The 259,613-nt window shown below is 37.4% G+C and overlaps 1 protein-coding gene and 4 long non-coding RNA genes across 13 annotated transcripts in view; 2 read left to right on the forward strand and 3 right to left on the reverse strand.

Annotated features, from left to right (window-relative positions):
• The window catches only part of LOC308190847, a 17,416-nt gene extending 13,399 nt beyond the window's left edge, over positions 1-4,017 (reverse strand). Inside the window, exons 1-2 of the long non-coding RNA XR_013947529.1 lie at positions 3,924-4,017; positions 3,096-3,191 (exon numbers count right to left, since the gene is read on the reverse strand). This is a non-coding gene — a long non-coding RNA (uncharacterized lncRNA). The remainder of the gene's footprint in view (positions 1-3,095; positions 3,192-3,923) is intronic.
• Positions 4,018-69,254: 65,237 nt separating this feature from the next.
• Positions 69,255-90,983, forward strand: LOC308188672. The gene is made up of 3 exons (XR_013945686.1): positions 69,255-69,547; positions 69,961-70,094; positions 90,574-90,983. It is a non-coding gene; the product is annotated as an uncharacterized lncRNA (long non-coding RNA).
• An 11,549-nt stretch (positions 90,984-102,532) lies between these two features.
• On the reverse strand, positions 102,533-111,507 carry KLF6 (KLF transcription factor 6). Of its 2 annotated transcripts, none has more exons than XM_080582614.1 (4): positions 110,996-111,507; positions 107,676-108,249; positions 105,824-105,947; positions 102,533-105,399 (listed from the first exon to the last, which is right to left on the reverse strand). In XM_080582614.1, exons 1-4 carry the CDS (start codon positions 111,095-111,097, stop codon positions 105,348-105,350), a joined length of 852 nt encoding a protein of 283 aa, XP_080438740.1. In that variant the 5' UTR covers positions 111,098-111,507; the 3' UTR covers positions 102,533-105,347. The 2 variants fall into 2 exon arrangements, 1 of the variants encoding a protein (XP_080438740.1); XR_013947530.1 differs by having other exon boundaries at positions 102,952-105,528; positions 105,682-105,947; positions 110,996-111,505.
• Positions 111,508-133,091: 21,584 nt separating this feature from the next.
• On the forward strand, positions 133,092-239,320 carry LOC308189509. Of its 4 annotated transcripts, XR_013946410.1 has the most exons (6): positions 133,092-134,249; positions 134,496-134,564; positions 177,618-177,735; positions 212,496-212,705; positions 232,313-232,410; positions 234,897-239,320. It is a non-coding gene; the product is annotated as an uncharacterized lncRNA (long non-coding RNA). The 4 variants fall into 4 exon arrangements; XR_013946411.1 differs by lacking the exon at positions 177,618-177,735; XR_013946412.1 differs by lacking the exon at positions 177,618-177,735 and having other exon boundaries at positions 133,092-134,106.
• LOC308189507 lies at positions 177,618-187,740 on the reverse strand. 5 transcript variants are annotated; one of them, XR_013946405.1, is made up of 4 exons: positions 184,566-187,740; positions 184,232-184,296; positions 183,935-184,000; positions 177,618-182,623 (listed from the first exon to the last, which is right to left on the reverse strand). It is a non-coding gene; the product is annotated as an uncharacterized lncRNA (long non-coding RNA). The 5 variants fall into 5 exon arrangements; XR_013946406.1 differs by having other exon boundaries at positions 183,842-184,000; XR_013946407.1 differs by having other exon boundaries at positions 183,935-184,003.
• Positions 239,321-259,613: the final 20,293 nt, after the last annotated feature.

Below are 259,613 nucleotides of genomic sequence, written 5' to 3' on the forward strand. Positions count from 1 at the left end.
TAATAGCAAGCCAACTATGACTGTGAGCAAAGTTTTTCCGTAACATTATATTTGTTAGCTCATATGGTTCCTGACTGCAGAGAGGAATCCCCTTCTCAGATGATCATCCAGGACTAGAAAGAGATATCAGTGAGACTTTTTACATTTGCTCTGTTGATGTTGTACTTGGCACCAGTAACATCACTTCAAAGCAAAGTTCATTTCCTCCTGAGAGCACAAACACATGCCCCACCATGAGTTCAAATGCATTTCAGCCAGTGCTCCTCAGGACATGGAGACCAAGGCTTTAGGGAGGCCCTTTGCCTTTGTTTAGAAGACACTGTCATAGCAAACACGTGCATCCAGAGATTCTTCTCTTGAAGAACTATGAATCTCTAGGTACAGTTCAAGAGCTGAGAAGCAACCCAGTAGGTTGGAAGTGACACTGCGCAGTGGATAAAAGAATCAGAATAAAGTGCTCAGTAATGTTCACACCGTAGTACAATACAGAACTGGTTAAAGATTCCAAATAATTTTGTTTCAAAATAGGTAGCGTATGAACGCTGCACTGAACTTCAGGGCAAACTAACCACATTAGTGAACACATCAGTGAAGCCTATACTGTCTATGTACCTTACGTTATGAACATAACTGTATCTCCTTTTCAAGAAGAGACCTGAAGGCAGCTGAAAAACATGGAGAAACATGAAAACATGGAGATAAACATCAAGGTGATATATGATTACCTGGTGTAAAGGCTAGATCTTTAACTAGAGTTGAGTCAGCCAAGCTCTAGTAGACTAGCCTAAAGAATTTAGCCTTCTGGCTCCCAAAATAAAAGATTGCAATATGAAGCCACAGTGTTGTCATAGGCCTGGAAAAAAATATGAAAGAAATCTGTTGTTGGACTTGGGCCACAGAGTATTATCGTAAGCCCAGCAGCACTGTTGGCAAGAAGGTCTAAGGCCTGGAAAGAAGGACCAGCCGGAGAAATATTTAAAAGCCTGTCTACTCACCACACAAAGACTTCATGTTACTATGAACTGATCTCAAACAAACTACAATGTTTAAGCTGCAAATTGCATTGGATCAAGCTGCTCTGCATGCTGGTACAAAAGTAAAACTAGACTTGGAATGCTGACCCAACACATTTTCACAGACTTAAATATTTTAGGTTGTAATAAGGTAGAAGCTTCAGTTACAGATCTTTTAGTTAAAGATTTTTCTCATCAATACTTCAGGTGCCAGCGCTAACATAGACTGCTCCATGTTCAGCCAGCATGCTACAGGATTTTATACCAAGTTAATTTCTATTTGCTTCCAAAGTAAACCAAGAACTCAGATTAAAAAAAAAAAATCAGAACTTGCAATTGTTGAATAGGATTAAAAAAGATCTTAGTCATGACTAACAGTGTTTTCCAAGTTATTTCTGGGTTCAGGCTTCAGTCCTGACTTTCAGTCAGCAAAAAGAGTTGTCATGCAGAGTAGTGTAATTTGGATCATAAGTTCCTTGTACAATCCTGTTCAAGGAGATTGCACATTTTCGTAGGTGAAGGTTTGTCTTTAAATGCAATAAAAATCTTTAACTAGACAAGTATCATACATATTCAGAAGCCTCAGTTTGAACATTACATGTAATTGACGTTGCAGAAATCTGTTTCCACTGGCATGACATCAGAGATTGTCAGGTTGGGAAATCAAGGGGATGAGGTTCATAGTTGCCAACTTGTACTGTTCAACTATATTGAAAATTTGTCTTAACAAATCCCAGTAACACCACCCCTTCTCCAATCCCATCATAATCTCTAGGAAGAGAAAGAAAGACTGCTGGCTCACATCTGCCTACTATCTAAGAACAGGCAGCTATTGCCTATGCTTTTTTCATTGTTTATAAACCTGTTTCTTGCATTCTTCTTTAGAGGCATCAGCTAGGGCACAAGATCACGGGAACAGGCATACTGCCAGTTGAAATAATTGTATGATCTCCAACCCTCTTCCACCAAGGGGAGAAAATTATGGGAACTTAGAAGTTCTTCTTTAAGAAGAACTTCAGCTTTGTGATACTCCTCCTCAGTGTTTTATATATTTCTGATGAAGGCAGCAACAGAGCAGTTCCATTAAACTAGTGAAACCTCAGAGAAGCTGAGCAGAGCTGGCTCTCATTTTCTGTAGTTTCCATGAGGAGCTTGTGATATCAAGACTGAGGTTGAAGATGCACGTACCAAACCCAAAACACTGCATGTCAAAACCAAACTCTACCACTGTGTCTCATACCCTGTTATCCGGGCTCCACAGTCCACAAGTATAACCAGTTCAACTAGAAATAAAGGCTTTTGTTCCACTGTTAAACAATATCTGCAGAAATGACATAAGTGTTTAGGATCTGGCACCCTGCTCCCCAGCTCACTTCCACAAGGAGCCTAACCACAGCCTTCTCTTCATTTCTGTCTCCCACCAACATCTTGGCTCTGCATTCTTCCCATCCCAGTCTACTAACTCATCTGTCCCTTTTCCCTGCTTGACCCAGCTCTGCCCAGTCCCTCACTGAAGTGCAAAGAACTGGACAGTATTCTCTAACCCACCTGCTGCCCAGGGAAGCAGAGGGCAGGCAGAAGTGTGCCCCTATCACAGTGAGGAACAGGGTACCTCAGGGGAGACGCTCTACTACCCTCTGAGATCTACCCCTCCAAAGGGCTAGGAGAAAAAGGCATGTAAGTTAGTTTAACTGAGGGATATGGGAGATCTGGCATAGATTTAAATGTATATATTTTTTCTAATATATATATATTTTTCTCTCTATATATATATATTTTAGAAAGCATTGGTTTACTGCATAGCAGAAGCCAGATGTTATCACTTCTTACATCAACATCCATGTAGCCATCCTATAAATTCTCAAAATTTAAACAGTATTCCTCATACTACAGACATGGCTTACATACAAAAAGCATTGCAAATCAGTGTTTTAGAGTGAGTTCTTTCTGCAGAATTCAGCTAATACTGCCTGACCAGAAACAGTAGGAGGACAGAAAGTGTTCAAACCAGAAAACATTCAGCAGATGCCTGTTTGCAGTTTCTGCAATGAAATTCCAGGTCCACCGTAGGTATTCACTTACAGTGGCTTGAACTCTCAATTCCAAAATGAGCAGAAGAGGACTTAGTCACTTTGCCTTGCAGCCTGATCATGCAGTCACACTCACAGCACCAGGTTACTAAGCAGGATGAACAAGATCAGGCAAATAATTTATTGGAGACCATTTCAGCCACTGAGCTGAGACACAAGTAAGTAACCCTTGAAAATAACAATGATTTTTCTATACATCAAGTACAACTGATGAAAGAAGCCCAGCTACATTTAAATTTGTGTTAAGTAATGTACTCTCTATATAATTATAGAATACTTGCTTGTAGCTGTCATATTACTCAAAGTGCTTCTTTTAAGCATCTCCAAATCACTCAGGACAAATAGAAGGTTTTCTTGAAAGCTGCCAGAAGTCAGACTTTGTCTTTTACGTTACCTTAAAACGAATCTTTTAACATGAAAAACTATAAGGTACAGTTCCATAGGTTACATAATAAGGATTCAAAGCTACCTACAGTAATTCCTGCACCTACAACATCATGCAGCTAAGCTTAGATGCAGCACAGCAGCATGAGACACAAGCATCACCAAGTAGGAGCACCAGACTTGAAAAATTCCTTGTTCAAGTGTTTACAAACATAGGAGGAAAAAAAAAAATAATTAAAAAATTTAAAAAAATCTCCACAGACACAAAACCTGCTACTCCTTCTATCACAGAGTTAGGCATATCTCCAGTCCCAGACTACCATTGCTACTTTATCTAATAACCATTTGGATTGGCTGAATTTTCACAAAATCAACCAAAACCTCCAGGCAATCTGAAAGGAATAAGCCAAAACCTGAATGTACATGTGTACACAACTGTAAGTAAGAATCAACTCAAAGGAGAATAGACACCATTCTTAGCTCCAGAGGCAGCACCTTTGCTAAATCTAAAGATTTAGATCTAAAATCTTCCCTCACTTCCCATCTTAATATGATGTCAGCTGTTATTTAAGTCTTTCACCTGGGTCTTATCTCTGACAACTGATTCTTCACACCTGCATGCTGTTTCCCATGTTATTAAGAGGCTACCATTGACTACTTACTCAACAAGGGTAAAAGCATCAGAATGGGGCCAAAAGCAAACACGGAGTAACTGAGTACTTACTGCTCATCTTATTTACTAGTGCTTATTGTAATGATTTCTGTTACATATTCATGAGAAATTAGGAAGCAATAGCACACACAATTGTATACAACCAGTACATAAAGATGCCAAATGAAAACTTCTTTACTGAAGGAGAAAAAAAAAAAAAAAGGAAAGAAAGAAAGAAACAGCAACAAAGACATCTGAAAAATCTTTGTCCTGGTTGGCACGCTATCAGTGCCAAATTTCAAAGCATAAAGAATTGCTTAAATTCCCAGCTGTTATAGCAGAAAAGCGTATGAGACAAGCAGAAGATTAATAAAAGTTAGAATAAAAGAACATAAAAGAGAAAATGCAAAGTCAGAATGTGGTATGTGCCAATAAGAACAGAATTAGAGTAATAATTTGGATAGGTTATAGGCCAGAGATAAAAGCCTGATAAATTCCCAGAAAACTAGATTACTGAGAAAGCTATTTGAAATTAAAAAGAAACATAAATCAAAACTGGGAGATGAATGACATTTGGATAATATTATTGGACTGATTAAATTAACTTTTATTTAGTAGAATAGTGTGGTAAGAAAAAGAGATATAATAACCATAAAATATTTCTACAGCTATAAACAAAACTATTGATGAGCCCAATGTGAATTTCTTCCTTCACTTGAGCTCTTTATTATCTCTACAATGCTTTTTTTTTTTTTTAATTTCTGCTCAGAAAACAGTTCAGAAATTATTCCAGTTTTGATAGAAAACGCACTTATGCCTAGGTCAGCGTTGAAACTGTTTGCTTAAGAAAATTCAACTGAATATGGAATAAATTTACTTTAGAATTGCTCTGCATGAAACTCCAGTATATTCCCAGTCATATTTCTTAGCAGTCATGTTTTCAGAAAGTGTAGTTTTGAATGAATTGTTGAGAATATGAATGATCAACAAATTTGGCTTTAACAACCATAAATATTTGCATCCCCAACCATTTTCAGTGATTTATATTAAAACTGTATCATGTGATTTACCAATTCAACCAATGCCAACCACATACTTCAGATTTTGAATATGAAATAACCATAACTGTTATTTGAACCTTCAGTAGACTATAAATTATTTAAAATTTTCTTTTAAAGAATAAGCATATTAAAACTAATTGTAGAACATTCAGATATAATTCACAGACAAAAAAAGCCTAATTTGACTTTATTATTTCTTTCCTCCAACTTGTTCTGTCAGCTTTGGATACCATGTAGAAGTAATAGTGATGAGATTTACAAAATTGTTTTCTTCCTGTACAAATCAGAATGATGTCAAAATGCTATAGCTTTCTATTCACTTTTAATCTAACTGTTGATATGATGGCAAAAAGTCAGAACAATACTAGCTCTTAATGACCTTGTGATATATAACCTACACATAACTTCAGTGATCTCTCAGTCCAGCATAGAGAGGATAATTATGTACATCACAGCCAGGGAGCAAGAACTGACCACACTTGATAGGCAGCCATATAAGTAAGCTCATGCTCCATTGCTAAGAACAAAAGGGGGAGATTTTCCTAACTGCCTCCTAAAATTGACGTAGCTTGTCTGTCATGATACTTCTATGCTTATCAGAAATGTATCAGAAGAGTTCTTTGCCATAATGGCTGTGTATAAGTATGTGCATGGAAGACTAGTACTGTGTTTACTTTGATTTTTATTACTAATTTTTGAGCTGCTGAAAGAATTTTGGTTCCTTTGCAAATAATGAAAGAAAGCACATTTCTACCCAGAGAAGTTTGGGGTCTGTAGACCAGACTTTCGTGAGGTCCAGTACAGACTGAGGTCACAGGAGCAGTCCTCTCCTGGGCAATGTCAGCCAGTGTCAGCTCAATATCAGTTTCTTGCACCCAGGCAAGCAGAGGGCCTGTGCTGCTGTCAACTCTTCTCCAGAAGAATGAGCTGGGCAAAGCAGGACTTTCCTCTTTTCCACATCCGCTTTCCTCTATGCACCCATTCTGGTCTGCCACAGTGGGCAGATCTATTTATCTGTCTACACGCAATTATTAATATTTGCAGTTAATAAACAAGAGGTAAGTTGATGATGGTTATAACCATGAAATGCAGTTTCAACACTAGATTATTGTGTGGTTCCTCCTTGATAGCAGTGTCCACACAACAATATAAGTAGTACTATAGAACAGTTCACCATGGACATCCATACCTTTACGGGAGGGGTAATGGGGACAAAGCAAAAGACAACTACTTATGAAGCTGATGCACAGTATGCAGATATCCCAAACTAACTCAATGTTTGCTGCAGAGTGAAGGCTCCAAGGATTATATAATAGAAGAAGTTAGAGTACAGTAATTCCGAATATATCCATATTTCTGCTTTAACAGGAAACATTTTCATTGACTAGCTCTTAATGTTTAAATACATTAATCAGGGAAAACAACAACAACAACAACAAAACAAAACAAACAAACAAAACAAAACAAACAAACAATCAAACAAAAAAACACTACCTTTCCATGGATCTCCTTTCATCTGGCTTTTTTCATCATGAAATAATTCTTTTGGAATCTCATTAAGTCACATGAACAACTGCACTAAGTTGTTATGGCAACTAGAATTTTAAAGGTAAATTAATTTTGCCACAAGGCGTTATTAAGACCAGGTCAGGATGGCCTTGAATAATAATAGCTTCTTATTGTTCAGAAAAGTTATTCTATCTCAAACTTTATCACTGGGCTTTGCTTAAACCAACAATCCTTTTTATTAGTACATTACAATCTTTAGAACAAATGGAAAAAAAATTGCTTGTAGTATAAATTCTTACATTAGAGTTTCTAGTCAACAGCAACATCTTTTATTAACAGGGATTCTATATTTGATGCTCAAGTAGTTTGTAGTCCACTTACTAAAAGCAGAAAAGATGAGTTTCCCAAACTGGCATAAATCTAGAGCAACCCTGCTGGTTTCATTGTTAGTGTAAATGTATAAATGATAAAAAGTCAATCTGCTGATATTTAAAGGAGGATTTTATTCCGTCATGTAAACAAATTCTTGCCCAGTTAATTATCCTTGAGGTCAGATAGGTGGGGATGGCTACTTCTCTCTTTTGGCCTCTATTGTGGCAGGGATATGACTTCCCTCTTGACATCACCTGAAAGGTTTCTTTAATAAAACATTAGAATGACAGAATCATTAAGGTTGGAAAAGACCTCCAAGATCGTCTGGGCTGACCATCACCCTACTACCAATGGACTCTGAGAATACATGGATCTTTCCAATTAAATGCTTGCATCCCAGCTGATGATAGAAACACGCCTAATATCACTCCAAGTTAATATTTTATCACTGGAAATACTTACGAATCTGATTTTCAACTAGGATGTTACCATAAATGTACTGACTATTTTTGATGAAAACTAACTTTGAAGGCCTCAGCTTAATTTCAAAGTTTATATGTTTGTTTTTTTTTTCTATATTACTAGAAACTAAACATAGAAATAAATGATTTTTTTTTTTTTATAAAGAAAACATCAACTTCATGTTGGTGTAGGAGAAAAGTGAAATGTGTGAATAAATGATCAACTTGATGTGTTTCATTTCATTCGAACAAATGAATGTTCAGTAATGAAGTTTACACACTTGAGAAGGAATCCTGACATAAGGTAACCAGATTGTTGCAATAGTAATGACTGTAGGTCTCATCCAACTCTCATTAAAATCAGTGAAAAATTTCCAGATGGAAGTTGGATCAGACCCCACTAATATAAATCTAAACTTAAGTTAATGGGTTTACTTTGGATGTACACAGTTAAAAGTGAGACTAAAATTTTGTGCCCAGCATTTAACCACCATGGAAGAAGGCAGGCACTGATGTTTTGCCTTAGGTGGAGTTGTGCTGCATAGCAGTGATTCACAGGAATCCCCCTTAGTCACTGAAGAGTCACTCCTCTTCTCTGCAAGCATACTTCCCTTAGCACTTACTTAGGCAGTCAGTGTGGCAATGACTAATTTCCTTTGTGAGTCTGGGTCTCCCAGCTGTCAGTAGGGAACTATGGAAAAGCAGCAAAATAGCAGAAGTTAACTTTTGTACAGATAACAGATAATAAATGCAAAAGATTGAATTTCACAGAAAGTAGTCACTTGGGGAAGCTCTGGCCAGTCCCAGTTTACCATAAGAAGAACAATTTATCAGAAGAAAAACAAAACAAAACAAAAAAAAAGGAAGAAAACTATTACATGTTTTAAGAAGGAAGTAATAAAGTAAACAGTATAAATAAAGCAGAACAGTCTCAGACTAACCATGGCACTTTAGCAAATCCCATTAGACAACTATTTTCACCTTTAAGTAACTGAGTGTTTTAAAAGTCTGGCCCTCAAGCACTCAGGTTGTATTGAAAGTGAATGGGACTTGGGCTTTTAGATTACTCAGGATTTCTCAGAAATTCCACACACCATGCTTACCTTTGGAAAAGGTTTAAAGGTTTGCATGAAGTCCTATAAATCAAGGAAAAGTCAGAGTAACTAACGTAGAACTTCAGCACACAGCAAGAGAGATTGTATTAGGTGTCCCCAAAGGAAGAAACTTGGAGGAAAAGCTTAATGTATAAATGCTCTCAAAAACCTCTTAAGATATATATTTACCTGTGATGTTACAATTAAGCTCATGAAACTTAGCTTTGTGCCTTTAAACAGCATGTTCAGCACTCAAGCATGAGAGAAGGTAGTCACTGTTTTGATTTTCTCTGTCATTTGTGGAAGTAAGCTGTTTCAGACTCATCTTTACAAAGGCTGTAAATTGTGGCTGCCCTATGTTTCTATGTGAGGTTCCTGCAGATATGTTGGATGAGTTCATGCTGAAGTTAAATTTATAAGGAAATATATTATTATGCCATAACAACTACCCTTTAGAAATTACTGTTCTAACAATTTCACTCTATTTATTTGTTATAACAAATTTAGGCATAATACTCTGCTTTGTTTATACACTTAATAATTTACTGGGAGGCCTAAAAGTCTCTCTGTCAATGGAGTCGAAACATAGAGAAATTTAGAAGTCCCACTGTAACACCAAACAAAAGGGAATTTTGTAAGTAACACAGACAAGTTTATATGTGTGTTTGAAGTAAAATGCACTACAACAATGCACTTCAAATGTTGAATTTAATGTACATTAATGTCAACTTGCATCTACTATTAACTTACTCTTAACTCAGTTAACAACTGAAACATATTCCTCTGGATTGGGTGTAACTGCTGTTGTAAGACATAGTAATATCCAAGATCTTTTTTACACTACCTCTTCAACAATAATGTTGAAATTCTATATGTTTCATTTAAACACCTGAATATAGTCTTGTGCATGGTTTTCTATTGGGATAATACTTTCAGTCATCTCTGGCTTTCCAGAGCTGGGTGGTTTATGTTCTTTCAGTGTCCTACTGATCAAGTGTCCATGAGATTCGTAGTTTGCTGGTTTTCACAAGTTCCTGTCTTATTCTCATATCCATGAGAATCCATACAGTACGCTGAAGACTACATGCTACATAAGGATTTCTTTATTCAAGACATACATCTGCTCCCTGGGACATGACTTTTTCAGAAAATAGCTTGAACCTGAAGTAGTCTCTGTGTTGTGATGTATTAGTCATAGGAAGTCTTAGCCTCTGCATACCATTCTTCTTTGTTGTTTATTCCACATGGACAATCTTTCTAAATTGAAAATTTCTTACAACTAGTCTTTGAGCAGCTTAGAATCTAGGCTTGGGTACTGTAAAGCTCAGGCTGCAGGAGCAAAAATCATAATGTTGATTTAGATGTCAGGCATTCTTTATATACTGTGTAGGGATGTCAAGATCTACCATGGGGGTTTGCAGCTGCTGAAATGGTAGGTTGCTTCAGCCAGCCTGCTGAAAGTGATGAAGAAAGAAAACATTTCAAAAAACATTTCCTGTTTGGACCTAGAGCTTATCTGATAGTTGCAGCTGTCTGTCTTTGAGACACTGAGATTCAGTATCATGGCAGGGATTACATACCATTTCTCTAAATACACCACTGGCAGGAGTGTTGCCTAAGTTGCAGAAGTAGTAAGAACACTTGCCCAAAAAATACAACTTCCCCAGCTGACCCCCTAATTTAAGGAGTTAAATGAACAGACATCATTCCTTTTGAGTGACTGGGTCATCATGCACCCTGGAACACAAGAATTAGGGACTCTGGAGATCAGGCAAAATGAACCTGATTTTAGCCTGGCAGTTTGTGTCCTTAGGATACTTTCAGAAACTCATGCTCCCTGGATGTGCACTGCTGTTCTTTTCTTCACACAACAAGCATCCACAGCTAGAGATTTCTTACATTCTGCATACAGAATTCTTGATTTCCCCCTAGAGGGCACTTCAGGATGTGTCTAAACTATAGCCTCTATAATGACTGCAACTCAGTTAGACTTCACCAAATGGCTTCAAATTTGCTGGCTCAGATAATGGTAGGAGTGCAGCTATACTGTGGGTATTGTAAAAATGATCCTGGAAGAAAGACAGATAATAAGGAAGTTAGTCTATTCTAAACCAAGATCCAACCCACTAGTTTGTAGAAGAAATTCCAGCAGAGATCTCCCTAGCCTAGGTTGATCCTCAACACATGCATGTTGTCTGGGACATCTCTTGAGTTTCCAGGTATTACCTGCAGATAGGCCTAACTTGAAACTCAGGGCAAGAGGACGTAAATATCCCCCATACCTCTTAGATGACTTAGTTTCTAAGATTCTGAAGTTATATAACTAAATAAAAAGAAATAAAAAAAAAAAAAGAAAATTTGGAATAAAATAATTAAAAGCAGTAAGCAGAATAGCAGGGGGCTGGAAGGCTCATAGTTTTAAATACATGCAGATATGGGCAAGGAGAATGAACTTCCCAGAAAGATATCACAAGCAGTTGGTAAAACTGCAGAACAAAGAATATAGGAACTGATACATTAAATAAGATGACAGAGGCTTCTGGAGGAAGCTGAAAAGTTCATGATGAGTAGAAACAAAGAAGATATGACTAGAAATAGATTTTCTACTTCCTTCTAAACTTTTTTCTCTAATGGGCATAATACATGGGAATGATAGTTATGTATTATGTATAAAACGACACCAGAAGTTATATTATTTTACCAGGATGTACAACATGTATCTGTTGAAAGCTATACACTACTTAGTGTAAATGAGTAGTGGAGACAGTACGGTAACAAAGTTACTTAGACTACTTCCTCAACCTAAAAAAAGGCGTTAAATCTCAACCGATTTACATCAGCTGAAGAGTCAGTCCTTTGGAGAGGAAGGAAACAACAGGGTAATTAGTGGCCCCAGCTGTGGGTTCTATGTATTAATTGATGATACCTTTCACACCACAATATTTTTTTAATTTTGAGAGTTTTCCTACCACCAGTCTTTAATTAATTAGAAAATTAAGAGATGAAATCTTCTGGTTTATTATCAGCTAAATTCAGAAAGTGTGTGTGTGTGTGTGTGTGCGCGTGCGTGTGCGCGTGTGCGCGTGTGCGCGCGTGCGCGCGTGCGTGTGTGTGTGTGTGTTTCTTTTTTTCTGAGGTCACCCTCTTGCAAAATGTGTATCTAAGACCAGTGTAACTGCAGGTAGAGTTTCTGATGCCACCGCGAAATGCTTCTAACAGATACCAGAAAAAAAACTTTTGGAAAGTGCAAGGTCATATGTGTTCAAGATGTTTAAGCATTTTCAGTTGCTAAATAATTATCTACCTTAGAAAAATTTGTGAATTGTGGCAGGAGTTGCTTGATTGGATAGTTGATTATTACTGTTTAATTTTAATGTAGTCACACTGGAAGCAATCAAATACACTTTAGGTAAGGGGACAAGAGAAAGGCAGGAAAAGAATATGAAAACACACACACACAAAACCTGTTTAATTTTAATATTCCATTCAAAACTTCTGCCTACAGGAGCTAAAAATAGTACATGGTCATATTATTAAGGTTTATATCATAATGTGTTGGCACTGTGGAGCATACTTAACCTTGACTGAACAACTTGAGTTTGTCATTTCTTGATTTTGGAGTAGCTTACTTTTGTGTATACATGGGATTGACATGAATGTGGGAGGTTAAATTTAAAGGTGCCTGTTTTGCCCAGTGAAATAAAAAAAGAACAATATGACGCAATTAAGGTCTTGCCCTCTATGCTGGACTTTTAAGAGCCCTGTCAGGTGTGACATGACATACTCATGGCAAACCTCACCCCTTAAGTTTTGTGTCTTGACTGGTGAACAGGAACAGTGAGGAAAAATAAGTAAAGATCTTCCACTTGCTGCTTCATAACTTAACAATACCTAAGCTTACAAGCACTCATCTATTCAAAACTTTGTAAGGAAGTTATTTTGATAAAGGAAATGTCTTATCTTTTATTTATCACTGGGAATATGAGAAAGAAAGAAGTGACTAGCTCAGGTAGCTGAGTAAGCCAGTAGAACAAGCAGAAATAGAAAACAAAACCTAGTGTAGTCCTTCAGTCACAAAGCCATAATTGCTTACCTAAATATTTGTGTATATGTGCACATAGAAGACACATCTAATTAGCCAGGATACCTTTCATTTTCTTTTCTTTCCAGTGCAAATTATGTACTTTCCGTAATTTTAAATGAAATGGTAGAGTTCTGTGTACCTTAAGAAATATCTCAAATAACAGGCTGGCAACAGTTAGGTATTAGTATGTATCTAATATTGTGCTGATCAGTCTTTGCATCTACATGTATATGAGTATCCATCATCCCCCAAATTTCATTTTGTTTTTTCATATTAAAAGCTCTTTGAAATAGTGCTTGTGCATTATCATATGCATAACATTACAGTAATTTAGTATAATATTAATAAAGATAAAGGCTTTGTATATATGTGTATATATATAGAGAGAACAAATAACTCATATTTTAACATTAACATTCAAAGTGTTGGACCTAGGTGCGACTATTCCAAACCTCTTTAATGTTTCCACACAAAAATATACCCTTAAAAATATCTCACTAGAACAAAGAATTTGTAAAAGGAATGAAGACAGAAGGTATTTGGAATAAAGCTCTACTATTATATACAGACAGTATACTTCTGCTGATAAAAGGTTTTGAAGAATCTATGACTTTATGAAATTTCATGAAATGATTCAGATGTATGTTATGACAATACATTAGCTGACCATAATCAAAAATGTTTCCTTTTTAATTTTATTTTTGTTAGCTGCCTTATCTGAGAAACAGGAATGTAAGCTAAAAATACATTGACAAGAAAAGAAAAATTAAATTTATCTTGATTGTTTAAAATTAATGTGGTAGCATGATAAAAATACAAAAACACCTGAAGTAATATTTTGAACTTATATGAAAGAGTAAGACAGTATCTACAAATCAACTCAATAGTTTTTGTTTTGCTTTTTGGTCAGGATGATATTAAATCATTATAATGTGTGAATAAGAATGAAATAACTGCAATTATAAAAAGAAGCTAAAATTTTAATGGCCGACATGGAATTTATTTAAGTGGTAGCACAATAGGCACTGTCTACAGGAACATCAATGTGTCTCAATAGGAGAAGAATTTTTAGTTAATTCATTTCAAAAAAGAGTATAGACTGATCACAACAATAAAATGCAGAACAAGGTATTAAGAAACAGAAGTGAAAGTATATTTCTTTGTTGCAAGCAGCAGTTTTGTGCTGAGATCAGTTAGACTGAGTTTGCAGTTCTATTGTATTTTCTAATCTATTATTTATTTGGGATTCATTTTGCAGCGTTCAGGTCTTTACCCCTTGGGCTTCCCCCACCTAAATTAGATCTGTGTGACATGTCATCTGTTTAAAGCCTCCACAGCAAGATGGAAATAATTTTTTTCTTCTTTTCCCATGACAGAAATTAAAATAATTCCCATTTAAAGAAAGTGAAATTAATGCCCCTTCCAGGCCTCTTTATAACCATACAAGAAAATGGACTTTTTCAAATATTGGAGTTGAATTTTTATTTCAGAACCATGCAAGATTTGGACTTGAATTCATTATTCAGAATCACTCAACCCTGATTAGTCTATATATGCCTAAATCACAACTCTGTTAAATTTAAGTCTAGGAGACAGCTGAAATAACTTCTTAGTCCAATTTCCTGACCAGCTTGGTAACTAGAATGTCACCCAAGAATTTCATTGCTGAATAAGGTTTTGTAGAGCATAAAGGTAAGGCAGGAAATGATCTTGTTTGTTCAGAGGAACATACACATTATCAGAGGTCCAGAGTATGCACTCGTTATAATTCACTTAAAGTTTACAGAGATTTAATGAACTTTTGTATAGCTCCCATCTTGATATTTTGTATAGTATGAGGGAAGGCACAGCCAAAATAGTCCTATGGGAAACAGTAAGGAACAATGGACCAGAAAAAAAAAAAAAAAAAGTTAATTTCTGGTATCACTACAGGAAGTTATTCTTTCTTACAGATTACAGCACTGGTAGGGGTGACGTTCCCTTTTAACAAGGTCACCATCATTATTTGAATATTTCCAGCGGCTGTTTCAGTAACACCGAAAGCGGGAAACAACTGCAGCTATTTAGGGCAAGCTAGTGAGAATACTAACGAGCATCTTACTGAATTTTCAAAAGATGTGCCTAGGACTCCATTTTGTGAGGCCAGGGCAGTTATGAAACAGGATCCACGTTAGTGTTTGTAAGCAATCTCCTTTGTCTGATGTGAGTTGAATGCTTGACACAGGTGCTGACCTGATAGGGAGAGCAAACTATGAGTCCCTCAAGGCCAAGCGCTTAGAGCTCCCCTTGCATGTTTTTTCTTTCTGCCACACTCACACACACTCTTTCTCTCTCAACAAGATGGGGAATACTGCATAGCTAATTGCAAATGAGAATATCATCAAACAGCAAATGATGATGCTGTGACAATTAATACCTCACAACAATACCTCGGGTATTTTTTTTGTTTTGTTTTGTTTTGTTTTGTTTTTTTCATTTAGCCTGGTCTGTAAGACTATGTTCATTTTCACAATGCATCTCTAATGTCTGTGCTCCACTTCCATCGTGGCACGATTGAGCCACCCCATAGCCCTTGCAGAGTTTGGGCTGACATCTCCTACCATGGAAGAAGTGTCAGAAAGCTCAGGCAGCCAAGCTGTCTGATCCTGCCGCTGCACCACCTCAGGGCTCTGAACTCTTCAGATCACATAAACCGAGTAGCCCTGCCTACAGGGAGGTGAAATATTTAGTGCAGGATTTTTTTTTAAGAATATTTTCACGCTTGATAAATTAAGGGCTTGATCCTGAGAGATGTTGCCCAGCCTGGCTGTGGGCCAGCAGAGCATATGCCCTGCCTGAAACATGACAGAAATCTCCCACCTCTTCCTGTGAAGTAGCTGACCCCAATCGAAATGAAAGTCGTGCAAAGTCTAACATGATCAGGCTTGAAATACTGAATGGTGGGCTGAATTGTAAGAGAAGAGGAGGTGTGCCTGCAGTGATTGTGTGAGCAGAGGACAGATGAAGCTGTAGGCGTATTCAGTATATGTCACTCACATGTTGCAGCACATATATGTCTCAGTCTTGCAAAAATTAAAACATGCCACTGCCAAGAACAACAGAAAGGAGATAATTTCCCACAGGAAAATGTTCTCTATCTGAGCAAAGATTATATATTGTTATTTAAATAATATATATGAGTAAGAAGCAAAACACCCTCCCATAGGATCATTGGCAATATTTTATTAATTATTAACATATCTGTATGCATATAATGCATATACGTTTTCCCAAGTCGATGTTCCTTCCTTTCCCTCTAATAAGTTTTCCTCTTTTTCTATGCCATTTTGGTACTTGCAAACAGGAAATTTTTGCCCACAGAATGTGCCTGGGGAGGTGTTTATGTTTTCCCATTATTTTGGTTATGGATTGGAGCCAAACGTATCTATTAGTTTGAAGAGGAATCCCATGCATTTGAACAAGATGTGCATTGCTTTTACAGGAAAATTACAATAACAATAACAGTACCTCCCTCAGCCTGTGTTTTCCCTGCATGTGTGCATGATATTGACCTCAGAGCCCCTCCTCACCACCCCCTCTGTTTCCCATAGCTGTAACTGTCTCCCAGGGTCTCTCTCGGGAGTGTACCACGTCAAAGGGCCCCCGAGTGAAGAAACCTCTCAGCTACATGTTCCCAGACAGGATTTAACTCCCCTTTTCCACCCACTCAGTGTGACCTGCTGTGCCCTGCGTGAAGACCAGCCATGTCCCCTTCTCACTCCCTATGAAGCAAGATGGCTATGGGATCTGCCTGAGGGCTTGCCAGGTAAACTGACCTGGAAAGGATCTTTTGGCTCAGGAGTAGTGACATGAAGCAGTCCATGCAACCTCTCAACACAGTGCCTATGAAAAGAAAATCTGAGTGCTGTCCAGAAGAGAAATAAACAAAGGAACTAGTATTTGTCATATTCTCGTCTTCTCCATAGGAAGAAATCTCTGTGTGAGGGAATGGCCTGTTTTAATTTTTAAAAATGATTTGTACATAGACTCCTATCCAAATACACAAACATGTATTTACTTTTCTTCGAGGAGGGGCAAGGCCAAAAATAAGCTTGTGGTAATAACAGTGAAAAAAAAAATGAAACTGACAATGATCCTTCCTCTGAAAGTTTTCCTTCTGTCTTGGGATAGATATCCTGCAGCATTCTGCACTGAAACTGCAGGAAAGAACATGTGCTATAGGAAAAAAAAAAATCTGAAAGTCACCAGAAAATCAATCATGTATTGCATGGCGGCTGTGCCAGCTGCAATTACTTCACCTCTTTAAGTACTTCTCTTACTGAGAAGTTGGCTTTTACGAGCACAGGCCTTCCATGCTATTATTACGACAACCAGACATCCCATATAACAAGAGATTTCCCATATTCCAGTTGGAAAGCTCATATCACTGAAATAATTTAGGATATCACTTTCCCTGTAATTTTGGCAGAGTCAAGCAGTGATACATAGGCTCAATCCAGGTTACAGTGTCATGGGGCTGACTGTGGGCATGACTGCTTGGCTTCGTCATGGTCAGCAGGACGATGTGAAAGGATAGATGCAGAGGCTTCCTAAGTCTCCTCCCTGTTCCTGGCAGCATTGCTCTCCAGGCCAAGTTCCTTCAGCCCTCATTCCCTCCACTTTTTCAAGCTTTCTCATCCAAGTTTGCTCTAGTTTGTCATCCAAGGGTAGTAATTGTATCTCAGCAAGTTTCTGTCTGCAGGAGACAGTAAGAAATTGGTAGAGAAGACTCCTGAAAAATAAATAAATAAATAAATAAATACAAAGTCTTTTTATTGCCAAACAAACCTCATTGACCACCCTGCTGGTGAGGAACTAAAGCAGTCCTCAGTGATCAAAATTTGATTTTATCATACATACATATATATATAATTTTTATTTGTAATAAAGGTAGCAAACTGTGGAACTTGTGCCAGTGGTAATATGAAACTATCTTCAAAGTAACATATATCCCAGCTGACAGCTAGAACCTGTCATTCCCAATGATTATCTGCTTACAGAGACATTCTTGGCACGGGCTGGCACCTGGCAGTCTGTGAATCCTTGCTCTGCATTTTTGGATGCACCTATCCAACCCGGTGGAGATCAGTGTTTTTTATCTGTAGGTTTTGTATGGGTGAACAGTGAAAGAAACTGCTGGAAACTTTTATAGTCAGCTGCTAAGGTCTATTGACGGTGGGAGCTCAGGAAAACTTTACCTCAACTTATTCATGCCCATGTGGGCACATGAGGTAGTAATGCTTCAATACCTGAAAAATGTTTAAACAATGTTGATGATTCTTATGTTACATCAACAGTTGTCTAAAAAATTGTATCTGTTTTAAAAAATAGAAAGCCACCTTCGGGCAAAGACCAAACAGAAAAATTTCATGCCAAAGGGTAAATGATATGGAGATTTATTGTGCATCATGGCCAGCTCTTGTGGTTCTCTATTGCAATATTAATGTTTTTCTCTTTAATCTTTAGATCAATAAGTGAAAATTTCTGCTTTCATTTTTTAAAGAAGTTTGTATTCCTTGACTAAACAGAAAACATCAACAGAGTAAATAAAACCCGAAGATTATTATTACATTTGTAACATACTTTTTCAGTTTCATTGTCATCCATTGCTTTGGGCTGGCATTAAAACACGTTTTACTAGAACGGAATGAAAAAATAAGGACTGTGAGCTGAAGTCTCAGAAATCAGAAAAATACAAGTTACTTCTCATTCCTTTCTTCCTGACTTGCTTTATTTCCAACGTCAAAACATGAGGAGGACAATGCAACTGCTGTTCCTGTACCCTAACTGTAGTTCTCAAATAGCTATAGAGGAGACAAAACAAGTATTTTTCTTTTTATAACTCAGTCTACCTAAGCCATAACAGGGGAGGGAAAGAAGGAAAGGAGGGGGGGGGGGGGGGGGGGAGGAGGTGGAAGGAAAAAGAAAAAAGAAAAACACTTTACCTGTTGGATGCCTTACATCTTGCTACTGGGGATATTACAAAATAAGCTCTATCTGGAAACCACTCCACTCTGCACTGGTATGTTTATGCATTGCTGATAAATGTTCTTGTACTTGAAATCTAGAGCACTTAGAATGAAATCATTTTCAAGTAATTCTTTATTTTTATTTTTTCCCACATGGGTATTTAACTTTTGAAACCAAACAGGATGAAAAAAACATCTATCCTACAAATGTAGTTGATACATACTGATAAACATCTTCACTTTGGCCTTTTCTGTAGTGCTTCTGGGTGTTCAATAAACTGAACAACAAATGCTATTAGTATTAAGTGGCTAATAAAGTCAGGTTTATGTGCTCACGTTAATAATAATCTGCTTATGGAGTATGCATAGTTCCCTATTAGCAACTTAGTTAGAACATGATTTCCAAGAATATTGGATTGTTTTAAAGAAATAATAGCCTGTCTGTGGTCTAGGCTTTACTGGTAAATGGATAGATTGATCAGTGCCTTAATTAGCACAAACATCAGCTATTTAACTGCTTAAAAGCTGCAGAAGAAGAGAAAACTCCAGAGAGTTTTTTTTTTTTGAATTCATTTTTCCTCTATTAAACAGCTCAAGACTAAACATGAAGGAATTCTTGTACTTTACCTGTATTTCATTTCTTCAAAGAAGAGTTCAACAAACAGATCTTATGTAGCTGATTCTCAAACTTCTTTGAGAAATATAATCATAAGTTGAGAGTCACTATGAACACATTTGAATATGGTGTCCAAATGGATAAATTAACTGTTAAAACCCTTATATATAGAGAGAGGCAATCTATGAGTTCTTAGTTTGTACTACTCACTGGAAAGTTAAAGGGAATCCTACCATAACAACACAAGCCCAGGCTAGTGAATCTACATTCAGCAGCAATTTAGAGAAGCAAACAAACAGATTTTTGTGAGGATAATGAATGGCTTTTGTAGCAAGTGGTGAAAATCATGTGGTTCCACAGTCACCAAACATCCCCGCAAACTCCCACTATGCAGGGTGTAACTAGGCTGCTCTGGTGGGCAGGTGGAGGACAAAGTGTTTTTTAAAGTGAGCCCACACCAGAAATGAGGCTTCAAGCAGGGGTTCAACTTTTCTCAGCAGAGTGTAAACTGGTGTCATCTGACATAATATCAACCACATAGTTGTTCTGGCCTTTTACTGGTATTATTATTTATAGTTGTCTATTGTACAGGCAATGTCATATTCTATTTATTCATGACCATCTTTTGTCTTTTTCCTCACTGCTAGACTTGCCTATACTTGCAAATCAGTCTGGATTAAGGCATGCTAGTTTAGACTTTATTCAGTTAAACATCCTTAATACTCTGCCAAGTTCCTGTGTGTACATGTAGTGAGAACATGACTTAGTTACATTAAACTTTAACAACAGTTTGAACCTTTTGTGAGACTCTTACCAGAACAAAATGATTTTCTAACTTTTCTTTTTTGAATGGGTGTGGATCTTTTTAGAACAGTTCTGAATTAATTACTGACCAGAGTTGATCAATGATACAAATAGTCCATGAGCACCAAGTTGAAAAAACACTAGATTCCCAAAATTCCAAAATACAAGCATCATCTTGCTTGTCTCTCGTAATTCATCAAAAATATTGTCTTTTTTATTTTATTTTATTTTTTTTCCTAGGTGTAAGCAAATTACTCTTCTGCCTGGACACTGTCTACTAAGACAAGAGTTTATGCTTTAGCATTTCCTTCCAATCTGAAACTAGGTAATGGCATGCCATTCTTCTTCTTGGTTATCAGGGTTATCAGTTTTTATGAAACTTGGGAATAAAAGCTTATTTTAAATGCTCTAGTCTGATGCCAAATTACTTGTAATCGGCCATCATATTAAGAAAGTAAGGACAACATACAGACAAGCAGACAATACCTTTTTAATCTGTCCTCCTTAAAAAAATCAAGAAGAAAAATATAATTTATATCTTGTAAGAGATTCTAATATTTTGATATGTCTTCAAATGACAAAACAAAACAAAACAAAAAAAACAAACAAAAAACAAACAAAAACACTGTAAACTGAAGTGCTAAACTTTATACAGAGATGAAAATTTTACATTTTGATTAAATAAAGATTTTATTCCATTTTCAGTCAAGGTTAGCTTTAAAACTGACAGAAAGCCAATGGTGATACCTTGCATTGACCTGACACTTGAGGTGGGCCTGCATAAATTTTTCCTTATACTGAGCTTCCCAAAGAAAAACACATTGCTTTAATGACCACACCATATACTACATTAGAATATAAATGAGAATACAATTTTTACAAACACTGAAAGTTCAAAGTCAGTATATTCGGAAGAAGGACCATCCACTTATATCTCCTTTGCACACTGCAGCTTCTCTTGTTGTTGGGGTTTCAGATAATTTGTGGGCTTTCTGAATTGCAGCTAAACTTAAGCAGTGCCCTCTGAAGAGGTCTCCTTTTTCTGTTTTGTTGCTGTCTATCTCCTCATCACAGAGGTCTCTTGGACTCTGCTGTCCTGGGTTGCTGCTTCTAGCTATGACCCTCTACCTTCTTTGCAACCCTCTTCAGTTTGGCAGTTTCTCTCCCTTGCTCATCCTTAACTGCTCCCCATGGACAGCCCAAATCAGAGGTTCACCTGACCCCAGCATCTTTGTCTAAAAGAGAGATAAGATGTAAACAAAGTGCAAACATACTGAAGAGGTGACTTCCTTCACAAGGTCAATGGAGTTTGCAAAGAGGAATTCAGTATCATTTTGTGGTTCAGTCCTGACCTGGTTTGCAAACTCCCAACCTGGGAGCAACATAGTATAGAACATCTTGGTCTCTGGAAACTCCCAAAGTGCATGTGAAGACTGAGGAAGGCCACACAGTAAAGGCAAGAACTCACCTTCTTACTACTAGGCAACTATGGTATTGGATGTAGAGGTAACATTAGCCCCACAAAACTTGCTTGGTTTGGGTTTTCTAAACCCTGCTCAAATGCTGCATTTGAGTAAGCTCAAAACAAAATATTTCAAATGACAATGTATTTGAAAACCTCATGTGTTGAAAAATTCGAATTAATTTCTGTTTTAATAAACCTCTGTCTTCTGATAGAAAAGCATTTCATATGCAATTTTTGTAAGTAATCCTAGTAAACAGATTATGTTTTTACTAAATGCAAACACTCTAACTGATTGTTATTATATACATCTTGGGACATATCTGTATCATTTTATCTCCTCGTGCTTTAAGAACTGCTTCGTGTTTTCTATTTGCATTTAAATGAAGGTAAGTTTAAATCTTTCTGAAGCAAAAGTGCTTTGCCTTAATATTGATTCAGTAGTTAAAATGGGAAAAAGAAGCTAATCATTCATACTGATATTAAACTAGCCAGATGTCTTCTTCATGAACTAGGTTTGATTAACAATTATTTGAAAAAAAATCTGTTCAATTCTATATTGCCTCGATTCCCATGTTCTTGGGAAATATGCAGTTTTATTGGGTTGTACATTTTATAGTATATGAGAGAATATACTTTTTCACAATTTCCAGGTTTATTACTGCAAAGTCAGTTTATTAACTGTTAGCATGTTCCTACAAAGAAAAAAAAGAAAAAAAAAAAGAAAAAAAAAAGGAAAAATAAAAGAAAAAAGAGAGAGAGAGAGAGGAGAGAGAGAACCTCTGTAAGGAATGAGGGGATACTAAAGCATTTCTCTTAATGCCTACTTCCCATTTAACAATGTGCAGAGAAAAACACCTCAGGAAGACCCAAGACTGCTAGGCAAAGACATCTCAGAATTGACAGAGGGACATTTCTTGAGAAGCAGTTGTGAACATAATCTTTTCTTAAAGCCTTCGAATAAAGAGAAATGCGTATTCTTAAAATAGAGATAATCTGAATTTAAGGAGTTTGTCTGAAAGCAAAACATATTCCTCAAGAGAAAATGGTAGCATAATAAAATATTTGGTGTTAAATTTCAGTTTTGACACATGGAGCAGAGAAATGCCTACTGATGTCTGATATACTCCCTCAGTTTTTGTCATACATATTACTTAAGCTGGACTTCAAATCGGGGTTGAATTTTATGCTCCTCCTTTATTATTATTATTATTATCATTTTTTTGTCTTTAAATTTAAAAATCCCTTAATACACTGCTGTCCTTAGAAAGCTCTAATGATCTTCAACATGTCTCTGACAGGAATCCATTTTCTAAATGGGCAGGGATTTTTTTTATTATTATTTATACAGTCAAAGCTATTAAAAATATGAGCATAAATTTCCAAGAGAAAACTGACAGGCTGGGGCCAGGTACTCAGCAAAATTCTGCTGAATTAGGGAGAGTTAAACCAGTTTTCCCCAGCTGAGGATCTGACCTGACAGTGCTTTGTTTGGAATTACACACATTTGTCTGACAGGCAGACACATAGCTTAATTTAACAGCTTCTCATCCTTCTCCTCTCCTTTCTATATTTGTACTAAACATCAGTTAGTCTCTTTGAATATTCATATTGAGTTTACATGCCCTTACTTTTCACATTCAGCTTTCGAATAATTATGTTCCGAGAACTGCAACAAAGGCAGCAAAATCATTTGCAAATCTGAAGAGTCTTGTGTACTCTGTTACCTTGAGGCCGTAGTCCTTCAGTTCATCATTTCTGACGCTTTTCCACTGGCAGAAGGTAAGGGTTTCAATAGCTTCATGTTGTGACTTGTTTTCTTTTTATGGAGCTTAATCAAGCTTCCTATAACTCATATGTTACCTAAGACATTATTATTTGTTATTATTATTATTAATTAATTAATTAATTAATTTTTAATTTAAACATGTATTCTGAGTAACACCAACTAATGTATAGTAAAAAGTACCCAGTTCTGCCATGATAGATCTCAGGTAACCAATAAATATAGAGTTGAAGCTGCATTTTTGCAAATGATTTAGGCATTGCCACAGTATGGATTATCATGCCTAAGATTTAGATACGGGAATGAAATTCCCAGTGCCAAGTCACTAGTTCCCTGCAGTGAGCTTATGTTTTAATTGTGCCAACCTAAATGTATTTGGGAATTTCATTGGGAAATCTCCCACAACTTTTGGCATCTGAAGAATTCCTTTGGATGTTGACCACTTACTCATGTCTACCTCAACCAAAACAGTTTCCTGAGAAAACATCTTATTTCTGTGCTGCAGGCCCTTGAGGTCTGTCAGTCTCAGAAGGATGCCAAAATGTTAAGTTCAGCAAAAATGTTGTAGATTTTGGGCAGAATCATAGAGAACAGCTAAAGCAAAATTGAAAGGAGCTAAATGTGCCCCAACTTAATAAGCTGTTGTCCAGACAGAGAAGCTGCAGATCCATGTACAGGTACAACTGACCAGGTTGGGAAAGGAAGTATTGGAGGTATGGAAATACCTTTGGAGTGAAGGAGACCTCAGCACAGCAGGTTAACTGATTCTGGGTGTGCGCAGAAGAACTGATAAAAAGATGGTTCTGAGCAGCTGGATGAGATCTGAAAGACCTCCTAGAGCTGTATTAGGTGATCTCCCAAAACTCAATGGGTTTATGAAGTTTTCATCCCTGGCCTCTTATTCTTGACCACACCAAGTGCACTAATACCATTTTGGAGATGAGATTAAAAACAACTGGCTGAGTCTGTAATAAAAACCCTTCTTTTGGAAGAGTCATTGGCATGAATCTAGGGGAACAATAGCAACACTCTGAAGGTGACTTTATTCCTGAAAGTGATATCTCGTTCAACTACATTTTACTCCAACAGAGTAAACACACAGAGAAATTTAAGTCCCACAGCCCAGCTTATCAAAGGGAAATAAATTCATAAACTTTATTCTACCTGTCTGCAAAAGAGTGAATTACACTGAAGAGTTTCCTGAGGCCTGCTCTTAGAAATGGCATTGCATGATCTTGTTCCAAATTCTGATTCTAAATTTTTTTACACTCTGCTCTCCTGTCAGCCCCTGAGTATTTACAGAAGGCCCAGTGTCCTAGTTAAACTCTGTTAGAAACCAGAAATTTAAACATTTCAATTTCTCACTGTGACTGATATTCTGCAAAATACAAATAATTCTTAGAAAAAATGTCAGCTAATTGAGAGGCTGAAAACCATGATACCCTAAGAAACCATGGTTCTGGTACCAGTTCACATACAAACTCACTGTTTCTCCTCTGGCAGGAGCTATGGCTCTTTAGTGGATATTTTCCCACCAGGAGCACAGTACAGTTTAAATGTTCCACTGATAATTCAGCATATCTGCTTTCCTGTGAGTCACTTTTGGTATTATGCATAGATTTTATGGCCTGACCATGGACCTTCAAGAACTGTTCACCTAAGTGATCCTTTGAAAAAATTTGCATTTTGTTGTCAATTATGCAGTGTGTTGAACAAGAAACTGAAGGGTGGAAGGACTAATTGCAACAAAATCCTACCCTCTGTGAGTAGAAGCAGCTCTGGGAGGGAAGACAGGCAGAACAGAGCAAAAATATTATTTCATATGCCAGTCACAGATTAATTGAGATGGAGAAGAAATACTTGCAAGCAGATAAGGCACTTGCTGTAGTTTGTGGATGCAGTGGGCACTTTTATGTTTACATTTGTGAAGCCCATCTCTGTGTAGTTATAGATCACAAAGCTTTGATTTTGCTGTTCAGAAACCCAAAGATAAAGTACCCAGGATAGAGAGATAGATCTGCAGATTGCAAACCTTCCAAAGACAGTACCTTTGTATGTAATTTGTCTAGATGACTGCTGCACAATGTAATAAGTAAAACATTCCACTGTGTAAGAATATGCAAGTCACTCTGTCTTAAAAAAAAAACAAAAAAAAAAAAAACCAGAAACTGATTTAGGGTCTGCTCCAAAGCCTGTGAAACCAGAGGGAGTCTTTTCATTGATTCCAATGGGATCCAACTTTAAACATGATATATTTCTTGATGGAGGCACTGAAAACTGCAGTAGCAGTGTGATCAATGTGTCCCATATATGCACAGAAGAATTTTGTCTGGTAATTATTATAATACAAAAGGCAGTATAAATGGATATTTTAGTGGGTATTGACTGGAAATTAATCTGATTTCAGGAGGATGCCAGACTCTAGAAACAGGAAAAATGAAAGAGAAATGGGTGAATACCAGGTTCAATACAGTAAGTTTGCTCAGCGTCTCTTATAATGATCATCTAAATGGCTCAGAAACATAGACTATCAAACAGATAATCATGGAAGACAGAATATATGTATATCATATATATGAGTCTGGAATATATATATATATTAAAATGTCTACTAATTTAGTTTTGTCTATGCATGACTCAGTTATACGGCTGAGTCCTGACTGACTTCATGGCTATGTATAAGCCAAAATGAATGAGTACAACACGGATACTTGAACCTCCCTTACTTGAGGCCTTTCACAATGAATATTTGGAATGATTAGGAAAGTGTGTTGTAGAGCTCTATTCATCTTTCTTCAAAATCTGCTCTGCTGATCCCAGAGCATTGACAATTACAACAGTGCTAGCTGGCACCTCTCAGATAAGTAAGGAACTTTTCTTACAACATAAACTCATTTGGCAAGGACTTTGGCCAGTATTTGTGCAGCTCCAAAATGCTTTGAGAGTACAAGTCAAAAATACCTTTTACCTCCTCTCATATGGGCACACCCATGTATGAATGACTCCCCTTTGTCCTCTAATATCATTTACTGAATCATGATGAGTAACTGTGATACTATTTGATATGCTTGGTAACATTGCAAGACCAGAGAGATGACTTTGTAGAGAATAATCTACTGGAAAATGTGCTTGAAGAACAGGTTATTATGAATCTTTTGTTTAAGTCACCCCTTTATGTAAGACAGGTAATGACATTTTTTTTTTTTCCTTTTTTTTTTTTTCTTAAGGTAGGAATATAATACAGTATAATGTCTTGATATAAATATCTTAAGGAATTCATAATCCGAGTGAAAAGAAAATGTAACTTCCAGCTGACAAAAGATCTTCAGTCACTGAATTATCAGCTTGAAACAACCTACTCTTTCAGCAAATCCTGAATAACATTTCTTTGTTTGACAAAGTACAAATGGAGTGAACCTTAGCTGCACTGCACAGTGTGCTGAAGTACAGTTCTGCAGCCTTTTTCACAGAAATGCTTTGGGATCAAATGTGTGTGACTGTATCACGAGCTGTATATGAAGCATCGTGTGTAGCTAGCCCTGAGTGATGGCCTGGGACACATGCTGAGCCTGGCAGCCTGGACTTGGCAGCAGCAGGGCTGGGGAGCCCACCTCCCTGCTGCAAGCTGGGAATGATTCCGGGGGCATTTTGCTGTCACACATTCTCAAAGTGAAGGAGGTTCCCCAGCATTCCCCATTAGTTATTCCTGACAATATGTATGTGAAAGTTGGTTCATCTGATGCAGCTGAGATGTGCTAGACTCACTGAGTGTGGTTTTCATCAATATATATACATAGGCAGTAACTCAGCTTTACTGAACATAAATGTGCACTACCCACACAGTCTCCTTGGCAAACTACATATTAAGATGTGAATGTGCCCAACGCGTCTGACTGCAGGTGACCCACAGCTTATTGTCCTGGCCTGCAGATTTTCGTTTTTTCCTAAATGAATTTTCAGAGAGAGAGAGAGGGAGAAAGAAAGAGAGAGAGATTGAGAGTCAGTCCAAGGAAAGCAGTAAAATAAGCAATACACCTGGTACTGCATTTTTGCTTTTTGGAATAAGGAGGTTACCAGGGACTCTGAAGATCTCCCAGTCTAGCCACATATTTTAAAGAGCATTATAATGTGACTTTTGAAGCCCAAGCAGGGTTGGAATCTGACTGCACCAAGTTTATAGCAGCAGATACTGTTTGAAAGGTCCAGGTAGACTAAAGATATATATTTGGTAAACTGCAAGGGAAAAAAGAAAGTGCATTGTACAATATAGCTGTAATCATAAAGCACAAGATGTACTGGGTTACTTTACGACCTTTTTCTTCTCTAGTGAAGAAAGCCCTAATAAGTCACTTCTGGCTGTGCCAGTCATGAATTATTGCTGTCTGCACAAAGGAAGATAAATATCGTAACACATCATAGAACATCTCTCCCTTTAAATACTGTAAATGGATAAAGATATAAAATCCGGGGAGATACAAGAGGAACCTGAAGTCATAAGTGAAAAACTAAGCCAAAGGATAAAAAACGAATTAAGCTGGAATGTATCACTTTGAAAGCAAACCTTTGATATGAAATTTCTGCTATTCAAACGATGGATGGGGAAAAGAGTAAGAGCACACTGTAGTTGTCCATGGCTAGCAATGAATTCTCCCATCAGCCCTACAAAGCAGACTTTGTGATACACTTCAAGGTTTGCAGCCATCAGTGTAGTCTCCATGCCTAAGGAATTTTCCCTGTCTTGGCTGTAGACATCATCACCCTCTTGCTGCTCAGCCCCACCCCCGAGCAGCAACTATCTGCAGCAGAAAAGGCAGAGGAGCTGCTTCTATGATTAATCCCCTAACCTGTTTTACAAGCCCATCTCTTCTGAGATGAACCAAGCTTGCTAAGAGCTATTTAAGCCGTTTAAGCAAAATATGACTTGTGTTTGCTGAAAGGCATTAGAAGGATTCCCTTGAATAGCAGGGACAGCATGTTGGAAGAGTTAATAAATCATAGCAGAAACAATGACAAGCATCATGGGGACAGTCCCCATCACAGCCAGCAAAGCTGCAGCCGGGAAGATCTGGGCAGATACTTCCTTTCATTTTGCTCAGCAGAAACAATGTTAGTGCTAGTGTATATTGCAGAAACAGCACAGAAACTGCAGGGACCCTCAAAAATCTAGAAATGAGAAACAACAAATATTTCTAATTTATATGAAAATTCTATCTGATTGCTCTCCTGAAGCAACAGTTAAGGAATAGTCTCATTCAGGGGCAGAACCTTGGATGAACATCTACATATATTTAGAAAAAATAAATAACAAAAGCACAAATAATTAATATGAACCTGATGACAAACTGACAAATCTGGGTATTGTGTCAGATAAAGGACTGTCATATACAGGAAGAAAAACTAATATGATTAAGAGATTGAGTTTAAGATTCAAATAAGATTAAGAGATAGGAGAAGTGAGCTTCACAATGAAACAATGCTATGTTAGTAATAAAAGTCAATAATTATTTAATGTTTTCTAAATATGTTCAATTTATATAGTACAACAATATTATTCAGAGCAATGTTTAATATGATGCATATTATTTTTTTTTTAAAGAAACTATTTTCATGGGTAAAGAGAAGTTTCAGGGAAGTCTTGAACACATGGATATACTTAACTGAACTTTTGGCTTGTTAATATTACTTATGATAGATTAATAACCTTAATTTTAAATAATGTTTGAGAGTTTTTGAAATTTTAGAGGCATAATAAAGCTGATCTCCTGAAACTCAGACTATAAGGTGAAAGTCAAGGTAATTTCTACAGCTTACTTTGAGCAGGGCTTTGGACAAGATGACTTCCAGAAATCTTTTTATGTATCATTATATGATTTTACAGCATAAAATACTGAGCAATTGAATGTGGTAACCATTCGTGGTAACCGTTTCTGTTGTTGTTGGTGGTGGTTTTGTTCTGTTTTGTTTTTGCAGGGATCGTGTGAGGAAAACAGGAAAACCCTAAAATTTCAGTTTCTCAGATGGGTCTGCATGAAGATGTTGATTTCTCCTTTTCATCATGTTGCAGCAAGACTTCATCCTTTGTACACGGACAGACTCATGCTCTCCCCTTAGGGAGAGCTCCTGACAACCCTGCAGCAAATGTCCTACCTTACAAAGCGTTGGCCTCTCTTTATCTAAGGCCTGGAAGAACTGCAAAGAATTGGAAAGATATTCCCTGAATTTGGTGGCCTAGGCAAGCTGATGCATGTCTGTAACACATGCCTCAAGGTATACCCTGAGAAATTTTCGGAGAAGTGGAGTTTGTTGGCTAATTTACTCAAATTATTTAAGCCTTTAAAAAGACAGAAATATGTACGAACTTTTCTTGTTTCATGTTTTCCTTACCAATCATCTAGAGAACATTTTTTTTTCTTTTATCTGTTTCTATTTTATAAATAATAATTGCCTTTTGACTCAATTTGTTCTGTGATTGATATTAATTATATATGTGAAATACTCTTAAAATATATGTATATATATATAAATAAAAGAAGTCGTATCTCATCTTTCTTTCATTCCTACACAAAAACAACAGGAAAACCACTTACTCTGTATAACCTAGAGAGACTGGTAACCTATTATGCTCCCAGTTTGTTTATTCTGTCCAGATCCAAACCTGAACACATATAGAAAAATATAGGACAACCAGTTTTCTTGTATATCCATGAATAATAGTACTATTGGTTCATAATCCAATTTCTTTGATAAATCTACAGTAAAAACAGGGACAGTGTTTGTGTCATTGTATCCTTCAAATTTCAGATAGCGCACTTCTGTTTCAGACTGTATCAAGGAAAATTCGGAGATACCAATATGAATTCTCTGATCTTTAAAACCAGAGTAAAGTGCTTTATTATTATTATTAATAATAATAATATTAATATTAATAATTATTATTATTGTTGTTGTTGTTATTGTTATAATTATTATTTAATTACTTTAGAATAGAATCTGTGTTTGGCATAAAGAAAGATGTATTAGTGTTATTTCCATTATGGAAATTCCCTGAGGCATGTTTCATTCTGTTTTGTCTTGAAATCACCACAGGTATGTTCTTAATTTTAATGGCTAGTTTACTTGGATTATAATGGAAACTGGCACCATGTAGCTAAATCTATTCAAGCAAATGATTTCATCATTATGGCTTAGAAAAAGATCTTCCTGATCTATTAAGAATACTTCACTGTTTGTAAGGACAATTTCAATGACCCAACTCAGGAATTATGTCACCTCTTTAGGAAAGTGATTAATTAGAATAAAAGGAACCTGCTGAGACAGTGGTCTCCCACAAATTATGAATCACTGTCTACATTTCCCTTTAGATCTAATTCTTCACATTAAAGCTTAACTCAGCCAAAGGTAAACTTTAAACTTTAATATTTGTACTTCTACTATTTTTAATATCACATATTGCTATGTTTTTTTCTTTCTTTCTTGGTCAGTTTTTTTTTTACCTTTTAAAAGTGTGCACATTTACACTACATTGGCTATTTTCATTCATTTTTTCTCTTACTTTCCTAGGTAGCTTCATTACGAAGTTTTTGTGAACCAAGCGGTGAAGCTGTAGGCCTTTGTATTTGGTTCTTCAAAAAGAGAGGACCACATGTCCTGGCCGTTATGGTCCTTTGCATTACTCCAGAATGGAAGAAAACACAAACAGTTTAAATGTATTTTTAAGGAAAGTATCTGTAAAGTATCTGTATTTTTAAGGAAAGTATCTCTATAGAGAATCCGATCTTTAGTGTCTATTGAAATTTTACAGACTGCTGTAATCCTACTTAAAATTATTCATTTTCTGTTTATATATATAAATATATATGTTATGTAATATGTTATGTATAATATGTTATGTATAAATATATATGTAAATATATATATATATAATATATATGTATATATATGTGTATATATATAAATATATGTTTATATATATAAAACCACTCAGACATTGTGGAAAAGCAGCTAGCAGAAAGGTAAGTGTTAATAGAGACAATAAGCATTTCCTATAGTTTCTCTTTAGGGTAGATAAAGATGGCTACTATTTTAATCAATGGAAAGAGGAAGAATTTAAATCAAGAAAACCAGATTGCCTCCTTCAGATCTTCAGAAGCACTTCTGCTTCCCTTGGCTTAGCACTGCATGCAGGAATGCCCTGCTACATTGCTGTTGTCCTGCGAATTGTGCATTTTAAACTGTGTTGTAGACTGTGAGTTGGACTCGATGATCCCTGTATGTCCCCTTCAACTTGGGATATTCTACTACTATTCTCAAAGACCTCTAAGTTAAAAGTGTTATTTGCTTATTTTTTTTTTTTAAAGCTGCAGAATAAAGCATCTAACACCAATACAGTTCAGGATGATATTTATTTCATTCAAAGATTTTAGTTGTACTGAATATTAAGTGGAATACAATCAAAACAGAAAAATAACACTTTAATGATACTCATTACAAACTTACAGCAATATCTTACATACAAATTGTACTGCTTTCAAAAATATTGATCAAAACAATGTGTACAAAGTCTCCATGAACATTCACAATATTTTTTTTTCTGTCTCTCACTACAGCTAAGACTCCATGAGTGTGACTGAATGTTTTTGTACATCTCTTTATGACTAAATATATATAGACACATACTTCCTCTTTTGCTCCCTGTGGAAAACCAGGTAGGATGCTCACATCACTGTATACTTGGTAAGATCAGAGTCCAGCTGTGTACTGCAGCCTGCTGTGGTTCTGATGAGGTTAGTGGATCCAGTGGACAAAGCCTGTTCATGCACAGCAAGAATTTATGAAAACTAAAGTGTTTACAACAATAATGGTCCAGTCAACCTAAACAGTGTAATGACTGCAGAGGATATTGAAGGTTAAATCCATTTTAGTATTGTATTTTGGTAGAAATATGCTATTGATGACATAGTTTTTCATAATCTCAGAAGGATATTTCACTAGCTGATCAATTTATTCTTTTCACTTCAAATTGTCACTAGAGGTGACCCAGGGGCTAAAGAAACCAAGATTAATTTGGCAGTTTGCTTTCAGACAAGAAAAAATCATGATGTCCAAAAGATTTGCCAAGGATAACATTTAGTTTTAGAACATAGTGAGCATAAGAAACCCTAAGCTACTCTTGAAATAATACAACATTCTGCAGCTTAAAAAAAAAAAAAGAAAAAAGAAAAAAAAAAAAAGAAAGGAAGGCAGGAAAGAAAGAACAGGGAAAAGAAAATGAAAGATCAAATATTTGTGTTAAAGTCCTATAAGATATTTATTGACTTGAACTTTGTGTTTTATTACTGAAAATAGATGGAAAGGAGCCTGTTCTTTGACTAGATTCTGAAAATGAACAATTTAATGAAGAAAAAAAGTCTTCTAGTTTTACTGTTCAACAGAGCTCTAAAGAGCTTTTTTTTTTTTTCTTTTCTATTTTTTTTTTCAGTGATGCAGGTGATAGGTGATGGTATTAATCTCCAGAAATAAATACTTTGTCTGAGGAAAAGTGCATATAGTACAAGACCAAAAAGGTTGCTTAACATGTGGCCTCTTACAGATCAGTTATCCACTTTGTTTCCAGATCATAATCAAGTCCATTCTATATTTCCTGCAGTTGTTATCCCCTGGGTAATTGGGTATTATTTTTAGAAGTTTCTTCTGTGTTTCTGTGTCTTGCTTATCATTGTATCTGTCTTTTTGTGTGTGTGTGTGTGTGTGTGTGTGTGTGTTTGTGTGAATAAAATAAGATTGCATCTTATCCATGAAGAGTCCAAACCTAAAGTCCAAAATTAAGAAAACTAGAAGTCCAAACTAAGCCAAGGTATATGCTTCAAGAATGCAGTAAATCCACTAGAAAAGTAAAATTTTGGAGAATGACAATATTCCTGTGTGGTAGAAAAAAATGTGTGACAGATCTGGATTTTACAAGACTGACTGCACAAATGAAAAGAAGACACACCACAGTATTTCCTGTTGGCTTATACAGGTAGTGTTGAACATGGCTAGATTTGGATTGGATTGGCAAATCAAAATATGGGACTACTCCTGATTAAAAAAAAAAAAATCCATTAAGAATGACTTTAGTTCATATCTGTGTCTTAAACCTTGAGTATATCATGCCTACCGACTTCAGCAAAAGTTTTTTATTCTTCTCCTGGAAAGCAGGAGTTAGAATAAGGAAGGTAGGGTCACAATGGTGGTCACATAGCTTGCACAACCTGTACTGTCCTCCTTGACTGATGTACTGAGAGGTCTACTTTTGTCTTCATTCTTCTTTAACAGTTAGAGAGTGAAATTTTACTTTCTAAAACAGTACGAAGAAGAAACATTCTGCTCCACACAGTAAGTTGTGCAGTTTCCCACACAGTGACATATGAACACGCTTGTCAAATAGACTAAGGAATAAAGAATACCCAAACACCTGGCTGTGAATTTACCCTTTTTTCTTGGAAACAATTTCCCATTGGTTATTTAAGCCACGATAATTTTTGGGACATTAAAAATTGCAGGAAAAGGAAACATCAGCTGCTTCTCTATTTATTAATATTCCTACTAAATTTATGTTATTTTTTTGTACTTGTTCCTGGATAAATCCACAGATATTATTTGTTCTTTTAAATAAGTAGCAATAACATAGTGCAGTTGATCAGCATTGTCATTACCTTGCAGCTACAGGCAGAGGTTGGCTGCTGGCCATATTTTAATATATTAATAATAATACTTAGCACTGTTCATCTCAAAAGCAATTTACACACATTAACTAATTAGGCCTCAGAACATTTACATGATAGGTGAATAACATTCTTCCCACTTTAAAGAGGGGTAAGTGGAGACACAGAGAAGATAAAATCACACTTTCAATAAGAGTCTCTAATTCTGAATGTCCAGCTTATGACACACTCACTCCATTTTCTGAATTGTTAAGCATTTAAGCTCCAGCTGAACTCAAAAGAGGCAGCCAGTGGTTTTCATCTGTGTACATCAAGATAAAGGTGCATTTTGGTTTCTGTTTGCAAAAGGAATCATTCAGTAAGTGCTTTGAGAAGTGTTAGTTATCATGCAGATTCACTGTAACTCGTTGCAATATTCTGCTTACTGATCTAGGTACCAAAATACTGCTTCTTTCCCTTTATTTTTGCATGTATTTGAGATGTAGGTGCCAGAACTTAGGACAAAATCTGGAATGAACCAGCCATAAATAAGGGAGTATATAAATTCCCAACCATACAGCCATACTTCTTTAGAAAAGAGGATAAAAACACTGGTAACTGTGTAAAGAGGAACTAACCTGATATATATATATATATATATTTCCCCCAAGAACTCATGACCCATCCTTTTTTTTTTATTATTTATTTTATTTCCCTTCAGGGAGAATAATATGGATTCCTGAGGTAGAACCTGAGGTCTTAGCCTTATGGCAATAAAAAATAAATGAAAATACAGCAAAGTCCATATTGCATATCCTGAGGTTTTCCAATCTCAGGTGAAGACTTGGCAGAGAGGATATTAGAAAGGGAAAAAATGCACCAATATCTTTTGCATTCCTTTGTACAGGTCTTGAAGCCCAAAACAATATTTAAAAAAAAAAACAAAAACTATACCCAAGGACTGGATGAAGAAGAGAATGGCTGATTCTTTGGGAGTGACGCAGAGGTGTTCATTCTTGTCTGTGGAGTTCAGACACCAAGGAGACTGGCACTTAGACTAGAAGTTGGCCCTGGTCTGCACTTTGGGTCTCCTGTCACAATTCCGTGCCTGACATACATTGATTTTGAGACTATAATGCTTTCTGCTTGCTTTTTCAGAGTGTTTACATTCTTGTTCTCTGTTTTGCATTCAGCAAAAATGTCCTTCTGTCATAGGGGATGTTTTGGCATTTTTGATAGATGGACATTCATGATGCCAGCATGCTACTTACACACCTCAAATAAAACTCCCAGAAATAGAGTTCCACATGGAGAACTGCCAGCCTCCAAGGGTGATAAATAAAAATGGGGAGATAAGAGCTCACCTGGTGCTGTTCCACCATTGTCAATGTGCTGTGCCAAGAATTGGCTGCCAGCACATCCCACCACATAGAAAGCAGCTTTTATTTTTGTTTGCTTTTAATGAATCTTGTGGAAGTCTTAATCTGTGCTTAATTACACATTCCCTGCCCTTTCATTAACTGACAGACAGATAACACAAATGTTTTGACCCTTCGGCCTTTATCAAGGTAAACACAATAATGTCCTGAGGTTCAGGGTGGGAAACTAGAAGGCTGGTGTCAGTCTGCTATTGTAAATAATTAAAAAAAAAAAAAAAAAAAAAAGAGAAGATTATTTAATTAACCAAGATCTAAGTCTTCTTCATTCGCGTTTAAAGGAAGCATTACTCATTGTAATGGGATGTGCTGGCAGAAATCCTTTGGAGTGCTATAGAGACAACATAAATACACCTTGAGAACACTTGTTCTATTGAAGCTCACTGGCAGTTTGCAGCCTTTGAAGAATATCTTTTGAATTCTCAGCAAAAGAAGCTATTTGTTGCAACTCCTGCCTTGGTTTAAAGAACTGCTGACACCTCCTGGAAAACATTAAAAGCCATCTTATTAAAGTATTCCAACAAATATCCCTTTTTTTGTTATGCTGGTCCTGTACCTTGTACCATTCTTCAATTAAATTATTAAAGGCTGACAAAGCACGAACAATTCTAAAGCAGAAAAAATAGCCTGCTGAGGGGTTGTTTGTTTACTTGTTTTTGTTAGTTTTAGGATTTATTTATTTTATGCTGTCTCCAGGGTATATTGTGTGATTTGTACAAAATCCTACAGTACAGGTGCCCTTCAAGGGAATCCACAGGAGGAGATGGTGCAAGACTACTGGCAGGGTGAGTGGGATTTTATTGATTTGCTGAGGCCATACAAGAAGCTCATGCCATCACTCCAGAAGTCCTTCTTGGTTTCTGGAATTTACTGTGCATCCGGAGAGATGGCAAGAAAAAAAGGGGAGAAATCTGCCCTGTGTTTGTCAGGGCTATATCATCCTTAAAGGTACACTATATTTACTCCTGTCCCTTTAGTTTCCAGCTGTGCTGGTGGTACCACCTCTGACAGCCTGCTTGTTTTTCTGATTGCCAGTCATGGAGGAAGCAGATTTCTGGATGAAATAAGAACTAGCACCACATATTCACCCCAGGGTCTTATAAATCAGCAGAAATAAAAAACAACAAAAGACACTGAATTTGTCTAATTTTTATTTTATTTTTTATTTTTCAGGTTTTAATCAATTTGTCCAGCCTGTGCGCAATGCCAGTGTTTGAGGAGAGCCTACAGGTCCAGAATGGATGCTCTAGGCCTGGGATGGTCAGCACTACAAATGAGATGCGTTTTCTGGATTAGGGATGTCCAGTCAGTGGGGTCAGTCCTTGGCCTTGCTTCAGATGAGAAGATATTGCTCTTCTGGGCTGGATCAAGAAAGGAATTCCACCCAGAGACTTTGAGCCAAGATTTCAAAAAGGAAACTCCAGAATTTAATTTTAGTTATAAAGAGCAGAATCGCTGGTTGGTCTTTGTTGTTTTATTTTGTTATGGTTTTAGATGTGATTTTCCTGTCCCCCCAGCCCCAGGATATTCCTAGGAACTGAAGCAAACATTTCACTGACCATTATACATATGTTTGTGAAAAAGATATATATATGCACAACTTTTAAACTTAAATGCAGAAAGCTGATACTGTGAAACATGAGGAGTCACTAACAGTACTGAATATAATCTTAAATGTTTCACTCCCACTTCCCATTCCCATCTGCTCTCTTCCTGAACACTAACACAAAGAAGGATTAGAAGACCCGTCTTTATTTACCACCACTGTTTTTGAAAGTGTTAGTTCCTCTCAGTCACAGGTGCTAAACTTCCAGGTGAAAAAAATTCCAGGAGTTTAGGCCTTATTTCTGCTGGGCACTTCCTTTAGTGGTGAAACCTCATATGTACATGCAAGCCCTTTGTATGCAGCTGACACCCATGCTTGTGTACTTGTCTAAACTTGAAGAATCATAGAATCATTAGGGTTGGAAAAGACCTCCAAGATCATCTGGTCCAACCATCCCCCTACCACCAATATCACCCGCTAAACTATGTCCCTGAGTACCACATCCAACCTTTCCTTAAACACCCCCAGGGACACACGGGAGGACCAAAAGCTAATGCTAGACAATGAAGGTTGCAACCCTGCAGTGGAGCAGTGGCAAGAGGAGCAAGGAAAAAACTCCTAAAAGAAATATGCATATAATTGAAGAGGAAATCCCTTTCCTCTTAATACTATCAACTTGATCCAAAAGAACACAGTAAAATATAAGACTTCAATGGCTTACTTGGGTTATTCAGCACAATGCCGTACAGTTATGGTCAAACTCTTAGTGTCCAGTGTTAGCAAAATGTTCACTCTACAACACTATATACCATTGGCTATAAAGTACTTCTTGACAATACATGAAAATTCTAAGCTATTATGTAAAAAATCCAAAACTTACAATAAAATAAAATAAATCCTACTTTTTGCACTGGGAAGAAAGGAGGAAAGCTCACAGGTAGCCCAGGCAGCAGAGCACTGGTTTGATGAAAATGCTCAGTGGAATACGATACATAAGATCCTAAAAACACTGGTTACCAATATGATTCGAGGAAAAGTTATCTTCTGATGGCAGCTGAATGAGACAGTATACAGACCATCACAAGGTGGCTCAAAATTCATAGGAGAGTTAGCACTGCCTATTCAACCTGCCACCTCGCACACTGCTTACTTCTCCAGGACTATATGGCAGAACCCCCTGATGTACTCATTAATGAAATAGAAAAACGCTTGCAACAAATTCAGTCAACAGATGACAACCATGACCTCCATAAGGCCACTAAGGGAACACCAATAAAATGGGTACCACACAGCTTTGTCATAGGTTTTAATTTCTGTGTCCCGGCAGTTTAAAATAATCCAGTTCCTTAACTCCACCAGAAGTCTTCAAAGAAGCCTTGCAAGAAGCAGAAGGCTTCAAACTGTGAGACTCATATGTACTCCACAGCAAGGATACAAAGAGGAATAAGGAATGGATTTCCACCTCATCTCTAGAAGATGCTGCGAGTAGGACAGAGCAGGAGATGGAAGCAGGACAAGCAGGCAAATAACAGAGGAACGTTAATGATGTTATCAGTGGCAAAGGGCAGTGTGATAATAACAAGGTCATCAAAGTAGGTTACAGAGTATGGATCTACCTCCTGAATGTTGCTGCACCACAGACTGTGCAGGGCATTTCTGAGCCAGTGTCACTGAGAGCCCAGAACAACTCCCTTGCTCCTGCCCTTGCCCCTCTCTGAAAGCTGAGTTTTTGGTGTCAGCCAACACAGGGTCCCACAGTCTGAATCCTGCCATGAGTTTTGTTGTTGTTGTTTTAAGAAGTGCCTCTGCTATCAGAGTATCATGTACAAGTTTGACCTATATAACAGACCAAGTAGGTCACTGAGTGCACATTGGACCATGACAAATTGATTTTGAGCCATCACTTATCTGGCTCTGTTGCTGTCAAGGAGGATACATCAGTGTGATTAATAAATTATTTACCAAATAGATAAAAGCATGCTTCCCCCACCAGAGATTCTGGAGGGTTTATTGTTTTAAGCTGCTGCACTAATTGGGCCATATATTTACTTGCAGTTCCAAGAGAGATGAACGTTAGAGGAACAATGCTCTTTACTGCACACGGTGGTGACACAGCAGAGGCATCCATGGACGCCTACAACAAATGATGCTCAGTTTAGTGTTTTCCTGGCACAGCTCCCAGCAATCCCTCCTCGCACTGGTCTCCATCCAGGGTTGCCTCCAGCCTGGCACAGGGGGGGAGAATTGGCCTCACAGAGGCACTGAAATGTTTTACCTCAAACATCACCAAGACGTGAAAGACAGCTTTAAGACTCCATTCCATAGCCTTCTTCTCTTTAACTTAACAAAGATCCTAGACTACTTCCCTTGGGATCTAAAGCATCACATTGGAGAAAGCACAGTAACAGGCATGACAAAGAAAGAGATGTTGGAACCTTTTTCCCCAGCTTAGAAGGAATTGCTCCATCCCCATCTCAGAACTCAATTTAAAAAAAAAAAAATGGAAAGGAAAGGAAAGGAAAGGAAAGGAAAGGAAAGGAAAGGAAAGGAAAGGAAAGGAAAGGAAAGAAAGGAAAGGAAAGGAAAGGAAAGGAAAGGAAAGGAAAGGAAAGGAAAGGAAAGGAAAGGAAAGGAAAGGAAAGGAAAGGAAAGGAAAGGAAAGGAAAGGAAAGGAAAGGAAAGGAAAGGAAAGGAAAGGAAAGGAAAGGAAAGGAAAGGAAAGGAAAGGAAAGGAAAGGAAAGGAAAGGAAAGGAAAGGAAAGGAAAGGAAAGGAAAGGAAAGGAAAGGAAAGGAAAGGAAAGGAAAGGAAAGGAAAGGAAAGGAAAGGAAAGGAAAGGAAAGGAAAGGAAAGGAAAGGAAAGGAAAGGAAAGGAAAGGAAAGGAAAGGAAAGGAAAGGAAAGGAAAGGAAAGGAAAGGAAAGGAAAGGAAAGGAAAGGAAAGGAAAGGAAAGGAAAGGAAAGGAAAGGAAAGGAAAGGAAAGGAAATATCTGTCACTTCGCAGACTGTCCAGACTGTCAGGAGGAAAGAGAATAAAGGAATCTCTTCCACTCCCAAGGTATGTATCATCTGGAGGTAGGGTGCCAGTTAGTAAAACTAACTTCTGCAAGGTTATTTGTACCCTAGGGTAGAAGAACAGATATCCAAAGAGGTTTAAAGCATCTAGTCATTTTTGTTGTTGTTTGTTTTTTTGTTTTTTCAAGGAGGAGGAGCAGGAGGAAGGCAAAATGTATACAAGACAGAAAAAAAATATAGGGGAACTATTTTTCTAATTGTAGAAAGGAGATAGAAGTAGAATGTCTGCCCTTGCCAGAAACTATTTGCAGCATCCAAGCATTCAGCTTTTTCTTTCTGCACTGCCTTGAAAACCCCTACAAAGGAATCCTGGCTGTGTCAGATTCTCACAGGAGAGAGAGTCTGCCTGGATTTGGGTTTATTGAAGAAAAGAGCTTGAGAACCAGTCCCCGATAAAGATGTATAATATTCTGGCACTTGAATCTATTTATTAGCCTCTTTCCTGTGGGGTATTCAGTAATCCTGATCACTAGAGAAAAAGACCATATTATAATGATTCTTAATTTGATACAGATGCAACAGATTGATTCATTATTTCCATGTGCTGCTGTCAGTATTTCACAGTGTTTGCAGTTCCATTAAGTGAGTATGCTAAATTCCTGCATGTGCTGTCTCTGTCATCTAAGATAGTCCCTCTGCCCCCAGCATCATTTTTTGCCCAAGTGCTTGTATTTCTGATTCCTTTTGTAAGCCTTATCTGTGACATTCCTCTTTGCTGGTATTGTTTTATATGGGAGGACATTTGTTCACCTTCAGACACTGAGTTTGTCCTCAGTGAAAAAAAACTTTTAAGGAAGGGAAACTGCGAGGTAGTCTAAAATATATTTTAATCACTGCAACTAATTATGAAGAGCGGTAAATCAGTAAGGGTCAGAGCTGTAACACCTTACTCCAAACGACAAAGAGTAGTGCAGCTGAATGTAATGGGATTACTCCTGTGAGTAGCTGCTCTTTACTTTCACTACAAGATTCATAGTCTCTTTAAGAAACTATCTGAAAGACCATTAATAAAAGAATAATTAACTAGAAAACTGAAGCCATTATTTCAAGAATTTCTGCAAACAATGGAAAAAACTTCATTTATAGTAAAGTCAATGTATCAGAGCAGTGAAAATCTGGGTAGCTCTCTGTTGCTGATTGATACTAACAGATGTAATCTCATTTTGGGGGCAGGCAGGGTAGGAGGAAAAAGATTTGTTTATGGACATATGGACTAAATTGATAGCTAAATTAGAGGAGAAAAAAAGCATTAGGACAATAAATGAATTTTTATAGGTTTTAAGTGCTTTGAATCTGAGGAATTTTGAAAGGGATCTGATTTTCTCATTGCTTTTGTGAAATAGCTACCTGAGATTTTTCCAACAAAATAACTGAAACATTTCTCAGAAATTTAATCAAACCTATGGTAGGTGACCATCAAAAGCCGATCTGACACATCAGCTCATCCGAGAGGCTTTTTCAAAGATGAAGGTTTCCAGGGATGCTATCTCCAAGGCAAACCACTCAAGTGAAGTCCCTGGACAAGCAATGCTGGGCCTCCCAAACTGCTTGGCTCCACACAGGTTTATGGCATGGAGCTTGATGTCTCATGGCTGTGGCTTATCAGCTCCTGGACAATGCTGTTTGAACAATGCAATTATTCTGTTTGTGCCTGAAGTCCTTCCTCTGCTGTGCAAGTGGAGCTGTCACCTTACCCTTAGCAGAGCTAGATCACCTGTGTCTGCATGCACGAATGTAGACCTGCCTGTCATTTCTGTCTTTCGGTCTGTGCTAACTCTTTACAGCAGTGATCAGTGGTTACCAAAGTATATTAATATATATATATGAAAAGGCCTCTTTTACACATGCCAGTTCTCAGACTCTTCCCTAGGAGCTCATAGACATGGGTTGGAGGCACCACCTGATAGCTGAGGCATTCTTAACGTTAGAGCATCCTACCTGTTTATGGAAACAAAAGGTGGGGATTTGATCAATTCAGTAGGTTCTGTGCAAGCTGTCAGGAAGACAAGCTGAACGAGGTTGGGAGGCCATCTATTCAAGACGTATCTAAAATTCACCACCTCTTCCAAAAATAATAATAATAATAAAAAATCAACAGAAGTTGTCCTTGATTCCCTGACTAAACATCCTCAAGGCTCTGCATTTTATACGGTCATTTTAAATAGTGGAACAGATCAGAAAATTATGTATGAAGACTCAGTCACTGTTTGGCTTCTCCCATTCACTTGTTTTTCTCAGCAGCATTATTCTGCCTTCTAGATTTTACCAGAACATTTCTTTCTGGAAAAGTGGGAAAGTAGTTCTTCATCCACAGAAAGAGAGATCCAAGGTGTGTGATTCCCTCAGCTCCAAGTCTTTGACATGAACATGTGTAGAGATCTGGAATATGCATTGCTGCCATCAACCACTGTCACTTCCGCATGCCATGACCCAGACTCATGTTAACACATTTAAAATAATGAGATTGCATAATAGATGTGATCTTGCAACCTCACTGGTTAACAAAACACCTGAGACACCTGAGCTGGAGCCCTGAACCTGTCTGATATGCCATAGTCTATTAGTACCCCTGGAGGCTGCATAAAATGCATCTGATATTCTCCCCAAATCTCTTCACAATGCGATATTCAGACATACAGGGCAGAAGGAAAACATGCAAAGGTAAATTCATTTTTTATTATTTTATTTATTGTTTTTTTTTAATTCTTTTATTATTCTCTTTTTTTTTTTTTTTTTTTTTTTACATAACAATCCAAGTTAAAAAACATAAGACAACTGGCATTTGTAACATTTGTACCTCTAAAAATATACAGAAAATCTTAAACTAGGAAAAGACAACTGTAAAATAAATAAATAAAAATAATAGAAATAAGACACTTATACTTGATTTTAAATCCTGTCCCTTAAAAATTTCAAGCATCTTGTTTGTTGTACTGCATTGGGCTTTTGTTTCTTGAAGGCTTGATCTATAATTAAGAATTTTTGTGATAGATGATGTTACTGTATTCAGCTTCCATGAATCCCAGTGCTGTTTTCCCTCAAGCTGTTGCATCAAGACAAAGGCATGGGAAAAGTGAATGACATTAAAAAAAAAAAAAAAAAAGACGAAGAAAAAGTGAAAAAGTGCCATTAGATTGCTTTTGCTATTTATTATGTTTGACTAAGAAGTTTACCTTTTTCTTTTTTTTTTTAATCTTTTTTTTTTTTTTGTCTTTCATTAAAATGCAATGTCCTCTAGTTGATAGCATTTGGGCATCATTCCCAAGTCTGCCTGACAACATCAATGGTTAGCTGTAGCGCTGCAGTGACCCCGTAAGCAAGCTGTCCTCTGGTATTCTGGCTGCACCTACTATTACTCAAGCAGTGGGAGCCAAACAAATACGACATTTGGATCTTTTCTACTTGTTCTGCAAAGCGCCACACCACGCGTGGTGTACGGATGTGCTGTATAAGGAATCGACAATTCCCTGCGATTACACAGTGGGGCACGAGCACTGGCAGCAGAGCTGAGAACTTAACTCTGGCCTGACAAATGCAGAGACATATTGATCCTTGGCAGTCTGTCTCATCAGCAAAGTAGTAATGGTCTGCATATTAACACAATAGCCTATGATGTTAGGAAAGACAAGAAAGGACGCTGGAGCTTAGTGCCTGGAGGATAAGCATGCTGTGCTAGTTCCGCGAGTAATGCAGAAGGTTAACCAGTCACCGCTGCTTGGCTCAGAAGCCAGCCTCACCAAAGTTTATTTAAGTAGAAGGATTAAAAATGACTGCTTTTGCTAAAATCCTTGTGCCAAGGTGGACATCGCTGGGACAAGGAAGTCTGTTGAGAACTAGCAAGAATTCACAAATTAAGCAGAATGGAAATGAGACCAATGGATGCTGGACAAAAGTGTTGGTTTAAAAGTACTGATTAAAAAATTACTACTGCTTAACAAATAAGCAATAACGTCCATCTGGCAGAAAGGAGGCACTCAGCTTTCACTTGGTTCCTGGACAGTCAGATGACATACAATAATTCTCTGCCTTCTAAGTACAGGCTGGAGGTATCATTGTAATAACCAGTCCAGTGGCAGAGAAGCTATGCAGTGACACTGAGGAATGATGCTGCAGTGTTCGGTGATTTTGGGGTGATAAACACAGCATAATGAGTGGCTCCTCCACTCATCCTCTTGGTAACATCTCCAGCCCCTGTGCAGAACTTGTGTAGGTCTGTAAACTGTCTAAGAATCAGACTGCATAATCAAACCTTTGGAGAAGTTCAATTACTTAATCAGTATGCAGATCTGCCTATTATAAGGAAAAAAAAAAAAAAAGGTAAAACACTCAATGGAACATCATGATATCCTACAAAATTTTAGTTTTCTATTAAAAAAAAATAAATATGGAGCGAGCTTGAAACAAAAAGGCATTGTAGAATAATGTGGGTTTTGACAGGTTATTGGTAGAAAAATGTGAATACTGAAGTACTCCTTTAGCAGTACTACTACAAACTATTAATACTATTTTAAAAGAGAAGCACCATAATACTGTTATTAAATTATGAATCTCGCTACATATATGCTGTATCTCACACATTAGAATGCTATTAAGATAAAAACTGTGGTTAATGATCAAATAACACTACATAATTAATTTACTTCTTGATTATTATTATCTTTTTTCAATATTACTTGGTGGGGACTGTTAATACTTTCCATTACAATCTCAAGGTGCCCATTCTTTATATTAAAATTTCTCATGAAACAGAAATTCTGTTTCCCAGGAAACCCTGGCATCTTTTCTATATATTTTTGACTTCTTTTTTTTTCTATTTGTTTTTATATAAGATTTGCCTAGAGTTTTGTAGAGAGGTCCTCTGGAGTCCAGGGTAAAGAGTTCTAAGAGGCTGTTTTCAGGGTGTCTGAAAGTATGGTTTACATTAGTCAGACAGGTATTTATTGTTTTACTGGAAAAAATAAAATAGGATACTGAAAAAGCTCACAAACCTTTTTGTAGCTCACAGGTATCCTGGCTGAAGGTTAGGGCTTTTAGTCATCATACTCTCATAAATACAATCCATAAGACTCAACAGCCAAGTCCACCTGGGTTCTAAATTAACTGCTAAATATTTTGTGAGGACAATCTGCACTGGGTGATGAAGAAAAAAGATGATGAATACAATGATTTCATAATAATTTTATCATCATAGTGCATCACTGATATTCTTGCACATGTACACGCCAGGCATAATGAAAAGAAACTAAAAATATTTTAAAAGGGAAAAAAAAAAAGACTATATTTAGGCCTACTGAATATCATTTAACCTCATTGTACTCCTTACAATCTGTGCTCTCCTCTGGACTGGCAAAACTCAAGGGCTGCACTTTGTCCATCACCAGGAAGGAAAAAACTCTTAAACCAGGCAGGGAGGTAGGAGGGGGAGCAGGTTGATGCTGAGCCACTTCTCCAGCTTGCAGGCCTCCACAGAACAAGCACAGGATGATGTCCATGGTCAGCAAGGTTAGTGTAGGGTTCCTTTCAGGGTAGGAAAGATATTGCTGTGAACAGGAATCTCTATCACTCTGCCCACATGGGATCTAGGAATGTCTTCCTGACCCAAAGCCTCTGGGGGCTTAACTCAGTCCACTTTGAATAGATTTTGTTTGCACAGCCTGATGAGAAATGTCCTCTAGCTCCTACCGACTGGTCTGGTACATTGATTTTGAAGGCAACATCTCAATATAACTGAGATCAAAATCTGCCCTGTGGGATAAAGCAGATTCACAAATTGCATTTCTGTTATGGGTTTTAATCATAGTCTTGACATTTTCTCTATGCATTCTTGTGTCAGAATGAAATATTTTCACTTCTTTTTTTATTTTTTTAATAGAAGAAAGGAACATTGCAGTCAGTTGGATCAATTGCCACAACATAGTCAATAGTATTGATTCTATTATATTCAGTATGGTAATATCCAGTACTGAAAATATCAATGTTCAACACCTATTAGATAATTAGGCATATTGATAATAACAATAATAATGAATAATTTAATGTTCAATCATATTATCAATGAAGTTAGTTAGCTGCATGTTCTTAGATGAAATCAAGGCTCAGACAACATCCCATTTCACAGCATTAACAAAAGACACTTTGGTGTAATCATAAAATATACACTCCTGTAAATTGCTTAATAGAAGTTTGAAAAACAGTGAAAACCCAGTTGAAATTTAAAATTCTTTTTAATATCTATTTTTTTAATTTATTATTATTTTTATTTATCCATTAAGTTTTATGATAACCAAATTGTTTTCCAGCACACAGGAAAATTTTACACGTAAATGGCCATTTTCTTCTTTTCCAGATATGTAACGACTAAATAATCTTTCTATATCAGTTTCTGTTTCTTGACAATGAATGGCCTTAGTTGTTTTGTATGACATTGTTCTTTTAAGTTGCTGCATGCATATACACACACACATCAAATACGTAGATATTGAAATTATATGCACATGCACATGTATACACACAGGAATTCTACCATAAAATTTTGTGTTGAGATGCCCACCAGCTAGAATGTGTTAAAGCATAAAGCATTCAGGTGACAACCTTACACCAGGTTACAGACTTGATTCAAACTAAATGGTATGTTTCCCTCTAATTCCTCATTTTTAATTATTTGCACACAATCTGTACACCAACAGTGACCGTACCCCTACAGAGCCTCAAAGCCAAACCAAATATAGAAACGTTAGTAATTTTTTGCAAAACGCATGAGGTTTATGCAGTTTTTCATTCTTCTGCCAGTGCTATTTGCAATCTACCCTTTGGCTTTACAGAGGTTTTAAGTGGCTATTTGCGAGCTAACTGGCAGTAGGCAGTCCTCCCCCTGAAAAAGCTGCCTACAACTGCAGACTTATTTAAATGTGAATGTGTAGCTGGTCTCTTGCATGCAAAATAAAGCAGGTGCTAAAATATTAAACTCTACCACTGTCCACTATTCATTGCATCCAACCGGTGCTGTCAGAAGCAAGCTGCTTGACTAACCAGAGCCTGTGATTTAGTATGACATCTCAGCTCTAATTACTCCCTCCTCCTGATTCATTTTCTCAGCCTCAGACTTTCCAATTCAGCCTGGATTCAAGGTGTTGTGGCCACTGCTTTGCATAAAAGCCAGAAATGCAATTGCCTCCTAATGCAGAAGACATTGGCTCATCTTGGGGCTGCTGGAGCGGTGTGCTATGAAGCTGTCTTTTAAGGGGCAATTTAACCTTCTCTTGGGTGTGTTTGTGGCTAGATGTTAATTCACTCTTTGCAGACATGTCATCTCATGTACTAAGCATGGGAGTCACACAGCTGGCTCTGACCCTAACTCCCTGCACTGCCCTCTGTCACCCACATAGCCTATCTGCTGCTCTGCCCCATCTGCCAGGCACAGATATGACTTTTCCTGGCATGAAGGATTGCAAAAGTGACGGCTCGTGTATTATTCCCCTGTGCAATGCTGCTCTCAGATTTGTGACAAGGGATGATTCAGGTCATGTGGCAGGGCAGCTTCACACTTCCATGCTGCACATCTGCACCATGAACAAACCACAGATAAGAAATTGCAAAGAAAATCATCAGAAGCATTTTGAATACTCTGCTCTGGGGTTAACCTTCCTGTATACCTTACATTTCACAAAGAATAGTCCCCAATGTCCTATGAATCAACAGCACAGACAATAAAAAACAACATCTTTAAACTCTCTGCAGGACACTATTTTCTTTAGCAATACTTTCATCTTTGTTGAAGAAAGTGAATATTTTGTTGATACTTCTAAAATATTAGGTTTTTTCTCTTGAAATTTTCCAGGAAAATCAGAAATGACAGGGACCGTTTTTTTGTTTGTTTGTTTGTCTGTTTTTTTGTTTGTTTATTATTATTATTATTATTATTATTATTATTATATATTTTTTGAAAGTAGATGGGGAATAAAACCTCTACTTTGTCTTTCTTCTATTTCTTCTTCATCTTTTTTCAGAGGAGAAAGAACATGAAAGCTTTTCACAGCAAAGTTAAAACAATATTTCCAGGTTATTTAGAAATATTTTACCTTTTATTTTATTTTATTTTATTTTATTTTATTTTATTTTATTTTATTTTATTTTATAGCTCCCACATAATTTAGAAGGTTAAAATAGAAACTCTAAGGATACTCAGGTGTTATTTTAGCTGGCTAACATGTATTAATTATATTTTCCCAGCATTTTTAGGTTAGGTTAGGTTTATATTATATCAGTATTCGCTAGTATACAGGAAGTACATATCTTTTTCATAAAGAAAGAAATACACCTCATGGACCATTAAAGCTGCCTGTTATTAAACAGCGAGGTATGGGACCTAGAGTGTGTTTCCCCAAAGCCCACATTTCAGGTTACGTGACAGGAGCATGCCCTATGTCAGGTAGTGTAATACGACGCAGGTGGCATGCCACTGCCATTTGGGCTGAGCATACGAAATACTTTCTTTGCTACCTGTGAGATGTCAGTTCATTGCAAATGCCTCTTGATACCGAAAGGTATCTCATTAAACTTTCACACTTTCTTCCTAAAAAATACTGCCCACTGAAGCAGTGAGCACCAAACTTTTATTCCCTGAGTAAGCAGCCCTGTCTTCCCTCCTGCTAGGAATATTTTCTGGTGCATGAAGAAAATTTCTCACAAAAATAAATAAATAAATAAATAAATAGATTGAATGTCATGAGGCTGAAATGTCTAAATCTGGTATTAAAAATTTTATCTGTAAAACACAACAGACTGCCCTTCAACAGCTGTTGAACAGCTCTGGAACCCCTCCACCAGCTTTTACTTCAGGTAGAAGTGGAGCAATAAGTTCTTATTTTGTTCTTCTAAAACCATAAATTCTTATTTGTTCAGCTGTCACCATTGCCACATGTACTGGATTTACTAAGGAGTATACGCAAGATGAAGAACTTAGATAAGAATGAATTAATATTGGTATTAATAATTCCTATAAACAGGGAAAGTGAAACTATCTGAAATAAAGCTGGACAAATCAGATCTCTGCCATTTATCACACAGTGGACACCTAACCCTTCACAGCCCTTTTCTACTAAATAATAATAATAAAAATATTTCTGTAATCTGCAATCTCAATTCATTTGCACACAGTCTGCACAAATTTTCTCTGATAATAGCCCCAGACTCGAAAGACAAATAACGTCATTTTTTTCCCAACCCCAAGACTGTGATATTTTCTCTTCTATGTGGGACAACTCACAGGACGTTTTATTTTTCTGCTCTTTTTTTTTTTTTTTGTCATTCTTTATTTCCTTATTGTGTGCCTCTGTGATCTCATTGGTCCCGTTTCCCATTGTAAAACACTGATTTTACTACCATATATTGTGAGCCACTTGTCTGAATATGTCAAATTTTCAGCTAGAGTAAATAAAAAAATAATTCTTCGATAGTTAATTAATTCATTATCGTTATTATTTATTAAGTCCAATCTGCTACTTGTGAGGATTTAGTCAAGATAAGGACCATTTTCTGCTGTGTATTTTACAAATATACAACAATATATTGTTCCTGCTCCAAACTATTTATTGTCCGGATAGACAAAGGACAAGGCAAAAACAAATAACATACAAGGAAGTCAAAAAGAAAAAAAAATGCCATCAGTTGTGGTTCTAGTTATTTATATTGTTTAGGAACAGGATTGCATTTTTGTTACTTGATCGGAATACATATAACTTCTCTCTTAGTGTTTAGTCCTATTAAGGAAAGTAAGAGAGACATCTATACCCATTTTCTGTTATATATTTATTTTGTGCAATGGTTTGTGAAAGAAATTGCTGACTTTTTTTTTTTTTTTTTTCGGTTTTAAAGCCTTTTTACAGTGTGTGGGGAAAACAGCAGAAACGGAAGTTTAATGTTGTTGTTGAATTTATGATTACCTTTAAATTTAAAAATATAGCACCATTTTAAACTCTGGACAATGTGCCCCTGAGCAGCTTTCTCCCTGGTGTCAATCCCAGGACAGTTTCTCAGTGCCTCCTATGTGCACCCAGTTGTCCGTGGTCTCCACAGGAGGAATGGGTCCATGGCCATTTGCAGCAGCTGAGATGTTGTGGGTTTGGTTGGATTCAGATAAATTGTAAAGCTCGAGAAATTGTTTCCCTCAGACAAAGCAGAGGTATTCCTGGTACCCCTTGATTTGTCTACCACTCCATTTTGAATCATCTGAGAGCTTACAAGATATTTTGTCTTTCCATTTCTGCCTGGAAATATGTGGGGAGAAAGTGAACCTTTTCCATTTCTTGTTTCAAAGTCTGTCTATAATATACATCAGAGAACTGCTCTGCTGTACCAAACCACCACTGACTGAAGATCAAATCTAAAAAAAAAAATCCATTCATTGTAACCTGCCTATTCTTTGTTACTGTATGCCAGATTATATGTATAAAAGTTTGATTAAAGACCATAATACAAATAATTTAAAATTTTCTATTTCTTCCTTTTGCAGTGCTGTCATACAATATAATTATATGATTTCTAGAGGGTACTTAAAAATGAATTATAGGGTGTTCCCTTCATGTTCCTGGTTGCAAGTGAACTGCAGAGCTTAGTATTGCCTTCTGTAAATATAATTCCAAATAATCATGAAACATCCTATAATTCAATTATAAATAACCTCCGAGAACCATAAAATGATATATTCTAGGCTGGTGACACACTCAGACGTATTCACTGTCCTGACTACAAAATGAAACCTAAAACAAACCCAGCATTTTCACTTGCTTTTGATCTGTAATGTGCCTCTGTGCATGAAAAACACAATGGAGCCTACACAGCTTGTAACGCTCTCCTTGGAATTATTCCTTCTGAGAAAAACAAAGTCAAAATCAAAACAAAACAAAAAAGCCCACTGTGCTTTCAATTAAAAATAATTAATAAAAGCCTTTATTCAGTGGTGGCTGAGATGCAGATATGCAGAAAGAATCAAGAGCATTTGCAGGAAAAGAATAGATACATTTTTGTGACACTTCTTACAAGAAATTATGATATGACATTTTAAAAGATGGTGCTTTACTGTTATTTGTGTATTAACTCCTCAGGCCTTCCCATCTTGCTGCTTGCTGCAAGAAGCCCTTTTTTCACCAAATGGCAAAACAAGGTTTTAGAATAAATGAAAATTGGACAAATTGATGGGACACCTAATTTGAGGCAAAAGATGGTTCTTCACCAGGTGACCAATGCTCAGTAAATCTGCTTAACAGAGGCATCTTCAATAGAGTTTTGTCCTAAGTGTGAAACAGGAAATCATAGCACAGAAAGCAGAGATTTAAATACAAAGGCAACTGACATTGCTGTTGTTTAACACTGTGTTTGGAGTGCTCAGATGAAAAGAAACGTGGAGTTGGAGATCAGAGAGTACCGGGAGAGGAACACCATTTTATACTGCAAAGCAAAACTTAAGAAGAAGCCAATAAGTAGCACCCAGGGTTGCAGTAAGTTAATGGTGGTGAGAGAAATGAAAGGCTGTATTTTGGCAGAGCCCCCATGTTACGTGTGTGGATCACACACACACGACTAACCCAGAGCCCCTGACCCTCACAGCACCACCTCCACCTCCTGGCTCCTGAGCCTGAGCTTGTGGGCAGCTACCAGGAGATGGCTGCTGAGCATGAACCTCCTGGGGCAGGGTTGGGGATGCAGGGGCCAGGGATGAAGGTGTCTGACATGGTATGTGTAATCAAAGAACAGAGCCATACACATCTTGAAAAGATGTGGAATAAAATTGGTGATCTTCTCCTTGCATACCTTGGTGAACTAGCTTTGATAAATAAGTGCTACCGTTTTCCTGAAAGCACCTGGCTCCTTCCTACGTCTCATCTTGGGAGACTTTTCAAAGGACTGTTTTTGCCCAAGAAGCAGCTGAATTCCAAATCCCAGGTCATCCCCCATCTGTTTGCAGAAAACAAGTTAGTTAATTTTGGGAATGCTAAATAAACAGTTTGTAAAAGCCTCTTTCACATGGATGCTCCCCAACATTGGAAGACAAGGAATACAGGGGAACAACAGTTGGTGGAGAAGTTTTTTTTTTTTTTTTTGTGGTATGAAAATTGGATAAAAGTGTTCTTGTTAAAGCACATGAAGAATATTAAAGGCAGATTCAATGATTGCCTTTTCCCTCTTGGGCTATTATTACCTACATATTGTGCACCTGGCATTGCTTACCAGTAATGTGTGTTAAACTGTTTTATTGTACACATTTGGAATAGGGTGGCAGAGACTCCCTGTTTTGTGGTTTGTAGCTCTGTAGTTGTTTGTAACTTTGGAGCTTTCCATCTGCAAACAAACTCACACTCACTGGGCACAATGCTGTCAGGAAGACCCGGATAGGCTGAAGGAAGCCTGAAGAAAAAGAGCAGAAGTTATTGTGAGGATGGGAGGAGTGATATATAAAAGATGTAAGTATGCACAGCTTGACTAAACAATGACTAATTGCTAAGGCATAATAACAATACTGAAAGGAGTCTTAACTGATTTATCTAAAGAATACTTAAGGCTTCTTTTAAGATGTTTTACTATTAAAATTATTTATCTGTCTAGATTATGGGTACAAATGAAGGCTTCTATCCTTGTATAATGGTTGAAATCAGGTAAAAGTAAACACATACAGAACCATAACCATTAGAGGGTTATTCAGATGCCAGTGGTTCTTAAAATATTATTGCTTGAATAGTCCTGTGTGTCACCAGAGGAAGCTAATGGGTGTCCTAGAGTCTCAGACGGTGATAAACAAAGACATTAAATGATAATGGTTACAGGAGTCTTAACGGAGTGAATTAGTCTAATCCAATCCACAGCCTGGCATGGCCTATGAATTGCTGTGCACTGAGGAGCATCAGCCATGAATTCTGGGTGAGGAGGTTAGCATAAAGTATGCAATGAAACTCACTAAATGTAGGGAGAAAGTATATGATATTCCTTCCAAAAAGTTTAAAATATTAGTTCATAATACTCAGATGGTATAAAATGTCATAAAATGTCATAGCTGCATTGACTTCAGCGGCACTGTGTTGATTTGCATTAGCTGAAGTTCTGTCCCTAAATTGTTTAAGAAAACCCAGAATGAAACTATAATGAATTTATTTTTGGAAGGACACCATCTGGTGTTTTATTGCTAGCTGACAAGAAGTAGGAAAGGATAGTCTGACTGCTGGTTGCAAGAGCAGTGCAAGATTTGCTTTTAGCAGGAGCTTGTGAGGATGTGGTTAACCAAATAACTCTTTTTAACAGGTCCCTTCACCATCATCTACAAGCTGGAGATGAGCTCAAGCCAAGTCCAGTGACCTGGATATCATAAACTATACCTCTTTAAAAGTGGCATAAAATGGGAATAATAGTACAATTCTGTCACGCTTCAGAGGCAAATTAACCCCTGTCTAGATCTCTATTGTGTCAAACCAATCATCTCCATTTAATGGCTTCAATATTTCTGTTGATTGTAAAACTGGCTCTGAATATAAGCTAAACCACCTTTCAGGATTCATGGCCCACTGTAAAATTGAGGAACTTGAATCCTCACCTGGATGCTAATTTCATTGCATTCTCTGATTCCCTCCTTTTTTTTTTTTCTTTTTTTTTTTTCCCATGAGTCTTTTTCTGCACTCTAAATCATTTTTTTTTTCAGTTGCTGCAGCACATAACTTGCTGTAAAACTGCCCCTCATACCACATTACAGCACAAGCAAGGAAAAGGTATCTTTTATCCAATACTGTAGTTTAGTGTAGGGAAAAAAAAATATTTAAGATGTGAATTTAATTTTGTTATTTCTGAAACTATGTCAGATGCACCTCTTTTTATTTCCTGTTTAATGATAATTTTAGAAGAGCCTTTAGGTAGAGGCATCAGATTAGGGGATGGCAGAACCTTTCTGAGAAAGATTAAATGATGGTGCTCTGAGAGGCAGCCAGTTTCTTCTTCACCTCAGGCAACAGCCACAAAAAGCAAGTGCCAAAACAATGTCTGTAAAGATAAGCATGAGTGCAAGCTATTTAGTAAGGGAGAGCTAAGAAAACAAAATGATTGCTTTATTTGTCTATCTTTATCACAAAACACAGACATGATTGAATAGTACAAAACCATGGAAAGTGAGGGCACCACTTCCCTTATGAAAATGCGCGTTAGATAAAGGTTCAGCAAAATAAACTTTCTTTCAAGGTATTTGTATTAATTTGTGTGATTAGCAAGCGCAGGCTGTAGGATGTAGTAAGAATAAAGGCAGTTGTCTGAGCAAGTTTGAAGGCTTTTCATTTGCTTGTGTATTTCTGGTTTCCCTGATGAGGTTTTGCTCTTCTCTGCAGGCAGGGGTCAGATAGCTGCTCTTCTTTCTGCTGGAGCCCATCTCTTCTCGGCCTAGGCTGGCAGCAGGAAGCAACCATCCCAAGGTCTGAGCTGTGACATAGTGGCTACGTCACGCTGAATTCACTGCCCTGAGTGGAGCTGTTCTCAGCTGAGATTGAAGAAGGGGTTACAGGTGTCTGGTCTGTATTTGAAGGCATTTGCTCTGCAAGAGCCCCTGAAATCATTGCTACCACAGCTGACCCTACAAGCACTGCCATGATAAAATAGATGCTCTTGTTTCCACTAGACACTGGTCTCAGGCTGTTTGGAGTTAAATTGTCATCTGTTGCCAGAGAAAAGCCAGACCATAAGAGTTATATGCAGCCAGGGGACTGCATATAACTCCTGATTTCTAAGAAACAATACATAAGGATAATCCCATAGCTTCAGTATTGAGAGAGCTAATACTTTAATTATCTTTATTTCTATTAATGCTGCTTGGAAAATACAATGTTAATATATAACTGTAATTATACTATATTTGTGATTATAAATATGGCCATAAATATTTTCCCTTAGTCAGATTTGAGAATACAGCAAGTGATGTGCTTGCCCTTCTGTACTAATGTACTTAACGGGAGATAGTCTTGATGGAAAGCAGCCACACAGAGACTGAAATGAATAAGGTTGTTGGAGCCTTATATGCACCTACCAACGTCACATTAATACAAAAATCACAGCCAAGAAAGAGAGGACACAAAGAACATCTTCCTAAATGTAGATGCAGAGAGATCCAAGCTCCTTTGTCCGTGTGAACACTGAAACTGGAGCTGTGGGCAAGTGCAGCTGAGAGGCACCTGAAGTGGTTGCTCTTGAGGCAGCTGGGCTACTGTCACAGCCTAACTCCTTCACATGGCTGTGGTCCCAGAAAATCAGTCCTGATTAAACAAAGGTGTATGAGTTTGGGCACCCCACAGGGCCAGCAAACTGCAGCCAAACTGGAAAATGAGCTGGTGAGAACACATTGCACTGTTCCGTGTTAATGGATTAACTGGGACATATTTCCACTGCTCTGCACTCCACTTGCTTCTGTACATACATATCCATTTGCATAGCAGATAAGTTAAATAATTAATGTCCTTCAGTGTCTCCATGACTCTGCCATAGAATCCCTGTGTGCCCTTGGGCAATTCGTTTCCCCTTTCTGGCCTTCAGTTCACCATTTACAGAATAAGTATGCAGTCAGAGCTCAATTAACAGAGATAACACAGAGGTGGGATAACCCAGAGAAAGAGAAAATACAGATAATTGAAGCCATGTACTACAACAACTATATATACAATGAGAGGATGGAGACAAGCAAGGTCTGTGACAGTGTTGACTGTGGAGTGCAGGAATTCCTGAACTAGCCCAGAGCTGAGACACTCAGTCCACCCTATATACTCCTGACCAAACATAGTTAAACCAGTGCATGCTTGCACTGACCTACCTGGGGTATTCCTGCACTTACTGCACCAGTAATTTGTAATGTGGATAGGCCACCTAGGGATAACATACTGAAGGGTATTATGAAGTACTCAAATACGCATGAAAAATGGATAGCGTCTTCCTGTACTGAACAGCATTGTGGTTGAAATGGCTCAATATGTGATGGTTAACCTTGAGAGAGAAAATATTCTTCTGCTGCAAAGTACATTATGAGAAGCAGTGGATGCATCAGATAAGATGGACCTCTTGCTCCAATCTTTTTCTTTTTTTAATATATCAAACACAGGGTTTTGTGAAGGAGCCTGAAGGTACTGGAATTAAGTCAAGTTAGACACAAACTTTAGTCTACCTCCATCTGAAAATGATGATCTGTAATAGAAAGATTTCCCCAGATTTTTTTTTTTATTATTATTTTTTATTTTTTAACTTTGCATTTGAGTACATATGTAAGTCATACCCTTTGCTACAAAGGCAAACAGAATATATTGTTAACCCTGGATAAATGGTTGAAGTGAAAATATTTTCAAAGCACTGGGAGATTTAGGAGATTATATATCACTTCAGTCTGGGATTTATTGTTATACATCATTATACTTAAACACACATAACAAATGTTATCCAAAACCCAAAGTAAGATAAAGAATGGGTGATTGAGAGACAATTCCTAATATCCTGAACTATGATTAGGCTGGTGGGAGTGTTGCTGTGAGAATTAAAATCACAAAAAATAACTCTGTTTTCTCTCTTCTGAGTAATTCAATGAATTCTCACTTTGCTGTTATGGTTAGCTGTAACTTTTTTCTCTAACTTATTCAAATATCACAAAGGTCAAATAAGAACATTATGCTTGTTTTCTTGGAACCAATAACAAAGATGAAGTACAGACAAAGTAAAAGAATAAGGTATTTTATGAGCAAATATTCTGCATATTATTCCTGCCAATAGCAGGAGGGTTGGAATTAGATGGTGATCTTTAAGGTCCCTTCCAACCTGAACCATTCTATGATTTAAAAAAAAAATAAATAATAATAATAATAAAATCTTCTAATTCCATCCACCCCTGCCATTGGCAGGGACACCTCCCACTAGACCAGGTTGCTCAAAATCCTATTCAACCTGGCCTTGAACATTTCCAGGGAAATCCACAACTTTTCTGGGCAACCTGTGCCAGCACCTCACCACCTACATAACAAAGGATTTCTTCCTAATATCTAATCTAAATTTACCATTTTATAGTTGAAAGCCATTATTCCTTGTCCTGTTACTACACATAAAGAGTCCCTGTCCTGCTTTCTTGTAGCCCCTTCCAACCCCCCCACATTTATGTACTGGAAGGCCCCTATAAGGTCTCCCTGGAGCTTTCTTTTCTCCAGGCTGAACAACACCAACTCCCCAATTCCTTCTCAAACTGGCGAATCTGGACCACATCTATATTTATAGGCTTTCTGTTACAGATGTAACACATCTGCTCAGCCTTCTCATTCAGCCTAACAGTATGCTTTGTTGTGGAACACTCTCATTTCCTTGTCCGAAACACAGGGCACAATTCTACAGGCATACCTGAAAACCCATGATTTGTTGCTGGACACTTTCCAAGCTCCAAAACATTCTTTTGGAACTCAAGGTTATTGTCTTTTATTTATTTTTTGTATGTTTTGTTTTGGCTTGGTTTGTTTGTTTGTTTGTTTGTTTTGTGACAACATGAAATAAAAATTGAAAGGAATCTTAGAAAAGATATTGACATTTACAGATCACTCTGAGATTGCCTTCAGTCTTAGAACATCCAAGACTTAGAGGTTTTTGAAAACTAAAGTTCTTTATTTCTTATTTTACCCTTACTGTTACAACAGGATAACCTCACTTTTCAGGCCGTGTGAATACTTCAGCAAATTCTGGTGGTGTATCTGTATCTCCCTATGCAGCACAGCACCCTGGTCTTGAGTTACATTTGTCTTCCTTGCTTGTACTCATATGGACAGCAACTTCAACCTCAATCAGATCCTTCCTAGTACTTCCCATACAGTATCTGTAAAGAAAGTATATTTTTCTACAGAGGTGGACCAGCAAGCGAGAGGCAGTCAAAAGTTATATGCTTTCATGCTGTCTTAGTGTTGACCTTCAATGAGGTTTCAAAAATTGTGCATGTGTAGAGATTTTGTCTTCAGGGCAAAAAGTTAGTCCAATATAGAGATACACCACTCTGTCACAGCAGTCAGATCAGTGTGAGTGGATGGGAAGGAATGAGGAGTCTGATTTGTGTTCTACTCTGCTGAAAGCTGCTTTTCCAATTGTACCATTCCTGATATCTTTTAAGGAAAAAGGATTTCAAATTAAGTCAGTAGTCACTTTCCATGAAATCTCTACCAAACCCATTTTTTCCAACGGATTCTGATTTACGACATTTCCAAATCAGTCTTGCCGTGTGGAAATTCTTGTTTAGTGTCTCTGGTGTCTCTGGTCTGTGAATATTATAAAAGAGAGAATGGTTATGCAAACATAAGCATTAGCTTCCTTAATTCTATTATTTGTGCTTGTGATTACAAAAAAAACCCACATATATATATATATATATATATATATATATATAGCCAATGGAAGAAACATAATAAGAAAATAAATTAAAGGTATACAAATGAGATTCAGTACAGAAGCAGTTCCTGGACAAATACAAGTGTCCTTTCTATGTCACAATGTTTCACTAGAAGAAAGAATAGAAAGATCTAAAGTAAAATAACAGTTTAAAAATTATGCTGCATTTGACCTTTCTCAAGGTGTATTACCATCATACAATCATGTGATGGTGATCTTTGATTTTCTTTTCATGATGTTTTATTTGACATAGCTGATGAAGAAAAAAATAAATCTATATTTATTGAATATTGCACTGCAGTTGATTCTGATGTCAAACTGCAGCCATCATCTCAAATTATGTCTCCCTGAGTGCAAATGCTCATAGACAACAGTTGATGTTTAAACCTTCAGACAATTTGATCTTCCAAATCAAGAAAAAACTTGGGTGCTACTGGATAACTTTTTTCTTTTTCCTATTTTAGGAAAAAAAAAAAAAAGTCAAAATTAGATTAACATTGAGTTTCCTTGTAGAAATAGTAGTTGAACATCTCACAGAACTTACAATGCTAATGAATGAATGCCAAGGATAGTCTTATATCAGAGGAGTAGCCAAATGGTAATGCATGATCCCAAAGTAGCTTCCTAAGTAAGGACTGTGTCATTTGATTAGCAGTAGAAGTACACTGGCTGAGGAAAGAATGAGGTTGCATGTGGTGTTGTCGCTGAAGTTTCAGGGTTCCTCTGGGACTTCTTGTTCATCAGTTCAAATTGTGAACTGCAAAACCTCCAGTAATCTCTCACCATTGCCTTCTTGAAATTTGTTGCCCATGCTCTTCCTTGCCTTTACTTTCAGACACCTCTTACATTTCTTGACGAGATGTAGATTTTTATCAGCTTGTCTAGTAAGCGAAGTCTTCCAGCTTTGATATAATACTGTATCTCCTATGTTATGAATGCAGAAACTAGAGGGAAATGAACGGATTTGCCTGGAATTAAATAGACAGTCAGTAGCAAAATCAGGAAACAAAATAAAGATGGGAGTCACTTATCAGGCTAATATCTCTCAAATTCTTAACTTTCATTGTAAATAACGTCATCTTTCCTGTCCTTTAAATCTAGTTCTTTTACAATGCTTGTTCCCAGAGTCACCCCTCCCAGAAACCGATAAATTGATACATTTTCAATAACATGACTGTGTTATTAGAAGAAAATAGAAAAGGGTTATGGAGGAGGAAGATGATGTTTTATCTCACTTTATACTGGAAAGGATAGATGATATTCCTCACAATACTAACAACACAGTGCTAGCACTTCAAATTCACTTTTTCCCCCATCAAACAGTATTGTTTTATTTGTCATTATTCATGTAATCAATATATTTGAGCAGGTGAGTGCTTTTGTTGTTTTAAGTGTCCTCAGGTCTTGGGTTTTTTAAAAGACAATAATTATAATGCATGGTACTGACTTCATGTACATGGGTTCTTCTGTGTGTAATTATATTATGATTATCTTGATAATTAATGGGTCTATCTGTGTTCCATAATGACATCGCTGAGAATCTTCATGATCAGACCTTCATATTGTCTCTTTGCCTTCATGTAGATGGTATAAATAACACTTGGAGAGTCAAATCTTCAGTTTTTATAAACCGGCCTAATTTCCCTGAGTAAAGTTTATAAAGAAAATATCCACATAGCAAGACTAATTCTTCGCATCTTCAGAAGAATATCATCAGCTCCATGTTATGTGTAGCTGGATTAACATGCTTAATTAAAAGCTGACCTTTGTTTACACCAAATTAAGCTGGATAAAGTTCCATTATGGAGTGAGAGTCATAGGAACAAATCCACAGAAGTACAGTGCAAATGATAAAGAGAGGAGGTCAAGGAAGAAAAGGGCCAGGAAGATAAAATAATTTGTTCAACTAACCTGTGGCAAAATCAGAAACTGAAAACCGACTGACAGATTGTCATTGAGTGACAAGTGCCGTGGCTCCCTTCACAAAGACATCGAGACCTTGCTCTGCTTCAGAGATTGCTTCATGCACAATCTTAAGAACTGATCTTGCAAATGTTCATAGCAAGCACAGGTTTTACTATCCCACTTCTGTCAGTGGTATTATTGTAAGAAGCAAGCTAAGAATTATATATGGAATTGTTTGAGAAATTAGTTGAAAACATTTGAATAATAATGAATTGTAAAGAATTAAGAGTTTTGAGAAGAAAATGTGTTACTGGGAAGCAGCATCTATACTAGTTTAGGTAAACTTGCTGGTATATTATTATTTTATTTTTTTTACATGTACATGGTATTCTTTTCTTTTATTAGAGATATGGGAATGTCAAACTTACCATCATGGATCAAATCAGTGGCTCATAGACTAGTATCTGATCTGACACTGGATAGCTGTTTCAGAGGTGTATTAATCACAACCAGTACTTAAAGGCAGAGTATACAAAATTATAAGAGAGGGAAAGAAGAAAGATCACTAAGCAATATCCCACACAAGTCAATTCCTCCATCTCTGAGAAAGTGTTGTAACAGAAATGTTATTGTTCCCATTTAGTACTCTCTTACTGCTTGCACTTAGGATTAAATCAGCAAATCACTAACATGCATTAAGTTGATGAGATTTAAATATAATTATTTTTTTTTTCTGATTTAAGTCTTTATGCACTCCTGAATTATTGTGGAATTCAAATACTTGAGTGCAGAGGAAATCCATCAACATAATGGACAACACAATTGGACTGAAAGAAGAACAAAACATGGTAATCCTGAAACTGACAAATAAGAAAATATGTATATATGTATATATAAAGAGAGCAAGAAGATATCTGAATCCAAGAAATAACCTTTGGAAAATAGAAAAGCAGTCCCAGCGATCGCCCTAGGGAGACATCTAAACAAGAGCAACCAAAGTATGGCATAAAATTTATGAGACAATTTAAAGAGCAAAAGGACTTAAAGAACAAATCAGAAGAGGTAATGTAAATATATATATTTTTAAAGAATAAACCATGAAACTGTGAGAGAGCTAAGGGGCAATTAAGGAGGAAAATATATATAAGAAAGAACCTAAGTGAATTCTTGGCACTGCTCTCCTTTTACTCCAAAGGATGTCTGCATATAAGAGGCTTACTTACTCTTCCAGATAGTAATAATGAGGCACTCTCAAAGATTGTGGTGTCAACAAAAAATGTTGGAACAAGCAGATAGAATAAAGAGTAGCAAGTTATCAGCATTGAACTATAAGAGTTATCATAGAAAAATATTCAAAAAATTGAAAAAGACAGCACTGTCTAACAGGTTCTCCTTTCTGTCATTAATGCAGTGATATTCAATTACAATGGTTAAAAACCAGTTACAATGGTTAAAAACTCAGAATATTAAAAGTAAATCCCTGTGGTTTTTTTTTTCTTTTTTTAAAATCTCAACATCTAGCAAAGTTTAGCCTTTCTCCAAGATGTTGCTATTATCACACATTTGCACATTTGCAATAGGTATTCATACAATTATGCAATGGTTATAATCCTTTCCAACATTAAAAAATATGGAAAATATTAGTGATACAAACATTTGAAAGGATCTTACGGTGGCTATTGTTAGTAACTGGATATTGGACTAAGCAGACCATTGGTCTGCCTTTTAGGACAATTCCTAAATGTTTAAATTATCACTCATCTTCTGTGTCATGTTGGTATTCTTAATGTCAACTATAAAAAAAATAAAATAAAAAATAATTCAGAAATAACAACATAATGTTGTAAAACCATAAAGAGCAAATAAGATTAGAAAAGCCATTTCCTTTACTGGGATTTGTGAGCTAAAGGTTAACTTCCAATTAGAGTTTAAAAGGAAGAACTTTTATTCTGCTTTGGTTGAGGCTTTTAGCAAATCACATTTATATGTGCAGAGCATTTGTATATTTCCTAATAATTTTCCATTGCGTTAAAGGCTGTAAGCAATATAGCCAATTTGGACATAAGATATGCAGCGATAAGATTTGTTAATATTGCATTATCAGATGCTATTGCCTTGAGATTGATTGCAATGATGTCAATGATGTTACCATTCAGTTGCCAGGTAAATCCTATTCACCAACCTTGTGTTGCTAAGTGTAAATAAGACTCGGTAGAGAAAGATTAATTTCTATGTCACATTCATATAGCAGTAAAACAGCAATAATAGTAATGTATTAAAAATAACATAATGGAAAAAGATAAATAGTGCAAAACAATAACTGACATATTTAAATAATAGCGGGCCCAGGGGATTAAGTAATACTTTGCATTTTTATAGTGCTTTCAATATAAGGATCTCAAAACACTTTGCAAACATTAGCAAAATAAGCCTCCCAACACTCTTTAGGTAGGGAAATATTATTATCCTCATTTTACAGATGAATAAGCTTATTTATGAGGAAGATAAAGCCAAGTGAAGTTCCCAAAGCCACAAAGCATGTCAGAAGGAGAATTACTAAATAGGCTCCGTGCTTAGATTACACAGACAGAGACCTTGACTGATAAAACAGAGTCCACAGATTCCCTTGAAAACCAGGTCATGTGTATTGTAGTCACAGTTTTCATGAAAATGACTAACAAGAAAAAGCTAAATTTTAATTTCTGAAGTCAAAATTAAACTATAGTGAACACATCACAATGCCTGCAATGACTGCCCATGGAGTCTCAAGGCAAAGCTCTGCTTGTTGCTTGCTTCAGAGCATACGTACCCCAGAGGTCCTAGGTTCAATTCTCTGAAGGCTGGTCCCATACTACCCACACTGCTTTAGTTTGTCTCATGTGCACCCAAGCCCCTTTTCTGCCAGCCTGATGACTTTTTTCCCTTTTTCAATTTTTACATATATATATATATATATATTCCTGTCAATAATGTACATTTTTGAGTGGGTGCATGCCAGCAATGAAAGAGGCATTTTTTTTTCTTCCTGGACATACCCTTCTCTTAACTGATATAGTTATTCCAGAAATGTATTTTACAGGTTTAACTACAGTATGAATCACTAAAAAATTTGCATCATATCTGATCTAGTAGGTAAGATAAGAAATAGAGAGTCCAAGCCAGATATCATGAGCCTAATTATGACAGAGCAGTTGTACAGGAAAATCTGGAGCTACCATGAGTTTCCACACCCTGAACCTGATTACTGGCATAAAAAAAAAAAAAAAATTATAAGAATGTGGAAAAAAATGGTTCAGATACAGTTTTCATTTTTTACAGGATGTCAAAGTAAGAAAAGGCAGCCAGGACAACTCCTTTGGAAGGTGCAAAGGAATCTGGAGAAATTAAGAAATGACCTCCCTTCCCTTCCACTCTTTTTCAGTTGTTATAGATCTGACTGTCACTGCTGCATTGTTCACTGTCAAAGCATTAGGGAAAGGGGGTGTATAAGTACGCATATATATATGTGTGTGTGTACATAACCACATATATACATATGAGTTCCTATGTATGCATCTACAAGGGGACCTCATCTTTCCAGGAAGGGTCACAGAATCTCTCATCCCCATGCCTGATGGCAAGTCTCCCTTGACTCTCACAGCAGGACAAGTCTGCCCCTTCAACTCAGTAAAAGAGCTCCTGAAGCTCTTGTTCTTGGGAAGCATGCTTAAGCCAGCTGTTCACGTGAACAACTGTTGGGTTTTTCTTACAACAAATGTAAACAAAACAAATAAATCAAATTAAAAAGAAATGTCAAAAAAATGACTGCTTTTCAGAGGGATCCATACCTGCTGCACCGGTCTCGCGACTATTTCAACAGTATAACAGTCCACTGTTGTTTCAGTATAAAATAACTGCAGAGACACAGTCTCCATATCTGAAGGGTGTAACACTTTTTCCCAGTCAGTCATTGGCAATTTCTCATTTTCAGGAAAACGTTCTATTTAGAGCTGTTTTCGATATGGACATACACATACACCTCTGCAGAACTACTTCAGTGGCCTAGCTTCAAAATTTTTTGATAATGCTTTTCCTTTCCATGAATGAAATGAGAGACGGGACAAAGGCAATGATAATTTTTTTCATGACATAATCTTTTCATTAACTATCACAAATGTCAGACACTTGGTTCACTGACTATTTGTGACTCAAGTAGAAATACATTTACCATGACAGCAGCAAAAGCCAATCTTTAAAATACTGTATAATAACAGATATACTGATATTTTATTTTTACAGAAGTTTGTTTGTTTGATTGTTTGTTTGTTTTTCAATTTGTTAAAAAGTGTACAATATTCTCATGTTGCAGAGCAACAGGCTTGGAAGAGCTTCCTAAATCACGGTTCCTTAATAGAAATATTGTTTTGAATAACCTGAAATCTTACTAAGCAACTACTTCCAGTGAAAAGTCCTCCATTTTGCAGTTTACCGCAGAAAGGAACATAGGTGAGTTATGTTCCTGTAACAGTAATTATAACATGAAATTTCCCATATAAACCTGAATTAATAAATAAATATATGTATGTTATATGCAAACAAATTCCAAGTCATGTTAAAGGTAGGAAATTGAGGAACCCTAAGACCACTGATCAAAATGTCTCAGAGATCTCCCTGTATTATCTACTCATACTTCTGCTTCAAGATTCAGTTATGAAACCTGTTTGTTATGTTGTAGGCACAATAATGATTCTGTTCATCAACATCCTCCACTAGATTTCAGCAGGTGTGAGAGATTCCTTTATCAAATCTTACTGCTACAAAGTTTCTCCAAAGTCAGGGACACAAAACAAATACTTTGAGGTCACCGGGGAACTAGCGTAAGATCTCTAACACTCAACAATCTGTAATCCCAGGAAACTGTCAGATCCATTTCAAATCTGACAGGAAACTGTTGGGATTAAAAAGTCAGAAGGAGGTTTCTAAATGGAGAGTGAGCAGCTGGATCCACCTTTTCAGCGGAAATTGTTTGGAAAATGGTGATTCTTAATGCTCCATGGTGAACATACTTCTGCTTTCAATGTACTGCAAGCTCAACACAACTCCAGCTGTTGATGGTGCCCTGACCCTGGCTCAGAGCTGGAATTGGGATGCAAAGAAGCAAGCCAAAAATAAATAAATAAATAAATAAATAAAATTAAGAACTTATTCTAGAGATTTGTCCTGAGTTTACTGAATTTAGTGAAATAAGGATAAAATAACCTACTGTAAAAACTATAGCTGGATACTGGTAGTGGAACAGAAGAAATGGAAAAGAAAAAGGTGAAGAGTAAAAAACAACAACAACAACAACAACAGAAACTAGAACTAGAACTAGAAAAAAACTAGCATGTTCGTCTTGAGAAAAATCATTTAGCATCTTCAGGATCTAAAGTACAAAAACCTAAAAATCTAAAAATCTAAAAATATATGTTTCTATATGCATGTACATATGGATAGATAGATAAATATAAATGAAACATTGTATACATTTGGAGTCAAGAACAAATACAGTCTGCATGATTAGGAGTGGACCAACAAAGGATTGCACCTAATGCTTCCAGAAATGTAACTTAAAGAAATCAATAAAGTTTGTTGTTGTTGCTGTTTCTTTTGTTATTTGAAACTATTTGTCCTTTAGGTGTGTGTGCTGAATATGCGGCTTATTTTCAAGACAGAAAACATTTTCCTAACTTGTTTTGGAAGAATGGCTGTCTGCAAATGCCTTGCTCCAATAAAGATGGGGAAAAGGATGTTGGACCATCTGTTTATATGTTGTTTGTGCTTATTTTGCACCTGCAAAAAGAACTCAGTTCCCACGCTTGCCCAAAAAAAGAATGAGCCCATAAACAAATGGTTAGGCTTACACATGGAAGACTTTTAAAATGATGTGAAGTCTCCTGGTATCCTTAGGAGACTACCCAACATCAGCCCAAGAGCCAATGAATTGCAAGGATTTCAGATGCTGAAGGAAATCCCTACCTGCATCTAGACCACATCACTGCTAAGCAACTAACAGGTCAATAATCAGAAAACATCACTATATATCAAATACAGAGCATTTAGCCTAGAGACTCATTAGTTTCTCCACACTAGTGTGATGTGAGGAAAAGATCTATTCAGGTGGGCTCACCCAGGGTGAAAAGGTGAAGCTTCACTGACTCAGGCAGAATTTTTTCCATTTACTGAAGTTTCTGATCTAGTTTTACCCAGTCAAAACTCCAGCAGACTCTTCATCTGGAGTCCGTTCAGTCATTTCAGCATTCATGGGAGCAAAAAGTGCAGAAAGGGACAGTATTTAGAATCTGGAATAGAATAGAATAGAATAGAATAGAATAGAATAGAATAGAATAGAATAGAATAGAATAGAATAGAATAGAATAGAATAGAATAGAATAGAATAGAATAGAATAGAATAGAATAGAATAGAATAGAATAGAATAGAATAGAATAGAATAGAATAGAATAGAATAGAATAGAATAGAATAGAATAGAATAGAATAGAATAGAAGAGGTTGATATAGGAAATCTGAGTCTTCAATAAAGCCAGTACAGCTTGCTAAGATTCAACGGCCATTTATCTTGTATGAAAGAGAAACATTTACAGACAAATGCATTGGTGTTGCATTTACATGGATACCATGGCAGGGAAACATATAGCTTTTAGGCCTCTCTTTGACTGTAGGATCTCTTACATAACTTGACTCTCATAGATTTGGACTTTTTCATGGCTCAGTATTTGATATGATCAAATTCGTGCTCCTCGAAGTGCTCTTGTCATTTTTTGTTGGACTGACTTTCACATTGCACTTATGTGCAGATGTTTTGCTGAGATGATTGGCTAGTTTCTATCAGACAGATATAGAACTGACCGAGCAAGTACAGCTACCCCATATTAGAACAAGATGACTGGAAAATCTCAAAGCTTGTGTTCACTGCTAGGAAGGTATGAGGTTATTACCTGTCAGTAACTAATATATTTGGACTAATTGGAAATGAAATAAAACACTGAACAGAAGACGCGTTAGGATTTCTTCAGGGTAATCTATGTAGAATCAAGACGTGGCGGCTAAACCTATATAGTTTAGTTTGCAGTATATTTACTTTGTCTTGTGGCACCTCTCAGCAACACTACTCAGACTTTGGAGGAAAAAAAAAAAAAGACGAACAGCAACAACCCAGACAAAATACTCTGTATCTAGACTGTTTGTAAATTAATTAGAATATTAAGTAATAATGGAATTTAGCAACCTAAATGACAAATATCCCAGGGCCCCCTCCCCCAAGTGTCTGATGTGTACATCTATCTCTAATACCGTTTCATTGTTTCAGCCTCCAAGAAAAACAGGATGCAATATGCCTTCTGTCTATGATAAAGTTTCCTAATACAGTACAGTAATGCAATTTATTTTCATACAGCATCCTGCATATAAAATATTACATAACCCTTTATGAGAAGATAATGCATTACAGACTCAGGCACATTACTGTCTTGCAGGAAGAAATTGAAGGATAATGTTGTGGGAAGGGATGGAGGAAATAGGAGCTGAGGTACAAAAGTAGTTAAAAAAGAATGTAGTAAACATGTAAGTATCCTTCTTCAGCCCCTATTATAAGCATGACACTGGCTTTAATAGAAAGCTTTAGCAGAGGGCAGGTCAGTGTTGCTGCCAACAAGGTGTAACAAAATGTTACGTACAGATAGGAAGGGGTGGCTGTTATCCCAGGGGTTTATGCTATAAATAGATAAGCAGGATGACAAGGTGAGTCACAGAAGTACCATGTGCATTCCGTGAGATCAAAGAGGCAGCTTGTGGTTCAAGTGAGGAATGAACATGAATGTCAGAAGTCCAAACAGTGAATTGTCCAAAAAATGTTCTCCCTGATAGAAGGACCGTAACTGCAGGCTGAACCGTTTCATGAGCTCTGGGGAGAGTCCCCCTGCATTCAGATTATTGCAGTTTGGAGCTTCCTCTGAGTGCTACAATGTGAAGGCCTAATGCAGATGGACAGAGCAGGCCTTTGTGCCAACTCTGGACTGAAACAGGGAGATTTCAGATTTGAAAAAGAAAATTACTTGCAGGAGAATTTCCTCATTCTTTGGACCATTGGAGTAAGAGTTATTCCTGATTTCTTTGCAGGAAATACGACTGAGCTAAAGCTGAGGCTGTGGCTAATCTGGAAGTAAACAGGTGGTGTGGGGAGAAGAGTGTGAGGTAAAGCAAGCCTTTCTGGGTTTGAAAATATCCACTCACTCCAAATGAAGGGAAAGATATTTAATGTTGGCACCTCTTACCAAAACTACTGCAATTTATATGTATACAGCATAATTATAAAACCTCAAAATCCCAGGATTTCATTTTAAGAGGCAACAAATGGAGCTGCCCCCTTCTCTCTCATTCTCTACCAAAAAACACCCCCACAAAATCTCACAAACCTTGCCCCACGGGCTCAATATTACACTAAGCATTGCAAATGTATAAATAACTTCTAGAGAAATGAGTTCTTAGGAAATTCGAACTCTTCATTGAGACTGTTGTGCTTCCCACGATTCAGGATTCAACTTTGGGAGAAAAATAATTAGGGATATAAAGGATGGGAAAAACACAGGCCTGCATACAACTACAGTGTGATTAGCTTCACTACTATATGGATGCACAAACCACTGAACATATGTATACCGATGTACTGGGTCTGGCTGGGATGGAGTTATCATTCCCTGCAGCAGCAGCCCATACAGTGCTGTGCTCTGCACCTGTAGCTAGAGCAGCATTGGTATCACACCAGTGTTGTGTCTATCGCTGAGCAGTGCTGGCACAGCGTCAGGACTACCTCCAAAACCCCCAGAGCTGGGCGTGGGCAAGAGGTGGGGAGGGAACATCACCAGGGCAGCTGACCTAAACAGCCAAAGGAATTTTCCATAGCGTGTGGTGTCACACTCAGATATAAAAGGTGGGAAAGGAGAAGAAGAAGAGAGGGGAGGCTCCCATTATGAAGATGTCTGTCCTCCCAAAGAACCACTACATGTATTGAGGCCCTGCTTCCCAGGACATGGAGAAGCATTGCTCATTGATGAGAAGTAGGGAATTTTTTTCTTCTTTCTGTGCTTCAATATGTCCTTTGTTTGTTTTTTCCCTCTTCCTTTTCCCTTTAATTAAATTATCCTTATCTCAGCCTGGGAACATATTTTTTTTTTTCCTTTCCAGCATACTTTCTTCCCCCCTCCCACTCCACCTTCCTGCCCCCCTTCTTTCAAGGAGAGGGAGTGAAAGAGCAATTGTGGCGGAGTTTGGCTGAGGTTTACCCAGCAGTGAAAAACCACCACAGCCAAATGGGGAGAGAGGGGAATCTTAGATACATTCTTCTCATCCTGTAAATCCATCCCTTCAGCATGGACTGTTTTCCAGGAGCTCAAGGCCTTCTGGAAACTGGCGTGATTGGAGATGGCTTTCTGCCATGGCTGCTGGTGCTCACCTTGGACAATATTTCTAGATTTGTCCAAGAGGGTGGAAGCAGGAGTTCCTCTGCCAGTGCTCTGAGACAGTGAACATCAGCCAGCTGCCATCTGGGACCCATATGCCCCAAAGTCCCTATGCTGACACATCCTCTGTATCAGGAGTCTCCAGGTATGGCTGTCTCTCTCTCAATTCTGCGTTGGAAGTCACTGCCCCAGCAGCAAGCTTGGATAGGCACAGACACATCCCCGTGTCTTGACCAGTCCAGCACATATTTCTAGATCTTAGTATGCCTCCTTTCAGTGAGGTTGAAGCTGAACTGTGAAATGGAGCAGCTGATGCAAGAGCACATCTGCTGAGACAGATGTAGGGGCAGTAATCTCTGGTAGAAGTGTAAAGCAGACAGCTGGTGGCAGTAAAGTTTGAAGAGGCCACAACTAGATTCACCCAAGAAAGACTGTCAAAATCCTAATTAGTTCACTCACAATGAACTAGCGCAGCAATAAGGCTTCTGCATCACAGCTGATTCTGGCTGCACCCATCTGTGTAAACACACTATAAATCTCTCTTTGATTTTTCCCCCATCTGTGAAATGGGAGCCGATCACATTTTTTTGAGTATTTTCTCCCTCTGCAATTTTAGCTCTTCAGGACTGGGCTCTCACTTATTGTAGCCTTGCTCATTACTATAACAGTGGGAGAGATACTTAATAGCTGTCATAGCTGAGTATTCTCATTGAATTCAAAGGCAAAACTGACATTGACTTTAATGGGAACCAGAAAGGACATTCAGAAAACCAAGAACTACTCCATTTATTAGAATTATGTGAATTGTTAATATGATAATGATTCAAAGGGCTGTAAGATCGGGACATATTTCAAAGGTGCAGCTTTACCCAAGCCTAATCTCTGGATGTTTACAGATGTCTTATGTGCTTATGAAAATCCAAGCAGTTCTCATATTCGTGGGATAGAAGTATATATATAGCATAGCCTGCACTTTAAAGAAATCATAGCTTGCAGAGTCTTATGAACATTAACCCTTGACCCCTTTCTCATGATCCCTCCCACTTTTTTTCTCTCTCTATCCTCAGAAGTCGAAGATAAGTAGTGAAAAATGATAAAAGCACAGAATGAAAGCTGAAAATGAACATCAGAGTTGTGCTGGATTTCTACAAAGCTGCTGCTATTTGACATAGGGCTAGGGCAAGGTTTGACGATGAGGAAAAAGGATCACAGGAAAGAAGATGCCAAAAGAGAGTGTGGGATGCAAAGGGAACATGGTTTCAATAAGTTTTTGGTGCGGACACTGGTTTGGGGGAGCCTGGTCTGAAGCTCAGCATAGGAATTTTGTTTAGGTTGATGCTTAAATTTATCCGTTAGAGAAAGATAGAGGCATGAGCTCCCCTTGGAATGGTAGTGAAAAGTGGTCTACCAAAGCAAACTGATAAAACAGCAGGACAATTTGTCCATGAGATCTTTTTGGTCTCAGACATAGTTTCATTGTCTTTTCTGAAGCTCAGGTTGATGTTAGGTTTAGTTTCTAAGTTAGCGTTGAGAGAGAAAAACGTTTTAGAGCTCCACTTGGAAGGAGATGGCAAACAAATTCTTGAAAAGAAAGTGTAGGCTGTAAAGACTGAAAGACTTGTCCTAAAAACTTTTTTGATGTGGGCAATGACCATATGACCTCGTACAAGGCTCACCTTATATTTATATTTAATATTAGAATTACAGTTGAAAGAAAGAGAGAGCTTGTAGCTATAGTTGTAGTGGGGCTGAAAAGAGGTTTCAAAGAGAAAGAATAGGCTGCCAAGATCTTGTTAGGAAAAAAAAGAAAAAAAAAAATCTGGACACTGGTTTAGGGACCCAGTCTAATATTTAGCTTTACGACTGAGTATGTGTTTGGGTGGAGGAAAAAGAAAACTGAGAAATCTAGTCATAGTTAGGACTGGATAGGGGCTGCCAAAAAAAAAAAAAAAAAAAAAAGGCAGAATGCAAAGAAAACTGATCTGTGAGAGATCTTTTGGGAAGTCACTGCCTGGGATTCTTTGTGTAAGGCTAAGCCTCTAGCTAAGATTGCTCCTAGATTTGAGAGAAAGAGATCCTGCAGCTCTAGCTGGAGTGTCCCTTCAAAGTGACTGCCAAAGGAAAGCACAAGCTGCAAAGAGAACTAGTTTTCAAGAAATTCCTACTTAGGTGTATTGTTAGAGTGAGGGTTAGGGCTGATGAAAAGAGGAGCCTGGAAGGGGACTAGAAAGCAGATGGCAGAGGGAAGGGTGGGGTACAGTGCTTGTTTGCAAGAACGTTTTGGTGTGGCCACCACCTTGGAGCCAGGTCCAAGGCTCAACCTAAGGTGATCTGACATCTCCGGGTGGTTGGGGGTTGGAAAGGTTTGCCAAAGAGAGGCTGTGGTGCAAAGAGAATTTAACTGTGCAAACTTTTTCATCATGACACTGGCTGGGACCCTTGCTTTAGGCTCAGCTTATGATTAAAGTTGTGGTTAGGTTAGAGAAAGAAGTCTATCACACACTGAAGAAGCAAGAATAATTGCTTTACAGAAACTAACTTTTCATTTTAAATTTGAGAAAAATAATTACATTGACGTAATATTTTAATAGATCAAAAATTACATTAAAATATATGGAAAATGTGCATTTATTACTAACATTATTGATCTTCTAGACCACTGGATGCTATTTTCCATCCTACAACTCAATACCCGAATTATTTTGCAGAGAATTGAACTTAGAATAAACATTTAAGTATTTTTTTTCTCTCTCCCCCTTCTTTCTTTTTTCTTTTCTTTTTTTTTTTTCTGAAAGAGTTACTGTTCTAAAGCAGAAATTAATAATAATAATAATAAAAATCATAGTTCCTCATGTCAATTAGTGAAAAAAAATGAGAGTTTGGGGCAATATTCTGTTGCTATTTCCCATGAAATGAAGAAAAACAGTAATTCTTGGCCCAATTCAGCAAGGAGGAGAGCTCTGGAACCCACTGTCATTTGTGGGTTACTTAAAAATAAATTGTATATGTTTGTTTTTTTTTTAAAGAGCTGTGTAAAGATGAGTGGTAGGAAATCCAAAAATAATCCATACTGCTTTAATATAAATTAATCAAAGAAGTCTAGGCTTGCTTACATTCATGACTCAGCCTGTATTTTTGCCCTTGTGTAGCATCAGAGAACCTAAAAAATCACACTCTTAACACCCTTTGAGGTAGATAGGCATTTCATTCCTTTTATAAAAGAAAGCAGAAGCTAGGAGGAAGCCAAGATACTTGTGGTTAGAAAGCTTCAAAGCACATGCTTCCAATCAAGTTTTTAATTCCAAACCTTTCTTAGATGTGGCATGGTACTTTAAGCTACTCATTTCACTGTTTGCATTTACAGTTTTCCTTCTGGAAGATTAGACAACCTTAATAACAGCCCATTGGTATTATGAAACAGAGTTATTATGTGAAGAACCGTAGGCAGCACCAGGGCAGTGAGTTGGTGATGGAAGTAGAGATGAACACAATGCTAGGGAATACTCTTAGTATTTTTATTGCTGGACTATTTTCACACAACAGGTTTAGACTCCATTATGACAGGAAGCCATAGGGATATTTCTGAAGACGTGGTCTCTTTTTAAACAAACCTACATTTTCAGGACACTTTACCTGAAATTAATATCTGCTCCTTATTTCTTGGCTGTACCTTTTTCCTACTCTGAATGCAGCATTGAGTTCATGCTACAGTTCAGCTCATTTCAGGACACGCAGGGTGAAACACCCGCAGGGTGAAAGGGTTGGTTCACTGCAATGTGCCCAAAGTTTCTTTGTTGCATTGCAGTGCAACTATCATTGGGCTGGCAAGTCACCTTCCTGGAGGGGTGCTGATGGGTGTTAGGTGCCATGCAAGCCAATAAGATATACAAACTGTCTAAGCTAAGGTCCTCTCAAAAGGCCATCCTGAACTAAGGGTGAAGAAGGTTTTCTTCCCTAAACACTGTTCATTTTTCAGGATGTTGGGCCATCTGCATGAATATGTAATGCTTCTGCAACATCACTGATGACAGTAACTTCAGCTGTCCTAGCAGTCCCCAGTCTTATTTACTCCAGGATGTTGCAGCAATTGTGAACATGCCATGCAAGCACTGACAAAGATCCTTTTTTACTCAGTACAGTCCAACGTGAAAACTGATCATCCAATCAGTTCCAATCAGATAATTAATTTTGTGCTGCAATGCCTGTATTCTGAGGCAGAATTAAAGTTAGCATGACTCTTATTTGGTTCTAATCACTATGTTTACTCTGTAATATTTATTTATATTCATATCATTTATACATTATTTTACTTGTACAGACAGCTATTTTACTGTCAAGGACCTCATCACAAGGAGATATAAATCCATGCTACTGGCCCCTGGGAAAACTGGTAAATTAAACCATGTGTGCACAGACTTTAAAACGCTGAAATCTATTATACCTTCCCTTTCCACTGATAAATGACAATGGGTTTTACTTGCTGAATACTTACTTATGAAAGACCACTGTTTATTAATACCACCCTGTATAAATATTAACATAGGAAACCAATACAAAGAATATGTGAAGGGTCATCTTTAAATTGAGAAAAGTCAGGCTATTCAGCACAAATGTCCATGCTTCATTCTGTCCGGAGACTTAAGCAGCCTCATCACCATAGTATCTGGAAGGTGCACACGAGTGTGACATGATTAGCATCTTTCATGTGTAGGTCTTTCTATTTGTTCTGCACTCTCAGGGGAAAACTGCAAGGATTTTTTTTTAAATATATGATACTTACACTGTACTGTATGTTTATAACAGCAAAGGCAAGGTCAAAGATATGTACTTTACTCCCATCTTTCAGTCAACTCATTTTAAAAGATATGAACACAGAGAGCAGTGTTATCTGTGCCAAATATATATGCTCAGATACTTTGGCATATTTCTTTAATTGTTCCTATTAAGGATATGAACAAGGACTGAACAGAAAGTAGTTCAAATGTCTTTTATTTCTTAGAATGCTGAATATGGCTGCTCTTTTCCCATTTCATCTTTTCATGGTACTTAAAAGAATAGTAAAGATTTCTGTGGAAAGAAATAAACGTTTCCCCAGTCTATGGGTCATTGGTATAACAAATGTAATGGTTCCCACATAGCCATTATAGGCTGTTGTGTCAATGCATATTATTAGGCACCTTTTGTCTGTGAGTTATAGACATGATAGATTGCAATAGCTCTTTTGAACATTTTCTCACATAAAGCAAAACCAGCAAAATTGCCTCAGGTCTCCTTTAGAGGAGGCACTAAACATAGAACTCTCCCGTTCCTTTCAGTTTTGTATGAAATTAAAGATTTGATGACAGTTGTTAAATGCATTTGAGGGTGACCCTGTCACCTTGGACCACGTTTTTCCCTTCTATGTGTCTCTCCTTGCCCCACAAGAAGAGACCAAACCTTTGCTGTTGGAGCAAGGCTGTCCTTGGCTGTTTCCATGACTACTCCCTCAGCTGAGGAAAGGATGCAGGGACAGACGCCAGGATTTAAGGAAATAAATATGCACCCACCTTCATTCACTCCCTGCTGAAGTGTTGCTGCCTGGTGTGAAGGACACCCCCAAGCTCACAGAGCAAATGCAGTTACAAGATGTCCTCCCTCCCTTTCCCCAACTCACCAGCTACAGACAGCTAAGAGCTTTTAATTTTTTCTATTCCTACTTTAATAAAAAAAAGCCATTCTTTTTCAGGCAGGGGATATTTATTTTTGATCCTTACTATTCTTTGTCAGGGAAGCTATTTTGCAGTGGGTGAAAAACAACATTTGCAGAAGATCTTGCAGAAGATCCTCAGCACCAGGTACTACAAGCTGAGAACACCGTAGTCATGGTAGTTTGTAAAAGGTGACTTTGTGACTAAAATGCTTTAACCACCACTTGTGACCTATCCAGATCCCAGCACAGAGGGCATCAGCTCTTCCAGCTAAGGAGAGAAGCCACAGAGAATGAACAGACCTTGGTCTGCATTGTCATCTAGATCTTAGGACAAGTCTCCTTGGTCCTTCTTATTCAGCTCTGTCTCTGTCCTGGTTTTCCTCACAGTGTGGCTTTTCCTTGATGTTAGAGGCAGTGGTGATGCCACAAAGGTTACCAAGCACCTTGGTCCACACAGCAAGGAGAAAATATGGAGATTTGTGTATGGACAGAGTGTGATATACTTAATGTATTTTTAACAATTATTAGGGAGTGCTTGGATAGCACTCTAGAGAATAGTGTTATCTGATATTTTGGGCAGCCTGAGGAACTAAAGGAAAATATCTTTATGGGCTTTTGTTGCTCATTTCAATTACCTGAAGAATTTTACACTGGGATTTTCCAAATACCAGATGAACACGAAGCATCTGTCTCCTTTCCTCTCTTCTCATGTCCCTGCTAATGTGAATTGGCCTTTTGCTGTGCACTCTCTTGTGTTGCTTGTTTTCTGAGATAAGTAGTCCAAACCTGAATACCTGAATAATATTAGTATCACCAATTTATGTAAGGACATATTTTCCTTATTATCATATTTTTCCTTTTTCAGGCAGGCTAACATTGTACTTTCCTGTTTCTGATATGAAATGAGTAGACATCTTCATTGAGCTCTCTGAAGAGACTCAATTATTTTTCCTGAAAGGGCATGACTAATTCAAAGCCAGTTACTGTGCTTAAATCACTAAAAAGACTTCTCTCATGGTACATTACTGTTTACCTTGCTTTTGACTGGACTTTGATTTTTCTCTAGCATAAATGGAAAGCCAGGCTTCAAAAGAGAAACTGGAGAAACAATGGTCAAGAGATGAGTGATAAGTGGTTACATCACTCTCACTGTCTACCATGCAAATCCTACGTCTAAACCACTCAGAAGCGGAAGGAGGTGGGGAGGAGAAAGCACTGACAATTCATGAAGTAGAGAGTAAGTTCAGTGGATCAGACACCCTCCCACATGTCCTGTTTTCTACACTCTTTGGGTTGCTAGCAGTCTTTCTCTTCCAGAAATGGCAGTGGTAACTTATCCCTGATGACATTTCACAGTGCACACTTTCACGCTGCTTTCCCCTCTTCACTATAAAAAGCTCCCTGTAAATTTATGCAAAGCCATTATCATTCACTGGGTCTTAAAACTGAAAGGGATCTCCCTGCAGGTCATCAAATCCAGGCTCCTTTCAGCTTTGGCATATTACACGCTGCCTTTCATAAGCTGCTTAAACTCCAGAATGTGGAGTACACGTTAAGGAGCTGGTGTGCTCTGGGCAATACCTGTGCTGTGTGTACTGTGCTGGACAGAGGTTTCCATGCCTGTATCAAATAGCAGGTTGTTCTGGCACTTTGATATGGGTGACTTTGGGGATCTGTTCTCCAGGTAAACCAGTAGCAGAGCTAGAAACTTGTATTTCTGAGCCACAGTACAGTTCTTTGCCTAGGATTACACAGTAAAACATAGTCTTGACCTCTAGCAAAAAGTATGAGATAAAAAATAGTAATTCTATGTCCTACATTTCAAGGAGTGCAGCACTTAGGGAGTGAAGAGGAGAGTAGTGGCTTATGTTACCACTGTGTTTTTGGGGCATTATGGATATTTTCTGACTGAAATCTTCTCTGGCTTCATGCTCTCCAAACAGCACAGAAATGAAGGGACAGGTCTGTGCCACTATAGCCCTGGTCTCTTGCCAAAGAAGGCATCTGTGATTTTTCTGCGTCTTTTTCCAAGCAGGGACAGGTGGAGGTGAGTGACTGACTGAAATCAGAGTTCCCTAACATTTAAAAAGGTCAGGGGGAGAGAGAAGGAAGGATAAAATAAGGAGAGGAAATAAGAATAATTAATGCCTGATGCAGTTCCCTTTCCAAAGATCAGGCAGCAAGGGCAGTTATGACAGCTGTAACATTTCTATTTCCTTCTGCTCTGAGTAGTGCCACTGGGGCAAGTGAAGGACAGCAGTGGTCCTGGAAACACTGCAGCATGTAAATTCAGTTAGCATGACTGCAAGAAAAAAACAGCAGAGAGCTACAAGGGCAATGAGTGAGATGTCACAGGCAGCCAGCACAGACACAAAGAAGCAGTAGATTTTTGTGCATGATATTTTCGAGCTGGCATTTCCAGTCACATTTCCCCTGTGAATAAAGTGGTAAGATGTGCTGAGAAGCAACAGACTGCAAGAAGGATGCAAAGAGCAACCTGTCGACTATGCAAGGACTGAAAAGCAAACTTGCAGACTCCTGCCACCACCTTTCCCATTGCTAAACAGCATTGTAAGTCTGTCATTGAAAATGCCCTTTCCCTTTTCCCCACTCATGCTCACCAGCTCAAAAGGAAGAAAATGGATGCTTTGGGCAGAGGTGTAACCTTAGTGAGGGCATAAAAAAGCAGAAGTGGATTGACTCGCTCTGACTTAGCTAACTTTCTCTCATGCTTATGTCCAGCATAACTCTCAGTTCCTTTTACAGAGAGTGGATAAGAGTAGTCCCCCAAGACAAAGCAAGTAAATACCCCCTACACAAACCCATTTCTCTCAAATAACTGAGAAGAAAGCCTGCAAAGATTATCTCAGACTTTCACATTCAATTTTGAAATGTTTGGCACTTCAGGGAGATGAATCTGACCCTATAAACAAAAAATGCGGAAGCCATCCCACTCCTTGGATTACCACAGCTGAAACACAGCTCAGCTCCTTTGCTGTGTTACCAATGCCACCTACAATGACCAGTAAGTTGTGAAAAGAATATGAAGACAAACAGAAAAGTCATATGTCAGGCCAGCTGAACCTTATCATTGAAGTAACCACAGGGTACAAGAAGTTCCAAAAAAAAAAAAAAAAAGGGCAAGAAAAAAAAAGAGGAAGAATTCATATGTGCATCAAAGAAAGAAAGAAGGCAGGAAAGAAAGAAAGCAGGAAAGCAGGAAAGCGGGAAAGTGGGAAAGCAAGAATGAAGGAAGGAATTATGTTTTAATACAGGTACCCATCCTCTCTCTACATTTCAAATCCTGTTCTCTGCAGCATATTGACTTGTGTGTTCACTTACACTCAAGCCAAGGGAGATCCCATATGAGGACTTGAGAAATTTAGATTCAATCCCAGTCTCTAAAACATGTTTGCTGGGTGCTGTTGAACAAGCTGGATGATCTTGTCTCCATACCTCAGTTTCTGTCTCAGAAATAGTAAAGTGTCTTTTGATATAAACATTATAAACATTTTGAGTATTGCTTGCATATTTCCATAGTGATAGCATTCTGCATCCTGTACATATTCATTTTGCATAATAAATAAGTAGTCATTATTGCTCAAAAGTTCCTAAAAGACATTACTTATTGTGAAATAATTTAATGGCCTAAAATAACAAGAAAGTGGTCTCTGATCTCTGCATCAGTCATAACCATATCTTTGCCTTGTATCTGCTTTAACAAAAGTATCTTCAGATTTTTTTATGAACACTTTGAGCACTTTGAACACTTCTATGAACACTTCGTTGTAAAACACTGAAGAAAGGAAAATAAGTATGAAGTCAACGTGCTTTTGTTCTCAAGAAAGTAGTTGAAACAACTCAAACAAAAGTATACCTGCTTTGCTTCCTTAAAGTAAAGCACTCAAGGAGGTGAACAAAGACAAAGATGAGCAATGATTCCCTTCCTCTCAAGTTCTCACTGTAGCAGCTGAAATTCCATGAATCAGCCCATCAATCACTGCAGAGCAGACAATACAGTCACCCCAAATGCCAACATCCGGCATCCATGCAACGACAGCAAAAGGCAAAAATCCAAGCCAAGCACATAAGCAGACCAAGAAGTAAAACAGAGCTTGGCCTTGGGATTACATATCAACCCTCAAAAACCTCAAATTGAGGAGAAAATAATAATAATGATAATAAAGAGCAGGGAATAGGCAGCAACATCCAAGCTGGAAATTCCACATCTGATGCAACAACCGTCAGTGTTACAATGCAGCTCAGCTCAAATCCCCAACATGAAGATATTCACCAATGACAAAGGCTGTGGATTGCTTAGATCAGAAGACTGGTTTCTTACCTCTTTCCTATAAATTATGCAGTGTATAAGATCATCCTGGTTATGGTCTGAAATTCCCAGGAGCTGCTGTATATTATATAAATAGAAAGCCTGATAGATCTCCAGGATCAACGACTGACCGTGCAGAAGTTACCTGTGTCACAGCAACACTTCATATGGGCTTGATACTTGATACTACGTTTTAGAACCAAGTGGTGCAGCAGGAAGAACACAAACACATAATGGGGAAAAAAATACTTTGTAAGCTAAGGGCTCTTTTACCTCATATTAGATCTCTCCTGAGCTAGCAGAACATTCCCATAGGAAGCAATATTTGGAGGCAAGGTTCCAGTAGATAACCACTGAATGGGAAAAAGCATCTGCAGGTCATTTCTTCAGGCTACTGTTAGCTGCCTGTGCTCACAAGGATGATGCAGCACCAAGGGTTCAAAAAGGGAGAAAAAGGAATTACAGGTGATCTGCTAAAAGGTTGCCAAAGAAGTTGCAGGGGGTGTGTAGGGGTCTGATGAATACTCAGAGAGCAGCAGAAAAACTTAATTATAGGTTTTCCTGCACTGTAGGGTTAGGAAGATGTGCTTTCTGCTGGGGTATTGATGCTCATCCAAATTGAGCTTAGACACTGCCAGTAAACAGAGAATTAGTGTTAATTTATTCAAAAAGGGAGGATAAACAGGCCTGAAGGCTATAGACCCTTTCCTTCATGGAGGGTTCACTGAGAGGATATAGCAAAGGTAACTGGGTGTGATAGTGAAGTAAAAAGCAGATTATCCTCCTTGTGAGAAGGGGATAATTAAAATTCCCTAAAACTGGAATATGTGTGATGCAGTAAAGTATCAGGGATTTTAAGGACCAGTGTCTCTGGTCTGATATTAAATTAGCTCAAATTAGATAATGGCTGCTTACCTTAACATAATATTAAGCCCATAGAAATAATAGAGCTTTAATTAGGTTCATTCTTGTAAACAGCTGCATTAAAGTTAACATAGGGAGCGCTGTATTCTTTCCTGGTAAAACCAACAAGCCATAAATTTGTCACTTGAGTTCTAAGCACATGCACAAGTATTCGAAGAAGAAAATCTCAGCAGCTTGTTATCATAAAGTTGCTGTAGCATGGAGCAAATGAAGGAGAGTTATCTGAGATTTATTTTCAGGGCCACACATTCTTCTCCAAATCCTCAAATCTGTTGGATTTCTTATCCACAAGCTACCTCACTCACGTACACATTTGGAAGAAAGACTTACCCCTTGACTGCATGCTCACCTTACTCAATACTTAACAGATCTTGTTAGTTAATAAAATATTTACATCATATATATCCTACAGTATCGTTACACATTCAGTGCTGTCAAATATTAACTTGTCAAATACCCTAGAAGATGTATACTAGCCTCACTGATGTCTTTCAAGGACACTTACTGCTATAACTTCATTATCTACTTTACAAACCTTTCCACCACAACTCATTAATTCATTACGAGGTTAACTGTTCTTGTTACTTCATTAACTGAAACAACACAATTTTTCTTGTACTTTAATAGAAGATTTAATTTAATAGTTTAATACAATTTATTTCACTCATATTCCCAGAGATAAATACTCCTATATCTGTCACCAATCTAAAATATTTTCAGAAAAGCTGATCCAAATTGCTTTCGATTTCTATTTCTCTTTGTTGTAAGAGGCTTTACCATAAGCAACAAATATGTTAGTACAGTCAGTATAGAAATAACAGGTGATGTACAACAGTCTGTGTGGGAAAATGTTAGAGGGGAAATGGGATTAGAGAAATCTGGCTCTGCTACATGGTGTCTTGTTGCTAGATTTATCAGAGGTTTTAGAGAGAGGTTACCTTTATTTCACTGCAAGAAAATATTAAGGCAAGACTTTCTTTGTGTTTGTAATATGAGATACTCTGCTGGTACTCTTCACTTTATAGACAATATAAACCTGAAGATATCTGAAATCAACAAAATTTCATGTGCGGTGAACAGAAATAATATCATATGAAGTTCTTGATTTTCTGCCCAGAGTTCTTCAGGTATGTGGTAACCCTAGGAATCAACATCAGCAATAAAAGTTGATGACGTAAAGCTCATGGGAATATATCCTCTATTGCTGTAAGCTGGCAAAGTTCCATTTAAAGCACTACAACAAGAGAAAAGATGACCCAGGGAGTAGCAGTAACATACAATAACCCTCTCCAAGGATTCCTAGAAAAAGATTTCTATTAAAAGAATTCACAAAATAAAAAGCAAGGTTTCATTCCAACCTCAGAAAAAAAGTCTGAAAAATGAAAACCCTCTTGAAGTTAATGCTGCAGAGAACATATTTGATCTTTGTGGCCAAGGTGGACTTGACCTGTGCATTTATGGCCTAAGAGGGGGAAATTTAAAACTGAAGTGGGGAGAATGGCAATCAGAGTGCATTTCTGGGGGCTATTAGTACATTCCCCTGGCAGCTTCTACCAGTGCTGTCTGTGGGGACCTTGGGGCAGCTTAAATGCTCTCCCCACTCCTGTTCAAAGGATTGCTTTTAAAAGTACTCTCTAAGCTGGTAATTTATACTGTAAAGAGGGATTCAAGGCCAAAAATGCATCCACAGAATAAGAGCTTGAAGCAATAATGTTATCTGACCCCTTGGTTGCCACCATTAGATACTGTTGTTTAATGCACAGTGAGTGTTTTATTTTGGGCTACTTTAGCATTCAGCAAAGAACATTTACAATGGTTATTAACCCCATGTTCTACACTTCAACTGCAGTAAATATTTTTTCTAGATATTATATAATATTAATGATATATTGTGGATGTAAACTTTTTTCCTTGGAGCTGACCTCTTGCTTGAATAAACAAGTGGTTGGAGGTTATTTGTATGTGCTGTTCCAAGATCATCTTCCTCTTCTAATTCTGTGCGAAAGATTGTTTCCTCTCCTCCAGTGAAGGGTATTAGGGAGCAGATAATTTAGATTCAAGGTCAGTTTCCTTCAAAGCAAGTAGCCTGAACTATTACAAGTAATCCTATGACATGCAAGGGAATTGCCCAATATGAGTAAGATTGCAAAATCAGGTCATGCCTGAACTGATGATGTTGAGAAACTGGAGGTACTTCCTTCCCTTAAATGACCTTGTGGGATGTTACATGCCCAACCTTAGCCAAGAATGCAACTGGGGAACTAGCATCAATTTTCAAAACTAGGCTCCCACTTAATGGTGCAGACTGCGGAAAATACCACTACTTGCAGGCAGGATTAATTATTCTAAACAAAGGAACTGTCTAGTTACTGTTCATGCCAAACAACATGACATACTCACCTGTGAATTTTCCCAGCCCAGGAAAACCACGGTGGTTAAGGTAACTCTTTGTTGCATTGCATGAGAATATAAAAATGAGTCATGGAGAAAACCTACAGAGAACTTCAATTGAAAAACTAAAGTCACAGTACATTCTGTGTATGGTGATACATTAAATATGACACAAACTTTATTAGAACCCAGTATGACCTAAGGGCTGTAATCTCAGTTTGGGTGCACTGTTTGAGCTGTGCTGAGTATGCATCAGTCCTTTAAGGTTTGCAGAATTCGTCTTAATTAAAACAAGATATTTTTATAAGACAGTCTCAGCTGCCCGTCATATTGCTCTAAACAACAGCACTCCATCAGATCTGTAGACTTTGGGCACAGACAACAAATAACAGGACAGTTTGCATGCCTGATTTCTCAAATTGTAACCTTAAAAAGGAATTTTCTAATCTAGCTGTGAAACCTGCTGGATTGCACTTGTTCTCTTTTCCTGCCCCATCTCAGTGCTCCATATTTTGTCGTATCTGCAGGTTTTGTGCAGTGACAGTTTCCAGTAAGGGTAGCTCTGTCCTGTCCAGTAGAGCTCCATGTAACGATGACCACAGGTAGAAATGGATCATCATCAGCATAAGCTGTCTCTGTGATTCTTAGACTGAGCTGCTTAGCTTTGTTTCTAGAACTTAAATATTTCTTGGTAGCTTAATACTGTGCAAAAAGGCTAATTCAGAAATCTCTCACATGGCACGACAAATAGACACAGCTGGAAAGGTGAGGTACTGTATGCCTCTCCCAAACCAGAGAGAAGTTCATCCTAAGCTACCAGAACCACTTTACCTGGATTTTCCTCACACACCTGAAGCCAGATTATTAATAAGCCTAGTGCGTCTCTCCAGTGGCAAAGAACTTGTAGCCTAATTGTAATGTCTCCTTGTATACAGTCTGAAATGTTGAAGTGGTGAAAGAATTATGTTTCTTTGTGTGTATTTTGCAGTGCTGAGGAATTGCACTTTGCAACCAAATTGGAGCTGTGCTGTGCACAAGCTGCCAGTGCACACCCCCAAGCAAGACAGCAAGGCTTGAAAGCAGCCTTGGATCAAGACAGTGACTATCACGCACTTTCTGCATTACTGGCCTGAGGCTTGCATAGAGAACAGGTCCTCGTTGTGGTGAGATCAGGGCTTCTCCCTTTATTATTTAGAATCCAGTCCAACAGTTCCTCCGCCATACAATTCCCATGTCTCTCCATGGCTGCTCGTTGCATTAATTGGCCCCAATCCCTCCCTATTCAAAACTTCCATCCTATTAAGACAGAGGCTTAATGTTTTCTTGCTAAAGTCCTGATTTTGCAACCTCTTTACATGTGGCATTCCCACCAAATTTGATGCAGATAAACCTGCACTGTCTAGTCTTTTCTCAGGCTTTGCACAAAGCATAGCTAAATATAGAAAACAGATTCAGAGAGGAAATGGTCTTTTTTTTTTTTTTTTCATTAAGAGTCACCACATGTCCACAGTAACAGTGCTGAGTCAGAAAGTTCCTCACAGGTGCAAAAACCATGTGTCATAACAATGGTTTAGTTACTTTAAAAAATCCATGTGGCAGAGGTGTTGTTATAACATTTTTTTCCTGAGACAACCGAGACTGCAAACCTGATTTCCTGATTTTTTTTTTATCATTTTTTTTCGGGGGGGGGGGGGGGGGGGGGGGAGGACAGGGGATGGAAGATGGGGAAAAAAAAAAGAAAGAATGGCATTTTATTAAATTCACCATGACTTAAATCAATAGTATCTCTTTGACAACAGCTGTTTGTTTGTTTGTTTGTTTGAATGAATGAAAGTTGCACACTCTATTTCAGTTATATTCCATTACAGTAGAAGAGCATTTTAGATCTTTTTTCTTTTTAATATCATATCCTATTGTTTCAAGACTACTTCTCCAAATTTGATGACTTTTGAAAGAATAGCATGAAATTATCTTAAAATGAAATACGAGTGTAATTACAAAGTGCTAAGCACTTTCCTAATGCACTTGTTGAATATACTATGCCAGTAGCATAAAATATGTCACAATTGATAAAATTTAGAACATGCTTCAGTAATTTCACTTAACTCTTAAGAGCAGGATAGAATAAAAGAGCTTCTGTGCACCTTTCTCACTGCAGTTATAAATGTTTCATTGTTACTTTGGAAGACTAGATTGATCTTGAGTATTTTAATATTCTTTGCATCAGCAATACTAGAGCAGATAGGGAATTTAGTGAAGTTAAAAATAAATGGTAATATTCTCAACTAGTGTAAATCACCACTGAGATCAATACAATTATGTCACTTTACATCAGATTAAAATCTAAAGAAATAGGTACTAAATCACAGCACTTCCCTGCCTAATTAGCTGCTCTACCTGTGAGCAGACAAGGTCACCATTTCATGGTCTGTGTGATAAACTGGTTGACGTCCCTTTGGCTTTGTTCAGTAATTTGAGAATAGAAGCAAAGCAATGATTTCCCTATAATATCGTGTGAATAAAATAAATAAATAAATAATATAAGCTTTAATTTTCCCTGATGGTAGTAAAGCAGCAAGCAACACAGCAGCTGAGCTGGTGGCGAGAGTTTGTTTTCAGGCCAGAAGCTGTTAATTAAGAGGAGCATTGCCATGGCTCTCCTGTAAGGTGGCTGCAAGAGAACCAACTGCAACGGGGAGCTGCTGATGCTCCTCTCTTGCACATGAACTTTCCTGTGTCCTTAGAAACATAGGAAAGCTTGGTTTTGAAGGGACCTTAAAAATCAATCCAGGTTCAATCCCCCTGCCATGGGCTGGGACACCTCCCACCACACCAGGTTGCCAAAGGCCCCATCCGGCCTGGCCTTGAACACCTCCAGAGACTGGGGCATCCACAGCTTCTCTGGGCAGCCTGTGCCAGGGCCTCACCACCCTCTGAGTGAAGAATTTTCTCTGAAAATCTAATCTAAATCTCCCCTCTTTAAGTTTAAAACCATTCTCCCTTGTCTTCTCATTATCTGTCCAAGCAAAAATTTGCTCTCCATGTTTTTAATAAGCCCCTGTTAAGTATAGAAAAGCTACAATGAGGCCTCCCCAGAGCCTTCTCTTCTCCAGGCTGAACAACCCCAACTCTCTCAGCCTTTCTTCATAGGTGCTCCAGGCCTCTGATCATCCTTGTGGCCCTCCTCTGGATCCACTCTAATAGCTCCACATCCTTCTTGTGCTGGGAGACAAATAGCATGATAGTCATTTCATAACATGACAGTCATTTCAAAGTTCCAGTAGGGTTTAAAATGAGGCCCAATGAGCCAGCTTGCCCTGATGAAGGACATCTTTTCCACGCTATAGATGGTGGTGCCATGTTCTCAGTCTGGCACCAGAATATGAGCACACTGTAAAACCTACATTTATACAGTGAACCTGATCAGAGCAACACCTAGATTGGATTATCAATTATTTCATTTGTGTGCTCTCCGTCATTTTAAAGCAGAATATATTTACAAACAATGCATTTAGCAATGCAATAAATCACAGTATAAATGATCTTTAACATGATTATCAATTCACAAAGTATAATTTTGTCTTCAAGAGTCTAGAAAAAAGGTCTACTGCATACCCACTGTACAGACAGATAAAATAGGATACAAGAAAGAGTGCATCTAAAGACTGTGGAATTCTTTATAAATGTAAATTTTATCAAATGCCATCAGCATCTTGTACATCAGAAAAAGTGCAGAACTGTAGTAAAGTTCACACTAAAAGGGACCTCTGGAAATCATTGAATCCAATTTCCTTCTGAAGGTGGTTCTACCTGCAAAATTAGATCAGGTTGCTCAGGGTATTTTCCAGCTGAGTTTTGCAAGTCTCCAGGGGTGGAGATTCCCTGACTTCTTGGCAACCAGTTCCATTGCTTACCACTCACAGTGAGATTTTTATTTTTTCTTTATATTCATGAAAAATTGCATTCTGCTGCAAAAGACAGAGAGTGAATCAGAAGTGGAATCTAAAGCTAAACATCTCTGGTCCAACCTTTTGAAGCATAGTGTTGGCCCTTAAGTTTCTCCCACTTATTCCAATATTAATCTCAAACATTTAGTTATCCAAATTATTTCTTTCAGAAAAAGATCCAGACTTGATCTGCAGACATCAAAGATTCCCTTGTTTTCCTTGGCAAACTATTTCAACAGCAAATCACCCTCTTTCTTAACATTCTGTGTCTTATTTCCCATTTGAATTTGTCTGGTTCTCTCTACCAACTACTGGTCTCTTTCATTTCACCATCTCTAAATTAAAAAGCCCTTTATTTTTCAGCATTTGCCCATACCCTGTGATGGTATGACTTAGAGGCATATTCTGCAATACAGAAGTGACTGCAATTGCCTTTTAACCATGTGAATATAAAAGGCTTGAGGAAAATGAGTTCTGCAACACAAGTGGTGATTTTTGTCTTCTGCCTTGTTCACCTGTAAGGTGTAAGAAATGATGAGGGGGTTTTGGGTGCTATAATCAAGTTGCTTTTTGGTCTGCTTTTTGTTCAGCTAACCAGACTATCTTCTTTGTGTCTCTCAGGGTAAGGCATTTATCTCTGCATCCTCTCTAATTTTTCAATTGCTATTTTAACATATGGTTGCCAGAACTGTAGAGTATAATTTTTAATACACATCAAGGAAAAACAGTGTCCCTCTTCCCCCTCATTCCTGTTTATCAGCCAAGGATCAAATAAGTTTTCTTGTTTTTCTTTTTCTGTTTCTTTTCCTTAGCACACTATTCCAGAGCTTAAACCAAGATGCTTGCAAGCTGTATGACTATCACTTTTATACAGCCACTGATTTCCACAATATAGTCCTTTACTGTAAATATATGGCCTGCAATCTTTATTCCTAGAAATAAGAAGTTTCATTTTGTGTATTGAAATACATATCTGTGAAAGGCAATTGCTCTCTTCATCTACCTCTTCTTATTTTTTACTATTCTTTCCAATTTTGTACCATTCGTATATATTTTTTGAGCAACAGCTATATATTTACTTGAGATCATCAAGTGAAATGTTAAACAGCACTGGACATAACACAGATACCTGTCAAACATGACTAGAGCATTCAATTATGATTCCCCATAGATGACTATTATTTGAAACCTGCTAGTTAATTAGTGGTTAACTCATTTAAAGCATGATTTATTTGAAATTAGAGTATCTTATGGAACTAAGTCAAAGTATATATCCATGGGCTGAAATTATCATTGAATACCAGGTAGGAACAATCATACTAAAGACTAATAATGAGGAGCTTATAAATATGTATATCTACATTATTATTATTATTTTGGAGCATTTCATTCTGTTGCTGTGAGAGAACTCAGTTCCCTGCTTTACTTGCAGATGATTGACAGTTCAAGGGTCACACATTGGCCTGTTTCTCTTCCTAGAGGAGGAAATCTAATTTTAGTCTGAAAGAGACTTAAAAAGTTCTAGAGCAAGAGGTCATCCAGCTTTATTAACTGCTCTTTGGGCTAAAATCTTTGATGGAAAACTGTGAGTTTGGAAGTGTAAAAAAGGATTCTTGTAAAATGTTGATGCCTACATATATAGCATGTAGGATCTTAAGAGCACCATGAGTCACAGTAGAAAAACTGTGCACTTGTTTTATCACAGAGTCCTTCAGGCAGCAGGAGGAATGGGAGGGATTCTGAACATTTGCTTTTGTGAACACAAAGCATATGGCACCAGAAATACCTCTTTTGTTTCCCTCCTTTCCTTTGCCTTTGCCCTAATTATTGAAGGCAAGGAGGGGATTACTAGAGATTGAAGTATTAAAAGTCAACCCCCAATAGAAAAACATTAAGAAGTAAACAAACAAAAACAACAACAAAACAAAGAAAAGCATACTGGATGTATAGGCAGACCAACTGATATTTTACTCCAGTAAGTGGATTTTGTATTTTTATAGTGTTGCAGTGAATAAACCAGCAATATACATCGTCCCAGAGTAGCAGACATGGACATAGGCATGTACAAAGCTTACTGGAGTTATAGGAAGGATTACCACTGGCTTCAGATGGATTAGGCTTCTTCAATGAGATCTGTAAAATTTCATTGATCTGTACCTGTTACACAGAGGTTCAAAGTCTGGTATCCTGCGTAAACCAAGCCACTGAATTGCACCTACCTGAGTTCTTGACCTAGCTAACATGTCGATTTGAGTTTAGATCCTAAAACTAAACTAACATCTTTCACGAGTATCTTTCTTCATTTTCAGGAGCCTGGTGGTTAAAGGATTCTCTTAAGATAGGGGATGCTTAAGTGCAAATCTTTTTCTGATTTCTGAAATAGAGATTTGGGGGTTAAATAAGCATTGAGAAAATAGCTCTGCAGCCTAGGAAAAAAAAATTCCAGGCTCCTTTTCAATTAATACTTTCTTAATTTATATAGAAAGAACAGTTCCAGTTGGATATTGAATTTCAACACCATTTCAGAATCCTCCAAGGAGAGTGATTGCTTTTCTGAACTGTGGAAAACATTGGTGCAATTCCTTGCCCAGTGGTGGGTTTCAAAGATGTATGGACATGGATCTCACACATACCTAGAGTATCACTTCTGCTGTTTGCAAAAATAGATGAAGCTGACAGATGAATTTAATTCCAAGAGTCATTTGTAGCTGTGAATCTGAAATGGAAGAAGGTGTTTTCCTCTAACCCCATGTTTGTTTAACAACCCTTGATGGCAGAGCAGGAGTCTGAACATTTCTTTGTCATTTCCTACTGCTTAATACTTCACACAAAGCACTGGCTTCTTTGAACCCCATTTTTAGGTGTCTTGTTCTGCCCATAAATTATATAGAGAGGTCTGATTTCACTAGGTAGAAGCCACCTGAAAAATGTTTCAATTCTCTTTAGACTTTATCATTTTTCCCCCTTCAGCCTGTTTCATTTCAACACAAATTCTAAAAAGACCAGAGACTGAGATTCAAATGTAGTACAAATTGATGCACCTACTGGGCTACCCTAGTTCACAGCAGCTGAAAAGAAAGCTCCAATCTGGAAGTGACAGTCCACTATCATATAATCAGACAACATTGCAGGAAAATACTATGAATGAAAGCAGGGCTATGTGTGAATTAAATGTGTAAAGAAAAATAATATATAAAATTAATAAAGTTCACTGTTTTGTTTTGTTTTCTTAAATGAGAATTAGATTCTCAGCGAGTAGCTGAACTGTCAGATTTGGTGATGTGCTGATTGAAACAAAGTGAAGACAGCTCAGATTATTTCCCAGATTCTTTTCCTTTCTTAGCTGTTACATCTTGGGATGGAGATGGAGAATAAGCAGAACTCTCACTGCAAAAGAAGAAAAATCAGTAGCAGCTGAAGAAGATTCCTCACCTACTTTGGAGAGATTTTACTGACCGTCTTTGTCTCGTGTTTTCACATTCTTCTCATGGGAAATAAAAAGGTATACTCTTACAATACTTATGAAAGAGCTTAGAAGCACATTCTTTTACTCTTCTTCCCTGAATTCCAACCTTTAAAATTGACAGTGTCTTACAAGTCCACTTCTGGGAGGAGAAAATATATTTTCCTAAAGGGAAATTTGTCAGTGGCAGGGCCAACTCAGCAGAAGCTGAGTCACTTTTTCATCAAATGAGTCTGGCATCAGGTTAAGGAAAAATAACATGTGGAGACAGAAAGGTATGCAGTATATATTTTTACTCACCCCCTACACTAATCATCCATTGTCTTATATCCTGCCTTCAGTCAGCTGACTCATTTGACCCACCAGTAAAAATAAAATGTTGTGAAACAATTAAGGTGCCACACTGATGACTTGTTTAATACTAACGTGAATCCACAAGCAGGAAACTTTTTTTGTTTGTTTGTTTTAAGTCTTTATTAAGTTTTCCATTTATTTTAAGTCTACTTTTCTTATAAAATAAGTCAGTGACAGCAAGCTATGTAACTTAAAACGCAATGAATATATATATACATGTACGCACACACACGTAGATATGCATACAGGCAGACAAATAGTCTTTACGACTCTGACAATCCAAGAGAGAGATTTTTGAGGAAATGTGGTAGGAACACATATAAGGAAGGTCCCGAACATCTAAAAAGCTGGGTATTTCAGTTTTAGGTGACTGACCTCAGAATTGTGTCCAAACCCCAGCCTACAAAAATGTGTCGCCTGCACTGTGTAGAAGCAGACTTAGGCCCGGCATACAGACACCCAAACCAGCCACCCACAGCTGGCACCCTTGGGTGGTCCTGGCTGCCTCTTCTGCCCCAGCTCCACCTGACTCTCCAGGGCCAGTGGTCTGAGTCCAGAGCTCTTGGGTGCAGGAATGCACCTGCTGGTCCTCAAAGAAAGCCCATTGTGGAGGCTGCTCTGTCATTCTCCATGTGCCCTGAGACTGCTGCAGTGTTTGCACATCGCAGAGGATCTGGGTGGACTATCATTGAGATCAATGCTAAGCTCCCAGATATCTTTCAAGTATAACTCTTTGGCAGCTGTCTCTTCCCCAGCAAGCAATTTAAGCCTGTTTATTATATGCATGGCCTGAGTTCAGTCTTGATGAAGATGGCAGATGTTACACAGACACACAGGATCACATCCTGCTATCATGTCAGTTTTACACAGTTCTGACTCTGCTGACATTGATGGAGATATCCCAAATTTAAACTGGCAGGAGGGGAAAGAACCCATGATACTTCTAAGGAGCTGATGTCCTTAGACACTTGGTTATGTACTCATTTGACATACTACGTATTAGTGTATGTATTCTAATGTTTAGATTTAATACTGAAATTTTAGTTTTAGTTCAGAAAATAAATCTCTCTGCCGTAGCCTATAGGCCTAGCAGCTGTGACTGTCACACAGTATTTTTCCATGTAGGAAATGTAGGTTTCTGTGTTCAGTTATTTCTCATAACATCACAAAAAGGAAATCTGGGTCACTTCAGTCATTTGCCTCCACTAATAGTTAAGTGTGAGTTACTGCTATTGAATGTATTCTAAAAACATGGATTTTATTTATTTATTTGCTTATTGGCACCTCACAAGCAAATAAACACCACCAAGAAAAAAGATCCTTACTAAACAGTTAAGACACCCTTTATTAACCAAGACTTGAATATGACATGAAAAAATTAATATTTATACACAAAGCTCTCTCCTCAAAACCTGCACTTTAAGGAGTCATTCCCTGTACCCCAAAAGAGCGGGGAAAAGAAGGATTCTTCAATGTATTTATGAGCTATTTCATACCTAACAAGTTGAAGAAGAAAAGGGTTTGTGACAAGAGTGAACTTCACAATCCAGTTGCTCCTGCTGTTCCAGTTAGATTTCTTCCCACCTGCTTTTGATGAACCAGTGTTTCTAGAAAGCTGGGCCAGATTCAGCACAGTGGGACACAGGTAGGCTAATTTAATTCCCTCATTCCTTACAGGTCTGACTGTTTGACATTCTTTGTTTGCAAGCCTTAACAACAAAAATACACCTTTTGTGTAATTTTTTTTTTCTTAAGCTATGGCCTCTCATTAGGAATCCACAAAAAAAAAAAAAAAAAAAGAAGTTGAGACTGACAAAATCACCAGGAAATACCGAGGCAATAGCAATGCAGATAATGACACACTGCGTTACAGTAACATTAATGTAGAAAAACATGCATATAACTGCCAGAACGGGAAATGTCCTTCCACTATAGCTGTGAAAGCAAATGCAGGTGAAGGCTCCAGAGGCAGTGATGGGAGAGCAGGGTGCTGGGTTTCCATAGGTTGTCCGCAGCTGCATGGGCACCACTCCATGCCTGAGGCTGGTCCTCCTGCCAACAGCCCCCATGCAGGGATGTGACCACCAACATATGCTATTTTCAGGGACAATTTTCTCTTTGAAGAGGATGAGGAGGGAGCCACATTCCACACTGTGTTTTTACCTTCACATCCCCCAGGACACCCATTTCCATGACACTTCTATATGATGCAAAGAAAGTGAGAGTGAGGGAGCTGCCCGTGTAGACTATAGGTTGACTGACTTTTTAAATACAGTGTTTATTTTTTGTCCCCTACCCCCAAGAGATTTTACTGAAAACAAAATTATTTTGCCAAAGTAGGAAGTTCAGTCTTGGCTAAAATTTTGCCACTTGCACAGCTTGAAATCATAAACAGTTATCATTTCCATTTGAAGAAGCAGAAGACTGTAAAAAGGGAAAGATATAAGAGCAAAATACATATTTTTCCTACTCTGTCCTTCTGAGGAATTAAAAAGGGAAGGCGGGAAGAAGAAAGATAACGAGAAAAATATATATACAAACTCTGCATTTAAATATTGAATTCAGAAATGAGGAATACCACATTTAAAAAATATTATTTTTCACTTTTTATTATCCATCTTCCCTTTTTCTCCTTCCTCCAGCACTACCTCCCCCACGTCAGCTCAATCTCTTTGTGTGTGTGTAATAATAGATATCCCAGCAAGGTATCATCTTTGTTAGCATATTTCTGAAGCTCTTCTAAGCTGCTGTTTTCAGTGAAAAACTCTGTATTGCAGCTTTATGATATGATATCTTTCATTATCATTCTCCCAAATGATTCATATAATGATTGTGGTTACTTGCAGGCAAAAAAATAAAATAATAATCATAAAAAAAAATCATCCATTATGCCCTCAAGAATTGCACTAAATCCTTTCTGACACTAACCACACATGCCACTCTGTATCCTATACACTGTTTGACTCACTCATATTTTGGACTGACTTCTGAGCAGTGATTCAGCTATGTCCTGCCCAGCTTTCCATGCTGATAACACAGGAAAATATGAAAAAGCAGCAACATTAGCCTCATTGTGTTCTCCCAAAGCCAAGAAAAAGCCTCACTGTTTTTCTGTTGCGGTTTCGTTGGCACGTCCTCGTTGTCCATCGTATCGGAACATGGTCATTATTCACAGCCTTGATGACTGGCTTTAAACGCACTTTCCTCAAAAGTGAATTAAGTGATAGAGAAATTTTTAGCATATGCGACTCCTTCTCAGGGTGCTGCGTTTGTTGATCTTACACTTGAGGGTCTCCTGCAGACCCAAGAGAGAGGCTAATGCACGCTGGTGATATGCACGTGGAAAACGAGACACGGACAACCAGCCTTGGCCTGGCAGTAAGATCATCTTGAAGGTCAGTGGGGTCCCGGGGGCTGCCCACCCTTCCCAGGGGTAGAAGCCCCTCCACGTTCTACTGCTGGGATGGAGGCTGTGTCCCACACCACTGCCAAAACAGCATCCCCACAACTTCTCAGCATAAAAGATTTGGTCCTTTGAAACTGAACAACCTCCAGTGGCCTTTTATTGTCTCAAACCTATCCACCTTGAACATGATTACTTAATTACATCCCAAACTGGGCAGACTAAAATCTCATTTATGACATGATCCTTTTGGTGTATAATAGTCTTAACAAGCCTTAATTTTCCACTCTGTCTTCCTGTCATAGTAACTTACCACTGCTAAGAATAATAAGATAAAAATGTTAGGTGGAACGGCAGAAAGGAGGAAAAAAAAATCACTTCAGAGTAATGCTCATGTAGTCTTTCCACAGAGAAATACTTAATGAGGTTCCTTAGGCACTTTTAAGGACCTTTCCTGGATTTTAGGTGAAGAGCATTGTCAGGTTTGGGGGATATTTTTGCTTTAATAACTTTTTTTCAGACATTGTCAGCCTGAAAATTATGGCCCATATATTCTGGCCTATGAAATCGGGAGAACTCAACGGCTTTACTCTAGCAAAGAATTTTATTTGCATACATTTGCCTCAAGGTAACAAGTTCATACCATTTTATAGTATGACCTTGAATACCTATTGTCATGTGTCTTTTTTTTTTTATTTTATTTTTTAGTTTCTTATCTTTCCTTCTTTTAAAAAGAAGTTTTTAACCTTCATTGTGAAGAATATCATGAAAACCTATTCTGAATACACCCTACTGGATCCAAAATCCAGAATTTAAATTAAAACAAACAAACATAAAAACAGTGTCATATTATCATTTATTTAAATTCTCAGACATTTAAGGCAATCTTGACCTTTTTTTTTAAGACCTGGTTCCTAATTTAGGGATGCTTGGAACTATGGCTGTTTGACAACATCCATCAACAACCTCAATGCTGACATGCTCAAATTACCACAAAGTGTTAAATTCAAAAGAACTCTCATAGCTGACATTTTTGCATTTAGTGTTTATTATTATTATTATTGTTATTATTATTATTTGCATACATCTTACTAGCACAGACTGTTTCATTTTGTTCAGTGTTTTCATCTGGTTTTGTATTACACCCTAATTTAAGGCTGGTGTATTATTATCAGTCCTACAGATGATTCTTGAAGGACACTGTTTTATTGAAATGTAACAGTATACAGAAAAAAAAAAATCCTACACAAGAAAATCTGTTTTCATTTATGTGCATGTGTGCACATATCTATATAAATTTTAACCAAAAAAAAAAAACCTGAGCATTCTTAGGATCCTTATTTTCAGCCATTATTCTTTCTTTATTAATGAATTAAAATTAAGAACATAATTTTAGCTTTAAATATTAACTCATACCTACATGTCATAGATGGAACGTACATAGAAAAATGCATGGAGGATAAGGGAAATACTTGCCTCTTCTTTTTCTGGTATGGGTTACCTCTAAAAGTACAAAGGTGATGCTCACACAAAACATTGAAAAAAGACAGTATTCAGGTTGAAGATGTCTCAGCAAGTCTGCTCTGACATGTTTTCAGACCCCTTGGTCACAAAGTGCTTCATCCTTGCTCCCCCAGACCTTGGCTGCACAGCCCCAGGAGGCATGAGGACTTCTGGGGCTCTACCAGCGAGGAAGTCCTGCACTGTTTTTTGGTGTCTCACAGGACAGCAGGTGAGGGTCCGAAGACTGTTTACATAGAGGTTATTACAAAATCAAGGCATATATCTGCTTTGAATTAAACAATCCGCACGCATGGATATTTGCCTGAACAGACTTTGGGTGCTGCCCTTTGTGTCAAAAGGAGCCGTATCCCACAGCTCTTTATTCTCTTTTTAATCTTCTTCCTTCTGTCCTGGCTAAACACATTAGTCTTTTATGACTTCATCATTATCCTGCGATACTTAATGTGTAATGGAAAATATATTTTTAATATTGAATTACACATTTACTTTTGTTTGGCGACTAGTAGTTTTAGCCTCTCAGACAGATATTCAAACTGTAGTGCCTAATCTGTTTGGATAAATGAAAGAATATACAATCACTTTTTTTTTTTTTTTCCTTTGGTTTTAAATTGTGCATTATAGTTAAGATAAATAATGTCCTGTCAGAAAGCACAGAGACCCAGGTCTGGGTATATCCCATCTGTGTAAGTGCTGGAAACCTTATTGCAGAAATCTCCTTTAGTCAGCTGCTTTGTTGTGTGTTACCACAGAATTTTTACCTACAGGCATCCAGGCTGAGTTTTTGCCCTACAAAGCATCTGTGGTCTGGACTTTGGGGACTGAAATTAGAAGAAGCTACAGGAGACTTCACATGTGCTGTGAAAACACTACATCCCTTTGTCTCCTTCTCACCCTCCCTTTCGTTAGCAGAGTGGGGCTGGCCAGTGGCACACGTATAGCGAGGAGCACAGCGCTATAGATTTCACCTGCCGTGCCTTTTTGTGCGGAACCACTGTGGCGTTCAATGCCTCTCTCTTCTGCTTGATTAAAGATAATAAGGGACAAGTCACTGACAACCCTTTGAGGCAGGGTGGTTTCTGGAGATAACTAAGGGTTGGATTTGTATAATCATATTTATATTTAGGATTTGATTAGGTTTTGCTTTATAATTCTTGCTATATTTTTAGTTTAGCTTACTGAACATTAGAGCAGCCCTCTCTGCAGTGACCAGTCTAATACCTCCTAAGCCCCACAAGGGGATGTTGGGACACTAAAGACCATCAATCCTTATGAATAATGCATCTATTTCCTACTGAGGCTCAAATTCCATTAATACTATAACATTATTACATCTCTTATTTACTCTTTTCTCTCTGTGGGATTAAAGATTAATTATTAACAAGTTTTTTTCAAATTAAGGAGAAATCTCAGTACATGCAAAAATTTCAGACAGAATATACTGAGCTTATTGCCAGAAGAAGAAAGTAAGAAATAGAAAGTAAAATCATGAAATGACAAGAAATATCCCAGCTCCATGATACAGGGATGGGCATTACAAGATCACACCTAAAGATGCTCACTGAAATGCATTGAAACCCAGTGTTCTGTGTGGTGATTTCTCATCCCGGTGGCCAGGGTGAGTCCATCTGTGAAAGGCAGATGGGATTGAATGGAATTATGGTAAAATATCAACAGTATTATCTGTCTGACTGGGAAAAGGAAAACCACTGAGATGATCAGACCAGTTCACAGAACTGCTTTCTCTCTCTCTGCATGTGAGTAATTCCAAATGTGCCGTGGTCTAATTAGGCAGAGCCTGGATGAGTAGCCTCTCTCCCTGTAGGTTCACCACGGTAAGACCTCAGCCTCCTCTGGATGTTTGACTACTACCGTTAATACTTCTACTGCTGATAAATAATTAATTACAGCGAGGATCTATTAAAATCCTGTTGCCCTCAATGTCCTCTTCATAGTTAGCAAAAGCAAATAAAGGGAAACTTAGAAGACTGAATAACTTGCATAGTGAAGTTTGGAAATGAACAATAGTTTTTGACTATCTGTGCAGGTTCAAAGATAAATCTTATAAATTAAATAACATACTGTAAGGTGAAGTACATAAAATTCAGAAAAATACAGCTTTGCATGAGTAACTAGATTTTTTGATATATTCAGTATCAAATCCAAAAAGTAGCACAATACAGGAAAAAAAATTATGTTGCTGTATCCAGTGCAGATCTGCTACCTTCCTGAATTATTACTGAAGTGTTTGTTATGTTACAGAATTTTGTAAATACATCATCTTCCCCAGCCTGGTTGGATAATTTGCCTTTGTCCAGAACTGACCACACATTCTGCTTCTGAAATGCACAGAGGCAATAAAAAGAAGATGGAGGTTTAGCAAGTGAGGCACTGAGGGACTAATATTCAGCAATGCTAATTCCAGCTAAATTTATATTGTATTGAAAGAAAGTGCTGTTAAAGAACAGCTTGGCTTACATCAAGACATGTGGTTACCAGATTACTTTCTATCTCCGCTCAAAAACATTTAGAGAATTTCTCATTAAAATTATTTAAAGTGAAACAAGTCAAATAAATCTACTTAAACGTGTTGTTGCACTGCCTCATTTGTGCTGAAAAAATGTTGCTTTTTTTTTACCTTCTATTTTAACTGTACGTGCGAGGCTTTACTTGCCCATTAACAAAATGCATCACCTCCCAATTGCTTTCTATACCCCCTTAAATGTTAAACATAAACACATATACCATCTGTTTCCTATCATGACACCAATCCAAAATGGCTGCACTAGACACCTCCGCATAATAGATCATCTTAAAACACCTTAGCGGCTTTGCTTTATGGAGTTATTTTTCCTGTGACAAATTATAAACCTATATTTCAAGAACACGACCAAGCTGTAGCCTCCATTACAGTTTTGGAATAGTTTTTCCTTATTTTAACAAAATGTACTGGCTTGTGTCTGATGCAGCACTTTTTTTAAAGCCATAGGCCACCTTTGTTGCTATGGTATCCTACAAATCCAGTTAATTTCTTCAGTTATTAATTCTCGGCTAGTAGTTTTTGAAGCATTCAGATTGAAAACATTACAGTTGAAGGCAGTCACTGCTGTAACCTACAAAATGATTATGTAGCTGTTGTGTAACTGAAACTGCATTGCAAATTGCAAGTGTTTATCATCAGTCTGCAATCAAAAATAAATTTCAGCAAAAAAAAATCATATTTCTGTTAAAAAAATCATTTCTGTAATGCTTGCACTTGTAAACTCCAGCTATCAAATGTTCAGGGGAAATTGATAAAATACAGTCATAAATGTCATTGAATCAAAATTTGTTTTTGAACGGATTTCAAATCTACCTCCTCCTCAGGTTCAGCTCTATGGAAAAATGACCGTGTCTGAAGCCAGTTGAATTCAGTGAGGAATTTCTCCTTGACTTAAATGAGCTTTTGACCAAGGCCTCACAATATTAATGCAGCAACCTGCAAACCCTTATTTCCCAGGGTACCTCCAATGAATCCTAGACTGATTAAACCTCTGTAGACCTATGTGCAAAAGCAATACTCCATCTGCTCATTCTCCCTTATATGTAAGAGCTCAAATGGTTATGAGACAGTATTGCTACAAGTTTGATCAAAAATAAATGTCATATACCTAGGGACCATGAATAAGGGATGAAACAGCCAGTGTAAAGGGTAAAAGAGATAAAGGGAAAAAAAATAAAGATACTATTGCCTTGGATTTCATAATCTCAGTGGAGTTTCTTGCCATGTCAGAGGCTTTATTTAAGAAGTACCTGTTAATGCCTCATGGCTACACGATCCCATAGGATGAAGCAAAAGCAGGCAGACTTCTACAGAGGTAGTACAGGCTGCTAGGTATCTTGTCGCCAGAAATAAAGAACTGATGTATTGGTTCCATTGCCTGCCTTATAAACTGATAATACGTGAGGAAGCAAAGCTGGAGAGCTTGAGGAAGAGGTGTTGCAGAGCTTTCTTTTCCAAACCATTTTGTCTCCAATGAATTCTTGAAGAATGGAGGAACAAGGAGGGAACGTAGTTCCTTTTACACTTTTAAAGGCAGAGGGCAAACCTTTACCTGTCACCCCTGTTCCTACGTAGTTAGAGCTCCCTTTACCTTAACTCTTCTCTACATGCAAGGTTAAGGAGACCTCCAATTGGTGGAGAATGGACCTTTCCTCTTATTGAAGGTCATCTCTCTCTGTTGTGAGAATATGTGATATTACATACACCTTTGGGGATGTATAAATAACACTCAGCTACTTTTTGAAACAGTCACCATAGTGTTTTTCCTTCTTCTTGTCTCTAATTTCTCTACTGTCATTTGTGCGATTTACAGAGGTTGTTTTTATTCCTCTGGGCTTTCAGTGCAATTAAAGAAAATAAAGAGTGAATGCTGAAGTAGTTGAGAAGAATGAGAGAGGAAAAAGACAAATACAAAGGCAGAGGTACTGTAAACAACTTCTAAAGAGGAAAGGATAAAATACAGTTTGTCTTCAACATGCTTTCACAGGCACAAATCTAGATTCAGCTTGTGACAATTCATAATATGGTTTAGAGGGGGAGAGATGGCAATATTTAGACAATATGAACATCCAATTTAAGAAAATAACAAACATTTGTCTATTGTGAACTTTAAAGTCATCTGTACTTACAATAAATGTAGTCATTCAAATAAGTTGGTAAACTGCGATTTGCCCTACTTGCACTGACCGCTTTTATGCCAGGATTTTTTCACACCCAAGTTAAAAAAAATAAAAACAGGTTCTGTTTGGGGATTTTAACTGTTTCATCTTGACCTTTGAGTGCATGTAAGTGTGCCTAAGTGCACAAGCATGCTGTATCTGACCTCTATAGTAAGAAGCTAACATGTTGGCTTAGAAGCTCTGTCCTCTTTTTCACTTTGTTAACCTCCCTTGAATTTGTTGGAACTTGCTGAGGCTACTCATCAAAGTCTGCACTCTGTCTAAGCCACCTGACATTTTTACTCTTAAACTCATACCCCTTCCCATTTGCTCTGGGTTTCAAAACCTGGAATTAAGCAAGTCTGCAGTAGACATATATGTTGAAATGCACTAACCCTGAAATGGCTATTGCTTTCTTCTTTGCTATTTCCTTGTTGCCCAATAGCTCTGTCACTAGCATTTTTTTGTGAACACCCCCCGCTTTTTTTTTTTTAACAATCTGAAAAGAGGGGAGTGGAATATCAATAACAGCCGTAGCAGTGGAATTATTGGGCCTTTTTTTTTTTTTTTTTTTAAGGTACGGTAAGACACAGCCCTAGAGGACACACACCCAGTAAACAGACAAAAATTTGCCAGTCCTTGTTCTGCATTACACACCCATTGAACATTTTGGGTGGAGAACCCCCAAGGTCAAGCTCAGTTCTTCAAAAATATTTCCATTTCTATCTTGTATACAGTTGAGAAGGCAAAATGTCACAATCCCTAAATCTCTGTAACCTTTATTATTTCTGTTGCAACTGTGACTGAGTTTCCCAGAACAGGTTTCATTGTGCGAGGTACTGGAAGCGATAAAATGTGGTATCTCCCTCTCATTACAGATCAGGATTTTGTTTAAATTGCCATTTTCCTTGCCTATACAGAGGCATATTGTCTGCTTACCAGCCCACTGCAAAGCTGACGTAGGTGGCAAGGGTCTCTCCCACCTACCCCTTCCACCTCAGTTTGGACTTATTCATTCTTTTTTCTGCTTCATTTTTATAACATTTCTAATTTTAAACCATGAGCGCTCAAATCCTGTGAACTCATTTCACATGTTTAAAGTCAGTTTCTCAGCGTGTAACTTTGCTATTCCTGCCAATGGTTTTTCTCGATGCTTAAGGGACTTTTACCACAACCCTGAGTGAAGCAGAAGCCACAAGGCAACATAAAACAAATTCTGCATGCGTCCAAAGTCAGTGTACATGCCAGTCATGCTTTGAAGAGCCATTGTTCTGAAAAAATGCTGTTCATATAGAGGCTTGCAGTTGGCTGGCTGAATGTTACCAGCATGTGGGTCAAGTCAGCCCCACAGCAGGCTCGGATCTATGCATGTAGACCAGGCAGGCTTCACGTGGTTCCTTCCCAGAGATGCGCCTTGGAGGTTTCGGGCTTGCTTTCTCAGTGATGGGACAGCTCAGAGGCCCACAGCCAGCTGGAGTAGTTATGGGCAGGTGCTTCTAGGCCAGCCATCTCCTTTCTGTTTATTTCCTTCACTTTAAATGCCCACTGAATCACATTTCCCACATGCATTCACCTCTTCAGAACAAGCGATTTGGAATAAAGGTGTGGTCTTGTAGTAAAAATCGTGTTAACTATTTATTCCGCTGAGAACAGAAGTTGAATCAACAACAGCTTTTCAGATATGGAAGATATGCTTCTACTGCCAAAGTTATTTTCTCACCAGTGCTTGTCTTCCACGAAGTGACCTGACCCAAAGATATTTGTATGTGAGATCAGATGGCTCAAGAGAAGGCATCAACATAGTATTTGACATTGGTATGTATGCCTTCAGAGATGGGAAAGATGAAGCCAGACACATGATGCTGATAAGAATTTCTTTTTATGTTATTCCAATAAAAAATACATTCATACAGAAATATAACAATCTTGCAAAAAACAATTTCAAATAAAATCTTGTAAAACAAAATTTTTACAAAAATCTTACAAAGAGATTCTTTAGATAACAGGGTGCTTCAAAAACAAAAAAAGAAATTTCACTAATAGAAACTTTTTCTTCTTAAATTTCAAGCAAAAATGTTTTTTTTTTTTATTTTTATTTTTTATTTTTCAGCTTGATTGAGGCTCAGTTATCACCTGAACAAAATGTACTTGCTTATTAAGAAAATTACAGGCATTTGACATATGGCACACAGCCCCACCCCATCCACACAAGTCTGATGGTATTTCACAATTGAGACAAGCCAGTGCAAGTTTAATGTTTTTTGTTTGTTTGTTTGGGGTTGTTTTTTTTTTTTTTTGCTTTTGTTTACTTTCTTATTTTTCAGAAGTATGGCTAAGCCAAGGACATTGCAAACAAGGAGTTTTAAAAAAAAAAAAAAAGAAAAAAGAAAAAACACACCTAAATAGAAATCCATTTATCCTCTTTTTTTTCGGGGGGGAGGGAAAAAAAGTGCATTTTCAGGCAATTTAAAACAAAAATGAAATGAGAATGATTTAAGCCTGCATGTTCCTTAGAACCAGATCACTTGCATATACTTTTTCCTAAACCACTTATCTACATACATTTCCAGGAAGATATACCAAAATATTAGCATAGTAAGCAAGACCAATAATAAATAGAAAAAAGAAACAGATCACATGTTTCATTGCATCAACTGTAGTGAGCTGGTTTTAAAAAAAATAAAAATACTGCTTTTGGACAGACTATTTCTATTCTAGGAAAAAACAGTCTTTATTTTAGCTGAACTATGCAAAATTAGAGCTCAACCACCACAACAACTAGCTCACTCACAGGTCCTCCCATAAGCCGGAAGGCCAAAATATGAGTGTACTTCATCTGCACACAGCTAATATTCTTTTAGCATGCCAATACTCAGTTCATATCATTCTTATATGGCCACAGATACGCTATTCCAGACAACCTAATAACTACAAAACACAGTCAGCAGTCTGAGAAGAACTGAATGCCAACAAAGCCTTTAGCATAGCATTAAGCTAAAGGTAAAGCCTCTAAAAATGCTAGATTTTAATAACTGTATCTTTCATTTCTTTGTCTCCTTAATGACCATGTTGGGGGGGAGGGGATATTTTGACGGGCTGTGGCATTTTCTAGCTATGTGTTCTAATTTTTTTTCCTTTTAAAAAAAATATTTATATATTATCTATATATATACACACATACACAGACTGTACACACAAATATACATACACAATTATTTTTCTGCCCACTTTTTAAAAAAAAAGTAATATAGTTTCTTTCTGTATGACCAACAGATAGCTAGATATATAGATGTGAAACTTGTGCCTTTTAAGCAAATACATCTTTTAATACTTCTGTATCTTTAATATGTATGAAAACTTGACATATTAAGTACAGTTGGGGTGTGTATATACACAGTTGTTGTGCAAGGTCAATATAAAAAAAGTCTCAAGGTGGCAGAACTGGTCAGGTATTCAATTGGCATATGCATTATACTGTAACACAGTCAAATTGTCTAAGTTAAACAAATACTGTACTGACATGAATGACTTTTCTCTATATTTGTCTTTGTAAAGGAGGACCCTGGAAGTAACCTTTTTTTCCCCTCATATTATACATTTGATACAGTACAATGCCAGGTGAAAAGAGAGCCTTAATAAAGCATGCATCACCCATACCCCTGTATAAGACCCCCTACAAGAGAAGGTCACTTGCATAAGGCACCATTATTAAGGTCAACAGTGCATTAACAGCTAGAAAACCAGAAGTTAGTCCTCAAGGCATAAATAAGAGAAAAATTAGCTGCATGAGAAAAATCAGTTTCTAACCAATAGTGGTTTTATCCACCCAACAGAAAAAATTATTCATGTTCCATACATTATGTAACATTAGACCAATTGTATTTTAGCTGCTCTTAACTGGAATCAAAACTGCAGTCCTGATTAAAGAATGGAAAAGCATATAGTTCCCCAGAACCATGCAATAACCTTTGTATTATAATGAAAAGTTATAGTTGTGTTACATTTGTAAATACACAGCTTATACAATGGATTACAAATGAGCTCTGTAGCAAGTAAAACAAGCTACTTGACACATTGCACGTTTAATAGCTGCACCAGACACCTAAAGCTCCTCTCACACAGGAACGGGGAGGTCCCCATCTCCATTCTGGCATCCTGACTCTTTTTATTCCCCCCTTCCCCTCTCCGTTTTCCCTCGAAAAAGGTGCAGACACCCCTCCCCCCACCCCTTGGAAATGATTGGTGGTCGTCCCATCTCACAAGATATTCCTCACATACAAGACATTCAGACTATTTTTTTTTCTCTTACAGTTATAAAACAACCACAAGAAAAAAAATGTGCCTCAGCATACAGTCGTCAATAGATCCTCATAGCACACAGTCGCCCAATCATTGACATTCTCAGTGCACATGCTCACGGCAAAAGGCTTAGGAGCCACTCAGAAGGTTAGATACCAGTGTATGAGTCCAGGAAACCCCAAACATCACGCACCGCGGTTGCTATGCCGTTTCTTACATGACTTATTAGCCCTCAAAAGACCTTCAAGGAAGAGAGGTCCTGGAGGCAACTGGGTAGGGTGCAAAATGGCATGCTTTGGCTGGAACACGCATCCCTCTGCTCAAGGCTCTTCAACCTTGACGCCTCTTAGCCCACAGGATTCACCTCGTGACCCACTCAGAGGTGTCTCTTCATGTGAAGGGCCAGGTGGTCGGACCTGGAAAAACACCTGCAAGGAAAGAGAAAGATGGCGTGTTAGATGAGGGTTGGGTGCACTCATGGCACATTTTATGAGGTCAAGATTCCCCCATGCTCTGCGGCTCCATACCGCGGCCGGGGGAGGAGGGATGGGGCAATCCTGGAGACACCGGAGCACTCAAGGCGTCCCCAGGCACCTGGGTGCTCTGCAGGTAGGTGGTAGCACTGGGGATTTCACAACACTAATCTGCACCATCAGGCTACAAACTATATCCAGGTGATTAGTAAAACATTTTTTTCCCACTATGAAGGCATAATAATCCCTTAAAAATACTAGACACAATTGTGTCCCCAAGCGATTCCTTCACAAATGAACCTTGTGAAAGGCAGCCTAGACTCACTTTCCAGCAAGTGTTAAAAATAACTATTTTAAAAGGTGCATTTCAGTCGCATACCTGTCACAGTGACTACATTTAAAAGGCTTGGCACCAGTGTGCTTTCTGAAGTGTCTGGTTAATTCATCACTTCTTGCGAAACGCCACTCACACCCTTCCCATGAACATCTGTAAGGCTTTTCCCCTACAAAGAAAGCAGATTATATGTTAGTCACGACTTCACTCAAACAAAGATCGGTGCTATCCCATTCATTTTCTATGTAAACCTCCTCCACCCCCTAAAGACCGTCAATTTTATTTAACATATCTGAATGCTTCAAAACATGTAGGCAAAGAAGGCAAAATTCATCCACCTGATTCCTACTTAACTATTGTGCTGCAACAGCACATCAAATAATCTCATTCTTGTTACAAAAAGCAATTAAACAGGTTCTCAGGAAACAAAGAAATCCAACCTTGTACCATTCCTGTTCATCTGTAATAGCACCCTGACTCCCAAACAGGTAGCATGGACCTCACGAAGGTGATTAAAGACAGCGCAGCTAGGCTCCCAGATGCAATTAGGCTACTGTATTGCATCAAAGTCCTCTGTCACTCACTCATCTGTATAACATGCAACCTCCTTCTGCTGAGCTACATTTTCTTGGAAAAGCCTGCACAGCACTTTGAACATTGCTATTTTAGCATTCAAGAAATACCACTTCCATTCACAGGAACGTTCTCAGCCAGACAGCACCGGGACAACAGTTCTGCAATACTTCTGAGGCCGGCAGCTATTTATGTCTGCTCAACCACCACGGTTTCAGTGGAAGTTGCTCTTTCCTCTCAAAATAATCTCGTTTTATCGGACTTCTGCCTGACAATGGGAGCATCCAAGCTTGCTCAGACTTCCCATAAAAGCCACAAAATGCTGAGCTCATGAGTCAAAACAGGATCTCTTCCGTGAATTCTCTTTCCACATCATGGGGAAAAAAAACTGCATAGGTCTTTGGATTTGCACACCAAGAACGCCTAACTAATTCCTCACATTAAGCGATGACTACTGAGCCAAGGCAGAGCTCTACACATCTAACTGCTGTCATAAAAAGATGTTGAATATTAATACTCAAACAAGCAAATCAGCATGCTACTTCAACCATAAAATATTTATAAAAGTCCTGAAGTGTCTACCTTCCTCACTTTCTTTCCCAATAACACACAGGATTATTTTTTTCCATTCAGATTCCATAACAATAAAATGCTGTTTCTCAGTATTTTGGGATAAAATTATACAGTCAATCATACATTTGCAAGTCCAATTAGGCAGATATATTAGAAGAACTACAACGCACCATGGCTTTCCAAGATTTTTGCTGACAAAATGGCACACAAAACTGTTAAATTATTTACAACTATAGCTGTACTTTATATAATCAAGGCCTTGGGATGTCTGGTTGAATAGACCCAATGTACAGTGGACCATGAAGACAGGCTCTTATGCTACTTTGCGATCCCGATCCATCCAGCTTTTGGATATGCCATTCCTTTTTTTTTTTTTTTTTCTCCTCAAGAAAGTCTCAGTTAGCTTTTGCTTTGGAAATAAATTGTGAACAGAGGTATAGCGTCTCTTTTGGCTAGCGAGTGCTCCCGAAGACCACATGCCTCTGCAGTTTCCCAAGGATTGCCTAGTTAAACGAGTGGCTCATATTTGCTATGACAGCAGACTCATCCACAGCCAACTGCCTTGGCTTCAGCCAGCTTACGAAGAGAATGAGGAAGTGATGTCGCCCATGCTGGTAAGCCTCTCGCACTATTACATCATCTCTCCAAACCTGGGCTCCCACCCAGCGATTGTGTAAGGCCGTGACACCACCACCGTCAGGGGTATTCCCTGCAGTACTTGCCAACTCTTAACAAGCATTCGGTTACTAACCTGTATGAGTGCGCTGATGTGCTTTCAGATGTGAACTTTTGGTGTAAACTTTCCTGCAACCGTTAAAGTGACACCTGTGAACACGCCTTCTGCCATCTGGCGAGGTGTCACCATTGGCGGGGGTACCTTTTTCTGCAGTCTTTCCAGCGGTACCGGTACGAATTTTCCCCGGTGAATGCAACTCACCCGGCGTACAATTCCATAGCTGGGAAGAAGGCTCCTTGCTCAGCTCAGGAGACGAAGGGGGAGTGGAAGTGACAGATGAACTCAAGTTTCCTGAACTGGCTAAAACATCGCTTATAGGGTCAGAGGTAAACTTGGTCGTGGGCGAGAGCTCCTCGGAGCTGTCCGAAGATTCACTGCTCACGTCAGAATTCAAACTGTTGGTCTCTAAGTTCTGACTAGTAGGGCTGTCCTCTTTTGGGACACACGTGCTCTTCAGTTCAGATTCCTCCTTTTTCTCACGTGCCAGAATAATTTTGGTCCAGAGATCCTCTTGGCTATCAAATTTGATTTCAGATGCAGATACATAACAGGGTTCGCTTTGAAGATACCGTTCCAGCTCCAAACACGTCTAGGTGAAAGAGAAGGAGAAAAAAGAGGAAAGTTACAAGCTGGCTCAAAATAAACCCAATTGTATTTTACACTTCAAAAAGCATGCAGGAATGTAGTACGTTCGATTTGAGGTTTCTAGGTTCAAAACAAATTAAAGGCTCCTCCAGCCGTAACTAGGTGACTGTTATGATGAAAAGAAATCGCTTCTCGAGACCTGGGCAGGAGTTCAAACACACAGCTGAAGGTGCAAGTCAGCTTGGGTTTGCAAAATGGCATTCTAATGAGTCACTCAAATTATCATCACTCTCATCATAAAAATCTGTGTTTTAGCAGGCTGACGTTGAAAAGGGACCATAGAGAGCCACAACAAATAATTACACTTCACTCTCGCGCTCTCCTAACGTCAAGTTGTTTTGCATCTCCCTCACACAAACACGAGGCTGAAGGGACCCGGGCGAACACAATGTGCTCTGACAGGCAGCTAAAGCCCGAACGCCGCGTCAGAAAACAAAGCCACATTTCAGCATGGCTGCGGAGCTGCCGGCCCGTCTTCTGGGGCCATCAATGGAGCAGCAGACGTCCTCCCATTTCCTGTGCATGAGAACGCTGCATGCTCGACTTTCAAAGAATGTCATTTCCAAGCGTATTGGCATGCACGCCACATAGCTCGGGCTGCTCCCCTGCACGGTTGGAGGAACAAGGGGGGGAACTTCGGTGACAGAAGAGAGGGGAGAAAAAAGTTCCCGAATAGAAATGTCCTATTCTATAGGATGCGAAACGGGAAATTACTCTGAGGTCCTGCTGGGAGTCCCACAATGAACAAGAACTTTATCTACTGGCCAAGAGTGCAACTGTATGAGTCATCGCTCGCTTTCTTTCACGCAATGCCAAAGGAGACTTCCTTTTAAAATCCTGTCCATCTGCCAAGAAAGTACTCTGTTCAAATATACATGCAACAGTACATGGACAACTTCCCCCCCCCAGCCGCATTCCTCTCCACTCCATGAAACGAAACAAAACAAAAAACAAAACCACCCTAAATGGGTGAAGCTGCGGTTTTCAATTTCAATTACCCTGCTGACTTTCTAGCCATTTGCAGAGGAGAACAAAAAAGGGTACGAACTGTTATGGCAACAAGCTGATGTTTTGGGATTATTCTTTCCACTATAGGAAACGATCCATATGGAAGCGTTACACAGAAAAAAAAAAGGACACACCAAGTTTCCATACCAAACTCTACTTATTTTAGCAAGATCATCCCTTCCCAGCCCGGTAGCAAAACCTGATCCCAAATGCCACACATTCCCCTCACAGCCCCTTCCCATCTGCCTCCCGTCTCCCCCAGTAAACTGGGTCACATGTTGTGACCAGGCCAGGAGCGAGGGCAAAAATGGGGGGGGGAAAAACAACACAAAAACAACAAAACAAGACGAAAACAACCCCGGCGCTGCACACGGCGTTTAGGTATTTGCCTGTAATTAGATAACTGGTTTGCAACGCACGTTGACAACAAAAAAGGGTTTCGATAGGGACGACACAATAGTGTATTGATTTTCCGAGAAAACAGAAGGGAAGGGGGGGGGGGGGAAGCATTTATTAAGATCTTGTTAAACTTTAATATTCCCGGCTAATTTAAATTCCTCATTAGGTAGATTATAGTAATGGGGACCGGAGCGAAGCTCTCTCTCTCTCTGAGTTTAAATGCCTCTGAAGGCTACTGGGAAAGAGGGCTGGCCCCTTGCCAAAAACCCAAATGCCTGAAGGAAACTACTTAGCTCCATTTCAATCACGTACTATGAGGCTGCCTCTTTGAAAGGGGAAGGGGGGAGGGAAGGAAAAAAAAAATATGAAATAAAATATAAGGGGTGGGGGGTGATTGCATACAATAAGGAGGCATGTGAAGGCTGTAGCACTTTGCATCTTTGCCTTTCGACCTTCTTGGGTAGGCTCCTTCGCCTCGCCAGCAGGTACCGGCTGTGGTCCCCGTCGCCCCCCGGAGCGGGGCTGTCAGCGGAGCCCCCCGCTCGGAGCGGATTAGGGCGAGAAAGGAGGGGAAGGAAAAAAGGCAACGAAATATGTCCATTAAAGGGAAGGAGCCTCCGTTCTTCCTCCTTCCCCACCAAGGCAATTAGCACAAGGGGAGCGCTGTCATATGACTGACAACTCTGCAAAGCTCCCTGCGCTGGGGAATAGCTCCATTATACACATACATGTATACATTATATATATATACATGCACAGATGTGCACGTACACCCGTGCGTGGTTCTTCCCATCATCGCTAGGAAATAATGCATGATAATAATAATAATAAAAATAATAACAGCAGGCTTGGAAAGGCAGCCCGTGGCCGAGGCGGGGAGCCGGGCTGACAAGACCCAGCTGCGGAGCCCGGAGCCGGCACCGGAGCAAAACTTTTGCCCGGACCCGGTGCGGAGCCCAGGGGCCGGGGAGCTGCGGGGCCGGGCAGGGAGACGGGCAGCTCTTCGCCTTCACCTCGGGGCTCTCAAAAAAATTGAAAAAAATAAAAATAAAAATTTAAAAAAAAAAAAATCAAAAAACGCCGTGCAATTTAAAAGCGAAACACCTGCTTCCAAACGTCGCTAGGTATTTGTGCTCAGATCTCCCCAAACTCGCCGCTGACACTTGGTTGTTTTTTTTTTTTTTTTTTTTTCCTCCTCTTTCAATCCGCTCATCCTTTAATACGGCTTTAAAAAAAAAAAAAATACGACAACAACAACAACAACATCGACATCCTCGTTTTACCTGTTGCCAATATTCCTCCAGGGACGGCAAGGCTGAGAAGTACCCCGTGTCGTGCACAATCTGGAGTTCCTGGAAGATGCTGCACATGGGGAGCACATCCATGGCTCAAGTTGCAACAACAAAAGTCACTGCTGGTTACCAAAAACACCACGAGAGATGCCTCCTTTATGTGCGAGGGGGGTGTGCCGGGGGGGTGTCAAAAACCTCAGCTCTCAGTTTCCAAGCCCCCCCCCCCCCTTCCTTCCAGAGAAGAAGAAGAAAAAAAAAATATTAAAAAATAAAAAATAAAAAAAATATTTTATATATACGGAGATATATATATATATATTAATTCCTTGAGGAGCTTAGGGAGGAAAAAAGACCCGAAGTTTCATGCAAAGTTTAATCGCACGGCAAAGGCAAAGGACGGCTTTCCCGAGGCGGCCGGCGGAGGACCCTGGCGCAGGAGCGGGCTCAATATTTGCAAACACGGCGCTGCTGCGAATGCAGCCCCCTGCAAAACTTCCCCGCTCAAAGCCCGGCCCGGCCGCGCCGCCGCCCCCGCCCCCCCCCGCGCCCGCCCCCCCTCTCTCTCCCTCCCCCTCCCTCCCCGTCCTCCTCCTCCTCCTCCTCTCTCCCCCCTCCCTCCCCGCCCCTCGTGATCCCGTGACGCCGCCCGCTCCGCCGCCGCCCAATCCCCGCCGCGCGCCCCGCGCCCCGCGTGCCGATGATGTCAGAGTCGCCCAATCGGAGCCCGGCAGGCATCGCGGCTCCTCCTGGCGTGACCGAGCCCGGCCGTGACGGCTCCCGCCATTGGCCCGATTCGAAATTCGCCCCCTCCTGATTGGAGGGCTGGGCGGCAGGCTATTTTTAGCAGGGTATATAAAGCGGGGAAGCGGCGGCTTTTTCGGGAGGGGAGGTGTGCGCTCGCGGAGCGGGCAGCGCGCGGGGGAGGGGAGGCGGCCGCGCTCTGCGCTGCCGGCGGCGGGCGCCGAGGGCGCTGCGGAGCCGCTCGCGTAGGGCGGCCGCGAGGGGCGGTGAGGCGGCCGCTGCGCTCTGTGGGGCAGAGGGGAAGGGGAGGCCGGGGGGGCCTCACCGCAGCGTCAGGGTGCCGTGGTTCGGTCTGGGCGGCCGACCGTGTCGCCTCCCTGCGAGGCAGGGAGCAGGGGGTGCCCATAGCGGGCAAGCTGCTGGGTCGTGAGGTCCCTGTGGGCTAGGGGGTTGAGGTTTTGGGGCGATCCTCGATTGAGTGAGGGATTTGGAAGTGTGGCAGGACCTACCCTCGCACCTCGTGCCTGCCCTCACAGCTCCCCTACCGGCCTGCACCTCGGTGCAGCACCCTATGCTGTGTGCGTGTCCATCAAAAACACCGTTTTGGTGTGTCATTATCACGGCATCCTCATTCCTAACACAGCCCACTGGCGATACGGCTGTCTTCGTACAATGGAAAAACATTTTCTGTGGTTAGCTTTCCAAAGGACTGTCCAGCGCATGGAACAAACGCTCCTAATGTCTTGCCTTTACTGAAGGACCTCTAATTTTCCGCTGATGTTTCCATCGTAATCTCTTCTCCGTTATTTCCATCTCCACGCTTTTGTCTCTGTTGCTAGTTACTTACAAATGGCAACTAACGTATTTAAAGTTTGTTCTGCCCACTGTCTTCTGAGAAGTAGCGATTGTAGGAGTCAAAATGTCAAAGTCTAACTTTCCATCCCCTAGCCCTTCACGAGCTGTTAATATGGCCATTTTGTAAGCATACAACTGGTGCTTCTGGTTGGGTTTTCCAACGTCTATGGAAAAAAAAGCTGAAGGTCAATTATAGCATTATTGTATGCTCAGAAAAATGAGCTAATGTTGAAGACTCAAAACATATAAATCCAGAGAACTACACTCACTTAGTAATTCTTTACCTGGCTTCAGAGGGCCAAACACGTGAATATGTTTCCAAAGTTACCTTGCAGACAACAGATAGTTTTGTCTACTTGTTTCCAAAACCAAATCGTCCAAAGAAAAGCGTAGAAGGAAAAAGAAGTCTCAAAAATATTAACTATACACCTAAATTGAGCCTACTTTTAGTTCTGTAGAGTGGAGTATTTTGTGGTCTGAGTTGCCATGTGGGTTCCAGTCAAATATAACCTGGCAGCATAACTGTAGAAATCCTTAGTGTTGTATAGCCAACCTGCTCCCTCTCTGGATAAGATTTTAGTTTCAAACAAAGTGACAGTGAATGTTACTATCCACACTTTTGTTTATTTATTTAAGTTTGCTTCGTTTTAGCTATGCTTCATGTAACAGAGGTCTCGGCTCCTCAGGGGCTGGATGAGGTTTATTGTGCCCAAGTGGAATTTGAAGCATAAGGGTCTTATTCAGTAGTTATCTTCAGAAGGACAGTATCTCACGGTGAAGGACAACTGGAGATACTAAATGTAAATTAGTGAAGATGCAATACGAAAAAGAAAAATAAAAGTCCTTTAATAAAATTCATTTTTAGTTGACAAGTGACGTTTTTTGCGTGTCTGCCAGTCTGTGTTTGGTTGGGCTGGATTAAGATTATTGCCAAAGGAAAAAAATGAAGCAAATCAAAGAAAACCGTGACACAGATGTGACAATTTTGCAGTAAAAACTATTTAAGTTATATCTGGCTTTGATTAGGCCACTATTGATGGCCATTAAAAAAAAAAAAAAAAGGACATTTTTATCACTAGACATGTTAGTTCTAGGTTATAATCATGTTAACAAATTTTAGTCTTAAATAACAAAAAGCATGAACTGAAGTCAACCCCAGATAAGAAAGAATGGGTAAGAGTGTGCAGAGTGAAGTAAACATAGTGTTTTTACCCAGTATATTTTTATCAGGAATGAAAATTAAATGGTGAGTCAATAAAATGCTGTTGTATGGGAGACTGTTGCATGGAATATAAATCAAAGGGAAAGGTACTTGTGCCAGTAGTAACCGGGATGAACAAAAAGATGGAGTGTGAATTGAAGAGAATTTATTGTGGTCTTTTGTGGATAATAACCATGAGGACAAGTTTTAATAGGCCCCTAAATGAATGAATGAACTAGTGGGGATACTTAAAAAACATAATTTGGTCCTAATGACTTTCGTCAATCTCTATATAGGAGTAAAGTTTCAAATGTCCGTTCTGCGATATACTACTGGGACTTTTTTAATCATGAGCAAGGGTGGAATTTGCCTTGAAAACTTTAAATGAAAACATGTTTTAGGTCAAACAAACAAACAGACGAACTCAAATCAGTCGCTCCCTTGGGACCACACCTCTTTATTTAGACGTGCCAACCAGGGACAGCGGCAAACCTGATTTAGGGCAGAAGGCTCTTCCTTGTTGGTTGTGGTGAAAGAGGCTAAAGTGCCTGTACTGAACAGGTAGGGAAGGAATAAAGCTATTCCTTGGATAAATTTCTTGCGGCTGCCTTACAGCTAAATCAGTACGTGTGCCCCTGCTTATGTAGAGATAGTCACAGACTTACTTTCCATCCTGGAAATAATCAGTATGTTTTTAACTATGTGTGGTCTAGGTCACTTATAAAAGTAGCAAAAATTATGTAGGATTATATAGGATTACTCCAAATGCCAGTGTTCTGCCTTGCACAACAGCTTTTAAGTAGGACTGTCCACAAGTTAGGATAATCAGCCAATTTATCCCCTTAAGGTCATTGATTTACAAATACATGTAGGAAAATAATAATAATAAAAAAAAAAGCCCCGTGTGCTTTAATTTTTTTGGGGCTCATTAATTTTAATAAGGTTCTGTCTGAAAATCTATATTACCACATTAAATGCCCCACCACTTCTCTGTAGTAACAGCTTTGTCGGGGCCAGTGGAATGTTCCTGGAAAATCTGCTAGCCAGCGTAGCAGGCGACAGACGGTGTTTTCCAGGTGGGCTGAGCTCTGCGTGAGGCAGGGGGAGCACCTGTTCTGTTCTGAGAATATTCGTGCATTTTTAGAGGGCACATTATCTTGCTCTGTACCGTATTCAGGGCTCAGAGAAAGAAGAGGAGAAAACCTCCTGAAAATGTTTCGTGTGCAGGCAGATGCAGGGAGGTTAGATGGAATGGGCAGGAATCAATAGCTTGTGGTTTGATTAGGATAAATGGACTTTATTTGGGGGAAAAGAGAGAGAGAGAGTGTCAAGTGCATGAAAGCATTGTCGGTTAGCAGAGAACACTACTTGAAATAATCTGCTTCTGAGGTGGTAAGTTGCTAAATCGAAAACTAGCATGCAATGTGATTCTACCACAGATAAAGTAAATGCTCTTTGAGGATATATAAATAGAACTGTTATGAGTAGGCAAGCAAGTAGGGTGATTCCTGATCTGTCACTCTGGCAGAAGCAGTATTAGAGTATTACATTTCAGAACATGAGCTGACATAGAGTGAAAACTAAAAAAATTAAAAAGAAATAATGACAAAAATACAATATGGAAGAATTTTGGTAAATGTAACTTGTACAGCAGACAGAAGATAGTTAGAAGAGGTGAGATGTTGCCCTACAAATACTGGTAAAGGATTAACCAGAACGGAGGGGAAAAATTGTTGTCATTAGCTAATGTGAACAGAACACAAACCAGTGACCCACAACTAAGTTAAAAGTCAAAGAGAAGTGGTTACATTGTTTTTTTTTTCTCTCGTTTTTTTTTCTTTACCATTTCACTTGTCATACCAAACCCAGAGCTGTGTAATATTTCACCTGCTATGGAGTGCATGTCTTTAACCGCCTGTTTTTATTTTATACTCCCAGATGTGCATAAACAGTTGTTGAGAAAAAACCGGTCTGTGATCCCCATCAGCACCCAGAAACAGTATTAGAACAAAAGATACCAACAGATGATCCTTCTTCATGCACGTGTACCACAGAATGTCCTTCTTGAGTCTGCATACCTTCACCTTGAAGACGGGTACACTTTCTGCTCCTGTAGCAGACACTGGAAAGGTAATACTGTCAGTGCTGTAATTACTGGTGATGGTTCCCTAATTCCAGGCCTATTCACAGCTGGGTTATTTTACCTATTTCACGGGTCAGTGTTGTTTTCCTGCTTTAAATAGTTCTTTTTCCTCCCTGATGCATAGTTGCGGGACATATTTATGCAGAAAGCATGCTTATTTTCAGGTTTTTCTTCGGTGACAGCATTAGCAAAATATGAGACCCCATTTCCACAGGAGGCTCAGTTGAACAGTCCGCTTAGTAGTATACAGCAATATTAGTAGTAGTTATAAGTCTCATTTGAATAGGTGGTTTGTGGTTTCTAATATAGCAAATATCATTTATGGGTCTTTAAAGTATTTAAAAGCTCTAGTCCTATCCAGGGTAAATACAAATTGCACTTCAAAAAGTTGGCACTTTTCGTTTCTGCGGTATCTGAATTTTAGGATGACTATTTCTGTAGCCATCCATAAAATTTCCCATGATTTAGAAGACACAAATTTCTAATCTTAAATAAATAGGTAAATAGGTAAGTAAATAAAGGTAGATTTTCAAATATTTCTTTCTAAATACGAGTTTAAAAGAAAAAGAAAAGCACACTCTTTGCAAAGCTTCTTTAGGAAAGACGGGTTTTAGGGCAAGTGTCCTCATAAGAGGTAACGAGTAGGAGCAACTGGGACTTGTTGAACACCAAGTTACTGGCTGCTATCAGGAAATTACTGACTGATTCCCCAGGTGGAGGGTCAGAAATTGTAGTTCAGAGGTGAAAGTAGCAGTTTTAGATAGGGAAAAAAAAAAAAAAGGAAAAGAAAAAAAAAAAAAGAAAAAAGGTGGTGTTGCTGGACACTTTGTCATTTTCTTATGACCATCTCTTCCTTTTCTCCATTGTTAATTAGTGACTATTATTTAACAGTGCATTGTGCTGGGAAACTTAAATCAGACAAATTACCTGGACAAGCTTGAGAAGTGTGCCCATGTGAACCTAATGAGGTTCAACAAGTCCAAGTGCAAGGTGCTGCACCTGGTCGGGGCAATCCCAGACATGAGCACAGACTGGGAGAAAAACTCATTGAGAGCAGCCCTTCATGAGCCAGCAGTGTGTGCTTGCAGCCCAGAAGGCCACCTGTGTCCTGGGCTGCATCAACAGAGGGGTGGCCAGCAGGGGACGGAGGGGATTGTCCCCCTCTGCTCTGCCCTTGTGAGGCCCCACTTGGAGTCCTGCATCCAGGTGTGGTGCCCCCAGCACAAGAAGGATGTGGGGCTGTTAGAGCAGGTCCGGAGGAGGGCCACAAAGATGATCAGAGGGCTGGAGAACCTCTGCTATAAAGAGAGGCTGAGAGAGCTGGGGTTGTTCAGCCTGGGGAAGAGAAGGCTCTGGGGAGACCTTACAGTGGCCTTCCAGTATCTAAAGGGGGCCTACAGGAAAGCTGGGGAGGGACTCTTTGTCAGGGAGTATAGTGATAGGATAAGGGTGAATGGCTTTAAACTAAAAGAGGGTAGGTTTATGTAAGATATTAGGAAGAAATCCTAATTATGAGGGTGGTGAGGCACTGGAACAGGTTGCCCAGAGAAGCTGTGGATGCCCCATCCCTGGAGGTGTCCAAGGCCAGGTTGGAAGAGACCCTGGGCAACCCGATCTAGTGGGTGGCATCCCTGCCAATGACAGCGGGTTTGGAACTGGATGATCTTTAAGGTCCCTTCCAACCCAAGCCATTCTATGATTCTTTGAAGTTTTGGAAGTTTTGAGAAAAGGAACCCAACATGTACCAACCATTTTGTGGAGCAAGAGACTAGAGGACTAATGATGAAATATCTGGACTGTCTTGCTGCCATTGTCTGTCCAAGTTAGGATTAATAAAAGTGTATAGAGTTTGATTATAACAGTGAACTTTCATAGAAGAATGCAAAGAAATATTTCTAAGCAGTGACACCAATTAGATGTAGGAATGACATGCTTGGAGTGCTTGTGAAACTGCCTTTTCTGGGAATTAGTCAAGGCAAGACTAGGCAAGGAGTTGTGTGGAGGCCTCAGCCAAGAATGGCAGGCCTTTGCTCGGAATGAACTGCATGGCCCAGGATCTCTTTTCCAACTCACAGCATCTCTGCTTTGACTTTGTGCCATGTGTATTATGTGGGTTGTAAGTTTTGTAAAGGGTTTCTCTCTCTGTTACAGTACCCCTGTCTGTGGTGCATGGGGGGAAAGCAAAACACCTAGCCTGTTGCTGCAACAATGGGGAGCTTTCCTATTAACAGGTCATGGCACGATCCTTTTGGCCCTTGCAACTTGACTTGTTCCTTTGGTGGCATGGCACAGGAGAACACTCCAGTTGTGTCTCCTTATGATGAGAAGTGGGAGACAGTGCTGTTTTTTTCCCCTCAGCTGCAAAATTGGATACAGCATCTGATAAACATACAGACATACAAACACATTCAAGAGCAAAATGAACTGTGGCCTTTCAGTACCTTACCCTTCTTTGGGACACAAGGAAATAAACATAGTCGTTAAAGAGTCAGCACCATTACCACATAGTGAACCTTTACTCACTGTTCCCACCTATTGTTATTTGAAATATCCCATTTCCTGTTTTGAGTAACTGTTGCCAGTGGGCAGGATTCAGATCCCATTCACATCAGTGTAACTCTAGTAGCTTCCGAAGATCGGGGGGGAAAGGAAATGAAAAACAAGTGACTGTGATGAAGTCATCCTGAGTTTCCACTGAAGCGCCCTGGGTTCAATCCCAGTTGGTGTCAGAACATAGCCCATTTCATGGGAAATTGTGAATTTATTTGCTTTGTAAGCCCCAAGACAGACCCCATCGATATAGTCACATTATTGTCATTATTGCTATTGTGCACTAGAATGACGGCAATAATAAGATAAGGAGATTTACTCTGTAAGTATTTGAGATGAATGGGTATATATATACATATATACACACATAATAACTAGTTACTGGTTGATTCATAGAAGCTTCTTGGCTCCTTGCTATGAGACTGTGAAGTTGTTAGAAATATATAAATGGCTGTGTAAAATGAGAGTTTATATCCCAGCGTAGTGAGAAGAAAAAAAAAAAAAAGAAAAGAAAAACACACACACAAACTAGCTTTTGTTTGAGGTGTAGGAGAAAGGATTTATTATTAGAATGCTATAATGAGGAAATAGAAACACAGAGGTAGTTGGAGGATCAGACCCACAAAGGTAGCTCTCAGCTCTCGGTTAGTTACCTTTCTTTGCAGAGAAATTTATTGGAAATATAAATGCCTGTAAGAAGTCATGAATCCTTGGCAACTATTATCTCTGGGTCTCAGTTCCCTAACTATACAAAGAGTACAAAGAAGATACTGCTTCCTTTCTTCGGTCTTTGCCAAATGTAAGCTTTGGCCCAAAAATCACAAAAAGAGATTATGGCAGAGCCAAGAAATGAACTCAGATCTTCTGAGTCCTAATCCAAGCTTGTTATCATAAGCTCATCTTTCATTTGCTTTTGAATAACAACCAAAGTGTTAACCTTATTTCTATACATTTAAAACCTGATGGAGTTCTTATCTGTGGTGGTCATTTCATTTCCTGCTGGCAATTTCACAAGCCTTTGAAGGCTTCCCCCCCCGCCCCCCCCCCCCCCCAGGAGATAGGCAGTTTCCTTCAAGACACCTCCAGGAAAGCTTGCCTGTCTTCTTTAGACGTGAATGCTATGTGATTTTCACCTGGTGGTGGAATCAACATTAGCATTTTTTAATTACGTGGTGTTCTTCTTTGTCTTCCTTACCTGCCATTTGTATCTAATCCTTCTCTCCCCAAAATTTGAAGACATTTTTAGAGATTTCCTAAATTATTTTTCCAAATAAAAATGTTTTGCTTTAACTGAGCACTTTTAAGATTTAGATGCTCCAGGCTATTTGCTGTTTTCAAGGGGCAAACAATTAAGTTAATAAGCATGCACAAAAGACAAAATCCTTGTTTCTAGATCTTTTCCATGCTCTTGCGGTTTATGAACTTAATTCATGGGAGGATTTTATTTTATTTTTTAATCTTATTTGGCATTAGTTTAGAAATCATGGATTTCAGAGGCATGGTGGAAATAAAAAATTAGATTCTTTGAAACAAATACATTGCCTTGTTGCCTTAACTTGAGGGAGAAAATCTTTAATCAGATGAACTTTTCAGTATCAGATGATTTAATACAAAATCACTCTCTTGTTTCAAAGAGTGCTGATGGTTCTTTGAGAAAAACAGTGTTTTGAGATATTTATATGATCTACATGCCTACATGTATTAAATCTAATTTTAATAGAAGAGGTGCTTTCTCGTTCTAAATGACATTATTAAGAATGTCCTCTGTACTGCAGAGTCTTTTAGAGTTTATCTGATTTTTTTGGTTCTTGTCCACCTGAAACCTAATCCATCAAAATGAATGTGGAAATAATTTGATCCAAAACATTACACACATGAAATGAATTACCCACCCATCCAGCACATGTGTGTTGCTCCAATGGAGCTAAACATTTATACAGTGATGACCCAAACTGTATAGTCATCAAGGGAATTGAAATACGATGCCTCCATAAGCAGCCATGCTAGGAAATTAAGGGTTTTCTACTTATATAGTTATTATTTTGCATTCTTTATGTTGTGATAACACCTAAAGGCCACAGCAATGCTGAATCCCATTGAATTACGTGTGGCAGGAATACACACCAAATGACAGTCCCCATCCTAAAAAGCTTAGTTAAACATGACTTTAGTTAGGGCTGATTGGTCCCTTTACAAAATGTATTTCTGCGGCTAATTGTTTCAAGATGCAATCTATTAATTATGAGGCGCTTTTCCCAGCTTCCTCAATAGCTGATAGGTGGGGTATCTTTAGGGGGAAAGATCTAACATGGCAATTTCCCAGAATTAAGAGGGGTCCCAACTTGGCTGAGTCATGCAGTAGTGGGAAGGGGAAGGAGGAGTGGGAAGGTGCTGCTGCCAAAGGGCCTTCAGAGGACAGTGCTGCCTCTGGCTGAAAGCTGGGGATGCTGTGTGTCACTGGCTTTGAATGCTTAGTTTTTGATGGGGACAGCTAGACTCATTAATTGGACACCTCATGGTACTAGCCAAGCTTTATAGATAGGTGCATCCAAACATCTCTTGCTTGACGAGCCTGGTTTTGAAAAAGATAAGCCAGGCAAAGAAAGGTGAAAAGAAGCCTTGCTGTTTCCCATTTGTCCTGTCCTGCAGGCTGCAGGATCTGAAATGCTGGGGGTTTGTCTACGCAGGGAAATTAACACGGCAGTGAGAGTCTTCAGTGGAAATGTTTCCTGTTAACTGACATGTGGTATCTGTGTCCAGATGAACAGATGGCTTTTGCTTCAGTGTGACTCATTATTGCTACATGGTGGGAATGTCCTCCGAAGTATGAGCTTTGGGTGTTTCTATCCTTTGCTCCTTTGTGCTGTTGCTGGGTCCAAAGCATTGCAGAACTGCTCTCTAACTTTTGGCTGGTATTCATAGTATTATTTTTTAGCAATGTAGGCAGCAACTGTTGAAAAGACCATGTTTCTTTCAGAGAGGTTGTCTCATAATTTAAAAGGGAATCTGCCTAAGTATGATCACAGGAAAGAAGTCATAGAAGAAGAAGGAATAACTGGTCATTATGGAAAGCAGAATGGAAAGTGCAGCACGGAACTGTTGGGTGTTGCAAGGTGCCTTCTTGTTCAAAGGATGGTAAAAACTTCTTATCTGAGTGTTTAAAGACACCAGCACACAATGGTGCTTGTATACAGATAGTTAAAATACCATCAATTCCCTGCCTCCACAAGCTGTAACTCATAGTATGTGATGTCTCTGTACATCTGTAAAGTATCAGACAGTGCTATAGATGCTGCTTCACGAATTAAAATGACATAAAAATGATGATGATTATTATTTTAAATGCAATTGAATGTAAATAAAATCTCCTGGAGATTTTTCAGAAATAGAAGCATTGCTTGCTCAAGTAAAATTTCTTTGAACCCAGTAGCTTTCAATCTTCCCAGATCCCTGTGGGATGAAAAGATGAACCTTGTGGCATGCTTGGAAGGTTAATGAATGTAGACTCTGGATATAGTTTCAGGGTGAAAGATATCTTGCTGAAAATGTGCTATGGAAAGTGTTTAAAGAAGAGGACACTAGCCTGAACACTTATGTGACTTAAAACACGTTCTATGCAGAGAAGAAACATGATTTTTTATTAGCTACTGCCTACACCATGTACTATGAATATCAGCCACAAGTAAATAGTTCCTGCAAACTCTAAACTCAGGTGTAACAAGCTTACTGCATGAAATCCTGCTTTGTCAGACAGCTGCATTCAGCAAGAGTGTTTCTATCTGAATAATTCTTGGTGTGCCTTCAGAGAACCCAGCACCAGTAGCTTAATTTGTATATTGCCAAAGGACAGGATACTTTCATCAGCCTCTTCAGCTGGAATAAATGTTTGTGCTTGCCTAACCAAGGAGAGGGGTCTTTGCCACAACTGTTATTTAACTCTCAAAGTGCATCCCAGGGTCTAAATAGTGCCCAGAAATACAAATCTCCCATCTCAAACTGTCACCCAAAACAGAGTCCTTTCCAATCCATTCAGTTACTTCCTACAGTGTTTCATTTTTATTTGAAATTATTTCAGAGCTGAATGAATACACAACATGTGTAATTCTTTCATCCATCGTAATCTCGGTGGATGTACTCTCATTTCAGTACAATTGCAATAGTACAGACCGCTTATATAAAATCTCTAGAGCAGCAATCACTTTGTGAAATGACCTTTCCTGTGAAATTTCAATATGATGGCAACATTTAGCATGATATTTAATTATTTATAAAATGCCCTTTTTCCCTAGCACCTCAAAAGTTCTGCATGTGCCTAACTGCATCTGTCACTCACACAACTCTAAAACATTTAACTGTATTTGTTTTTAATTTTAAGACTTTTTTTTTTTTTTTTTCCTGGAGGCATGTGAATAGGTCAAAAACAGAGTTCCACTGGAAAAATAAGCCATCACTGCCTTTTTACATTTGAGAAAATCCTAAAGTTGCAACCAAGGTGCCTTTCACAGACTCAAAAATTGGAAGTCCAAAGCCAATAACACTAGCAGTATTATATTTAAAAAAAATACTGACTTGTGGAAACAAAGCTTAATCATGAATTTTAAGAAGCCTGACAAATAATATTTAGGATTTAATTTATGTGTTGGATGTAGTTTTTATATTAAAGGTGTCATCAGTCATCATGCTAGAAATTTCACTGCATTCCTTCTGAGATCATTGGGAATCTTTTCAGATTTTAATAGGATCTCAATCAAATTAAAAATACAGAGTTATGATCCTTCTGCTGGCTCCCATACAGACTCCTCTGGTGTCTAATTTAGATTTCATTAGGCTAACATGATATCATTAATTAGACATTTCACTGATAAGAGAATAGATTTTTTCTTATCAAGAGAAAATCAATGGATTTTCTCAAGGGAACTCTGACAGATTTAATTTTCCTGGACTTCATGAAAATGTTTGAATTGATACTGCATGGGGAATTATTATTAATATTTCCATTCCTGACCTTGGCACAATATGTAGGAATGTAATAATGAAATATACTGATGGCACAAAGAGCTTGGAGATGTTGTCAATACAGGACAGATTGTACTGTAATACCATAGAAAAAGAAATGGCCTGGAGGGCTGGGGTAATGTCGATGGGAAGAAAAAAAAAATAAATAATGTGAAATTTGTGGTCATGCACTTATGTACCAACCCCAAGAACTTATTTTGCACCACAGGAGGTCATCAGTTAGACTTGACAGAAGAACAAACAGGCCATTTAATCACTGATCATGAGATCACCTGATCATGAGATCACCTTGGTCACTGGAGGAATTTCAGCCAGTAGCAGGACAGTAAATGCAATCATGGGATGCAAGAGGCATTTCTAGAAATAGATGTTAGAGAGGAAGGACCATTTAACAAACAAAGTATAGCCAAAGGAAGAGGTTATGGGAAGGTCTAGACTGTTTTTTCCCTGCTGGGCACTTGAACTCCACCTGAAACGCTCTCTTACACCTCCTCCTCCTCAGAAGAGGGGGAGGAGAAAGTTTGCTGGAAAGAAAAAAATAGCTCACAGGTTGAGATAAGGATAATTTAATTAAAGGGTAAAGGAAAAAAAAAAAAGGCTGCACGGAAACACACAGAGAGAGAAAAAAAAAAGTATTCTTTACTTCCCGTCAACGAACAATGTTTGGCCATGTCCTGGGAAGCAGGGCCTCAATACACATAGTGGTTCTTTGGGAGGTCAGATGTCTTCATAATGAGACCCTACCCTCTCTTCTTCTCCTGTCCCACCTTTTATGGCTGAGTGTGACACCACATGCTATGGAAAATCCCTTTGGCTGGTTTAGGTCAGCTGCCCTGGTGATGTCCCCTCCCCACCTCTTGCCCACCACCAGCACCGGGCGGCTTGGAGGTAGTCTTGGTGCTCTGCCAGCACTGCTCAGCAGTAGACACAACACCGGTGTGATGCCAATGCTGCTCTAGCTACAGGTGCAGAGCACAGCACTGTATGGGCTGCTGCTGCAGGGAAAGTTAAATCCATCCCAGCCAGACCCCCAGTACAACTGGATAAAGCCAACAGTCTATCAAGTTCTGTGTTCTCCTTCCAACAATGACAAAATATATACAGAAAGGCAGGAAATTCAACTTCAGGACTGGTGATAAGGAGGTACTAGATATGCACTGTCCTCGTAAGACGACAGGGGCAAAAACCTGGTGACAATAATTTCGGGTACAAGAGTACGTGAGACTATCCACTTCCTGCAGTCAGTTTTCTGTGTTCCCCGAGCATCCAGAACTGTTGTGCTAGTGGTTTTAGATGATGTGTCTATGCCTTACCACCCACGTTACAGGTCTGAGCAGGAATAAATATCTACCGCTGCTGGATTCCTGTGATTGCTTGTGTCAGCCTTTGCACAATGAAACTTCTCAGCTATGTGACTTTTTAATGTTAAGATATGTTTAGCTTGTTAAGAGCAAAATATTATGTATCTGTAGCATAGGAACTAGTTTGCTGATTGTATCACATGTTCTGAAGTCATCAAGCAATATTTAAAACAAATATGCACGCGTTCACCTTTTAAGATACATAGCAGACATATTTCAGCCTTTAAATAGGCTTTTTGTCTTTTGAAATGACCACTTGACTGGAGTTGTTAGTTCAGTTCTCAATTTCAAGTTCTATCAAAAAGCAAGGACCGGTGATGACTGCCCAGCATTTGCACATTATACAATGCAGAAAAGAGAGGGTAGTTTTATGTAATTTACAGTGCTGTTGTTTAAAAGACAGTCAAGGCTGTCCTTGCCTGAGTTACAGACAGTGGGCCTGGGGGCAGATCTGAGCTGGCACTTACTCACCTCCAACACGCCTTAGTTTTCAGACTCTCATGGGAGTGAATATTCCACTGTCTAGCATGTTCTCTTCATCAGGACTGCTGGTGTGTTTAGGGTGATTGTTCTGCATCATCATTGGCATTTTTACTGTACCTGCCAGGTGTCCTTCTGTGTCACATTTCCTCTGATAATTTGTATTTATTGAACATTACATTTAAAGCCATGACTTCTATCCTTATTCTTTGTGAGTTTCTGGTAGTCATAAAAAAATCAGGAACTGTCTGAGAACCTGCAAACATTTGTCAAAGGCCTGATATTTCCTTTCTTTTTCCCTTCCCTTCCCTTCCCTTCCCTTCCCTTCCCTTCCCTTCCCTTCCCTTCCCTTCCCTTCCCTTCCCTTCCCTTCCCTTCCCTTCCCTTCCCTTCCCTTCCCTTCCCTTCCCTTCCCTTCCCTTCCCTTCCCTTCCCTTCCCTTCCCTTCCCTTCCCTTCCCTTCCCTTCCCTTCCCTTCCCTTCCCTTCCCTTCCCTTCCCTTCCCTTCCCTTCCCTTCCCTTCCCTTCCCTTCCCTTCCCTTCCCTTCCCTTCCCTTCCCTTCCCTTCCCTTCCCTTCCCTTCCCTTCCCTTCCCTTCCCTTCCCTTCCCTTCCCTTCCCATTTATTTTTTTTTCTAAATAAGATTTGCTTTCCCCTTTGCTCTATAATACAGCACTTTCCTCAAAACAAAACTAAAAATATTTTGATAAATAGGCAGAAAAGTTGTCTGCTTTCACTTCTGCTAGTAATTAAGTATCTTTTGTGCAATAGTTTTAAAAAAGAAGTAAATTGAATTTACTGAACTGCTTCACAACAGGCATTTATGACGATTATGTACCTGGTCCACAGGCTCTTACTCTTCAGAGCTGGAAACACATCATTGCTGTTAAGAGCTGTGTATGATGATTGCTGACTATTTTATGACTAACAGGAAATATGTTTAAAGTGCAGAACAAGAAATAGACAACTCAGAAGGGGAATGGGAGCAGGAAAGCCTGTTCCATAAGTGATACGATTTTATAGCCGTAAGTAAACAATAACATGTAGTGTTAAGTTTAGAATTCATGAAAAACTGCTAGTGTATATATATATATGTATAAATGTGTATATATATATACTTTTTTCTCCCGCGAAAGACATGAATTAATAGTTGAAATCCTATTTATACTAGCAAAGTATCCATGTATGTAATTGACATCCAGAGTTTCTGGTAGATGGTGGACCTGTGGCTCATGGACCTGTGGCTGTGACAGTATGGGTGAGTTTCAAAGAACACTGCTCTTCTGTAAAAAACTTCAAACTGAACAAGTGTGCCTCCTTCCCTACGAACAAAATAAAACAAAACAAAAGGTAGTAAATGGAGATGTTTGTAGAAGAATAATACACTCTATTAAAAAGGCTTTTTAGTAACGGTTCTACAGAAGGGTTTCTGAATTGTGTAAGAAAAAAGCAAAAATAAGATTGCACTGTGTTATTGATTACAAAGGTGTCCACAGTGCTTAAATCAAGAGGATGGTCTCAGGGCAATACTATATCTGTGTGTCACTCAATCTGCAGAACTCATAAATTCCTGAATTATTTCATCCTTCAGTAATTTCCATTTATTCCAAGCGCAGTCCAAATGAAGGATATTGGAGATTTTACAGAGCCCAAAAAGGACACTTGACGGACCCAAAATTTTGGATTTATCCATAAACAAGGGCTGGATTTAGAGGAAATTATGACCTTTTCCAGACAAGCACGACCTGAGATCACAATCACATCAGGAACTGAGGCAAGGGAAGATTTCACGTCTTTAAAATCAACTGAATGTCACAGGCTTTAGTCAGCGAGTCTCATAAATTCTGCATGTAAGCTGGGAGGGCCCAAGAACATTTCTGAGCTTTCAAGATTGAACAGTGCAACTTAGCTTTTTCCTGAGTTCATATTAGTACCCATGTGCCCTATCTTAGACTGTTTTTCCTACGAAAAGAGCTTTGGCAAATGCAATAAAGCAGGAAGCCCCATGCTACAAAAAGTTCTTGTCAGAATGATGCAGAATTGGGAAACACAGTGGAGCAGAGAGGAAGGTGAGCTCCTATCTGGCCCACAGGAAGCAGACTACTTGCTTACGGAGCTTGGCTCTTAACCTTGTTGGCTGTGGAAGTCATTAGGGAAGGCAAACCTGGACTGGTACATCTAGGAAAACAATCAGGTATTGTAAATACCCTGAAACAAATACAAAAATATTCACAGAATTACAGAATTGTTTAGATTGGCAAGGAGCTCTTGAGATCACCTTGTCCAGTTCCCGTGCTCAAGCAGAGTCACCTGGAGCAGGTTGCACAGGACTGTGTTCTGCCATGTTCCAAATATCTCTGCAGGTGAAGGCTCCACAAACTCCCTGAGCAATCTACGCCAGTCTTTGGCTACCCTTAGAATAAATAAAAAAAAAAATAAATGCTTTGTTGTGTTCAGATTTAATTTATTGGGGTTTTGTTTGTTTGTTTTTTACTTCGTGCCTGTTACCTTCTCTCCTATCAGTGGGCACTACCAAAAAGAGCCTAGCTCCTTCTTCTTTGTTGCCCCCCATCAGGTATGTATACACATGATGATGTGTGATTGACATCTGAGCCTTCTCTTCTTCAAGCAGAACAGTGCCAGCTCTCTCAGCATCTCCTCATATAAAAGATTTTCCAGTCCCTTAGTCATCTTCATGGCCCTGAAACCTAAATGCAAAAAGTCTGCAAGTCTTTGAAAGATTGATGTTAAGACCTCTTAGAGGGAATGCGTTCCATACAAATTCACTATAAAATACATACATATATTAAGAAAAAAAAAACAAAAAAGCAAAACAAAACAAAACAAAAAACCGCCACCAACCAAAACTGCGAGGATAATTACAGAGGAAGTGCACAGCCTTGGTAAAATATCTGAGAATTGCATCTTCATAGGATCCATATGCTTGAAATCCCTTGAAGACATTACAGTCTACATTATTATACTGTGAAATCCTCAGGCAAATGAAGAATATTAGGACAAGCATAATTTTTCTACAGTTAGATTAGGATATAATCTCAATATGGTTCATTTTCTCTATTCATTCTCATGATTTATGAGAGTTCGTTTTTCTCCCCTCCTGGCTACTATTTCCATGACCCTGTTAGATCACTTTTAGAGTGCGTTAGGCAAATTAAAGCAACTTTCTGAAATACTTTTTTCTAATCGCAGTTTCTGCATTTTATTTAATTCCAGGAAGAGCTTTTCTCCTATCCAATGTTTTCTTTTTCTCTTGTTCTACAGAGTTTCTACACAATTTCTATATTTTTCCTTATTTTATATGCTACGATACATAGTGAAAAGAAAAAATTATCAGAAAATGATTTAACAGGTCTCTCTACGTATCTTTGATATTCATATTCTACCAAAAGCCTGTGCATTTTATAGAGAATTCATTCTGCATGCCTAAAATGAGTTTTCAGAATCTTTAATTTTAGAGCTTGAGTCCATTAAAATGCATTACAGCAGCATCACAAATGTACCCAACTGGAAAAATATTTTGTCCTTATGAAAATGTAACTTGTATTATCTTCTCAACTTACAAATCATGAATATTGTTCCTTGCTCCTGTGCTTCATAATAAGTTAAAATAATATCCTGTTCCACAAAGAATGCAAAAATTTAAGCCATTTATCTGAAAAACTCAAAATATCTTCTACATCCCCAGGTCCGCGGGTCAGCCTGGCCAGAGATAAAGCTGGGAGTTGCACACAGCAATAAGCAGGGAACAGTTTATCTGCTCCTGTCATTTGCTGTTCCAGACTGAGCGTGCTAAATCAGAGCTCTGGAGTCTCTACTTCTGCAAGAAATATAACATCAGGTTTGAAACTTGTCAGTTCCTAGATGAAGGCTTCATGTATGATGGAGGCCCATTAAAATATGAGTACTTTGGAGCAGAACACATGCGAATGGAGGATTTGTAATCATAAAACTGACATGGTGCCAATGGAAGATAGCAATATATTTGTGCATGTTGACTATAATGCAGAGAAAGCTGACTCCAAGCATTCATATATTAAATGCTAGGTCCCAGAAAAGCATAACATTGGTTTTGAAGTAGCGAAATGTGGATAATAAGAAATATAAGTTCCTTTTATTATTCTTCAAGTGTTAAAACACTGGGGACTTCTGTTTTCAAGTCTATCTGAACAAATATGAGATATATAAAAAACTGACATATATATGTGTGTGAGTGTTCATGTATAAAATTGCAGTTCTCAGGCAGTAAGTTTTGTCAGACAATTGCAGTAGTGTGCTGTACCATGAGACTAGACACAGAATAGGAAGTTTTGCAGGAAAGCTGAAATTGTGCTCATATTGTTTTCAGTGGCCATCCAGTTGGACAAAGAAACGTTTTCTCAAATTTAGTGTACGGCCCTGAATGGATAGTGAACCTTTGTCCAGCACTTCAAGATGACTATCTAGTTAAAATCATCTAATATATGACGATGTTCAGCAAGGACAGCTAACTGAAATGGAGACTGTGTTAGCAGTTAAACCCCGGAACAGTATAGTAGAAATACCTTTCTTAAATAGCATGCCACACTACTTTAAAAATGTTAGGGTCTGATTGTCAGTATATTTAATAGGTATAATACTGGAGTTACTTAAGCTGCTGCAATTTGAAATCACAGGAGCACTACCCTGCGTTAAGTAGTTTTTGGCAGATGGTGGAACAAGATAGCTATATTTTCCTGCTAGAAGATAAAAATGCTATTTGACAGAGCACAGAAAACCATGTTGTTTTAGCAGCAAAATTATGAAATCTGCTGTTTTAGTGGGCTAGAATTATAAAATACTGCTTGTGTCACAAGGAAGATAACAGCAAAATAATGTAGGGTGCTGAGGTTTCTCAGGATATATTTCATTTAACGCTGAATTGTAAATTCGTATTCACTGCAGTGGCCTTTCAAAGAAGTTTAATTTTTCACATATTTACCAAAAATAATGTGTTTTGATGTCAAAGAAAAATGCTTGAGGCCTTATTGTGTTCTTGCAGAGCCTGATGTGGGGAAATTGTCTGGAGTTTTATTTTTAATACCTAAAATTAGGCTCCGGGCACAGTATGGAGGCAACAGATAAACACTGTTGCTATAGAGGTTTTAAGATACCCCCATGAACTTATTTTTGCCTGCTCCATGCCCAAGATAAAATGCTGGCTTTGTTATTTATATGTTATTTATGTGTTTTTATGGGACATTTGAGTCATTGTGCTGTGGAGTATTATGCTTCCTTGGTATTTTAAAAATACAAAACTGACAACGAATCAGGAAAATATTAGGAAGATGACAAAATCCTGTTCTAGGAGCACTGCAGCTGCTGGCGTGTTTACTCCTTATCATTACGGCGAGAATTTTCAATTGGTTTGAACAATTAGTTTCTTTTACACAGTTGGGAACTATGATAAAAGCTACTTGAAGCAAAAATGAATAATACCAGTGCAGCATTGAAAGGAAAACTATTTATTTTGTCTCTACACAGTCGTGTGAACTTATATATAATGCAAAAAATAACACAATACGTAACAGTGCAGGAACTGGGAATGAAAGAAACTGTCCTGGGAAGGGTAAATGCCAAATATTAAGATAATTTTTATTTTATACTGATTTTAGGAGAAGCAACATAACATCATGAGCCATTTATAAATAACTGATGCAAGATCATGTAATATGCTGTTATAACAAGGCACGTATTTGCTTCAGCTGTAATGCCTGTGTGAAGTAGTTTTACTTTAGCTGTAATGATGACATCAGTCATGAATAATTGTCATGGAAAGTTACTGGTCCGGGCACAAATCTCCTCACTCATCCTCACTCTCATGAAAATAATGTAGCTGGTGATACTTTACTCAACCATGTGGGAGAATTCCTGCCTGAGGGGGTGGAATTTTGTGCAGGCAGCACATTGAAGAGAGTTAAAAGGACAAGAGGTTTCCAGATGCCTTGAATTAAACTGAGTGATTATTCCTGACCATAAATGTTTAACTTCTCTCCCTCAGCAAATCACTTTCAAGATGGATTATTTATTTTCAAACAAAACCAGTTGCCTTGTGAAACTGTTGGTTGGTTAGGGGAAAAAAATGACCTAATGCTTCTGAATAAAATATCTGATCTCTTGTTGCCAGGGCTGAGTCACTTCCTGTTACAATAACAAGACTGTCATCAGCAAACTTCTCTTGCCACAGACTAGTTTGCCAGTGTATGCATGGCTTTATTTGTCCATGTTGTTAGAAAGTTAGAGTTGAAAAAACACACTGTACTAAATTTGGAGACGCCAGCATTGTGTTAAAGTGCATTAGTGCTGGATCTCGGCTTCATTTATTCCTGATAGTACAATCTCTGATTTTTTTGGTGCAACATGATAACATCCACCCAGCTGCGTACAGTAATGCTGTAATTCTATCAAGGGATTCTGGACACAGCACAATGCATTAATATCAGCAGGGCTTTCTCAACTGGAATTTGCAGGATCATAGTCAGCTGTTTCTTATTTACAGGAATAAGATTTGAAAAAATCTCTGGAAGTTCATTCCTTTTGTCACCTAGCAGATATCCGCTGGTGTTTTCTTGACTGCGCTGTCTTTTAAAGATGCGTTTCAGTGGTCTTCCAAAACATTAAACCTGCGGTGGTTTTGATTGTCCAGGGCTGGTGCGGGCTGAGCCGGTGGGCAGAGGTGATCTGCTCACGCCTCTGGTTCAGCAGAGCAGGAATTCGTCTGGGCTTTTACATAACAGACCAGAATTCAATCATTCAATCCCTGGGCAAAGTAAGTTGGTAAAAGCCCTTTCTGCCGTTATAGTGGCTAGGAAAAAAAAAAAAAAAAAAAAGACCCAATCCAGTGTTCAGTTTCAGTACTATTATGGTACTATTATTACTTTTTTTTTCCCCTCACCAAGTTTGAAATGTTAGTATCTGGGAGCGGTGTCTGGCAGGCGGGGGCTCTGGATGGATGACCAGTCAGCTCTGTATGTGAATCCGAGTCCCTGACTCACTCTGTGTGGCTGAGTGCTGAGCCCATGAATAAGAAACAGAGGGGGGGCATAAACCTCCTTTTGGGTTTTCAGCCCTGTCTTTTGCCCAGAAATCAAGTGTCATATATCAGGTCCTCAACATTAAGGGCCAAGGGAAAAACTAACCTGTACTTTTTTGTGCCTCAGTTTCCCCCATGGGAAAGAGAAATGGTGAAACTTGTGAATTAATTTGGTATGCACAGATGAGCAGCACAGCACTATGCAACAGAAATCTCTAGTTCTTTCGAGTAAACAAAAGCCTAGTCTCCCTGGGTTCTGTTTTTGTTTAACTCTGTTTACTATGATTAATATCCTTCCTGCAGGATCATTTATGCTAGTTCTTCCTGAGAGCGGTGTGATGGATAGTGCTAGACACCCTGCATCTCTTATGCCTCTGTTCTTCAACCAAATCCAGATGAGTCAAAATGAATGAGAGTACCTGTGAAGAGCAGCTACTCAGAAAAGCAAAGGCATTATGCTGATCTGAAGTGTGTCAATTTGGACATACTTTTCATCCTCCCACTTTCAAAATCAAATTGTTATAGTCATGGTGCAGAACAAGGACATTACTAGGGGCTAGCCAGGTTTAATCTGCAGTTTTCTTCCTTTTGCATTTTTACAAATGCAAAATACCTTTTGTTATTGTTGGTGTTGTTGTTTCTTTTTTAGTTAAAAACAAAACAAAACAGAAAATGCAAGTTGATATGTTTAAGTTGATCACAATGAATCTGAGGATAAGCTGCTATGCTCTGTTCTCTGATAAACAGAGACGTTATTGTGCAGTCCTGGATATAGTCACTGATTATACTGTTTGGGCCATGAAAGCAAAATGTGTTGCAAGGGCTTGGGTGTCTGTAATGAACCAGTTGTAAATGCTGTGGTTGGTGTCTAAGCAGCTGCTGAGACCACTGTCAGAATTTCACCGCCGTAAAGGAGCTATCATGAGTTATTCCATTGTTTTAGGATGGAAAAGAACAGTTGTTTGTATACGTTTCTTTTTTTTTTCTTTTTTTTTTTTTTTTCCTAAAACAGAACAAACGTTGGCTGTAAACTGCATTTACAGTGTTCCAGGCTATATCAGTGGAAAGGATTTGTATTTGCCTGAGATTGCCTTTGTCTTCAGTGTAACGTGTCAGACTCAGAGTATCATTGCAGCCTAAAGGTTCATTTTTCAGGAGGTTTTGCTGCTGCGTACCCTGAACATTCATTCCGCTGTGGGCAACTTTCCCTGTACATGCACTGATTCACTCCCAGAATACATCTGTGAATATAATTGAGCCCTAAGTTTGGATATTAAGAATCTTATGTATTTTTTAAGAACACGTATCATTTTAATACTGGATTCAAGCCTCTTAGGGTTGTCTTAAAATAAACCGTACAGCCTGACATGGGTAACACTTGATTATTGACGTGTAAACAGCAAAGAACTTTGCCACTAGTAAATTGTATCAAATGCAGAATGTTAGCTACTGATTGCCTGAAAATCCTAATTCTTGTAGGTGAAACTATGGTGTAAGACCTTTGGCACTCAAACCTCCTGCCTCGCTCTAGTTTAGGGAACGGTGAGTTCTCAGTTACAGGGAGTGGGAAGGTGATGTCATTGAAAAACTATTGCCCTGCTTTGATACTAGTAAACGTGCTCAAAGTTCTCTAGGGACCTCTAAGGGCTGAAAAATTCTCCCTACCACAGTTGCTGTGGGATAGAGGTAGTTTTTCTCTCATTTTCTGAAACCTTCTTTGCTGGTGTTTTTAGCTAGAATGCAAGTGAAGGGTATTTTGGAAAATAAGTCTGTATCTTCACCCATAAGAAAATGTGTTCAAACTGAAGCTGGATGCATTCTTATATCATGTACGGAAACAAAGACAGGAACAAAAAATGCCAGAAGTGTGTAGTGTGTGCGTGTTTGTGTGTGTGCGGATAGATACTTTGGGGGATGGGGGGGGGGGGGGGAGGGGAGCGACAGATGAAGCCCTTTGCAAAACAAAGTAGTGGATGCCAATGTTGATGTTTTTAGGCATGCCTTTCACTAGTGACTCTGTGATAACTTATTAACAATCGAAACTTGGGGGCTGGATTTCTCCTTTTTCTTTTCAGCACGTACAGCGTGAAAGAAATAGAGTGAAAGGTCCTGGCAAGATGCCCATCCTACTTCTCGGATAAAGGGTGAGTGATGCAACACCATGACTCTTTTTCCCTCTCACATCTTGCCCATCACTTGGGGAAGTGAGCAATTACTTAGCTTTTTCGTGCCTGCCAGCTCTTCTGGGCTTTGTCTTGCTTGTTCTGGTGACAGGCAATCTCACACTACTTCTGGCCACCTGCTGACCTCACAGGGCCTAACCCAGCCTTGGAGGCATTTGAAGTTAGAGATTTGTTTGGATCTGAGTTCTGATGCTGGCCGGTGTCTTTGTAACGGGGCCATCATGTGTACTACATCCACAGACCCAGGGTGCGTGCCAGCATTACCAATGACACGTATAAGTCTCTAAGATGCCTCCTCCTTCTCCCTCCCACAGTTACAAATACAGCTTTTTGAGCTTTAGGACCTACGTGTTGTGAGTTTTCTTCCCAACCCTGAAGCCCAAGTTTGGTTTGTTTAATCTGAGAATAGGACGTTCTCTGCAATTTTCCATGCCGTAATGAGGCTTTGAGCAGGGCTGCAAGTATCACAAGACTCCTGATAACATCATGGGAGCTAACAACACTAGCACTTGAGGTAGCTTTGCAGATTCAGCCTTTTTCTGAAAATAACATTCCAACAACGCAGAGATAAACGGAATTGTTTCAGAACAATCTTGCAGAATATTTTACTTTGATCTTTTTTTTTTTTTTTTTTTCCCTTTACATAAAGACACTCTTCAGATCATCTGAATGGGATTTAAATAGCCATATGATCACTCCCATGTCACTTGATCCATGACATAACTCAGCTTGAGGAAAGAGACAGACAGAAGTAAAGTTTTAGCTCCATTTGCAAAAGTTGAAAAAAGTGATGAGGATGTTTGAAACACATTTTTAAACTCTCAGTGACACTCACTAGCATCTTAGTCCAATCTGTAGCATCACTGAAACAAGTAATGTTCAGCAGTATCCACCAGCAAGCACAGTCTCTGGTGATGTCACCAGTGACATGTCTCAGAACTGTCACCTGCTTGCCTGCAGCCCTGACCACAGCCTGGGATTGCTGGAGCACTTCATCCGGCAGAATTGCAAGGTGGTGAGTCAAAGGTGAAATGCCAGCAAGAGAGAATGATTGCTGGTTTCGCTGGCTGAAATACCAGTCGTATTATGCATTTATTATACTTACACAGCAAGACAACAAAGATAGAGCAAGGGAATAAACTGCAGGAGAACTACATTGTCGGGAAGAGATGGTATGCAAACATGATAAAGAGTACAACTGTGATAAAAAAGCAGTAAAACATTGCCTGATATATGTAGTGGCTGATATGATATTGGACATTCAGACGGGCGTATTATTTCCTTAAATGAGATTTATTTATTTATTTATTTATTTATTTGTACACTGCTTCCTGCACATGCTTTCCACTTGCAGCTGCTCCAATTCACAGTAGCATCAGGACTAAAGCATTGCCTACAACTGGTATATGGGTAATACTTACTGAAACTTAGGTCCCAGGCATGCAGCTAAGCCCATGGACATGAGGCACATGCTTGAGTACAGTTCTTGTACTTAAAGTCAGGGATATGCTTCAGTGCCTGCAACAGCAGCATTTTGTATTTGAATGACTCTAACATTTCCCAGTAATAAAGCATATTATTAATATTGGCTTAATACAGAGATAAATATCACTCATTGCTCTAGGAAGTTGGGGAGACTGTCATTTTGTGACTTTCCTTTTTTAAACAAGGAAACTAGTTCTGGAAATAGAAAAATACAATATATTGCCTGTTTTGCATTTTTTATTCTGTTTCTTTTACTTTCATGTTTTGGAACAAACACTGACTAGGCAACCTTCACTGTTACAGTTTAGTGATTAAAAAACTAGAGGATTTTATTTTTTTTCACTAAATATGATCTGTAATCTATCTTGGAAAGACCCTACAGAATGATTAAATTTTGTTGAAGTCTAGGAATACTAGTTTTGAAACTTAGTAATTTTGAGGGAAGAAAGGTTCAATTGGTTTAAAAATAAACCCAAGTACTGTACAACATAATTATATCAGAAAACCAAAACAGTTAAGTTGTATTTCTGATAGATAAATTTTACAATTTTTGGCCACCAACCATGATATAAGATGAATTTGTGAGCATAACATAAAGGTTATGTAAGCCTCTCTCTCTCATTGTAAAGAGTCTCATTTCCAAAAGGAAAAACTTAATCTAATCAAGAGAAAGTCTTTCAAGATCTCAGAAAGTTGGGAGAAAAAAAAAAAAGAGATTCAGTTATGGTGCATTATTCTTACCAAGATTAATGTAATAGCTGTCTCTTAATGAAATCTAGAAATGACAGACATGGTGATAGGGATGTGCTGCAAGCAGACATAGGCATATGACCTCACAGAGAACATTCAAGACCCTAATTCTATGACAACTTGTTAATGTGCTTAGCTTTATGCATGTGAGGAGTCTCTTTGCTTCAAATTACACATATGCTTCATGTTTGTAACCTTACCCTTCCAGGACATCTTCCAGCAAATTCAACACTCGTTTATTTTCCTCCAAATGCTAACTACATTACACGCTTTCCTCCCTTTCAGTCACTTAAAAAAAAACATGATCCATTAAGTCAATGGCAAAATTCCCAATGACTTCTGTAATGCTGGAAGTTAAGCTTTCTGCTTATGAAACTTAAACCTTTCTTTTGAGAAAACTGTCCAACATTATAAAAAAGTCATTTTGGTCCTGCAGCTCTGCAAAATGGTCAGTGTTTTATACTTTTCCCCTTATACTTAATAGCATTTGTTTTCAGCAATTATCATCAGTGTTCTTTGTGCTGTTTGGAAGACATGCTAATGATGGAGGTCATGTCTACTTCATCTGGACATTTAAAGATCCCGTGATGATATTTACAAGAATTTTCAGTCTCTTTTCCTCAACCTCTCCTGTGTAAGATGCTGTCTGTCAGATTTTTCCTACTATGTACATAAGAATTGGTTGCCATCCTATGATATAATTATGATATAAAGATGATATAATGATTGCAGAAGATGTTAGTAGGAACTCTTTATTAAGAGACAGTAGCCAGGAGAAACAAGATGCTGAAGATTTCTAATGAGGTTAATTTACGGGGAAATATGGGATGAGTTTATACATGTTTCACCTCAGCCATGCCAACACTGTTAATATCTTCCTTCTCACTTCTGAAGCAAAGCCGTGATAGAAAGATTTCTCTGTGCTTCATGTCTCCTCTTCTAGCCTTGGCTCTACTAAGAGGTAACAAAGAAGAAGAGCAGGTTTCAGAAGGTATGAAAGGAAGCTGCAAAGAATTGTGGACTTACTGATAATGGATTTCCTACATTCAGTAGTGTCAACATCTTTGTTCAGAATGTACTATGAAATATAGAACAGAATAAGACCTTCACAGAGGCAGACTTGACATATTATCTGCAAGTTGAGAGTCAGAGGTTGATGACTGCTGGAATCAAGCACTGGTTCTACAGATCACAGATCAATAGGTAGGATGGATTCTACCTTTTAGTTCAGATGTGGATTCATTTCTATTTTCAATTTCTGTTAAGCTAATATAAGTTGAAAATTCTCTGAAGTACAATGCATTGTGCAGAATTAAACTTCAAACCCTTCCTGAGGACATTGAAGCAACCTGCTACCATAACTATGCATTATTCACCATGATACTCTCTATGAAACAAAAATATTCCCACTTTTAATGTTGGTCTTTATAGAGTTTTTTTGGAAAGTGGAGATCGGATAATGAGACAGTTTAGCTAGCCAGTGCCTTGACATGTTTCATTTATGGCTTGATTAGACCATGATTTAATGAGATACTGTACTACATGAAAGCACATCATCTTCAGTCATTTAACACTGACTGCAGTCTGAATGTTTCATTTTGGCAGTGTCTCTGCACTTTTGAAATAATAAATAAATAAACAAACAAACAAATAAATAAATACAACAACCAAACAGCACTAAAGCATAATTTAAGTAGAAAGTTTCATTCCAACTGCAGTAGGCAATTACAAAGAAAACCATTCTGAGACTGCCCACTTCTTTGCTTCTCTTTTCAGTCCTATAGACTATGTGTTAGTGCATCTGAGGTTTTATTATATTGTATAGAATGTGTTTAGAATTTAAGATATGTAAGGGAAAAGCAGACAAAAGGACAATCTCATGTTTCCATTCAACTTCCCTGTGTGTGTAATTCCAGAGACTCAGAAAGGTGATCCATTGTCTAGATTTTGTGACTGCTGAATCTCTGTTACAGGGTGTCTCAGGATAACATTGAATTTTTTGATATTCTTATTTGCACTGCTTCCAGCGGAGGGGCAGCTCTTGAGCACTGACATGTGCCAGTGTTTTTTCTCTGATGAATGGCTTCTAAGCATCCAAAGCTTCACTAAATGGTACTGTAGACTGAATAATCCCGGAGTTGTAAATGATCTGAGGTACTGCTGCAGTGTTTCAGGTTCACCTCCATTTGCAGTCTTTTTGCACTGAATGGATTTCAGTTGAAGCTAGTGGTCCAAAGAACCAAGGCAATCTTACTGGTGGATTTTCTAATATGTAGTTCTCATATACGTTCTCACTTGGGAACAAAGCGTAATGACATATGGAAAGGCTCACATCTATTTCTTGGCTTTCGGTTAATTGTTTAAACTGAAACAAGAGTTTGAAGAAAAAAAAAAGACATTAAGAATAAATTATGTCATGCTGAGATGAGGTTAATTATTTAACATCTGGCAAAAGCAGATAGATTCTCAGTTAACACAGTAGAATCCATTCAGTCAGCACCTTGATAAGCACCATGTCTCTTTCACTGGCTCGGATTCCTTCCTGGAGTTCCTGTGTATGTGCTTTCCAGTTCCTCTGAAGACTGGCTAGGCTACCCATCAAGTCTGTTTAAAATGATTGTCTTCCATTGCCTGCAAGGCTTTGGTAATTTACAAGTGTGAATGATGTACATGTGCAGTTTCTTACTGTGTGGCCCACTTGTCCTGCAATTTAACTTCTTACTGAGTAGCTTGAGTAGGTTCAGTGTTGTGTGTCTGCATCCTGGGATGGCAGTTCTCAAAGGTATTTTTGCTGAGATGTGGCCACTGCACATGAACACAACTCCTGTGTGCTGGAGTTTGGGAGAACATGATTTGCAATCGTGGTCATACATGGTGTTCTTGGTGTCCACACACATGCTTGCAATTTGCTGGCATGTGATGTAGTCTTCCTAGTAGGAATCCACAGTTAGTTCTCCTTATGTTACCACAGGGTTCAACTATATTTAATGCTGAAGGAGACATTTTTGGCTTAATGTTAGGGAAACATGGCCATCTTGAACCTCTTTCAAGAGGAAATCCCTAGGATCACGTTTGAAGCTCTTAAAGGTTATTCCCAAAGAAGCACTTTCAAATTATAATAACTAATTATTCATATTTGTATGGTCCCCCTGGGTCCCAGTATATCTGTACAGGTCTTTCCATGGCCTTCATCTTTTCAGTGACCTTTTTTCACTTGTCATTTGAGTTAGCAGGAACATAGTAAGATTATTCTGTATTAGCAGAAAAATCTCCAGTCCTGCTTTATTTCACATTCATAAAGGAGAAAAAGGCAGAAATGAGAATTTCAGGTATGCTAAAACTCTCAATGAGCAAAGAACAAACATGAAATATTCTTGAAGAAGAAAGAATTCATTTATTTTTACACCTCTCTCTTAAGAACCTGAGCATCTCTGCCTGTGATTGAAGGGCAAAGCAGTACCGGCACTGCTGTCATGCCCAATACTTAGAGCTAAATGTAGGAGAAACACCTTTACTAATCTCTCATATTTGTTGTCCACTGGATTAAAATTCTCCAGTATTTCTGTTTTGAAGTGTTGACATTTCACTGCACCTGCAGGTCAGTGCCACAGGGCTGCAGAGTTTCAGGGAAGTGTGAGTGTTAGGTGTTACGCTCAGAAAACCCCACTCTGCTCTCATTTTAAGAGTATAAATCAGAGGTCATTGCACTGTAACCAGCAGATTTTCTGCAGTCGGTGTGAAATCATCAACCGATTCAACAACTTCATGTCTCAGAGTCTGGAGATACTCAGGCTTGATGCTTCAGATCCTAGCCAAGGCACGTCCTGTGTGTTTCCTACTTAACTAACACTTGCACAATTGATGGCCAAACATTCTTTCTGGAGAATTTACCATTTCCAAATATATTTATCTTTCAAGTAAATAAATTTTGTGTTAATTAGTGACAGCTCACTGCTAAAATATTCACTTCATTCTTTTATCACCCTGTGGCAGAGTTCTGCGTGCCCTGCCAGCTGTCCTTCACAGCAGGTCTTAAAAGTTTGAAGCCTTATTTGGTGTCTGCAGTGACCTTTCAAATTCCAGAATGTAGTTGGGGCTACACAACTCACAAATATAACACTTGTTAATAAAATGTCAGCGTTGTTGCAGTCAGGCTTACGTCAATCTTACAAACTGCATTTTCAGTCATCCTAATAGCTCAGAATTGTGTATATCTGGTGGCAGAGTTGCAAGAGGGGCAAAACATTCAAAAAAGCACCCTTCTGTTCCATCCGTATAACCAGTTCACAACTCTACCCCCTGGGGAAAAATCATTTCCCCCGTTTACATTCCAACAAACAGTTGGTTTCTTCATTGCTTAGGTGACCTCAAGTAAACCCAGAAATGCCAGTTTTTAAAGACTAAAAGATTGCCTAAATCTTCAATCCCATAACTAATAGCAATAGGAAAAGGAAAAAAAAAAAAAAAAAGGCAGAATGGCTAGCAGATGTTTCCTAAAGAAGATATAAACAAGGAAAACGAGCAGTCAGATTTTCCTTTAACTTTATAGTGCAGTTTACAAGTTCATTAAACAGGACTTCTGTGCAGGTCAGCCCTTGCTGAGGGATTGTTTAAGTTGAAGAATTCTTGATTTCCTGCTGAACTGACTCACTTGATAAGATGCTTCATAATGACATCAGCAGCAGTTGAATAGTTAAAATGTTTGGATTGTATGAACCCCTGTAGTTTAGATGGTTCTTGACCTTCTCTGTGTAAGTAATGATTACTTACATACCTGCAGGCATGCTGAAAGCTCTCTGTAATGTACTGGAGAAAAATAACACAGATATCATTCAAAACTATCACATTTGTAGTCTTTGAATACAGATATTATAGCTGTTTAGATTTTAATGATCTGTCTTGTATAGGTGCTTGAAGCCATTTTTTTCCCCATCTATTTAGTGAAACTACATAAGCAATTCATGCGGTGTTTTTAAGGTTTATCCAAGTGTAGATATTGCCTGTGTTCCTCCTCGAAATTGGCATTGTTATGATGTTTAGCTCTTGTCATAGTCTTAAAAAAAAGTTTTTAATATTAAAAATATTCTTAATTAATATTTATATTAATATTCTATGCTGGCACTGATTTTCCTCTTGTTCTGTAGAAGATTTTTATTTGCAGAAAACCAGTTGTTATCAATGCAAACTTTACAACAGACCTCAGTAGATTTTTAATTGACTCAGTAGATTTTTAATTGACTTTAATTGACTGGGCTAATACTAGGCAGCTGGAGGTTGAGGACACATACAATTCTCATATGATCTATAATAAGGAAAAATCAGAATACTCTGAAATAATCGCAAAGAATATGTAGTATATTGGCAAATTCTGCATGGAAAAATAAAAATATTTGAAAATATATGTCCTTGCAGGAAATGATACAGGCTTGCAGGAAATGATACAGGCCATTTCTAAAGCATCTCATCCACTGACTTGAGGGTGACTGGGCATAGATACAGGAATCTGAAATCACAGATAGATCTGTATTTTAATTACGAAATAAGAATGTTGGCTCCACTATCTTAGTTAACAAAACAGATATTCCCACTTTTTTCCCAAGCACAATAAATGAACACTCAAAATCAGCTCAAAATATTATCACCTCATATTAAATAGGAGACTATTGTTAAATGGCGCATGCAAATAGTATCTATATCACAATATAGTCATAACTATTTGGGATTAAATGTTCCAAAATACTTTAAATTACTATTGCATAGCTTATTAGGAGATCTTTGAAGAAATTCTTGAGAACTGCTTTAATAAATATTAAACAGGATAAGACATATCTTTATATCTTTGTATTCATTGTGGAGTTGCTGCACTCACTTAATGGAAATTGGCCTGGAATTGCTACAGGTCCAACAGCAACATTTGGTGCATAGTTTGTAAACTCATTTGTTATGTTTGTAAATCTTTTTTAATGCTCCTGATGTTCTTAGAAGATGTCATCTCTCCCTTTCTGTATAAACACTTTTGTGGTGTTGGCAATCCCAACTTAAAAAAATAAAAATAAAAAATGGAAGGAGTTATAGTACAGCTTTATTTAAAAAAAAAAAATCCAGCTCCGTGAAGTTAAAAAAGTAGCAAGCATTACAAACTATTTGAAATTTGCACAAAACAACTCTCATTTGACATAATTTAGATTTTGTGAGTTTAGTTACAAATTACAGCAAGGATATTTTCTTAGCTGTTATCAACAAAAGCATCTTCCTTCCCAAAGCAAGATTGGTCTGGTTCAGCTAAGGCCTGTTCTTTTGGTTCCTTCCCTCTTTTTTCCATTGAGATAGTAGCTTCTGGGTAGCTTAAAACTTTTTTTTTTTTTTTTTCAGTAAGTTATTTATTTACATTTTTTTCTTTTTTTTTTTTTTGAATTGTCCTGTCCAAACAGAAGTCTGTCATAGCCAGCATCCTTTGAATGACTGATTCACATGATAAAATAATTTCTAGTGCCATCAGTATCAGGTGCAGACCTAAATATAGTGAGTTACCACTGATCAGCATGCACTCATCTTTTAGAAAAATGCACATGATATATCCATGTTAAGTGACATCTTCCATAGGATTAAGTGTTGTGGGATGTCAACTGTGAATATGACTAAGAATAAGATTATGTAATGTGGACTAAGAGAGATGTTTCTTAGAAATTCATAGCTCTCTGCAGATCTCCTCGTAACTGTATGGTAAATTAATGCATGCTGTCACTTCTTTCAGTCATCAAAAGTTGTGTAAATAAAATAAGCTGTCACATTTTTGGTTCTTTTCTGTGTGAAATTTAAAACATTCCTCAAGCTAATAAACTCGAGTCTAGGACTGCTGGTATGTGCTTGACTTTTTCAAGCTGTATACTTCAAAGTGTAGAAGCTAGATAAGCTAACAGCTCATTCAGTGAAGTTATTGTGTTGGAGGAAGCATGTCTATCAAATACTTGCTCTACAAATTTGAATAGATGTCGTTGTTCTCAGTAATGTCACCCACTCTGAGGCTGCAGGCATTGTTTGAACAGAGGGAATGTGAAGCATTTATTTTATTTTATTTTATTCAGGGGTGCTTCTTGGCAGGGAAGTCAGCCACTCTTTTTCTGGATCTTTATCAAAATGATGATGCAACAGTACTGGGGAGGCTGAGTACACATCTGGCCAAAGTGTTGAAGATCAAGGCAATGGTTTAGCACATGGTCTTCAGAGTAGATGAAACTCAATGTGAGAAATGAAAGAAACCACGATAATTAAATGTTGCTTGTGGTTTTCTCAGAATGTGGGTGCTAAGGAATTAACTTTGTCGGGTGCTAAGGAACACATATTTGGTTTTGTCATTTATCAATTGTAAGCACAGATCGCACAGTGGCTGACTTCTGTTTCTCCTTGGTACTCTAGGTCAGTGTGTTACAGACATCTGCCCATTGCAGCAATCCGATTGTAAGACAAACACCATCAGCACAAATACATTCCTTGTCCTAGTTACACCAATACAATCTGGCCCCTGGTGTTTATTTCAGCACTGAGTGATTCTTTTGGTTATTTATAGATTGGTCTGAGATTGTGTCAGTGGGGCAAGAGTGAAGCTGCGTTAGCAGCCAGAGTACTCCAGAGAGGTCTGTTGGCTGAAACTTGTCCACTGCCTGTGTAAAAGTCACGGTGAAGAAGTGGCCTTGCATCTTTGCTACCGTGGAGCAAATGCTCTATGGACTTTGCCTTGGACCAGCAGCGAAAGACCTCAGACGCATACTGGAAGAAAAGCTGTGACTCATGATTCTGTTTTTTTTCTTCCCTAGTTATCTGGGAGGGAAGTAATCTCTCTCTCTGATATATATGATTCAGAGGTAGCATTGTTTGCCTGGTGTTCTTGAGAAAGGGGTTGGGAGGGACATAGCAAATTATATGTGATGGGCAGGACTTTGCTTTATCCAAAGTAAGTCAAAGTACAAGAGTACTTACACAGCTGCAAAGTCTGTTCTTGCTCCCTTATCTGACTTGCCTAAAAAAGCCTTATAGCTCTGTGAATCTTTATGTATCTGCATGACAAATACTTTTGCCAGACTGAATTGAGTTTCTGTCAATGCTGTCAATCCTCCATGGCTCCATTACAGTTGCTCAGGGACTCTCAAAGATGGCTAAGCAAATTAGATGGACAGGAACTGAGTTGAAGCTTTCTAGGGAATGAAAGGATAGAAAAGTAATTTTGTAGGTTGGCTGAGCTCTTGATGAGATGTTTAACGCTGCTGTGATTTAATTGTATTCCTAATGGTGCATTAGGGTGTTTGAGCATTTTGCTAGGAGTCTCCTGGTTATTATTTAAATCGAAAGAAATGAAACACAATAGGTGTCATTAAAAATCTCTCTCTTTGTATTGGAGAAGATTAGTAGCATTGTACATGTATCTAGTAAGATACATTGGTCCTGATCCTTATTTTCATGAATGCTCTTTTACACATTTTGTACAGCTAAAATGCTACTGACGTTGTTACAAATTATTTATACTCTGTCTTTCTGCTCTTGAGGGCTCCACTCAGGCATGGTGCCATCCTATACTGCTTTTGAGCATGCCACAGTTGTGCTCTGAGTTCAGGAACTAGCTCAAGGGATATGAGTTTGTGTGCCTTGGCCCACAGAACAAATGAAAACAGACCCATCTTCTCTACAATGTGAGTACTTCAGTCTGTACTTTGGACCATCTTGTCTTTGTTAGAGACACCACTGTGCTTTTTAGCCCATCCACTATTAATTAATGAAAGGCCAAGTAGCAAAGACGAGCTCTCAGAAAAGGGGAGAAGATAGCAACAATACTGTTTCCTAAGGAAGTGCCAATGTTGCATGGGAATGCATGACCACAGTCATTGAGTGAATGTGATTAATCCTTTAATTGCTGTAACATAAAATTAGCTCCTAGGGTTTTCTTCTTCTATTACCTGCTGTGATCTCCATGAATCTATGTAAGGAAAGATTCTTACATACAAAGAGGAAGCCTAATGTGAGGTCAAAAACTTACTGAGAATAATAACTTTTGGGTGAGCATTGAGCTTTATCATGTTTTTCACAGTAGTTTCAGTAATTGCTTCTCCTCTGTTAACTTTGTTTTGCATTTCACCTTCTTGTCTCTGCAACAGTTTCTTGTGTTGTATTCTTGTACTGGACTACTGTTTCATGTTGGAAGTTAGGAGAAATTTCTTCCCAGAAAGAGCAGTCAGGCATTGGAATGGGTTGCCCAGGGAAGTGGTGGAGTCACCGTCCCTGGGGGTGTTCAAGGAGAGGTTGGACGTGGTGCCTGGGGACATGGTTTAGTGGGTGACATTGGTGGTAGGGGGATGGTTGGACAAGATGATCTTGGAGGTCTTTTCCATCCTTAATGAGTCTGTGATTCTATGATATTGGAGTGATTATTATCTCAGTTCTACTATGAATAAGAACGTACTACTTCTGTATATTACTTAATTATTTTCATTGTTCTGGAATGACCATAACTATTAGTAGTCTTTGGGGCATGAGAATAAATGCTTCCAAGGAAAGATATGAAGTAAAATATATACTCATGTTTTCTTTCAGTCTGGGGAGGTAAACATTTTTTTTTTCTCTCTCTCTCTCTTTTTTTCTTTTATTTTTTTTCTTTTTCTTTTTCTTTTTCTTTTTCTTTTTCTTTTTCTTTTTCTTTTTCTTTTTCTTTTTCTTTTTCTTTTTCTTTTTCTTTTTCTTTTTCTTTTTCTTTTTCTTTTTCTTTTTTTCTTTTTCTTTTTCTTTTTCTTTTTCTTTTTCTTTTTCTTTTTCTTTTTCTTTTTCTTTTTCTTTTTCTTTTTCTTTTTCTTTTTCTTTTTCTTTTTTTCTTTTTCTTTTTCTTTTTCTTTTTCTTTTTCTTTTTCTTTTTCTTTTTCTTTTTCTTTTTCTTTTTCTTTTTCTTTTTCTTTTTCTTTTTCTTTTTCTTTTTCTTTTTCTTTTTCTTTTTTTCTTTTTCTTTTTCTTTTTCTTTTTCTTTTTCTTTTTCTTTTTCTTTTTCTTTTTCTTTTTCTTTTTCTTTTTCTTTTTCTTTTTCTTTTTCTTTTTCTTTCTTTTCTTTTTCTTTTTTTCTTTTTTTCGAGTGTATTTTAAAACCAAGGACAGGTTTCTTCATTTATCTCTGTGCCTGACTTAATATCTTTTTTTTTTCTTTTAGGATCTAAAGTGGGGAAGAGGCCTGAGGAATCTGAAGGGTTTTCAAACAGATAAATCACTACACATTTATAAAAAACAAAATTAAAATAAATTAAAATAAAATAAAATATAAAATAAAATAAAATAAAATAAAATAAAATATAAAATAAAATAAAATAATAAAATTTCACTCAAGATGCTCAAAAGACAGAGGACTCATCCTAACAGTGTTCATGTTCAACTGCCTGGAGGCAAATTAGCAATAGAAAATACTCTTTGTGTTTGACAATTAAAGGTAATTATTTCCAATCAAATAAAAGCTTTCCTCTCAAATGAGTAGAAAAATATAAAGTCAGGCTTTGGTGATGTAGTTTCAGTTTCTATCATTTTGTTTCCCCATTTCACTACAGTTGTTAAGTCAGCATAACTACCCTATGGTGATGTGAAGATATGGAATAGAAACTTGGAACATACTTATTTATAAAAGATTAGTGGGTTTTAACTACTTTAGTAATTTTTATTTAGACAGTAGCAAGAAACTGCTTCATGTGAAGCTTTCACAATGGTAAATGTTTTTAATCACAGAAAAACTGCTTAGCCTCTGATGTTATGAATAGTTTTCCACCATTTTCTTAAGACGATAATTTCACAGCCTAAAATTTTGATTAGAAATTTTTGTCATTTCTTATTTACTTTGTGATATTAACTCTTTTCATTGCTGACCACTGATGGAAACAAGGATGTGGTCAGTAAGGGGGGGATACCTCACATAATTTAGAAGTCTGCAGCATAAATGCCTGTAGCTGAGTGGGTGAGTGAGCTCCCTTTAAAGTCAATGGAGAGGCAGAGGTATTTTTATAGTGTATTACCTCCAATGTATTTTTGATGTTAGTTTCAGGAAAAGAGGTGTGGCATCCTATGCTCTACTGACTATGTTTACTAGATATCTATTGACTCCATTAAGCCTGGGAAACTGGACTCTGCATCCTGGACTGTAGAAGTCTAATGAGTCTTATCAAGAAAAGTACATGCAAATCACAGAGATGATGAGAACAATCTGCAAGGATATTATGTGATACTAATTTGCAAATTATATAAGCCCATGATTAGGCCATTTGGCTGTTCCAGACTGCTGGCCGGTGAGGAAGAAAGGACAATATATACTTTGCACAGCTGGAGCAAAATGCTTATGTGGATGCTGGGGTGGTCAGTAGAGATGAAAATGATGTAAACTATGATGCAGGTAATTCTCCATAACAGGCAAGCTTTCTGAGACCTCTGTGTTATGTGAGATAATAAGAAGGTATTTGCTGGCAGGGAAAATTAACTGAATTGAGGACTTATGGGAAAAAAAAGTCATTCGGAAAATAGAAAATATGGGTTGAAATATTGAAAGCAAATGTTAAAACAAGTTGAAATGGAGAAAAACACACTGAAAATAAGACAATGTAAAGTGAACTAAGAAGATGCTATTGCCCTTGGAATATCCTGATGAAATTAAGTTACCATTGGACCAGACACAGGATAGTCCTTACATGAGAGACATCTCAAATAGCTTGAAAGCTAGATTTTTTTCTCAGTTTTCAGAATAGTTTTTCCATTTTAAACTTACAGGTCCATTGATTGGACCCAAGACCAAGACAATATTCTATGGAGTTTATGCAGTAGATTATCTTCATAGTAAATGGTTATTTCTCTTTCTCCACCCTTGTTTGATAGTTGCCCTGTGATTATTTCATTTGTTTTTTTTTTGCCTTCAGCTACAAGTCTATAATTAGAGCAAAGATCATTCAGGAATGTGCTTGTTGGAAGTCATCACAGGCGCATCACCACAGCTTAAAAGTGACAGCTTGATCCATAAATCAATGACTACCAAAAAGGACACCTCAGCCAGTCATTCATAAATGGGTGAGACATTCCACTGAGTTGCTTTTTGATACATTAGCGCTAGCTTTTGCTTCAACAATAGCAGAAATACTATCACAATCCATTATATCAATAGAGTTAAAACTGCAGGTGGCCTGGAGAACCCATTTTCAAGACTGTGTTGGATCGGTCACTCTGTAGTTCATGTTTGTTTCTTCAGTATGAAGAAATACACACAGTTACAACTGACCTTGATTTAAAAATAAAAAAAAGCAGGGAACAGGGGACACATTTTTCTCTTCAGTGTGTGGAGTTGTTCACTGAGAATTCGGTAAGAATCAATAACGTATAAAGGCAGAAGGCAGCTTTTGTAACTATCTGACAAATTATTCATTAGACAAAGGGATTAAACTGTGGCCTCATTATTAAGTGTTTAATCATACAGATCACAAAATTCCAATACAAACAATTTTTAATGATACAAAATCTGTTGCTATGTAAATATGTTCCAAATCACATGGTTTCAAACAGAAAAGTTTTCTTCAAAGAAATTCAAATTCAATTAAATTCAGATTTATGTGACTCAGATATCTAATTTTCATGCAGCTTTTTAATGGCTTGATACACACCCACTGAAGTCAATGGTAATCTCCAATGAAACCCTATGGAAAAGTATCTGTCAGTAACTGAATTATTCAGTTTTCCATAAACAGATTTCTATCTTTAAGATTAATATTCAGGTCTTTAAATAAATACAGAAGTACATGTAAATATTTACTTAAAGGATTTAAGACTAGGTTTAAGATTAAATATATGCATATTTTACAGTAGAAGGATGAACCCCAGTATATACTTACATAATGTGACGGATTAGTTTGCTATAGCCTGGTAATGCATAAAGATGCCAATTATGCCAGGCAATAGGCAAGGAAAGGTATATTCTATACTTAGATTATAAGAGACACTTTTAAATTCTGTTTAAAGGTTTATCTGCAAAAATGAAACCAATTAGTAGATGTAGCAAATAGTAACTCTTCCTAACATAAATTCTAACACAAGCTACTTACAAACTGGGTGGGTTCAGATGATACAGGTGAGAAGTGCATTTGTTTATCCTTATAGTAAATTTTCCCTTTTGATCTCCAGCCTGCCATTAACAATCTTTCTTGATCCAAGGAAGTCTCACATATTTTAGTCAGAGCTTAAATAAACAATGTTGGAAGAAAACTGAATTAATAATACTGGGAACCACTAGGAATCTAGAAACACTTACAGTTGCAGTTGTATGTATGTACAGTAGATGTATTTACAGAAATTTCAGATAAAGTGGTACTGTTAATAGCACTAGTTTAATCTATAGATTTGTGAATTGTGAGGATTCTTGCATGGGTTTTGCTTTGGAATAGTTTTGTGAGGGTTTTTTTACTACTGGATAAATGAAATTGACATTATGGGGTGCCAGTGCTGAAGTCCAAAGTCATAAGCAACATTTTTATTTAGTCCCTTGGACAGTCAATTCAAGACTACTCAGAATCTTTACCATGTCTTTCATCTGCAGCTGTTGTGAATTTCCCCCTGCTATTTTTTTTTTCATTTTTATTTCTAGGCTGCTCCCTTTCTTAGATTAAATGTTATCTACTGCAACAGAATTCTCAACTTTAGTATGAAACATATTAGAGGAATAAACCATAAATTACTTTGCATTTTACAACAGGGAGATTTTACGTAAGGAGACCTCGTGTAGAAGCATAAAACAAAACAAAACAAAACAAAAATACAGTAGAATAATAAAAGATCTATTTCACTGCTCAATCACTCATAAAACTAAAACTAACGTCTGGTTCTAGTAGACATGCTGTATATTTTCAAATGGCTGAAAGAACAAGAGTTGGTATGATTAGTTTCTGTAATAGGGAGAAGAAAGATCTCAGGGCAAGCTTTACATTAAGCCCATTAGTTTTTGCATCTGTTGACCTCAGTTGCTCTCGAAGATTGCAGATGAGTTTTTTGCTTCCTTTTGAAGTTGTAATGGCAGTTTTGTCTTCAGTTGTTTCTTTCCTCTCCCTCAAATATCTTTGGATTTAGTTAATATGTGAAGGACTTGTTATATTGGGTCTCTACCTAATAAATCTCTCCTGAATGGGTGTTTGAAGTAGAGATACACCAAGAATGTATAAGACAAGGTCCCAAACAGCCATAACTCTTGTTTGTGGCCATAAATGGGGTTATCCCGATTTACATCTACTAAAGAAAATAAAACATAGTGTTTCTGAGGTGTTTCTTCACTAGCTCCAGTTTCTTATGCTGCATAACTAACTGTGAGATAATTTACCACTATTTCTTCCTTTTCTTTTTTTTTTCCTTTTTTTTTTTTTTTTAATTTACTTATTTATATATTTTTTCCCTTGGAACTAAGTGATGGAATTAAGTAGTGTTTTTACCTATTTTTTCATCCCTTTCTTGAATTCGTCAAGTCTCTTGAATGGCCTGTTAAGGCTAGCACATGGAATGGGCTTGGTGTCTGGGTCACTAGGAAGGTCAAGAGCAATGCTATTTGTAGCCATTATCGGTGGCATGTGCAAACTCATGAATGATTAATCTCAGAACAGCTTAAGTATGCTCCATAAGTTCCTCTCAGTTTGTCTCCCACACCCATAAGGACTTGCAATTTTAACCTCCATATCATCAATTCCTTGCTGTTTCTCTGTCTCAACTGTCTTTCCTTTAAAAATGCTACAGTCTTGAATTAGACCATTATTTCATCCTTGAAAATCAGTTTCCATTTACCCAGTTCACCACTTTCTGAAACCACAGTAACTCATGATTGCTGGGGCCAGAGGGGAATTGCCTGAGAGATGTGTAATGCACTGAGCTAACATGTAAGGCTAAAGTATAAAATTTAAGTTATAAATGAAAGTGACAAGCAAAATTTTTCTCCACTTAGCTTTATTAATGATACAATATTTTATTGCCTGTGGCTAAAAGTATTTATTGTCATTGTATTTAGCTGTAATTTGGTTTCATAATTCAGTTGGCTTTTTAATATTTTTTTTTCCTGGTAGCTTTTTTTTTTTTTTTTTCATTTATACTATTGTCATAGTTTATGCCTATAGTAAGTGTGTGGTCTTCCAGGAACAAACATATGCAGATTGGTATTAATCTGAAGAGTCAGAGGCTTAGCAGTGGGCTTATTTTTAAGCATGTGAGTATGTGGCTGAAATCAAAAGCTGCAGATTGTCCTTCGAGGATGACTAATAAAAACTGCATGTGTATTTTTGGTTGTAGGCACAAATATATATTAGGAGACATTAACCAGCAATGTCTTCAAACCTTTATTTAATTATACAAAATGTCCCACCGAGAGAAAAAGGAATATTTGTGTGCTTTAAATTAGGCATCTCGTGGGTCACAAGAAGTGTACAGTATCTTGCAGAGTCAAGACCTGAATTTGTATATCATATATTAGAGTGTGTTCAGAGAAATATGATGGGAATGACTGCAAACCAGAAAAAACTTAGTAGAGAAGAGATTGAAAATATGAAACAGTTTAATTTAGAAAATGGAGGAATAAGCAAATGTACCAAAATCATATGAAATAGTGAATGTTACTTACACTGTAGAATGAGAATGTCCCTTTTCTCTGATAAATAGTATAACATTGAGGAAAGTAAAAGACAAGCTGGAAACCATTATAAGAAAACTTTCCCTACAGTGTGTAATTAGGTGGTAGAAATCTCTGTCAGAGGAAATGAGACCAATGACGCTAGGAGGATTCCAAGTGAGACTGAATATTTCCATAGATAACAATAGTACCTGGAGTTACAACAAATGGTAAATAAGCAATGCAATAATGCTTATTGAAATAGCCATTAAACCTTGTGCTCCAGGGCTCAATTTAATCTAAATGAGACTAGTACTGCTGTATGAAAACAGATGATATCTGACAGAAGGTACAGTTTATATTACACCTGTGTAATAGAAGGGTCCTCTGCCTCCTTCTGGTGATGACCACTCTCAAAGACAGCATTAGTGCTTAGAAAGAGACACAATCTTTTTTTCTGTAGGTCTAACCTAACATGATAGTTCCAGTTCTTCAAAGTATTTGTCTAATATCCTTTAAAAGGTATAGATTTGACATTCAATATATTGTCTTTTGGTAGGTAGCTTTTAGTGTGGTATACTACTAGCTCAACAGACTGCGTCTGAGAAATTTCTTCAATCTATGTTAAAAATGATAAGGGAAAAGAAGTTAAAAGAGGCATCTAATCGTTATTTTTTTATATATTTATTTAATCATAATACCCCCCCCCCCAATTTAGTTCTTTTCATTACAACATTTCTCAGATTCAGTGTCCCTATCATCAACTATGTTTCTGTTCTTTCACCCCTTGACTTTTTATTGATTTTATTTTATGTACTTATTTATTTATTTTTAAGATGAACATTTTTATAGTACTTTCAAATCAAATCAAGGATCTCCCTAGAGTGGGTCTTGCACATTTTGGGTATCTTTCATCTTTATTGCCATCATTCTAAAGAGAGCATGGAAGGATAATGACCTTGATGAAAACCATAATGACCATGGCATAGAACAGAAGTAACATCCTGAAACTCCTCCTCGTGCCATGGACAACCTAAATAACAATGTGGTCTGACAGTAGCTATGCTACATTTTTGATGAAACATTCTCAAAATTATGGAGGCTTTTAAAGGTGATTCAAGATGGACTGCCAAAATTTCCAAATTACCAGCAATGCCATTTATGTGTATTTCTTTTATTTGTTGTGCAGTTTCAAGTGTGGATTACAGAGGTTACAATTTTGGTGGGCATTGGCATGCTCACAGCAAATTGGTTCTGTTCCACTTCTTACTTCTGTTATATGTGCATCTTAATTGTTTAATGTAATATTTCTACTTAATTACAGGAAATGTCATTTACTATATTGATGGTAAAATGAACACAGGCAATGTAAGTGACATTGTACATTTTTACAATGAGGGAGAATATGATTAATTATGAGACAGAATAAATTAACTCATACATCAAATACTTCTGAGAGGTGTTAGGAGGTGGAGGTAGGAGGTGACTCCAGTTTAATCCCTTCGGTAGAGGAAATTAGAGTCAAATTATATTAGACACTAAGGAGCAGAAATGGTCTCCATGGCCTATAAGAGCATATAATGGCACCTAACATTTATAGACACACACCATATCATCTTGAAGTTTATACACTGTAAGGATCACTTCGTTTATCACTACAAGTACATTGCAGCATCATAGCACACTCCTTCACAAATTTTATTAGAATATATGAATTCAGTCATGGCTAGTATAAAACAGCTGAAGCATGAGTGCAAGAGAGGGTATACATATAAACAGGAATCACAATGAATTTCATGAAGTATAAGCTGCAAATTGATGACTTTAGATCAAACATGGAAAATTTCTGAAAACTTGATCTTAACTAGCAAAGGTGCTATGAGTCTATAAATTATTTGTATTCACTGTCCAGAGATTTAAACTATAGCAATCACTTGCGATGAATGTTATTCATCCAGGAATAAGGTCACATTTCTAAAGAATTGTGTGTACTTCAGCCTTACTCTGCCTAACCTAGGATTATTCTTTCTTTTTTCACTTTCACATATAAATATTTGTTACTTTCTATACAGTTCAAGTTGCTGTTCTAACTGTTATAGGGACTAAGCAAGAAATTGCTTAAGGAGAAACGTTTTAGAAGGAAAAAAATATTTATGTGCATTTATTTGTGTGAAGAAGTGCCATTCTGTTCATGAACCCTTGATGCAGAGTGCAGCATAAAGCTAACACCAGTCACCTCCAAGAGTTCATGACAAACAGCCTGACAAAAGCTTTCACAATTTTCCTTTCAAATTAAATACAACTCTCCTCAGGATGAGGAACCAATAAATAAATACATAAATAAGTTAAAATAAATAATAATATAAACAATAGGGGCATCATTTGTTCTGGAAAGGAAGGAAAAGGGATAGGGAAGGTGAGTTGGAACAGCAGAAGGTCAAGGTTTTGAGCGTGGCAGTAGGGGAATGGTCAAGTGGCAAAAGGAGAGACAGATAAAACTGAGAGATTGAGGCTCATTATTAAATAGTCAGAGTGGGATGGGCTTTGCTTTTATTAATTTTTTTAACTTTTTCAATAGAGATAATTTTCATTGCAACACAGAGAATTTAAAACCTTTGTGTTTGCTACAAAACAGAGTTTGTTTTTCCAGACAGCAGAGCCGTGCTGCCAACCATCATCGCACAGGCATCTCTTCACATTCCTCCCCCTGCTACATCCCTCATGTTAGTCCTTTCTCTTCCCCATTCCTATACATGTATTTAGAGGATGCAAAATGCTGCTAACTCTCCTGGCATCACAAAGCCAGTAGAAATAAACATAAGTCACTAATAAATGTTACATCCCAAAGCTACAGCATGAAGAAAGATGGCCTCTTTCCCAGAAGCTGTGCACTGAATATTTAAATTTGTTTGCAAACCAGCACTGAATGCTGTATTGTCAGCCAGTGCACGTAGCTAAGTGCAAGTGGTGCAGACTGCAGTTAATTAGTAAGTTTGGTTTGCTAGGCTGTGACTACAGCAACTTTCTTCTCATAAAACATCTTTCATGTACATAGCTGGAAATAAAATGTTCCTCAAAGAAGCTCTGTCCATGTGTTTAGCTGTTCTCTACAGTGACACCAATTCACAGTCTCCTGTATAAAAACAAATCAATGTTACTGTGATCATACAAGGGGTTTTGAATTTCGTTGTCACACCTCACTATTACTGAAATATTCCCTCTTTAGTATACATCTTCTCTGGTATGCTTAATGCATTCTTGTACAAAATCTCTTTCACGTACACCTATACGTATACTGAGTTTCATGTGGTTGTTGTAATGTAGAAATAAGTACCCTATTGTACATTACATAGAGAAAATGAGAATTAAAAAATAATAATTACATAGGAATTAATAATAGGGAAGCACTAATTAATCATATTAACAATTTGGAAAACAAGTCTAATAATTGAATATACATGGTTAAATATATTTATGTTGTTTAAAATACTTTTTTTTTTTTTTGGAAAACCTTTTCACTTTTTATGTGAAGCAATGGGACCAGACTGCAAGACTGGAAGTGCAGAAGAGAAGGATAATGCCTGATATAATATCTTTTTCTCTCTTTTTTTTTTTTTCTTTTCTTTTTTTTTGGTCTGCAGTTCAAATCCCTTGGTCCTAATTTGCTTTTCTCACATATGCCAGAATAAATGGTATTCGGCTTCACTGAAGTCAGTGGAACTGCACAGAGGTAAAACTGATAAAAGAAAATTAAACCTTTTAAAGAAAACCTACTGCAATGGTTTTGAGAAGGTGAAATTAGGAAGTTTAGTCAGTTAATCACTTGCCAAAGTCTGACATTGTATAAAGCATTAGCAGCTGGAGTCTATAGTCCAGACAAGGATAATCAGCAAATCTGAGTTTATAAATTGTTGACTGGAAACAATGGTGCAGAGATAACCCTGGAGAGGTTGTGAAAGACTTCACTGGAGTTTATTTGCATTGCAGTTCTGCTAAAAGTCACAGAAGCTTGGCTTCCTACCTACTTACTGCCATTTATTTTTGATATGCCCCAAAGCATCCTTGACACTTATTAAAATAGAATGGTGTCTAGGCAGCCAGTAATGCTACTGTATCTTGTTTCAACAGTTGCTCTATTTTAAGAAGTTCCAAAGAGCTTCAGTACACATCTTCAAACCTACTATATCTGTTGATTCATGTAGCTTTTGAAACCTTTGACCTAGAACAAAAAAATTCCTATATTTAAAAAGAGAATCCACACAGCTTCCAGGGTCCACTTAGTGTTGTGGTTTAGCAAGCTGTTCTTCTCATTTATATCATTTTCTTTATACTATTTCTTTTTTCAACATGCAAGTTATATAAGGCTGTGATGTAAACAATCCCACCTTGCTATTCCATATTATAGACCTTAATTTATCTGTGTGCTGTCTTTATACACCTTTGCTCAGACTGTGCCTAGTGTCATTAACACTATATATGTAAGAATTTCCCTTTCATCTCATTTTTGTGGCAAATTCCTTCTGCAATTTCTGGATGTGAGCCAGCCGTGTTAGAGTGAAAATTGGAGCTATTCTCTCCTCAAGCCTGCCAATGTTCGCACAACAGGGAATATTAGTTTATAAATTACCCCAGGGAGAAACGCCAGTCACAGAAAGATCCGGAGATCCGCAGGAGCCAAATCACACCTTTCTGATATTTCACTTCTATGAGCATCCACATTCAAATATAAACAGTGTTTACATTTAATTCTGCACTCAGTGTTATAAAATACCACTCTGCCTCATGTGTCTTAGTGAAATAGTTCTGTTCAAAATGTCTGTTTCTTATGGACTGGCTTATACTGTATTTTACCGGGGAGAAAATATGATGGGAAATAAGCCAAATTGTCTAATTATTCCTGACATATTACCTATCAGAATATAACCATCAGCAAAGGAGCAAAATGCCAGCTTCTCTTATGCAGTTAGTTCTTGTTGCTGGTAATTTGATTTGCTTCTCCCAAAGAAGCAGAGTTTTGAACTGATGAGCATTTTGAGATGATGCGTCCCTGTCTCAGCAGCTGACAGTACAATAATGCCGTGACGTGGAGGATACCAGTCAGATACTATAGCCTGTAACATGGTACATAAAAGGACAGCAAAATATCCCCTCTAGAAAAGGTTATCAGCCTGGAAGGATATGTTGCTGGATCATTTCTGTCAGTGTATCGCGGTATACATCACTGCAGTTACACCAGCTGTGAGTCTTCCCTGCAACAGCTAATTGTTTGATGACAACTGCGTTTGCAGCTTCCGATTCTTGTTTAATACTTCATATTTCCTATCTGCCATGCTGTGACAGGGCATTGCCTGATTACGCTTTTTACGGCCCTATTTTGTTCACAGTGAACATGCTGGAAAAGCAGTTTGTCACTCCAAAGGCCTACTACCTACAGCAAATGTCCTGGACACTTCACAGAAATGAAATGGTACAGACCATGACCCAAAGTCCTGGCAGTGTAATTAGATTTCTAATTAGAGGATAAGATATAAACTCATACATTTGCATTGAATTTACTTGTCAGAGGTTGCCTAAGTGTTCAGTATATTCTGATCTGGAGTACCTCAGAGTGAATATAAAATTCAATTTAACTAAACTTTGCTTATTTATGGCTACATAGCTTGTGTTTCCGAATCTCTTTATTATACAGAATGCAATTTAAATGTAATTGCCACTGGAGAGGAGTCACACCAGCAGAATTGCACATACCCCTTCTTGTGTCTAATGGACCACACAGCAGGGAGTAGCATCATTTAAACCTCCATGGGGAAACAACACAGAAATTGTTCTGGGAACAGTGGACCAAGACAAGTCTGTGGTACTCTTTGTGGAATAAAAAGTGCTGATAGAATGGAAATGACATTAAAAGAATATTTATCAGGTAGAAGGGCAAAGAATTAGGCTGTGAGTTGAAGATAATGCCGGGAAGATTTAAAATTTAAGAGGAGGAAGGGTTTAAGGGTGAGAGGAGAAACTTAGATATGGGTGATGTTCTTAGGCTGGGCTTCAGAAACACTTACCTGTTCATTTTTTTGGGAGTTGAACAGTTGACTCCCATTGATGTGCATGATTCTCCAAACATGCACACATCTACCCTTCCAGCCGACCTCTGCTCCTCCCCTCACTCCTCTGGGGCCACTCAAGGCAAACGGGCAGCCGCAGCAGGGGATTCCCATTGCTGGGTAGGGTGCCTTTTCGTCCCTTCTCCATATTACCTGTCCCAGCCCTATGCTGCTCCTAGAAGGGATAGAGGGATGAAATCTACACTACTACCATGCCCTCCAGCCCCCAGAAGGGCTTTTCCACCACCTAAAATTGGTTCCAGGGGTGGGAGGACCTCTGCAGAAGCCGCAGCAGGGCCATGGGGACTTGGGGGCATGTGCAGGGACTGCAGCTCCAGAGAAAAACATTTGCGTGTTCCCTACAGGTGCTTTTGTTTGTTTATGTTTGGATACAGATCTCTTCAACTGTTTGGGAAGGATAGGTTTCCCCCATTGGAACTAAAAAACGCAACCTTTGCAAGACAGAAGTGGCTGGCATTCACAGGCTGCTACTTGGCATGAACAAAGGATACGGAGATAAGGCAGTGTAAAAGAAAGGTTTCTGCTCTTCCCATTAAGGGCCTGATTATGCACAGATGTGATGCAGCCATGGGGTAGGCTGGAGGGAGAGAAGGGCCTGTGAAGTAGCAGGATCACAGATACACCACGCTGTGGGAATTTATCCACCAGCCTCCTTAACACCTTACCACAGCGAGATGGAGTAGTATTTCCTCTTTTTTTTTTTTTTTTTCCCAGCTAAATGTGTAGTCAGAATTATTTAATATTAAAGCAGGTCAAAAACAAAGAGAGGAATGGAACAGTATATAAATATCGGCCATGCTTTTTTATGCCTCTTTCAGCTCTGCAAAAATCTGGAAAACAAGATTTCATCAAAATCTTAAAAGGTTCCAATTGTTTCAGCAGCTCCTTTAAGAAGATTAGAAAATGAAAGCAAATAAGTTTGCAGACTATAGTTTTCCTGCTTTTGTTTTAATTTTTGGATTTGATATGTGTGGCATTTCAGTGAGATCAGGTCTGTTTATATTTCTTTCTATTTTTTAATAACTTTGAAAAAAAAAGGACTTAAAATTGTTATTACAAGTAGAGACCTTAACCAGGCCCCTGCTCTAGGTTTATTTCTTGTTCAATAGAAGCTAATGGAAAACTCATATCAATGTCATTGTTTTTGTTTTTGTTTTTGTTTTGTTGCATTTATCATGCCCATATAGACAGGTGATAGATAGATGACTGCACGTGCCTGGAATATTTTTTCCTTGAAAAAAGTGACAGATATTAACGGACACTATTACAGCAACAAAATACTTCAGCACTGATTTCCAAAAATTCTTGAAGGTCTCAATTAATCATGAATCCACAACCTGTAATTAAAATTTATAACATAAACATTATTAGAATAATAATTAGAGGTGTTTTTTTTTTTTTTCCTGAGATTTTTATTCCAATTTCTTTTAGAATTTGAATGATTAGAACAAGTTGATAGAATCTAAAAAAGCATCTGTACAGGAAAGTACAGGATCAGTACAATGTTCTGCATTAAACTAACACAGATAAGCTTACATTAAATTTAGGACAATCCAATTCAAACAATATATTTGTTTTCACAGAAAACAAATTTGCATTAAGAAAAAAACTAAGTGAATTAATTATCTATGTTGTTCAAACAGGAGCTAAAATCCATTTGGTATAGAGTTCACAAATGATCCCATTTTCTAAAGGTTGCTTTGAAGTGTACCCCTTAGATAAAAATACCATTCTTATCTAATGAACCATGACAATCAAAACCGCAGCATGATCTCTTCGCAGCTGAACACAGAAGTCATTCAAACTCTGCAGCTAGTTCATCCTCTGGCAATTCACCCTGAAGACAGCGCATCCCACCTGAGCTGCTGGCTCCCTGATGCTTCCCATCCAGCCCTGGGAGCTGGTGTTGCCCTTCATCGATAATGCACCAGTTTGGGTCAGACTTGGACAAGCCTTTCCACGCATCCACAGCAAACATTGACTTCAATAGCCATGGGAGCTTAGTAAAACAATCCAAGGGAATCCCAGGTAGCAGGAGGTTGCATGGGTTTCCTAGAAAATTTGGAAACTTGCCCAAGCCTGGCGGCTTTGAAGTGTCACCCAGTCTGACCCTGAATGCCAAGTTCAAAACCCAGCGACTGCTGTCTTCACAGCCAGCCAGCTGAGCAGAAGGCAGAGCTGTTCTCCGCAGCCAAAACACATAATGGATCAGATCCTCATCCCGTGCAAATAGGGAAGTGACTGTAATACTGCTGTGCCAATTGACTCTAATGAAGGCTGTGGGCCAAGAACACGAAGGGCATGTCTACATCGCTCAAACCAGTGGTGTGTTACAGATCTCTGAGCTGGCTTCAGATCCGTTGGTATATGGCGCAGTGGTGCAATTCCATATTGTGATATTAAGTTGGGCCCCTGAAACTCCTCAAATTGCCAGTTAACTTGGCAACAAGAAGTCATGGATACGGCCATGTATGTGCTGCTGTGTGTGTATAGCGTTAAGGAGATCTTTGTGCCCTGCAATGGTGCATGATACTACACCAAAAGTCACACAGATCTTCCTGGTGACAGCAATAGACAGGCATGAAAAACACGAACATATTTTGTTTCATTTTGTTTTGGTTTTAGTTATTCTTGACTAAGCAAGAATGAACTCTGTTTCTGAAAGGAAAACAGATTTGCCATGTTATTGTGGACATGTTCCTGGTGGGAAATCATTCACTGCTTTTGTCTTCATGGCACTGCCCATATCTAGCCTATACTATTGAGGATGCTGGGATGTTTGAAATCCTTCTCAGTGAGCCCAGTGATTAAAAATTACCACTTACCTACCCAAAAAGATTCATGTCCTTTCCTTGTAGAAGGCTAGATCAGACAGACATGCACAGCCCTGTTGCTGATGGCAGCAGAAAGGCCACAGATGGAATGAGCCAGTTTGTGACATCCCACTCTGTCTTCTCGTGCAGCAAAACCAGCTGAGACAAACACCAGATCATTGTGGAGAAAATCACGTTGTAAGCATCTTATAACCAGTGGCTGTAAATTTCCGGGATTTGCAGAATGGCTTTTTTCACAAGGAACCTGCGATAAAGCGTGACTGTCCCTGTGTACCCACTACACTGATGTACAAAGTGCTTCTATAAATCAGTGCTGGAGAGAGGCCTTTTTTAAGCTTGTACTTTGGTCCCTTGAGAGGGAGCAATCCAGTGGGTTTATTTGTTTTATCACACTCACTGCTGTTTAAAAGAAGACAAAATGTGGCAAGCAGCTCATTAAGAGAGAGAGATTGGATCTGTGTTAGTATGCAAATGCTAATCCATTAGGACCCTGCTCATACACCAATCAATCAATTAACTCATCTGTCTCTGTATTGTTCATTATTTGAAAAATGCTTTTAATCATTTTGCTATGCATTAATTAATAGCATGCCTAGTTGAAAGGAAAAAAAGAAATTTAACATTCCTTGGGGCTTACATGTACAAATATTTAGTATTCAGCTGTAATTCCATGATTAAGATGTATCATGTAGCCAAAGATAACACAGGGATTTACAGAAGTAGAGATATAGGACAATTTCGTTTTATACCAACAATTTCATATATAGCTTTTCTAGAGCACTTTATAGGATAAGCTGCTCTATGTAATATATATATATAATAAATTCAGAATTGTAGAAAGATAAATCAAGAGGATAAAATATGTTTTTCCTTCTGCTATTTAAGAAATATCTGTGGGTTAAATAATAGCGAATGGACATAATCTCACTGACTTCAAAAGAAACACTACAGGAGATATAAATTTGGCTCAAAAATTCAATGAGATAACAATAGACAGAAAAGCTATTCCAGATGGAACTGAATTTTCTAAACAATAGTGACTTTCTATTAAAAGCAAAACAAAACAAAGAAACAACCATGAAATAGCTGAGGAAGGAAATGGGTCACAATAAAGAGATGAAAATTCTAAATTGAGCAGTAGATTTGTAGTGGGACAGGCAATTTGAAATTGATACAGAGATACGTGGAATTATTTGAGAGTAGGATGAGCTGAGCTTTCAGAATGCCCTGGAAGTAAGGCAGAATTATTGTGTGGATGTCTCATGCTGGATCTGGGAATGTCATAGAAAAAGGAAGCGCAGAAGTCAAGGTGAGAGAAGAGTGATATACATGAGAATTTAAACAAAGGTGACAGTCACAGAGGGTATCTGAGGCAGATTAATAGATACAAGAAAAAAAGGAGCTGAGGAAAGTTCAGGATCAAGGATGAAACAAAGGTGACAGAGGTAAAGCTAAATGTGAAGCTGGATTTTGAAAGTCGGGAGTGGTTGGATGGGGTAAAAGGCTATGTGGTTTCTCTGCTACATGCAGAGCTCTTTCTCTTCTTCATCTGAATATAGCTTTTACACAAATAATTCCTTTAATTTCATTTTCTTACATTGCAGCTGTTGCCTTCAAAGAAATCTGTACCTGAGCATGGGTTCACAGATGTAATGATTTGTAGGCTCGGCCTTCAGTCTGATCTCAAAGTCAATTTCTAGGCTGCCCCAGGGCCTAATCCTTGTCCCTTGATCCTGCGAGAGGCTCTGGTGCCCTGCTTACACCTCTCTGAATGAAAGGCTCATAGCTTCATAGCTCATTCCTTCACTGCAGCCTTCTCTGTGTGATGATTACCAGAATGATCTCTGTGTCCTGAGACAAAGAGGAACACATTGTGTCTTGAGTCTTTGCATTTTGTGCCTGCTTTGTCTTTTGCAATTTAGTCCAGTGAGACTAGGGAAACCCATGCATTGCAGATGGCTGATTCTCTGCACACTTCTGCCTTGTTAAGCATGACTCACCAAGCTCAAATTGCAGAGTGTTTATCCATTTGAGATCCTGAAGCTTTTACTGTTAACAGAATGAAAATGATCCCCTGACTTCATGGTTGTTTTCCAAAATGTTTCTATACTAAGAATTTCCAAGTACATATTTCCATAGATAAATCTTTAAGTTAGATTTTATTAGTGGATATATGCTGAGCAATGTGTATACATGGTTGAAATACTATCTACAGTTGTGAAGAAACCCTGATTTTTATATTGCATTAGCTTATGCTCTTATACTCGTTTTTCTTTTTCTTCTTCTTCCTTTTTTTTTTTTTCTTCCTTTCCCCCCTGAGTATTGTGTGTTGTGTTTATATGGTCTATTTTGGGAGGATATTTGAGAATCTGTTCAAAATTGGCACAGAGTAGTAAAATAAGCAGAAGGCAGGACCTCACCATTTATAACTCAGGCCATGCCACTTATTTACTACTTATTGCCCATATTATTTTCCCCTAATAATATTAATATATATTTTTGCTTCAATGAGACAGTTTTTACAGACAGCCTGTCCATTTCCCAAATAATATTTGTTCTGAAGTGCTTGAAGACAAAACCAGAAGAAACAGTGCACTAATACAGACAAATGAAAAGACTTATTCAAGGTCACCCTACAGGCAAGTAGCAAGCTGGGAACAGATAAATACTGAGATGTCAAGTGAGCACTGAGAAAATGCCAAGGACCAAGGCATATGTTTTATTTTGAGGAGAACTGTTGGATGTGTAAAATAGACCTATCTCAATTATTAAATCCAAGCTCTAATCTACGGTATGTCCTGTAACACTCACAACATACCAGGCTTTGGGGGGAAAAATGGTGGCTACCTGGTAGCTGCTGGGCAGGAGCTGGCTATGAAGTGGATCGCGAGCAGATGTGCTGACTGCAAGCACGGCTGCCAGAGAAAGGACAGCTCCCTGCACTGCACTTCAGGTGCTCCATAGCTGTTCACGCAAGAGACAAAAATGCTTGCCAGAAAGAACTGGCTAGAGTATTTGAAAGAGTGAAAGATTTGGACTTAAATTTTGTGACTAAATTGGTTTTGGGAACCTTTCTAGAGGATAAAAAAAGAAAAATGATTCTTTGGATTTTTCATTAAAATAACTGGAGGTGAATGTCTTCTACAAGAAATAGCACTTGTAAGAACTTAGAACATCTTTATTTAAAAAACAAACAAACAACAAACAAACAAACAAAAAACAACACTTCAAGAGAAAAAAATTGACCATCTCTAATTCTGAACATTATTTACACACCTTGTTTCTCCCTGCTGTAGAACATGGAGCTACCAGCAGCAGCTGTGTGGAGGATGTGAGTAACTCTTCTTGAGAACCACTGTGCTAACATGATGGGGAGTGGCTGTACGATGCAGGAATCATTTCATTTATTAAGAACCATCATTCACTCACTGACAGGAAGGGCAAACAAGTTATTTGGGCACTGGTCCAAGATGTGAAAAGCCTGGCATTCATTCTTTATTCTACCTCTAATATCTGGGCTTTAGACTGGAAAAAATTCTCGGAAGTATTAAATGCTGAGCTGTTTTTATTTTAATTTACCATCTATAAACTTGGAGTTGCAACACTTCCCTGATTCACATAGGGTTTTGGGTGGAAAAGAACAGGCTGTGAAAAGAACATGTGAACAGGTGGAAAAGAACATGACTGTGGAGTTGTGTGGCCACCAAAGCTGGAAAAACATCCAGGATTCTGTTGCTAAGGAATATTAAACAGGAATTCTGGGGGCAGAGAAGACACTATAGCCCACAGTATTCCAAGTTCTGGTGGACACAAAGGAAGTGAATAAACTGGCACTTAGTCATCTCAGCACCATTTAAAAGATTTGGACAATGGGTTCTTGCTGGGAAAGAACAAAAATCAGTAATGGAAGTTTTATTTTCAAGATCTGAAACAGGAAATTCCAAACAATGGAAAGTTTAAATCGTTAAATCTAGCACCAAGACCATGAGTGTATTTCCTTTTGTACATATTTCTTTAGATATAAAAAGAGTGAAAAATATTTATTGACTTTTCTTCAGTGTCAAAGGCAGCATTTTTTTTTTTAAAGTTGTCATCTGGTCACAGGATATGTTTATATGCAGCTGAGGCCAGATAGGCTGCAGATATTATAGTTTTGTATATGAAAATACAGGAATCACACAGTTATGCATGCTTACCTCCCCTGCATTCTTAGGAAGAGGGAACTGCAGAACTAAGCACTTCTGACACTTGAGGAATTCACCAAGAGATGTTCGCCTAACCCTGTCATTACTTCTATCTGTTCCTATAAACATACTGTAAATCATTATGGTATAGGATGTTGTCTCCTTGCATTGATTGCACATAACAGATGACATTTTAAACAAGAGAAAAATGAAGTCCTCCTGCTCCTGACATTTTTACCACTTCTTTTCTTTACTAATTTTCAATGTCAGAGACAGTTTGTGCCAAAGTGCTAAAGTGTTGCTTCCATAGATCTGCAAAGTGAATTAAGCTCTCCATCCATCTCCTCTGAAGAATGTATTGATATGTTCCTTGCAGTGTGTGAGGGATAAAAGAAACAGCTTTTCAGAGACATGGCACATATTTAAGAATTAAGTCACTGGTTTCCAAATAATTGTGTTGTCAACTAGATTTTAGCCTTCTGACTCTGACAAAGCTGTGAATAACCACTCAAAATTAAGTTGTGCACAAATTAGTGCATTGCCTTGTACCCATGCTTCCTCCCTGTCCCCTGGTTTTATCTCAGAGCTGTTGGTAGGTTTATTACCTGAATTAGGTACAGAAATCTAGAAATATGCTAATAAAAGACCTGTGGAGAACCAAACCCCTCTCACCATAAGTACGTTGTCCCCAGGAAATCTGTCCCCAGTATATTTTTACCTACCAGATCTATGGTCCTCCATGATCATCCATGAGTAACCCATGAGAAGAATGAAAGAAAAACAAAACAAACAGCAACAACAACAGCAACAAAAACACAACTAAACAAACAAAGAACCTATGCTCTGGAGCTACACTATTACTAGTCTTGAATCATCAAAAAATGACAAGCAAGGTTTGCTGACACAGGAAGTCCCATAAAAAAGTAAGTAAATAGGTAAAAGTGCATATGTATTTCATTACTTTAATTCTTTTCAATGTTCAGGTCTCCCAAGTTCACATTTTCCTGTTTTATTTCCAGTATTAGGGCTGAATTATTTATTATTATTATTGTTTATTATTATTGTTTTTTTTTAATTATTATTAATTAAATGGAGATCCTCTTATTTTCCTGTGGCTTCATCAACTACAGCCTTAAAAAGGCCTTCCCCAACACCTCCAGGTATTGCAGTATCTTTAGAGATAAACTGCAGCCATGACCAATGAGTTAAATGCTTTGTTTTAAAAATGAAAATTATTCCATTGTGCTTGGGAAATACTATTAAATAGACACAGGTTCTTCTAGCATTATTAAAAATTCTTTGTCTAGTAAGCAGTGTTCCTTTTTTTTGTGGGAAAAATAAAAAGAGTAGCATGTGACAACCGTGAGACTTTGTAGACAATCCATCATCAATTCTACCAGCTAGTGAGCAGTTCTCTGTTAGTCTTACATTTGTGTGCAGGAGTTTCCTTTAAAAATAAAAACCAGAGGCCCAAAGCAGACAAGTAGATGCGTTAGCTTAGGATCTTCCACAGCTGATCACTGGTCTGGCACTGTGCATGTTTGTGTCTGAGTCCTTATTTGACCTCAGGAGAGATCTTGCCCCCTCCCTCCCTGCTTGTTCCTTATTCATCCTATTTGTAAGAGGGAGTTAACGATCATGACGCCTTTTGTAAAGCACACTGAGATCTGCCAATAAAAACTGTCACAGGAAGAAGGCAGGGACTGTTGCAATGGCTATAATAGTCATTCCCAGGGCTTTAGAAATACGAAAGATGGTACCAAGCCAGCAATCAATCCTTTCACTAGATGGGCCCCAATTGGATGCAAAAGTATTGGTTGCATCTCTTGGGTGGCAAATCTGTTTCTCCTTTTATTTGGAGGTTAGCAGCATTTTCTGTGATTCCTAGAAGATCCCTCTTTGCAGCCTGTTCTTGGCCAAGAAAAGTACTTAAATGGTGTAGAAACTCTTTGCTGAATCACATCTTTCAGAGTTATTTGCTGGGAACTAACATTTTGTTTAATTCATTGATGGAGCTACTGGAGCCCACTGCTGGGTTTGCACTTCACTGCTGAGCCCCATTTGTAGACCCAACTAAATCATACGCCTAATTCTTCTGGGGTGGTCTAGGCCTTCAGGTCTGAATCTTATTCATTGTCTTCGTCTCTAATAACCACAGCAATAGCATTTTGGTTTAGCACTTGGTTTCTTCTTTTGAGTGAAGTTCACCCCTGGGAGCTTTGTGTGGTAGGGCCACACTGCAAAACACTGATGAAGTCCACGTGGCTGTGTTGCTGCTACAGATGGCTTGAACACATGCAGCCCATTCACTTTGTTTCCAGGTCTGGTGACAGCCCCCAGCACAGATATTAATGTATCTTCCTGGACAAGTGTCCAGGTTGTGTCCCCACCATTATATTAGTAATGATTTGCCAGGGATTTTAAAAGAAAAGTAAGGCAAATTTTATTACAGTGCAAATATGAATCAAGTAGAAAAAAAAAAAAAAGGATCAATAAATATTTTCTGACAAAAAAGTGTTAGAAAAAGAAAAGGAAAAAAAAAAAAAAAGCTCTTAGAGGCAATTACATTGGTTAAATTAAAACCCTGTTAAATAGCAGCACCCCTGACAATGAATCAGAGCCCAAGTTTTTTGTTAGCAGGCTGTAGCCCATAGCGACGACAGGCTGATAAATACTGAAACTGCCTCCAGCAAAGGTATCCTGTGTCAAGAGATGAGACTTTGCATTACTCACAGAAGCTCCCGGAAAGGCCAAGTGTACTTTCAGCCACGCAGTTTCAGTCTGACGCTGGGTCAAAACGTACAGGCTTGGAAATGAAAAGGGGAGAATCTCACCTGGCTTGGGATGTCTAAGAGACTAACATACATTACAATATTTGAATCCCTTCTGTAGTTTCTATCCTGTTAGGTGTACAACTGGATTGAAACACTAAACCTTGAGAAAAAGATTTTTATTTATTTATTTTTTTAAACAATTCCCTCTACTCTCCTTTCCCTCTCCCCTCTTCTCCTCTTTCGTAAATCTTTCATAATCGAGATACTTTTCTCATTAAAACTTCAGTCTGACATTAAAAAAAAGCTTTGAAATTCATAGCACATTGCTTGATGTTAAACTTTGCTCAGTAATAGACCATTAGTTTACTTGATGCATGACTCTCTGAATACTTTGTACCAGTAAATATAACAAACACATGATAATTGCTATGTGTAACATGTTTGTATTTAAACATGACCTTGAACTTACTTCTCAAACATTTCAGAAATGTCAGCTATTATGGTGATCTTTGTTCATTACTGAAAGGAGTTTCTGGGTCTGAATTGTGTAAGACATTTATATCTATTAAAAATGACACAGTAGAGCTATTTTTTATTGTTTTAAACTTTTAAAACACTTTTAAATCTCAGTAGCCCTCTGAGTCATGCGATCCTGTGACTATCTCGGCACTGTTCCAATCCAAAAGTCTAATAAAAGCTTCAACAAAGGAAACCCTAGTTTATTTCAGAAGTAGTGACAAGGCCAACCTGTACACTTATTAACACCTTGTTAAAAACGACATAGTCATATAGCAGCACATTTTTCTAAGATGTATATAGTCCTATTTAAATTAAAAAAAAAAAAAGCATTGTTATGTGTAGAAATAAATGTGATCAGGTCTTTATCTGCACTAGAAAACATCCAAGGCAAGTGAAGGTGAATAAAAGTGATATAAAACCTGCCTTTTTCATTACCTGACCTGACATTGACCCTTCAGTTCCAGCTGGATCATCTCTCTGTGGTGAATGTGAATTGCTCAGTCCTGTGTCCCCCCTGCCCTGGTCTTGTCTCCCTCTGGGACATGAAGGTGTATGGGGTGCAGGTGGGACCATCCACCTCCATTCTGCAGAGCCCCAGGAGCTTGGTTCCCCCATCCTTGGTTTAGGCAGCAAGCTAGGGAGGGCACATCTGACCAAATATTCAGGCAATTTTCCATGGGACAAAAAAGTTCTCACTGTGAAATATTGGTGAAAACGCAGCTGCCAAAGTGTCTTGCTCTCTTGTAGAGGGCAGTGACCTCTAACAGCTGAGAAGTGACCCTCACCTGAAACCTGTTCTGTAATCACTTCATAGCTTTGCTGCCAGTGGTGAAAACAAAACAAAACAAAACAAAACAAAACAACAACAACAAAAAAAAAAAGAAAAAAAACAAACACTGGTTTGACGTAAAACCTAAGTGACTGCCTCCAAACCAGAACACGATACTACCTCAGGTCGGAACTGCCTGTATTCAGAGAATGGTGAGCTAATGGTGAGATTCCTTCCCTGTTTCGTAGGGGTGTCTTGCTCAAATGGTACATTCACAAAGAGCTAAAATTAGAGGTTTTTTCTGGCCTTGTGTTAAAAGCAACAGCCAGTCCACTGTGCTGATGCTTCCAAAAGCACTGAGACTGCTTTTAATAACAAAGTGAAAGTGACACTGGTGCCAGTCATTTACATTCCCCTATGCACATTTACATTCAGCTTCTCCTGTGTCTTTCCTAAATTAGGCACTGTCCACATTAGAATTCAAGCCATGCTGGCCACAGCTATGTTTAAATGTGGTTGCATACTAGTACGATTCCAGCATACCGTTTCTGACCATGGGGGAACAAGGATTTTTTAAATTGTTGCTGTTTCCCTTCCACAGCAGTGTAAGCTGCACTGCTCTGTTGATGGCAGGTCAAGCCTTCAGTCGGTGTAAATTGTGTGATTTTGGTAAAGCCATGTCTATTTTGACCTGCTCAGTCTCTGCTACTGTTTTTCCATATAGACTATACCGACTGTGACTTGCTACCATTGTCATTGTAGCAGATGGAGAAGACAAACATTGTGTTCTTTACGGGAAGATGCTCAGACCTTTTGGGGAGAGACACAGAACTGCATAGGAATAAAATCCTCTGGGAACAAAAGCATTGCATAAGCTCTGTTATACAGGAATACTAGCAAAAACACCTCTCATAGCATCTAAACACCAAGACTATTCTTTCCTCCTCAGAGGTTAAATGTTGCAAGTATGGATTTAAAAAAAAAAAAAAAAGTATTAAAACAACCTTTTGAGCAACAATGCTTTACTCAGAAACATGCTGCAGATTCTGCTCTCTTTACACGACAGACAGAAAATGGAGATTTTAGATAACACTGTGATTTGACTTGTACCAGTCAGTCAGTGGAATAATGCTCTAGTGTAAAATTGACCTATGTAGCAATGATTCAGGGCTGTGGGGAATTCAGCACTGTGGACTTCTGTCTGAAGACCATTCAACACCAGCTTTTCATTGCAGTGGGCAAGTAACTGCCCTGCAGTTCTAAAAGGAGCAATGCAACTGCATTTTCCACCCCTCTGATACAAAATGGCCCCAAACCTCAGGTCTCTGAATTGGGTTTGAGGCTAAAGTTTGTAAATCAAACTGGAGGTAGTCCAGTAGTTTGCCTGTTGCTATTCACTAATTGATGGCATCACCTTCCCATGCAGAAGTCAGGTGTAAATCCATATATCCTGGCCTGCACCTTAGGTCTTATGGCTGAAAACTAGGGTGCAGTTCACATTCAAACTCTGCTGCAGACCTGTGTAGGGTGCAGAAAACATTTTTGACTACTTGAGGTGAGAGACAGATTGCAATTTAAACCAGATAGTTGCATTTTTTATTTTTAATTTTATTTTTATTTTTCTATATCATTAGGAAAGGCAGTCCAGGAGTTGCCACAAAAACATTTCTGACAGGGCAAACAATGCATGGAGTTTTTCATATAGGAAAATAAGTATTTATATCCTAAAGAATACTGTTTATCCCAAAGATCTTGAAGTTTTTCATGGAATGGTATCTCAAGTTTCATTTAGAATACTATCTTGAAAGACCTGGTGCTTGGCTCCTCTACTTAGGCCCGCTGTTGAATATGATTGCATTTCTGTGAAGAGACTGAGAAAAGGAAATATTTGTGAGGGAAAGAATCGTGGTTGTTCCTTGATTAAGAAGGTGGGTTTGTAGACAGGAGATCTGCCTGTGCAACAGAATTATTAACTGGCACTGGTTAAACTACCTTAACCAGGACTTTGGGAAGTCACTAATATCTTACTAGATATCTCACTGTTGCCTAGAAACTGAGGCAACAAAATCTAGGAACATAATAGCATTTTGTGCCTGATACGTCATCAGCTTCCCCTCTGCTTTCAGTCTAGCACTGTCCCAACAGAGAATTCATCATCACGAGTCTTACCACCTTTCTGCTTGGCATTGCTGGGTTGAAGATTGCTTGCTGGTGGCTGGCAGAGATTACAACAGCCAGATAAGCTGCACAGGGGCTTAAGGGCTGCCCATTTCTTTTGTAGAGAAAAAAAAGGAAGTCTGATTTAAGGCTGTAAATTTTGTTAGGTTGAGAAATACTACTTTTTATTCTCTTATTAAGAACCTATTACTTTTACTTTTTAAGTTAAAAAAATTAAAAATTAAAAATTAAAAATTAAAAATTATTAAAAGTATACTACTTTTTAAGTCTCCAGGGAGGGAAGCCTCTAATAGAAAAGTACCTCAAGCTTCAGTTAGGATACTGTCACAAAAAAAGTCTCAAGATCATAAATGAGAATAATATAGTTGGACCTACCTCCTTTTTATGCCATCTAGGAATATGACCCTCTACCTTTAACTGAAGAACTCTTCAGTCAGAAATTATGTTTCTATATAAAGTGTTTCAAAGCTTTTGATGGTCTGTTGAATGGCAAATTTCAGTTCTTTAGGTGACCTTGTTTAACTTAATGAAATTGGTGTGTAATTAAAGAGATAACATTATATTTTTGGTGTTGAGTACACTTCAGAACTGCAAGTTCTATCTCCCTCTGGAAGAAAAACAGAAAAACAAAACCCAACTTTGTTTAATAGGAATGGCCAACACGGTGGGTGGAGTAATTTGTGTTTGGGGTATGTGAATGGTTTTTATGTTTCCAACAGAAACATATTCTTTTGATTAACGGACTTTCAGTCTTCAAAATATCTTTGCTATATCCATGTTTGGATGAAAAGTGTATATTCGCCTTCTAATAAGCTGTTATACTACTTCTGCCACAACTTTTTACCACAGGCTTACCACAGGAACCATGATTCATGCTATCATGTGTTTTGGACTACTTAAATTTGCAGTTATTAAGCAGTTCTGAGAAAGGCAAAGCCCTGAAAAAATCAGCATGTCTTAAAGGGCCTCAATAGTTCTACAAACGTGCCAGCTATCAGCGCTCAGTCCTGCCACCCTGAATACAGACAGGCATTTTTTATAGGGTTAGGTCCAGAACTCTGCCTTGTGCCACTCTCTTTTGACTTGTTCTTCAAAATTGTGTTTATTTTTTCTTCCTTTTGTTTTCTATTTTTCTCTCTCAGCTTCCAAATTTTTTGTTACTACTTACCACTTCATTTTTTCACTTCCCTGATCTTATCTCAGGGTGTTCCTAGCTCTCGTTTGTCTTTAGCTTCTCTCCAACCCTTCTTTCACTTCATACTTCCCCCTACATATAACCACTGCATATCCAAATATCAGACCTGGGTCCTGCTTGGACATTACACGATATCCAACAGAGCCAGATTTGGGCTTCCCGTATTGTCAGTCTTGTCAATACATTGAATCCATTAATTTGTTTGCCAGTTTTAGAAAGAAAAAAAAAAAGATTCAGAGCAAGTTAGAAAATACTACTGCAAAAGGCAGTAGTTTTGGAAATGGGTGTGTCTGTCACACTGGGGCCCACAGCTTAAAATAAATAAAATCCTGGGATGACTGTGCTGGCTAATTTGTGAGATAAGCCTTTTATGCTGGGGATTTTGTCTGGACAAAGTGAGCAGGCTGGAGAGCTGAATATGCAAGCAAACCACTTACCATGCCTCTTGCATCACACACACATAACTAATACGTTAATCATCAACGTTCAAACACAGTTACCAGATATGATGCCAGAAATAACTTCTGTCTCTGTTATTTTTGTTGACCTAACATATTTCTTCACTTTGGTCTCTTGTTTCTAACCCTCATTCACTTTTGGTTTTGAAATCAGTTGACAGATCAAGAGTTTCATAAAACCCTTCCTTCTCTAAACTTTGCCTTTGTATGAAATATCCTTCTGATATGCCAAGAACTGCCGTTGGCTATTAACTTTCACTTAGCAGACTATGAATTAATTTACCACGCTGACATGGGCAGTTTGAGGCGCAGCGTGAGTCACAACTCATGTTATAGTTTGTTCAATTATACCCCAGTCATTTGAGCTAATTGAGTCAAATGATACAGTGTCACAGGACTTACTGTAAGTCCAGAGGATTTCTCCTTCTGCCTAAGCTGCTCATCTTCAGCTGTCAACAGCTCACAACATTTAGTGTGATTGCTGCCAGATCCCTGGCAGTGAAAATCTCCAGCAGCCTGTGCTCCTGTGCGTGTCAGCAGCTGCCTGGGACCCGGTTACTTCTTCATTCGTTGCTGCTGCTTGCATTTATTTCATGTGCTTTAACGCTGCTCCCTCTCCTCTGTCACTAACCAGTTGTTGGACCAACACTGTCTTCCAACACGCGTGCCGGGCCTCTCTGTGCCTGATTTCCCATCAGGGAACAAGTGATGAGTCAGCACCGCCGCTGCTGTCATCGGGGCTCTGCACACTCAGCCCGAGCCCTGGAGCTGCCTTTTGCAGCCTCTTGTGGCTTTGCTCAGAAAAGGAATGGAAAGTCTCGGAATCAAACTGAGTTCAAAATGTTTTTGCTGAGCTTTGCTTTGGTGATGAAGGCGGTTGGCATTTTTCTGATTCCTGCAATGCCTTTTCCCATGTGCAATTCCTTCATTTGTAATGGGATTAGTCCCATTTGACACCAGCATAAATGACAGTAACATTTACTCCCGTGTTTGTAATAAAACATTGCATTTTAATGGGGCTGTTTTACGTGCATTGTAAAGTACTTTGCTGATGTAAATTAAGTAAGCCTTGTGTCAGCCCTTGGAGATAAAAAAAGGACATTATATCCATTTTCAAGGTAGGTAATCTGAGGCAGAAAGAGATTGAGACAACAAGTTTGGCTACCTAAAATTAAACACCTCAGCCCAAACAAATAGATTGTGAATCCATTACTCATATTAAAAAGGAGGATTGCAGTCTTTCAACTATGCATCACAGCCATGCATGATAAAAGCTTCGGGGGATATTTAGACACTGAGTTCCAAAAATTAAGCCTGATGGAAAAAAACAAACAAACAAACAAACTAACAAAAAAAAAAAAAAAAAAAAAGAAAACAACCACTGAGATTGTTTTCAGGGGGAATAAAATCTGACTGTTAATAAATATAGTTGTCTTGGCTTGCAATAAATAAATAAATAAATAAATAAAATTACATTCCCTAGAAAATCTTTTAGTTTTCTTCGGAAGAGTGATTCATTTATGCATCCATTCAAATGCTACAACAAAACCTCATATGAAATGATGAGAGAAGAATGACCATACGGGTGCACTTCAGAGACATCTTTTTGGCACCTCTGTTTTCGACAAGGATAAACCCTAGGAAGACCTCTTGTGCAGGTTACAGAAACGGGGTTTGGAACTCTGCTGGGAATTTTAAGTCAAAATTCATTAAATCCTTACCTTGTTTGCCTACATCTGAGCTGTGAGATGTGAGAGCTGCTCACTAGTGGAGAGCTACTGGGGTGTGGGCTGTTCATGCCCGGGGTCAAGTCTTAGAAGTCCTCTCCAAGTCTAAGAAGAAGGGATCTCCCAAAGAAGGCCAGGAGGCAAAAGTGCCAGTGGTGGTTTTGGCTGGAGGAATAACAGGCTGTTTTGGAATAACCTTTCTCTTAATAAATCAGATCCCAGAGGGAATGACTTTTCACCCTTACAGATGCTGTTCTTTCTTTCTTTGGAAGTCAAGTAGTGAATCCTAAAAGCTCTCCAAACCACTGATTTGTAAAGGATTTTTAATTTACTGAAACAAGCTTAATTCAGTCTGTTTTTTTTTTTTTTCTTCTGGATACCTGGAACTGATATATTCCCTTTAAAGTAGAACTGAAGATGCATCACAGGAAAAAAAGTATCACTTCCTCCTCTTTTATTTCTGTTTTTAATCCCTGCTACAAAAGAACCTTTTTTTTTTCTATGCTTTGCTCAAATAACATATATGATCCATATTTTGTGACTCGGCATATGAAAAGTGAAACTTTTACAAGGCAAGATTTTCTCATTTATTTCATTTAACTGACATCCTATTGAACACATGAACCAACTTTCTTATGATTCAAAGTCTGTTTTTCCAATGTAAAACACTTGAGCAAAAGGTCAAAACAGTGTAATGTTGATTTAGATGCTACACAGGGACCATTTGCACATAACTAGTTGCAGGAGTACGTATTAGATCTTCTCTTCAGATTGAAGTTTAAGTGTTGAATGCAGATTATAAAGTGCTGGCTGATATATTACCTTGCCCTCTTGGCTGTAAATTGCATTTGTGCCATAAGGCATAAGGGCACAGACGTAGTGCTGTAGCATCACTCTGAATTGATGGGTCAAAGGAGCAAAGAGCTATACTCTTACACTAACAAAATTTGTACTTGTTGGAGATCTATTTATACATTTATACTACAATGCAGAACCACACATCGTTGAAGCATTTCTCTAAGAGTTGGAATATTTATTGCCCTTTTCTGATGTGATGATCCAATTTACCTGTTGATTTGTGTAACATCTACTGTGATACTGGAGGAAGAAACATCCATAGAACCATATAAATCACAGACTAGAAACATGGGCAGGAGTACCTCTGAAGGACATTTAACTCTAATCTCCTGCTTGAGGCAGGCCTGCCACCAACACTAGATCGAGTCAGCCATGGCTTTGTCTACCTCAAATTTTTAAAACCTTCCAGGGTAGAGATTCCACAGTCTCTCAGGTCCACCTTTTTTCTATCCTTCCAAAGAAGAAACTCGTAAAAGTTGCAGAAAATCTTTCTGGCCAGCCTAAACCTTCCAAACTGCTGTTTGTGGCTGTTTACCCCTGCTATATTGTCTGTTTCTGTTGAGAAGAGAGAGAAGATGGCCCTTTCATCTTTGTAACTATGGTTCAAGAAATAGTGGGAAATCCTGGAGTAAATAAGGAAAATCTATCTGTGTTACCACATTCTTTCATAAAAACTCATATATTGAAATGCAACAGACCACAGCTATTGGGATGCAAGCCTCATTTGTATGAACCTGTCTGAATCTCCCAGCTGAGATTCATCCTACCAAACAAAAAGTAGAAAGGAAACTTCAGGTTGCCAGTACCAGGTTCTTGAGGTGCCTGGGTTTCACATGTTGTTATAATTCTTACCACATTAAGTAAAATCCACAATTTTCTCTTCTTATTTTCTAGGTATTTTAAACGCTCTTTAAAACTGACATCAGATTTCTTTCCTTCAAAAATGAGAACAAGATCATCAGAAACTAATTAGATCTTCTAGTGTAAAACCACACTGGAAACTTTTTCTAAAATGTCAAGGCTGCCATAGTTATTACTTGTCCTGGGCTCTAAGGGAGACAGAGTAATTTCCAGGCTTTTTTTTTTTTAATTCTTTTCTTACCTTTTTTTTTTTTCATTTTTTTTTCCTGTTACCTAGTATATACAACAATGGTCAAATATACAGAAAAAGTAGATGGTATACCCCAAATCATGCCATGTATAGCACTCTCACTTTATTTTTTTATTCCCAAAACAGCAACAGTAAAAATCATATTTTCTGTAAAAAGAAATGAGCACATCTTTCTTTTCCTTTCACTACAAGATATCAGAATAAATAAGTATGTATCCAGACTATCACAAATAGCAGTATTACTAGACTAATATTTCCATGGTCTCTTCAGTTGGTTGACATTATTTGGTTAAGGGTTTTTTTTTTCTTTGGTTGTGAAATATTTACTTAGAACAAATGAAACTTGTGAGAATGTGTTATTTTTTATAGATTCTTATTTTTTTTTCTTTTTGAGATTTTTTTTTTCCTCCCTTGTACCCTAGGTAAAAATTTTGATTCAGTTAAGAATGGAATGGTGAGCAACATTATGTTATCTGCTAATACTGAAGCATGAATTAAAGTCCCATCTTGTCCTCAGTGGGAATCTGAGTCATGTCTTGTGTGAGTATCCTGATCACCAGGCACTGGGGAAAGAGTGGTGGTGGGGTCTCTCACTTTCTTCCTAAAATTCCTATCCAGCCATTGGAATGGTGATTAGAGGCTAGGCTGTAGCCTGAATAAGTGCTCTAGCCAGCTGCCAATGGACTCATGTTTCAGGAGTAGAAAAGACCTCAGGAAATTGTCAAGTTTAGTGTTCTCCCCGTGGATGGGATAAGCTATAAGAAGTTCTTCCTCACAGATGTTATTCTAATCTGTTTTTAAAAAGCCTCCAGTGTGGAGAGCCCACACCTCAGGGGATTTTGTTTAAAGCTTTTAAAATTTCTAAACTAGGGTCAGTATCATAGTTTCTAATTTGGGGATTTTTGTTTTCTACTGAGGAAATAAGAGCTAAAATTCTCATCAGCTAGATGGGAAAATGAATTACAGATAATACTGAGCTGTCATTGATATGTAGAAAACACTGTCCCATAAAACAGTTAATTCTACACAATGGATATACACTTTAGTTCTATCTTTATGAATATAGCAACAGTTCACAAATATTGATGGTATTTTCTGCATAATTGATCTCTATTGTAGAAAATTTACATCAAAGACAATAGCGTCTTGTTTCCTGTATGTGGCCTACAAAGGCTTGTCTCCACATGTGGCATCTGTTTTTCAAAGCTAACCATGTGATTGCTTGTTTCCTATGATTGTTCCTAAAATCTTGCAAAAGATTTTTCATAAAAGGTGAACTAATTAGCAAACGACTGGAAGGGATTCAGAAAGCAAACCAAAAAAATAAGTAAATAAACATAAGAGACTGTAGATATTGGGCTTTTATTTTGAAATTGCATTACCTTTCAAGGAAAAAAAAAAAAAAAAGGCCAGATCATAAGCAGAAGTAAATCTCACGGTCAGCAATTTTAGTGATTTTGTCACAAATCTTGCAACATTAAGTATTTGCTTTGAGCCCCAATCCTCTGAAGACATAAGATTCTCTCTTTTTTTTTTTTTTTTTGTAAGAAAGAAAAGAAAAAAAAGAAAACAACACACTTGGGGTGAGAAAGCTGAACATTCTTGGAGGTCTTTTCCAACTTTGATTATTCTATGATTTTATGATTCCTATCTATCTATCTATCTATCTATCTATCTATCTATCTATCTAATTATTTATATCTATTATATCTATGTTTTATATCTACGTATTTATATCCATTTATTTATTTATTTATTTATTTGAGGTTGGACTAGGTGATCTTGGAGGTCTCTTCCAACCTAGATGATTCTGTGATTCTGTGATTTTGAGAAGTGCAAATTCATCTGGACAAAGGAGTGAATAGCTGAGAGGAGTGAATAGCCTGCCTTATGGTCATATTACCCATACAAACAAGTGACAGCACACTGAAATGCCTTGGATGCATTGCCTGCTTATTTATTTCTATTTTTATTAGACTTAAAACATTCCAATTATGATTTTCCTGTACTATGTAATCAAAAGCATGATCCATCTGATTTCTACAGTGATAAAAGTCTTCTTGCTCAAGATTTATTCATAGATTTTACTCCAATGACAGCTGAATGAATAGAATGCCTATCGTATTCTATTCATCTTTTTGTTCTCAATTTTTTTTTTGTTTATCTAGTCAGGGACCATAAGTATATAGAGATGGAAATACTTTTTTTTTTTTTTCCCTCCAGAAAACACTTGTTATTCTGATCATCTCTTGAAAGCAGGTAATAAAAAATATCAAAACTGTCCACTTGCTCCAAAAACAATTATCACAATTTTTCAGATGTCTTTAACATGCTGTGACCTGGGTGACCAACTGTGAATAACAAAGACCAAGTGATGAATAGCTGGAATGATTAGTTTGCAAACACATCATCAGCTGAGTATCACTTGTCTAAACTATTCACCAAATATTTATAGAGTAAGAAAGTAGCATTGCTTCATGAACAATTTTATTAGGTATGACATTCACTATGAGTCAAGGAACTCTCATATAGATGGTGAGCCAGATTTACTGTGATGTCCAGAAATGAAAACAAGACGTGCTTTCTCTGGGTTTTTTCAACCACTGATGTAGCAATCAAATCAAATGTGCATAGGATTTGCACAGAATTTATGTAGAAGAGGAAAACATCTCAGAAGGTTGTTAAAAAAATAAAAATAAATAATTAAATTAAATTAAATTAAAAAGTGAAATTTTACAGCTGGCACCTTAAACTGCAAAATCATTTATGATTTATTTTTCCATTGTCAATCCCAAACTTATTCCGGCCTTGGTATCCTCTGGATATGTGCGTCTTCATTCAAAAAATGTATTTGAATACTTTTTCTTTCTACCTTCCTTTTGGAATTTTGGTAACATGTCATAATATAATGTTACCTTCAACTTTAACTGTTATATACTTTCAGATCATTAATGAAGGTACTGTGAAAAATGAAATCTAATACACAGCTCCAGTCTCTTACTAGAAAGCTTCCCATAGGTTGCAGTAGTTTACATTGCTTTCCTGACAGCAGTGCTTCAATGCTGTAAAAATACTTTAAATGCTAATTTAAGAGCTAATCTGATTTGTTCAGAGCATAGTACTCGTATCATATTTTCAATAAAAATAAGAAAATGACAATTTCTGTATTTCATTGGAAACCTCAAATTTGCAATGAAAATTTGAAAGAATATATTTTTGACAGGAAACTAAACTGATGATTCCAAAATTTTGCAAATATGTTTTCTGGGAATCCTAGCTTTGATGGAAAAAAAAAATATATATATATATACATATATATATGTTCTTTATTGGGACGTCAGATTTTGCAACATATTTTTTAAAATAATTAACAAAAATATCAACATCTGTACGTGACTGTTTACTTTGTTTCCCTGTTTTTTTGCCAGCATGGTGATTCTGAATATAATACATTTACACTGGTATAATAGCAAAGTGGAACAGAAAATTGTGTTACAATTGACTTCCTTTTGCCCACAGTGGTGAAGTTAAGCAAAAACATGCATTCTTTTGCAGGTCACCCAGTTTGTGACATAGAAAAGGACTTTTGCAACTGCTCTTTAAGACTTCCAAGTAATTGCTTTATGGTCACAGCTCATTGAAGGCCACGTGCCCCACCCAATTAAAATCTGGATTTGTTCTCCACACCAGGTGCAAATAGGTAGAATGTGCACAGAGAGGCAATCTAGTTCAGTATGAATGGGCAAGAGTCCATAAAATTTATGGGGTTACATAAATATATTATACAAGTACCTCCTTGAAGTTTTCCTGTTAAAAAACAACTACAACTCTGCTTCCTTGGATGGATTCTGCATTTTGCAGAGGTAAATTTGGAGCTAGGGCTTTTACACCTACCATCTTTTATCCTGTCTGTTGCCTCCTGATTCATGATTGCTAGGATTAAGGCTATGAAACTGAAAGCTCATTAAAAAAAAAAAAAAAAAAAAAAGACTTAGGCAGGAAATCTGAAAACACAAGATCATATCCTTGATGGATCAAAGTTCATGTAGGCCATTATCCTCCTTTGGAGAAGAGCCAATGCTACAGGAAATGATACAAATTTTTAGTAATTTGGCCCTAGAACTCATACTGATCTCTGACAGAGTGGCTGAACACAAAATGCATTATTTCTTTTAACACATTTATTTTTATCAATTGTGGCTGACAAAAATATTTGCAACATTTATAAAGTCTATATGCATATTTGTTTGCACACAAACACAAAATTTTGACCTTTATAACTTCCTTCTGTGATCAGTTTTACTGTTTTCCTGTAATCAGGATGCATCTGTGGAAAATTTCACAGAGAAGAAAGACCTTGAACTGTTGTACTCCAACAATGGCTGAAGTAGTTTTTCATTTTATTTCTTTTTATTTTTATTTTTTTTAATTTAAAATGAAATGCACGCATCATTTGTGTTCAGAAGTAGTACTTGTTTTGCATGGCTGAAGGATGGTATTTATAAAAGCTATTTTAAGCATTTAACTATTGTGAGATTCAGTTTATCAAAGCCTGTAAACTTGTCATCCCCATTGTTAATAGACAGAGATCAGTAGCTCCAGACTCTGAATCTGAACATTTTTAGAGGAGGTGAATATCTTCTACTGTGGAAATTTTCACTTTTATTTATTTATTTATTTATTTTTAATGACATTGAGACTTCTGGTGAGTGAGTAAAATATGGGGGGAAAAAAAAAAAACACAGTAATTTCATTTAGTTCTGATGCAATGTAGGAAAATAAAACTCTTTGCCTTAGCAGTACTTTTTTTTTGTGGGCTGATGTGTGCAAACTGTGCTTAGTGACTTGTGAATCAAGCACAGTCCTGCGGTAAGAGGCAATGCTCCCCCCACATAGACCACATCACTGACATCAGCAGAGCTCCCTGTGTGATTCGGAACCTCCAGCAGATTTGAGATTGAAACTAGGATTTATGAAAATTGCCCAGTGACATAAAAGAGATTTTCGTTACAGGAAATATTTAATTAAAACAAGTTTTTCTTAGAATTAGTAACTTCTACTAACTTCCGCTTTTTGGTACCATAGTTTACACCACAGTGAGTGTTACCATAGAAAAAGAGTATGGTTGTCACCATGGTAACAGGTGGTGTGCCATAAACAAGCAACACAGTGATAACTTAATTTGAATGACATTATTCCATGCTACTGCAAGCAAAGTGTAAATATTAATTGGAAGAGAATGTACACAACATTTAATATTTTTAATGGTATCATCTAGTTGTTATTTAACTGCAAATTTACTGAAAATGCAGCAAGGCAAAATCATCACGTCTTTACAAAAGTATGAAGCAATATTGCAAGAAGCTTAAAATCCCACTTCTGGCTCCTCTTTGACCACGTAACTTCACTTCTGGGCCTCAGATTTCACCTGTATGAAAAAATGATCAAAATATTTACTTGCTTTTAGAAGTCAGATGAAATAAATATGGTTCATGGAATTATTTAAAGTAATTGCTGTTATTACTGTCCAAATTATTATTATTATTCAAAATACTTTTTTTAATGAAAAAAAAATATATATATTCAGAACATATTCCTCAGTACACCACATTTGTTCACTGAAATAACAATAGTCTCACCTGAAATTGTACCTGGCTCAAATGTGTAACTTTCATATGGCCCCAAACTTTGGAGAGCCAAAATATATATGATATTAACATTTTAAATTGTTTAAAAGACATAATTTTAAATGCTTAAAAATATTGCAATTATAGTTTTCTTTTTCTTTTCTTTTTGCTGTCAGCTACAATAGCCACAAAGGTACCTGATTCCTACCACAGTCTGGCTAATGGTGTATAAACTTAATGTATCTTTGTAACCCAAATTAGAAAAAACTATGTTTAAGGTGATCCAAGTATCACTGTTGTGTTTTTCATGTATTCATGGGCTTAGAAAGAAAAAGATCTTTATTTTCTTTTTGTTTGACAAAGCCTTGTGAAGACTATGCTGTTTGCCTATACTGTTCATTGAAGTTGCATAAATGTTACACACCCAGGTAATATGAGGAAAGTTACATTTAGATAGTGTGATAGATTGGAAAGATAAGTAGAATCACAGGAGTATTGAGTCTTGCAGCATTACTAAAAGCATGTAGATTAAAACCCACCTGGGTAAATAAGAAAGAAAATAAAAAAGAAAATGCAAGTGATTTTAGAATATGGCTTTCCTAAAAGTCCACGAAGCCATCATCAGACCTTTTGCTATATGGGGAACTTTATGCTAGGTTGGAACTTCAATGCTGGAAATATTTATAGTCCCTTAGCAGCCAGAGGAAAAACCACACTCTTTCTTTGCAGCTGCTCTTGGTACCAATCAGGCAAGGACTGCTAAGAAAGGATGTTGTGGCCTACCAGGGTATATATAAAATTTACATATGTTAGCCAGCCTTGTCTGTTGAGATAATGAAGTTTCTTCATTCATACAAATATTCTGCTATGATTATTTTTATAAAACAGTATCAGACGATTCCCTCTGTGGCCATGGGCTGAAGGCTTGTTATTATCTCTGCTTGAGAGATGAGGAAAGTAAGGCTCCCAAACTTTATTCCTCCGCTTTTCCCAAAACGTGATAGAAATGTGCAGCCTACCTTTATTGCTGGGAGAAGACATTAGCCATAAGCTGTCTCCCAAGCAATTGCATGGAGATTCCTCTCCTAGTGAGCAGTGGCCAAGACACTTACTTCACTTCTCCAAAGTGTGGTGTCTCTTTCTAACGGAACAGGGATGCTCCTCCTCTTGAATTCACTCTGCTGAGATACAGCAATTACTGTTTGCCACAGTTAAACTGCTAAAGTGAAAGAAAAGGCTTGAGAATTTTGTGGTTCTAGGAAGAGAAATCTTCACTCATGTTTTATCTTCCCTTTCTCTAAGACAAGAGCCATGCTATAGAAATATATGACTATAGTTCATTTGAGGTCTCTGAATTTTCACCCCACATTTTCAACCCTGCATTTTCAAGTCAGAGGCTGTGTTCTTACCTGTGGTACACTGACAGGTGATCCTACCCAGAAGAAGCATGGACCCAAGTAACTTGGAGACATTGCTTGAAAAACAAACAAACAAACAAACAAACAAACAAAAATCAGACACACACATTCAAGTGCAGAGTCTTTTAGGTCACTCCTTTATTTAGCTGTCACAAGTGAGTAACTTCTTGAGTTTTTTTCTGCACTGATGCAGTGGCTGTAGTGAAGTGACTCAAAGCATTGAAGCAGACTTGCACAGGGCACATTCTTGCCCAGGGAAAGGTATCTGGTTAGCTACTACAGCCCACTTGGCAATTACAGCAAGTCTGAAGTGAATATAACTTACGTTGGTAGGTCCATGCAAGTATTCAAGTAGTTTTAATATCTGAGGTTGCTGATTGCTTGCTTTGCTCCCCCGTTTTTTTATGCACTGTGAAAAAGAAGAGGAAAGGATTAGGGCTGTAGCTGGCTTTAAACCACATTCCACTTTCACTTCTTGAAGTGCTATGACATGTAGAAACACACAGCTGAACTATCTTTCACAAAGCCACGGTATTACTATCGCTGCTGGCTGACTTAAAAACACCTGTATGCGGTGGATTACATCTCCCTGAGCTTTGGTAGATAATAAATAGTAAAATTTATCTAGCTTTTGGAAATTTCAAGCAAGTGCTCTGAATCTTGAGTGCTGAGAAAACAGCAAAAAATGCCCCAAAACCTCAAACTATACTTTAAATCTCATGAGTCAGTATGGGGATACTTTTCTGACCTTAATTACTGAATGGTCAGAACTGGCAATGCATTGCTGGCTGGTAAAGCAACATCCAGGCCTCTTTTCTTTATTGCATTTCATAAGATAGCCTGGTAAACAAAAGAAATGCTGAAAATTGACTTTGCTAAGCAGTCAGATAAAAAGAAAGCAATATGCATGTGTGTGTGTCTGTGTCTGTGCGTGTGTATTTAAAACCCAGCAGAAGAAACTACAAAGAAAGCAAAAGATTATATTTCTTTAAAAGCTCTGAAAATGTACTGCTAGATCTGTAACTCCCATCAGGGCTTGCTATCTCCATGCTATGCTTTGTGCCAAAATCCCATGAAGAGCAGCTCTCCGTAAGATCAGCCCCAAGAGCCACAGCAACAGATGGCTGAAAAGAGAGTCAGTATTCAGACCTCTTCACTGACAGCTGCAGAAGAAGCTGGAAGACAACGTGTAGTTACTCTTTGCCATCCCTGTCAAAGCTCACTCATAAAACGTTACACAGAGGCTCACAGTTAGGTACGTCCTCACCTCATCCCTTCTCTTCTCCCCCACAGCGGAGCCTGCACCTTGCAAAACTGCAGTGAAGTGCTGAACTGTGCCTTTTTGCCTCCTGGCCTGCACCTGACACATAAAAAGGGGATTTCAAGGGAGACTTTTCCTGTACACTTCCAGGCACTTGAGTCCCGAGATCACAGTGAGATTAACTGCACATTGCCAAGCTGCAGACTAGCATGACAAGCCCTCTCCCACCACATTGCACAGGACCACACGAGGTCTGCCTTTAGGAGCACTGTGAGCTCAGCCACAGCTCGATTAACAAGTTTGTCAGCTGGAACAAAGAGGGGCTGAAGTCATAGATTCGGACTACTAGCTCTCTAGGACAGGCTCTGACATGATTCTACTGTCATGTGCAGTCCTTAAAGTAGTGTCAGTTGCCTGCAGAATTGATTTTACTATTATGCATTAGCCCATAAGAAGAACCTCAGTCAAGACATCCACTTTGAGACTGAAATGAAAATTTGAAGAGGTGCTGAATAAAAGATATTAGCCATAAGGCATTTTAAAGAGATAAGAGTACAATGCTGGGATGCCAGGCTTTGCTGTATTCTGTATCTGAGGATCTTCTACTTATTTGGATGAAACACCTTTGCACAGCAGATGAAATCTGATGCAATCCTGTCATCTGACTGAGTGTGCTTGTTTTCCTCTGCTGCTGAGAACATGTGAATTGCCTCAGTCAGGATCTGGTTGTACTGATCTGCATAGGGAGATCAAGGTTCCTCTGCTCAAGGATCACGGATGTTTCTTGGATGACTCATACACTTCTGTGGCTGAAGCTAAACACCTTTTGAAAGAGAGAAACTGCCCCTTTCCAGAGGAAAAGTGACCGGGAAAAGTTTAAGTAGAAGCGTCCAGGTTTTATATATATGTACATAAACGCGGGGAAACTTTTGTCGTGAAGAGTTCCAGGGTGGGAACTCATTCTTCATTTTGGGCTGCTCTTTCGCATGAGAAAACCCCTTGTCTTCAGAGGACAAGAAGACTGGAAAGAATTAGTGTGCAGCTGTTTGTGTGCACTTGGGCTTAGTCACTGTTTGTATTTCAGTGTGTGGACTGACATCCAGCTCCTGCAGCTTCAACACAATGGGGTTCTGACTTCACTGGGTGCTGGGTCAGACGACAAGCGAGAGTATAAATAACAAATCAACATTAATTGAGGTCACCTATACTTTAAGTAATTACACAGCAGCGCAAATGGCAATGCAAAACAAACATTGGAAGCACAGCAGTAAAACAGCTGAAGGAAAGAGGATCTGTTCATTCAAACTGATACTGTAACTGCTAGACATAGTTTTCAAATGAGCTGTCCCTCTTGAATTTGGCAGAGGCGATCTTTTGGTTTCACAGGAAGAAGCAATTCCCATTGGAGCAGCTCTAGCTCAAGCTGCAGCAGAGAGGAGAGAGCCTGACAATTCAGGCCCTTTTAAGGTTATTGCCATTAAATTAGTCACTTGGAATCACTAAATATCAGCTTGTGAGATTATCTTTTCAGTAGGCAAGGGCCTTTTAATTTTTATTAGAGCAGTCAGTTCTTTTATAAGTCTGAAATTAAAATTAATCATTGTGGTAGTACAGCATTAAATAACTCCCCTGGTTTCAGTCAAGCACGGGATCTTCAACAAGTTTTTTTTATTTGTTTGCTTTGGGTGGGGTGTGTGTGAGTGTCTTTTTCCTCTCAGTTTACAAGTTTTATAAGTAACCAAGGGCTTGGAGGCACAGATCTCTAAAGCAGTGGCTGGGTTCAGGAGGGAAGCTCACCAGAAAGGGAATTCCTTAGCCTTTTTCAATCACATCTTCTTTCATCTGAATACACAGACGGCCTCAGTGCATTTTCCCATGAAACAGTGAAATGGCATATCCATATAAAAAGATCAGATGCTAGAAAGGTATAATTATAACTTGCTCCCTCCACTCTGTCTTTTTCTCCTCCAAGACAAGTTCTACCTGGATAAATAACATCTTCTTTCTTTATTTACATTTTTCATGTCTTGTTTACCTTTTCAGAACCATCAGGGCACAGAACAGTTTCTTAAGTACTTTTCAACATATCTTTAACCATTTCTGCACAAAATATTTAAATTTTGCTGTGATCTTTGCTATTTTATTTCTTAGATTTAGGTAGAAAAATTGCATAATTTTAAAATAATGTACCCAGTCACTTTAAAGGTGAAAAACATCAAATTCGTGTTACCAAATAAGAATTCTTTAATGGCTAAAATAATTTATTTTATTTTATTTTATTTTATTTTATTTTATTTTATTTTATTTTATATTTTATTTTATTTTATTTTATTTTATTTTATTTTATTTTATTTTATTTTATTTATTTTTTAATTTTATTTTTTATTTTATTTTATTTTATTTTATTTTATTTTATTTTATTTTATTTTATTTTATTAAAACTGCAGAACTTTAATATGCTATTTAACAGTGGCATTTTATTCTGCATTTCTGCCTGACCTCAGTATATGACTGAAGTCCTCAGTCTCAACCACTTCACAGGAAAGTCCAGCATTTCAGCTCAGTTTCTGGGTAACCGTTAACTAGATAACCATGCTTTTCCCCAAAATAGCTGAGATATGGGCATGTGTTTTCTTGAGTCTTCAGCAGGAATGCTTAGCCAACAAAAAGACAGTGAATGCAGCTGGGGCCAGGAGCAATAAACCTACAATGTGAGATATTTCAGTGCTCAGATGTCAAAAGACAGTCTCTGATCAAACAAATCCTGGCATACATTCTAACTTCTCTACAAGTGAGCCATTAAATGGGATTATTCAAATGTATACATATAAGCATGTGTGTGTGTTTCCACATGCATGACCTAATAATGTTGGCAGCATGATACAATGAAAGCATGTACTATAATGCCGGAAGATCTTGCCATTTGGGGGGTTAAATTCCAGCAATCAGCTTCACTGTAAGGAACCATTAACATCATATGAAACAACCAAACTACAATAGAAGTCAAAGCCAAAACATCTTACTATGAATATAATGACATTGCTAGTCCATTTAAATAGTGCAACAATATGAAATATTGCACATGCACACACAGCATTTTATAATTGTGCCGTTGAGATGTCAGAATGGGGTTCCTTTTATTTAACCACAGATAAATAAATAGTCTACAGCTCACCTAGTCACTCAGCTTGCTTTAGGGTTACTGGAGAGAAATAGCTCTTGGAAGGGCACAGTTCTTCTGTGTTGTTTGGAATTCCCTTACTGAATACACTAAGTCATGATAAAGTAGGTATTTGAGGTCTTCCTAGGCATTGCCAATATTGTTATCCACATCTTGCTAAATGAGTCCTGCCCTTATTGACTAGATGTTCTTATACATATCACCCCCTTCATAAGAATGTTTAGCAATCTCTATTGATGTATTTTATTCATCAAATAAAATCCTAATTAGATTTTTGTTTATGCTGATATTTACAACATGGGAATATTGACTTTAATTCTATTTTCCTGTTCTCTTGCCGCATTTCAGCTTGAAATAACCCTTTTATAGGTGATTGTTCCAGTCTTGTCTTACAGAACTTTGCCGTGTACCATTTTGATAACAACAACAACCCTTTTTTCTGTTTTGACATTTCCAAAATAGACTTCTAAATCTTGTTATCTCATTTAATATCTGTGGTATTTTGGCTTATTGTGTCAGTCTTCTGCTGAAGAAAATTCCATACTATGATTTGTCCCAACATCAGAGGTGATCTCAGAGACTTGTACTTGACTTCAAGTATCAGTGCAGGTGATAGGTTTTAGAACTTTTCTATAAGAGTAGAGGAGGCTAGAAACAAATGTATTTTAAAATGGAACTTTATAAATTTACTTTAAAAGGCTGTCTGACGTGGTTGCCTTTGATGACAGGGAGGTATGATAGAGAGTATAGCAGTTGAGTAATACATTTTTGTGAGTCATGTTCCTATATCACTTAATGTCCAATGACATGGTGCATAAGCAATATGAAGAGCTAAAAAGGAAGTTATGTCTCAATGCGATCAAGAGGATCTGACAACTCGCACAACATTCTCAGGATCTGTTCCAAGAAGAGCAAGTAAGAATCATTAGGAAATATGATCAAAATTTTATAGCCTCTCCAGAAGTCATGGAGTTTTTTTTTGGTGTCCTGGTAGCATGACCAAAAGGAAATGTTTCTTAATATTTGCTGATCAGAAGAAATATAACAGTTCTGTTCGTAGTTCTCTACAGCTTTGAAGAAAGTGACTGTTGCTTTCATTTCTTTAAACTTTCTGCACAACACAGGACAAAAGATTTAATTTCACAGTTAGCAATTGGCAGCTTTGCCTGTTAGAAATATGTGGCTTTGAATTAGTCAAAATATTTGCAGTTATAAAAATAATGAATTATCATTTATTAACCAGCTACTGTATTTTGGCAATCAAAGTTTTGTTTGATTCTGTAGTAGAAGTTTCCTGAACCAGAAACTTTGAGAATTGGTGCTTTATTGGTTAGTATTCAGAAAGCTGGAATATTTCCTTTAGCTTCAGGCTGTCAGGAACTTTGGGGGACTAGGCTTTCAGTGTGATGAAGTAGATTCCATCACTCAGAACCTTTTAGCCAAATTTAATTTTGAATACCTACATAAACAAGGCTTACTAAACTCAGTGAAACTATTTGCTCACTTAACTTCACTTATTTGCTTAATGTCTGTTATGTTCATTTCCTTGCAGAAGTAAGTTTATTATTTTTCCCAGTATTAGTGATATATAGCTTCTTTGAAACTACAATAGTTTCATTTACGTTTTTATCTCCATTTCAGTGAAAAGGAAGAGTGCTGCATCTATTTTCGTTCTGATCAAGCAAGTTTTCAGCACAGTTGACCTGCAGCTTTTCCTGTAGCTCCAGACCATGGCTTCTTGCCTCTGTTTGGTATATATTAACCACCCTGGTAATACCTTTCAAGGCTAAGCGTTATTAGGAGCTCTTATTACATCTTCCCACAGCTTTGACTTATAGAGCTGAAGCCTGATTCTAATGCTTTTTCAGAAAGACTTCTGTTTCTAATTGGGTTGCCCTAAGCCTGCCTAACTGTAGCTTAGTGCAATTTGCAAAATTAGTTATGTGTTATAGTTCTGCACTGGTTTCATAAATCAGTGAAAGAAGCTTGCTGTCTTTTGGTGGGAACAATTTGATATACTCAATCAGCCATGTGAAGTGAGAAATCAGCTTGGAGGTCTATCTCATGTCAGTTACCGAATATCATTGATTTAAAAGCTGCCAATTTTTATGCCACTGAGTATCACACACTGACTACAAATTCATCAACATAATATGTTCATAAATTGTTGAAGATGCAACATCAAATAAAAATAATATCAAAAGACATTGGAAGAAGTTATTAGGATATGCAAGGATAAAGCACATTCGGCTGACTATGAGGTAAAAGCAAGAGCATGAGTGTGGTGTAGAGGGACTGAATTTCTGGAGGTATAGAGTATGCTCTTCTAACACTGTGTTGGATGTATTCTAGTAATCAGTGTTGTCTCATGTGTGAAAACAACATTGTGATGCAGATTGCAGCTGTCAGATGACTCTCTCTCAATTATAAAATAGTCTTCAGAGACCAAGAAATGGAACCATGCAGTAAATGACAACTTAACACAGATTATTAATCAAATTCATGATCTTATTCTGCATTTTCTGAGGCTGAGGAGTTACTTGTGTATTCATTACACTCATTGCTCTTAATCTCATTGCTCTTAATTATATTTAAATGTGAAAAAAAAAAAAAAAACAGCTTCTGGACAACAGCTGATACTACTTGTTTTTTAGTGAATCATGTAAGACACATGACCCTCCTTGTGCAAGTAACACATCAGTGCATTTATGCGCTTATGACTGAATGCAATTAATATCCATGTAATTTTTCTGATGTCAGTGGAATTTCAGTGGCTTTGCATCTCTCAGAATCTCAAGTAAATTAAATCAAGAATTTGATTTGATTATATGGGAAAAAGTCTTTCCTGGTAGTGTTAAATGGGTCTACAATTTCCATTAAAAGTATCTGAACTCCTATTAGGTCAAGGCAAGGCACTGAAATGGGATGAGTCAGTGAGATTAACTGATGTATAGTAATTGGACATGAATATTTAAACAAACAAACAAACAACCAAAAAACTGCATATTATTCAGGCAGTCAGCAAATTTGAGCTACATAAGATTTTTCTCTACTATTAGAGAAAATTAGTGATTATAAGGTGCTCAAGCGTTACCAAATGTTTTACAAACTAAGAATTTAGATAATATAATCACTCTGATGGGAATACTCAACCACACATAACATTGGATTGGTTGGTCATTCCTTCTCTGCCTGATATTATGTAAAGGAATGTATTTTGCTATAGGTGAAAGGATTTACTGACATGGCAAGATTATTATACAAACACTTTTCTGTATCTTTAGTCACTTTTAATAAATAGTGAATAGCTATCAAAAATTATTTTTCCTTTCAACTTTTACAGTTAATCTAATCCAATTCTTCAGTCTTCCTACGGAGGAGCATGTCTTTCTAAACATTTAATGATTTGTTATCTGGATCCCCTTCACACTCCACAATAAGATTTTCCCCAGTCTCATGGGATGTGATAGTCATGTAAATTTTTATCCATGGAGATGTATGGACATAGCACATAGACTAGTAAATCTACAAAACTCTAAATATAATTTTATTTTACAATATAATGGAGAGTCATACATTTTATAGAGAGATTTTATTTTTTTATTTTTTACCTTTTAGTGAATTTTGTGTAAGATGTTGGCTTAGATTCTCACTTAGCATCTGAAAGTAGAGATGCATTGATTTCAGTAGCATTACTCATGCAGCAGTTCAAGGGATATTAAATTCAATCCTTTCTTGTCTTCAGCTAAATTATTTTCAATAAATGGTGGAAAAGCTACAAGTTCAGTTTCTCACACACACACAAAAAGTGTCTTATACACCTTTTGTATTTTTTTTTTAATTCTGTATGATTTTATATTTTCTAATTAGCCAGTGACCGTCTTTTATGGTTTGTCCCAACTTGCCTCCATTATCATAGATATTTTCCTGTGCCTAACACTCTGGAAAGTGGGAAGTGACAAGAATTGCTTAGTGTTTTTGAAGCCTAAATTATTCGTTCCTAAGATTTGTGAAAAAGAGATAATAGTAGGCTAATCAATTATTCTAGCTCTTTTTATTCTTCTGACAATACGTGTAAGAGTGAGCTGTAGACAGTGAAATTTCATACTACTGAAATTAATAAAAGGCTAAATAGAACATTAAAAACAACAACAACATAACACCCTAAATGTAATTTTAAAATCCTTATATAAAAAGGAATTTCTAACTTAATTCATTAGTCAGACCTGAATCAACAAATTCTTGTGTTCATTTATCCTTAGAGAGTAGTCTCAGTGAATCCTAGCATAGGAGTTTAAGATCTGGGAATAAAAATAACTTGAAGCTCAGTTAGTAAGACACTGACATTTCTGGTTTTGTCAATTTAAGATTTTAAAGTCCATAGTTCTCTTCCTTGTTCTTCATTAGAAATGAAGCCACGTAAGACATCTATTGACACCTCATCACTTCAGTTCATACCTGAACATTGTCAATTTATACTCCTATCCTGGACTGTGAATTTGGATGACTGGAATATGGAAAAATCTGCTCTGCTATATTTGGCAAAAAGCTTCACCATGCAATAGGGACATTAGTACCTTCACTGCCACAGTTAAATCAGAGACTTTAGTGGAAAGTGCATTGCAGCTTAGAAAAAGCACAAGTTTTCAAGGAGGAGACGAAAGAAGGAATCTATTATAAACTGTAACATAGTTCCTGAGGAATTACCAGAGACAGATTTCCTATGTTATTTCTAAACATGATTATCTTGTTTCCTTTAAGAAGCATTTGCATTACCCAATGTTTCCACAAAATGATTTGACACTTCAATTAATTATTTATCTTTTTAAAATGTAGCTGACCTAAAATCTCCATGCTGCAGTGTTACTGTAGGAGTCCTAATATTAATGTTGTGGTGTTTTTTTTGTTTGTTTGTTTTTTTGTTTTGTTTTGTTTTTAACTCCCACACTGATGTGTTTAGTCAATGGTTGCTAATTGCAATTTCTTAAAATCATTATGCTTTCTTTTAACTTTTGCATTCTCAGGTCCCAGCCGTCACTTTATAACATAATTTAAACCAGGCTGTATTTGATGTTTCTGTTTGGTGCTCTCCATTTTGGCCTGTGCAGTGTTTTAGATACTGGCCCATATCTAAATTTTAAAATCTCCAAAAATAATTTCTCCCAAACAGAAATGAACTAGTATCTTCATATGAAGGTAGTAAAAGAAATATCAGGCCATTTTAAGCCCTCTATTTTCAACCCATCTGAGGAGAGATTCCAATTTCTGAATTTTACTCAGTCCTTATGAACTACTGGCTTCACGAAGGAAAGCTTTTGCTGAATTTGTGCCTGCTCTTGAATTCCTAGGGATATTAGTGGGATATCTTGAATTACAAGATGAAATTCTAGCATATGCTTTTCTTATAGGAGCTAACCAAACCAAATCAAAATAATGTCACAAGCAATGCTTTTTTGGATTAGTTTTTCTGCTTGTTTAGCAAGCTAAATCAGCTCACTGAATATGTTTAGCAAGCTAAATCAGCTCATTGAATACTCGATCTGAATCAAAGGAAGCAGCATCTGTCTGAAGTTGGTGGTAAGGGGGAAGGACTGGGACTATTCCTTCTGGCATCACTAAGCCATTCTTGCATATAATTAATTTATGAACTAGAAGTTCAGAACTTGTCCTTGGCTCATTTGCTAAGGCATACCTTCTGAGTCTTAAAGAAAATAGTTCAATCTGACCATTTTTAAATGTTTGTTGATAACATTAGTAGCCCATTTGGATTTTTTAAAAGGAGTTTGTCCCCTCCTGACTACTCAATAACATCAAACTGGTATGGCTACAGGGAGGAATAAAGAGTCACATTTAATGTCAAAATTGTAGGTTACAAGAAATTATGCAAGAAATATCTAACCCAAATAGGCCAATCAACTCAGTTTTTACCCATAAAAAATGAATGTGTGTTACTTCTCATACGTGTAATATAACTCTTTCAATTTTCTACAATCTGACAGTTTCTTTTGTATATTATTTTTTGGTTTGGTTTGTTTCCCCTGTGGTCACCTATTAAAAAAAAAAAAAAAGAGAGACCAAGCTTAAGGATTTGAGCTTTGAATTTGCACTTTTTCTTTCTTTTTCTTTCTTTCTTTCTTTCTTTCTTTCTTTCTTTCTTTCTTTCTTTCTTTCTTTCTTTCTTTCTTTCTCTTTCTTTCTTTCTTTCTTTCTTTTTCTTTCTTTCTTTCTTTCTTTCTCTCTTTCTTTCTCTCTTTCTTTCTCTCTTTCTTTCTCTCTTTCTTTCTCTCTTTCTCCCTTCCTTCCTTCCTTCCTTCCTTCCTTCCTTCCTTCCTTCCTTCCTTCCTTCCTTCCTTCCTTCCTTCCTTCCTTCCTTCCTTCCTTCCTTCCTTCCTTCCTTCCTTCCTTCCTTCCTTCCTTCCTTCCTTCCTTCCTTCCTTCCTTCCTTCCTTCCTTCCTTCCTTCCTTCCTTCCTTCCTTCCTTCCTTCCTTCCTTTCTCCCAAAGGGTGGGATGATGCCCTAGTACCCAGAGCTGTACATACTTGGCAATGTAATACCTTCTGCAGAGGGTAAATGGTAGTGTGGGACTTATATACTTCTTACCCTGAAATAATGTAAACACTGTGAAGTCATCAGTGAAGTGATGTAAGTAATGTGATGACATGAGCAACAGAAAGGAGACATCACTCTTTACACTACTTTTCTTTTAGAATTGAAAATTACACTAATTTTCTTTTAGAACATTAATATACCTAAATCTCTAAGCTGAGCACAACCCACTGTTTTTTCACATCCAGATTCAGACACATTTGTAGGCTAAAGGGAATGTTACAGAATAAGAAGTTTCCATATTTTTTGAGAACATTTATATTTTAGTCCTTTTTTTTTCTTTTTTTTTACTTTTTTTTGGGGGGGGGGCGAGGGCAGGGAAGGGGGTTGAGTAGAGCTACAGAAAATATTTCAATTGCTGCTGTAGTTATTAATTCTTGTTGCCCACTACCCATGTCTGTCTATCAGAGAAAAAGAAAGATTTTACGTATATAAATTATGTGAAGTCTACAGTTTTCATTTCACATGGCAGAAATACTACAATAGCCTTATGAAATATAATAACTTCCAGTTATCATATAATATAGCACAAGGTGAATGCAAAGCAGAGAATTATACAGACATTATGAAGTATCTGTATCCACAGAGTGCAAAGAAAAATGATATTCAATTTTCATGTGTGGTTTAGATTTGAAATTCTTTCTTGAAATGAAGACATTAATATTTTGTAAAAGCAAAAGGTCATTTATCAGTAGCATTCACAGATTGCCAGTAAAAGATAATGCTTCCCTAGTGGACAAGCTTTTTTACAATATGCTTTCTACACACTAATGAAATCCCCAAGAAGAAACGGATGGTTCCCTAGTTTGGTAGATAAAGGTGTTTTTTTTTTTGGGGGGGGGGGCGGGGAGAGAGACTTGGGAGAATACTTTGTGGTGAATAATGCATTTGATTTATTTCTCTCCCTTTTCTGCTTGCAAAAGATCTAAAGAAAAAAAAATAATTTCCGATTTTTATAGATTTGTTTGTTATTCAGAAATGCTTAGTAAGCACTTAATGCATTTCTGTATTGTTAGTGAATTGTCCATACCACGCTCTAATGGTGAGCTAAGAAATACAATATTCTTTTGTTTTCCTGAGTTAAGTACTATACTTAGGAAGAAGGAAATGTCCATCTGATAATTTCTTAAAAACATATTTATATGAATATTATCACCAGTCCCAGAATTACAATTAGCAGATGAAGCACTGTAAAGTTCTTTTTCACCTAAGGAATGCCTTTTAAAGTTCCCAGGAGATACAGCTGTTTTTCATTAATATCGAGAACTTGGAAGCTTCAGACAGTGGTACTTGAACAGCTTATTTCTTGGGCAATAACAGCAGAAGTAACAGGGAATTTTCTAAAGATATAATTTCCCTCGTTGGGAAATTCCATTTGTTGAAATGGGAAATTCCCAGAGTAATGTAACATTTCCAAAGAAATGCAGAGCCTGGGAAGGAATAGGGAAGAGCAATGAGAAAAGAAAAGAAAAGAAAAGAAAGAAAAGAAAAGAAAAGAAAAGAAAAGAAAAGAAAAGAAAAGAAAAGAAAAGAAAAGAAAAGAAAAGAAAAGAAAAGAAAAGAAAAGAAAAGAAAAGAAAAGAAAAGAAAAGGAAAGAAAAAGGAAAGGAAAGGAAAGGAAAGGAAAGGAAAGGAAAGGAAAGGAAAGGAAAGGAAAGGAAAGGAAAGGAAAGGAAAGGAAAGGAAAGGAAAGGAAAGGAAAGGAAAGGAAAGGAAAGGAAAGGAAAGGAAAGGAAAGGAAAGGAAAGGAAAGGAAAGGAAAGGAAAGGAAAGGAAAGGAAAGGAAAGGAAAGGAAAGGAAAGGAAAGGAAAGGAAAGGAAAGGAAAGGAAAGGAAAGGAAAGGAAAGGAAAGGAAAGGAAAGGAAAGGAAAGGAAAGGAAAGGAAAGGAAAGGAAAGGAAAGGAAAGGAAAGGAAAGGAAAGGAAAGGAAAGGAAAGGAAAGGAAAGGAAAGGAAAGGAAAGGAAAGAAAAGAAAGAAAAGAAAAGGAAAGGAAAGAAAAGAAAAGAAAAGAAAAGAAAAGAAAAGAAAAGAAAAGAAAAGAAAAGAAAAGAAAAGAAAAGAAAAGAAAAGAAAAGAAAAGAAAAGAAAAGAAAAGAGAAAAGAAAGACTCAATCATACACAAAGGGCTTAGTGGTTAGCTTGCTCAGTGCAAAATAGGAAAGACTTCAGGTTGTGATTCTACCTCATGCAGAACAAAACTGAAAGAAAAAGAAAAAGAAAAAGAAAAAGAAAAAGAAAAAGAAAAAGAAAAAGAAAAAGAAAAAGAAAAAGAAAAAGAAAAAGAAAAAGAAAAAGAAAAAGAAAAAGAAAAAGAAAAAGAAAAAGAAAAAGAAAAAGAAAAAGAAAAAGAAAAAGAAAAAGAAAAAGAAAAAGAAAAAGAAAAAGAAAAAGAAAGAAAAAGAAAAAGAAAAAGAAAAAGAAAAAGAAAAAGAAAAAGAAAAAGAAAAAGAAAAAGAAAAAGAAAAAGAAAAAGAAAAAGAAAAAGAAAAAGAAAAAGAAAAAGAAAAAGAAAAAGAAAAAGAAAAAGAAAAAGAAAAAGAAAAAGAAAAAGAAAAAGAAAAAGAAAAAGAGAAGAAAAAGAAAAAGAAGAAAAAGAAAAAGAAAAAAAGAGGAAAAGGAAAAAGAAAAGAAAAAAAGAGGAAAAGGAAAAAGGAAAAAGGAAAAGGAAAAGGAAAACTATCACAATTGTGAGAGACGTTATGCTGTAAAGTGATATGTTTCTCTCTGGTGCATGATGGCACCTCTTTGTCTAAGGAACAATCGAAGCTAAAATACAATACTATTAAACAGAATGAGAGGCTGACTCTCTAATGTTTTGAACCTTGTGTATTCATCTGTCTGTGTGATAAATGGGTGCGAACTGTTATTGTTCTAACTTGGTAATACACCAGATCCACTACACTGAGCTTTAAGAGACTGCAACAGTGACAGGGCTAAGGGTTATTGCTGATCCCTTTAAACCAAGATAACATTAACAAAGATGACAATAAGAACAAAATCAGGTAATCACTGCATTGTTTTATCTGCTCCACTGATGTGGAGTGTATCCCCAGGTAGGAAAAACAAGTGGCACCCTACAAAAGAGCTGGAGAGGCTGGAAGATGCAAGATAATACAGTTTCCTAATGCATGTTGAAATGAAAACAAACAAACAACTACAAACAACAAACAAACAAACAAAATCCAACAACACACAAAAACAAAACAAACCCTCACAGGTACCTCATCCAACAAAAGCTATTTTCCTGAACTTAGTTCAAAATACAGATTCAAGTTTAAATTTTAGGTCAAATGAGAAAAAAAAAAAAATCCATGATGAAATATGGTTTTCAATTATGAAGTACTTAATTTTGTCTGAATTGTCTTTTCTTTATATTTCTTTAAAAATGTTGCTGTTTAACAAGAAAAATGTGTTCATATGATTATGGTAAAGTAACAGGAAATACTTCAGCATTTCAAGATATTAAAAAAAAATAAAAAAATCTTGCATATGAACTCTTCTTTATGTGTTTTAGATTTCTTTTCCTCCTTCCCTTGATTATAACCATTAGTTCTGTACTACTGTAATTTCACAGATAATTCTTGTTTTCCTCCACAGCCATTCCTCTTTGAGAACTTATTTTTCAAAGCATCCAAAAACAATGTTACCCAGTTTTACTCAACAGTCCAGAGATTTACTAATAGGGATGATTTTTGTTCTCAAGTCAAAAAGCTCTGAGACATCTGTTTAAATTTAAACAGTTAACCCTTGTGTTCCTTTTGACTTCAGTGGGAATAGTGCTGATCTTAAAGGTAACATGAATAAGTGCTTTTGTTGGTTCAGGACACTACTGCCATTCTCACTGGAGTTCAGCAATGAATGTATGCAATAGAAAATATGCATGGCACTTGAACCAGAGAGGCTCTTAAAACATAGCAGAGCCAGGCCCGCATACCCTGAAAATAATTCTCCATGCTATATTTTTGATGACTTCCTCTTGAAGTCAGATAAGTGTTGCAAAATGGCAAAGGGTACACAGCTGTACAAATGCACATGTCAATAGCTCTTATCTTGTTACCTTATCAGAGATTAAGCTGATGACTTTATAAAATTAAGGGTTAGTTTAACAGCACCTTTGAAGAAAAGTATTTTAGATATCATTGTAGAACAGTTGGTGGTAGAAATACAGCCACCTCCAGTGAGGTTTAAGACAAAACAAATGCTGAGAAGGGTCAGAAGATCTAAAGACCCATACAGGGGATTACTTCTAAATACCAGTGGAAGGGTCATGTCACGTTGTGTTCATCAGCCCAGAGGAAGTTGGACTGCACAGTTGCAATTCAGCAGCAGCAGACCACATTTCAAATTGCCTGTAACCCTGAGAGAGGAGTAAGATAACTCATCCTGTGCAGGAATGGATTAAGTTTTTGAGTGTGGGTAGTTACCACAAAATAAGCAGTCCACCCAGTACAACTGCCTTCCCATATTCCTTCCACTGGAGGATACAAGTGAGGAGATGGCTCAGAGGAATGTAGCTTCAAACTTGTAATGCTAGGCTCAACCACAGGCTGGTACGGCTTCATAAACCACCTTCAACTATCAATAACATAAGATTACAGAGAAAAAAAAAAAAAAAAAGCAACTGTGCTTATGTGATGAGATCAGGAAACTGACTTGGCTGACACCACTTAGTTTTCAGTTGAATCAGTTTCCTGGGCCAGCTGGATAAAGGGACAAGGGAGGAATACATGCCCAGGGTTGGAGGAAGTGATGCACTTACATCATCTTCAAAAATGTTTTTTGAAAATTCACCATTTTCCCCCTCCCCACACCTCTGATTTTTCAAGCACTAATCACCAATGAATGACAAGAAATAAATTGTTTAGGAATTGATTTCAAATGTCAGAAAAAAGTTAAAATATTATGCTTCCAACTGCAATACTACACAACTATAGAATAGGACTGGCCATTCCATTCTTACAGAGACAGAAAATATATACTTTGTGCCACCCTGCTTGCCCTTTGGCTTGCCCTTTAGCAGCTGAAGAAAGTCATTATAATTTTGCATGTCTCAAACATATGTCCCAACCCTATACTTAGTAAGTCCACTCCCTTTTCACTAACAAAGAATACAAACTAGGGTTTTTATTCACAGAACAGACCTGAATAACCAAATGTATTCTCTCAGTAGTGAAAGTCAGTTTCATCATGTGTTGAAGAAATTTGGATCCACTATTATGAAAGTTTTTGAATGACTAATATGGCTAAGGAGGAAAAAGGTAATCTCTAAGGAAATCACAAAATACATTGCTCTTTTGTGGAAAGTCTAGGTTGTCGCTATATTTTCCGCATAGAGGAATTACAAAAAGAAAATATAAGTTCTTTCTAAGGAGAATGGGGATCATAACTTTTTTTTTTTTTTTTAATCTACGAAAAATAAACATTTAAAAAAAATCTGCAGTGGAATCTTATAATCTTAGTTACTTGGTTGTAGTTAGTGTAAAAAAAAAAAAAAAAAAAAAAAGCTTAACTGTTTTTTTTTTTTTTCCAGACTGAAACAAAATTGTTTCTTTTGGCATATTGTCACTTTGGGTAATTTTAAACAAGGGAAAATCCTGAAAATAGACTTACTGTTTTAATGGACCTGGTTTTGATTTAAGTTCAGGGCTCTCATCTCTCTACTGTCCCTTCAACATGCTCCTTGCTCTGTTCCAAATCAAAGCTTCTCTGGACAGTTTTGTGGGTTGTCTAGTGTTGGGTAAGTTGTCTTTCATCGTTACAAACAGTAAAGCCGTCACACTATAGTGATGACTTGGGATTTAACTGTCATAGCTACAAGACTGCAGTTTATATTATGTCTGTGAAGTTTTGGAGTCAATTAGGTTAATACAAGAATAGACACGTGCTACAAGCTTCATTGTGGTGTCAGAAATAGCACAGTGAACAACAAATGCCATTTAATTAGAGCTACCAATGCAAAGAGTCACAGAAGGTTAAAAATATTTTTAAAAATACAATATATTTACACTTGGATGACTTTAAATATCAAAAAAGCTGTACAAGTTCCTAAATAAAAGACTGCTGTTTTTAAAGTTGGCATGCTATTACATTACATCAATATAAAAAAGGCTGTTCTGAAAGTTCAGAATGAGTTTAATAAAGGCATTTGTGGTACTTGGGTTCTTTTTCCTCCTCCATCTCTTTGGGTTCTTTCCAGTTGTTATAAACATTTATCTCATTTTCTTGAAAATACTCAAATATCTCTCTTCTTTTAGATCTTCCTTCAAAACTCCCCAGCCATAGCCTTATGACCAGGGATTAAAAGTAGCTGAGTTCTTAGAGTACAAATGTCTGAAAAGGTAAAAGATATCTGTAATTAAAATAAATAAATAAATCAAAACTAGCCATGGAAAATATAGGTCAAAAATTGAAAACAGGTTCAAATATATTTAGCTTCAAAACCAATTAAACTGAATAAAAGCTAGGAAGCTGCTGTTTTCAAAACATGTCTGTTTGACTTTATAGCCTCTGACCCTTGGTCACTTTAATGAGACTCAGGTCAGGTCTGTTATACAAAATTTTGCTGGAACAGCTATGTTGATGAGGAGGGTGGTAAAGTGTGATGTGTGATTGACAGAACTGTGCTGGCAAAATTGCTAGTGTAAGCACAGCCATATTGGCAAAACTGTGCTTTTGCTGATATTTCCTTTTATTCTGAGGAGTGAGGAGCAGGAAGGAGAGAGGCACTGTAAGATTAAATGATGCTAGACAAAGCACAGTTTTATTTGTATAAAATTCATTCATATTAGGAAAGCTTAGCTGATAAAATGTATCAACGATTAAAACTGACCAGTCAATAGTATATCACACTGGCACTTCAAATATGTATGTTGATGTTAGAGTAGGATAAGTAGGTGTCATACAAAGAGCCCACATTTACAAAGAGGTGCCTGATACTTCATTTTAAATGAAAATATAGCAGAGAAAAGAAGAGTTGCACTGTCACTGAAGAGGTATTCCTGATTTTTGTCTAAGACTGAAATAACCCCTCATTTGTCACCCAGAGATCACAAAAGTCTGTGATGTCTTCAACAGATTCACAGTTTAAAAAGCAGAAAAGTAAAGAAGTGGGAGAAGAGCCTAGTATATTACTTATTGATCGATCAGAATACTTCCTTAAATAAATTATGCAATTACGTTGCTTTAAAATTTTTGTCTGGGCATCAAGTATCCAAATAAAAGAATTGGTTCACTTAGAAACATTAACTCTATTGGATAATAACTTTAATTAGGTAGTTTTTGAACACTGCACATTAGCACAGATCAGAATTGTTGTGGTCTACTGAGTAATTATTTAATTAGGCCACATTTTAAAAACTGTTTATCTCCCATATAATGGTTGGAACCAGCTCCTTCTGGTTATTCTGTAATTGTTTAATGAGGCCAAATATATCTACTGAAAATAAATAATTAAATGCATACATACATATATTCAAGAATAATGCTACTCTGTGCTGCAGGGGAAAATAAAAATAGTAGTAAAAAAAATCTGAAGTGTTTGGACAAGAACTTACTACCAGCAGGCAGCAAATATCTTTTGCAGGTAATGTTACAAGGATTGAGGCAAGGACAACAGAAATTTTACAGTCTTTCTACTGAAATGCCAATGCAAAAGACTTAAAATGAATAAAAAGAAAACTTCTTTTAGACCATTTATGGAAAGGTATGGAAAGCAGCCAACAGTCACATTTTTCTTCATCTGGCCAAGGGAAAACGAATCAGGGATACAAGATATTCTGGCATGGTAAAGATGATTCAGAGTTCTTAATTAAACAAGGATAAAAGATCAAAGCAGAATCATGGTCTAAGAAAACTCTGTTCCTTTGTAAAAAATCAACCTGGATTAGAAGAGAATGATCGAACATCGTTTTTGAACTAGGGAGATGTCACAAACTAGATAGAATCCTGTCAACAGTGAAGTCAGTGTCACATCTTCCACTCACTTGAATGGGAGCAGACCTGAATATGTGCCATTTCAAAAATGAATGAGACTTTGCAAGATGCCTTCTAGCAAAATAGTCCTTATGGAAATCACTATTGCCAAGTATGCTTAAAATCACCAATAAATAAATAAATAAATAGATAAATAAATTGGTGGTAAATACATGACTGAATGTGTCTGTTTTGCTGAGATATTTAATCATAATAGACTTAAAAGGACATTAGAAACACATGGAAAGAGTGCTTCGAAGCCTAAGGCTCTTTCTGAACTTTTGTACATGCAAGAGGCTTGTATGAATTACTTAGCAATCAACCACAGATAAATATGTGATTAAATTTACAAGTGTTAGATTTCACAGGTGAGGATGTTTTGTTGTTGTTGTTATTATTGTTTGTTTTAAAGGAAAGACTGAATGCATATAAAAACTGTGGACATGGGGGAAGTAGAAGGCATCAAGAATGTCTACCCGCTGCATCCCATTGTAAAGAATGATATTCTTCAGATGTCATTGCATGGTTTTTTTGCTAGTTGACAAGAAAGAAAAGCGAAAGTGGAACAGTTTCAAAGTAATGGAATGAAAATAGTGATAGTGTTGCTGTAGCTGCATGCCTAACCTTGCCTTCCTGAAATAGCAATAAAGTTTCAAATAAAATAATGAGACTCATTTCTGTAGCTGTAATATATGAGACCTTTGCCCTGAATACATCCAGAATTACGGCAATTTGACAAATTACTACCCGTCAGTAGAACTGCAGGAACTGTCTGTGTACATACTGTGAGCCTGTGTCTGGCAGGGGGGGTTGAATCTGTTCAATGGAGATTTATTTTATATCATATTATCTCAAAACTAGGAAGAGCTTGTGAACATTGCATGCTAACAGCAATTAAGCCACCCTAGGACTGTCATGAGCCTGAGCCAGTATGTCCCTGAATTACCTGAGAGCACAGGGAGAATTTGCCTCACTCCTAAAGATGAGCAAGATGTGAAGCTCACAGGTAGAAGGCTTTCAAATCCACAAGTCATCATGAGCATATCACATTGGAACTCCTATAAACTATTGATATTTGTCCAGTTGGTCTTTATAGATAAATGATTTTTATTTGTCTACATTCCACACAATGACTTAGGTCTCAAGAACAAAACAGAACAACAGAAAAAAATAAAAAAAAAAAAAAAATGGGGGGGATGATAAAAGAAGCTCATACTGCCCAAATTATTCCTAAACTGGAATCTGAGTCACTCATATTCCTAAACATGGAATCTGAGTCACTCATATTAATTCTTCTCTCCATTCCACTCCTCAGTTCCATGGCTACCTAAAACAATCCAGCTTAAAAGCTTTAAAAACTCCCCAGGCTTCAGTTCCTGAAAGGGTAACGGTTCTGGATATAAGTCAAAAAATTGCCTTTCTTGGCTTAGTCTCACAAGGTCCTTCTTTCCTTCAGAAGTGCCTTCTACTATATTCTCTGATTCTGATTCTATACAGACTATTGTCTCCTGCCAGAATCCCCTCTGAGCTTCGGTGGGAAAAAAAAAAAAAAAAACAACAACAAACCCACCCTGCGTACAACACACTTGACTGTATTTTTCCTAGTTTTGGTCTCTGGGTGTTGGGGCAGATTTTCCTTTCCAAGGAAAAATCTGTTTAAGAGTCCAAGAGCTAGAAAGTTCAAGGCATTTCACTGTTTCCCTCACATCATTTTTTGTGTCAATGTGGAGAGGAAAGAGAGGCAAGAATGGGGGGAAAAATAGGGCAAGTCAGTTGACCTGTAAGGTGAGTATTTGAAGTGATTTTTTCCTTAAAAACTTAAGAAACCCTAGCAAGTGTGCTAATGTCTTGAGTAATCTTTCCCACAGCTCTCTACCTCCTCACAGGTTCTCAAATCATCACTCTCTCAATGAGTGTCTGATAAGCAGGACACTCATTCTAAGGCATACTTCATTTAGTAGTGATGCTGAGTTGTCTCAGTGTGATAAGATGGAAGACTACAGAAATGGCCCCCCTTCCACAGACTATGTGTTGATAGGCTTTCATTGCACAAAGAGATGAAATGCTTGACTTTCTTCTTTCTTAAAGTTAGTGGCTCAATACTAAAAGGAAGATATAAAAGGAAAATAGGCCTAACTAGGAACTATTTAGTCAAAATAAGTCGAATCGAACCTGTGGCTTGTCTTCCATGCTTTTGTCTGCTTCCTGTTCCATGCGCCTCTGATATAACTGGGAGATAATCTCTGTATGTGATTGGGAAATTCTTTCATGCCCTGAGCTGGTGGTATTATGGCCCTTTCAAAGTACTTGTCATTCTGGAATAGTGGAATTTCCTTTGCCTGTAAAAACAAGTTCTATGGTAGTGAAATGGCTTGTACATTTCTTATTTTAGCTAAATTTTAGCTATTCAAAACCTTTCTAATAAAAGACATCAATATAAGCCCTGTAGTTGATTTGATTAATCCTATTTTAGAATTACAGAAATGCAAAAAATTTGTTTTAAAACAAGTTGGTTCTTATACATAGAAATAAATAGAAATAACTCAGAGTACCTCTGTTTATTTGTATTTAAAATTTGGGAAGGGAAGGAGAGGGAAAATGTTTTTGAGCAGTACTGATGCCAGTCATCCATGTGCCAAGTTTCAAGTTTTGATGCCAAGTGTATTTTTACAGGTTGATTGTAACCCTTTGGTAAATATTACTTACATTGGTTTACTAACATAAACTGAACTATAGAACCAAAAAGGCTCTGCACGGGTTCTCAGTTGCGGTAAAATACATAATATGCATGAAAATAGTTATGAATATAAGGAGATCATGTCACATTCTGGCACTGGTTGCCTAAACCATTCTTCAAGAAACCCTCCTAAGTTCCCATATAGTGCTCTGAATTTTCTTTCCAACATAGTTGATTGCCAGAATATTTATGCATGAATTAAATTTTATTGCCTCATAATACTTGACTGATTTACGGAGCGATGTCTGTGAAAAGATGAGTGAACCTTTAAAGGTTTTAGGGGTTTAGTCTGCTGCAGAGAAAAATCCTTCACTTTTGATCTCACTGTTGGTTTGGATTTCATCAGAATGGGCTTTCTCGTCACATTTTCCCCAGTATTTGCTAGTAATAAACCTGGCTAAAACAACAAGCTGGCTCTCAGTCAAGATTTACAGAGGTTTCTCAGAAGTGTTATGGTTGTCATTCTGGGATAGTGGAATTTCCTTAGCTCATAAAAGCAAGTTCTAGGGCAGTGACAGCTTGTTTCAATATGTCCATAATACTGTTTTTTCTTCTGAGGGGTGCAGTGGAATAATTTTAATCCCAGATAAGCAAAATTTAAAAAAGCAGTTGAAGAAAGTGATCGTCTCCTTATTTTCCATGTTGAACTGTCAGGGTCTCAAGTCCCTGAGGAGCTACTTAGCGATGTGAATATCAGAGGCCACTTGCCACTTCCCTTTGCATTGAGGGGCTGGTCAATGGGCAGGCACTGAGGAGTGTGTGGGCTGCTGAAGAGGCAGGGCATTGCATGGGATGATGGCTAGCTGTGGAGGGGAGCCAGGAGCCATGGGGACTCTTCATGGGGCAAGCAGCACAGGACATGGCAGCCAGGGCCCATCCTACCCCCAGCCAGGAGCTCAGCAGCATGCTAGTCCCAGGCCCAGGCATTGGGCACCTCCATGGGGAATAGGCCAGGCCAAGGCTGGGCTGCAGTGTTGGCCTGCTGGGCTCATGGTTGGTCAGGGCAGGACTGTAGGGAGCTGAACAGCCCAGTTGTGGCATCACTGTGGCATGGGCTGGTGGTCTGGGGCATGGGCTGGTGGTCTGGGGCAGGGGGGAGGCAAAGTGGGGCCCTAGGTGGGGTAGGGGAGGCCTGAGTGGGCTGAGCTTGGACAGGGAGGCCCCTTGGTGCCCTCAGCTCCTATAGTGCCAGTAGGAATCCTTGGCACCGTGATGGCTTGCAGAGCTAAAAATAAACTATGTTAAATGGTCTGGAACATAAAAAAATAAAATAAATTAAAATAAAAAAATAAAAAGTAGCTCTATCCAAACTCACAGGACAAATTCCTGAGAAAGGGGACAGAACTAGCACTGCTGTGTCATGACCCAGTTTCTGTACACTGTGGAAGCAGCTATTCTTTGGGCTGAACTCAGATCTAACAAGCTGACACCACACCACCACCTGTTGCAGAACTCAGCTGAAGGCTGGGTGTGTGCCTTGTCATCCCAGAGGGTCTGAGGAGCTGGGGCAGGACGTGGGCATGAGTATAAGCCTCTGGGAAATGTCTTAGGCTGAACAGGAAAGTGCTTTTTGAGTGTTAGTGTCTGCTGGCTTTGACATTACTTGCTGCATGGGTTTTCTGGATCACTTTCTTGGATTTAAGGTGCCTACATTTCATCCAACTGCCATTTCAGACACAAAATAGGTGCTCTGGATCTCATCTTGTATTCCTCTCTATAATTTAGCTCCAAAAAAAAAAGGCAGTGTCAATGAACAAACCCCACCAACCTACTGGGCAAGTGCAGCTCAGTATGGTTTTTTGGATGTTTGGAATTTTTCAGGAAAAAAAAAAAAAAGCTAACTTTTCTTTTGTTCTGGCTCATTTGTCACCACTTTGTTAAAAGTGGCAAAATGGGTGCCAACTGAAAAAGAAAAAAGAATCTATGTGTCCTGGTTTTGGCTAGGATAAAGTTTATTTTCTTTATAGTAGCTGGTATGGTGCTGTGTTTTGGATTTACGATAAGAATAATGTTGATAACATGCTGATGTTTTAATTGCTGCAGAGCAGTGCTTACACAGAGCCAAGGACTTTTCAGCTTCTCATATCACCCTGGAGGCTGGGGGTGCACCAGGAGCTGGGAGGGGACACAGCCAGAACAGCTGGCCCCAACTGGCCAAAGGGATGTCCCGTACCATGTTCATGCTGAACAAATAATATGGGGTGGCTAGCCAGAGTGTGGGGGGGAACCACTTCTCAGAGACAGGCTGGGCATCAGTCAGCAGGTGGTGAGCAATTGCACTGTGCATCATTTGCTTTGTACATATTATTATTATTATTATTATTATTATTATTATTATTATTATTATTATTTTCTCTTCCTTTTCCATCCTATTAAACTGTCCACAGTCCTATTAAACAGCCCACAAATTTTTACATTTTTTTTTTACATTTTTTTTTTACATTTTTTTTACCTGATTCTCTCCGCCATTCCACTGAGGAGTGTGTGTGCGTGTGTGTGAGCAAACAGCTGTGTGGTGCTTAGCTGCCTGACATGTTAAACCACAACACTGTGTGGCCAAAAATATATTATTTTGGAGTTCTGATTGAGAGGAAAAAAAATGTTCTATTTTGTCCTGCCATTATGTTGTGTATCATTTAGGAAGCTTCTGCAAACAGCTCTTCAGAGGAACTTGAAAGCAGAACAAAACCTTTCAAATGTTTTCCTGAAGAAATTACATAAACATATATGTTCTCTAGTTTGGCTTTTCTCTTTTTTTTTTTTTTTTTTTTTCCTTCAAATGTGAAGATATTTTAGTTGGTTTTCACAGGCTAATGCCATAGCTGGAACATGAGTGGACACTATAGATAACTGCTTCAAAAGCAGCCTCTCAACATTTGAGTTGTGTCTTGCTTGCACAATGCCCTGTGGACTTCTTAGACTTTGCCAATACAGAGCACAGATCTCTGTGCCATGCTGTTTTATGCAATGCAGACTTGCCTTCAGGCTTAACACACCTCACAAATACATCCCACATCATTGTGGAGGTGGAAATTTTAGACTGAAAGCCTAGATTTAAAGAAAAAGAGAATCTAGCCCTCCGTTTAGAGAAAAATGGGTTTACTTCTGCATGAAAAGATCCTCACAATAGAATACCATCAGATCCAAATTAACTTTTAATTATTAAAAATACTAGCCGGAATTCTCAAATGGCCCACATTATGTGTCAGTCCATGGGAGTTAACGGGGCTTCCTGGCATGCAGATATCACCCAGAACCTCTGACAGCTGGAACATTTGAACATTCTTGGTTACTTGTTGTATAACATGCATTAAAAAACAAAAACAAAAACTTCTAATGCTGAGTATCATGTTATATTGTTTTTACATCTCTAAGTGCCTTTCAGATAGTGATTCACATTATAACATGCTAAATGTTTGATTTGTATTTAAATTTTTGTTCCATTTTACTTGTGCAAGCAACTGTAATTCCTGTCCTAAATTTAAGAAAAATTCCAACCCTGATATACTGCAGATTAATATTTCTTTTTATTTTTTTGGCCTTTGTACCTGTGGTTTTCTATCTGTATGGAGTGTTAAGACTATAGCAGCAGACCACTACATAACATAATCCTACTCTCTTTTGTCACAGATAGAACAAGGTGATCCTGAACAGCTCTCTCTATTCCCATAGGGTCACAGAATCACAGAATGGCCAAGGCTGGAAGGGACCTCTAGATCATCTAGTCCAACCCACCTGCCAAGCCAAATCACCCAGAGCACATTTCTCAGGATGGCATCCAGGAGGGTTTTGAATATCTCCAGAGAAGGAGACTCCACAACCCCTCCGGACAACCTGTTCCAGTGCTCTGTCACCCCCACAGTAAAGAAATGCCCCCTCATATTCAGCCAGAATCTCCTGTGCTTCAGTTTGTGCCCATTACTTCTCGTCCTGTTGCTGGGCACAACTGAAAAGAGACCAGCTCCAACCTCTTGATACCCTCCCCTCAGATATTTATATACGTTAATGAGGTCTTCTCTTTTCCAGGCTAAACGGGCCTAGTTCTCTCAGCCTGTCCTCATACAACAGGTGCTCCAGTCCCCTAATCGTCTTTGTAGCCCTCCTCTGGAGTCGCTCCAGTAGCTCCATGTCCCTCTCGTACTGGGGAGCCCAGAACTGGACACAATACCCCAGCTGTGGCCTCACTGGGGCTGAGAGAGGATCACCTCCATTGACCTGCTGGCAACACCCTTCCAAATGCACCCCAACATACCATTGGCCTTGGCCGCAAGGGCACATTGCTGACTTGTGATCTCAAGCGTAAAAAAAAACAGAATACCACCATCCCCTTTGCACCCAGTCTTCTTTATGATTTACAAAGGGCGTTGATTTTTGTAGAGATGTAGAGATTAACCTAGGATTTTTTGGTATATGCTTTTAATGCCTGATGTACAATGTCTTTGATGAACTTATTAGTTACAATTTTAAAATAAAGTTATCTTGTTTGGGTATCCATAATTTCAAAATAAGGCAAGCACCTGAGGAAATTTCCAGAATCTTGTCTTTCACAAAGGAGAAGTAAAGAGATAAGATGAAGGATATAGGAAAAAAAAAAAATTCCTCTCTTACTTAGCTGAATAATTTGTTTCTAGAACAATTAGACTAGTGTACATTTTATTGTCTGGGTTCAGAACAAAAAATTAAAATTAATTTCCTCTTATCAGACTCATACAATATCAACTCCTAACTTGTAGGGATGGAGTCACGTGCTTATCTAGCTTGTTGATCTGCCTCCAAGGTTAGACTGTGTTGATGATTTTGAGATTCTTCGTCCCTTTAGTGTTTGAGGATATGACCCACATGTTGGTGCTACAAATTGCTACTGAATATAGCTCATAGCATACGTCCTCTTTCAGAAAAGAAATGTATGAAAAATGTAGATAGAAATAAAAATAAGAGTATTAATTCATAATTAGTAATCAATACTTGCCAGAAAGCTTATTATGTTACAAAAATAGACACCTCTATTCTACCATGTATGTGCAACTTTTTCACCAGATTGACATGTTAGGAGTAACCAGGATACAGTCACTAACCTACAAGCTTTTCTCTTCAGCATCTAATGTAAGTTGATTTATTAGTTTTTTTCCTTGCAAAATGGGATATACTTTTTTTTATATATATATATACAATTACTTCCATCTAGGAAACAGTCTAGTGACTAATGGTGACCTTAATAAAACCTTTACTAAATTGTTTGCATTACAAATTAGACATTATTATAAATTTCATAACAAACTGCATTCTATAGGGATTTTCTTTCCTCTAGTGAACAGTAGGGTATCTATGATGATGTACTCATTGTTCTCAATGCAAATGCCCAACCTTTTGCTGAATAAATCTGCTCAAATTTGTTGGAGGTAAGTCTGCTAAAAGGAGATCAAAATATGATTAATATTATATAAAATTAACAAAGAATTTTTATGGCATAATACTGTTCATATGATTTTGCAGATTCTTTGAGTTTAACTAATGAGATTGAAAACTAAGCAGGACTACTGAATTTATGTTCTGAACACCGGAATATCATTTTGCCTAGTTACCCCAGCCTGGAAACTAAGAAGTTTCATGTTTGACTAAAGTGTATTTTCAAGTAACATTTTCATTTGAAGATATAAAGGGAGAGAATATGTCACTTCCCTTGAGATTTTCTTTTGATGATGAATCACCCTCTTAAAAATCTTTAAATTCTGTTGTTTTGAATGGGATTGACTTTGCTTCCAACCTTTATTGTTTGCTGTGCCTTAAACTATAGAGCCCATATTTTCACTTTTAATATCTTTTAATCATGTCACCTCTAAGTCTCCTGTCTAGTTAGTCAACCAGGTAGAAGTCTGTAATCCCTAAATTTTAAGGTATATTGTCTATAACTTGAACATATTTTTTTATTTAAAATAAATAAATAAATAAATAAATAAATAAAAGAAAAACCATAAACACAAAGAATTGCTATGTTTTTCAAGAATCAAACTGCATCCAGTCTTTGATTTCACTCTTAAAAAATGCTACTGAAAAATGTGAAGTAGCGTTTGTATTTTCATGCTCTATTTTAGTCACTTTAGAAGAAGGAATATCCAGAGAAAAAGCCCAGGCTGTTGGGAAGCGCACACTTGGGAAGCAGACACAATTTGTTACTACTACAGGAAGATTTATATGCATTTTCAATGAAGCATTTAGTCTTTAAACTTTCTCTATTTTTTTCCTAATAGGAAAATGTGATTTAAATGACAATGCGATTTAAATCACAATAAATGACATTGCCTTCCAGTGATTGAAGTTGGGCCAAATGCAGAGGTGGAGTTTCTTCTATTAGTGCAAGAAGAGGACTAGATGTGTTAATGCTTGTTTGGAGCTTTCTTGTATTGTGTATTGCAAAGGAGCTCACAGGCTTTATTTTGCACAGAGGTACAGAATTCTTTCCAAAGAAATCCTTTACACAGCCTCATTTGTCATTCAGGTATGGGGGACCTGCTACATATCATGTTGGGACAGCAGTTACACCAGACCCTGAGCATATGAAATGGAGGCCATCTGGACATCTGGATAATGTTTCATTGTGCAGCTGAAAATTTGCATTCATCATTTAAGGACTGTGAACATCTCAGAGAGTTTGTTTGGCTGAAGTCAATCAATTCCTTAGAAAGAAGAAATATCCAAGTCTCCTGGAGTAAGTATGGCATAAACTGAGGCCAAATTTGACTATGTGAATTCAAAGCAGCCATTCTTGTTTTACAAAGAAAATTATCCACTTTCCCAATCTCTATAAGCATACTGATTTTCTGAGTTATCTTGCATGTCTGTAAGTGCATTTTAAAGTATTTTAAAATATCATTAAATAACATTATGTATTTCAACAGAGAGCTATGGTCAGATCAGTTGTTTTTTCTTATGAGTCCATAATGTACAACCTACCAGCTTGGGGCTTTGATTACTATGTAGTCTTTGTCTTACTTTTGGAAAATATTTCAGTTTATTTTTACTAATTAGTTTTATTTTATTTTTGTTTTGTTTTGTATTGTTTATTACTCCTGTGGTATTTTCTTACTCTTTACCTCTGACTTATGACATAGTGAAGATGCAGCCATCTGTCAGATTTTCACTTAATCTACCTGTAATAGGTTTTCATTCACTATTGTCAGTGCTTAATCGCTAAGAGCAAATCATACCTCCTTCTGAGATGCTGTCCAGCCACTTCCAAAGTATTTTGACTAATGTAACTGGAGAGTGATGCTTGTCATATGCCAGGAGTTTGAAGGGGTATTGAGAGCTCTGCAGTATGAGCAGAGATAGATTTCAAATAAAAAAAACAGGTCTTTCAGCATGTAATATTGGTTTCCTTAAATGTTTAGTACTGATCTCTTTTGTCCTAGTTCTGTTTTCTTGCTAAATTCCCACGTATTAATCAGGGTGAAAAACTGTGTAGAATCTGCTAGGAGACTACAGCAGATGAGAGTCTTCCAGCTTAAGGAGAGTACTCAGGAGGCTTCCTCCATGAGCTCAAATACTGCTTTATTCCATTCTTATAGTGGAAAATAAAAATCATAAGGCTGTCCATGCCTTAGTAGTTTGCTAAGTCATTATTCAATTAAAACTATAAATAATAATATAAATACAGTCCTTACGGGTTTGAGCTTGTATGTTTTCATTGAATTGAGTGGTTCCATTGATAGCAGTGAAAATACATCATACTGAAAAGTTTTATTAGTGGTTTTGTAAATCATACATGGGCTTCAGTTGAATGAAAAATATGCAGGAGAGAGAAACATTTGCCATCCTGTGGTAAGGCAGTTTATTGAACTATAATTTCCATGCTTTTCAGCAGTATATATGCTGTCAGCCTTCACAGTGTCTGTGCAGCCATCTGAGAGCACAAAAATACAGCTATCTTCCTCCTGGGGCACCATCATTGGTATGCTATAGCTAACAGCTAAACTGCAGATTGTGCTCAGAACAATCTCACTAAACACCTTAAACATCTACCCTTTTCATTAATGGATTTAAGACAAACTGAAAGAGCTGTTGACAGAGCTTATTGCAATATGTTACAGAGATGAGAGCTGGTGCTAGCACTGCTAGAAGTGGGGCAAAACAGAGAGTATTTCTAAAGTATTACTTCCTTCTGTTAATGTTCTGCTTAAACACTTCACAGTCTTTAACATTATTTACCCTCATGAATTTCCATAGAGTGGCAGCTGTGCCTTTATCTCTGGTTTACAAGGGAGGAAGTTAGAGCACAGCTGAACACCTTGCCTGAAGTCATACAGGAAGTACATAGCGACTAGAGAAGTTGAATGTTAGATTAGTTCCCTGTTCATTGGAGCTTTCTTCATCATGAAATCCTCTTTGTTCTCACAGATGAACATGGAGTTGTTTACTGTGAAATGTACTATAGTGTGGAACATAAATTCTAACGCTTTTGCATCACCAATGATACATAGTAGATGTATCTGTGCAACTGCTTACCACAGGCTGGTATATAGTAGGACTCATAGTGAGATTGTTCTTGGAAATGCATGTAGGCTGTATAAAAGTATATATATATATAAATATATATTTGTATGTAAATAGTTCACAGCAGTATTGCCTGTAACTGACAGAAAACTTGTTTGAGATATAGCAGAAAACCACAATGAGTAAGTAGATTTGAAATGAATGTGGGTAATAGAAAGCCTTTGCTGTTGGTTCATCCATTGTGCTATCACAGAATTCAGCCACAGATGAAGTGCAGTCATTGAGACTTGTGTGTGTAGAAATAAAAGATGTGACGTGCATGGTGGAAAACATTTAGGTATTTACAATTCATTATTGCATACCAGAGCAACTGTAAGATAGTAAGATGAAGATTAACCACTTTCAGATAGCATCATATCAAACATCTTTACTGGGGTTGAACAGCTTAATGCTTATCTCAGAATTCAGAGAACTATCCAGGAGCCCTGTTTTAAGAAACGCCTGCTTCCCTACATTTCAGGTGATTCAGAGATAGAGAAGGGTGGGGGGCTTTGGTTATAGACTTGCCACAAGGCATCTTAGTGGAAGATTAGTGAGACAGGCTGGATGGGAACAGAATTGTTTTATGTAATCTTATACAAAGAATCTTGTGCCATTCTGCAGAACAAAACAGTCCAAGTTGCTTTGAGAAGTCATGTGATTTCCATTAGATCCAGCCATCTGATTTTTCTCAGGTTGCCATTAATGGCCCCATCTATCACCATCTGGGGTGATGTACAGTTCATAATCATTTCACTTTATTTCTGTGTGCAGGGTTTGTTTTGGTTGAATGTTGCTGGAGGGTACACTAGATGGCATTCTTGATAACTGTGCATTTCTATATACACTTGCTGATGCTCAAATATGGTTTAGGGATTCCTGGAATAATTTCAGCAAGTGTGCTAAATTCCCCATCTGTGGCAGTTGCTTAAATGCTACACATATAGTTCTGGCAGTATATCACTTTCCTACATACAGGCAAGTGAATGACTGCTGTTTAAGCTTTGACAGCTCGTTAACTAGTCATCATCAAATTGCTAGGTTACCTGTTCAGAGATAGTAGTCTCTTCAGTGTAAATCAGGCTGTTTCTATTGACTTCAAAGGGATTAGGCTCCTTTACAGTAGCAGCATGGGCCTGCTGCCTTTAAACTTATACCCCTTGAATGGTCCATGTGAAGAAGCCTGGGGCAGATAATCATGATGACCTTCTTCATGATCTTATTGTAACATTCATCCTCTTTCCCCTTGTAATATTTGGCACCACTAAGTTGCATTTAATGTTAGATAAAAACTAGCTTGGGGCAAACCCTTTTCTGTTTATATTTTAAACTGCAGAGCATTCTTTAGGGATCTGTAAAAATAAAAGCCACAGGGCTGATGTCCATCACTTCCTTGGCCCTTATGTGCACCATTTAAATGAGTACAGTCAGTATTTAGAGTTTTTGCAGAAGATAAATCTATTGTACTTACATTTTTGTTAGCAATCCAGGAAACTTCAGACATAAGATTTGTTATAAATAAATATTTGTGAATTAGATATAATATTTCCATCAGACACATATGTAGCTATGGGAGGATTTTATGCTGTATTAGTATAAAACAATGAAGTGTGATCAAAATGTCTGTGTTAGCTTGATTCAAAACCTCTAAGAAGGAGGTAATCTGTCAGTCAAGAATTATTCCTTGCTAGAGGGATATTTATCAATCATTCTAATGGGGGAAAAATCAAAGAACAGGCTCAACTTAAATAACATCATTATTCCGGCATTTGAGGTTTTAGATATAATTTCTTGGTCAGTGACTTTTTCAAATAAACTGCTAATAGGCACGCGCGTACACACACACACACACAAATAGACTGTTGATGAAAGAAGCTTCTGTGTCTGCTCTTCACAGTCATCAAACTATGATCATTAAACATGGTCTAAAGTTTTGAGTCACTGAGCTGAAAGAAATCTTAAAACTTCATTGAGTGCATCTACATGTGTCATGATAGGATTAAATGTTTTTCATTTGTTGACTTTTCCTGACTATCATTTTGAGGTCCCTTTTTGCATAGCATTGTGAACATATGTTAAGGCTAACCAAATAAATTATCCAATCCATCCAGATCTGTAAATATTAAATATGTTGAACATTAGCTTGAACATTCAGTTGAGTAAGATAGGAAACGAAGAAAGGAATGCAGAGTGTAGTAGTAGTATTTGTTTTTCATTAAAGGAGTTGTTCTGTATGCTATAAAACTATTTAGCTGTTAATATTGTATACATTCCTTTAAATTTATGTTCCTCCTAAAATTACCAGGTGTGTTATTTGACTATCCCTGTTAATAATTTCCCATTTGCACCTATTTAAACTTAGGGTTAAATTGGGGTTAGTCACACTGTCATGTGTAACTGGTTCAGCCAAGTAGTTTGGTGAGCACTGAAAATTAGAAGCACTAATTGGAGAATGTCACCTGGAGTTATATTTGTGTAAATGTGTCATGTTTTGTTTTTTGGTACACAAGTGGGAACCTATCCCTGGATTTTGTTTTGCCTATGGGTTTTGAGCTCCAGAGGAAATTAGTGGAGAAAAAAAAAGAGGAAACTACCCAAGTTTTTTAGTGTCTTCTCCTACTGAGCAATCTGTTTCACCAGAAAAATGATTTGTTCAGCAAATTGTTTTTGAAATACATGCAAATATGCTCTGACATGTTGCAGTATGCTCAGTATTTGAAATTAGTCACCCAATGACATACTTCAGTCAAAGGTTGACAGTAAGTTGTCCATATTATGCCTGTGGGCACCTTGTCTGTGTGCCATGCTCAGCACAACTCCACTCCAGTAATAAGCAGCAGATCCTAACATAAATGATTAACTGTTGTTTTGAGTTTTTCATTATATTTATTATGCTTGACTTCTCTAAGTAATTGGTCATCTCTTTCGTATGTGACACCGTTTCTGTTTCTTTGTTGGATAAATTCCCATGCCAACATCAGCTCTCAAACTGTTCCAGCACAAACACTTGTACATACATATTTGCATGGCTCAACTTGCTTACAAGTTAGGCAAAAAAGAATTTGCTGATACAAACACTTTGACAGATAAATAGAAGACACAGCAAGTGCTATCAAACTGAATTGACTGCTTTTGTTCTGAATAAACAAGTATTTTTATTTTGTTCTTTCCTATCCTTAATACCATTTGTATAATATTTTCTTTTCTGTACTGTCTGCTTCAAAACAAAAAATCTGTACAGTTACTACACCCTCTAAAAGATCAGACAGGCATTATAATGACCTGAAAGAGAATGTCAAGCTATTAACAAAGCCCTAACTAGGTGAGCTTTAATTGATTCCAGGTTTTGTAATGAGATTTCACACAGTTCTGTACAGTGAATAGCTGCATGGAGTTGAGCCACATGTAATTTTTAAAGAGCAATTATAATGATTCTTTGTTGGAATACAATGTTCCCTGTAAGAGAAGGAGGAGGCACACCCGAGTGATATCAAGAAATTACTGTATGATTTTCAGATTAAGTGTATAAAAATGTGTAAGTATACCTATGTGTGTATATTTATATCTAGTCACACGTGTGTATACATACATGTATGTGTGTATACAAAGATGCATATGTATGCATATGCCCATATACACTTTTGTTTGTATACATATATACGCATAGAAACATCTGCACTTCCAGCACATTTATATACCTATATAATTTTATGCGTATAGAGTAGAAATCAACCCAGCTTTGCTTTAAAGACAGAGCAGATTATTTATTTATTTATTTATTTATTTATTTATTTATTTATTTGTAAGCTATAGCATGAAAGACTACAGAATATTAACTACATGTCCAAGGGAGGTTAATTTCTGATTCCATGCTGTGCCAAGAATGGCTAATGCATAATTGTGCTATGCTTTTGGTCTCTCTCTCTCTCTCTCTCTAAAATAAAATCTCAGTGGAACAGATAAGGGTTCAAACAAATGTTGCTTTACTTAGGATCTCAGTGACAATAATGGTTTTCACATTATGTTCATGTTTTACTTCATACAGCTATGCATAGGAATCTGGTCTGCAGGTTATACAATCTTGATAGTTCTAGCTGAATTTGATTGATTTAAAACATGCTTCACCTTTGATGTGTGCTTTTTTTTTTTTTCCTGCCTTCATATTTAGTTCATTGTGATAATGCTGATTTTTTTTTTGACGTTCATAAACTCATGAAGACAGCAAAAGGTCTGGCCTGCACTATTACATGCAAATTATGTCTAATATCCTGTATTTAAATAAATCTCACAGTACTTTCTTAAACTGATAAATGCCCAGAAATATAAATTGAAAGCAACTTTAGATCATAATGACATGACAAATGCTGTGGCACAAAGATTTAGGCATTGAATATTTACTTTAACTTTGCATTCACTGGATGTTTCTGGATGAAGTAGAAAGCTTAATATTAGGCTTTTATCGTATTAATTAGAAATCATTCATATTGTACTGGAGCTTCATGTCAAGCAAAACCACATTAAAATGTGTGTAGTATCAGTAAGAGATGATGTATACCTTTTTTGGGGGGGGTCTTTGTCTCTTTTCACATGGAAGGTTGGTTAATCCATTCCATTTTCTGTTATGAAGGGATAGAGGGATCACATGGGAGCCATAAATTATATCATTTCTCACCAAGAAGTAACAGAAGTAACCATGTGTGGTTCTGAGATAGCAGGGTATAGCTAGCAGACCTGGAGACTGGACATGCTCAACTGTGTCATCTTTCTGAACCAGAAGTAATTTCCCTATGTCTGACAGTGGTATACTGCCTATCATCTTCCTTCCCCTTTCCCTTCCCCATTCCCTTCCCCATTCCCTTCCCCTTTCCCTTCCCCATTCCCTTCCCCTTTCCCTTCCCCATTCCCTTCCCCATTCCCTTCCCCATTCCCTTCCCCATTCCCTTCCCCATTCCCTTCCCCATTCCCTTCCCCTTCCCCTTCCCCTTCCCCTTCCCCTTCCCCTTCCCCTCCCTTCCCTTCCCTTCCCTTCCCTTCCCTTCCCTTCCCTTCCCTTCCCTTCCCTTCCCTTCCCTTCCCTTCCCTTCCCTTCCCTTCCCTTCCCTTCCCTTCCCTTCCCTTCCCTTCCCTTCCCTTCCCTTCCCTTCCCTTCCCTTCCCTTCCCTTCCCTTCCCTTCCCTTCCCTTCCCTTCCCTTCCCTTCCCTTCCCTTCCCTTCCCTTCCCTTCCCTTCCCTTCCCTTCCCTTCCCTTCCCTTCCCTTCCCTTCCCTTCCCTTCCCTTCCCTTCCCTTCCCTTCCCTTCCCTTCCCTTCCCTTCCCTTCCCTTCTCTTCTCTTCCTTCCTTTCTTCCTCTTCTTTCTGCATATCCTATTACCACTGACCTAAGAAGAAGGAATAAATCCCTTTGTCAAGGGAAGAAATTAGCTTTGATCTCCAACTTCCTGGGAAAACCATTATGTTTTAAAATAAATTGTTAGTTGTGCTGTGTCTTTCTTCAAGAATCCAGGACACATGAAAGCACTACACGTTTTCTGTGTATCTAAATTGGTCTACCTTGATAATCCTTACTAGGCCAGGAAGTCTAGGGGGGGACTTTGGTGAAGTAATGTCTGCTGGACATAAAGCCTGCTCTTCAGTATTAGCTGAATGGTACACTGTTCAACTACGCCAAAACAGAAGCACTTCTGCAGTAGTGAAGAAGTTAAGCTCTTTGGGAAGTTTAAGGAGAAAGAAGCCAACAACTGTGAAGGCTATGTGCCTTGAGGCTTACATGGCACCTGAAAAAGGTCTTTCAGCAATGCCATTTTGGTTGTATTTACCAGAATATCACACTTTCCTCAGATAGGGTGCCTGAATCCTTTTTGTTTATGTTGGTTTTTTATTCAGCCTTAAATCCTAGGTCAGATAAAATCTTGCCCCTAAGCAAGACTTATATGATCTTGTACTCAGTGAGTTGAGCTCAAGATGAAATTGGCCCTTTAGTCACCTTTCAGTACCCTGAACACCCAGCTAGCTCTCAACATGTCAGCTTAGCATCTGTTTAACCATGGAAACATGATTTGAAAAGAGGTTTTTTCCTCTTCTGAATATGTGTAGTGCATAAGTAAAAAGAAGAATCCAGTGCAAGCTCTCCATCAGCAGAGCAATGTGACAAGTATAATGGTAAAGTAAGATACTCTGAGTCAGGTGTTTTTTTTCAGCTGCAGGTAAAATCTTATCCTCAATAAGAACACATTGCTATTGATTCAAAGAGGACCAGAATTTCTTCTCGTGATTCCTTGGGCAGTCACTTAAACTTTACACCAAGCTTTATCCAGCAGTAATATAGGACATACGTATTTGCCTAACACATGTAGCACTGCATAATTTATCTCAAGACTTTCAAGGTCTGCTGAGGTACAGATGAATAATTCTTTTTAAGTAGGCAAAGTATCTCTCTCTCTTTTTTTTTTTTGTTTTTGTCCTAGAGGTTATATTTTCATAGAAATTATCTTATCTTATATGCTCATCTCTGAAGAGCTTGCTTTCTCCAAAATCAGGAAATGGTTCTGATAACAAAGAAGAGTACATTTATGCAAATAGCACCTACAAAACCACTTCCTTTGAATAAACATCAGAAATTATAGATCGGAATCTATTTAGACATCTTAGGCACTCATAAAAGAATTAGGCATAAACAGTACAGTACAATTGTTTTTATCTATTATTTTTTATCTATTCTATTCAAGCAGTTTCATGTTTTGTCCCCTGGAAGAAACTACCTCCTTGTGGTTAGAGAGTATACTTGACAAGTGAACAATCAGTTCATTAGCTTGTGCATCCCAGTACAGCCAAAGAGAGAAGAGACTGAAGTGGGGAATCTGCTTCTACCAGTGGCTGGACAGTACGCTGATGTTGGACAAAAGATAGAAATTGAGTGATTCAGAGCTCTTTCTTTAGAAATGGAGGTATCTGGCAGAAGGAAATGTGTGAAATGAAGTTAGGCACAGGCCTTTGTACATCAATGTGTTGACATATATTATAAAGAATATGAGGCCCTAGTGTAGAAAAGGTCTCTAGAGTGTGCTTTTGCACATACAAAAGCTTTTAACCTTTATAAAAAGGTAGCAGAACAGACAGTGAAGTCAGGAGAAAAGGGTTTTCTGTCCCACCTGAAAACTGTTCAGATCGCTTGTGGGAGATACAAAGCAACGTGTATGAAATATCCACGATGGATATTTTTTCAGGAAATGGAAATACCTAACAGAGGCTGTTTTATCCTCACTGCATTAGAAACATCCCACCCCCCACACAACCCCCCCGCCCCCCAAGTCCTTAGTCCTTGATGTAAACTTCCAACACACTGTGGGCAATGAAGTGTAGCTACATTGAAATCCAGCAGTGTACTCCAGAAACATTATAGCTAAGCATAGAAAAATTAGAATAAATTTTTAACAACTCCCTGCAGATGTCCCTACTTTGCTATGTACAATAACTTCCAATTTCACAGGCATCTTAAAAAGAGGTGTTTTCGTTTACAGCTACTATATCCAAATACTTTACTTTGTATTGAGCATTTCCCATTATTTTTTATATTCACAGAATCACAGAATCACAGAATGGTTAGGGTCGGAAGGGACCTCTGGAGGTCATCTGGTCCAACCCCTGCTCAAGCAGGGACACCCAGAGCAGGGTGCCTAAGACCATGTCCAGCTGGCTCCCTCCCAAGGAGGAAGACTCCACAACCTCTCTGGGCAACATGTGCCAGAGCTTTCCAGTGTTTAGATGGAACCTCCTGTGTTTCAGTTTGTGCCCATTGACTCTTGTCCTGGCCAAAGAAGAAAATGGGCAATGGTGTTGTTGTTACAGAGCTATAACACTGTGGTTGGAGTTTGGTTGATTTGGCTTGAAATGGATTGCACTAAATGATATTTCTGAAGAATTTTAATCTGATTCACCACCTTCTCACCCTTAAGAGGATTATTTTTTTAATGGAAATATTTCCTAAGGACACCAGAAATTATGTGACTTGTTAAAACTCATAGATTGCTTCCTGGGACACCCTTTCAATCCACACTATTTGGGAAGTTTCTGAGCACTTCTGCATGAAACTTCAAAGTTTGTAAAGAAAAGATTTTGAGATTTATTGCAACTACAGAACTTTTGCTCGATTTCTAATTATGGACAGAATATGTGTACATGTAACACACCTTTGGCCTTTTACTGCCTGTACTACCTCATACAAAGTCAGAAAACTTTTATTTAGCATAACACAATGTCATGGAAACTTCATGAAATTTGTTAAATATCATACACTGCCAAAGGACTAGTTTACAATTTTATTAGTGATAAAACAAAAACAAAAACAAAACAACACTACTGAACTCTCAATGTCTTTCCTAACCATTGGAAATAATTAATATTTCCAAGTATACTAACAATAGTCTCATCTTTAGAAAGACAATTAATGGTTTCTCTGAGCTAATAATGATTCTCAAAAAGATTAGTCTGATGATTACACTTCTCTCCTTTCCCAAGCTTTCAAAATTCATCTTTTTGCCAAGATGCATTAGACACAACTCCAAAGTATGGTTTCATCATCGACCTGTATTCTCTATCATGAGTTTATACTAACTGAGTGAAGATATACAGATGGTACACTGGAAAAGTAGAATAGAATACACTCTTTGCCTGTTGATAGTTGTCGTCATTTGATTTCTGAGATACATAGATTCTGCATTTATAAATCAAACAGTTGAACAACTCCATTTTACTGGCCTGAAAAGGGTTTTAATACATAATTATTTAATTTTCATTTTTCTATCAGGAAGGGATATTATGTTTACATTTAATGAGAAGAGGACTAAAATGTTAACACTCTCCCTCCTCCGCCCCCCCCCCCCTTTTTTTTTTTTTTTGAAAATGATGTTTAATGTGGCACTGAATAGTTAGGTTGAGGCAATCATTCAGTTTTGGAAACAACATTTTCAAGACAGCCACACAGCTAGCCTTACAATAATTTTAGACCTTGCAATGTAAAACAGAATCTTTCCAACTTTCCCTCTGATTAACAATAGTCTAGAAGTAATCATAACATTATCAAGATTTTAAAGAAGCAGGCTATCAATTTCTTTTTCTGAAGATTTTAGCTGAAGTCACATATTATAGTTAAGGTTCCAGAGGAAGAACAGAAAAATTATAGGATCTTTTGTTTTCCTTTATTTCCTTAGGGGTACTGCTGGTAAGAATCACATCCTTGTAAGAGATGGACAGTCCAGGGAACCGTTTAACTATAAAATAACCCTTAAGGAACAGAAACATTATGACATACTGGTGTTTTGCTAAATACTCTTACCAATGCCTCCAGCTGATGCTGTAATAATTTTTTTTTTCATTTGTTTTTGTTTCTAAAGGAAACATTAGAAACTTTAATTTCTATTTATCAGGAGTGGCTATGGTCAATTATGTGATCCTAAATACACTGTAGTCCTTTTTTTATATGGCAATGATATATTTCCCTTGTTCATTAATAAATTAATAAAGATATAATATCAAGTTAAAAAAATCTTGCAATCTCTGTTTTTGTTGTTGTAATATAATCTAGTTCAAAAAGGTATAAATTCTAATATATAGAATATATATCTATATACATTTCTGTTCTATCCAGGAATGCAGAAACTACTTCCTTTTTATGCTTTTGTTATTTTGTTTGTCATTATTACCTTGCTCAGAGAGATGGTCCAAATTAGGAGAACTATTAGCCTATTTTTGTGTCTGTAAACATTGATTAACTGAGAAGGATTGGAGATCTTTAGGTACCTAGTGGTCATTTGCATAACAGTGGATAATGCACTGAAATGGGTTGGAAATTGACTTTATTTCTGACATGTCAGTTAAAATTTATGTCACATTTTCATATAATTGTGGAATGAAAACCCATCCACAACATAATTTTCTTTCAAATTATTGAGCAAGGCAAAACTGACAAGGTGCACAGGATTCAATGTGTGAGGAGGGTTTAATTGTATTTTAACAATCAAAGAGAAATATTTTTCAGATGTAAAAACAACTCAGAACTGCTTTTTCAAAGGTATATATCCTGTGCATGACACAAATATTTTATCATGTAACACAAAGGTTTTGTTTGTTTGTTTGTTTGTTTGTTTTGACTAGGGTTTCTTGATGTCAGATACAGGTAGAGAATGCTTAGAGGACAATGGACATAGAGCAAGAAATTCAAAAGGATCTCTCCCCAGTTATCTGCTCTTAGTACTAAAGTTTTTTGTTTGTTTGAAGTTGAAATATTACTAAAAAAAAAAAAAAAAAAGTAAATCCTTTTTGGAATCAGAATTGTTTTAAATTAAACTGACAAACAGACAAATTACTGCTTGTGAATAGCACTTAAAGAATAAGACAATGTGTCAATTCAGTGTCCTCATACTAACTGAGTGCATGGATGGCAGCCGTTTCTCTGAATGCAGATGAACACTAAAGTTGTTTTCACTGTTTAGACATTGTTCTTCCAAGCTTCCAGAGCAGTGCGAGGGTGCAGGATAATGTGTATCACTGCACAGAAAGCCACAAAGATGTTTAGAAGAAAAGAACGTGAGAAATGTGAGTGATTGCCTGCACAAAAGGTGTATTTTAAGGTTTAAAATTTATTTCACTGGCAGTGTTTAGTGGGGCTAATATCTCTGTCTTCTCTTAAAAATTTAGAGATGCAGCCTACTGATTTGATAGCTCTCTTACCACAAATACCAAAACTTTGAATCTTAATCTGTTCCGTAAAAAGACACTCTGAGTTATATGAAAATAACTCTATCTTTATGTAAAACCCAATTAAAGTCAGTTGGCAAAATGCATATAAAAATGTAAAATACACAGCTGCCACCTTTTGTGTGGTACTACTACCACCCATATCTAAGGCTTCATAAATTGTTTTATAAAGACACTCAATATAAGTATTCAGCCCTGTTCATTTGGCACACCACTGTTCAGAATAGCATAACACATTAGACCAAACTGAGGCTCTTCATGTTGTTCAGAGCACCTCTGGACCCAAGATGTTCATTGAACTGTAAAAAAATGAATAAGAAAAAAAATATTTTAAGGGGAAATACAGTATTATTTAAATAATAATGATAAAAATGAGGCCTGGTTATGAATATTAGGATCTGTAAAACTCTTCTGCCAAAATAAAAACCAACAGAAACTAAGCTAGTCATAGTAATAAGCCAATGAATTCCTACCAAGAAAAATCACAAGATTCTAATTTGCACTCTTTTGGAAAAAAAATCTGTGGTCAAATTAACAATCTGAAAAGACAAATGGACTGAATGTTCTCCTTAATGCATTAATGAAACAGTATGTGCTCAGTTTCATGAAATATTTACCCCAGATCTTCAAAGTATATGACTTTTCTTAAGAAAGTTAACCAGAATCGGTGGATAACTATTGCTTAACAGTTAAAACAGTAAGTCATTGTTTCTTCTTCTCTACTTAAAAAATATATATAATCTTATTCCTGCTATATGTTAAAGTGCACTAATTTTGAGCTTTATTATTCTTTGTTCCTGTGTAGTTCTCAGCATGCAAAATGTTTAAAAGGTAGAGAATAACATAATAAATGAATCTCTTTAGATTCAGCTATTTTAAAGCTTATAAAAAATTAAAAAGTAACATATGGAGATACATAGCTAACAATGGTAGGAGTGGATTTCTGAGATGATCAAGCGTTTTATTTTTCTCATGGTGCATTCTATTAGTCTGTACTTTAATATAACAATGAAATAATAGAAGAAAATAGGTCAAAATGAATCAATAAAGGTTTTTCACAATTGCGTTAGATTAGGTAGCCATACAATAACATATTAAGAGAAATATCAGTACCACAGCTGTTATTTCACAAACATTTAATATTCCCAGTAGCTGGAAAAGAAGCATATTAAAAGCAGTTAGATTACTCAGAGATCCATATTCCTAATAAAGATGTGAAACAATTACAATTTATGCCTTCTTCAAATGATCACAAGAAAAATAATTGATATCAATATATATTGAAAGTTGGGATAGATAACAAGGTTGAAGACACCGTTATAGCTGCAGGGACTTTTGTGCACTTTTGAAAGACTCTTAAAAGGTTAATGGTGGAAAGGAGAAACCAGGGAGCTACTGCTCATCCTGTCTCTACAGCTAATCTTTTTCTTCTGCATTCTGAAAAACGCCTCACAGGCAAAACATCACCTCTAACCTTGTTTTCTGTTCTGTGTATTTTATTAACCTTTCTTTTCTAAGTCTACAGTTTTCACTCAAGTGCAACCCCGATAGCAATTCTAGGTTGACTGATTATTATTATTTTTTTATAATGAGTAAGGTGTTACCATGATATTATTTCAGCAAAAAGGCTATGTTTAGTTGCCACGGCAATTAAGCAATAATAACTCTAGTCTTTACTTGTCTACCAAAGTTGTCAATCCAGCTCCTGCTTCCCAGTACCAATTTTGGCATTTGTTTACACAGTATCACTTCATTTAAGTAAACGCAGCTGAGCTAGTCTGAAACAGAAAACAAGCAGTTGTGGGCCTGTTATTAGTTGGGTAGGCATCCATGGCACAAGTCAATGCTGGTCAAATGGAGCAACAAAATCAGTTAATCTTTGTCACAGCTGTGTGACAGAAAAAAAGCTCTGTATTAATGGGTTCTTTGGGAGGCACAGACTGTTTCCTATCTGAATGATGCTTCACTGACAACATCCTTTGGTTTCCAGTCTTTTGATACTTCTGGGACTGATTCAGAGCACAACCAGTGATTTGAGTACTTGCAAAGAAAACAGGAATAAAGTACCAGCTATGCAGACGATTGATTTCTTTCCTCTCTGAAGGGCTAGCACTTAGTAAATGGACATGATTCTCACTGAAAAAAACCTGAACTTTTGTACCCTTGGGGTTTCCTTAGGTTATGGGTGTGATAGCCTTAGGAGAATTTTCCAGTTCCCTCTGCAGGATATACGTTATTTAGTAATCTCTGGATTGCAGATAAATCTACAGCTCAAAGAAATCCCATAGAAGCCCAACTTCCTGTTCTTTAGCTTCTATGTAAGAGGAACCGTGTTCATAGCCCAGATAGGCCTGTGGTTCACTCAAGTAGGGCGTACAGCTTTCAGGCTTCAGAGCATGGTCCTAAGTCTAGACACAGCTTCAGAGTAGCAATACTGGATGGTTTATTCTCAGCAGCAGCCATTTCTCAGGCCTTGTTGACAAAATTAATGTAATCTGTGCACATGTTTTTTCCTCATGACTTCATTTTTTTTGGAAATGCATTTGGTTAAAGAAATGGTCTCTGATCAACAAAACTTCTCTGGACAATCAAACCCAACTCCATTAAATTATTAGACCACCTGACAGATGGTGACTGCTGATGTTCTCTTTGACAATCTACTTCTCCTTTATGCCAATGAACATATAGAAGCAGTTTCCAAATTTTAGAGCTTTTTTTTTTCTTTTTTTTCTTTTTATTTTTTTTTATTTTTTTTCTTTTTTCTGTATTGAGCATTAACATCAAGCTCCTGGACCTGAATACGTTGATAACATAGAGTTCAGGAATTCTATAGGTGAGGCACAAATTTTATGTAGAGGCACTGTGTTGGACATTTTCATTCATACCTGTAACATTACAGCTGACTAACACTATTTGAAGGCTATTAGGATGATTAGTTTACTAGTTATAGGTAACTATTTTTCTGTTTTTACAAAATATAATTTATATATATATATATATAATTTTTTTCTTACCACTCTATATTGGAAGTGTTTGCTTTCTAAATTAACATGCTGACATTAAAGTAATTGATTTGGAATTTGGTTACTGAGGGGACAAAAGAATAAAAAGATGGAGGAGGAGAAGGAATCACCCCCAAAAAAATCTGTAAGTGCCAAATAAAAATGTTTTTTCTATATTGCTTTATTCTGAACTGCTTTAATTATTTCCTACCTCTGATCACTAGCTTTCCATTTTTATATACCTTTTCCGGGGTTAGCTTCTTACAAGGTACGAGGATCTATGTAGGTCCCCTCCTTTTTTGATATCTTATATGGACTTGTAAACCTCTTGCCTCCAAATTCTACTGATAAGGCCTCAGCAATGTTGAAGCATGTTCAGGCCAGAAAGAATATATGAAGAAGCAGTCCTAAATAGTTTTTTTTTTCTAAGTTTTATTTTGACATTATATTCTTCTGCTTACTACCATTCCTCCTACATACTGTCAAACTCATAATTTTTTTCTTCTTTGTCTCTCCATTGATGTCCCCCCTCCCCCCCTTTTTTTTTTTAATTTTTATTTGAGTGTCTGGATATGTGTGAATCTTTTTGTTCTTCTGATAATACGTCACTTGGTTGATGCTCTTTTTCCAGTCCTAGACCCAGCATGACATTGGCTAGTCATGTCATGTGGCTACCTACTTACTCCCCCTACAATTTTTCTGCTTTGTATCTTTCTATCTTAGACTTTTCATGAGGTTTGAAAAGTCTGATGTCTGATGGCTTCTGGTGATTCATCAGAACTCAGCACTGCAGCCTTGATCTCTGTTGATCTTTGAGGGCTTCTGTGAAAACAATCAGAAAAATTATGGACTACTTCTATTAACTGTAATTGCAGTTAAAGAACCTGTAGTGCACCCTGTCTAAGGAACTTGCCTTGAACTGCAGGAAAAGAGAAATGAACACTGTCTCCATTGTTAAAAACAGTGAATATCCTGAAAAGGCAGGTCACCGTCAGTGCTCATCCAAGACAAGAAAACAGAGAGAGAGAATGTTTTCCTGAATTCCAATGAGCTGTTATATCAGATTTGCCTTCGCCATGACCACAGGGATTCACATTCAAGATAAACTAACAAAAGAGATTTTATTTAATAACAGACAAGTTGTAACAGGGTCAGACATACAACAGGAGAGCATGTCATAGCTGCTGACTTCTCAGTCTAAACAGAAACAAATTAACTTCTCAGCCTGTTCAGTTGCAGAGGGAAGATACCTCAGTACAAATTTGTAAGGATACCTTTTCTTGACCACTGAAAGATGCAATGACACTAGTTATGGAAAAGCGCTTCTATGCCTGAAGAAAGAAAAACTTTAATTCTGAGCTAATTCAATTCCTTTAACACTCTCTTTCTTATAAGAACAAATCCAGCAAAATTTGTATTATTTATACCTTTCACTTAACAGGAAACAAATGTGAGAAAAGGAAGCAGATGTGAGAAAAAAAAAAAAAAAACTTGTAAATTTTTTTTTAAGGCCTGTTATAAGATATTTTCAACGGCATATGCATAGAAAAAAAAAAATCATAAAATAATAGAATCATAGAATTATTCAGGTTGGAGAAGACCTCAAAGATCATCTAGTCCAACCTTTAACCTAGTACTAAAGTCCACCATTAAACCATGCTACTAGGTTCTAAATCCACATGTTTCTTGAAGACCTCCAGGGATGGTGGCTCAACCATATCCCTGGACAGCCTATTCCAATGCCGCAAAACCCTTTCAGTAAAGAATTTTCTCCTAATATCCAGCCTGAACCTCCCCTAGTACTTATCCTTACTCTCATCTTATCACTTGGTGCTTGGGAGAAAAGCCCAATCCCCACCTTGCTACAGCCTCCTTTAAGGTAATTGTAAAGTACAATAAAGTCTCCCCTGAGCCTTCTTTTCTCCAAGCTGAACAGCCCCAACTCTCTCAGCTGCTCGTCATAAGACTTGTTTTCTAGAGCCATCACCAGCTTCGTTTCCCTTCTTTGGACATGCTCCAGCAACTTGATATCCTTCTTGTAGTGAGTGGCCCAAAACTGAATACAGTTTTCGAGGTGCAGCCTCACCAGAGCCGAGTACAGGACAATCATTTCCTTGGTCACTTCCTTTATCACTTCCTGCTGCCCACTCTATTTGAGATTCAAGCTATAATGCTGTTGGCTTTCTTGGCCACCTGAGCACACCGCTGGCTCATATCCTTTCAGTCCACGGAGGCAAAGTTAGGACAACCACAGTCTTTTAGAAAATCCCATCCTGCTATCATTTGAAATGAGAACAAATATTTATAACTTATTTTCCTACAAATTAAACTATTACATCAATATTTTCTGATTTCCTGACAGCATTTTTTTTCTCTTAAAGGATCCCAATTTATAGCTCAACAAATTCTTGCCATAAGGAAAAGTTCAAAGTAGCATTATGGAAGAGGTTGGAATGTTGGAATGTTGGAATTTCATAGTGTATACTGATATGTAATAGGGACTTTGCTTCAGAGTGTACTTTCAGTCAATATTTTTATAATTCCCTAAAGTGTATCAGAATCAATATGTTGAACTAAATTTTGCTAGCTTATCAATTTCTGAATTTATGTGAAGGTATTACCTTCTTCAGGAATTACATTCTTGGCCAGACTATAATCTTGCTCTGAAAATACAACACACAGCCATGACAGATAAACAAATAGAGTCCCCAGCTGTCCTCACTAAAACCAACGTGCAGTGTAGAATTCTTGTGTTTTGTTTGTTTGTTTGTTTGTTTGTTTTTCATCAACATCGTATAAGGAAGTAATATTGAAAATAACCTTGGTAGCGTCTTCTCAAAAGGGGTTTTCAGATCAATATTGTATAATAAAAGCTCACTTTTCTCCTTTCCTTAGAGTAGGAAATCAAGAGCCAGTTGAAGGACCATATGGTTTAGAAGTTCTTATTTGTTTAGTTAGCTGATACCACAGACAGGAAATCAATGTATAGGAATTTAACAACCATATTTCCATCTGTTTTATGTGGGTGATGCCATCAAAGAAGCTGACAACTCTCAGCAATCCTCCAGCATATGTCAGCTTTTGGTAGTGCTACAGGTCTAAAGTCCATTCTCTCACCTGCCTCAAACAGTAGCAGGAGACAAAATTGAAGACGATCTCTGTGGAAGGCCTATGGCTATACAACCTGTTTAGGTGTGAACAGATATTTCTGGATTTAGCTATGTTTTATACGATATGTCATCTTTTGTCATAGAAGTTTTGATGTAATTAGTACCAGCTGAAGTAAATTTCAGTGTACCCAGATCAAAACAAGATTTTGTATAATATGTTGGCATGCTGAAAATCTGCTCATCAGGTGCAGTGTCTACTGAGATTTACTAGTTACTGGAGAGCATAAAGGGACCCTTTTTAAATCAGACTAAATTTCACAGTCCCTGTATACTTTGAAGTCATTGCCGCTCTCCATGTCTGGGGGGTTTAAAAGAAAGCCATAAATTGGTTTTGTGTGTCAACTGAACACACATTAGAAACATTTAGAAATATTATTAGTGTCACTTACAAGTCATGGAGAATCTTGTAACTATGCTAGTTTTCATGATTTTCACTGGAATAAAAGATATTCAAGCTGCTCATTCTAGTTACTGTTCTCAAAATACCAGAGAAATGGTAAATTACAAATTTAGGCTCTAAAGATGAATTTAATCAAGAGAAGAAAATTTCCATTCTTATACAAATAATCAGTTGAATATTGCAATTTGCATTCTACTGCTTGTGCTTTCACTTGTGGGTCTTAATTAAGATCACCATTGCACCTTGCAGACAGCCAGATTATTAGTATATTTGGTAGCTTGCCACCATATTTGGCAGCCTGGCAGAATCAGAAAAAAAAAAAAAAAAAGAAAAATAAGCCTATTAGAAAGTCAGGAAAGCCAACATCCTTTCAGAAAGCTTTAATCTAGGTTTCCATATGCTGTACCTTTCTGAGGATAAGAATTAATTCTCGTCTTACTGCTCTCTTTCCATCTTTCAGAGCATTCTCCTCTGAATACTATTTCAGAAGAAAAACTCCTTTTTTTCATCTGTTGGCCTGGATACTGATTATCATTTCCAGATTCTATTGCCTTCTATGTAAGTACTCATGAGAAAGCTGCTTAGAACTAAAGAGAATACTTTCATTGTAATTACATTTGGTTGGCATGATGGATGTATATCTTTAAAAGAAAACACAATGTATCCTTACATTTTGCTGTACTTTGTACCATGTTCCTTCATCAGGTTAACCTTAATGGCAGATTTGGAACACACTAACTCTAAGGAATGGACCATTAAAATCAGAGAGACTATAGAATATAGTAGAGAAAAGCTGGGAGAAAAACAATGGCAATTCTCAACGCAAACCATTTTATGATTCTATGAATTCTACTTCTGTCTCTGCTGTGAATCTTTTTGGACCATAGGTTCTTCCATTTCCTTTCCTACTCAATTGCTGTGGCCATTTAGAAGGTAAACTCTCCTGAATGATCTTCTCATTCTATGAATTTCTATAATAACTGATATAATGTGGCTTCAGTTTTTCTTGAGATATATATCAATATATGATATATATATATCATATATATAATATATATAATGATATATCAATAAAAGCAACAAATAATAACAATCACTACCAAACAGAAAATAATTAGCTGTCATTAAGTCCATTTACAAAAGATATCAATTACTAAACACTCTTAATATGTGAGCATCATCCTGGAATATGAGATTAGAGATAGAGGGAAACATAGTGAGGGAACAAACAAGCCTGTTTTACCTTTGTTTGGTAAGAAAGAATGTCTATATCTCCTCATCCATAGTGCTTAACCTCTAAAAGGTGTTTCCCTTCCAGATGTAATGTTCAGGTTAGAAGAGTATTCGGTACTCTAAGATTTGAATATGCAATTCCTTGAGTATTTTTTTTTCTTTTTTTTTCCCCCCCGGATAAACCTAGCAAATTGAAGAAACTCCTGATCTGCTACAGATGAAACCTGGAAGATGATGTAGACAATATAGTATTTATGAGATTTGATTTTTCATAATTTCATGTAGTTTGCCATAGAAAATGCTGAAAAGAATCCGGGGGTGGGGTGGTGGGGTGTGTGTGGGAAATAATAATAAAATTAAAACACAAACAAACAAACAAACAAAAAAACAGTTTTAATGTACAACTGAAAACAGCCATTTGTTCCAATGAGGTCTCTTACACCTGATTAGTTTTAAAAATATGGTTGCAGAAAAAAAGAGCGTTTTCTTATTCACACTAAATGACTTTTAAGGTCAAAACTTAAACTATCCTATGGCATTTAATTACCTGAAAATGCTATTTACTACTTTGGGCAGTACAATGTTATACTGATTATCATTTAATTACAGTACAAAACATAATGATTCATAGATGCAAAATTTATTTATTTTAGGATTTGTGATCCATTATACAAAATGGTAATTATAAGGAAAAAAGATAAAAGTAGGCTCAGAACAGATTTCTTCTGTTTAATTTGGAAGAAAAAAAAATAATCATATCCATTTAACCTGCAGAAACACTTGCATTATGATACTGTTTTCTCTGTTTACATACAATGAACCATACATATATTAATATATATAAAACTACCAGTATCAAGACATTTCTGTAATAGTCTAAACTAATAGAAAATAAAAATAATTAATAATTTAAAAAGTTGTATTAAATAGGTAAAACAATAGTCTAAAACAACCTGTAATAGCCTGAAACAATCAACAACCTTGATTAATTATGATTACGCCAACTAAAATACTTCCTCTCATTAGTTTAGTAATTCATTCGTAACCCCAACCTAAGATGTTGTACACAAAAGCCCAAGGAGCACAGAAGCTGGATAAGCCTCTTTCTCTTGAGAGAGATCTCTCAAGATCTTCTGAAGTGCCACTTTTATTTCCTGTGCTTGGTCTGTGTGGTGGCTCTAATGGCACTCAATCATGTGTTCTGGATCCCAAATATACTGACCAACTCTTCTGCACCAGTTGGCCAAAAGATGGCCATGCTAGCAGGAAAATGGAAGAAATGTTGACATTCTTATGATCTATAGGCCCAGAAGCTGTGTGCAGAGGCTGGAGCCGGAGGCACAGGTGAGTTATTGTTCTTGCACATGGCCTTTGAATATGAATTAGCAGTAGTAGCAAAAAAAGGAATTTAACTCAAAGAGGATGAGAACCATTAGTATGCCATAAGCCATTATGCATGGCTTTTTGGTACAGACGTATATTTTGGAGGATCAAAAAAAATAATAATAGCAATCAGATCATGGTTAACCAGTCAGTGGTTGCCAAAAGTTTCGGTGCCACAATAACTTTTGCAGGTCATTTAGCTTATGCATGAAGATAAATATCTTTACCTGTCCACACATGTGTGTCTAAGAGAATTTAGATGTCAAATATAGTCTTGTGGTGATTGAAAATTTAGTCAGTATAGTCAATGGAGCATAGACAGTTATTCAGTTCACCCTTAAGTGGTTATCTACATTCTCCTCTGTGTAGTTGTCAAGTATCCATTGAATGTATTAACTAGAAAGGCTACTTTCAATTGTTTTTCAAAGGTCATGGCAACCATGAGATGTTCCTGAGGTCTGGAGCAAACTTGTCTTCAAGAAGGGCGAGACGGAGGATCCAAGGAACTACAAGTCATTCAGACACCTCAATCCCTGGGAATGAGATAGAACAAATAATTTTGGAAACCATTTCCAAACTCATGAAGGACAAGAGGGTGACTGAGTATAGTTAACATGGATTTATGATGCCTGACCAAACTGATAGCCTTCTATGATAAGATAAATGGCTTAGTGGATGAAGTGAGTACAGTGAATGTTGCTTATCTTGGTTTCAGTAAGGTTTTTGACGTTGTCTTCCATAACATCCTCATGAACATGTACATAAAGTATGGACTAAATATACAGATGGTGAGATAGACTGAAAACTGTCTGCAAAGCTCAAAGAGTTGTGATCAGTGGCACAAAGTCCAACTCTAGGCCAGTTACCGGGGTTGTGCTTCGGTCATTGATACTGAGTCCAATACTGTTTTACAACTTCATTAATGACCTGGATGATGGGACAGAGTATACCCTCAACAGCTTTGCAGATGATACCAAACTGGGAAGAATGACTGATACACCACAGGCTTGTGCTGCCATTTCAGAGGTACCTCAACAGGCTGGATAAATGGGCAAACAGGAATATCATGATTTCAACAAAGGAAAATGTTTAAGTCCTACACCTGGAAAGGAAGAACCCCATGTGACAGGCTGGGGATAAACCAACTGGAAAGCAGCTTTGCAGAAATGGCCCTGTGGGTTATCATAGACACTCAGTTGATGTGCCATTGCAGAAAAAAAAAAAAAAAAAAAAAAGAAAAAAAAGTCAGTTGTTTCCTGGGCTGCATTGAAAACAGCATTTCTGCCAGTAGGTCAAGGGAGATGACACTTGACCTCTGCTCTGGTCAGGTGCATTCTGGCCTCCCCAAGGCCAGACAAGAGACCTAGTCATATTGGAGTAAGTCCACAGCAGGGTCACAAAGGTGATTAAGTAACTAGCGAATCTGTTGTACAAGGAGAAGCTGGGAGAGATGGTAATGTTCAGCTTGGAGAAGAAAAGGCTCAGGGAGAATTTTAGTCGTGTATATCAATACATGATGGGAGGGGTTAAAGATGAAACCAGGCTCTTCTCATTGATGCTTAGTGAAAGGTAAAGAGCCAACGGGCTCAAACTGAAATGGGCAGAAATTCCGTTTAAACTTAAGGAAGAACATTTTAACATCAAGAATGATCATTGGACCAGATTGTCCAGAGAGACTGTGGAGTCTCCATCTTTGGAGATACTAAAAATTGAACTAGACAATATCCCTAGCAGAATGTTCTAGCTGGCTTCGCTCAGAGCAGAAGGACTGGGCTGAATGATCTCGAGAGGTCTATTCCGACCCCAACTAGTCTGTGATTTATATGATTTTTTATGAACAACTAAATCAAGTCTTTGGTGTATCAGAAGTCTATCTCAGTGACTTGCAATCATTTTGGGATTTGCTTTGAAGATGATGGTGATTTTTAATACATGCATTTATTACTGTTGGTTATTTGATGTAGTTCTGGTAGCATTACTTTTTCCAAGTTACCCTGGTTTAGCAGTATTTTCAACTATCAGATATGAAAAGACAGAATACAAAAAACCAAACACCTTTAATGCTTTAATACTTTTGTGGATATAAAGCGAGCATTTTCTAGCACCTGCTATAGACACAGGGAGAAATTAGAAAACTCGGGATAATAAAAGGAAATGAATATAGTTCCACTAGCTTAAAGAAACAAGTGGAAGAAATAGGGAAAACTGTACCATATTGACTTTTCAACCTGAAACTGTCGTATGCCAATGACTATTAGAAGAGGAGCAGATGGTCATTTAAAAGTCAAAAGACAGAATAGAAAACATAATCTGATTACTTTTAATGCCAATATTGTAAGGTCAATGTCAGATTTTTGCTGTTTGACTGATGAATTTCAGTCTTCTAAAGCCAGCAATATTCCAGGTGGTGTCTGTGCTGCCACAGGCCCACCCACAGATGTTTCATTAAAGTACTGAGATATTAATAGTGTCCCAGTAATACCACATCAGCTTCTCTGTGCTGGCACCCTCACAAGACTGTGAAGCAGACCCTGTCACTTGCACACCAGCTGGCTCTGGTCCGGTTAGTCTCTGCCCATCTGCTTCTTGCCATGTGCTGACCACTGTGTTTGCTTATTTTTCATTTCTAGACCAGTGGCCGAGGTAGCCTGTATAAGCTGGTTTAATGTTGCTATAGACTAAGTAATACTGTAATCTTTGCATATACAGATAGAAATTAGCACATTGCAAATACAAATAGAGGTTAATAACATACTGGTGAAAACAAATAGAATGTATTATACAAGCAAAATATGATCTTAAGATTTTCCTGCTGCGAGACAGAACCACAAAAATAAATATTAATCCAACAAAATTTGGACTCTGCGGGTCCCAGAATTATGAAATTAGTGTAATTATATCCCAAACATACTTAGAGTAAATCTCTCTAACCATGCAATTAGAACTTGAACTGATCCAATTATGTTATGTAATGGTGTAGAGTAATTATGCGTAATGACACAATTATAATTTGTGATTATATCTTAAAAATCCTTCTGAAACTTTCAGAAAGAATATTGGGCACAAACTGCCACTCTTCTTTTCAAAATGAAGACACTCATCAGTTTCAGATATCGATTCCAAAATATTTATGCTGTTTGCAAGTAAATGGTGTATTATTTAGAAAAAAAAAAAAAAAAAAAAAGAATACAGAGATCTAGCTGCTTAAAAATGATTTCCAAAGGCAAAAGAAAGTAAATGTAACATTCGCTGCAGCGATGGCTAGAACTATTTAAAATGTACTTTTATAAAGATATATGAAAGGAAATTTTTGCCATGTTTATCAGAATTTCTGTGCCAGTAGTCTATCTTGGCACTCTTCATTACAGTACCTCAGTACCCTTCCTTGTATTTATTAACAGCATCTCTATAAAGCAATTTTATATAAAAAAGAGATGGCAATAAAAGTTTAAGAATTTATTTATTTATTTATTTATTTATTTATTTATTTATTTTTTGCAACAGGAAAATACATTTTAGGGTAAGTAGGTATTTTGTCACAATTTTTCAAAACACGTTTTGTTTGGCTGAGAGCAGAGAGCAAACACCTCTACTACAGAGACATTCAAGGTGGAATAGCACTCTGGAGACATTTGCCATCTCTCATATTTCTCACTGAGACTAAAGCCACGGTTGTTCATTGAAAAAAATGTTCTGTCTTCACTGTCTTAACAATGGAAGTGAAGCCAAGTGGCTCATGGTAACACCATGCTACTGAGCAAAGAGAGGCCAGGCAAATACTGAGGAAAGGTCCAGGTAATTCTTATTTTCATTGAAAAGCAGCCCAAAGTAATTTCAAAGACTACCTTTTTAAGATATTCTTATAGCTTACTCTTATAAGCTTTTATATTGGGAAAGTACAGACAAAAACCACTACCATTCCTGTAACTGAACTCCACATTTTTTATTCCTTATTATTAATTAAATAAATAAATAATTAAATAAATAAAGTTATACAATCCCAAAACAGGAAAATCTTATAACTCTTCTTTATACATCTCATCTGTTTGAAATACTTCTCCAAAAACTGTTCTGAATTGTCATTCAACATGACATTTGTAAACAGTAGGAAAATGTGATTCTAAAGATAATTCTAAGATGACATTTGTCACTAGGGATGAGATTAGTCTGACTAAATTGTGGACATCTGCTTTGACTTAATTGTATAGGCATCCCACTGTTATTATGGTGGATCAATCAATATAGTCAATTCTTATCTGCCTGAAGTAGATTTTTAAAAGAACTCAGCTGAATTAGCCTAGAAGTGTCTGATCTCAATTTATATAGAATTAATCATTTCACTATATCCATATACATATATTCATATATATATCCATATATATCTTTTTTTTTTTTCTTTTTGTCTAGTGATATTATGGAAACTAGTGGGGAGTTTAATATGTAACTTGTATTTATCACTGTGGTAAATATGCTTTGTATGTGTATCAAGTTTTGCAGCTCTAAGTAGAATTTTTTACAGCTAACCGATTTCTGTTTATGTCTGAAGTATCTGAACTGTGATGCTACAGATGACTTTTGATTTTTAAAGGTGATCGAAGGTACAAGCATAATCACAGGCAATATTATCTGTGTTGCCTTTGAAGCGCCATTCTGAGCAGTACTTTTCCATAATTTGGTGTTAGTTAAGTGCTGTGTTGGCCTAATAATAACAACGGACAGAGTTTTGAAAGGAGAGATAATATCCTTAATTATACCAACTGATATTGCTAGGATAAAAAATAAAATAAAATAAAATAAAATAAAATTAAAATTAAATTAAATTAAATTAAATTAAAAAAAATAAAATAAAAAAGCCTTTGAGCTTCAAGGCTTACAAGTTGGTAAAAAGACCCTGGGAAGAAAATCTTACTTGAGTATTTTAAACATACGTGTGTGTGTATGAGTGTGTGTAAGATTTTAATTTTTTCCTGCTCTACGGTTACTTTAATATATTTTTACTTTCCTGGATGTCCTGAATTTTTGCTTATATTTCTGAATTGGGTAACTTGTTACTTAGATATGCTGAAGATATGTTAAAGTGTACTGTATTATTAGAAAATAAAGTATTTGTGATATACTTCAGAGTTCTTTCCTCTGTGAAATTTTTGAATTTTATGAATATCTGTAGTGCTATGAAAACATTTATTGACATTATTCAGTGTTTCCAAAGTTTCCTGAAGGAAGTCTTCAAAAAATCATAATCTATTTCTTCTATTTTTTAACTGGCCTACTTTTTGTTCTGGAATATAAGAATTGTGTCCAACACTTCTAAAAGTAGGATTCACATTAGATATTGGAAATTAATCAACAGGTCTGAGGAATGCTGGAAATGTGAAATGTGTTTTCTCTCTGTTTTTTCCTTAGGGCACTAAGATTTCTATTGTCTGAAAATTTCGTCTCTCTTTGGGACACAGTGATAGGACCAGGAGGTTTTCTGTGAACTGCATTACTTTTATTTAACTCTGGTACATGTTGTAGATATACGTTATAGAGAAAAACTGCCTAAAGTTGCATATCATCTAATACTGAAAGATTATTATGATTAAAAAAAGAAAAATAAAAGGAGAGAAAGAATGAGAAAAAAAGCTCTTGACAAAATGTATCTAACTTAGTATGAGCTCTTAGGCATAAATATAGTATACATTGTATAAATGAATACATGTATAAATAAATAGGAAGTCATTGAAAAAGTCAATCTTAGGGACATTACTGCATAAGGAAACAATAAATTGGAGACTGCTGTAACAGAAAGTAAAGAGGAAGAGGCTAAAATACAATTAGAGCAGAATGAAATTAGCAACAAGATTATGGGAAATTTTGATAAAATTTTACATTTATTATTATAATTTTTAGGAAAATAATGCAGGGAATTAAGAATCCAAGTCACAACGCCAGGTAAATATACTCACCTGGATGCAGAAGGTATAGAATTAAATTGGTGTTTGGTCATGCTCCTTCTTTTTCCAGAACAAGTAACTAAGAGTGTTCTACATGATTCTGACGTTGAGTTAGATGTGAAATTTTACCTTGAACCTGAGAAATCTTGTTGTCAGTTTTCTTAAAAATATTATATGAAAAGTTTCTCTTTTGACAATTACAGAATTTCTGATTAAAAAAAAAAGACAAAAACTTAAAAAAAATCCAAGCCAGGTTTCATTTTTTGCTAAGAGACAGTGGTAATAAATAAATAAATAAATAAGTTCACTTGTTTACTTGTTTACTATGACAAGATAAAATATAAGAAGGAGTAGGACTTAGGGAATGAAGAGGATCCAGTCTGAATACTTTTAATAGGGAAAGGTGAGAGGATATCCACAATAAAATGACTAATAAAGAAATGAGAGGAAAGCGGTAGGGATAGTGGAGTATATTGCTTGTTATCTCTCAGGAAGTAGCTACTTACAGATGCAGGTACCTAGATATTAGCTAAGGAAGGAATAAAGTACTTCAGAATGAAGTATGCCAAAGGAGACTGAAAATGGAAGAATAGTTCTGATGATAAATGAGTATTCTCCAGTCTTGGAAGCCAGAAACTTCAACACTTTCATGTTTCTAATTTCACTGGTACCTAAGAAAGAATATGTTATCCAGCAGTGACTTTCTTTACTGTTTAATTTCTTAACAAATATATCAAACAAATTAATGAAATACATTTGGTGCATATAGAGACTGAACCAGGACTGACAGCTTTAATTGAATAATTGCCATTTAGCTGCTTAAGATTACTACTCACACAATGTTCTTAGCTGTCTGTAGCTTTGACAACTAAATAAAAGATATAGCCACATCCTACTGGACAGTTTCCAATGAAATCTTAAGAACTTATCAAGAATTAAGTAGTGAATCCAAAGCAAATATTTAGCAAACTGCCTTTTTTTAATCTTTCATATTGCTAGTGTTAATAAAAGTCGTTCAGGAAGATTTGAATTTAGATACTCTGGGGAAATGTGCCAAGCATTCCTGGCTCAGCAATTCCAGGATCTTTTTTGTTTTTTTTTTTTTACATTGAGGTGTGATGGGTTGCAAGAGTCACTATATATCTTCTTGATAGCAATTTCATATCAAACCATCCTTTTCAGGGAGTCACATTCTGAACAGGAATTAGAAGATGGTCACAGAAATATTATCTGATAAACTGCTTGAAAGAACAATTACTGTAGATAAAGACGAATCATTGATTAAGAGTTCACTTTCCTTGGAAATCCTCTGTCTAAACTCATGCTGAAATCACAATTAAAATATTTCCTTCAGTCAAGGTCATAAAAACTCACAAATATATTCCCATAGCTACTTAGAGGCATTTAAAATATTCGAGTCAATGTTATTACTGTAAGGCCAAGAATACATTTTCAACTTAGAACTAAAAGCCTATTACTCTACAAATAACTTAGTGGTGCTTAAAGACAAATGCTCTCACAAAAGTTTATACAACCTAGGGTGACGAACCAAATGGTCAATGCTGATGAAGGAATTAAGGGAGAATATTTGGTAACCTTTGCCAGCTGCAGGTGTAGATGTGTAGATGATTCTGGCATGAGACATTAAAACATTGGCACTATTTGCTGCTGTTACTTGTAAGTAACAGCAGCAGGAGTGACAATAGCTAAGAACTCTCCAAGAAAATAACATAAGAGGCAAAGCTCTTCTTCACAGTAAGAAAATTTCTAAGATTGTACCTGAATGAATAAAAGAGACTAACTATGTATATAAGAACTTGTTTATATGATTATTGTGCTGTGGCTTGAGGAACATTTGTTCAAATTAAAGTTATAATGGTCAGATATTGTGAGCTATAATGAATGCATTCAACTTTTAGCAACTGGACTACTTACTTTTATGAGAAGAAACCCATGTTCTATTTGTTAAGGTAGTCTCTAGCTTACAATTTGTTATTCAGACTTACTTTTTTTTTTCCTTTTTGTTTGTTTGTTTGTTTTGCTTTTTTCTCTTGGACAACGTACTCTTTCTCTTAAAATCTAACTCTGTTCATTACAGACCTCTGAGTCTACAGCTTGGGATCAAGAAATCATGCTCCTCTTGTCTGGTCTACCAGTGCAATCTCCCATCTCATAATAATGAGGTGCTTGAATAAGGGAATAAGAACTTGAATAAGTGGGTGTAATAACTAAGAGAAAAACCACTAAAAATGACACACCAAGATGTTTCTTCCAAATGGCAGAAAGTTTTGATGTGTTACTGTGTAATTTCTTCAGTAGTTTGTGGTCAGCAAAGAGGTGATGAAACTGAGGGAAAATGGTAGAAGAGTGAATTTTCTAAAGATTCAGGGCTCCATCCTTAAAGGAAAAACAAACGAACAAACAAACAAACAATCAAACAAACAAACAAACTGCTTTTGAATGAGATAGGACTGACTTATGTAGACATTTCCCTTAAATAGATCATAAAAATTCCTACTTCATTCCATTGACTATAAACGGATTTCAGGAGTCTGGCTCACATCTATGTGTTTACAATGCAGCTGTCTATGTTTTGGCTGAGCCAGCAGGATGGCCTGGTGTGTCTAGAAATTTGAACTGTGTTAGCCAGCTGTAACAGTGGCAGAGTCTGGATGTAAAGCAGTGAAATCTGCCCCCCCCAGAAAATCCTGAACTGTAATCCCTCTTCCTATTTCTCAACCATGACATAAATACATTTATCAATGGCTATCATTTCAAGTAAAGCAAAGGTCCTTCAGGGAAGATCATTTGACTGTGATTATAACAAGATTTCAACTCCAATCTGTATGAAGTATATGATCTAGATTGCAGTGGTTTATATAACAATGTAACATACTTATTTTAAGGAAACCATGATCACTTGCAGATTAACTGAACTGAAGGCTGTGTTTGTGAAGTCACATATTTTCTGAAAGTAACATGACTTTGGGGGGATTCTCTGATGTTTTAAATAAAAAAGGAAAAATTATTTAATCCTTTTAATATATACTGCATTACTGGGAATGTTGTTTGGTGATATTTGAACATCTTCTAAAAAGTTCTAAAACTTTGATTACCTAGTGCTTGTCATCAAAATGGAAAAAAAAATAAATCAGGTTAACTCCATGTTTTCTGATTACATTAAAGCCAAAGTTCTTGGCTGATACAGGGTTATATTGGATTGTAACAATATTATGAGAATGTAAAGAGAAGGAAATAATTATAATCTGGCTACATTCAAGAATTTATCTGCCATGTTTCAGTCTCCTATAGTCAATAGATGATTAAAAGCATTAAGCAATGATATGCTGACATTCAAGAGATCACTTTCTAAATATCTTATTTGCAAAGAGTATTGTCCTGGTAAAATTATATCAAACAAAGAAAGCAAAAAACAAACAAACAAAAAAATACTGTTACGATGCCCATGACCTCAATGTTGGGTAATGTATTACTCTTTTATCATTTTCAAAAGTATTTTCAAATATTTTTCCTGTTACGAATTTTCCTATTTTCTTTTATCACATGCAGCGTTATTCTGATATCAAGGTGGTTTTACGTACTTAACATTTTATTTCAAATGTAAATTATTTCTCATAATGAATTCTTTGGCAACTGATGCTAATTTCCATAAATATTCCTAATGATTAATTTAAATGATCAGATCAGTACTTAGAAGACAACTAGTTACAGAAAACAAAACACAGTTATTGTACTAATTCAACCACTAACTGCTGTGAGCAATTTATGAGTGCATGCTTTCGGGACAGAAGCACATTGTATCACTGAGAGAAATTATGCATTGGCATGAATAAAATGGCAACTATTATTATACTGATAGCATCTCTATTTCTAATTAGGTTCTAATTGCCCTTAAAACTTTTGTCGTTTCTTAATAATTTCTAAGAATTCTTTTCTATGGCTACTGTTCGTTTTACAATAAAAATTCCTGTTATTTTTAGCACAGCACTGACTGTATTTAAACAAAATGTTTATTTTGTATGAATATATGTATTCTTGAAATACTGATATGAGGGAAAAAATAAACTGAAATTAAGGACTACTGTAATCCATCCTATAGAGAAGATGCTATGATCCTTTTGGTCTCCTGCAAGGCGAAAAAAAAAAAAAAAAGTTAAAAAAAGAAAGAACAATTTATTTCTAAATTACTCTTTGAAGGTTAAACAGCCATGCTGTATTGTAGTAATAGAGATAACAGCGTTAAATGTTTTTCACAGTGTACTTAAACTATATGCATCATCTGGATCTTAATGTAATATGGACTTATTTTAAGGGATTTTCATGTACATGAACTCCCATTTATCTTCATTGCAAACTCAAGAATCCATTTAAAATATATGAAATTAAATCTTATTCAGATCTTTGTAGACAATTCTTTTGATCTCACCTATGCTCTGCTTGCTCTTCCATATCTCCAGAGGGCACTTCCAACCTGTTTATTTGTTTAAAATTTATAAAAATGACTGTTCAATTAAAGAAAGAAAAGATTTTAGAGGATACTGATTTTGTGGCACAGGAAAAGCATACACTACCTTTGTTTAGAAACAATTAGCATAACTGATTAATAATCTAGCTGCCGTGAGCAAGGGCAGTCCTAGGTCTAAACCTTCAAATGTGGTGTTTCCAAATCCCTCTCTCACCTTCTTCTGACTGCATCATGACAATTGCCCATGTGCAGACTGTTTCTATGCCTCACAAAAAGTAGCCTGCTCTTTCCATTACAGTCTTAAAAGATTTTTATTTTTTTTCAGGCATGATGTATTTATGTGTCTTTATGTGTCTTTGGTAGTATGATTCTGTAAAATGTAGCAACTTCCACAACTGCCTGTTTGATCTTTAGCACTTTGTTTTTCAGTTTGCGCTTTTTGGTTGAGCACCCAGCCAAAGGATTTGTAAGTATATGGGAATGGAAAGTAAAGGGAACGTACCATACCATATCAGGAAAAGTAAGACATGAAGGACAAGGGATCACAGATGAGTGATGTGAAATGGATCACGGGGAGTGAGAGAACTAGGGAAAGTGAAGGTTTTGGACGATTTAGGGCCTACGCTCCTAATCACCTGATGGAACTTGACTATATTCAGTCATAATCCCAAACGTTATTATAGGACCTAAGTATAGGATGATGTTGCAGAGGGTAAGGTGGCATCCAAATCTTAAATAGCAGAACCATTTAATAAAAAATAAATAATAATAATAATAAAAAACACCTTCCTGACATTCTTTTTATTTTTTTATTTTTATTTTTTTCCCCTAAATATGAAAAGTTTCTTCTACTGTTGTAATACTCTTGGTCCATTGAAAGCAGTTCATATTAGTTAAAATAATTGTTTTCTATAGCTCCTTGATTTTTGGAATGGGAACCTTGTATTTCTTAATATTCACTATCTCCCCAGAGGGAGATTTTTCTAACCCTACATAAAATCAAGAGATTAGCCTTTAGTTTTATAGCATACTTGAAAATTGAATAATAGCGTATTAACATATAAAATAGCATAACTGAAACTGCATAATTAATATAAACATACTAATAAAATAATAAATAACAATAAAATAGTATAAAATATTAAAGTGGCATATTAAAATAGCATAAATGAAAATTAAAACTAGAGACTGACATTTTCGATCAATCCGTTAGTTTTTCATGTCACCTAATAGAACTAGATTTACAGAAGGCTGGTTAAAAACAAACAGCTGGAACAAGTTCTCTGAGTAAGGCCTTTTGTTAGCAGAATAGAAGCATCCTTTAACAGCATGGCTAATAATTCATTCTTTCATATTGGATTCAAAGGTTTTAGGTATTTTCCTTGTCATGCATTCAGTTTGATGAGCCCACTTACAGGTGAAGGATCTTATCATTCTCTAAAACAAAAGTAGTTCCTATTCTCATTATGGTAAATGGCAAAATGTCCAATCAATTTAGCAATCATAGCAACATACCCAGAATTTAACCTACCATTTTATCATGGTGGACAGTATGGAGTATTGCTGTAAAAGTTTGTTTCTTCTGCTTCTCTTAACGAAAAAGAAATCCATCATATAATGATGAGTGCATGAGTGTGATTCCTATATGCACATATATTCTTTTTAATGCTCTTTATGTTAAATTGAAAGCCATATGTAAAGCTTATGTTTCTTCTTACTTAACCTGATCCAGCAAAACATTTTGGCAGGTGCTTAACTTCAGATGGTTGAACACTGTCATTCTAAGTCAAAATGGGTTCACGTACCTTAAAAGGTAAATTTGATGTTTATATGATATAGCATGGGGAATGGAAGTTAGCCTTCAAGACTGCATAAGCTATAAATATTTTGCTAAGCAGGCAAAATGAAAATAAGGTGGAGGAGAGGGATATCTTCTAGGTCAAAATAGAAATGAAAAATGTTATTTGAGTTTTGTCAGTCTTGCTTCATTTTCTACTTTTGCTGTTATACGCTTCCTGAAAATGTTGCAGTATCCATACGAGGAAGTGCAAGTAAATACCTGGAAATTCTTTGTGTATTATCCTCATCAGCAACCCACCTGAATATTTTATTTATCATTAGTCCAAGGAGAACACATATACTACAATGTCTGTCTTTGCTTTCCTGGGACAAGTTGCTCAATAGCCTGTAAATACACAGTGGAGATTCTCATTCAAGATTTAAACAGACAAGTGGGAGAAAACAGAGTATAAAACCTTCAAAAAAGCCATGATCCAGTTAAGATAAAAGAGAAAGTAATTAACTGCTTACTAATGATGCAATGATCATTTGCCTAGAATAGAGGTTTCAGTCTGCAGTCTTGAGCATTCACAGGAACTGAAGCTGCTCAGCACCACAGAGAAGCCCTTAGGGCATTGTACAGCACATTTGCCAAACACAGACATTATCTCAGCCTTTGCTAACCTAATTAAAGACATTATGTCACATAAAACAATGTGAAGCTGGAAAAACCTGAAACACTGAACCCTATTTTGAAAGAGTTGCACTCTTTACGAATGCTTGCCTAGCACACATGATAACTGCTTTATTCAAGGCTTTCCCATTTGCAGCATTTTATTATCTGCCTACTCCAACACACATTCCTCTGGAGGCAGTACGGGAAGAGGCAACCCACATTCTGAGAACTAAGCCAACTCACATCTCACTGAAACTAATTATCTTAACATTAGGAGTTGGATACTTTGGAAAAATATTCAAAACTTTTTCACCTGTATGTTTTAACTGCTCCGAACAGCAGATAGAAACATTAATTCTTGCTCCATTTTCACAACTAGCCCTTCAGATTACTCTTAAGACTAACTTAGTGGAAAACACCTGGCCTTACTAATTCCAAGACTAGAGCTCACTTTTTACAAAAAAAAAAAAAAAAAAAAAGGGGTCTGGAACAATTTTCCATTCATTTGAAAAGGGAAAAGCAGTCTTCTTGTTAACCTAGTCAAGTCCAAATACACAACCCATGCAAGTATCCTCAAAGTTAACATACAAGTAAGACTAGAGTAAGGATTAAGGAAGGCAAATTCATGAAGCCAGAAAGGAAGTTGTTGCATTGTTCTGTAGAACAGGATAAGACACTCTTGTGGGAATGGGAGTGATCTTAGAGTTTATCTCCTCTGGAAAGTTATACATTTGCATTAAGAACAAACTACATAAACTGTATACGAAGTATTCCATTCATTTATTTCTAGGTATTTTGAAGTTCTCTCTAAGGCACAAACACCTTTCCATTCACTGTATATGGAACTGAAGTTTCCAATTCAGACTTCTCAGTTCTGCTACTGGAGTCTTTTCTCTATGTTTGTTTATGGATTACAAAAAGTTAATGCTCAAGGTACAGTTATTGGTCTTAGTTTTAAGTGGTTAAATCAGATTCATGATCTAGGAGCAGAGTTACCTTCTATAAGGAATAGCAAGGAATAATCCCTTACTAGTGCTGAGAAACAAGCACCTTGCCACACAGTGGTGACAGAGGACCTACCACAGCTGTCTCAGTTTCACATGTTAAGTATTATCAGTGGGATTTATCTCACCTAGGTTAAGACACTTTGGCTTAGTCTAATTGGGTCACTGTACGCTCACTTAAAAAAAAAAAAAAAAAAATGTATGTGTGTTGTCTGCCCCAGTAAGATGCCTATCTTAAAATGGATTGTGCTATGGAAACATCCGTTTTATCCTCTGAATGCTATCTTGAGTAATTTCCTCAGATTCAAATGTTTAAGTTTTGGATGTCCAAGTCTGGGCAGATGACTCATACTTTGTGTTGAAAAGCTTGCATTAACAGTTAGTCATACTCTGAATCCAGTATGAATCCAGTGAGTGACTGCTCTTTGAGTCATGCCTATGTAGTCTACTATGTGCTTAGGAGGTCTTTCTCAACAGGTGCTCTCTGACTTCATCAGTTCTTCCATTTGGCTTTTGAAGCTCATAGTCAAGCAGGCCCTCTCAAGGACTCCCACTAGAGTTTCTTTGCTGCTTTTCTTTGGGTATTCAAGGCTAGGATCTTGAATACGTATATTTTGATGTCTATCTTTGATGACTACGATGTTGATGGAAGAAATGGATTATCTTCACTCTTTCTCCCTCTCCCTATCTTTCTTATTTTTGGGTTCAATGACAAAGATTGCTACTCATGTCACTTTGAAGTATACAGAGAAGACAGGGACAGCCTGTGCATTGGAAAAACTCTTCTCCCTGAAATGGGGTAAGAGGTAGACAATCCTTGAGTGAATGTTTGGAATATTTGGGATGAACTGGAGTAGCCTCAGAGTGCCTCAGTTGGAACTAACTTGTGGTGTGTAGGTGTTGTGGTTTAACCCGGCTGGCAGCTAAACACCACACAGCCGTTCGCTCACCCTCCCCCCTCCCTCTCTGGGATGGGGGAGAGAAACGGGAAAGTGAAGCCTGTGAGTTGAGATAAAGACAGTTTATTAAGACAGGAAAATAATAATAACAATAATAATAATAACAGTGATAATGGTAATAGTATTAACAATAATAATGTGTAAGAAAACAAGTGATGCACAATGCAATTGCTCACCACCCACTGATCGATGCCCAGCCTATTCCCGAGCAGCCGGCCCCCCCACCCCGGCCAGCCACCCCTATATATTGTTTAGCATGACGTCAGATGGTATGGAATACCCCTTTGGCCAGCTTGGGTCAGCTGTCCTGGGTCTGTCCCCTCCCAGCTCCTGCTGCACCCCCAGCCTGCTCGCTGGCAGGACAGAGCGAGAAGCCGAAAAGTCCTTGGCCTGGTGTAAACACTGCTCTGCAACAATTAAAACATCAGCATGTTATCAGCGCTCTTCTCATCCTAATCCAAAACATAGCACCCTACCAGCTACTATGAGCTACTTAACTCTGTCCTAACTGGAACCAGGACAGTAGGCTAAACATGCAAGCAGGCTTAAAGGCTCTGAGCAGTACCAATGAACTGCACAACTGCAGGACAAGAAGCAGTGACCTATGCCCTCTCTTCTTTCCATCAGAATCTGTCCTCTTGTGAGACACTTTCAGACTCTAATGAATTGCAAAGACAACTGAATCTAAATATCAGAAATCTTGTTTTTCATATATACCTTTATATTTACTTCTATTTGGTGCTTCTCTTGGTTAGTACAAGCCATACATTTCATTCCAAGCTAGTGAATGTATTGATTAAATAGCTGCTCATAACTAATATCCCAGATAAACAAATAAGGCATAACTTTATCTATTTTTAAATTATTTTTCTCTCTTTACTTACATAGGGAAAGGAGGGGAAGGGAAGGGAAGGGAAGGGAAGGGAAGGGATTTCAAAATATGTTGAAATCCTCACACATGCAAATATGTGGATGAAGAAAATAAGAGTGGAGGAGACAAAGAGGACAGGTGGCAGTAGTTTTTGATATTTACCCTTCTTTTCAACATCTAATTATCTTACTGTGTAACTTGCCAAGAGATTCTGAAAACCTACAGTCAGGGGTCAATGTAGATCAGTTAGATGGGTACACAAATAATTGCAGATGATGGTTTGGAAAAACATTGACTAATTTACTTCATTATAATGCAGTATATATATGTATATAAGTATATAAGTATATATATGAATTATAAGACTGAAGAAATATGAAGTGACTAGAATATACATTTTAATCGAACACCTGAAATTGAAAGGTTTATAAAGTTCAAAATGATCTTGATGTCTCTTTTTCCTCCTCTCATGATACCCAATTTCTTCGTAAGTCATATATTTTTGACAAATTGGAGTTATGTTAGATGCACGATACTGTTTGTTATGTTATAGTGTAGTGGGTTTATGTGGCAAGGTTTCGGTAGTGGTGGGTTGCAGGGGTGGCTTCTATGAGAAGAATCCAGAAGCTGCCCCATGTAAAGTAAGGGGCTGTTTCAGCCGGCTCCAAAGGGACCTGCAGAGTCTGAGCCAATAAGCGAAGTTTTTTGCACCTCTGTGAGAGCATATTTAAGAAGGGAAAACAAACAAACAAACAAACAAACAAAAAACTTCTGGGCAACAGCAGCTGGAAGAGTGAGGAGTGAGACCCAGCCCTGCAGGCCCCGAGGACAGTGTAGCAGGAGGGCAGGAGGTGCTCCAGGCACGCAGCACAAGTTCCCCTGCGGCCTGTGGAGAGGCCCCTGGTGGAGCAGGCTGTCCCCCTGCAGCCCATGGGTCCCACACGGAGCAGATCTCCACGCTGCAGCCCGTGGAGGAGCCCCCGGTGGAGCAGGTGGATGTGGCCTGGAGGAGGCTGCGGCCCATGGAGAGCCCCCGCAGGAGCAGGCCCCGGGCCGGAGCTGCAGCCCGTGGAGCAGGAACCATGCAGGAGCAGGTGAGCTGGCAGGAGCTGCTGCCCATGTGAAACCCATGTTGGAGCAGTTTGTTCCTGATGGATGGACCCCATGGTACAGACCCATATTTGGAGCAGTTCTTGAAGAGCTGCTGCCTGTGGGCAGCCCCCGCAGGCTCAGTTGGGGAAGGACGGCATCCCGTGGGAGGGACCCCGCGTGGAGCAGGGGCAGAGAGTGACTGTGGGGGAGCGAGTGGTGGAGGTGAAACGTTAGGCACTGACTGCAGCTCCCATTCTCCATTCCCCTGCACTGCTCGGGGGGAGGATGTGGAAGAGGGTAGGTGGCAGAAAGGTGTTTCTTTCTATTGATTCTCATTTATCTAACTTGTTAGTAATAGGCAATAAATTTCTTTAATCTCCCTATGCTGAGTCTGTTTTACCCATGTTGATAATTGTTAAGTGATCTCCCTGTCCTCATCTCAACCATTGAGCCCTTTTTATTTTATTTTCTCCCCTCTCCCTTTAAGGATGGGTAGTGAGAGATCAGTTGTGATGGAGCTCAGCTGCCCACTTGAGTAAAACCACCACATATACAAACTGATGAACTAAACTGAGGATCCTGCATAATTGCTAATACATATGAATGTGATACAATAGGAAGACTGGAAGAGTAGATGTGGAAATGAGGAAGAAACTTAAAAAGACACAGTGGAGAAGAGAGGAGATTGAATGACACTAATTATGCAACTAAGTGCAAACAAGTAAATGATGACTGATGAAATAAACCAGGTTAGGTCAATATTCATTCAAGAAGGAATGAAAGAGGTTGTAATTCTGCTCTAGCTTCCTTAACCTGCCCTGTTACTCTTGTATCTATAAAAAAGATATCTATAGTGAGATGACTCTACTACAAGCAACTTTAATTACTTGAAGTAATTACCTATTGACAGGATTGACTTCACAAAATAGACTAGAGCAGAAATTACACTGAACAAATTATGCTGAAATATCCAGCATATTTCTTGACATGACAAATTTCTCCTCCAATTAGTCACTGAGAAAATGCGAGTTTTAGTGCATTATGTATAATTCTAGTAAGCAGCAGGGTCATAGAGAAGAGAGACACTTAGAGAAAGGAGACTTTTGTGCTGAAATTGCTGAAATAACATGAGTTGTCTGTGCTTAAATGTGTGAAATACTAAGCACAAAATAAATCTGTAAAGCAGATTTCCAATATGAAGAAAAGAGAAGGAAAAATAAAGAAAACTGACTGATAAAAAAAAAAGAGAGAGACATTTAAAAGGCTGCTTGAAAATTTAATGGGAAATTAGAAAAGGTAGTCATTAGAGGTCAGAAAACATTAGGATAAAGTAAAAATAGCTAAAACTTGTGTTAGATATTGCACAGAAATGAACATAAAGGATAAAGTGATCTTTGACCACAGAAATTTACAAGAAAGCCAAAGTGGAATTTGCAATGAAATAAGAAGGCTAATGTTAACTTTGAAAGGAGATAGAATCATGTGCGCAATTTTCAAGTTAGACAAGGATGCAGATCCTTTTTACAGAAGGAAGGGATGCCATCCAAAGGGACCTGGACAAGCTTGAGAAGTGGGCCCACATGAACTTGATGAGGTTCAGCAAGACTAAGTGCAGGGTGCTGTACCTGGGTTGGGGCAAACCCAGGTATGAGGACAGACTGGGAGAAGAACTCACTGAGAGAAGCTGTGCAGAGAAGGACTTGGCGGTTCTCGTGGGCAAAAAGCTTGACATAAGCCACCAGTGTGTGCTTGCAGCCAGGAAGGCCAACTGCATCCTGGGCTGCATCAACAGAGGAGTGGCCAGCAGGGGAGGGAGGTGATTGTGTCCCTCTGCTTTGCCCTTGTGAGACCCCACTTGGAGTACTGCATCCAGGCCTGAGGCCCAGAGCACAAGAAGGATGTGGGTCTGTTAGATGGGTCACAAGTTGTTCAGAGGGCTGGGGCACCTCTCCTGTGAAGAAAGGCTGAGAGAGCTGGGGCTGTTAAGCCTGAAGAAGAGAAGGCTCCAGGGTGACCTTATTGCAGCCTTTCAATACTTAAAGGGAACTTATAAAAAATACAAAGAGCATCTTTTTGCTTAGTCAGATAATGACAGGGCAAGGGGGAATGGTTTTAAACTAAAAGAGGGGAGATAACATACATATGTGAATAATCAGAGAGTCTAATTAACTGGCATTATGATGATATTCAGATGGTTACCTGCATGCTGATTAAGAAGTGAATGGTAATGTCCATTTCTGAATGCAAGAAGAATTACTATAAGTTATTGCAAGTCTGGTAGAAAATATTCTTAATGATTCTATTAAATTTTTGGAATGACACCATATCCCTTCAGAACAACAGTTATTAGATCCACGTTTAAGCAGGGGGGGGAAAAAAAAAAAAGCACAAAAATGAAAGCTCTTGCATGTAATAATAAATAGCAAAAAGTGTTGTTAGAAATTGTCAGCTTATCCACTTATCCACTGGGGATGGTATATGAACCAGAAGCATCAGTAAACCATTAATGACATGTGATCACGCACAGAAAATTGTATCCCCAGAAAGTATTTGGTAAGGGGCTGTCAAATAAATAGAGATAAGTACTAAAAAGCCAGTGGTACAGTGCCATGAACAGTTCTAGTTTACTTTGTTCAGAAGAACAGCATTCACACTGGAAAATGTACATAAGGGGGTTACCAGAATGAACAAAGTGAAAGACCTGTTTTACAAAGGGAAATTAAAAGAGGATTTGTTTGTTCTTTGTTATTGCTGTTGTTGCTCATAGTGATGGTTTTTACCTTAAGGAAAATAAGAGTTAAAACGTACTTCATTAATACCCTGAGTTTACAAACATCATGTTGAAAGAAGGCAAATTTAAATAAGTGCTGGGACAAAAATAAATTAGCTTAATCTAGTCCTGATGTAGAAACAAAAGGTTACTAATTATTAGAAGCATGAAGCCTGTCTTAGAAACCCTATAGAAAGAAACCCAACAGGCTGCAACATCTTGGGAAGTAGAATCTATGACACAATTCCGCAAGTGGAATCTATGACACACCAATATCTGGATTTGGACCTGATAATACTAATGTTTTTTTCCCCATCTCTTTTAATCCTATTTCTTTTTATTTATGGATTCTTTTTTTTATTTTTTTAATGTTCATGGTGACTGTAAAGCTGTTGTGTAGATAGATTCAATATAACAAACTGGAGTATGGACTAATGTTACAAGGCAAGTGATATGATTAATAAGCCACTTCCATTTATCATTGATATCATATGTAGTTAGATTCATATATATATATATATATATATATATGTCACATAGACATACATAACACATACATGTATGGAATGTGCATAATATTGTCAGGTAGTATTTCAATAAACTCAATGATCTAAAACTGTTTATGTATGATTAGAAGGTGATAGGAAAATATGTAACTTTTTTTTTTCTTTCTTTCTTTTTTAAGTGGAAAATGTAAGATACCGTAATGGCAAAACTGGTCATTATGAAAAAGAACTTTTTTTAATTATATATAATTCAGGCACATTTTAATAAGTGTTTTGGAAGACTTAAGAGAGAAGATTAAGGAACTTAGAAATATCCTTCAAAAGTTAAATAGTGTCTTTTACGTTTTATCTTCCATTTTCAAGTTCCTGTTACATAATGTAGTCACATATTTAAATAATCTTATACACAATACATTTCTGCTTCAGTTTTTGTATGAGTAAATAGAAAAGGGATTCATTTTTCTGACTTTTCCTTGTTATTTTACTGAAAAGAAATTGGCTCAAAATTTTATCAGTGTTCTCAGAAAAAAATTAATAGAACAGTTTCTAGCATATGTAGGACTAAATCTTGCTGTGCTGACTTCATTTTCTTGGAAGAAAGAGATCCTAGGAAGCCTTGTTACTTTTCATCTATATTTCCATGTTAAAAAACAGTCTGGTCCAGTTACCACCAAAGTGAATGTGAATTTTGAAGTTGAACTCAAGGGCAGTAGAATCTGTTATCCAAGTACAGCACTTTCTTAAGAATTAATACACTGCTAGCTTTTATTATGTTTTTGCAGCAATTCAAATGCCTTATTTTTATTACACAACTACCTCAGGAACCCTTTAAATAAACACCGAATATCTCAGTAACTATTATGATCAAATGCACTTTCCTTTTCCTGAGAAACATCTAAAGATGTGTTATGAAGTAGAAACTGCAGTATTCATGTCCTCATAAACTGACAGTGCTACACATGGATCTATTGCATGGATACTATTTTTTGTCCCCACCATGAACGACCCTTTTAAACAAATAACCCAGACTTTTTTTTTTTTTAATTAATGTTACTTATAAATGCCTACTGTTCATCAGCCCTAAGCAGTGTGGATCTGAGAAGTAAAATGATGTACTAAAATATGCTAATAGTCATCAAAAACTAAAGCAATATGTTTGTGGACAATAGAAAAATTATGTTCTGTCTGGTCCATATTGAAGCTTACCTTCTTAATACCTCATGGCCATTATTCATACAGAGAACTATATCATTTTTGCAAATGAAAGAAGAAGTAGAAAATATGTAGAAGATCTTTAAGGTTAGGTTTAGAGAGAATGTTTAACTCTTTGGCCAGAAATGTGGAAAGAAAAAAAAGAAAAAAAGAGAGAGAAAGGGTTAATAGCATATCTACAGAAATTATAATAAAATTGTGCAAGCATAACTGGCATCTGGATACAGCTTTGGGGGTAGATGGAGAACCAGTAAAGAAAAACTTAAGAGTGTCGTTTTTAGTTTTGATCTCCTGAGCAGGAATTTCCAGATGGCCTAACTAAATTAGGATCTCAAACCCTAGAGAAAGTCCTCATAGTGCTGAAGAAATGCTTTTGAAAATATTATCTTTGGATATTAAAGAGTCTGAAGATATTTTAGAGTGACTATAATATAAAATGTTTACTACTAGAAAGGGACAACATTTTCAAAATGAAGGCTGAAACTTTCATGTGTCTCATTCATTTATCCTTAAATGATGCACACTGCATTGTTTTTTTTAAATTATTATTGATTAGTGTCATCCTTCCCCTATACAAACATCACTAAAAGCTTTTTTAAATACTTAGAAATTGAGTTTCTTCCCTGCAACTACTTTATTCAACTCTATGAAAATGTTAAGAGTGAAAAAAGCTGTCTTGCATGACCTCTGGAAACACCACAGAGGAGTGAAGCAGATTCCTCAAATGCTTTAGATAGAAGCAAGTGGTAATAACTAGATTGGGCTGTAAATTTTGCATTTCAGCATCATTCTGTCAGAAATGGCTGAGTCAACAAAGCAAAACACTTCATAAAAATATGCTGGTTTAAAAAAAATCTTTTAACAAAATATAGGCAGGGTTCTGGCATAACGCTGTTCAGTTGTCGGCTAGCTCACCCCAGCCAGAGGGGCATCAGATTCTTGGGAGCTTCACAGCCTGATACTTAAAACAGGGCCAGCAATGAGATAAATTTTGTCACCTGTGGTGTCTCTAGGCATTGAATAATCTATGCAATAAGACTGTTTTACAGTAATGGACTTCAAAAACTTAGGAGAGATGCTAGATAAATCTGTTCATCTAGGTAAAAGTCAGGTTCCTTTCAGACTCCATGAACACAACTTCAGTCAGAACTTCTTAAATGTAACATTTACAGAATAACCCCCCTTCCACCCCACCCCGCACCCGCCCCAGCCCCAGGTATGAATTGAAAACCAGAACAAAACGTGAATTTGACTTAAATTTTTAAAATATTTATAAACTGCACATTTCAGTTGTGTCTTTTCTTAACTCTAGATTTTACTGTTTCTTTCAATTTTGTCTTTAACATTTTTTTGTGTTGATTAGATTTGCAGCTTAAAGGATGAATATGACAATAAAATAATTTCCAGAAAAACATTATATTAAAAACATGTATTTTCAGAAAAGCACAGGAGATAGCCAATTTACATATGTCCAATTAGCACCTGGCCTAGACACAGTATTTATTTTAATGTGCCTAATTTTTTTCAGTTGTTATGTGAAATATTGCATGTGAAAATGTGTGCTGCTCTATCTCATGCAAATTTTAGCTTGTACAGTATTTTCTCATTATTATTTTAGTGATCATCAATATTTCATGAGAAAATATAAATGCTAGCATTGGCTAATGAAAGTATATGTCATGCCCTTCTCCATATAACAGTAAGCATTTATAATGTCTATTATCAATAATTTCTTGTTTCAAATTTTACATCTAATACTGAGAACCTAATAAATGATGGCCCTATTTTCTAACACTTAGCCTACCTGTATCATTAAGAATATAAAGTAAAAGGATACTTCATATTAGCAAACCAGAAATCAGCTCTGGAGTCAATGCTGATCAGTTTATTGCACATATTTGTTTACTACCTAACATTTTTATGTATTTTATTAATTTAATTTAATTTAATTTAATTTAATTTTATTTTATTTTATTTTATTTTATTTTATTTTATTTTATTTTTAAGATACAGAATTCAGCAATATGGACAGTTTATATTTGTTTTCTTTGGTACAAATTACTGAGCTGAAACTGTGAGATACTGTAATTAATAAAAAAATATAATTTGGAGAGCTTATAATACAATCATAACAAGATTAAGTAAAATAAATCAAAGCCAATTTGTGCTTGGTTGTTTTGGGAATAACATTTCTGTCAAGTTGTTGAACAGTGATCATTAAAACATGGGAATAATCCACCTCCTAATTAAACAACAATAAACAATTGTCAGTGGCACATAATTGTTAAAAGTCAACAAAGGAGGCATTAGTGTAAACAAAGATTAGACATAGTTCTTGAAAATGGGAATGGGAATGTTATTCAATGCCTGACAGAGCAGACTAGACTAGTAATAAATATTTGCAATACTGAGGTTGCAAATACCTCCATCAATATCATTTAGATAGTAGAGAAACTAAGTAGTCCATTGATAATGCAATAAATATGTTGCATATTTTGTCTCCTGTCTTTACCCCTGGAGATGTTGTTCCCCTCCTTGCCATATAGGTTTTCTGTATTTTCCCTACCTCCAAATCTTATGACTAGGTATATTTTCAAAAGGCTTTTTAGGTCAAATCATTCTGTTCCACCAACAATATTTCAGAAGCCACACACTTTAATTAGTGGAAAACTCAGATTAATTCACCAGATCTGGGGACTGTGGATGCCCTATCCCTGGAGGTGTTCAAGACCTGGCTGGACGAGGCCCTGGACAACCTGATCTAGTGGGTAGCATCCCTGCCCATGGCAGGGGGGTTGGAACTGGATAGTCTTTAAGGTCCCTTCCAACCCAAGCCATTCTATGATTCTATTCTATGATCTTGCATCTCTCTATTCAATTCCAAACTCTGCTACTAAACTATCAGTTCATCTAAGTATGAGGACACATATACACATGCACCTACACCCCCACCCCACCCACCACATGTACACACATATAAACATGTATGTAAATATGAATATGTTAGTCATTTAAACCTTGATCTGCAGAAGTCTTCAAGCACTTGACATGTAAATCTGAAATCTGAACAGTATTGATTCAGCGTAATTTAGGGATAACCCAAATTCCTCAGATGCATCTGAGTATAGGTGTATTGTAAGTCTACCTTTTGGTTTGCTAGAAGAAGATGAGAGACAAGCAGTTCTCACAGGACAGCTGAGATAACCAAAAATTCTAATTTATCAAATGGAAATTTGTTCCTGTGTCTGTATCGATCTAAGTCTGAATTTCACCTCAATAGCCCTTTCTGAGTGGCTTTATACCCCATTTTTGAGTGTTTTTGCAAATGTTGAGGTGATTTAGTAGACTCAAACCTGTGTCAAATTTATATACAACATACTTTCTCAGTTCCCACCTACAGAGACTAGAGTTTCTTCTTCTAAATCTTCAATACGCACTGAAGAGTTTTTGCACTCTGAAAAGGAGGCCCATGTAAATAAATGTAAAATTGAATCTTGAATATCAAAATCCTTCTGCAGCTTCATGCTATTGATCACTGAACACAGTGATTTATGCACTAGAGATGCCATAAAAGGCAGTTCCTTATTTTGAGAAGTTTTTCTGGTAGTGCAACGTCACACTTGTTTTTAGTTTGATTCCTTTCAGATCTGTGGATTGTGAAACAGAGGAAGGACTTGTTAAGCACTTTGGATTAAAAGCAGCTCACGAAAGCACACATCATGTGTAAATCCTAAATACTTATTAGTACCTTATTCATATACAACAGACCGCTTTTATTATTGTTGTAACTCCACTAATTTATCAAAAATATTTACAAATATACACATGAAAATACTCAGATAATATATGGCCTA

This window comes from Anser brachyrhynchus, assembly GCF_964034855.1.
Source record: "Anser brachyrhynchus genome assembly, chromosome: 2".
NCBI lineage: Eukaryota > Metazoa > Chordata > Aves > Anseriformes > Anatidae > Anser > Anser brachyrhynchus.

Bases quoted from the DNA above. Each gene is read 5' to 3' on its own strand.
- KLF6 (XM_080582614.1), bottom strand. From the start codon at position 111,097: ATGGATGTGCTCCCCATGTGCAGCATCTTCCAGGAACTCCAGATTGTG. The intron at 108,250-110,995 runs GTAAAACGAGGA...TCTTTCACCTAG, and splicing joins TGGAGGAATATTGGCAACAG to ACGTGTTTGGAGCTGGAACG. The intron at 105,948-107,675 runs GTTAGTAACCGA...CTTTCTTTGTAG, and splicing joins ACATCAGCGCACTCATACAG to GGGAAAAGCCTTACAGATGT.